This window comes from Nerophis ophidion, linkage group LG02 (genome assembly GCF_033978795.1).
Source record: "Nerophis ophidion isolate RoL-2023_Sa linkage group LG02, RoL_Noph_v1.0, whole genome shotgun sequence".
NCBI classification, from domain to species: Eukaryota; Metazoa; Chordata; class Actinopteri; order Syngnathiformes; family Syngnathidae; genus Nerophis; species Nerophis ophidion.
The window spans coordinates 14,716,505-15,004,862 of NC_084612.1; the positions used below are offsets into that span (position 1 = coordinate 14,716,505).

Here is a 288,358-nt window from a genome sequence, read left to right on the forward strand (position 1 = left end):
CTCCAGAACATAACATTTCAGGAAATGTCCCTTTGTGTCTTTTATTTTGAATTATTATTTTTATTTTATCAATTTGGAACACACCCACCATATTTCTGGAAAAATATATTATATATGTATGTGTATGTATATATATATATATATATATATTTTCCCACACCTACATATTGCGCTCTACCACGGTATCGAGCACTATTCTCTGGATAATCCAATCAAGACATATATATATATATATATATATATATATATATATATATATATATATATATATATATATATATATATATACATATATACATATATATATATATATATATATATATATATATATATATATATATATATATATATATATATATATATATATATATATATATATATATATATATATATATAGGCTTCACGGTGGCAGAGGGGTTAGTGCGTCTGCCTCACAATACGAAGGTCCTGCAGTCCTGGGTTCAAATCCAGGCTCGGGATCTTTCTGTGTGGAGTTTGCATGTTCTCCCCGTGAATGCGTGGGTTCCCTCCGGGTACTCCGGCTTCATCCCACCTCCAAAGACATGCACCTGGGGATAAGTTGATTGGCAACACTAAATTGGCCCTAGTGTGTGAATGTGAGTGTGAATGTTGTCTGTCTATCTGTGTTGGCCCTGCGATGAGGTGGCGACTTGTCCAGGGTGTACCCCGCCTTCCGCCCGACTGTAGCTGAGATAGGCGCCAGCGCCCCCCGCGACCCCAAAAGGGAATAAGCGGTAGAAAATGGATGGATGGATATATATATATATATATATATATATATATATATATATATATATATACATACATACATACATACATACATATATATATATATATATTTTTTTTTTTTTTTTAAATAATGAATAAAAAAATAAATTTAGGAAATATGTATTATTTTTGTATTATATTGTTTCTAAAGCTGACCTTCAGGGTACCAATAATGGCAGAAAAAAAAAATAACAGTAAACTTAGCTTTTTTGACATAAAGTATGCCTATCATAATCCCGCATGTTTTATGCGGCATCAAATTCACGGATATATATTTTTGTTGAATATGAATTGGCCAACTTCTTTTTACATACCAATTAAAAATGTAATTTCAAACATCACCCGCACAATGATGAAGGTGACAGTTTGACAAGTTTGAAAAGTTCCTAAAGCCCGTTTTTTTTTTGTACAGTTTCCCACTAAATGGCAACAGCTGATTACATTGGAGAAGTATTTTAGCGCTTACTCCCAAGGCTACAATATGTGTACTGCCGCACAAAAAGGTCAGCTCCCCAGGTGTCGGCCAGCTTTTCATTCAAACTTGTACTTTTCCAACTCAACGGGAAATGAGTTGTAGCCTGGCGTGATGCCGAAGTAGAAGTGGGCGCACAAAGCCGATCCCCCGGGGTGAATTATTGCAAGAAAACTCCTTTGTGCAAATGTCAGTCCCATAGGGCCACAGTGCTTTCTTTTAGAATAAACAGAAGGGCCCGACTGAGAGTTTTTTGTCCCCGGGTCTCAGGAGATTGGCGTGCATGTGGAGAGCGCTTTGACCGTACCCTCGCTGGAACGTATCGATGAAGAATATCTATTGGCATTAGCCCTCTGAATAAACACTCTTCCAATGACCCACTGGGCCACTCGATGAACAGACAAAAGCCTTAGCAGCAGGTTTTTCTTTTTTTTCCCTTTTTCCCCACTTAAAGACGACACTCTCATGGCACCGCAGAGAAAAGAAATAGGAAATGTCACACGTTAAAGGACTTTTTCTTCTGTACAATTTTTGCTTCAAAAGTCAAACTAATTTAAAGTGTCAGCTCAAAAGGGACGGATACCTTTGAAAACCGACACGGCACTGCTTCTGTACTTTTCTGTGTGTTCTTATGGCGATGATTTTTTCAAGAATGAAATATATTCCCGTTATTTAAAATGTAACACTGTGTGGTCCAGTTGTCACATCTTGCTTTCTTACGTATACCTTCACTTCAGTTTGTCAGGAATGAAACTATTGGTATTCAGTTGAACGTACCAGTTGTCCTTTGCTGAGTCCTACAGAAGTGTTTATACTATAAGTAGCACCACATTCTGGGCTCCTAAAGGGCCAACCCGATCCAACCCTAAACCCAACATCACCGTCCCATACACAAACGCACAGTATGTTTACTCTTTGTGACTTTTTAAATATAGGACTAACTGTCACAGCCCAGTTTTGGGGCATCTGGAATCTGTCCATGGGGAGGGGGTCCTGTCACGGGCCGGGCGCACATCAGTGCGCATTCATGTGTGCACTGCACTGAGCGCACTTCCAGGAGTGTGCCAGCCACGGTGGCAGCAAGCAGCTGCAATCAATCACTCTAGTTTAATAATATTATTATTTGTTATATATATATATATATATATATATATATATATATATATATACAGTGGGGCAAAAAAAGACACGACGAGTTGAGTTTATACCAAAATGGTTACATTGATGATACAGCAGAGGATTGGGAGAATGTCATGTGGTCAGATGAAACCAAAACAGAACTTTTTAGTATAAACTCAACTCGTCGTGTTTGGAGGAAGAAGAATACTGAGTTGCATCCCAAGAACACCATACCTACTGTGAAGTATGGGGTGGAAACATCATGCTTTGGGGCTGTTTTTCTGTTAAGGGGACAGGAAGATTGATCCGTGTTAATGAAAGAATGAATGGGGCCATGTATCGTGAGATTTTGAGCCAAAAGCTCCTTCCATCAGTGAGAGCTTTGAATGGTTGACCAAATACTTATTTTCCAACATAATTTACAAATAAATTCTTTAAAATTCCTACAATGTGAATTCCTGGATTTTTTTTCACATTCTGTCTCTCACAGTTGAAGTGTACCTATGACGAAAATTACAGACCTCTGTCATTATTTTAAGTGGGAGAACTTGCACAATCGGTGTCTGACTAAATACTTTTTTGCCCTATTGTATGTATATATATCTATAAATAAGTGACAAGAAATTCAATATAAAATGGCCGTAATATGAATGAAAATAATCATACAACCGGCCAATATCCAAATAATATGATTATAAATGAGTCAAGTTTACTTTTACGTCAGAGTGTAAAGTAGCTATTTGCTTAAATTATTTGCCTCTTGCCAAGATTTAACATTTTAATGTGAGGAACGTATTTAGTTTTAAGAGTTTTAGGTCTGCGTATCTTCCCTTCATTCTATTTCCAATTCTTAAATGCAAATCAAAGAACACATTTTGAGCCCTTTTGTCTATTTTAATTTCTGACACAAAAGTCGGACAACTATTTAAAGAGACTTTTTTAAAACGACAATAGGACGCCTGCTGAACAAAGATGTTAGCCTTATGCTAAAAACATGCTAAATGCAAAGGAAAAGCTAAAATACTGCTTCCGGTTCAATTTGTCATCACACAGATAAACACGCATTTTTGTATTTTGGATGAACATATATTGGCCCTGCGATGAGGTGGCAACTTGTCCAGGGTGTACCCTGCCTTCTGCCCGATTGTAGCTGAGATAGGCGCCAGCGCCCCCCGCGATCCCGAAAGGGAATAAGCGGTAGAAAATGGATGGATGGATGGATATATTCGACGTTTGGGTTTATCTGGAAAAATAAAAATCCATAAAAGGAAAACAGCACAAAATCCAATTTTATGGCAAGATTTGAATGAAAATTAACCCTTTTTTATTTGTTTTAGTATCTGCCATCTATAAAAAAAAAAAGGAAAAACGGCCCGATTATTTTTTTGGGGGGATTTGCGTTTCAAATAATGGGAAATGGAATGAACGGAAGGAACACTGACCTGTTTTTTTTTTATTTCTCTTTGGTCATTGACTTTGCTAATCTTATTTTGTATGTTCTAGTTTAAAAATGTTAACAATGAGAAAACTATTCAAGTATTATTAATAATTTTCCCCACATTAAAATTACATTAATGAATTAATTAAAGATTCTTCAAAAAAATTGAGAATGTTTTATTTACGAATTGCATGTTCAGTACCTTGTTTTCAGAATACAATGCTAATTTATCGTTTAAAAGTCCTGTTCATTTTCTAGATATCCAAATCTTAATTTAGGATGTCTTATCAAGTAAAAATAATGAGCTGCATGGACAGACTGTCATGCCTGTTAATCTGGGTTTATGTTTGATCATGTTATGTTTTGTTTTTGGACCCTTGTTTCCCGTTTTTGCACTTCCTGTTTTTTTTGGTTTCCATATATTACTCATTAGTTTCCACCTGGCCCCCATGTCACGCCCCTGCCCTCAGCCCCACACCTGTTTCTCATCATCATAGTCACTATTTAAGTCATTTGTTTTCTGTTCCTCGGCCTGGGAACTTTACTTATGTCTTCTTGCCCACCTACCAATGCTGCTCCTACCTTCATGCCATGCTATTCTGTTTTCGATGCTGTCAATGCCACATACATTTTTGTTGTTTATGCCACAGTGCAAGTTTTGTTATTTATGCCACAGTGCAGGGTTTTGTTTCTTGTCTTTAGTCATGCCATTGTGCTAGTTTAGTTTTATAGCCAAGTTTTCCACCCTCGAGCGCGCCATTTGTTAGCCTTTTGTTAGTTATAGTGTTTAAATAAACAATATGTACTCACATTCACGTCTCGCTTGTGCCAAATTCCCTCTGCATCGAAGAAGCAAAACAAATCCAAGTCAAAGTCCTGACACAGATTATTTAATTTGTTTTTAGTGTTTATGTTTTGTCAGCTATTTTTTGCAGAACAAACATATTATCACCAGAGGATACCAATTATACTAACACTAATTATAATAACACATCATTAATACTATAATTATACCATTGCAGCGCATCTACTGGGAGTTAAATGTCCCTGTCTTTAAAAAAATAGTGATGCATCTAGTTCTAACTTTAATTTAAATTCTTTCATTTACATTATTTGAATTAACATGAATGGTGAATGGAAACTTGTACATTACTTTCTCCTATGTTGACACAAAAAGATGTGTTTAATATTTTACCGTTTTTCTATCACCTCTACTTCCAAAATGCTGCTGCTCTGTGTGAACGCTTTCATGTAAGCTTCTACGACATTATGGCGTCTGTGTTGGTTGAAATATTCAAAACTAGCTTGCCTCTATCCAGATGGAACGAACCATTTTGTATTTTTGATGGGTTTTGTAGGTAGTTGTTACGTCTTTGTAACTGTTTTGGTATTGTTTGTTTTTTCTCTGTGTGTGGCGTTTTAGTTCCTGTCCTATGCTCTTATTTTGTAGTGTTCACTTCCTCGTCCTTGCTTCCACACCTGCTGCCTGTTTGGCAAGCGGGACAGACCTGGGCCCGGTTCCCGATCAGTTTTTCCATTTCCAGTTGGATCATTTGTTCGCGTACACGTGTTGTTGCCGGTTCAATATAAGTTCAGTGTCTTGTGCATTTAATTGTGCACTTTTCTCTACTCCTTTTGTGAGTGAGTTCTCTGTTCATTTCTCCACTCCATGTGAGCGCGCCTTTTTGTTTGTTTTGAACATTATTCTTTAATTCACCGCCTGCCTTTCCCCTCCGGATCCTTGGTGCATTCCAGCCGCCTGAAAGTTGTCTTAGACATTCTAATGTGGATTTAATCAAAGTTATTAACTTCATTTTAGATTAACTCCTATGAAGTCTTGTTTCATAACTTGTTTACTTACTGTAAATGGCAGAAAAAACTTTGGTGCTGCTGAGTATTGTACCACACCAACTGTTTAATGGCAACATGTATCTTAGTAGCATTTTGGATGGGTCAAAATCGCCATGTAAAATCACTAATGCTAATCAGTAATATTCAAATGACATTTCCAATGAAAAATTTGCATCGAGTTAGTACATTTTGAAAAGTGGAGCTTTACTTTCGAGTGCTTTCGTTTTAGGCATTCTTGATTGTTTTTTTTACCAAAATAGGTAAAATATGTTTTCGAGCGACAAATTAGGTAACAAAAATCACCTAAAATATATTTAGATTTAAATTACTATAGTTAACACCATCCATCCATTCTATCCATTTACTTAACACTTGAAATTTAATGAAAAGTCCAATTAATATTTTTGACATAAAAGTTTATAGCAAAAAAGTCATTTTACGCACGCACACCCTTCTCCTTGTCCTCCCACTGATCAGTACCTTTTCTCTCTGTATTAATTAATGTGGTTTGATTCTACTTTCTAAACAATGTGAAACAAATTAAACTGTCTGGAGCACTTGCAAGAAAAAAAATGTAAGAAAAGGAGTAAAAACGTGATGCAAAAAGTTAAAATAAAGATGTTAGTTATGAAATAGAGCATCAGCTATTTAGCATAATGTAGGATACCGTAATTAACGGTTTATAATCGGCGACTTTTTCCTATGCTTTGAACCCTGTAATGTATGCAATGCTGTGGCTAATTTATGGATTTCCCCAGGTTCACAAGCTTCACGTGTCATCAATAAATTTGGCCAAATCACATAATACCCATCTTTCCAGCCAGTACCAGTGAGCTCATTTACATTAAATCAAACACACTCAAACAATCATTCAGACAGCCATTTAGCACATTATGGACTCACCCTCACTGCCCCGAGAGAAGAAATGCTGAAATGCACAGGACAAAGCCTGTGTAAATAATTAATGTTTCAACATGGACACCTGTGGCTTATAGACCTGTGCAGCCAATATATGTACAAAACAAGATTAGGTGCAGTTTAGTCCGAAAATTACCACAAAAAGATAGCCAGCTTGCTAATCGGTAATTAATCAGTTTTGTACTATATATACTGTAGGAGTACACACTGGCGAGATCTACACTTTTATTTCTGGAATATTTGTTGTATTTACATCTGGCGAGATAGCTAACATACACATTTTAAGCATACTTCGAAACTGAGCATTCCCGCATGCCACATTAAACTGTGGTTTACTGCTTCTTTGCGTATGCTAACCAATATTTCACTGTAATGACAGTTACAAAAAAATAATGTTTATGGTATTCTGCTATGTTTTGCTGTAATATATTGCAATATATTCTTTGAACTTTGTACTGTTTTGCTTCTTTACATTATTTTTACATTGTATATGAAAATGGTAATTATAACCACGGAACAGGAAATGGAACTTGCGGCTCGAAGGAAATAATCAGACCGAAATACAGGTTATTCTGATATTAAATTAAATACACAAGCTAATTACAATCAATAAACCGCTGTGTATCGTAAGTGCTAATCAATAGAACATTATTAATGGGTGAGTGTTTTGGTTTTATCTCAAAACCAAACATGCTGGAAGATCAACAGTTCCTATTGAACACCACTAGGAGGCAGTGTCACTGCAAACATCGTTTTGTATTATTACAGTAGGTGTCCTCAAAGGGTAAATGTAGTTGTAGTTGTATTTAGTCATTAGATGTAAAACAGCTAAATGTACAAAATTACAGAACATGTTTGACTTTAATGTATATTGGTAAGCATGTTTTTGTAGTTAAGGCAGTTTGATGATAATCATAGATCAGGAAGTTTAACTTTTTATCCGACTGCAAGACATAACGTGGCCGTCGGGGTCCACAAAATACAAATCGCCTTATTCCCGAGATCGCGTTGTATAAAAATCCTGAATTTCTTTTTTGGACTAAAAATATGAAAAAAATCTTTCACCCTGCTGTGCTCTTTCGTCGTCGTCGTCGTCAAAGCTAAGTGATATCTTTCTATTTTGTGTGCTTCTAAATATTTTACAGCCTTCTGCAGCCCTCGTCCAACACAATCCGTAGCCGTAAGTTTAAAGTACACGCTTACTTTGTTTCACCGCTTCACTTTTAGCGAGCTAGTTGCAAACCTAGCGGAGCTAAGCTAGTCTCTGATCCGAAGAAACCCCGCAGAGTAAAATCGTAACTTTAGATGCCGTGGACACGCTTGTTAAGGTTAGCCGTATTGAGCTAATTAGCATATCTAAACGGCCTACAAGTTAAGACGCATAACGGATTTAGCTTGTTGGCTAGTGCTACATCCCAGTCTGCCGCCCACCACACCGCGATGAAAATGGCCGAAAAATTTGGGGTCCATGGCAAAATCGCGTTATATAGAGTACCGCGTTATACTGGGCCATGTTATATCAAACTTTGAATGTAAATCAAATGTAACTGCGAACTAAACTGATGCTAACATAAATAGCTTTTAGCCACCGTATAATAAAAGGGCTAACGACTTGCCTTTATTTGCTGTGTATTTGTGTTTTTGTATTGTGTTCATTCAGCAAAGCTCACAAGGGGAAATTTCACTTAAACGATGACATTGACAAATGGGTTGCTCTTTTGCATCTCAACAGTTGTTGTTTATTTGGAGTATAAACAGTTACGGTTTTGGCACCCAATAAAACATATCAAAAATATTATTTGATGACATTGTGATGAAAACAAATGGGCGTCTGTTGGGGGGCTTTTTAAGGTTGATCTGAATTATGCAAGCGAGTAATAACTTGTGATTAATAATGATTACATCAAATTTAAAAGTGGGATTAACCTGATTAAAAAAATAATAATTTGACTGCACATGGTTAGACTATTTACCCTAATGAATGACCACTCATCAATTCCAGTAGTAGCCGTAACATACCACTCTCGGAGCCGCATGATCATGCCCTGGGATTTTGGAAAGACATTTTTTATTTTTTTTTAACTTTCATTTAAACTAGGGGTGTCAAAATAATTTTAGATCCGGGGCCACATGGAAAAAAATCTACTCCCAAGTTGGCTAAACTGGTAAAATCACAGCACGATAACTTAAAAATAGAGTCAAATTCAGATTGTTTTCTTTGTTTGAAAATAGAACAAGTACATTCTGAAATTGTACAAATCATAATGTTGTTGGGTTTTTTTTTTACACTTACATGTTGCGGTTAATAGTATTCTTTTTTTACTTGTCGTTATTTATATTTTCTGAATAAATTATGTGATAATGTTCATCAGTCAACTCATTGGTGTAAATTTTCAATCCATCCGGATAAAAAATTAATATCAACATCAAATTATAGCATATTATTCATGTAGTTTGATCATTTCCCCCGCCTGATGTACTGACATGTGGTTTATTTTGTACATATGTAGCGTCATCTACAAAGATACAAATAATTGCTATTGTGACATCTAGTGGACACATTTAGAACAGCTGTTTGTTCATTAAAACATTTCAGGTAATTTTTATACTTGGCAAACTCTTCCCGCAGGCCGGATAAAACCTTTTCGCGGGCCCTACGTTTGACACCCTTGCTTTAAACCAGGGGTCGGGAACCTTTTTGGCTGACAGAGCCATGGAAGCCAAATATTTTAAAATGTATTTCCGTGAGAGCCATATAATGTTTTTTAAACATTGAATACGACTAAATGTGTGCATTTTTATGTAAAACCAACATTAGGGTACAACACGTATGTTATTCTTTTTAATAACGTTTTTATTCTGAAGCTAACTAATAATGAACAAAATACTTCTTACCATTCTTGACTTCTTGAACAGGTGCGGTAGAACAGTCTTTTTCAACCACTGTGCCGTGAGATACAGTCTGGTGTGCCGTGGGAGATTATGTAATTTCACCTATATTGGTTAAAAATATTTTTTGCAAACCAGTAATTACAGTTTGAAAATTATGTGGTGTTGTTGAGTGGTCGGTGCTGTCTAGAGCTAATTGCTTTATAGACGTCGGAAACAGCGGGAGGCAGGGTGCAGGTAAAAAAAAAAGGTGTCTAATGCTTAAAACATAAATAAACAAAAGGTGAGTGCCCTTAAGAAAAGGCATTAAAGCTTAGGGAATGCTATGCAGAGCAAAACTAAAAATGAACTGGCTACAAAGTAAACAAAAAAAACAGAATGCTGGACGACAGCAAAGACTTACTGTGGAGCAAAGACAATGTACATCCGAACATGACATGACAATCGACAATGTCCTCACAAAGAAGGATAAAAACGACTGAAATATTCTTGATTGCTAAAACAAAGTAGATGCGGGAAGTAGTGCTCAAAGGAAGACATGAAACTGCTAAAGGGAAATACCAAAAAAAGAGAAAAAGCAACCAAAATAGGAGCACAAGACAAGAACTAAAACACTACACACAAGAAAACCGCAAACAACCCAAAATAAGTCACGGTGTGATGTGACAGGTGGTGATAGTACGTCTACTTTGAGAAAAGAGCTATATTGATGCATGCTTGGTTATGGTTTAAAGTCATATCCAACAGTTGTGACAATAACTTTTTACTGTCAACTGAGTTTTGTTTTTAATACATTTCTGCTGGTGGTGTGTGCCTCCGGATTTTTTAAAGGCAAAAAATGTGCCTTGGCTCAAAAAAGGTTGAAAAACACTGCGGTAGAAAACGGATGGAGGGATACAAATGCATGAGAATGTTTCACATTTTTAACGTTATTTTTAACACTGATTACCAGTGGAATTATTCATTACTTATTGTGTTAAGCAATGTCAGATAAGATTAATCTGCGAGCCAGCTGCAGTCATCAAAAGAGCCACATCTGGCTCTAGAGCCATAGGTTCCCTACCCCTGCTTTAAACCCTTCAGTTACAAAATACGATAACATCACTTTAGCTATAAAAGTTCAATAATAAGCTTGTTTGTATCACAAATACAAATTTGCGTGCGGTTAATTCTTTTAACGTCTTCAAATCTCTTACTTACCACACAACACAAATATTTAGGAACAAAAATCAGGTGATAGAAGAAAAGTGAAAACATAAAACATATTTTTGTCGCAGCATTGGACAAAGTTATGTTTACTGTAAGTTTTGCATCTTTTGGCACATAACTGAGGTGCGTTTAAGGAACCTTTATTAAAGTTCGAAACAGAGGCGACTTGATGCGTATTGAATCATATGTATAATAATGATTTCATAATCTTGCACAAACCTCATTAGCTCTTTTTAACCGAAAGTAAGTCAATGCTTATATATTAGTGCAGAGATTCTCAAACTGTGGTGCGTCTACCTCTAGTGGTACGTGGGCTTCATCTAGTGGTACGCCAAAGAATCCCAAGATTAAAGTATAGTGTTGTATTTTCTTCAAACACACTGTTCAAACTGTGTGAAATGTTACAGTGGCCAAAAATATTAAACATAATTGTTAACAATAAAACTTCTGCTTTATTTTAATGAATACTTAGGCCTGCTATGCTACTGTATTACAATGTCGGTCATTATGGTGATACCTCTGTTTCAGTGCAATTGTTCAGGAGTCTAATGATATCAATGAAGTAATATTACAGAACAAAATGGGATCACGAACAGGATCTTGTTTAGGGCCACACAAAGTTGTAAGGGTGAGCAGCTTAGGTTTATTTTAGTTTATTTTGTTTTATATTAATAGGTAGTCAACTTATAAAAAAAAAAGTAAAGTGTTGCTTAAAACACAGCTTGTTGTCAGACTCCTGTCTTGATGTTGAGAAACTCGAGGTATGGGAGGAAAGAAAGCGCATACAGAAATAATTCAAATGGCCCCATTCCTGGGTGGAAGGGGTAATCATTGTGCAATGCAGTCTGCTGAAAATGATGGAAAGTGCCACTCCACCTAGCAACTGTCGCTGTGGTAAAAGTTGGAATAGCCACAAAACACATTTTATGACACTCAACACTGTCGACTGCCATCTCGCGGCTAAAAGGGACGGCGCAACCCCGATTTGTCACGTTTCGTGTGTCAGGTAAACTGCGACGCATGCGCGACGCATTTTAAAGGCACATTAAGCGCAACACGATCTTGTCCGATCTTTCTCGTGCTGCAAAATGAGGTAAAAGGTAAAACATTTTTTTACAGTGGCCAAAAACATTAAACATAATTGTTAACAATAAAAATTCTGCTTTATTTTAATAAATACTTGGGCCTGCTATGCTACTGTATTATAATGTGTGTCATTTTGGTGATACCTCTGTTTTAGTGCTATTGTTCAGGAGTCTAATGATATCAGTAAACAAGTTATATTAGAGAATAAAATGGGGTCACAAACAGGATCTTGTTTAGGGCCACACAAAGTTGTAAGGGTGACCAGCTTAGGTTCATTTTAGTTTATTTTGTTTTATATTAATACGTAGTCAACTTATAAAAAAAAAAGTAAAGTGTTGCTTAAAACACAGCTTGTTGTCGGACTCTTGTATTGATGTTGAGAGACTCGAAGTATGGGAGGAAAGAAAGCGCATACAGAAAGAATTCAAATGGCCCCATTCCTGGGTGGAACTGGGTGGAAGGGGTAATCCTTTTGCAATGCAGTCTGCTGAAAATGATGGAAAGTGCCACTGTACCTAGCAACTGTCGCGGTGGTAAAAGTTGGAACAGCCACAAAACACATTTTATGACACTCAACACTGTCGACTGCCATCTCGCGGCTAAAAGGGACGGCGCAACCCCGATTTATCACGTTTCGTGTGTCAGGTAAAATTTGACGCATGCATGACTAATTTCAAAGGCACATTAAGCGCAACACGATCTTGTTCGATCTTTCTCGTGCCGCAGAATGAGGTAAACGGTAAAAAAAATAAAACATCCAGATGTTTGCTTCCGACCTCCTCACTTTCATCTCACGGAATGACTAAGAAGGCGCGTGCTTTTTCTTCCCATATATCATTTATTTATTTAGTAATTGATTTATTTGTGTAATAATCTATTAGCTATGTATTTAATATTAAATAATGCACAGTCCTTGGTGGTGAGATGGAGGATAAACTCAGGGCTGGCTCAGTGCTCCTTTGCTTTCTGTTTGTTTGGAACATAGGGCAGTACAGTTTGGGTGCTCTTATCCGACACAGTTTGCGTGCTGCTGTTTCGCAGGAGTTTTTTGCGGCAGCCCGGGTTCAGCAGGCCTTTCCTGGGTAACGTGTGCGCTCCTGTCATGCTTCTCGCCGACGGCGGGACGTAAGAAGGGTCAAGGCAGTTATGGAGGAGCGAGTGCTCGGAGGACGAGCGTTTAGGGCCCACCGGCTCGGCTACCAGGCTCTGCTCGCTGTCGCTGTCGGGCGTGGCGCAGCCGCTCTTGTCGTCTCTGAGGTCCTCTTGCTCCTCTTCGTCGTCGTCGTCGTCGCAGCACAAGGCGTGGTAGAGAATTTTGTCGCTGAAGCGGACCCTCTCCCTGGTTTTGTGGCTGTGCGTGGAGCTGCTGGCCTCCTCGCTGGATGAATCGGGAGTGATGATGCGAGGTCCGTTCGGGATGGGCAGCCCGCCGTTCATCTGGGAGTAGACGGAGGCGGTGGCGATGTGGGGAGGGGTGGGCGTCTGAGTGGGTATGGTCCCGCGACCTGGGTGCGGCCTGGGGTATACCAGGGGCGGCTCGCCGGGCGCGCGGGCGCAAGCACCGGCGGCCTCAAGGTAGCTGCAGAACTCCCAGCTGTCGGACAGCACGTCGGCGTTGAGGAAGTCCAGGCGGAAGGCTTCCCCCAGCCCGCGCTCGCTGCTGGACGTGCTGCTCGCCGTCGCCACCGTCCAGTCATCTTGCTCCAGGTCGAAGTCAAAGTCCGACGTCAGTTTGTCGATCTGACCCACCACCTGAGAGAGAAACAGGATAGGCGTTAAATCAGGGGCGTCAAACGTACGGGATGAGTTTGCTAAGTATTAAAATGAGCCGAAATGTTTGAATGAAAGAAACAGCTGTTCTAAATGTGTCCACTAGATGTCGCAATAGCAATTATTTGTATCTATGTGGATCAGTGGTTCCCAAATGGGGGTACACGTACCCCTGGGGGTACTTGAAGGTATGCATAGGGCAGTGGTTCTTAACCAGGGTTCGATCGAACCCGAGGGGTTCGGTAAGTCGACCTCGGGGGTTCGGCGGAGACTCTTCGTGTAAATACAAACTTCTCCCTGTTGGCGTATTACAGATACGGCAACAGCTGACTGATTTGCAGGTGTGTAATTTGTTGTGAGTTTATGCACTGTCTTAGTTTTGTTGTTTGAACACGGTGATGTTCATACACGGTTGATTTTGTGCACCAGTAAAAAAAACATGGTAACACTTTAGTATGGGGAACATATTCACCATTAATTAGTTGCTTATTAACATGCAAATTAGTAACATATTGCCTCTTAACTAGTCGTTAAGTACTAATTAATCCCTTATTCAGCATGGCTTTATTATAACCCTAATCCTCTAATCCTGACCCTAACCCTAACCAAATAACTCTAAATTAAGTATTTATTACATAGAATATGTTCCCTTGGAGTCCAAATAACAAAAAATTAAGTCTTTTTTCATTAAAATATGTTCCCCTGTACTAAAGTGTTACCAAAAACATACAACTTTGTTTTGAATTTGAAAAAAATAAACATTTTATTTTTGACTAAAGAAGGGTTCGGTGAATGCGCTTATGAAACTGGTGGGGTTCGGTACCTCCGACAAGGTTAAGAACAACTGGCCTAGGGGTACATGAGATTTTTTTTAAATATTCTAAAAAAGGGCAACAATTCAAACATCCTTTATAAATATATTTATTGAATAATACTTCAACAAAATATGAATGTAAGTTCATAAACTGTGAAAAGAAATGCAACAATGCAATATTCAGTGTTGACAGCTTGATTTTTTGTGGACATGTTCCATAAATATTGATGTTAAAGATTTATTTCTTTGTGAAGAAATGTTCAGAATTAAGTTCATGAATCCAGATGGATCTCTATTACAATCCCCAAAGAGGGCACTTTAAGTTGATGATTACTTCTATATGTAGAAATCTTTATTTATAATTGAATCACTTGTTTATGTTTCAACAAGTTTTTAGTTATTTTCATATCTTTTTTTTTCAAATAGTTCAAGAAAGACCACTAGAAATGAGAAATATTTTGCAATATTATAAAATTTGATTAATCAGAAACTGATGACATAGTGCTGTATTTTACTTCTTTATCTCTTTTTTTTCAACCAAAAATGATTTGCTCTGATTAGGGGGTACTTGAATTAAAACATTTTTCACAGGGGGTACATCACTGAAAAAAGGTTGAGAACCACTGATGTAGACGATGCTACATATGTAAAAAAACCTTAAAAAATAAACCATGTCAGTGCACCAGTTGAGGAAAATGAGCAAACTACATAAATATAATATCCTGTAATTTGATTTTGATATATATATTTTTATTGATGTATTGAAAATGAACACCAATGAGTTTACTGATGAACATTATCACATAGTTTATTCAGAAAGTATGAATTTTTTGATTGATTGATTGAAACTTTTATTAGTAGATTGCACAGTACAGTACATATTTCGTACAATTGATCACTAAATGGTAACACCCGAATAAGTTTTTAAACTTTTTTAAGTCGGGGTCCACGTTAATTAATTCATTACGACAAATTAAGATGGAATACGATTAACCGCAACATGTAAGTGTGAAGAAAACAAAAATATATTGTTATGATTTCTACATTTGCAGGATGTGATTGTTCTTTTTTTAAACGAAGAAAACAATCCGGAGTTGTCTTTATTTTTAAGTTATCGTGTCGTGATTTTACCAGTCCGCCCCACTTGGGAGTGGATTTTTTTTGTTTATTTATTTTTTAATTAATATTTTTTTAATCTGTCGTTTTCATCCCATTCATCAATCTATTTTCTACCGCTTGTTACTCTCAGGGTCTCCTAGCCGCTCTGGCAAATCATATTGTCTAAAAATACATTTTCCCATCGATAACGTGAAGTCATCATGCGAGCGCCATCGTGTCAGTCGAGCGTAGGAAAGTGCTCGCTTTTTAAGCTATTTAGTGCACGAGAGAAAAAAAAATGCCGAAATTGTTGGGGAAATGTAAATTACACTCCGAGTGTACAGTATTTAAACATCAGTAGACATATGACTTTTTTTTCCGTGTAAGAAACAGTTTGTCTAATCTTGCAATGAGACACACATATATATATATATATAAAATATATATATATATATATATATATATATATATATATATATATATATATATATATATATATATATATATATATTTATATATATATATATATATATATATATATATAGTCAAGGTTTCTGTGGTTTATCCCTTATACAGTGTATATATATATATATATATATATATATATATATATATATATATATATATATATATATATATATATATATATATATATATATATATATATATATATATATATATATATATATATATATATATATATATACATATACATATATATAGTCAAGGTTTCTGTGGTTTATCCCTTATAAAGTGCTCAATACCGGGGTAGTGTGGAATATACGCTAGGTCAGGAAAAAACACAAAGACTATATTATCCCTACAAGCCTGTTTCGCAGGTTTCCCTGCTTGTCAGGGGATATTCCAAATCTTCTCAAATAGTTATAAAATATTTATAAATATTATTTATATATATCTATCAATATATTTATAAACTGTATTTATACCATTTTTATACATTTTATAAAATCCCCTGACGAGCGGGGAAACCTGCGATACAGGCATGGAGGGATAATATAGTCTTTGTGTTTTTTCCTGACCTAGCGTATATTCCACACTACCCCGGTATTGAGCACTTTATAAGGGATAAACCCTTATATATATATATATATATATATATAAGGGTTATATATATATATATATATATATATATATATATATATATAATATATATATATATATATATATATATATATATATATATATATATTATATATATATCAGGGTTTCCCGCAGTGCTTTGTAGTTACATATAAATATATATATATATATATATATATACACATATACATACATATATACATAAATACATACATACATAAATCTATATATATATATATATATATATATATATATGTATGTATATATATATATATATATATATATATATATATATATATATATAAATATATATATATATACATACATATATATACATGTATATATACATACATACATATATATGTATAAAAATATATATATGTACGAATGTATGTATATATATATATATATATATATATATATATATATATATATATATATATATTTCTATGTAACTACAAAGCACTGCGGGAAACCCTGATATATATATATATATATATATATATATATATATATATATATATATATACATTTATAAACTATATTTATAACATTTTTATACATTTTATAAAATCCCCTGACGAGCATATATATATATATATATATATATATATATGTATATATATATATATATATATATATATATATATATATATATATATATATATATATATATATATATATATATATATATATATATATATATATATATATATATGTATGTATATGTAACTACAAAGCACTGCGGGAAACCCTGATATATATATATATATATATATATATATATATATATATATATATATATATATATACATATATATATGTGTATATAAGGTTAATGATAGGCAAAATCCCCCTAAAAGTGCAGTACCCTTCAAGTAGCCCTCTTCAGTGAATGAACCAGATCTGACTGGTGGAAAACAAAGTGTTTGTGTTGTGTTGATTAGCTGCAGTACGTAACACAACAATCCATATTCACTTGAGCGTTGTACTGTGTGTTGGTTTAACGACAAGAGCACTTCTATGTTCACCTGCTCGCTGATGAAGTAAAAACATTTCATTCATCGCCACCTGCGAGTCAACCTCTGCCTTTGTTGTCGTTGGATGTTTGACGACTTTAGAGCTCTTAAAGCCGGATTCGCACTAGTTCGCCGCACGTACACACGCCCTCTGCGTACTTGACATTTCAGCACCTACAATCAGCGCGTGGCGCTCTTGACAACAATCCATCGCCAAATAAAAACACTTGTGCGTTCATGCTGTTGTAAATCATGCAATCCCTGAACTGTTCACTAATTAAAGCAAGTGTTGTTTTAGTTTTTTTGTCTGCAACAAAGTTTAGTAAAATCTGTTCTTTTTCAGTTTCCGTTTATTTCAAACATGCATACAAGACAATGCAATTCATCACATATTTCCAGTTGTTTCATTACAGCACGTCCGAAAAGGAGTAAGAAGAAGCAGAGGTTGTTTTATCCTACCCCTTTTCACACCATAGCAATTGTATCCTATTTCCTTGTTCTCTGTAACATAACAGTGAACATATAAATAATAAACAAATAGTATACTATAGTAAGCTAACGCATATTAAATACGTAAATTATCTTTGTCTCATGGAAAAAAAATTAAACGAAACAAACGAGAAAAAAAAGGGTTTAAGATATAGCTTGGTTGGTAGAGTGGCCGTGCCAGCAACTTGAGAGTTGCAGGTTCGATTCCCGCTTGTGCCATCCTAGTTACTGCCGTTGTGTCCTTGGGCAAGACACTTTACCCACCTGCTCCCAGTGCCACCCACACTGGTATAAATGTAACTTAGATATTGGGTGTCACTATGTAAAGCGCTTTGAGTCCCTTGAGAAAAGCGCTATATAAATATAATTCACACAATTCACATTCACATAATCATAATTCTAGTTCTGTGTACTTCGTGAACACTTGCAGTTTGAACAGTCTCTTAAACTGAATTATATTGGTGCTTTGTTTGATTTTGTTTGGTTAATCCATTCCATAATCTAATTTCACATACAGATATGCTAAAGGTTTTAAGTGTTGTACGAGAATGTAAAGGTTTTAAATTAGATTTTCCTCTAAGCTTATATTTTTCCTCTTTTGTTGAGAAGAATTGTTGTACATTCTTGAGTGGCAGGTTATAATTTGCATTATACATCATCCTAGCTGTTTGCAGCGCCACCCGCAACCCCAAAAGGGAATAAGCGGTAGAAAATTGATGGATGGATCGAAATGCACCCAATTGTTGAATTTCAATATTTGTGATTAAATAAATAAAGGGTTTGTATGTTTTCTATATCCAACATTTTGTCCATCCATCCATCCATTTTCTACCGCTTATTCCCTTTAGGGTCGCGGGGGGCGCTGGCTCCTATTTCAGCTACAATCGGGCATAAGGCGGCGTACACACTGGACAAGTCGCTACCTCATCGCAGTCCAACATTATGTATTATCGTATTTTTCGGATTATAAGTCGCAGTTTTTTTCATAGGTGCGATTTATACTCCGGAGCGATTTATGTGTGAAATTATTAACACATTACCGTGAAATATTAAATAATATTATTTATCTGATTCGCGGAAGAGACGAAGAAAATGTCAGCAATCGTCACACACGTGTCAACCAATAAGAATTTGGCGGGAGAGAGTCATTGCAGAAGTGCATTGTGGGTCATAGGATGCTAATTGCTATATGCTATATGCCACTTCCATAGCTTTTAAAATGGATCATTTCATCGTTGGCGGTAACTTATAAAAACTGAGAAGGGCTGAACAAAAATGGCACCGAAAAGAAAATCATGTACTGCAGATTACAAGCTGGACGTAGTGAAATATGCAGCAGAAAACGACGAGAGGAAGCGGCGCATACCTTTGGAGTTGGCAGAGTTGTTTAGAAGCGACATCGAGGAAGGAGATTTCATCGGATTTATCGATTAGGAGTGACAGATTGTTTGGTAAACGTATAGCATGTTCTATATGTTATAGTTATTTGAATGATAATATGTTACGTTAACATATGAGGCAGGTTCTCCGTTGGTTATTTATGCGTCATATAACGTAGACTTATTCAGCCTGTTGTTCACTATTCTTTATTTATTTTAGATTGCCTTTCAAATGTCTATTCTTGGTGATGGATTTTATCAAATAAATTTCCCCTAAAAATGCAACTTATACTCCAGTGCGACGTATGTATGTTTTTTCCTTCTTTATTATACATTTTCGGCGGGTGCGACGTATACTCCGAAGCGATTTATAATCCGAAAAATACGGTACTCTAATTGATCTTTTTTTGTAACACAGCTAGTGAATGAAACTGAAGCGAAGTAGAAAATATATGTTCATTTAGGACATGGGTGTCAAACTCTGGCCCGCCGTGTAATTTCATTTGGCCCTTGAGGCAAAATCAAATTAACATTAGAGCTGGCCCGCCCTGAGATCGGTAGGCCGTGAGTTCAAACCCCGGCCGAGTCATACCAAAGACTATAAAAGAAAAAATGGGACCCATTGCCTCCCTGCTTGGCACTCAGCATCAAGGGTTGGAATTGGGGGTTAAATCACCATAAATGATTCCCGGGCGCGGCACCGCTGCTACTCACTGCTCCCCTCACTTCCCAGGGGGTGATCAAAGGTGATGGGTCAAATGCCGAGGACACATTTCACCACACCTAGTGTGTGTGTGACAATCATTGGTACTTTAACTTTAACTTGCCAACCCTCCCGATTTTCCCGGGAGACTCCCGAAGTTCAGTGCCCCTCCAGAAAATCTCCCTGGGCAACTATTCTCCCGATTCCCACCCGGACAACAATATTGGGGGCGTGCCTTAAACGCACTGCCATTAACGTCCTCTACAACAGTGGTTCTCAACCTTTTTTCAGTGATGTCTAAACATTTCTTCACATAAAAAAAATCTTTAACATCAATATTTATGGAACATGTCCACAAAATAATCTAGCTGTCAACACTGAATGTTGGATTGTTGCATTTCGTTTCACAGTTTATGAACTTACATTCATATTTTGTGAAAGTATTATTCAATAAAAACATTTATAAAGCATTTTTGAATTGTTGCTATTTTTAGAATATTTTTTAAAACTCTCACGTACCCCTTGGCATACCTTCAAGTACCCCCAGGGGTACTCATAGCTGTATTTGAGAACCACTGCTCTACAACATGTCGCCACATCCGCTTTTCCGCCATAGAAACAGCCTGCCGGCCCAGTCTCAAAATATCTACAGCTTTTCTCTCACACACACACACGCACGCACACGCACACGCACACGCACACGCACACACACACACACACACACACACACACAAGTGAATGCAAGGCCTACTTGGTCAACAGCCATACAGGTCACACTGAGGGTGGCCGTATAAACAACTTTAACACTGTTACAAATATGCGCCACACTGTGAACCCCCACCAAACAAGAATGAGAAACAAATTCTGGAAGAACATCCGCACCATAACACAATATAAACACAACAGAACAAATACCCAGAACCCTTTGCAGCACTAACTCTTCTGGGACGCTACAATATACACCCCTGCTACCACCAAACCCTGCCCACCTCGTAGTTATTTTGTTTTCCAATTTATCAGCCTCTGGAAAAAATTAATTTTGATATTTACTGCAAATAGAAAACCGGCATTACATTGTTTATTTACATTTTTTTTCTTAATATACCATTGATGTTTTTTTAGTTTGTTTTGTGAAAGTTGATTTTGCACTATTAAGATGTATAAGCGTTGCTTGTTCCATATTCAGTGTTAAAGCAAATCAGTGTCGCAAACTGAGCAATAATTAACGTTTTATTCATGCACTCTCTTGCTACTTCATGGCTTGAATGTTTGATTCATTCATTATTGTTACTTTATTTTCAAATTTATTATTAGCCTGTGGAAAAAGTTGATTTTTACATTTACCTCAGAAGGCTGCAAATAGAAAAAAGGCATTCTATTTTTATTAAATTGTATTTCATATGCCATTGATATTTTTTAATTATTATTATTATTTGAAACTGGATTTTGTATGTTGTATATAAAGTTATATACGCCTTGCTTGTTCAATATTGAATGCAAAACTTGTTTGGGTCCCTATTAAAAGGTTAATTTGTTCAACCTTGGCCCGCGGCTTTGTTCAGTTTTAAATTTTGGCCCACTGTGTATTTGAGTTTGACACCTCTGATTTAGGATATATATTGTTTGAGGCCTCAGTAATTCAGATTACCATTGCTTTTTCTTTTAAAAAGTGTTGATATTTTTTTATTAAATTCCTGTCTGGTCTTACCGCCATAAGGGAGTGTGGTTTTGATGTGACAAAATGGAGACAGAACTTCACGCTGGTGAACAATATCTCCGACCTGATTATTGTGCAACAGTTTTGCCTGAACCTCACAAACTCAAGTTTATATTTTTTTAACAATGCTTAATAAAAAAGGCACATTATACAATTCCCATAGTGATTTTGATGTTGATGTTGCCATAGAAGCAATTTGATAAAAAACTGGACATTATAGTAATTTGACTAAAAGCTTGTAATCAACAAAGGCGCCTTGGTGGCAAAAAAAAAACAAACAAAAAAAAACTACTCTTCAAGGTCCATCGTTTTTATTTACAAGCTTGTCGTTACATTTCGATGTCGTCCAGTCCTAATAAAATATGAGAAAGACATCACAAACTTGCAGCGTTGCTGCAGCACAAGCAGCACTTTTATCAAAACAGCACCAAATCTACTTTATACACTACACTATATACGTTCATTTATATATATATATATATATATATATATATATATATATATACATATATATATATATATATTTGTCCAGGGTGTACCCCCGCCTCCCACCCGATTGTAGCTGAGATAGGCGCCAGCGACCCCAAAAGGGAATAAGCGGTAGAAAATGGATGGATGGATGTGGATATATATATATATGTATATATATATGTATATATATATATATATATATATATATATATTTGTCCAGGGTGTACCCCCGCCTTCCACCCGATTGTAGCTGAGATAGGCGCCAGCGACCCCAAAAGGGAATAAGCGGTAGAAAATGGATGGATGGATGTGGATATATATATATATATATATATATATATATATATATATATATGTACATATATATATATATATATATATATATATATATATATATATATATATATATATATATATATATATATATATATATATATATATATATATATATATATATATATATATATATATATATATATATATATATATATATATATCTATTAGGAATGTCATGTTATGAACATTTCTTATCACGGTTATTGTAAAGAAAATTATCATGGTTATCATTATTATCGCTGTATTTTTAAATGTGCTTATAATGTTCTAAAATTATCTATACTGAAATCTTTTAACCAAGTTTTATCTTTAAAACACATGCAAAATGATTTCCTTTGTAGAATAAACAATATTGTACATAAAAACACTGTTTCATGGATACTTAATGGGTTCTATAAAAGCAAACAAAAGCATTATAAAGAAAGTAATATGGCAGAAAAAAACAAACAAAACTAAAATAAATGTGAAAATCGTGCAAGATAGCACTTTACGGACATAAAAGATTCAAAATAAAAACCAATGTAAGAATTTTGAAAAGATGGCACCTGATGGCCTAAAGACGTAAATTCACTTTTTGTCCATATAGATAAAAATAGTGCTTTTGTATGAGATCTAGGCCTGTCATTTATGGCCAAAGTCATATTTACAATATTTTTTTATTTATACTGATATTATGATTTTTCATGACGTTAGGTAAAACAGTTTTGTGGTGTGAATGGGATGCCATCATATAATTTGTCATGTCTAATAAGAAGGCTATAGATACACGTTATCCATATATTTAAAGATACGTATTTGTTCATTAATCATATCAACGTGTCAGCTTTTTCCCGTTACATGATGTCTTCATCTCTATTTTTACATTTTGATAGAGGGAGGTATTTTTGTTTAAGTTATGTGCATTTACATGTAAATGTAGATGCTGTTTCGGGACAGATCCATTAAGAGTTTGAGCAGAAATATGTTGTATACGAATTAAATATATACAATAAAAAATTAACCAAATGCTACGTCACTTAAATGGTTTTTAAAGTAATACCTTTGTGACATGAAAAAAAAACAAGTAATGTGAAAAAACATGGTGTTTATTTTTTGATATCGGTATAAACTCTCCCGGCTGGCCTGGGAACGCCTCGGGATCCCCCGGGAAGAGCTAGACGAAGTGGCTGGGGAGAGGGAAGTCTGGGTTTCCCTGCTTAGGCTGTTGCCCCCGCGACCCGACCTCGGATAAGCGGAAGATGATGGATGGATGGATGGAAGTTTGGCTCATGACGATGAAGTCTAATAAACACGCTTTGTTCTTCTCTAACAACACCTCCTAGTGGTTCTGTGCAACAGTTTGGCCAACAAAAATAAACAGGAGTGATACCCCTCACATCGAATACACAATCTTCACAGCCTGCGTTCAGTTCGATGAGATGACAAAACATTTTAGCTAGTATTGTGTTATCTGAACAGTAATACATTTTGCAATTAAATAAAGGACATGTGAGCATCCCAATAAACAAACTAAAGACTTTATAAACAGGTTGTGGCAAAGTTTACAACACTTCGCCTGATCCATGTTTCCTCAAGTCATTAACTCTCAGTCACAGCAGCTGATGGACGCTGTATTGAGAAAATGAAAGCAACATCAGATAGTTTTCTCTTTCACTGTGTACTTTTAGTGTGGGGACAAATGAGCCCGTCTTCAATATTGTCCACACCTGTCTCCATCTAAAAACGCTGAGACGTGTAAGAGGGAAGGAATGAAGAGCGAGGGAAAATGAAGTTAAACCAAACGCTTGGCCCTAGCATAAGATGGCTGGTTTGATTGATTGATTGATTGATTGATACTATTATTAGTAGATTGCACAGTTCAGTACATATTCCGTACAATTGACCACTAAATGGTAACACCTGAATAAGTTTTTCAACTTGTTTAAGTCGGGGTCCACGTTAATCAATTCATGGTACAAATATATACTATCAGCATAATGCAGTCATCACACAGGTTAATCATCATAGTATATACATTGAATTATTTACATTATTTACAATCCGGGGGGTGGGATGAGGAGCTTTGGTTGATATCAGTACTTCAGTCATCAACAATTGCATCAACAGAGAAATGGACATTGAAACAGTGTAGGTCTTACTTAGTAGGATATGTACAGTACAGTGAGCAGAGAACATAGTGAGTTCAGATAGCATAAGAAGTACATTTGATTATTTACATTAGGTTATTTATAATCCGGGGAGATGGGATGTGAATGGGGGAGGGTATTATTAAAGGGTTGAAGTTGCCTGGAGGTGTTGTTTTAGAGCGGTTTTGAAGGAATATAGAGATGCATTTACTTTTACACCTGTTGGGAGTGCATTCCACATTGATGTGGCATAGAAAGAGAATGAGTTAAGACCTTTGTTGGATCGGAATCTGGGTTAAACGTGGTTTGTGGAGCTCCCCCTGGTGTTGTGGTTATGGCGGTCATTTACGTGGTGTTGTTCTTGTTATATTTTTTTTTTTGCTTTGAAAAATGTAACAGTGAGGAAGTTGTAAACAGCCCCTTTAAGTGGCGTTCACTTCAAACCGACACTCTTATTTGCGTGCCTGACTTTGGGGCCTAGTTAAATTTATTGTCATGTTACAAACTTTTGTGTGGTGTGTTGAAATTATTCCAAGAGTATTATCTACCCGTTGGTGGTAGTGGCACTTGAACTGTATGTGACAGCTGTCAGATTTATGTTGGATTAAAAAAAAATACCGACAGCAGCATGTATCACAAGTCCAGAATCTTAATGGTCTTCCTGGACCGACCCAATTAGGAACCAGTACTGCAAAACTACCGGTACACCCCTAGATGTGACACAGCTGTCCATTCAGCTCCCATCTGTTTTTTTTTCCTGAAATCCTGAGCAATCTTAATTTATATGTCTACAGCCGTCCATCCCCTGAAGGGCGCCTCACGGTGAAAATGTCCCCTACCGCAGCGTAGACGTCTTTTGTTTTGTTTACTTCCAATGTTAAATCCTGGGTGTGCAGCTGGAGGCTGGAAGAAGGGGTGTCTATTCCCCGTGGACTTTATGAAGCCATCACTCCATAAAGTTTATGAAGCATTGACAGCATTTCCTGGTGACTGAAGACACTTCATTTGCAACACAGTTAAGCAATACAGTAAAAGAATGGTAGTCAATAATCTTTTTATGCTTTTTTTTTTTTTTTTAACTTTAATGACAATTCCCACCATTCTGTAAGCGGGATTTGTCATTAAAATCCAAGCAGTAAACACGCGAGAGTTCACGATATAAAAGTGGGTATGCCTCGGAATGGAGCGCATGTCGGGGTGTGATGGTACCCCGTAATCATGGTTGAGTACCTACCCCGCTTTTAAGGTCATGGTTCATTTTTTGGCACAGTAACTAATATAAACTGGTAGCAGGTAACTCTATTATAAATTAAATTATTTAAGAACTATTTAATTTTCATTAGGGAAGTGCAACAATACAAAAATATTTAGGAATAACAGTTCAAACAGTGTCAATTACTGTACTTTTAAAAATACAATTAAAGTTCCTCATTGTTGCACACTGTTTTTGTCCTACCCACTTAACTTGGCCATTTTACCGGGATATCAACCAATCAATCAATGTTTATCCATGTATTCCTAGAGCACAAGTGTCTCAAAGGGCTGCACAAGCCACAAAGACATTTATTCATTCCCTTTATTTCGAAAATACTCGGGAACATTTTTTTAAATGAACACTTAGTGTCTAAAAATCTCTGTGAACCTTTTCGGTCTGGTTTCAGGGCAACTCACTCTACGGAGACAGCCCTTGCAAAAATGACAAATGACCTATTGCTAACTATGGATGCTGATGCATCATCCATGATGCTTCTTCTTGATTTTAGCGCTGCTTTCGATACCGTCGATCATAACATTTTATTAGAACGTATCAAAACATGTATCGGTATGTGAAACTTATACTTGTGTTGGTTTAACTCTTATCTTACTGACAGGATGCAGTGTGTCTCCCATTACAATGTGATCTCGGATTACGTTAACGTAACGTGCAAAGTTCCAGAGGGTTCAGTTCTTAGCCCTGCACCCTTCAGCATCTACAGGCTGCCGCTAAGTGACATCATACGCAAATACGGTATTAGCTTTCACTGTTATGCTGTTATGTAGTATGCTCTACATGCCCCTAAAGCTGATTGTAGTCAGCAGGAGGTATGTCTTAATAAAAATTAAACATTGGACGTCCACTAACTTTTTGCAACTCAAAGCTAAGAACACAGAAATGTTTTAATAAAACGGCCTTAACATTTGACAACCAAAATTTACACAGAGCAACTCGGTAAAGAATCTGCGTATTATCTTCAACCCAACTCTCTCATTTGAGTTACACAATAAGACTGTTACTAAAACACCCTTCTTTAATTTCTGTAATATCACTGAATTCTGTTCCATTTTGTCCACCACCGACGCTGAGATTGTTATCCATGCGTTTGTTACGTCTTGTCTCAATTACTGTACTGTATTATTTTTGGATCTCCCTATGTCTAGCATTAAAAGACCACAGTTGGTACAAAAATGCGGCGTCTAGACTTTTGACAAGAACAAGAAAGTTTGATCATGTTACGCCTATACTGGCTCACCTGCACTGGCTTCCTGTGCACTTAAGATGTGACTTTAAGGTTTTACTACTTACGTATAAAACATTACAAGGTCTAGCTCCAGCCTATCTTGCTGATTGTATTGAACCATATGTCCTGGTCAGAAATCTGCATTTTAAGAACACTGGTTTATTAGTGATTCCCAGAGCCCCAAACAAGTATGTGGGCTATCGAGCATTTTCTATCCGGGCTCCAGTATAAAGGAATCCTCTACCGGTAACAGTTAGAGCTTCTACCCCAGTAGAAGCATTTAAGCCCCATCTCAAAACCAATTTTTTATAGTCTAGCTATTAAGTAGACCCTCTTTTAGTCCAGTTGATCTGCCATCTCTTTTATTTTATGCTCTGCCCCTCTATCCTTCGTGGAGAGGTTATCAGGTGACCAGAGATAATGTGCTAGCTGTTCAAAGTCGAGACCCAGGGTGGACCACTCATCTGTGCATCAGTTGGGGATGTCTCTGCGCTGATGACTTGTCTCCATTCAAGATGATGCCCTGCTGGCCTCATTATGGACTGGACTCTCACATTATTAACTACATCCACACGACATCCATTGCACCGGTCTCCCGGGGGATAGGGGTTTTTCAATGTGTCCATTGGGTTGAGTTTTTTCTGAGCGGAAGATGATGTTGTGGATTGTGCAAACCATTGAGACACGGATTAAGGGCTGTATAAATAAACTTTAATTGCATGATCAATTGATCAAGCAATTATTATGTGTTGAATAAATAAGAATATTTGTGTTTTCATATCATTTGACAAGGTTACATACAAATATTGAATATGAATAAAAAATTGAGTAAGATGACTAATTTTGTTTTAATATTTGAAGTGAATTATATTTATATAGCGCGTTTCTCTAGTGACTCAAAGCGCTTTACATAGTGAAAACCAATATCTAAGTTACATTTAAACCAGTGTGGGTGGCACTGGGAGCAGGTGGGTAAAGTGTCTTGCCCAAGGACACAACCACAGTGACTAGGATGGCGGAAGCGGGAATCGAACCTGCAACCCTCAAGTTGCTGGCACGGCCACTCTACCAACCGAGCTATACCGCCCCATTTCAGGCTCAGGAAATCCTGTACTGTATGATATTTGCAAATGGGCCTAAAAGTGAAAGAAATTAAGAAATTAAGCAGTTTATCATACCGAGCTCCATTTTAAAGGTTAAATAAAAATTTATATTCTACTATTATACAATACATTTACAGATGTAAACACTTGATTCCCAGGTAGGGTTGTACCAAAACCAATATTTGGGTACTGGTACCGGTACCAACATGTATGTTGATACTTTTCCAAATAAAGGGGATCACAAAAAAGCATTATTAGCTTTGTTTTAGCAAAAAATCTTACGGTCCATTAAAAATATGTACCCTAATGCAGTGGTCCCCAACCTTTTTGTATCCGCGGACCGGTCAACGCTTAATAATTTGTCCCGCGGCCCGGGGGGGATCCTTTTTTTTCTTAGTCATGAAAAAGGGACGTTTTTGTAATGAAAAAGGGAGGTTTTTGTGGTTGGTGCACTAATTGTAAGTGTATATTGTGTTTTTTATGTTGATTTAATAAAAAAAAAAAAAAAAAAATGTTTTCAAATAAAAATGAATAAAACATTTTTCTGCGGCCCGGTACTAATCGGGCCACGGCCCGGTGGTTGGGGACCACTGCCCTAATGCAATTGAAGAAAAAATGTGTCCTTAAATACAATAGTGAACATACTAGACAACTTGTCTTTTAGTAGTAAGAAAAAAAAATGGCTCTTAATTTGCGCTGCTGACGAATGAAATAAGACATTGTGTCATTTCTCATTTATTTATTTTGTCAAAATTATGAAGGAAAAGCGGTAGAAAACGGATTATCAATCTACTTGTTCATTAACTGTTAATGTCGGCTTACTTTCTCTTTTAACATGTTCTATCTACACTTCTTCTAAAATGTAATAGTCACTTATTCTTCTGCTGTTTGATACTTTACATTAGTTTTTGGATGATACCACAAATATGGGTATCGATCCGATAACAAGTAGATACTGGATCATACATTGGTCATATTTAAGGTCCTCGTGTGTCCAGGGACATATTTGCTGAGTTTACAAACATAATAGAAATTAAAAAAAGGAAAAAAGATTTTGTGATGATAGAAAATATCGATGTAATCATTGTAGTATCGACGAGATACACTTTTGTACTTGGTATCATTACAGGGGATGTCAGGTGTAGATCTACCAATAGATGGGTTTACACTGAGGAGCGCTAGCCTGTTAGCAGTGAGCTACTGTATCGTCCTTAGGTGTGGAGTGAAACATGTTCTGATATTCCTCGACCTGTTGATTACTGATTAGTGATTTAGAAGTAGCTAAACCATTTCCAACTATGGATGGATGTTAGATGTTCGCTAGCTAGCCATGTTTAAAGCACCTTCTGTAGAACTGTGTTTCAGTGTTACAGCTTCACCTTTATGGTTAGTTTTTAAGCCAAAATGCATCCATTCTCCCTTTTCTGTCCACACACTGTCTGTTTGTGAGTACTCTGTGATTGAGCGCTGCCGAAAATGCTGTTCTGCTTGTAAAACCTTCAATGCCTGTTGATAATAATTAAGACAAAGGGAAATCAGTCCTTATTAAAGGTGGTATAAAACTGTTTATGATTAACTAGTATTGCGGTACTTTACCAGTACCGATATACCGTGAACCCTATTTTAATTACCAAGATTTCACGGTTCAAATGTGAAAGGTACCCATCTAAATGTACCAAATGTTCTGGACCGAAAATTGGTTTAGAATTACTGTTTGTGTACAGTTAGAACCCTATAGAACCGCATTGTGATTTTGTTTTTCTTTCCCTCTCACCATCGGAAGCCAAGAGTCAACCGTGGTCATAGCACCTGATCAACACAGAGTGGGGTCATTTTGGAGCTCTCTGAGGCGCTTTAATGGAGAGGTGGCCTCGACAGGCATCAGCCAAGGGTTTATTACTGTACCTCGACACCTGTCAGAAATGATTGGGCTGCGTAATTGAGGGTCAGAATGAAAGAGGCCACTCGGAGCCTCGTCTCTGGACACCCCAGAGGCCTCGCAGACGTCGTGCGAGGGTACGCTGAAACGTGGGTAATGTAAAAACTCTCAGAGGAGTGTCTGGAGTGGCGTTGCGGGAAATGGATTCCACACGGTCCATCATTACAAGAGTCCTTCGCTCTAATATTCAGCTCCACCTGGTATCATGACTTATTGATCACAGGTGGGAGCCTGGTCCTGCTCACCCCCAAGCACACCCTCTGTTCGTACCATTTGAAAAGGTGCTGGGGCATTATAGAAGGAATTCCTTATTTTAGCCTCGATTTTTTCAGCTGAGTCCAGATTTGTTGTGGGCTGAGCTGTGCAGTCATGTTGCAAAGCTGTGAAGCCATGCTGGGCAAAACACAGATTGACCACAGTGTGGGCCCTAGCACGGTTACAGCTATGTCAACATTAACAATACCCGCACTCGCCTTCATATTCTACAGGTGGCTTCGATCTGGTTGGATTTAAGGGATGAGATTAAAGAAAACTCTAGTCCAGGGGTCACCAACGCAGTGCCCGCGGGCACCAGGTCGCCCATAAGGACCAGATGAGTCGCCCGCTGGCCTGTTCTAAAAATAGCTCAAATAGCAGCACTTACCAGTGAGCTGCCTCTATTTTTTAAATTGTATTTATTTACTAGCAAGCTGGTCTCGCTTTGCTCGACATTTTTAATTCTAAAAGAGACAAAACTCAAAAGAATTTGAAAATCCAAGAAAATAATTTAAAGACTTAGTCTTCACTTGTTTAAATAAAATCATTAATTGTTTTATTTTGCTTCTCATAACTTTCAGAAAGACAATTTTAGAGAAAAAATACAACCTTAAAAATTATTTTTGGTTTTTTAAACACATATACCTTTTTACCTTTTAAATTCCACCCTCTTCTTTCCTGTCAATTTAAATCAATGTTCAAGTAAATTTATTTTTGTTATTGTAAAGAATGATAAATACATTTTAATTTAATTCTTCATTTTAGCTTCTGTTTTTTCAACAAAGAATATTTGTAAAATATTTCTTCAAACTTTTTATGATTAAAATTCAAAAAAAATATTCTGGCAAATCTAGAAAATCTGTAGAATCAAATTTAAATCTTATTTCAAAGTCTTTTGAATTTCTTTAAAAATGTTTGTTCTGGAAAATCTAGAAGAAATAATGATTTGTCTTTGTTAGAAATATAGCTTGGTCCAATTTGTTATATATTCTGACTAAGTGCAGATTGGATTTTAACCTATTTGAAACATGTAATCAAAATTCTAAAATCAATCTTGATCAGGAAAAATTACTAATGATGTTCCATAAATTATTTTTTAATTTTTTTCAAAAAGATTCGAATTAGCTAGTTTTTCTCTTCTTTTTTTCGGTTGAATTTTGAATTTTAAACAGTTGAAATTGAAGATAAACCATGTTTCAAAATTTATATTTCATTTTATTCGTGTTTTCTCCTCTTTTAAACCAACCAATTAAGTGTTTTTTTCATCACTTATTCTCTACAAAAAAACCTTCTGCAAAAGGAAAGAAAATGTACGACGGAATGACAGACAAAAATACCCATTATATATATATATATATATATATATATACATATATATATATATATATATAATCAATAAGCGGTAGAAAATGGATGGATGGATATATAATCAGTACCCAAGAAATAGCTCTTGGTTTCAAAATGGTTGGTGACCCCTGCTGTAGTCTGTTTAGTTTGCATACAATGTTGTTGTACAAATGTACAATGACAATAAAGATATATTCTATTCTATTCTTTAATGACGGACTTCAAAAAAACAACACTGGCCAAAGATCATTTTTCATTGTTCTGTTACAGGGAACAAGGATATTGGATACAATTGCGATGGTATGAAAATGAGTAGGATTAAATGAGTTCTGCTTCTTCCTACTCCTTTTCGGACGTCCTGTAATGAAACAACTGGAATTGTGCGTTGCATTATATTGGATCGTGTGCATGTTGGAAAAAAACTATAACTGAACTGAACTGAACTGAAGATCCTCCATACGACAGGAGCACCCTGATGTTTTTAAGGACCTTTTGCAAATACGCTTGACAGCCTACTACAAAAACAAAACACAATGGTCAAAGATCCTCTCAATGACAGTGGCACTCTGCTCTTTTTAAGGGCCCACTTCAAGAAAAAAATAAAAATGCCAGTCAAAGAACAGTTTTTATCACAGGAGCGCGCTACTCTTCTTACGGACTTACTGTCAGTCAAATATCCTCTAAATCAGTGTGTGTTTGGACCCTATATCACCTTTTATTGTGGACATTTTTCAACTCAAATATCTTATATTTATTAAAACGACAGCATAGTTTGAATTTGAGGTAGTGCAAAATAACAAAGCTGCCATGGCCCAACATAACAGTTTGAATGTGTTTTACGTTCCCGTGTTTTGTATTGCTTTTATTTACATTTCCACTTCCTGTTTGTCTCTTTTTGCCACCGCTTCTTCAGTCTGTGAGCTGGCTTCCTCGCATCTTCCTGTTTGGCAATCAGGACACGCCTGTGCCTGGTTGCCAATCAAGAGGCTTTATGTGCCACACAGTCCTGCAGAATGGGCTGCAAAATTGTCTTGCTTTGCCGTGTAGCAAAGCTTCCCCTACGCTTATCTCTTATTTAACACCTTCTACTGACACTTCACCTGCCTGCTTTGCACCCTGTGGCCAAGACCGGTGCTATCGTGACACCTTCCAAACTCTGCGACACCGGAATGTAACAAAAGCAATTTTAATGTCTTTTTATTTTAAAAAAAGTATATATATATATATATATATATACATATATTTCATACAAGCTGTGGCATGCCTATGTTTTGCCATGCTCAATTATCATATAACAGCAAACATTGTGGTCAGTAAAGGGGTTTAAAATAGCCTTTTGGTATGAGACCTGCGACCCACCCACCAGTTGAGAGTCACTGTTTTATATAACATAAGTGTTGTTCTTTTTTTAAGGACCTACAGTAGCTCCAGTATGGCAACAAAAATGCCTGTGAAAGATCCTCTCTACACGACAGAGGTGCGCTGCACCTTTTCAGGACCTACTGCACTCAAGCTAGTCAAAGATCTTTTATATGTCAGGAGTCTTCTGCTCTTTTCAAAGACCTACTGCGTTTTTTTCCCCCAAACACTAGTCAAATATCATCTATATAACTGGAGCACTTTACTATATGGTGCACTACTAGATGGAGCTCAAGCATATATATCCATCCATTTTCTACCGCTTATTCCCTTTTGGGGTCGCGGGAGGCGCTGGCGCCTATCTCAGCTACAATCGGGCGGAAGGCGGGGTACACCCTGGACAAGTCGCCACCTCATCGCAGGGGCCAACACAGATAGACGGACAACATTCACACTCACATTCACACACTAGGGCCAATTTAGTGTTGCCAATCAACCTATCCCCAGGTGCATATATATATATATATATATATATATATATATATATATATATATATATATATATATATATATATATACATATATATATATATATATATATATATATATATATATATATATATATATATATATGCCTTCAGTGATCTCCGACTTCAATGATTACCTCTCAAAATACCATCATTGATGTCTCCACATGATCATTGCTGGAGAAATACACATTTACGCACTACTGTGCATTGAATCACATTACGGCAGGGGTCCCCAAACTACAGCCTGTGGGCCAGATCCGGCCCGCCAGCGTTTGAGATCTGGCCCCCTGGAAGTCCCAAGTTAAATGTTTTTTTTTTCTTTTCTTTTTTTAAATCTGTCCCTTCTAATCCACTTTCTACCGCTTGTTACTTGTTACTCTCAGAGTCTCCCAGCCGCTCAGGCAAATCACATTGTCTAAAAATGCATTTTCCAATCGATGAACTGATGTCATAAATATATATATACATATATATATAGTGGAGGTGTGGGAAAAAATCGACTCGAATACAAATAGAATTGAATACGTTGTGCAATTCAGAATCGATTCTCATTTTTAAAAAATCGATTTTTTTTATTTATTAATCCAACAAACCACTACACAGCTATACCATAACAATGCAATCCAATTCCAAAACCAAACCTGACCCAACAACACTCAGAACTGCAATAAACAGAGCAATTGAGAAAACACAAACACGACACAGAACGAACCAAAAGTAGTGAAACAAAAATGTATATTATCAACAACAGTATCAATATTAATGATAATTTCAGCATAGCAGTGATTAAAAATCCCTCATTGACATTATCATTAGACATTTATAAAAATTAAAAAAAAGAACAATAGTGTCACAGTGGCTTACACTTGCATCGCATCTCATAAGCTTGACAACACACTGTGTCCAATGTTTTCACAAAGATAAAATAAGTCATATTTTTGGTTCGTTTAATAGTTAAAACTAATTCACATTATTGCAATCAGTGGATAAAACATTGTCCTTTACAATTATAATAGCTTTTTTTTTTTTTTTTTTTAATCTACTACTCTGCTAGCATGTCAGCAGACTGGGGTAGATCCTGCTGAAATCCTATGTATTGAATGAATACAGAATCGTTTTTGAATCGAATCGGAAAAAATCGATATATTATCGAATCGGAAAAAATCGATATATTATCGAATCGTGACCCCAAGAATCGATATTGAATCGAATCGTCGTATATATATATATATATATATATATATATATATATATATATATATATATATATATATATATATATATATATATATATATATATATTAGGGGTGGGCAAATTAATGCGTTAATTATGAGTTAACTCATCAATCTATTAACGCCGACAATTATTTTATCGCACATTTGCGTATGTTGTTTACATGCTTTTATTTTGTTAACGCCTTTTCTTAACAAGATGGCGTCGCCCGGCGTCGAGGGGCTCTTGGTAAAGATGGAACATTTGGCAAAAATACCGGAAAATTCTGCAAATTTCATGGCTGGCTTACAGCGTGGTCACTCCGGGATCACTTACGACCGCCAGACAATTCTGAATGTGGATAGATCGGGCCGTTTTGGACTGAATGACGCGTGCTTGCTAGACAGGCTAGCTAGCATGGGAATACTTTGCCGGCTACATCCAGCGGCCTGTGAAGCAGCGGACTATATGTGGTGTCCGTCTATTTATGAATAATGCAGACGAGGAGTGTTGGCTGAGTTCTTAACGTTTGCTTTCAGAGCGTGCATATCACAACATACAAGATGCCGTCATGGCGACACAACCTATACCGGGCTACCGCGCATGCTCGTCACTCCTGTTGCATGCTAGGTAGGGTAGTTCTTAATTCCCTGGCTCATAACATCACATGTATATGATGCGTGCAGTTTATCAAAGCACCAAGCAAACAATCGGAAAATTCCCATTATATCAATTCCTAGATCCATCCATCCATCCATCATCTTCCGCTTATCCGAGGTCGGGTCGCGGGGGCAGCAGCCTAAGCAGGGAAGCCCAGACTTCCCTATCTCCAGCCACTTCGTCTAGCTCTTCCCGGGGGATCCCGAGGCGTTCCCAGGCCAGCCGGGAGACATAGTCTTCCCAACGTGTCCTGGGTCTTCCCCGTGGCCTCCTACCAGCTGGACGTGCCCTAAACACATCCCTAGGGAGGCGTTCGGGTGGCATCCTGACCAGATGCCAGAACAACTTCATCTGGTTCCTCTCAATGTGGAGGAGCAGCGGCTTTACTTTGAGTTCCTCCCGGATGGCAGAGCTTCTCACCCTATCTCTAAGGGAGAGCCTCGCCACCCGGCGGAGGAAACTCATTTCGGCCGCTTGTACCCATGATCTTATCCTTTCGGTCATGACCCAAAGCTCATGACCATAGGTGAGGATGGGAACGTAGATCGACCGGTAAATTGAGAGCTTTGCCTTCCGGCTCAGCTCCTTCTTCACCACAACGGATCGATACAAGGTCCGCATTACTGAAGACGCCGCACCGATCCGCCTGTCGATCTCACGATCCACTCTTCCCCCACTCGTGAACAAGACTCCTAGGTACTTGAACTCCTCCACTTGGGGCAGGGTCTCCTCCCCAACCCGGAGATGGCACTCCACCCTTTTCCGGGCGAGAACCATGGACTCGGACTTGGAGGGGCTGATTCTCATTCCGGTCGCTTCACACTCGGCTGCGAACCGATCCAGTGAGAGCTGAAGATCCCGGCCAGATGAAGCCATCAGGACTACATCATCTGCAAAAAGCAGAGACCTAATCCCGTGGCCACCAAACCGGAACCCCTCAACGCCTTGGCTGCGCCTAGAAATTCTGTCCATAAAAGTTATGAACAGAATCGGTGACAAAGGACAGCCTTGGCGGAGTCCAACCCTCACTGGAAACGTGTCCGACTTACTGCCAGCAATGCGGACCAAGCTCTGACACAGATCATACAGGGAGCGGACTGCCACAATAAGACAGTCCGATACCCCATACTCTCTGAGCACTCCCCACAGGACTTCCCGAGGGACACGGTCGAATGCCTTCTCCAAGTCCACAAAGCACATGTAGACTGGTTGGGCAAACTCCCATGCACCCTCAAGAACCCTGCCGCGAGTATAGAGCGGGTCCACAGTTCCACGACCAGGACTAAAACCACACCGTTCCTCCTGAATCCGAGGTTCGACTATCCGACGTAGCCTCCTCTCCAGTACACCTGAATAAACCTTACCGGGAAGGCTGAGGAGTGTGATCCCACGATAGTTGGAACACACCCTCCGGTCCCCCTTCTTAAAGAGAGGGACCACCACCCCGGTCTGCCAATCCAGAGGTACCGCCCCCGATGTCCACGCGATGCTGCAAAGTCTTGTCAACCAAGACAGCCGCACAGCATCCAGAGCCTTAAGGAACTCCGGGCGGATCTCATCCACCCCCGGGGCCTTGCCGCCGAGGAGCTTTTTAACTACTTCAGCGACCTCAGCCCCAGAAATAGGAGAGTCCACTACAGATTCCCCAGGCACCGCTTCCTCAAAGAAAGACGTGTTGGTGGGATTGAGGAGGTCTTCGAAGTATTCCCTCCACCGATCCACAACATCCGCAGTCGAAGTCAGCAGAACACCATCCGCACCATACACGGTGTTGATAGTGCACTGCTTCCCCTTCCTGAGGCGCCGTATGGTGGTCCAGAATCGCTTCGAAGCCGTCCGGAAGTCGTTTTCCATGGCTTCCCCGAACTCTTCCCATGTCCGAGTTTTTGCCTCCGCGATCGCTAAAGCTGCACACCGCTTGGCCCGTCGGTACCCGTCCACTGCCTCCGGAGTCCTATGAGCCAAAAGAACCCGATAGGACTCCTTCTTCAGCTTGACGGCATCCCTCACTGCTGGTGTCCACCAACGGGTTCTGGGATTACCGCCACGACAGGCACCAACAACCTTGCGGCCACAGCTCCAATCAGCCGCCTCGACAATAGAGGTTCGGAACATGGTCCACTCGGACTCAATGTCCCGCACCTCCCTCGTGACATGTTCAAAGTTCTCCCGGAGGTGTGAATTGAAACTCTCTCTGACAGGAGACTCTGCCAGACGTTCCCAGCAGACCCTCACAATGCGTTTGGGCCTGCCAGGTCTGTCCGGCATCCTCCCCCACCATCGCAGCCAACTCACCACCAGGTGGTGATCGGTAGAAAGCTCCGCCCCTCTCTTCACCCGAGTGTCCAAAACATAAGGCCGCAAATCCGATGACACAACTACAAAGTCGATCATGGAACTGCGGCCTAGGGTGTTCTGGTAGAAGAGGGTCCAGTCCCTCTCGAGAGAACTGGTTCCAGAGCCCTTGCTGTGCGTCGAGGTGAGTCCGACTATATCCAGCCGGAACTTCTCTACCTCGCGCACTAGCTCAGGCTCCTTCCCCCCCAGTGAGGTGACGTTCCACGTCCCAAGAGCTAGCTTCTGTAGCCGAGGATCGGACCGCCAAGTGCCCTGCCTTCGGCTGCCGCCCAGCTCACAATGCACCCGACCTCTATGGCCCCTCCTATGAGTGGTGAGCCCATTTGAGGGATGACCCACGTTGCCACTTCGGGCTGTGCCCGGCCGGGCCCCATGGGAACAGGCCCGACCACCAGGCGCTCGCCATCGTGCCCCAACTTCGGGCCTGGCTCCAGAGCGGGGCCCCGGTGACCCACGTCCGGGCGAGGGAAATCTGGGTTCATTTCGTTGTAATTCCATAGAAGTCTTTGAGCTGCTCTTTGTCTGATCACTCACCTAGGACCTGTTTGTCTTGGGAGACCCTACCAGGGGGCATGAAAACCCCCAGACAACATAGCTCCTAGGATCATTGGGACACGCAAACTCCTCTACCACGGTAAGGTAGCAGCTCAGAGAGGAGACCACGCCACGTAAGATCTTGTTTATATTTATGCCTCGTGTTACTAAGAGTCCACATTTTTCTCCCTACATTTAGACTTAGACTTCCTTTATTGTCATTCAAATTTGAATTTTTCAGTAGAGATGAGAACAAAATGTTGTTGCATTAGCTCGTTGTAGTGCAGGATAAAAGAGCAATAAGGTGTAAATATAAATAGATTTACTGTACAGATACATTTATTGCACTTTTGCAAATGCATCCACGTTTACGGATGTATGTTATATTGTCTTTATAGTCCAGCAAGTTAATCCATTTTTGGAGGGAATTGAGGGGATTTTTACGATGCTATCACCTGTTTTCTCCCGGATTTTCCAGGGGACTCCCGAAATTCAGTGCCTCGCCCGAAAACCTCCCAGGACAAATGTTCTCCCGGAAATCTCCCGAAATTCAGATGGAGCTGGAAGCCACGCCCACTCCAGCTCCTTGACAACCTGACTCAATGTTGTGACCCTCCTAAACAGGACAATACTGCCATCCACTGTACATAGAATAGAATATCTGTTCTGAAGCCCACAGTAAAGAGACGTAACTTCATCACGTCGCCTGGTTATTGACTCCAACCCAATATATTACATCGTCGACGAGCAAAATGAAGAAATACGCTTGCAAGTTCCAGAACGATTGGAAACAAGAATTTCATTTTATCGAGGAGAGTTCGAAGGGGAAGGGGTAAATTTTGTAGAACAGACTTCTCCATTAAACACAGTGAACGGATATACTCAGCCATGAACGGTCAGTCAGCAAAGCACAAACCGTCCGCAGCGCAGCGTCGTTCACAACCCAGTATTATGGCCCAGCTCGCAAAATGGAGACCCGATGGTGTATCTTGTGCTGAGACAAAGATGGCTATGCTGATAGCTGGAAGCAACATCCCGTTCTCACTTGCGGATGTCTACAACAAATCCGTGAAGGATGTTCCCGGATTCGGAGATCGCTCGCCGATAAACAAATGGCAGAACAAAAGCTACTCAAATAGTGAAAGGTAAGTGTTTTTTTGTTTTTTTTTAGTAACCAGCAAGCACAGTACAGTTAGTAGAAAAACTGTGTTTTTATTACTGTGTATTTGATAGGTGCCGTCTGAAATTCAACTATTTATTATATATATATATATATATATGTATAATAAAATAAATACATATAGCTAGAATTCACTTATAGTCAAGTATTTCATACATATATATATTTATATATATATATATATATATATATATATATATATATATATATATATATATATATATATATATATATATATATATATATATATATATATCCATCCATCCATTTCCTACCGCTTATTCGCTTTTTGGGGTTGCGGGGGGGCGCTGGCGCCTATCAAAGCTACAAACGGGCGGAAGGCGGGGTACATATATATATATATATATACATATATATATTTACATATATATATATACAGTACATATATATTTATATATTTATATGAAATACTCGAGTTGGTGAATTATACGCCACCCCTCTTAACCACGCCCCCCGCCCCAACCACACCTCCGCCCCACCCCCTACCACATCCTCCACCCCTCACCCCCCACCTCCTGAAATCGGAGGTCTCAAGGTTGGCAAGTATGGTTTAGAGAAGTATTTCATCTTGGATACAGTGTATAATCCTCCATATTGGTAGAAACATTCATTTAATTCAATTTCATTCCAAGAAATTAAACAATATTTTTGCATCTGACAAAAAACACCCACAAACGCTGGCTTACTCTAATAAAAATGGCGTGTTTGTTATAAAAACAGTTAAAAAAATAAAATAAAATAAAAAAATGCTGGCTTCCGCTGGAGAGACCTGTGTCTGCTAGCTTGAGCGCCCCCACTTCTCCCAGTGTGGCGATTCAGAGTATCGCTGAGGCATTGAACTGCAAGTTGACAATATATCGCCCCCTACCTTGAGGCAGATGTACTTGCTGCCTCAAGACCTGCCTTTTCCACGTGGCAACAAGCATGCGCCCCCTCGCACGCGCGCCCAATACACACTGTGTGTAGCCGTGGAGGCACCGCCTGTGTCTGCCTCACTTCTCATCTGCTGCATTGTTTTGATCAGAAAACATTGAATTTCCGCGATTTTGACCATGAAAATGATCAAAATATACAGGAACCACACCAAAATCACATAGAAAGCATAAATCTAAAGACAAATATTAAAACTTGTTTTATTTCATTACTTCGTTTTGGAACATCTAATGGTTAAGCCACCTGACAGCACGTCATTGCATTTTAGTAAGTGATTTTTTTTTACACAAAACCCTTCGGGCGTTGCTTTAAAATGCAATTTCCTTATGCAGGAACAAACACTGAGGACTTTTTGTCATCTCAGCTTGAACGCGTCCCTTTGCAACGAGACGGAGCAGAATGCAATAAGGATCCCAGGACGGGGTCTTATTCCTCGCCGTCGGTCAAAACTCTCCCAAACTGCAGTTGGAAGGAATGGTGCTGAAGAGAGTGGACTATGTTATTGTGGCAACAAATCGGGGATGATAAATGAGCTCGCAGAGGCGTGGGGGTGTTGGTGGGGGGCTGTTGGGGGTACGGGAATAAATCACAACAGCGTGAGTCTCTCTCTCTCTCTCTTTTTACACATATGAGGAGAATCAAAATTGAAACAATGTTGGCAAAGCGAATGATTCAAGTGTACGTGAGGCTGTTTCGACGGTAAGTGCAGGCGCGGGGCTGCACTATGTGACACCGCCAGGAGGAAATAACAACACTTAAAACGTGTTTGACCGGCCCCGGCGAACACACTTCCCGGGAACAAAACAAAAACCGACGCTCGACGCCGGATGCTTTATAATTAACAAGCGGGCGGCTGCAGAGGAATCCTCCCGGCCCGACTCTGTAAATGAGCAGTGGAGGAGGCGAACAGATGGCGCGGGGCCACTAGTAATGAAGCGATCCGCTGGAAGTTCTCTCATATACTGCATTTCACGCCGATCCGCTGAGGCCGTTACGTTTCATTTATTCTGGCAACTCACACCTGATTTATTTACAAATGTACTGCTGGTGGAGTCCGTGTAATTGGGCCGTAAATACTGAAATATTCAAGGCTAAGCTCTAACTTGGGACATATCGAGGCGCATCCAGAAGAAATAGAAAATATATTGGCATAATGGTGCATAACTACAAGAAGCAATCACAAAAAAGACAGTTGGCCTACTGAGCACATACAGTACAATATTCTACATCGGTGCTATATCCAACTGACAGCCTGGGGAACAAATCCATGAACAGCATCACACCAGCCTGCAAATTCACTTCAAAACTTGGGAGTAACTTACATTTTTGTAACAGATTCCTGAAAAACACCACAGTACTGTTATGTAAAGGAGCTTTGATGCGCATCACAACTCAACTGTTTGTCGTTGAATTTATGGCTGGGGTCTCAGACACTCGGCCCGCGAGACGTTAATTTGCGGCCCCCACCTTAGTATGAAAGTTTAATGTTAGTGCGGCCTGCAAGTTTTATATGAATGGCGCTTGACAGCGTTGTGTTATTCAGGTCCAAAATGGTTCATTCAACGTTCTGGGTTGCCTACCCGTGCATTAGTGGAAAAGCGGCAAATGAGTGAAAGCGACAAAGACGTTTCCATGAAGACGAGGGTTTTCTTACATGCCTGACTGCCTTCACACATCAGTAATAACAGTCACCGATAACCTGGACCAATTCAAACCATTATTTGTTTTTTTTATTGTTTAGTTTGCATTGCTTCACACTGTGAACACTACATATATTTCTATATGACGCCGTCACTTTTTTGCACTCGCTATCCCGGTACTTATCCGCCGACCACCGTGTTGCTCTAGGGAGGAAAAGCGGAACGACACACATTGCGGAAATAAAATTATTCTCTGTGTGTCGGCGAAATACAAATATATTCCACAAACCCAAATATGTCTTTTTCAAAGCCTGCAGTGAAGAGAAAGGTTAGTGATGTGCAAAGACAATTCCAGGAAAAGTGGGGGATGTAATTATTCTTTGTTGAGCACAGGGGCACCCCAACGTGTCTTATTTGCACAGAGAAAGTTGCGGTGCACAAGGAATGCAATTTGAAACGTCACTCATTGTACAACTAGACATGCTGAGGAGTACGCAACATTTTTTTAAGAAATCTTCTCTTGCGCCCCAGCCTCACCCAGACTCTGCGTCCAGTGGCCCCTAGGGAAATTTAGTTTGAAACCCCTGATTTATGGTAACACTTTAGTATGGGGAACATCCATCCATCCATTTCCTACCGCTTGTCCCTTTTGGGGTTGCGGGGGGTGCTGGAGCCTATCTCAGCTGCATTGAAAGTAAACAGGTTTTTTAAAAGGAAAGTTATATTTTATCTGAGTTTTTAAATTAGTTTGCTTGTTATTGATTTTGTTTGGTTTTGTATTGTGTAGTTATATTTATATGGTAATAATAGTTCTGTGACTGTAAATTGTTTGCTTGTTTTCTTAGTGATGCTTTTATTTTTTCTGTATTGTGTAGTTATAATTATATGCTTTTACTTGTAATTGTATTGAGTTTGTGGACCCCAGGAAGACTAGTGGGCTGTTGTGGCAACCAGCAAATGGGGAGCCTTAATAAAAATCCAATCAAATCAAATCAAATCAAATCATTCGGGCCAAAGGCGAGGTACCACAGGGCCAACACGGATGAACAGACAACATATTCACCATTAATTAGTTGCTTATTAACATGCAAATGAGTAAAATATTGGCTCTTATTTAGTCATTATTAAGTACTTATGAATGCCTTATTCTAAATGGCCCTAACCTTAACCCTTTAACCCTCTAACCCTAACCCTAACCCTAACCAAATAACTCTAAATTAAGTCTTTGTTACCCACAATATGTTCCTCTAGTGATCAAATAACTCTTAATTAAGTCTGTGATACTTAAAATATGTTCCCCATACTAAAGAATGACCAAATATATAATGTATATTTTCTGATGGATCTACTCTCTACCCTTTTTTTTTTGCTGCAGCTGTTACATATACTGTAGCATTGTACATGGTAATTGGGATTTGTCCTGAAATGAATGCCACAGTACCGTTTTTAACTAATTAGTACCGCAGTACTTTTTTTGTACCGGTATTCCGTACAACCCTACTATTACCTCCCTGCTTGGCACTCAGCATCAAGGGTTGGAATTGGAGGTTAAATCACCAAAAATGACCTCCGAGCGCGGCCGCCGTTGCTGCTCACTGCTCCCCTCACCTCCCAGGGCGTGTAAAAAGGGGACGGGTCAAATGCAGAGATTAATTTCCCCACACCTAGTGTGTGTGTGAGACAATCAGTGGTGCTTTACCTTTTTTAACACACAATTTTTCATCAAAAATAGCATCATTCAAGCAGTACCTATAAAATGCCACAAGGTGTCAGTTATGTTCCTTTTCCCATTACACATATGGCAGGCATTTAAAAAATGGTCTGTAGTTTTACTTTTTACCGTAGTATATATTACAACAGCATTCATATTTCCTGTTTTTTATAATATTGCTTTGAACTGTTTTATATTTAAATTCTTCTATCCTGTAAAGCAGGGGTGCTCACACTTTTTCTGCAGGCGAGCTACTTTTCAATTGACCAAGTCGAGGAGATCTACCTATTTCATATTTTCAATTTATATTTATTTATTCATGAAAAAGACATTTTTGTTAACAAGATAATGGTGTTTAATGATAATACAAGCATGTTTAACACATATAGATTCCTTTCTTTCATGAAGACAATAATATAAGTTGATGTATTACCGGATTCTGATGACTTGCATTGATTGGAATCAGACAGTGGTGCTGATAACGTCCGCATTTTCAAATGGAGGAGAAAAAAAGTCCTTCTTTCTGTCCAATACTACATGAAAGTGGTTGGATTTGACATCTCATTTGTCCAACTTGCATATTCGTTTTTAAACATTTTGTTATGAGAGTAGCATATGTGTGTGTGGCCATTTAAGTGGCAGCACACAAGCAGTGACGTCAGTGAGTGTGTGGGCGAGCGAGGAGAGGGAGCAGTCGCTGAGGGCGGGGAAGAAATACATTGGCATCAAACTCCGTAGCTTGCCAACTTGTGCACGCTACCTTTCTGAGACTCTTATTTTGTTATCACAGGCAGGATAAAGCAGGTCTTTTATGGTGAAGACAGGAACTGTGGAGTCGGTCTTTAGAGTTTTGACAGCAGCTACGGCCCAAGAGTCTGTTGAAATAAAAAGTGTTTCTCTCCATCAGTGTTAATTTTGTTGACGAAACATTTTCGTCATAGTTATCGTCAATGACCTTTTTTTCTGACTAAAACAAGACAATAACTAAATAAAAAATAATTTACGTGGACTAAGATAATGACGAGGGGTATTGACATATTCGTCAACGAATAAAAACGAGACGAAAATGTCTGCCAGAGACGAGATCCAATCGGAACTCGTTTCGTTAGGAAAAAGTGGGAGGAGTTGGGAAGAGAACCAATCAGAGCGACGTGGTAAGGGAGTTACGTAAACGTAGTTTGCGTTTGAGACTGACCCAGGAATGCGCTGCAGAAGACAACATGTCAACGCCGGGGAGGAAGAGGAGAGAGGACATACGGGGAAATTTTATATTTGACGTCAAAGATAATAAGACGCAGAGTAAGAAATGCAGCGCGAGGATTACGGGGAAAAACACAACAAACTTGAAGTCACATTTACAGTCGAATCACCCCGAAATCCTCACACAGGTAAGCATTTTCCACAACACTCACTCGACGTTATCCCGTTTATTTACACGGCTTACTCGTGAAATACTAAATTTGAGACATGATTTTCATCAAAATACGACTTGTATCGGTAATTTTTCCGCTGTTTTGCTTTGACTTTCAGAAATTGAAGGGAAAGTTGACATATTACCCTTTAGTCGACTAAATCTACTGTATTTTTTGTCGACTATTATCTTATGATATTTTGTCAACTAAAACTAAACTAAAACTAAAACAATTTAAATAAATAAACTATGACTAAAACTAAATCAAATTTTGCTGTCAAAATTAACACTGCTCTCCGTCTGTCTGTCAGTGATTTTTCTCTTAATAATGAGCTCGCAGCAGCCAGCGTCATCTCAAAAGATCCTCGGGTGCCGAGAATGTCAAACAACTGACGAAAGTGAAGTCTTGGTGAAGATTGATGATTGCTCATTTTTACAGTATGTCTATTTTTTTAATGCCTGGCTTGTGATCGACTGACACACCCTCCGAGATCGACCGGTAGCTCGCGATCGACGTAATACCCACCCCTGCTGTAAAGCGTCTTTGAGTACCCTGAAAAGCGCTATACCACATAAAATTTATTATTATTATTATTATTGTTATAATTGTTTTAAGCCCAATTGACACACTTATAAGTTCCTTTGAAATGAAAACCACTTGGAAGACAACCAGCGACACGGATTTTCCCCATTTATACATCATAACCTTTAAAAAGAAATAGGTTCTTGTTTCCACTGGGAACAGTAGTCCAGGAAAGTTCGAGGGAGAGCATTTGAAAATGCTCAAGCCCCCAAAATAAACAAGAACAAGGACAACAACACAATGTATTGATTTGACCTTTTATCACAGTTACCTCATCCGACTACCATCCATCCATCCATCATCTTCCGCTTATCAGAGGTCGGGTCGCGGGGGCAGCAGCCTAAGCAGGGAAGCCCAGACTTCCCTCTTCCCAGCCACTTCTTCTAGCTCTTCCCGGGGGATCCCGAGGTGTTCCCAGGCCAGCCGGGAGACATAGTCGTCCCAACGTGTCCTGGGTCTTCCCCGTGGCCTCCTACCGGTTGGACGTGCCCTAAACACCTCCCTAGGGAAGCGTTCGGGTGGCATCCTGACCAGATGGCCGAGCCACCTCATCTGGCTCCTCTCGATGTGGAGGAGCAGCGGCTTTACTTTGAGTTCCTCCCGGACGGCAGAGCTTCTCACCCTATCTCTAAGGGAGAGCCCCGCCACACGGCGGAGGAAACTCATTTCGGCCGCTTGTACCCGTGATATTTTCCTTTCGGTCATGACCCAAAGCTCATGACCATAGGTGAGGATGGGAACGTAGATCGACCGGTAAATTGAGAGCTTTGCCTTCCGGCTCAGCTCCTTCTTCACTACAACGGATCGATACCACGTCCGCATTACTGAAGACGGCGCACCGATCCGCCTGTCGATCTCACGATCCATTCTTCCCCCACTCGTGAACAGGACTCCTAAGTACTTGAACTCCTCCACTTGAGGCAGGGTCTCCTCCCCAACCCGGAGATGTGCACTCCACCCTTTTCCGGGCGAGAACCATGGACTCGGACTTGGAGGTGCTGATTTTCATTCCGGTCGCTTCACACTGTGAACCGATCCAGTAAGAGCTGAAGATCCCGGCCAGATGAAGCCATCAGGACCAGATCATCTGCAAAAAGCAGAGACCTAATCCTGCGGTCACCAAACCAAAACCCCTCAACGCCTTGACTCATCCGACTACAGTTCCAAACAAAAAGAAAGGCACTCGCTGGATATATTTAGCAAAACTTTAGACTAGACACCTGGAGGATTGTTGCTGAAACGGTTTTGGTGACGCTGCCAGACGTCAGCTAATAAGTCTGGGCCCCGATTTAGGTCAGGTCATCTTGATCGGTGCCATGCAGATGAAGGGAGGGATGAGGTGTCCTTTTGAAGTGTTGTCTGCCAGCGTTTGCCGTAATTACCCTGTCATGCCAGGCTTTAGAAGCCCTAAACTTCATTAGGTGCACGTCTATTCAAGTCGGGCCTTCAAGTGTTAAAACAGAGCTGTGATGCCTGTGAGGACGAGTCACTAATCAAAAGCGTCATTAGAAATTTCAACACTTAATGGGCCTCCTTCATCCCTTTGGGGGCTTTAGGAAAAGGTGGGCTTATGGAGTCATTTTGCAAGGTTAATACCGCTTTGCTAATAGGTTAGGTGTTGTACAACCAGGGAAGGGATGGTCATGACTTGTTAAACAAGTTGCACAATTCAACATCCAAAAATAAGTAAGAAGATTCAGAGTTTATTTAATCCCCTTCCGATTCCCCGGGTTTCAGTGATTGCTGACAGTTAATTCCTTCCTGTGTTTTAATGTAGCCATTTTGTAATAGGGAGGAAAAAAATAACGAATGTGAAGTACTGTCAAATTATATATATTTTTTAAAATCATATTGATTATAATTTTTGAATTTGGCTGAGATAGGCTCCAGCGACCCCCATGACCACGAAAGGGACACGCGGTAGGAAATGGATGGATTCATCATGATTAAACAGGGGTTATATCTCCCTTGCATATTTTCATTTCCTTAAAACAGGGGTGTTCAAACTTTATGATGGGTGTGCCGCATTGGACTAAAACAATTTTGCCGGGGGTAGACTGCATACAAAAGAACCAAACATATAGATATACATATATGTATGTATATGTATTTATACAAATATATTTTTTTAGGTATATATATATATATATATATATATGAGATAGGCGCCAGCGCCCCCCGCGACCCCAGAAAGGAATAAGCGGTAGAAAATGGATGGATGGATATATAAATACATGTTTAATATATATTTTTTTGTTGCTATGATTTATACCTCTTCGCCTGCTTGATGCAGCCTGCGGGCTGTATGTTTGAATATATATACAGTATATATATATATATATATATATATATATATATCTTGATTGGATTATCCAGAGAGAATAGTGCTCGATACCGTGGTAGAGCGCAATATGAAATCTCAGAAATCTCCTGATGATTGAGGAAACCCCTCATGAAACAGTTCTGTAGAGATGAAGTAGTCTTGTGATTTTTCCCACACCTACATATATATATATATATAAAAAAAAATAAAAAATAAAAAATTAAAAAAAAAAAAAAAAATATATATATATATATATATATATATATATATATATATATATATATATATATATATATATATATATATTTATTAAAACGTACAGCCTGCACGCCGGATCAAGCCGGCGAAGAGGTGTTAATCATAGCAACAAAAAAATATTTATTAAAAATATATTAAATACATAAAATACAACTGTAAGTAATAGCTTAAAACAGTGATTCTTAAACTGGAGTACTCCAATGGGCTCCACATAGTGGTACACCTAAGGAGTCCGTAAATACGCACTGTATATGTATTATTGTTGATGATATTTATGTATTGTGTGTCCAAAATATTGAATATAATTGTTTAAGAAAACTTCTGTCGTATTTTTAATGAATACTTAGGCCTACTACGCTACTGCATTTTAATGGTGGTCGTTCCGATGGCACTTGGAGAGCCAAGTGTTGTCTGAAGGTAGTATTTGGTGAAAAAGGTTTGGGAAACACTGGCGTAAAGCTAAATGAAAAAATAAATTGAGGGGTACAAACTGAAGTAGGATGCATCCTGCCATTCCATCATTTATTGGAAGGCTCCTTCATTGCATTGAGAGCTAGAGAGCCAGAGAGGTGAGAGTAATGGCCAGGAAATAGAAAAACAATGATAATGTCACGCTGCATGGCCCCTCAGTCAGGCCCAGATAGCCCTGAGATTAGACCAGAGTGTTGTAAGGTCACATGACGGGAGGTGAAAAGGTGCGCTCGCCAGTCCGCGCGCTCTACTTCTTTTACAGGGCGAGCGCAGCCTCCTTTAACAACTGGATGTTTTCCAATAAAGCCGGCAAGGCCTGAAGTGATTGTGGTTTGTCACACCGAAAAAATGTGCGGCTGATTATGTGGGTAAACGTAGCAGACCTGGACTGGGATAATAAAATGAAATTGTCAAATCCAATCTACCATCTTGGTGCTTAACACCGCGAGGGGAAAAAAAAGCTTGACTATTTACAGTGGAACCATCAGCATCCAATACAACACTGGTCAACTTTCATGTTGTTCTCATAGGAAGTATACTATGTGTTATGCAATGTATCAGAGGTCACAATCTTAGTTGATCATTAATTAGTTGGTAAAAGTTGTTGGACTTGATTCTAGATGCTCACTGAGCTGAAGTCTCACCAGATTTGACAACAACCTGTGATTGGAACTGCAATTTTGGTTGACTTTATGATTAAGGAGAAGTTAACCGCTGTGTAATCCAATTAAATACAACTAAAATAAAGATGAACTACCTAGCGCCCGATTTAGACATTCTGAAAGGGGAACAGGAAGGGTTTTGCACAGCAATATATTCACTTAGTGGCCATTTATTTTATTATTTGATGTATATATATATATATATATATATATATATATATATATATATATATATATATATATATATATATATATATATATACTGCGTCCCGCACGTTGTGTAAACATTACACACTGAGGCACAACACACGGCATGCTAGCAGCGACCGGGCTACGATAGACTGACCACACCTCCTCTTTTCACCGGATATGTCCTCTTTTGTGGGGTTGTCCGGGTGGAGTTTCTTAAATGCCTCAAATGTCCGGCATTTTAAATTAGGGTTGCGTGTATTTTCAATGTACGTTCAGGGTTAAGAAGGGGCTAAAAACAAAACAAATTGTGCACGCAGAAACATTTGTGAGGGAGGGGCAGAGACAGAGAGAGCGAGAGAGTTATGATAAATGCACATGCGTCGCCAGGCTCTGCTTTTTATCGATAGATTCATCAGATTTGATTTTTGTCAAAATTGTGCCCCGGAAGCCATTTGCAGCCCGCAGCTAATGTTTTTTAAAGGCCCACGGCACATTCTGAAAACACTGTAAAAATAAACAAAAACATAAACAAAAGTGAAATAAAAAAGCTTAAAGGCTACATGTAATTTGGAAAAAGTTTCAACGTTGACTAATAAAACCAAGCTGTTTTTTTTTCTTTCAAACTGTCATTGCTCAAAACCTAATATTGAATCAAAACCAATGTTATTATGACTTAATTATTGACCTACAGTATCCAAGTGTCCGATTACTTGACATCAAATATTCCACTAAGAAAAATATTTTTGGTGGAATATTTTGCAAATTTGGTCAATAAATAAGCAAAATATTAATATTTTGATGTTTTCTTACTGTACTGAAAATTAACCGTGACCTCTGAACCGAGATACGTACCAAACCGAAATTTTTTTGTACCGTTACACACCTAATATATATATATATATATATATATATATATATATATATATATATATATATCCATCCATCCATCCATCCATTTTCTACCGCTTATTCCCTTTCGGGGTCGCGGGGGGCGCTGGCGCCTATCTCAGCTACAATCGGGCGGAAGGCGGGGTACACCCTGGACAAGTCGCCACCTCATCGCAGGGCCAACACAGATAGACAGACAACATTCACACTCACATTCACACACTAGGGCCAATTTATATATATATATATATATATATATATATATATATATATATACATACACACATTAGACATGTAATGAAACATCAAAACACTGAGAATGAGTGTTATGAGGAACAGAAAACTGCTACTTTTGCTCCTCATAAAGCACAAATTAATGCAGATTTTGAGGACGGGGTAGCGAAAATCAGGCAGATTGAGATTGCGAAGCTTTTTTGTGCGCTTTTTTCAGTCCTGGGACAAGCCCAACAGTATTTGAGACATTAGTGCAGGTTGGTTAGCTGACTCGACACTGACGAGATAACGTCTGTGTTTCCAGGTCGTCACTAAAGGTGGAGTGATTTAGCTGCGTAGTAAAGCTGCTTTCATTACATGGAGGTCTGCTGAGGGTGACTGATTGTTTGCCATGCAGCCAGAGAGACACAGATAACACCGCTTGCATTCATTCTTTCTTTTGTCTATCTACTGTATGTGTGTGTGTATGTGTGTGTATGTGTGTGTGTGTGTGTGTGTGTGTGCGCTGACCCACATGAATTTATTTATTTCATTATTTTTTGGGGCGAGAGAAGTTGGTTAGTGCCGTAAGATCCTGATTTTACACTCAGGGGTGTGCTTTGCTCTCATTAATGTCACTACTGTGATGCATGACTCTTGTGAAAATAAGGAGTTAAGAAGAAAGGACACCCTCGAGTGTAATCTCGCTTAAGGATTTGTAGTACAAACATGCACACAAAAGAATAATTACAAATATTCGTCTTTTGATTATTTCCCCCCCCCCCCCCACCCGCAGAGGGAAGGGATTATCTGCAGATAGCAGGAAGCTCCGGTCCAAGGGCGAGATTGGCGGGAACTTTTTACGAGTGAGGATGAAACCGCAAATGGCCGATTCAGCAAAATATTTCCATCAGCGGCGCCCCACGCCCCTGCTAGGCAAAAGCCAAAAAAGATAGGGCTATTTATAGACATTATCCACGGCTGAGGTTACCATGGAAAAGTCACTAATCCAGATTGAAGCCATGACTTCTATTACTGTTGACATGATACTTCCCCCAAAAATGGGTATTATTTGTGCATGGGGCTCAATATTTATTATATTTGGTAATACTTTAGTATGGGGAACATATTCACCAATAATTAGTTGCTTATTAACATGCAAATTAGTAACATATTGGCTCTAAAATAGTCATTATTAAGTACTTATTAATGCCTTATTCTGCATGGCCATATTATACAACCAGTAAGCCATTAACTAAGTGTCTACCCTCAATAATCTCAGAATTACTGGTAATTAGTAACATTAACCCTAACCCTAACATGTTCCCCGAGTGTCTAAATAACTCAAAATTAAGTCTTTGTTACTAAGAATGTGTTCCCCATACTAAGGTGTTACCTTAATTTTTTATTCTTCTGTGTTTTACAGACATACAGTACAATTGACACAAGTAAACTTCATATACTGTATATATAAACTAGATGAGGCAATTCCTGAAGGAATTGCATGTGAATGCTCCAATGCAGAAGTTAAACTGAAATCCAGGAATTTTGTTTAGAAATGTTGAAGTAGAGCACACATTTCCCAAACAGGCTGATATGCTTTGAAGTTGGAACAGTTTGAATCGGATGAAAGATGTTGGAATTGTGGAACTTTGAAGAGTGTCCCGTTTATATCAGCGGGAATTTCCCCAAAATTTGGGAATTTCTGGAATTTTTTTGAAAATGGCAAAATACTTGAATGGGTTGAAATGGATGGTGTTGAAATTGGAATTTTTCAAATTGGGCGAGAAATGTTTAAGTAACAATTTGAATTGAGAAAATGGTATTACGGAATTCCTGGAATTTCAGGAAAACCCGGAATTGTTCCGGTTAAAAAAACAACTCTATTTTTTGTCCTGATTGAGAGAAATGGTTTGACGGCAGAACAGTTGAAATGCGTTGAAAAATGTGGAAGGAGTAGTCGACAGGAAAAAAGGTTGGAAATAGGGCTTTGGAAAAGCAGGAATTCTGGAAAATCTTAAAAAATATGTAAACTTCCGAAAAGAATACTTTGAATTTCCAGAATGGTGGAATGTGTTGAAGGTGGAATGCTTTGAATCGGTGGAAAAATGTGGAAATGCTGGAAGTGTGAAAAATGGCGGATTCATTTTAAATGGGAAAAATGTCCCGGAAAAAAATGGAATTCTGGGAAATCTGTGAATTTTTTGGAATTTTTCAAGGGAAAGCCAACAATTCCTGAACAGGCTGAACAGGTTGAAGTTGGAAAAGTTTGAATTGGGTGAAAATTGTGGAAGGTAGAGCGCGCCAAAATCTGGAGAAGAAGAATAAAAACAAATAGATGAATTTGGGTGTAGAAAATGCTTTAGAGCATTTACACAATTATGCATATTTATATATATTGATGCTAAAAAAGAGGGAGACATTTTTTTTAATAACATCAATAATCAATGAAGAAAAAAAAAAGAACCAGAGACAAATGTCAACATAAAACGACAAACAGTTGCATTCCTGAATGGCTTTAGAGAGATACAACAAGCAACAAGCACACAAAAGGCTCAACAGCCACCAACATCCCAGCTGTGTTTCAATCAGGATTAATTTGGAGATCAGTTTCTCAAACATATCTCTGAAAGGCACCCCACAGTTCTTGAAACTTTGCAGAACCACCTTTCAAAGTCAGTCTAATCTTTGCCAGTTTGAAAAAACACAGAACATCTTTAATCCAGCGGGTGTGGCAAATTGTCTTCCTATTTGATGCAATGAGTCTTCTCTCCAACAAAGTAATGAAGGCGACAAGATTCTTTTTGGATTTGCTCAGGGTAGATGACTGAGGTGTTACACCAAATAGTCCGCTCGAAGGGATTGGGTTAAATCCTTTCGCCAGTGACCACAGAAAAAGTGTTCAAACTGACCGTAGGGCTCAAGAATTCTAAAGGCTGTGGTTATAAAATCCGCAGCAAAGTCAGAGATCAGACATTGTTAAGAACAAAGGAGGTAAAAATAAAAATCGACCAAAGTATAAGACAACACTGAATACAAGATAACCCCTCTGATTTGAAAACTGACAAAAAAGCAAACAAAATAAAATTATGTTTTGAATATCAGTGAAAACACAATTGTTAGATTGCAATATATATATATATATATATAAATATACAAATATAAATATAAAACATGAGTTTCCTCCGCCGGGTCACGGGGCTCTCCCTTAGAGATAAGGTGAGAAGTTCTGCCATCCGGGAGGAAGTCAAAGTAAATCCGCTGCTCCTCCACATCGAGAGGAGCCAGATTAGGTAATTCGGGCATCTGGTCAGGATGCCACCCGAACATCTCAATAGGGAGATGTTTTGGACACGTCCGACCGATAGGAGGCCACGGGGAAGACCCAGGACACGTTGGGAAAACTATGTCTCCCGGCTGGCCTGGAAACGCCTCGGGATCCCCTGGGAAGAGCTAGACAAAGTGGTTGGGGAGAGGAAAGTCGGGGCTGCCCTGCTTAGGCTGCTGCCCCCACGACCCGACCTCGGATAGGCGGAAGAAGATGGATGGATGGATGGATGGACAATATATATATATATATATATATATATATATATATATATATATATATATATATATATATATATATATATATATATATGTATATACTCCTCTCTGAGCTGCCACCTTATCGTGGTAGAGGAGTTTGCGTGTCCCAATGATCCTAGGAGCTATGTTGTCCGGGGGCTTTATGCAAATAGGTTCTAGGTGAGGGATCAGACAAAGAGCAGCTCGAAGACCTCTTTGAAGAAGAAAAACATGGACCCAGATTTCCCTCGCCCGGACGCAGGTCACCGGGGCCTCCCTCTGGAGCCAGGCCCAGAGATGGTGCACGATGGCGAGCGCCTGGTGACCTGTTCCCATGGGGCCCGGTCGGGCACAGCCCGAAGAGGCAACGTGGGTCACCCCTCCAATGGGCTCACCACCCATAGCAGGGGCCATAGAGGTCGGGTGTGATGTTCCACGTCTTGGGACGTGGAACATCACCTCACTGGGGGGGAAAGAGTGCGCGAAGTCGAGAAGTTCCGGCTGGATATAGTCGGACTCACTTCAACGCACAGCAAGGGCTCTGGAACCACTTCTCTCGAGAGGGACTGGACCCTCTCCCACTCTGGCGTTGCCGGCAGTGAGAGGCGACGGGCTGGGGTGGCAATTGTTGTTGCCCCCCAGCTAAAAGCCTGCACGTTGGAGTTTAACCCGGTGGACGAGAGGGTAGCTTCCCTTCGCCTTCGGGTGGGGGGACGGGTCCTGACTGTTGTTTGTGCTTACGCACCAATCAGCAGTTCAGAGTACCCACCCTTTTTGGGTACACTCGAGGGAGTACTGGAAAGTGCTCCCCCGGGTGATTCCCTTGTCCTACTGGGGGACTTCAACGCTCACATTGGCAACGACAATGAAACCTGGAGAGGCGTGATTGGGAAGAATGGCCGCCCCGATCTGAACCCGAGTGGTGTTTTGTTATTGGACTTTTGTGCTCGTCACGGATTGTCCATAACAAACACCATGTTCAAATATAAGGGTGTCCATATGTGCACTTGGCACCAGGACACCCTAGGCCGCAGTTCCATGATCGACTTTGTAGTTGTGTCATCGGATTTGCGGCCTTATGTTTTTAACACTCGGGTGAAGAGAGGGGCGGAGCTTTCTACCGATCACCACCTGGTGGTGAGTTGGCTGCGATGGTGGGGGAGGATGCCGGACAGACCTGGGAGGCCCAAACGCATTGTGAGGGTCTGCTGGGAACGTCTGGCAGAGTCTCCTGTCAGACAAAGTTTCAATTCCCACCTCCGGAAGAACTTTGAACATGTCACGAGGGAGGTGCTGGACATTGAGTCCGAGTGGAGCCTGTTCCGCACCTCTATTGTCGAGGCGGGTGATCGGAGCTGTGGCCGCAAGGTAGTTTGTGCTTGTCGGGGCGGCAATCCTAAAACCCCTTGGTGGACACCAGCGGTGAGGGATGCCGTCAAGCTGAAAAAGGAGTCCTATCGGGTCCTTTTGGCTCATAGGACTCCGGAGGCAGTGGACAGGTACCGACAGGCCAAGCGGTGTGCAGCTTCAGCGGTTGCGGAGGCAAAAACTCGGACATGGGAGGAGTTCGGGGAAGCCATGGAAAACGACTTCCGAACGGCTTCGAAGCGATTCTGGACCACCGTCCGCCGCCTCAGGAAGGGGAAGCAGTGCACTATCAACACCGTGTATGGTGCGGATGGTGTTCTGCTGACCTCAACTGTGGATGTTGTGGATAGGTGGAGAGAATACTTCGAAGACCTCCTCAATCCCACCAACACGTCTTCCTATGAGGAAGCAGTGCCTGAGGAATTCCGTGGTGGACTCTCCTATTTCTGGGGCTGAGGTCGCTGAGGTAGTTAAAAAGCTCCTAGGTGGCAAGGCCCCAGGGGTGGATGAGGTCCGCCCGGAGTTCCTTGAGGCTCTGGATGCTGTGGGGCTGTCTTGGTTTACAATACTCTGCAGCATCGCGTGGACATCGGGGGCGGTACCTCTGGATTGGCAGACCGGGGTGGTGGTCCCTCTTTTTAAGAAGGGGGACCGGAGGGTGTGTTCCAACTATCGTGGGATCTCACTCCTCAGCCTTCCCGGTAAGATTTATTCATGTGTACTGGAGAGGAGGCTACGCCGAATAGGAGCCAGATGAGGTGGTTCGGGCATCTGGTCAGGATGCCACCCGAACGCCTCCCTAGGGAGGTGTTTAGAGCACGTCCAACCGGTAGGAGGCCACGGGGAAGACCCAGGACACGTTGGGAAGACTATGTCTCCCGGCTGGCCTGGGAACGCCTCGGGATCCCCTGGGAAGAGCTAGACGAAGTGGCTGGGGAGAGGGAAGTCTAGGTTTCCCTGCTTAGGCTGTTTCCCCCGCGACCCGACCTCGGATAAGCGGCAGAAGATGAATGGATGGATGGATATATATATATATCTACGTATATATACATAGATATTTTATATTTATTTATTGCAATACATGTATGTATATATATATATATATATATATATATATATATATATATATATATATTTTTTTTTTTTTTTACACACTTACAAAGTAGGGAGGGATTTATTGTCAGATGATTTATTTGACAAATGGCATCATAACTCCTCCTTGCTAACTTGCAAATCCTGGTGCGTGTGAGTGACAGGAAAAAAAGTAGTTTGTTGCTACCCGTTGTTTTGAATGTATAAATCCTGACTGTAAGAATATAAGATAAGTCAGGTGTGTGTGAGTGGCAGAAAGAAAATATCGCTTGGGAAAAGTTGTTTTGTACTGTCTGTTGTTATGCATGTAAAAATCTACTGAGTCTATGAATATAAAACGCCAAGTCACTGATGTGTGTGTGAGTGACATGAAGACAAGCTGTTTTTGGGGAGATGGTGATTAGTGCCACCTGTTTAGCATGCATACATCTCTTGACTGTTAGACAAAACGTCACTAGTGTGGGTGACAGGAAGAAAAGCTTGTTTAGGAGAAGTTGTTTTGTACCCACAGTTGTTTATTTGAGTCAATAAAAATATTATTGTATATGACTTGCAGCTGACTCAAAACTATGGAAATCAGCCACAATGTAAAATGCAAAAACAGGTTACTGTTTTTCATACTCACTGTTGTTTTCTGTTTGAGTAATTTCACTTGAGTATTTTAGAACAGTAGTGCCCAACCACCGATTGGTACTGGGCCGCACAAGAAATAAAAATTGTTGTTATTTATTTTTTTATTATTAATTTTTATTATTAAATCCACATAAAAACCCTATATATACATTATATATCAATATAGATCAATACAGTCTACAGGGATACAGTCCGTAAGCACACATGACTGTATTTCTTTATGAAAAAAAACAAACAGACCTACATTCACCCTAGAAAATTTGAAAAAAAGTCTGTATGATTGGTGCTAATATTGTAACGGATCATGATTGGTATCAGTATTAAACTTTTTTAAAACATTTTTTTATCCGGAACAAAACTTTTGATACTGGTAAGTGAAATATCAGGCTTACACATCATCCAGCTGCTAATATGTCAGACTTACAAAATAAAAGCAAACCAGTAAAAATATGATGAGTAGCACGACAGCGATGCGGGGGCGGGGCTTGTGACAGGCAGCCTGGCAAGTCACACGTCATGTGACTCAATCAAATTGACAGTGCTTGAAAGATGCATGGACATAATTCGACGCAGAAGACATCACTGACAAAATAAACTAAAACATGTTAAAATATGTTGTGGCATAAATATTAATCACAGTAAATATTTAAAATTTGGATTTCTGTGAAATTTCTAGGGAATTAAATATCCCCCGGGAGGGGCTGGAAAAAGTGGCTGGGGAGATGTAAGTCTGGGCTTCTCTGCTTAGGCTGCCGGCCCCGCGACCTGACCAAGGATAAGCAGAAGAAGATGGATGAATGGTTGGGTGAATATTACGACAACTCACGATCCGAATATGGTTTTTGTGTTGAAAATACAATTCAGAATTGAATATCCATCCATCCATCCATCCATCATCTTCCGCTTATCCGAGGTCGGGTCGCGGGCGCAGCAGCCTAAGCAGGGAAGCCCAGACTTCCCTTTCCCCAGCCACTTCGTCTAGCTCTTCCCGGGGGATCCCGAGGCGTTCCCAGGCCAGCCGGGAGATATAGTCATCCCAACGTGTCCTGGGTCTTCCCCGTGGCCTCCTACCGGTTGGACATGCCCTAAACGCCTCCCTAGGGAGGCGTTCGAGTGACATCCTGACCAGATGTCCAAACCACCTCATCTGGCTCCTCTCAATGTGGAGGAGCAGCGGCTTTACTTTGAGTTCCTCCCGGATGGCAGAGCTTCTCACCCTATCTCTAAGGGAGAGCCCCGCCACATGGCGGAGGAAACTCATTACGGCCGCTTGTACCCGTGACCTTATCCTTTCGGTCATGACCCAAAGCACATGACCATAGGTGAGGATGGGAACGTAGATCGACCAGTAAATTGAGAGCTTTGCCTTCCGGCTCAGCTCCTTCTTCACCACAACGGATCGGTACAACGTCCGCATTACTGAAGACGCCGCACCGATCCGCCTGTCGATCTCATGATCCACTCTTCCCTCACTCGTGAACAAGACTTCTAGGTACTTGAACTCCTCCACTTTGGGCAGGGTCTCCTCCCCAACCCGGAGATGGCATTCCACTCTTTTCCGGGCGAGAACCATGGACTCGGACTTGGAGGTGCTGATTCTCATTCCGGTCGCTTCACACTCGGCTGCAAACCGATCCAGTGAGAGCTGAAGATCCCGGTCGGATGGAGCCATCAGGACCACATCATCTGCAAAAAGCAGAGACCTAATCCTGCGGTCACCAAACCGGAACCCCTCAACGCCTTGACTGCGCCTAGAAATTATGTCCATAAAAGTTATGAACAGAATCGGTGACAAAGGACAGCCTTGGCGGAGTCCAACCCTCACTGGAAATGTGTTCGACTTACTGCCGGCAATGCGGACCAAGCTCTGGCACTGATCGTACAGGGAGCGGACCGCCACAATAAGACAGTCCGATACCCCATACTCTCTGAGCACTCCCCACAGGACTTCCCGAGGGACACGGTCGAATGCCTTCTCCAAGTCCACAACGCACATGTAGACTGGTTGGGCAAACTCCCACGCACCCTCAAGAACCCTGCCGAGAGTATAGAGCTGGTCCACAGTTCCACGACCAGGACGAAAACCATACTGTTCCTCCTGAATCCGAGGTTCGACTATGCGGCGTAGTCTCCTCTCCAGTACACCTGAATAAACCTTACCGGGAAGGCTGAGGAGTGTGATCCCACGATAGTTGGAACACACCCTCCGGTCCCCCTTCTTAAAGAGAGGAAACACCACCCCGGTCTGCCAATCCAGAGGTACCGCCCCCGATATCCACGCGATGCTGCAGAGTCTTGTCAACCAAGACAGCCCCACAGCATCCAGAGCCTTAAGGAACTCCGGGCGGATCTCGTCCACCCCCGGAGCCTTGCCACCGAGGAGCTTTTTAACTACCTCAGCGACCTCAGCCCCAGAAATAGGAGAGTCGACCACAGATTCTCCAGGCACTGCTTCCTCATAGGAAGACGTGTTGGTGGGATTGAGGAGGTCTTCGAAGTATTCCTTCCACCTATCCACAACATCCGCAGTTGAGGTCAGCAGAACACCATCCGCACCATACACGGTGTTGATAGTGCACTGCTTCCCCTTCCTGAGGCGGCGGATGGTGGTCCAGAATCGCTTCGAAGCCGTCCAAAAGTCTTTTTCCATTGCTTCCCCGAACTCCTCCCATGTCCGAGTTTTTGCCTCAGCGACCGCTGAAGCCGCACACCGCTTGGCCTGTCAGTACCTGTCCACTGCTTCCGGAGTCCTATGAGCCAAAAGGACCCGATAGGACTCCTTCTTCAGCTTGACGGCATCCCTCACCGCTGGTGTCCACCAAGGGGTTTTAGGATTGCACCCCCGACAGGCAACCAACTACCTTGCGGCCACAGCTCCGATCAGCCGCCTCGACAATAGAGGTGCGGAACATGGTCCACTCGGACTCAATGTCCAGCACCTCCCTCGGGACATGTTCGAAGTTCTTCCGGAGGTGTGAATTGAAACTTTCTCTGACAGGAGACTCTGCCTGACGTTCCCAGCAGACCCTCACAATGCGTTTGGGCCTGCCAGGTCTGTCCGGCATCCTCCCCCACCATCGCAGCCAACTCACCACCAGGTGGTGATCGGTAGAAAGCTCTGCCCCTCTCTTCACCCGAGTGTCCAAAACATGAGGCCGCAAATCCGATGACACAACACAAAGTCGATCATGGAACTGCGGCCTAGGGTGTCCTGGTGCCAAGTACACATATGGACACCCTTATGTTTGAACATGGTGTTTGTAATGGACAAATTGTGACGAGCACAAAAGTCCAATAACAAAACACCACTCGGGTTCAGATCGGGGCGGCCATTCTTCCCAATCACGCCTCTCCAGGTTTCACTGTCGTTGCCAACGTGAGCGTTGAAGTCCCCCAGTAGGACAAGGGAAACACCCGGGGGAGGACTTTCCAGTACTCCCTCGAGTGTACCCAAAAAGGGTGGGTACTCTGAACTGCTGTTTGGTGCAGAAGCACAAACAACAGTCAGGACCCGTCCCCCCACCCGAAGGCGGAGGGAGGCTACCCTTTCGTCCACTGGGTTGAACTCCAACGTGCAGGCTTTAAGCCGGGGGGGAAACCAGAATTGCCACCCCAGCCCGTCGCCTCTCACTGTCGGCAACGCCAGAGTGGAAGAGGGTCCAATCCCTCTCGAGAGAAGTCGTTCCAGAGCCCTTGCTGTGCGTCGATGTGAGTCCGACTACATTCAGCCGGAACTTCTCCACTTTGTGCACTAGCTCAGGCTCTTTCTCCCCCAGTGAGGTGACGTTCCACGTCCCATGGGAACTGGCCCGGCCACCAGGCGCTCGCCATCGTGCCCCACCTCCGGGCCTGGCTCCAGAGGGGGGCCCCGGTGACCCGCGTCCGGGCGAGGGAAATCTGGGTCCATGTTTTGTCTTCTTCATAGAGGTCTTCGAGCTGCTCTTTGTCTGATACCTCACCTAGAACCTGTTTGCCTTGGGAGACCCTACCAGGGGGGCATAAAGCCCCCGGACAACATAGCTCCTAGGGTCATTGGAGAATTGAATGTATTCTTTTTTTTTTTTTTTTTTATATCAAAGAATTGAATATATTCTTTGATATAAAAAATATCCTAAAACCTTTTCAAACCAGTTTACAGGCTCCTCGTGGCTGCTGCAAGATGGGCAAAATTATGTATTTCCAAAAATAGAAATGTAAAATAAATAAAATAAAAATGAGCTATCAAAAATATTAAATTCATATATGTTTTATTTTTTTTATCGTGGCGAAATTTGGAACAGACACAAATTATGATTTCATTGTGAATCTATTTTTGAGCAGCCCTAGAAAATGTTCCATATTTTCAAATGTTGACGGATAGGATATATCCTTTAAAAATGTTTTATAACTTCAAACAGTACCGTATTTTCCGGACCAAAGGGTGCATGGGATTTTAAGGCGCACTGCTGACAAATGGTTTATTTCCAATCTTTTTTCATATACAAGCCACACCAGATTATAGGGCGAATTAAAGGAGACATATTATTTAACGACATTCAGACTTTACTTAAATCAATAACGGAGCAGCATCTCCGCATCCGCCAGAAATGTGCCCTGTGAAAAACTGTCCAACCGGAATTTTCTTATACCTAAAGTTCCTTGGGTGAAAAATGTAAACTCACTACACCGGTACGTTTTAGCGCTCTCATGGCTAATATAAGTAACGACTTTACACTACTTTACGTTATAAATGGCAACAGCGGAAGATGATGATAGAGAAAAAGAAGAAGCTTATCGACTACAGTGACTACAAAGGTGTAAGCGCGCACTTTTTCAGGACTTATGCAGATCCCAAATACAGATCAGCAGGAACCAGAAGGTAAAAAAAGTTACCTAATATGTCTTACCTTATACACACACCGTAATTATACTCGTGTGTTGAAGCACTGTACACTCCATCAAGCGGTGCAGCTTCATAGCTTACCAAAGTCGTACTGAAACATTTTGAAAGATTTTTGAGTGTGTAATGTTCTATATTTTCAATGGAACATCTGAAATGTTGGTGTGGTATACTTCAGTCATATTGCAGTCTACACGTATCTCTTGTGTATGACTGCCATTATATTGCAGTCTACACGTATTTACCATGAATTGATTAACGTGGACCCTGACTAAACAAGTTCAGAAACGTATTCGGGTGTTGCCATTAAGTGGTCAATTGTACAGAATGTGTACTTTACTGTGCAACCGTGAACGTTTCAATCAATCAATCAATCAATCAATCAATCAATCAATCAATCAATCAATCAATCAATCATTCAATCAATCACTTATGTTTGACTGCCATCTGTTGGTCACACTTGTCATTCCACCATATACCAAATAAAATAGCTTTGAGGTCGGTAAGCAAAACCAGAATTATTCCTTACATTAAGCGCACTGTTGAGTTTTGAGAAAATAAATAAATAAATAATGCGCCTTATAGTCCGTAAAATGCTGTACTATGACAACAAACCAACCATTAAGATATAATAGCAGCACATACATCTTGAATTTATAAAACAAAGCAAATGTTCAGTTAAAGTACCAATGATTGTCACACACACATTAGGTGTGGCGAAAATATTATCTGCATTTGACCCATCATCCTTGATCACCCCCTGGGGGGTGAGGGGAGCAGTGAGCAGCAGTGGTGGCTGCGCCCCGGGAATCTTTTTTGGTGATTTAACCCCCAATTCCAACCCTTGATGCTGAGTGCCAAGCAGGAAGGTAATGGGTCCCTTTTTTTTTTTAGTCTTTGGTAGGAAATGGGGATTAATCATTCCAGTCCATCATGATCGAGTCTTAAAACCACAACAGCAGCAGTTTTACGGTAACCAGCTACATCTGCTCTAGTAAATCAGAGTGTTTATAATTCCGCTTCCTTCAATACATTATCAGACGGAATCTATTCTAATCACATTCAAAAGTTTTCCGGGAGGAAAGTTTTTCACCCTTTTCCCCAAGTATTGGCTCCCCCCCAGACAAATTTGCAGCGCAAACATCTGTCGCGTCAGCTTGGATCGAAAGCAGCAAAGTGTAAAAGCGTTTTAAAATTCCAGGAGGCTGATGAAAACAAGTTTAGCAAAGTAGTTTGTGCCGCAGACCCGCCGCCGTTATTGCTCCCTCTCTCGTGGTAACTCATACTTAATGACGCTAATTAGCCAATATCGATGGGCTACACGTGATGACCGAACGGTAGTTAAAGTTAATAAATAATCATCACACCTGCTCCAATTAAATTAAGTTGTTTTTTTTTTGTTTTTTTTTGTGTGTGTGTGTGTGTGTCTTACTTGGGCAGCATTCAGCTACAATTTTACACCAATCTAGCCCAAAATGGACTTTCCTTTAATTGTTTTTTTTTGCTTTGGGGCTCGTTTTCATTAGGATCGGTGCTGGGCCGTGACTTTAGGATAAGAAGTCCGGGCTGAGAGAGCAGCGACTGGCCCTTCTAATAATACAGGCCAAGCAATCAATATGCCACTGGCATTTCTAGGTTTCCTCCAGGCTGGAGTGCTTATCTTAATAGGAGTGTGCTCCAATTTTCTTTTCTTGTGTGGAGCCATATATCATTGCTTACAAAAAAATAAATAAAATGATATCACCTGATTTTAAATGAATTGGAGATATTGCGAGTGAGAAAGAAGATAAACACCGGGGTAGCGGTGGTAGTAGACCGCGAGTATCGCCGCCTTATATCACCTGGCTTTGTGAGCCGCCCTCAGTCCTATGATGTTTTCACCAGTGCTATTCCTCACGAACCACAGCGTCGGAAGGGATGACGGGCCGCATTTTAAAGGAGGGCGATTCGGGCCGAGACGCAGATTCATGTAGACAGGTTTCTTGAAAGGATACACACGGCACATCAACGGGCCCACAAGACACAAAGGCAATGATGCGTACGCTGAGCTACGATGAGTCCAGCATTCACTTTTTCGTACAAATGTCTCCGAGGGAGGTTTTCCATTGAAAAAAAAAAAAAATGGTAAAAAAAATGGTGATGGTAGGTTAATCGGAGAGTCTAAATTGGTATGAACTAGAGTTGTATAGTACCGCATTACTAATGAATCATATTCGGTACTATAACCCCTCTAAAAAGTACTGGTCCCGTCCCTGTCGTCGTCACGTCGTGTCATTGCTGGTTTACAAGCGGACGAGCGTGTTCGGCGGTGCACGCTCACTGAGTACTTGCAAAAACAGACAGTGTGTAGACAGAAAAGGGAGAACAGTGTCATGACGTGGACTTGGGTGTGGATTGTTTTCCCGAGGTGCAAAGCGATTGGATCGGACACGACGTGAAGGTAATGACATATTTTTATTATACTATAAAAAAAAAAGGAACAAACAAAAAGCGCTCCCAGAGGAGGTATAAAAACTTGACTATGAAAACAAAAAACTAGCATTATGGCATGAATAACAAAAAACGTACCTTGAAGGAGATATAGAATTGGATCATCGGCATAGAGCAGTGGTTCTTAACCTTGTTGAAGTTACCGAACCCCACCAGTTCCATAAGCGCCTTCACCGAACCCTTCTTTAGTGAAAAATAAAGTGTGTCTTTTTTTTCAAATTCAAGACAAAGTTGTATGTTTTTGGTAACACTTTGGTATGGGGAACATATTCTAAGTAACAAAGACTTAATTTAGAGTTATTTGGACACTAGGGGAACATATTCTAAGTATTAAAGACTTAATTTAGAGTTATTTGGACACTAGGGAAACATATTCTAAGTACTAAAAATACTTAATTTAGAGTTATTTGGACACTAGGGGGAACATATTCTAAGTAATAAAGACTTAACTTAGAGTTATTTGGACACTAGGGGGAAGATATTCTAAGTAACAAAGACTTAACTTAGAGTTATTTGGACACTAGGGGAACATATTCTAAGTATTAAATACTTAAGTTAGAGTTATTCGGACACTAGGGGAACATATTCTAAGTAACAAATACTTAATTTAGAGTTATTTGGACACTAGGGGAACATATTCTAAGTATTAAAGACTTAATTTAGAGTTATTTGGATACTACGGGAACATATTCAAAGTAATTAGGACTTAATTTCGAGTTATTTGGACACAAGGGGGAACATATTCTAAGTAATAAAGACTTAATTTAGAGTTATTTGGACACTAGGGGAACATATTCTAAATATTAAAGACTTAATTTAGAGTTATTTGGACACTAGGGGAACATATTCTAAGTATTAAAGACTTAATTTAGAGTTATTTCGACACTAGGGGGAAAATATTCTAAGTATTAAAGACTTAATTTAGAGTTATTTGGACACCAGGGGGAACATATTCCAAGTAATAAAGACTTAATTTAGAGTTATTTGGACACTAGGGGAACATATTCTAAGTAACAAAGACTTAATTTAGAGTTATTTGGACAATAGGGGAACATATTCTAAGTAACAAAGACTTAATTTAGAGTTATTTGGACACTAGGGGAACATATTCTAAGTAATAACGACTTAATTTAGAGTTATTTGGACACTAGGGGGAACATATTCTAAATGTTAAAGACTTAATTTAGAGTTATTTGGATACTACGGGAACATATTCAAAGTAATTAGGACTTAATTTCGAGTTATTTGGACACAAGGGGGAACATATTCTAAGTAATAAAGACTTAATTTAGAGTTATTTGGACACTAAGGGAACATATTCTAAGTAACAAAGACTTAATTTAGAGTTATTTGGACACTAGGGGGAATATATTCTAAGTAATAAAAACTTAATTTAGAGTTATTTGGACACTAGGAGGAACATATTCTAAGTAATAAATACTTAATTTAGAGTTATTTGGACACTAGGGGGAACATATTCTAAGTGACAAAGACTTAATTAAGAGTTATTTGGACACTAGGGGAACATATTCTATGTAACAAAGACTTAATTTAGAGTTATTTGGACACTAGAGGAACATATTCTAAGTATTAAAGACTTAATTTAGAGTTATTTGGACACTAGGAGAACATATTCGAAGTAATAAAGACTTAATTTAGAGTTATTTGGACACTAGGGGGAACATATTCTAAATATTAAAGACTTAATTTAGAGTTATTTGGACACTAGGGGAACATATTCTAAGTAATAAATACTTAATATAGAGTCATTTGGACAGTAGGGGAACATATTCTAAGAAATAAAGACTTAATTTAGAGTTATTTGGACACTAGGGGAACATATTCCAAGTATTAAAGACTTAATTTAGAGTTATTTGGACACTAGGGGGAACATATTCTAAATGTTAAAGACTTAATTTAGAGTTATTTGGACACTAGGAGGAACATATTCTAAGTAATAAATACTTAATTTAGAGTTATTTGGACACTAGGGGGAACATATTCTAAGTGACAAAGACTTAATTAAGAGTTATTTGGACACTAGGGGAACATATTCTATGTAACAAAGACTTAATTTAGAGTTATTTGGACACTAGAGGAACATATTCTAAGTATTAAAGACTTAATTTAGAGTTATTTGGACACTAGGGGAACATATTCGAAGTAATAAAGACTTAATTTAGAGTTATTTGGACACTAGGGGGAACATATTCTAAATATTAAAGACTTAATTTAGAGTTATTTGGACACTAGGGGAACATATTCTAAGTAATAAAGACTTAATTTAGAGTTATTTGGACACCAGGGGAACATATTTTAAGTAATAAAGACTTAATTTAGAGTTATTTGGACACTAGGAGAACATATTCTAAGTATTAAAGACTTAATTTAGAGTTATTTGGACACTAGGGGAACATATTCTAATTAACAAAGACTTAATTTAGAGTTATTTGGACACTAGGGGGAACATATTCTAAGTAATAAAGACTTAATTTTTGAGTTATTTGGTTAGGATTAGGGTCATGGTTAGAGGGTTAGGGTAATAACAAGGCCATGCCGAATAAGGCATTAATTAGTACTCAATGACTAGTTAAGAGCCAATATGTTACTAATTTGCATGTTAATAAGCAACTAATTAATGGTGAATATGTTTCCTATACTAAAGTGTTACCATGTATTTTTTACTGGTGCACAAAATCAACCGTGCATGAACATCACCGTGTTCAAACAACAAAACTAAGACAGTGCATAAACTCACAACAAATTACACACCTGCAAATCCGTCAGCTGTTGACGTATCCGTAAAATGCCAACAGGGAGAAATTTGTATTTACACGAAGAGTCGGGTGTGTTTAGATCTCCGCCGAACCCCTGAGGTCGACTCACTGAACCCCTAGGGGTTCGATCGAACCCTGGTTAAGAACCACTGGCATAGAGCAATGGTGTGTAAAGGGTAAGAGAGGGTAATAGAGGGTGATCGAGAGTGATCGAGGGTGAACAAGGGTGGTCGAGGGTGGTCGAGGGTGATCGAGGGTGATCGAGGGTGGTCGAGGGTGATGTTGCCAGGCTGACAACCTGGCAACTGTGGCTTAAATAATACTGTGGTGATTGAACAGGTGCGTGAGTCAAAACAAATCAGGGTCGTGACATGACAGGTGAAACCAATGGGTAACCATGGAAACAAGACCAGGGAGTGAAAAAGCAGGAACTAAAAAGTGTCCAAAAACCAAACAGGACATTACTTAAACAAAACATGATCCCATACATGACAAACAGACACATAAAAGATAAAAGTGAAGTTATAACACTGAAACGCCCTCAGGAAGAGATGCTTTAAGACATGGCTATCTAGCTAGCGGCTAAAGTCTAGCCCCAGTCGGCAATGTTGTAGCGACTTCTAAATCACTAATCCTCACCTCCATGGCGACAAATAAACTATGTTTTTTACAAGTATCATCCCTGCAGCACGAAGAAATAGCTGAACATGCTTCACTACACACCGTAGCTCACTGGCCGGATATGTGTCCCGCGAAAAACCGTCCAACCGTAACTTTCTAATAACTAAAGTTCCTCTGATGAATAAGTAAACTCACTACACCGCTATGTTTTAGGGCTTTCATGGCGAGTTTACTGACAGATATATAAGTAAGAATTTTACACTACTTGATATTAGAAATGGCAACAGCGGAGAATGAATGTCCCATAACAAAAAGATAGAGAAATAAAAGAAGGTTATCGATTACGGTGTTCCACGGACTACAAAGGCAGATGCGGACCAATTTTCAGGACTCATGCAGATCTTAAATACAGATCAGCAGGTACCAGAAGGTAAGAAAAGTGCTTTTCCATAATATTGCCAAACAAAACGCCAGATAATTTGAACCCCGTTTCCATATGAGTTGGGAAATTGTGTTAGATGTAAATGTAAACAGAATACAATGATTTGCAAATCATTTTCAACCCATATTCAGTTGAATGCACTACAAAGACAAGATATTTGATGTTCAAACTCATAAATGTTAATTTATTTTTTTTGCAAATAATTATTAACTTGGAATTTTATGGCTGCAACACGTGCCTAAGTAGTTGGGAAAGGGCATGTTCACCACTGTGTTACATCACCTTTTCTATTAACAACACTCAATAAATGTTTGGGAACTGAGGAAACCAATTGTTTAAGCTTTGAGAGTGGAATTCTTTCCCATTCTTGTTTTATGTAGAGCTTCAGTTGTTCAACAGTCCGGGGTCTCCGCTGTCGTATTTTACGCTTCAGCGCCACACATATTTGATGGGAAACAGTTCTGGGCTGCAGGCGGGCCAGGAAAGTACCCACACTCTTTTTTTACAAAGCCACACTGTTGTAACACATGCTGAATGTGGCTTGGCATTGTCTTGCTGAAATAAGCAGGGGAGTCCATGAAAAAGACGGCACTTAGATGGCAGCATATGTTGTTCCAAAACCTGTATGTACCTTTCAGCATTAATGGTGCCTTCACAGATGTGTAAGTTACTCATGCCTTGGGCACTAATGCACCCCCGTACCATCACAGATGCTGGCTTTTCAACTTTGCATCGATAACAGTCTGGATGGTTCGCTTCCCCTTTGATCCGGATGATGTTGAATATTTCCCCCGAAAATTTGAAATGTGGACTCGTCAGACCACAGAACACTTTTCCACTTTGCATCAGTCTATCTTAGATGATCTCGGGCCCAGAGAAGCTGGCGGAGTTTCTGGATGTTGTTGATAAATGGCTTTTGCTTTGTATAGTAGAGTTTTAACTTGCACTTACAGATGTAGCGACAAACTGTATTTAGTGACAGTGGTTTTATTTATTGTTCCTGAGCCCATGTGGTGATATTCTTCAGAGATTGATGTCGGTTTTTGATACAGTGCCGAGGGATCGAAGGTCACGGTCATTTAATGTTGGTTTCTGGCCATGCCACTTACGTGGAGTTATTTCTCCAGATTCTCTGAACCTTTTGATGATATCATGGACCGTAGATGTTGAAATCCCTAAATTTCTTGCAATTGCACTTTGAGAAACGTTGTTCCTAAACTGTTTGACTATTTGCTCACGCAGTTGTGGACAAAGGGGTGTACCTCGCCCCATCCTTTCTTGTGAAAGACTGAGCATTTTTTGGGAAGCTGTTTTTATACTCAATCATGGCACCCACCTGTTCTCAATTAGCTTGCACACATGTGGGATGCTCCAAATAAGTGTTTGATGAGCATTCCTCAACTATATCAGTATTTATTGCTACCTTTCCCAACTTGTTTGGCACGTGTTGCTGGCATCAAATTCTAAAGTTAATGATTATTTACAAAAAAAAAAGATTATCAGTTTGAACATCAAATATGTTGTCTTTGTTGCATATTCAACTGAATATGGGTTGAAAATGATCTGCAAAACATTGTATTCCGTTTATATTTACATTTTACACAATTTCCCAACTCATATGGAAACCGGGTTTGTATGTTTTACCTTTTACACATATCATAATAATACTCGTATGTTGAAGCACATTACAATCCATCAAGCGGTACGGCTTCATAGCTTACCAAAGTGGTATTAAAACATTTTGATTGATTTTAGAGCGCCATGTGTAATGTTCTATATTTTCAATGAACGTATAACATTTTGGTATTGTTTACTTGAGTTATATTGCAGTATCCACATATCTGTAATGATTGACTGCCATCTACTGGTCACACTCATTATTTCACAATGTACCAAATAAAATAGCTTCAAAGTCGGTAAGCCCAACCAAAATTACTCCTGACATTAGGCGCAATGTCGAGTCTTGAGGAAATGAAACGTTTTTAAGTGCGCTGTATAGTCCGAAAATTACGGCAATTTAATTGGGTTTATTCGATAGAGACCAGTATGTTTCATGAGCGCGTTACATACGACAACATTTTTAGCCAGGGCTAATTCTCAATGTCCGTCCCTAATTGGCAGGGGTGTAACAATTAATCGGTACATACTGATAACCTTTTTTTTTTCTAGATATAAATTGATAGTTTGGCGAGCCTTTGCATCATCGATCTAAATATAGTATGGATTGGTGGATGTCCGGTTGGAAAGTCATGAATCGGTTGCCCGTAGATCGTTTACCAAATACGGATGCTCTAATGTTGCGATATGTCTATGATGACGTAATACGGGAGTACCATATTACGAGCAACCGGAAGAGTTTACAAACAATGCACCCCCGAATATTAATTCTAAAGTGTGGTTAATGTTTGGAATTCTTGTTTTTCAAAGAATGGTCAATTGGATAAAAAGTATGTCCATTCGTAACGATTGGAAAGCAGCAATAAAGTAGCAAAAGTACGACTAATCTGAGCACCCACCTGTTGTGATGACATGAAGGCACTCAAGCTGGCGATGCGGGAGCTAAGGATGCTAATGCTACCAGCGCTAATAACTGGCAAGACAAAGACACTGATTTGAAATACTTCCAGACCCAATTTAGCCACAGATGGCTACTTCCTGTCGAAAGCACTCACCTGCAGTGAGTGACCTCATCCAAAAGTATTGGCTCGTTATAGCCACAATTTTCAAATTGTTGGAAAAAAGTAGCAGATTATAGTCTGTCATTTATGATAAATACAGCATTAGTGCCAACACTTTGGTCGAGAGAACTGCCTGGATTAAACCTTAAAAATATTTCTGGCATTGTAGCATCAAAAGACCTTTTTCAGGAACTGACCAGACGTGGAAACTAAAACTTTTTTTTTTCAGGTCTTAGGTAGATGAGGAATTTGTGAAACTAAAACAAAACAAAAAGAATGCTGTTTTAAGTTAATAATGATAACACAGACACTCATAAAACATGTTATCATATTAGCCAATGCTAACAACGCCAGCGCCATTAAATTACAATAGCATGTACACATATGCATGAAAACACTCCTACAGACACCACATATGGGACAGTTTAGTAAGTATGACAGTTTTAGTTATATTGTAAAACTCACACACGTTGCTTGGAGTTTTGAATGAAAAATCCCTAGGAGTATGTGGAGGGGGCGGAGCATGTGTGGAAGCCGGCTACAAAGCAGCTGCAGGTGAGTGGATAACCCAGCTGGAACAGGTTGTCTAATCAGCTGTCTCTTTATTTAAAGCAGCGTGAGGAGCCCGGAAAGAGGAGGGAGCCCAGAGAGACTGAGGGGGACGGAGAGTGAAGTAGAGACTCAACGGACCAAAAAGAAAAAGGAAAAATAAAAGAAAAAGTCTGTAAAAGTCTGCTAACCCAGCCTGATTATTCCCTCTCACAGAGATCCCGCAACCAGAAAGTGGTACAGAGTAGTTTCGCTATGGACGGCAACAGCTACTTCCTGTCGAAAGCACTCACCTGCAGTGAGTGACCTCATCCAAAAGTTTTAGGGACAAATTTCAAAGTCTAGGAAAAAAGTACCGGCTTAAAGTCCATAATTTATGATAAATACAGCATTAGTGCCAACACTTTGGTCGAGAGAACTGCCTGGATTAAACCTTAAACATATTTCTGGCATTGCAGCATCAAAACACCTTTTTCAGGAACCGACCAGAGACGTGGAAACTACTTTTTTTTTACGTAGAGGAGTCATTGACAAGACACTTTTTCCCGCTTGTCGCTTTTTCCCCAAAACAATTTGTCATCGCGTTCTGCTGTTTCTGCATGTGACACCCTGCAGGGCGGTCGCCTCAATGAGTGACACAACCTATCACCGGGCGTCGTTTTCGCTCTCTTGGTGTGGACATCCTCGCGTCCGCGGCGCCTTCATCATGTATGGCAGCTCCTTATAGGCTGGCCTCGAACAGCAGGCGAGTGGGATTGAGAGACTTTTTTTTTTTATAACGGAGACCTATTTGCAAACAAAATCACCGGGAGACATACCCCCACAAGGCACCATCTGGCTGTGCCGCACGTACCTGCCTCCATCATGCCACTCTCGCCATCGCCATCTCGGCTATTTTTAGACGCTCCACCGTCCGCCACCCCCACGCCGCATCTTGTAAAACAGCTACCACAAAAATCTACCTGAAGAATCTGCCTGGGGCAATCCATCATCAGGGTGACAGACGTCAACGCATCTTGCCAACGTTGTTTGGGTTGCAACTTCCAACAGTTCTCCTTTGCCAGACATAAGCGAGAACACCGAAGACGTTCGTCATCACGTGAAGTCCTATTAAGGCTATTTTTGGCTGTTAGCATAAGATGAGCAGCGAAACACAAAACGACTTGTGTCGGCTGATTAGGGGCGATAACCTCGCTAATTTCACACCCGCAGAATGTGAGGTGACGGGGGATATCAGCCGTGAAACGCTGTGGGCTATCAGGGTTATCAATAAAGTGATTAGAGTCTCATCTCGGCGAGGTGCCGGCTGAATTCTCATCATCTGTATTATGCCATCGAACAAGCGTTCCCCCAGCCGGCGGGGGAATGATATCGAGGGGCCTAATAGAGACATGCACTTGCAAGCTTGTTAGGCATTTGCTGCATTTTGATAAGGTCCGGAGCGACTACGCTCCCACTGCCCCAGGAGCTGTCGAAATTGAACGCAAGTGTTAAATTATAGCGTCTGTTTTGTCTCGCTTAAATGACTGTGGTTGGCAGTTTCTTAACAAGCATGTTAGCACCAATCTCTTTCAGTTGACGCTCATAGAAATGTCTGCGATTGTCAATGGTTTTAACGCTGCACTTACTGACTTTTCAACCTTCATAAAAAAATACAACAACTTTTGGGATGATACGAAGCCATGCTATTGTAACACGTGCTGAATGGGGCTGGGTATTGTCTTGCGTAAGTTACCCATGCTTTGAGCACTAATGCACCCCCCGTACCATCACAGATGGTGGCTTTTGAACTTTGCGTCGATAACAGTCTGGATGGTTCGCTTCCCCTTTGGTCCCGATGACACGATGTCGAATATTTCCAAAGACAATTTAAATTGTGGACTCGTCAGACCACAGAACACTTTTCCACTTTTCATCAGTCCATCTAGGATGATCTCGAGCCCAGAGAAGCCGGCGGCGTTTCTGGATGTTGTTGATAAATAGCTTTCGCTTTGCATAGTAGAGCTTTAACTTGCGCTTACAGATGTAGCGACAAACTGAATTCAGTGACAGCGGTTTTCTGAAGTGTTCCTGAGCCCATGTGGTGATATCCGTTAGAGATTGATGTTGATTTTTGATACAGTGCCGTCTGAGGGATCGGAGGTCATTCAATATTTGTTTCCGGCCATGCCGCTTACGTGGAGGGATTTCTCCAGATTCTCTGAACCTTTTGATGATATTATAGACCGTAAAAGTTGAGATCCCTAAATTTTTGCAATTGCACTTTGAGAAACGTTGTTCTTAAACTGTTTGACTATTTGCTCACGCAGTTGTGGACAAAGGGGTGTACCTCGCCCCATCCTTTCTTGTGAAAGACTGAGCATTTTTTGGGAAGCTGTTTTTATACTCAATTATGGCACCCACCTGTTCCCAATTAGCCTGCACACCTGTGGGATGTTCCAAATAAGTGTTTGATGAGCATTCCTAAACTTTATCAGTATGTATTTCCACCTTTCCCAATTTCTTTGTCACGTGTTGCTGGCATCAAATTCTAAAGTTAATGATTATTTGCAAAAAAAAAAAATGTTTATCAGTTTGAACATCAAATATGTTGTCTTTGTAGCATATTCAACTGAATATGGGTTTAAAATGATTTGCAAATCATTGTATTCCATCTATATTTACATCTAACACAATTTCCCAACTCATATGGAAACGTGGTTTGTACATGGACGTACAACTAGTGGAATGACACCTCTGCCAGGGCCTGAGGGGGTTTGTATCGCTTTCACTGGCACGAGGAAATTTTGAGGAGGGTGGCATAAACCTTGCTACACCAAAACTACAAATGTGCTGACTTGCTTTATGGCATACGTTATTACTTTGTGGCTCAGTGGCCTTGTGGTTAGAGTGTCCGCAATGAGATCGGTAGGTCGTTAGTTCAAGCCCCGGCCGAGTCATACCAAAACTATACAACTGTGAACCAATACCCCTGCTTGGCACTTATCATCAAGAGTTGGAATTGGGGGTTAAATCACTGAAATTATTCCTGAGCGCGGCCACCGCTGATGCTCACTGCTCCCCTCACCTCCCAGAGAGTGGAACAAGGGAATGGGTCAAATGCAGAGGGTAATTTCACCACTTGACCCCTTCTACCATTCTTTACTGAAGTGGTTTAAAAACCTCATATTATGTTCTACATATGGTGAATGTTCATATTCATCTTGGAGAAAGCAATCCTTCAAGTTTAACCAAATAGTGCTATTTCAGTTTGAGCACATAAGGTAAGGCCCCTTAGTTTCATATTCACAGGCGGATTAGATAACTTCTCATAGGAAAGAGGCCCTAATGGGGATTTCGGAATGTAAAAGTGATAACCATATCCTTGAAAGGAGACTACCTGTCTAGCTCAACGCCAACATTTAAGTTATGACTTGAAGTAGTTGTTTTCTAGACACTTACACACGAACTTCTCCTTTTATGGTCAGGATGTGCTCGCCTAACCGAGCACACACACACACACACACACACACACACACACACACACATACATGAGTTAGGACTATAAGACTGGTGGTTTGGCTTCTCCAGTTTAGCAGTCCCCTATATTTAACCTGACCTCCTCCAAGAAACTGCAGTCCTGTGTAATGACGCTCGCTTTTAGTAAAGCAACTTTTGGTTCAGTAAAGCGTCTCTCTTTTGATCGAATCACTGTGCCGGGACGTCCTTTGGTACGGACGAGGATGACAAGACCAGAAATACACTTCAGTTACAAAGACGAAAGTCGATGACCTACGTGCAATTTCTGCTATCATGGCAGAAGCTGCAAAACAACAAAAAAACAAGGCTTTGTCTGAGGAGACAAACAAATGAAAAAGGGAGGCAAGTCGGATAAAAGGACAGTCAAGGCTCAACATTGACCCAGAGTTTAAAGACCAGGTGGGATTTTCGACCGATGCTACATTGACTCTGTTCCTGCTGGACTAGTGAGTACCTTTCGATGTTGGAATCAAAAGAATAACACTAATGTTAGTAATCAGAAATGTGCGTGGTATCAATGTTACGATGTTTTTCTTTCAACCCCTCCTGATATTTCTGTGAGATCTTTGTGAAGAAGAGCACGCAAAACTGTGCTCCAAAATCAAAAAGTTTTATGCCACATGAGGAACATTTTTCCTCGAAATTCGGGGAAAATTTAGATTTTAAGGTTAAACTCTGGTTCATGCATGTTACAGTATGGCTGGTTTCCCAGCAGACATAAGACATTAAAACAACGTTGAGAACGTGTTGCGTTAGGTCCTGACAATGAGCAACTCAAACATAACATTAAAACAACATGTTTTCTGACGACGTTTAATCAATGTTAGATTCTGACGTTGATTTGACCATTGAAATTTGGTCATTTCCCAACCAATATTCTACAACACAAATACGACATTGAAACGACATCCTTTTCGACAACTGAATTTAATGCCAGGTTGTGATGTTGATCTGAGCTTTGAAATGCGGTCATTTCCCAACCAACAACGTGGATCCGTTGGACATCTCCATTTACAAAAACAACTGTTTTGCAACGTTGTTTAGAAGTCAGTTTTAAAAGGACATAAATGTATGATCAACATTACATTGTATAAGCAACACTACATTGCGCAATCATCTGTGCGCTGCGCGCGCCACTCCGACTGCGGTGGGCGGCTGCATTCAATCACCAATCAGTCAGCACTTAACACACCTGCCGCTGATGAGCTCCTTTGGCTTATCAAGCAAGTTCCAACCTGCGTTCTGAGCCAGAACGTAGCGACCTGTTCCAGTACAGTAAGCCAAATATATTTTGCTTTATGCACACTCTCGCTCTCTGTGTTTCTCCCCCCTCAATGTTCATTTGTCTTGTGTCCCTTGTCGTCTTCCAGCAGAATTGCTCCATTCCCGCATCACGAGAGGTGTGTCTCGTCTCCCCGTATTCCCTCTGGTTCCCTGGCTGCCTCTTTGATCTCAACCTCTCGCCTGGACACGGACTCTGACGACTCGCCCCTGCCTTTGACCTTATGCCTGCCCACGGACCTCTGAGCTTGCCTTGCCCCCTTGGACTTCTGCACCTGGCTCAACACTTCCGGGAACACTCAACATTTAATTCCTACACATAGTCGCACGCATATACATTTTGGATTAGTTTTTACACTCCATACTATTATATGTACATAGAGCTTACTACACCGTCTTCTTCTCCCTGTACCTTTGAGACACTAGTGATTTAGGGCTATATAAGTAAACATTGATTGATTGATTGATACCGTAACAGTTGTATCAAAATCTCTTAACTGCTGGGTGATTTGTTGAAGCACAAACAACCACATTAACCCGAAGGCAACAATTTTTTCCTTTTTTTTTTTACCCCAGTCCGAAAAACATGTATCGTCTTATATTCGCAGTCTAAAGATTTTGAAAAGTTTGCTGTTACTCACGCACACCAGTGACTTGAAGTGGTTTACAACACGGATGTACAGAATATGATGGAGTCGTAAAAACACTTTTTCAGAATTGGGTCTTGCAAAAGAAAGGTTGTTTTATATTTGGGGTTCAATGTGGTTAATTGATAGCCTTTTACGTGTCTGGCGTCTTATCGCAACACCGCAGTATTCTTAGGTCCCGAGTTGACCATAAAGATTGTGTCAAAAAGCTGGTACACCAACCGCCTGATGAATGGTTATGGTACCCGCTCAAAAATGTGTGTTCTGCCCCTTTCATTTTTATTCCAAGGTTTTATTCTGGGTAAAAAATACAGCCTTTGAATGAAATGAAATCATCAGAACCCAGATGTGCTGGCACAGTTCTTCATTGAATGGCTATAAAAGCCCCCTCGCTCTCTTTTAGGATGGATTTCACCAGTCATCCTCTCGTGGCAACAATTAGGCAATGTGCATGCATCAGCATCTAAATAATTACATATTGAGTTATTCCTCAAAAGCTCATAAAGATAATGACTGCTTGCATATTTCGGGAAATGTGCAGAAAATGCATGTCCCCCTTTAGATCACTGGCGCAGAACATGTCACTTAATTTGTGTGCTTTTCTCGTGATTACAGGCTGCAGCGTTGGCAGGGAAACACGCTGGTGTGTGGCGAGGTGCTACCTCGCTCCGAAAAAAGACAAGAACAAGCAACCTCGGAGAGGTGGAAAATACTTTCCACTTAAGCGGGTAATCAACAATTTATTGTGGAGCGAGTCTGACAAATTGAACGCCACGATAAGAGTGCCTAAAACCAAAGACATTATTAACATGCCAAAGTAGTGGGCAGGTGTGTTATTATCATTGCAGCCTTTCCTGTCTTTGCCCAGCTATTGGGCATTTTATGGACCTACATGTAAATACACCACCCACTGCTACCAAATTATAAGCAATGTTTAGTTTGACGGTAGTCTAAAATGGAAAAACAAAAATACTTTATTTTACGGGCGGCTCTCATTGGACTGTTTTAAAAACCAATGTAAATCTTCAATGTAAAACACAATAGACAAAAGGCTTCATTATTTCACTTTATGCCTTGACAATTGGGGATGGGTACCGAATGCCAAAGTCGTTTGCTGCTACCGAGTACTGATCAAACAGTGCCATATTTCAATACCTTTGCTGCAGGTGACGTCCGTCCGGTTGCAGACTCGCAACGGCTTAAGCACTTGGCCAGCATACAAGCAGTCAGAGCAGACTCAGCAGGACTTTTTCGAAGTAATATTACATTTTTTCAGACCACCGGAGCAAAAGGAAGGTGCTCTAAAGTACAGTAAAGCTCTAAATTTCAAAATGTGCTAGCTTGATGCTAATTTACATTGGATTAGCCATAGATATGCTACTGATTAGCAATGTTACATGGTGATTTCAACACCTCTAAGTTTGCAAATTAAAACAAGTGAGAGGCAAGTCACAATAAAAAAGTTGATGTATAGTAAACACAATAATTACAGTACAAACACTTCATAGGGCTTAACCAAAGAAAATACTTGTACATTAAACATAATAGCAAAGACTTCTAAAAACCCTCCACAATGTTTTATATTATTATATCATCTTGTATCATATATATACATATATATATATACATACAAACATATATATATGTGTATATGTGTGTATCTATATATGTACATATATATGTGTGTGTGTATATATATATATATATATATATATATATATAATGTAGTAACATAAATGTTCATAACAATATGTAATATGTTCAATATTTACCGTATTTTGGTCATTTCAATAATTGCTGAAACAAATATTTTGGTGCATTTATTTCATAGCAGCGCACGTATGGCTTCTGACAACAACTACTTCCTGATACACATTGGATTAGCCATAGATATGCTACTGATTAGCATTAGCAATTTTGCATGGCAATTTCAACACCTCTACTTTTGGAAATTAATATAACTGAGAGGCATGTCACAATAAAACAGCTGGTGTATAGTAAATACAGTACTTACAGTACAAACACTTTATAGGACTTATATATATACTACTGCCTTCTAACAACTTAATTCTTCTGTATTTTACAGTACAGTACAGTCATTGCAAATGAAACAGAGAAGTGTAAGAAAACAAGATAACTGGACAACACAGCTAAGTTACATGTTGTATAAAAAGTGAGCTTTTTAGAAATATAATTAAAATGTATTAACACATTTGAATACACACAAAAGTAACAATAAATGATACTCTTGAATACAGGTATTGTTCCCAGGTACTGAAATTCCGTACCGTGTCAGTTCATTTATTTCCCTTTCCTTTTTGGACAAATGAGGATTGAGAACCTTATCCTTTGTTATCTGAATTCATGGAGGATGAACTGCTGCTTCGAGAAGCCAGCAATAAGGAAGAGTGCGCCGTTGGAGCAGACGGAAGCCAACAGAGTGGAGTGAAAGTAAATCGAAGCTGCAAAATGTGGAACTTGAAGCCAAGCTATTTTGACACAAATGAACTGCTTACCCATAATTAACCGGAAAAAAAACTTCCCCGGCCAGCTGGACCAAACAGACAACTGTCCATCGAGTGAGTCACACTTTATATTGATAATGATACACACAGCACATCATGCTTGTTTATACAACTACACTGCATATATATATATATATATACACCATTAATATACAACATATATTATATATATATATATATATATATATATATATATATATATATATATATATATTTTACACCCCCTGCTGTTCTAAATGTGTCCACTGGATGTCACAATAGCAATTCTGTTAGGACAAGCAAGTGCTACAAAGTAAAGCGTGGCTACGGCTCCTCTCACTCGACCCAAATGAAACTTAAAACCTACCGTTTTATGCCTTCTGCTTCGAACACATCGTTATTTGGCACCCTTACTCCCCCATAATGTCTCCGTCAAAAACGAGGCAACGTAACCCTTTTGAATAGTTTTTACCTCTGTTTCTTACGGTTTTGTTGAGTTAGCACTGGATTGATACGTGGACATGGCAAAAGAGGTATGTGATACTTGGAAGACTTTACAATTTCTGTTTTTTTGTTCAATCCCAGAAAGACTGTGACTTAAACTTTAATCCTGGCTTTGTAGATACACTGAGACAAAGTCTAAGCACATTTTGTTTTTGAAGCTGCACCAATTTCCTCAGAATTTTTAAACAAACATTGAAGTGTTTTGTCCAGAGGAATATTTGTGATTTGAACGGTTTCATAAAGAGCTTGTTGTTGCGATCTGCTGCTCAGATCTACACTATTTATTTTTCCATTTTGTATATTTCTCCGACTCCTTATTTCCTGTTTGCTTTGTCACCATGGTCACTCATCAGTCCACCTGCTAGTCTCGCCCCGCACACCTGCCACTAATTATCACCCTTCTATTTAAGCCAGTCTTCTCTGTTCATTCGGTCTGGGTTCATGATTTGCTTTTCACGCAACAAGTTACGCCTGCACTCTATATCGTATGTATATTCTCGCTAAGCTTTTCACGCTAGCCATTCATTGTTCATTCCAATTCTCATGCTGAAGTTTTTGTTTTACTGTTTTATGTGCCTACGTGCTAGTTTATTTCTCATTGTTGTATATCCTAGCTTTTATGCTAGCGTCCTTTGTTTCTTTCATTCTACTAGCTCTAGCATTTTTGTTAGATAGCTATTTTTGTTATTTAAATAAATTGTGTATATCTTACCTTTGCTGTGTTCACTTGACGCATCCTCGAGGGAATCGAACCCGGCATCACAATGCCGAACCGGCATAACACTTGTTCTGTTTTTGGCCAAAGTAAAACAAAGAAAACTACCAGGAGTTGTCTTTATTTTTAAGTTATCGTGCCATGATTTTTTAAACACTACGGCCCACTTGGGAATAGATATTGCTCCATGCGGCCACTGAGCTAAAATGAGTTCGACACCCTGGCATATTACTAGTAGAGCAAATATAACAGTCACCTAGGGCGACCATTGAATGACTGGGCTTGGCCCCTGTGTGAGCTCAGGGCTCCTAACAACGGGAATGTAAACAAAGGAGGGAGGAAGAGCTAGCAACATAAATACTTATTAAATAACCAAAAGAAAATTAGACATGACCTGAAATGACAGGTCATGACACTTTTGGTATATCTGTAATACATGTATGCAAGTATTTTAATTTTTTATTTTTTGTGAAGCATTCTAAATACAACCCATAGGGGGCGCCACAAATGTCAGTTAAGGCAGGCGTCCCCAAACTTTTTTGCACCAGGGACCGGTTTAATGTAGGCATTATTTTCACGGAGCGCTCTTCCACGTGAGGCAGATAAATTTAGCAAATCAGTGCAAAACTCACCATGACATTGAATTACTGGGAACGCCTGTCCTTTCTTTGCAAAATACCTCTCCACAGACTTTAGTTTTTTACAAATTTTTGCTAGTAGTAGGAGTTTTTTTTTGGCTTTAGTACCTACTGGGTTATAGGCGATGCATCACATTCAAGGACGAGAGCATGGATATATAACAAAGCTAGAAATACTTGCAATTAGTTCCAATAGATTTCTGTGGATTTCTATTTCCATTCTAAAAGTGATGTTGTGGAGGGTGGTGTGGCCTGCGGACCTGCCACAGAACGGGGCATGCCAGGACCAGCCTGGAAGATAGCGAGAGGTGCGTAGATGGCCCAGGTGGGCCTTGTTACCTAATCACCTGTCGCTGTCTTCAAGGCCGGTCCGGGCACACCCCGTTCGGCGGCAGGCCCACAGGCCACGCCCCCCTCCACAGATGTGTTCATATTTTGTGCAATATTTCATACGTAGCTTTTTTGGTTCAATATTCCAGGCGTAAACACGTGTTATTGCTAACTACTTGTGTGATAGGACTATGTGCAATAACAGCAGCACTTTAACTAACTAGGCCCAAGGAGATGTGTATTTTTTTCCTTCAATACAATTATTTTATCCAACAATTTAACCCTTCTCCAACTTTCTATGCACTTTAACTACTATGGTCCCTTTGTTCCTGATCTGCCCTGATCTTAGGTCATCCATCCGCCGCGGACTGTGGATGGAACCTAGCTTTTGGCTACGATTTGGCACCATTACATTTTATGTGTTTATTAATGTGCATTGTCCCATGTAACAAAGATGTATTACTTGTTGCTAATAGTGACTTCCTATCAGGAGTTTTATAAGACACCTATGAACAAGCTTATTGGTGTGTCTGGTAGGACTGGCGAAAGTTAAGTAACAGAAAATGCGGATGTATAACAAAGCTAGAAATACTTGCCATTAGTTCCAATAGATTTCTGTGGATTTCTATTTCCATTCTAAAAGTGATTTTATGGAGGAGGGCGTGGCCCGCGGGCCTGCCACAAAGTGGGGTGTGCCAAGACCAGCCTGTAAGACAGCGAGAGGTGCGTGGATGGCCCTGCTGGGCCTTATTATTTAATCACCTGTCGCTGTCTTCACCCCGTTCGGCGGCAGGCCCACAGCCCACGCCCCCTTCCACAGATGTGTTCATATTTTGTGCAATATTTCATACGTAGAAACACTAATGTTAGCTTTTTTGGTTCAATATTCCACGTGTAAACACGTGTTATTGCTAACTACTTGTGTGATAGGACTATGTGCAATAATAGCAGCACTTTAACTTACTAGGCCCGAGGAGATGTGTATTTTTTTCCTTCAGTACAATTATTATATACAACAATTTAACCCTTCTCCATCTTTCTATGCACTTTAACTACTATGGTCTCTTTGTTCCTGATCTGCCCTGATCTTAGGTCATCCACCTGCTGTGGACTGCGGATGGAACCTAGCTTTTGGCTACGATTTGGCACCTTTACATTTTATGGGTTTATTAATGTGCATTGTCCCATGTAACAAAGATGTATTACTTGTTGCTAATGGTGACTTCCTATCAGGAGTTTTATAAGACATCTATGAACAAGCTTATTGGTGTGTCTGGTAGGACTGGCAAAAGTTAAGTAACAGAAAATGCGGTCGGTTAGAAATTAATGTCCCAATGCTTTGGGGACGGCACGGCACAGTTGGGAGAGTGCCGGCGCCAGCTACCTGAGGGTTCCTGGTTTGATCCCCAGCTTCTACCAACCTAGTCACGTCCGTTGTGTCCTTGAGCGAGACACTTCACCCTTGCTCCTGATGGATCGTGGTTAGGGCTTTGCATGGAAGTTCCTGCCATCAGTGTGTGAATGTGTGTGTGAATGGGTGAATGTGAATGAAAGCGCTTTGAGTACCTTGAAGGTTGAAAAGCGCTACACAAGTATAACCCATTTACCAAAGTATTACCAAAAATGCGTCACAGACCAGTGCCGGTCCCCGGACCGGTAGTTGTGGACCACTGAATTAAGGTCAAGTGAAAAAAAAAAAGATACAAAGATGTAACATAGAAGTTGCATAAAAACCTACCTAGTAACAATTATGAAAGGAAAACAAATGTTTACAGGAAGTTGGACTACTTGGTAAAAATTTGCATTTTATATGTTCAGCCAGCCAACAAATCATCTCTTTGGTCTACGTGATGCAACAAGCAATGTTTACAGCAGCTGATGAAAGCTCCCTGCGCAAATTCTGCACTTTTCGAGGAAACATTTGAAATGCGGAGCCCTGGCCTCGTCCGTATAAGTGCAAGTCCTCAGTTGGCCACTGAGTGTTTTTTTTTTTTTTTGTCTTTCTTTGAGACCTTTCATGGGAGCTAAGCTGTGATTGATGACAGAAGGGCTGGATGAGGAGATAACAGTCCTGCTGCAGCCCGGAGGAAGAGAGCCTGATAGAAGCTCAAGAGCCGGCGAGAACGAGGACTAGGGTGGGTAATAGAACAGTCAGTATATTTTTATGGTGTGAGACAAAATTTAGAGGGGTAGCAAAGTAAGTCGGTAAACGAGGAGGAACATGCAGGATCTTGTCTTTCTACAAAGCAGATAATTGAATTTGTAACAGAAGCAACGGCACTTATGAAATGTGAAAAGCTGTGATATTGTTGGCTGTGGTTTGCAGGTAAATTATTTACTAATGTTTGCTGAAGTGTGAGCTATAACAGGTTAAAAACATATAAACCCTGTTTCCATATGAGTTGGGAAACTGTGTTAGGTGTGAATATAAACGGAATACAATGATTTGCAAATCATTTTCAACCCATATTCAATTGAATTCACCACAAAGACAAGATATTTGATGTTCAAACTCATAAACTTTATTGCGTTTTGCAAATAATAACAACTTAGAATTTCATGGCTGCAACACGTGCCGAAGTAGTTGGGAAACGGCATGTTCACCACTGTGTTACATCACCTTTTCTTTTAACAACACTCAATAAACGTTTGGGAACTGAGGAAACTAATTGTTGAAGCTTTGAAAGTGGAATTCTTTCCCATTCTTGTTTTATGTAGATCTTCAGTCGTTCAACAGTCCGGGGTCTCCGCTTCATAATGCGCCACACATTTTCGATGGTAGACAGGTCTGGACTGCAGGCGGGCCCGGAAAGTACCCACACTCTTTTTTTACGAAGCCACGCTGTTGTAACACATGCTGAATGTGGCTTGGTATTGTCTTGCTGAAATAAGCAGGGGCACGGCCGCTCTACCATGAAAAAGACGGCGCTTGGATGACGGCATATGTTGTTCCAAGACCTGTATGTACCTTTCAGCATTAATGGTGCCTTCACAGATGTGTAAGTTACCCATGCCTTGAGCGCTAATGCACCCCCATACCATCACAGATGGTGGCTTTTGAACTGTGCGTCGATAACAGTCTGGATGGTTCGCTTCCCCTTTAGTCCGGATGACACGATGTCGAATATTTCCCCAAAAAATTTGAAATGTGGACTCGTCATACCACAGAACACTTTTCCACTTTGCATCAGTCCATCTTAGATGATCTCGGGTCAGGGAAGCCGGCGGCGTTTCTGGATGTTGTTGATAAATGGCTTTCGCTTTGCATAGTACAGCTTTAACTTGCACTTACAGATGTAGCGACCAACTGTATTTAGTGACAGTGGTTTTCTGAAGTGTTCCTGTGCCCATGTGGTGATATCCTGTAGAAATTGATGTCGGTTTTTAATACAGTGGGATCGATGGTCACAGTCATTCAATGTTGGTTTCCAGCCATGCCGCTTACGTGGAGTGATTTCTCCAGATTCTCTGAACCTTTTGATTATGTTATGTACCGTAGATTTTGAAATCCCTAAGTTTCTTGCAATTGCACTTTGAGAAACGTTGTTCTTAAACTGTTTGACTATTTTTTCACGCAGTTGTGGACAAAGGGGTGTACCTCGCCCCATCCTTTCTTGTGAAAGATTGAGCATTTTTTGGGAAGCTGTTTTTATACCCAATCATGGCACCGACCTGTTCCCAATTAGCCTGCACACCTGGGGGATGTTCCAAATAAGTGTTTGATGAGCATTCCTCAACTTTATCAGTATTTATTGCCACCTATCCAAACTTCTTTGTCATGTGTTGCTGGCATCACATTCTCAAGTTAATAATTATTTGCAAACAAAAAAAATGTTAATCAGTTTGAACATCAAATATGTTGTCTTTGTAGCATATTCAACTGAATATGGGTTGAAAATTGTTTTCAAATCATTGTTTTCCGTTTATCTTTACATCCAACACAATTTCCCAACTCATATGGAAACAGGGTTTGTAAAATAACCCACCCCGATACTAAAGATGCTTGGATGGTTGCACAAACCACACACATGTCGGTAAGAGACGCTAACACAACTACAATGACTAAAAGGAAAATGCATATATTTTGTACTTGCTTCTCCAAGGAGGCGTTTAAGCCAATAAGTAGTATCAGAGCTGAAGGTTGTCTCTAGGGATGGGTACCCTTCACATTTGAATCATTTACCGAATTTTCCGGACTATAAGGCGCACTTAAAATCCTTTTGTGTTCTCAAAAATCGACAGTGCACCTTATAACCCGGTGCGCCTAATTTACTGAGTAATTCTGGTTGTGCTTACCAACCTCGAAGCTATTTCATTTGGTATATGGTGTAATGATAAGTGTGACCAGTAGATGGTAGTCACACCTAAGAGATACATGTAGACTGCAAGATGGCGCCAGTAAACAACACCAAAACGTTATACGTTCCATTGAGAATATACTGTAGGACATTACACACAGTACTCAAAAATCCGTCAAAATGTTTTAGTACGACTTTCAAACCACACTGCTTGATGGATTGTAATTGGATTACGGCTCCCGTAGTCGGACATACGAGTATTATTATGGTGTGTGTATAAGGACCGCAAAATGGCACCTATTAATAGATATACGGTATTATTTGGCGTTTTTGTTTTGCAATATTAGTACTTGGAATCTGCATTAGTTTGGAAAATTTGCTTGCGTCCGCTGAGATTCTTCTTTTTTCCTATCTTCTTGTTATGGGGCATTCACCCTCTACTGTTGCCATTTATAATATAAAATAGAGTAAAGTTCTTACTTATATCCATCAGTAAACTCGTCATGAAAGCGCTGAAACATACCGGTGTAGTGGGCTTACTTAATTCACCCAAGGAACTTTAGTTATTAGAGAGTTCTGGTCAGGTGTTTTTTCATGGGACACATTTCCGGCGTTGTTGCACTAGTGAGCCACGGATGAGAAGATGCTGCTCTGTTGTTGTTTTAAGTAAAGTCTGAATGTTATTAAAACAGTTAGCTCCATCTCTTGACACTTTTTCCACTCCCGTCCTTGCACGCTACAGCAAAGATGACGGGGAGAAGACACTGTCGAAGGTGAGCCACACAAATAAGACCGCCCTCAAAATGGAGCATCCTTAAGCGATTGTCAGAAAGCGGCTTGAAGATGATCCGTAAAACATAATCCATGCAACATTTCGACCAAAGAACCACCATTACATGTTATGTAGAACATAGGGAAATATTTTCAATTGAGAAAAAAAATATATAACATGACTCTTTTAATGCGCCTTATAATCCTGCGCTTTTTGTATGAAAATAAACATGACTAAACGTGTTCATCGGCAGTGCGCCTTATATTCCGGTGCGCCCTATGGTCCGTAAAATATGGTACATAAACATTTCCGATACCGGTACTCAACACCGGTGTTCAAATAGGTCTACAAAGATTTTTTGGATTTTTTTTTTCGTTAAAAACAACTATGTTTTTAAAATTGAACACTTAACACCAAGTTGCATTGTGGAGTCGTCATCTTGTATTAGTACACGTCTGTGTCTCATTTGCAGGTACTGTACTGTACTATATGGTATTAGTAGACTATGCATGCCGTTGCAATTCCAAGACGTTAGATGGCAGTAGTGTAAGGCAAAGCCAGAGCAGGCAAGTTTATTTGTAGAGCACAAAAAAATTCTTATAAAACAATTATAATTTAAATCAACATCAATCAAATAGTGGAGATATAATAGTTTAAGTTTTCATATGCACAAAGGAGATTTTAGTCATCTCAGTATATTACTCGTGACTGACTTAATTATCTGTTACTAATAATTCACTCATGTAAATTGTGTTACAAAAAGAACACAGTAAGTGAACATATACATTAGTAAGTGCTCTGAAGTTGGAAAGGGGTAGGATTAAATCATATTTGCTGTTTCTTTCTCCATTTTGGACACTTTGTAAAGAGAAATATGAATTATATTGTATCATATTACAGTGTATCATATCGTAAGTGTCTTCATGTTTAAAATAAAGTAAACCCAACTCAACACAGTTAAGTAAAAGTGTTTTCAGTCTGTATTTAAAAATTGCTAATGTTGAGGCCGATCTCACATCTTCTGGAAGACTGTTCCATATTTTGGGAGCATAAAACTCAAAACGCAGTTTCATCATGTTTGGTCCTGACACCAGGCAACCGACAGGAGACCACTCCCTGAGGGTCTCGGAGCTCGAGATGGTCCATATGGCTCCAACATGTTAAAGATGTACTTTGGCACAAGACCATGAAAAGACTTGTACACAAGGAGTGTCTAGACTATGCCATGTTGCTATAGCCGGTATGTAGTCCGGGCCATTAGTTCCGGGGTCAGCAACCCAAAATGTTGAAACAGCCATATTGGACCAAAAATAATAATCTTGTCAGGACTGGGACGATGACTTGGATTGTTTTTCCAAAGGAAAGGAAAATCGGCACGAGCCAGATGTTAATGTAAGTACATGTTTGTTTTTTAAACACTATAACTAACAAAAAGGCAAACAAATGGCGCGCACAATGGTGGAGAACAAACTTGACTACTGACAACAAAAACTACAACCAAGGCAGAAAACACAAAACTCAATAACTGTGACCTAAAAAACCAAAAACTTATGCGGCATGGAAAGAATGATAATACAGCAATGGCATGGCATGAAGGCAGTTGAGGAATATGAAAAGTCGCCAGGCTGACTTCCTGGCAACTTCCGGTTTAAATAATAGACATGATAATTACAAACAGATGTGAGACATGAGGACAGGGGCGTGACATGAGGGCAAGGTGAAAACTAATGAGTTGCTTGGGAAATAAGAAAAACGTCAGTACTCATGTTTCCCATAAATCGTGTTACTTTGGGAATGCATATGTGAACAAATACTCATTGCACATTTATTCTTCAGATTCCAGCAGCGAAGTATCCTTCCAGCGACGGGCAGTCAAAGCCGAAGTGTGACGTAAAAGGAATCATGTGTGACGTAAGAGGAAACATAACCCCGGAAGTAAATGGGGGTTGAGGTTTTTGTAAGGGGGAAGAAATTTGGCGTGACAGAGCCAGTGGGGCGTCCCTAAAGAGCCACGGGTTGCTGCCCTCTGAATTGTAGAGTCTCTCTACAATCCATCAAATATCTCTGGAATCTGAGACAAATATCTTGAAATGCTCCATTGCTGATGGTGAAGGAATACTTTACTTCACTGCTTTGTGGATATTGCAACAACATTGGACTCTGAAAAAGGTATTTTAAGAGTATCAAATCAAGGCCCAAACAGGCCTTCTGAAAACTTCAGTGCAGCTCATCAAGTTACCTAAATAACTGTGTAAAATTACTTGAAAAGATGACAATAACAATTAAAAAGTTATCAGAGGAACTTGAAGAAATAAAGAAATATCTGAACTTCATGGGTGAAGAGATTGCCAAGGTTCTAAAGCAACAAGGAAATATCATGGGCCTCATGGAGGAAGTGAAGGAGCTGAAGGAGAAAGTGATCCAGAGAGACAAAAGGATTGAACTTTTGGAGCAGAGATGTGAGGATTTGGAGCAACAATCACTTGTCAATGACATTGTGGTCACAGGACTAGAGCTGAAACACCGCAGTTATGCTCGAGTTACAGCTGGGCTGAACCAAGGTGAAGATGCTCCTACGGAGGAACTTGAAACTCTTGAGCAAAAACTCCTGGACTTTTTCAGAGGTAAAAACATCATCGTTGAGAAACAAAACATATCAACATGCTATTCATTTCCAAACAAGAATGTTAAAGCAAGACCAATAATAGTGATGAAGATGGTTAACCAGAAACACAAAATGGAGCTGCTGAGACAGTCCAAAAAGCTAAAGGGCACTGGAATTTATCTGGATGAGCACCTGACAAAGAAAAATTGTGAAATTGCAAGAAGTGGCCGCATTCTCAGGAAAGAAAATACAATTCAATCTACATAGACGAGACATGGCAAAGTCTACATAAAACCAAATGGATCGGATCAAATGAAGCCAATATGGATTAAAAACGTGAAATACTTGGAACAATTTAAATAACTTGCTGAATCAGGACAACAAATGGTATGTGGACAATGAAAATGTATGGTACACATGGTATATGGACATTAGGATTATGGATAATGTGTGGTTTTTTTTAAGTTATATTGTACATTTTAGTTCATTATTGATATTTTGGTTAAACTTCTTTGGAGGATGGACTATTAATGAGTTTGACTTTTATATTTCTGACGAGGAAGAAAGCAGTATAGCTGGGCAAGAAGATATTCAAGACAGGATAAGCTGTAAGGAACCAAATTTAAGTTATTTAGAAATGAATGATGACAAAGTAGGATAATTTTGTAATGACATTGATCCAGAAATTAATTTAAGTGAATTACATAACATAAATGTTTCATATTACTCAGAGGATAGATTTAAAAATTTGGATTTAAAGTGTTTTTCACTTATTCATTTTAATAGTAGACGTCTCAGGGCTAATTTTGAGAAGATACAAGAGTGCTTGGAATCTTTAAAATCAACATTCCAAGCAATTGCTATCTCAGAGACATGGTTGACAGATGAAATTAATGATATGTTTATATTAGAAGGTTATGATTTTTATAATATAAATAGAAAAAATAAAAAAAGGAGGTGGTGTTGTGTTCTATGTACAAAAAAAATATTACTGTGAAATTATCGACAGTCTAGTTATAGATGATGTTATGGAGAGTATGACTACAAAAATACAAATACACAACGAACGTAGCGCATATTTGAGTTGTATTTATAGGACACCTGGGTCACATGTAGAGCTTTTCCATGACAGCCTACTAAAAGTACTTGGAAAACTAGCTAACAAGAAATATGTTTTTGTGTGTGGAGATTTCAATTTTGATTTATTAAAATGGAAAACCCATAAACCAACTAATGACTTTATGAATGAAATGTTTACTTATGGTTTGCAACCAATAATTGATAAACCAAGCAGAATAACGCGAGAATGTGCTACCCTCATTGACAATATTTTTACAAATATCCATGACATAACTACAGGTGGAATACTCCTTAGTGACATCACAGATCATTTTCCAGTGTTTGTGAATATTCAAAGTATGATTGTAAATAATATCACACAAACACCATTGTTCAAATTAACAAGATTAAGGACACCTGAAAGAATACAAGCATTTAAGAATGAGCTTTCAAAATGTTTCTGGGAAGGGGTGTATGTTGAAAATTGTAATGATTCATACAGGGCATTTCTGTTTAAATGGTTAGAACTTTATAATTCCTGCTGTCCAGTCGTGAAGTCCACACCAAAGAAAGTGAGTAAAAATAAGCCTTGGATGACGAAGGGTCTAGTAATGGCATCCAATAGAAAAAATGCTCTGTATGATAGTTACTTAAAAAATAAAACTGAACAAAATGAAAGGGAGTATAAAATTTATAAAAATAAGTTGACTTCTATTCTACGAAATCAAAAGAAAAGTTATTATAACGAGAAAATTGAAGATAGCAAAAATAATATTAAACAAACATGGAACACAATCAACCAGGTTTTAGGTAATAGATGTAAAAATCATGAGACTCCGAGCTACTTTATAAATGATAATAATATAAAACTAAACAAAAAAGAAATAATAGTGGAAGAATTTAATGACTATTTTGTTAATATGGGCCCTGCACTTGCAGAAAAAATACCCGTTTATGAGGACACAGGCTTGACTAAAAACACAATAAACCCTAATTTAAAATCAATGTTTTTGAGTGGAGTAACAGAAGTGGATGTAATTCAAACAGTAAGAGCCTTTAAAAGTAAAACATCTACAGACATACATCACATAAATATGGTAATTATTAAAGAATGTATTCATTTAATTGCTAAGCCATTGGCTCACATATGTAATCAATCATTCCAGTGTGGATACTTCTCAGATGATATGAAGATAGCAAAGGTTATTCCTGTTTTTAAAAACGGAAATAAGCATCTTATAGAAAATTATAGACCGATCTCAATACTCACTCAATATTCAAAAATTTTAGAAAAGCTTTTTACAAAACAGTTAAATAATTTTCTGGAAAAAAAACACCTTGCTTAAGCAGCAGCAGTATGGTTTTAGGGAAAATCGAACAACTACGTATGCAGTAATGCTTATGCTAGAGGAGGTTCGTACTGCTATGGATAATGATGAATTTACAATAGCCATCTATATTGATTTAATAAAGGCCTTCGATACCATTGACCACAGACAGTTAATAAATAAGTTGGATAAGTACGGCATCCGAGGGCCAGCTCTGTCCTGGATCAAGAGCTATCTAGAAAATAGAAAACAATGTGTTCAGGTGGATAATACAATATCTGGATTTAAAAATATAGTTTGTGGAATTCCTCAGGGTTCTATAATTGGTTCTAAGTTATTTACAATTTTCATTAATGAGTTTTGTGATGCATCAAGTTTCTTAACATTTTTTATGTTTGCTGATGATACAACCATCCTTTGTTCTGGAAAAATTTTTAATGAACTTTTGGTAAAAATAAAACAAGAAATGACAGTGCTTAAAAACTGGTTTGATATGAATAAATTATCACTTAATATTGCTAAAACTAAATTTATGTTATTTGGTACCAAAACTGAGGTATCTAATGAAGTAAATATTAAAATAAATGGAGATACAATTGAGCGTGTCTTTGATACTAAGTTTTGGGGAGTTATAATTGACTATAAATTATCATAGAGACAACATGTAAATTATATAAAAAGAAAAATATCAAAAACACTTGATGTTTTGTATAAAACTAAAGAATTACTTAATTATAATTCTTTGTTAACAATTTATTATACTTTGATACTTCCATACATGACATACTGTGTAGAACTCTGGGGAACCACTTTTAAAACCATAATTAATGATATTGTTTTGCTGCAAAAAAAAGCTGTATGGCTAATAAACAAAGCAGGATATTATGACCATACCTATCCATTTTTTGTTAAATCAAAACTTGTGAAATTTCAAGATATTGTTTATTATAAAATAACACAGATAATGTTTAAAGCAAAAATAAATTTTCTTCCAGAAGGAATTCAAAAATACTTCTCTCTACAGACCAGCAAGTACAATCTAAGAGAGGAATCTAAGTTTATTTTACCAAAAGCAAGATTAGTTGTTAAACGTAGATGTTTATCTGTTCTCGGTGTTAATTTGTGGAATTCTGTTGGTAAAGAAATACAAATGAGTGACTCAGTATTTAAATTCAAAAAGAATATGTCACAATGTATTTTAAAAAGTTATGTGAACTAGAAATGTATGTTTGTTTGGTTAAATGTTGTATTTAGAAGGTATGTATGTTTATCTATTTACAAAAAAGTGCATGTGTGTAAGTACATATTTTTGTATTATTTGTTAAAGGGCAACTTAAATATAATTGCTGAATGACTATATTCCTTTTTGTATAACAAAATTATTAGAAAAGGTAACTTAATTGAATGTAAAAAAATTTTATGTTGGGCATATAAGCTTTTTTGCTTCTGCCTGTTTCAGTCATGTTATTCATTTTTGAATCGTGATCCATGTTTGAATATGTTTTTGTTAGATTGAAAATAAACTGAACTGAACTGAATGTGCCAATATGTTGTTGTTGCACCCTACAAAGTATTTATACTGCAAGTATTGTATTTATTACCAGCTGTTTAATTGTAGAGTGTATCTTAGCTGTAAGTTTTGGGGGTGTATAAATCGTCATGTATAATAACTAATGCTAATCTCTAGCATGTCTTTGGCAAATCCAATGTGAATTATCGTCGAGCTAAAGCGCATTTTGAAAAGCGGGGCCTTATTGAGCGACTTAGGTATTAAGAGATGGCACATTAATTGGTACCCACTTGTACTATTGTACAAGAGTATACCTGTAAATGTTTTAAAATTGGTCACTCAGATCTCCAGAGCAAAGCGCCAATGGCTGACTGGGAGATGTTGTCTTTCTAAGCCTGGTGTGTTGAATACAACTGTTGTTCATCAAACAATCTGGCTGGAGGTCCATCCATCCATCCATTTTCTACCGCTTGTCCCTTTCGGGATCGCGGGGGGTGCTGGAGCCTATCTCAGCTGCATTTGGGCGGAAGGCGGCGTACACCCTGGACAAGTCGCCACCTCATCACAGAGCCAACACAGATAGACAGAAAACATTCACACTCACATTCACACACTAGGGCCAATTTAGTGTTGCCAATCAACCTATCCCCAGGTGCATGTCTTTGGAGGTGGGAAGAAGCCGGAGTACCCAGAGGGGAACCCACGCAGAAAGATCCCAAGACCGGGATTGAACTCAGGACTACTCAGGACCTTCGTATTGTGAGGCACATGCACTAACCCCTCCCCACCGTGCTGCCCCTGGCTGGAGGTGACAGTGTGAATGGTAGCGGTTTAGTTGCAAACAAACCTAAAGGAGTTCCATTGAAATCTATTGCATGTTTACATCCAATATATCTGAAAAGGAGTAGGAAGGGCAAAGCTCTGTTTTTTGCAGGACCTCCACATGAAATAGGCTATAAAGTGTGCATGTGTTGCCTGGTGGGTGGTGTGTGTGTGTGTAATATAAATATAACAGTGTAAAGAACGTAGCACAACTTCATAATTTCAGACCAATGTTTTTCATTTTTTTTCGGCGGCAAACATGACTGGGCTAATATTGCTTTATTTGAGCAGCAGCTGCAATGCCGACAGTCAGGAGTGATGTGAGCAGAAAAACCCGGAAAGCGGGGCCTGGCCGGCAGCGTTTGGTATCTAATCAATCGGCCGTGGGAGGACAGCAACACAACAACATGCGCTCAGACGAGAACACACACCCACTGTAATCACCCACGGACGCACTCCCTCCCGCACCATCTCATATCATCTGGCAGATACTCACAAAGCCCACGCCTGCATCAATCACTTGTGCCTTTTTCCCGCTTGTCGCACTCAAATATAAACAAAGTGTCTCACACACGCACACACACACAGTCCTGTACACACCACATTCAGCCTATTCCGATTCTACTACATGTGCCTCTGAGTTGTGGTCGTTTTTTTTTTTGTTTTTTTTTTACCTCAAATTACTACGGCGGAAAACAAAACGCAGCTAAATTGAAGGCATCAGTCGGCTTGACAACACAACAACATCGAGGAGAACAAAGTCTTGTATTGACCTTTCAAAGGAGACACAATTTATCCAAGCAGAGACTGAGGGGTAGGCCACGAAAGCTTATGTTTAGGGCTGCAGCTACCGACTATTCTAGTAATGGAGTATTTTGTTGGATTAATCCATTAATAATAATACCGTATTTTCCGGACCATAGGGTGCATCAGATTATTTTTGATATGTTTTCATATATTCGGCGCATCAAATTATAGGGCGCATTAAAGGAGTCATATTTTTTTTTTCTAAATGGAAAACACTTCCTTGTGGTCTACATAACATGGAATGGTGGCTCTTTGGTTAAAATGCTGCATAGATTTTGTTTTACAGATCATCTTCAAGTCGCTTTCTGTAACGACTTCATGGCATCGTGATGGGTTGTGCTCCTCCAATAAGCAGATCAGGCTCGGACACAGCGTACGGGTAAGAAATAAGTGTTTATCTAAAACTAAAAACAGGCTAGGAACAGAAACAATGGTGCTAGGCAGAAAAGGCAAACCAAAAGCTACTAGCATGTGAGCTAGAGAAACAAACCGAAACACTTGCACACGGCACAACAGGCAAAACAAAGAGCTACTAGCATGTGAGCTAGAGAAACAACAAGCTTATCAAGAAAACTAGAAAGTCCAAAACAGTATTTTACCATAGAAGGGAGTACACAAAGTCATCGTTTGCGTGTAGCAAAACTTGACGAGACGAGGACGAGTAAATGAAACAGGCAGGCTTAAATACTGAAGAAAACAATTACCAACAGGTGCAGGTCTAGAACAAGGGACAAGGCAACTATGGTGACAGAACAAACAAGGAAGTGCACAAACTAAGAATCGGAAGAGTCCAAGAACAACCAAGATACACAAAATGACTCAAAAACCCAAAACCATATATGATCCGGCCGGCGGATAATCACAGCTTTCGGTCTTATTTACGTGGCTCACCTTCGGCAGCGTCTTCTCCCCCGTCATTTTTGTGGTAGCGGTGTAGCGTGCAAGGACGGAAGTGGAAGAAGTGTCAAAAGCTGTAGCTAACTGTTTTAATGACCTTCAGACTTTACTTAAATCAGTATCGGAGCATTTATTTACTTAAAACAATAATCTCCTCATCCGGAAACAACCACACAGGAAACGTGTCCCGTGAAAAACCGTCCAACCGGAACTCTAATAAATAAAGTTCCTTTGATGAATAATGTAAACTCACTACACCTGTATGTTTTAGTGCTTTCATGGCGAGTTTACTGACAGATATATGGAAGAATTACAACAGCGTGGGATGAATGTCCCATAACAAGAAGATAGAGGTAAAAGAAGAAACTTATCAACTCGAGGACACGTGCATTTTTTTCTGGACTTCTACAGATCCCAAATACAGTTCAGCAGGTACCAGAAGGTAAGATAAGTTGCTTTTGCTTAATATTGCGAAACAAAACGCCAGATAATGTTTTACCTTATACACACTATAATAATAATCGTATGTACAAACCCCGTTTCCATATGAGTTGGGAAATTGTGTTAGATGTAAATATAAACGGAATACAATGATTTGCAAATCATTTTCAAACCATATTCAGTTGAATATGCTACATAGACAACATATTTGATGTTCAAACTGATAAACATTTTTTTTTTTTGCAAATAATCATTAAGTTTAGAATTTGATGCCTGCAACACGTGACAAAGAAGTAGGTAAAGGTGGCAATAAATACTGATAATTGCTCATCAAATACTTATATGGAACATCCCACAGGTGTGCAGGCTAATTGAGAACAGGTGGGTGCCATGATTGGGTATAAAAGCAGATTCCATGAAATGCTAAGAAATTCACAAACAATGATGGGGTGAGGGTCGCCGATTTGTAAGCAAATTGTCGAACAGTTTTACAAACCTTCGTAGTATCGTGGTACTAATGAATCAAAAGAGGTACTATACCCTGTTTGAAAAGTACCGGTTCCGTCGTCACGTCATGACTTTGCTGGTTTGGCCAACAGAGGAGCATTTTCGGCAGCGCACAATCACGGAGTACTTACAAGCAGACAGTGTGTAGACAGAAAAGGGAGAGTTTTTTTATTACTAAAAACTAAAGATAAAGGTTAAGTTCTAACACTGAAACGCCCTCAGGAAGAGGTGCTTTAAGACATGACTAACTAGCTAGCGGCGAACGTTCATTTGCAGTCAGCAGTGTTTTAGCTACTTCTAAATCACTAATCTTCGCTGCCATGGCAACAAATAAAGTAAGTTTCTTATGAGTATCATCCCTGCAGGACGAGGAATAGCTAAACATGTTTCACTACACACTGTAGGAGAATACGATGGATAACCCCTAACAGCAAGCTAGCACCCTGAATGTAAACAACACTTAACATCCACTGTAATGATACCAAGTACAAGAGCGTATCTAGTCGATACTCTTATGATTACATCCATATTTTTTATCATTTTATAATCTTTTTTCCTTTTTTTAAAATTCATATTATGTTTATAAAGTCAGGTAATATGTCCATGGACACATGAGGACTTTGAATATGACCAATATATGATCCTGTAACTGCTTGGTGTCGGATCAATACCTACACTTGTAGTATCATCCAAACCTAATTTAAAGTATCCGAACAATAGAACAATAAGTGATTATTACATTTTAACAGAAGTGTAGATAGAACATGTTAAAAGAGAAACTAACCAGATATTAACAGTACATGAACAACCGGATTAATAATACATTTTTACAGCTTGTCCCTCAAAATTTGGACAAAATAGAATGATAAATGACACAAAATGTTACTGCATATGTCAGCAGACAAATTAGGAGTCTTTGTTTGTTTACTTACTACTAAAAGACAAGTTGTCTTGTATGCTCACTGTTTTATTTAAGGACAAACTTGCAATGAAAACATATGTTTGATGTACCCTAATATTTGTTATTTATTTATTTTTTGTCCTGTCTAGTTTTTCAGGCAAATCTTACAGTTGATGCAGATGCCCATATCAGCTGTTCAGATTTACTTTACAAAAGAGAAGTGTAAGATACTTCTCTTGTTGCCTTATTTGAATTTGATTTTATTAAATGTATTTATATTATCATTTGGTGCAGCCGGGCCGGAGCAGGAGGGGATAGAAAGACAAAAAAAGGAAGATAGAGGGGGAAATTGTGGGGATAAGAGGGGGATTAGACAGAGAGACAAAAACAACAACAGCAAACACAACAAAAACAACAACAACAATAGAACAACACCAGCACATACGATATGTACACATATGATGGTAAAAGTGATAGCAACGAAGCAGTTAGTGAAATAAATAATGATATAGAAATGACAATGAGCATTTTTACATTACAACTGGAGCAATACAAATACCAATAGAAAAAGTGCTATTAATCATGAACAATACCAATAGTTTACCTCTATTATCAACAATACAGTTGTTCAAATGCACCAATACATATAAACATAATGACAACTAGAAAGATTAAAAAAAAAGGAATACCGAATGATGGAGGGGAAGAGAGATAGGCAATCTATATTAATCTTGTAGATTGTTATAGTAACAATGGGTTAAGCTATGTCAGTATGCCATGTGTTACCCAGTTTAAGATTTGTTATAATAAAGCCAATAATGTTTTTTTTATTTTTGGTCCCCCTTATTTAGAAAAGTACCAAAAAGTATGGAAAAACATTTTGGTACCGGTACCGGTACTAAAATATTGGAATTGGGACAACACTACTGCAGGGTAAACAAAGGTAAGCCTTTATTCTTCTCAATTGTACACATGCAGGAAACTGTTGTTTATTTCACTTATCAGGTACTACTGCTCGTGCCTGATCCAGCCGCTGATAAGTAGTGTTGTGTCGTTCGCAAACGATTCGTTCGAACGAACAAATCTTTTGAGTGAACGTACTGAACCGAATCACATCATGAACTGATTCGTTCTTTTCTCAGTTCAGTTGAGCTCCGCCGCGACCATGCGCGAATCACGTGAATCACGTTCGCGAACGAATTGACGCAGAGAACTGATTGTGTCGCGACGTGAATCCCGTGAATAACGTGAATCACGTTCGGGAACATACTGACACAGAGAAGTGACTGTGTCGTGGAGGATGACGTCACATTGAGGATCTCGTTCAGTCACTGTGCGTCGTTCATTGGGTGCTGAGGGATTGTGTCGTTCGCCAACTGACAGACAGCGAGATCTGCCGCTGGGGAAGCTGTTACTGACTGACTCGTGATTCGCCGACCTGCACACATTTTTTATTTTATTTTTCATAACGTGTTTGGGGATAGGTTGATTGGCAACACTAAATTGGCCCTAGTGTGTGAATGTGAGTGTGAATGTTGTCTGTCTATCTGTGTTGGCCCTGCGATGAGGTGGCGACTTGTCCAGGGTGTACCCCGCCTTCCGCCCGATTGTAGCTGAGATAGGCGCCAGCGCCCCCCGCGGCCCCGAAAGGGAATAAGCGGTAGAAAATGGATGGATGGATGGTATTTATTATATACCGCTTTTAGAGTGATCATAGTTGCTTAAAAAAAAAAAAAAAACCCACATTGGATGTGATATAAAAGGAAGAGTGATTTTTATTACTTTTTTAATACATGCATGTTTTGTTAGAAACATTAGATGTTAAAATAATCAAATATAATGTGAAAAAAGAAAACTTTTAACACATTTTAGAATCGTTTTTTCTATCTTGTCAAACCCACTATGAATTGTTAAAATAAATATAATGTAATAATGTAGAAAATAATTGCATTTCAAACAAATTTAAGAATATATTTCCATTTTGTTGTCGAGTCAAATGTTAAAATGTAAAAATTATAATACCATTTGTAAATGTGTATGTAATTTTTACCACTTTAAAAATTTTTTTTTTTTTTATTTTGTTTTCAGATCCATTTTAAAATGTCATGGACACCTCATGGAGAGGACACCAAAAAAAAAAGAAAAAGAAAAAAAAGAAAATAATGTCTGTAGCAAATTGTTATTATCTTGTCAGATTCACACACAGCGACATCTGCCGCTGGGGAAGCTGTTACTGACTGACTCGTGATTCGCCAACCTGCACACATTTTTTATTCTATTTTTCATATCGTGTTTATTATATACCGCTTTTAGAGTGATCATAATTGTTTAAAAAAAAAAAAACCCACATCGGATGTGATATAAAAGGAAAAGTGATTTTTATTACATTTTTAATACATGTATGTTTTGTTAGAAACGTTAAATGTTAAAATAGTAAAATGTAATGTGAAAAAAGAAAACTTGTAACACCTTTTAGAATCGTTGTCAGATTCACACACACCGAGATCTGCCGCTGGGGAAGCTGTTACTGACTGACTCAATTCGCCGACCTGCACACAGAACTGCTGCTGCAGAAAAGATTTGGTGAACGAATCTTTTGAACGAATCAATTTAAGGAACTGATTCTAGTGATTCAGTACAGTCAAAAGAACTGCCGATCCCATCACTAATGATAAGTAATGCCAATGAAAAAGCATGAAAAGTGAGTAGACACGGGAAAAAATATGTGCACATGCAGTATTTAACGGTAATAGTTTGGGTTATATTGAACATAACATTTCATATTTGCACAATTCAACATCAATTGGAAAAAGAAAAGTAGCTGGCTACTTGGGTGCAGAGGGCATTGTGGTGCATCGACAGCAACCTTGGCCAGTTGTATTTATAGGCTGACAATAAGCCCTGTGTGATATGGATGTTGCTGCATCTTCCCGTGACCTTGACTTGGAATGGGATTGTGCTGTTTGCATTGGTGATTGCCATTAATGACGGAGGAGCCTCAGCGGGGGGACACCAGGGTTGGAAGGATGGGATGCCCCGCTCTCTAAATCTAATTCTGACGGATCCAACCTGGCTCACTCCTTGCAACCAGGTGACACCTTATATTTATTTCTCCTGACCTCTCGCTTTGCTATTTACTTCATATATAGCGCCCAGGACCCTCCGGCCATTGTCAGTTAGTGTTCACCTCCCATGTCTGGATAAAAGAAAGGATTTAAACCAGGTTTACTGTCAACCCCTCCTCGTTTTTCATTTTTATGGTGACCTGGTCACTCTTCACAGATGGCTTCCTCCGTTGCAGCGAGTCCTTCACAGTCGATGCTGTACTGTAGCTCATTTTGACCTATGGAAACTCTAAAATCAAACACCCTTGAAGTTGTGAAATCCTGAAATCAACCAAAGCCTCACGATTTACACGAAACCTTTAGATGTTTACATGGAGCAATAATGTCAAAAAGAGCAGGTGTGATGACAATCTTTGAACTGCAAATTTACGTGCCTGGCTGCAGTCACACCGCGACACCTGTCCGTCAGTAATAACAGTCCCCGATAACCTGGAACAATTCAAACCGTTATTTATTTATTGATTTATTTTTATTGTTTAATTTGCATTGCCTCACATTACTTGATTCTCGTTTTGTTTCATTTATATTTTGATTTTATTTTGTGTTTGAAATAAAAATAAAAACATTTTCTTGCGGCCCAGCCTCACCCAAACTCTGCATCCAGTGGCCCCCACATAAATTGAGTTTGAGACCCCTGCAGTAGAGTGTTGAATAGCTGTCTATCTAAAATATGTTTTGTGGCAATTCCACATTTGTCTACAGTTTTTTTTTTTGACAAGACATAATATAACTACAAAACAATTCAAATCCAATGTTTTTTCCAAATAAAAAAAATGTCCCTGGGCTCAGAATCAGGTCCACTACTAACCACATTGTGAAGTATGCGGACGACACGACAGTGGTGGGCCTCATCCGTGACAGTAACTACATGGACTACAGGGAGGAGGTGAAACATCTCTTTGACTGGTGCAGAACCAACAACCTGGTCCTGAACCTCGACAAGACCAAGGAAATCATTGTTGACTTCAGGAAACACCAGTCCAGCCACGCTCTACTCTACATCAACGGCACAGCGGTGGAGATGGTAAGCAGCACCAAGTTCCTGTGGGTGCAGATCACTGACAATACAACCTGGTCCCTACACACCGGACAAGAGCTCAGCAGCGCATGCACTTTTTGCGTCAGATGAAAAGAGCACAGCTCCCTCCCCCCATTCTCAGCACATTCTACAGAGGCACTATGGAGAGCCTGCTGACCAACAGCATCTCTGTCTGGACTGGAGCCTGCAATGCCTCAGACTGGAAGTCTCTCCAGAGAGTGGTGAGGACGGCGGAAAATATTATCAGGACTCCTCTTCCTCCTATCCAGGAAATTGCAAAAAGCCGCTGCCCGACCAGGGCTCAGAAAATCTGCAATGACTCCTCCCACCCCCACCAAGGACTGTTTTCACTGCTGGACTCTAGGAAGGTGTTCTGCAGCCTCCATAGCTGAACCTCCAGTTTCTGTAACAGCTTCTTCCCTCAGGCCGTAAGACTCTTGAATGCATCATAATTAAATTATCCCAAGGGCGTAGAATTGGGTAGGGACGCTAGGGACACGTCCCTACCAATATCCAGCCACTACTGTGTAGTCACTATCAAAACAAGCGCTTCCCGTAAGGTTTAGTCAATGATTATGGCACAGAAAGGGTTAAATGCCGGTCTCTGCTAGAAGTCCCGCCTCTAACCTAAATATCGCTCCCTGATTGGTTGCCGCATTCATGCTAACTTACGTGTGATTGGCTGTACCCGCTGTCACTCCTCACTGTGGAAAAAACAGTCCCACCTATCCAGACGTTAGCTCCAAATTAGCACTGCATCTCGTCTTTTCCTCCGCTTTTTTTTCAGGTGAAAGTCAATGCTCAGTCCCCTCTACCATTGTTAACCCTCCCCGTAGGTGAAAGTTAACCTTAAACATGTGAATTAAACTACGTTAGTCCGTTTTTTAACATCGTAAAAACATCAGCTGTCTTTTTCTACGGACTGCAACAGTCCGTTGTCATGGATACATGACAACAACTTCCATTCATAGCAGTCATACGTGCCTGAGGCGGAGTGATAGCCTACGCTGTGATCAGGCTTTAGAATAGTAGCCGTGCTCAATACAGTATTTAAACCACGGTTAACAGCCAATCAGATCGCCGGATTTCACCTTTCCGTTTTATTTTTTGATTTTTTTTTTGTTTCATGTAACATATTTATAGTACATAAGCAGCAATAGAAAGAATTAGATGAAGGGAAAAATTGTGAGTGATTTAAACACAAGTTGGGGAAAAGATTATTACAGTTCATTTATGTTTATTTACAATGTTGTATTGCATGAATGTATTTCTGATGTTGTTGATGGACAGTAGGCTATGTTAATTGACAGTATGATGCACAGTTGCACTACAGCCCTACACTAATGAGTAAAGATGAGAACTCTTCCAAGTTGTCTCCTTTGTTTTCATTTTAGTTACTTTACCCTATAACATCTGCATGACGTGAAATTATGATTGCTAATGTAAAAAAAAAAAAAAGGAAACTTTCAGAGTGCTGCCTTGGAGCACTTTTGTGTCCCCACCAATCTCAAAATCAAACCTACTCCCTTGAATTATCCCCTCAACTCCCCCAAAATTGATTAACTCGCTGGAATAAAAAAGGCAATATAACATACATCCATAAACATGGACACATGTGAAAAAGTCCAATGTATTTAACTGTACAGTAATCTATTAATTTATATCTGCACCTTATTGCTTTTTTTTTTATCCTGCACTACCAAGAGCTAATGCAACGAAATTGTGTTCTTATTTGTACTGTAAAGTTCAAATTTGAATGACAATAAAAAGGAAGTCTAAGTGTAAGTCTAGTCTAAGAAAAGGTTGAAAAACACTGCTCTAAAATATACCCAAGCATGTGGTCCTATGAGAAACGGGGTATTCACAGTCAGTAGTGATCATACTAAGCGCCCGTCCCCAATTTAAACGCACTAATTGCACGCATCTTCACACTGGCGACATCAACAGGAAAGCTCTAAGCAACCAAAAGGTAAGGCAGCAGTCCCACGTGACAAACATGTAAATGCGGCATGTGAGGCTCTTTGACAAGCTTGGAAATGAGCGACTGTGTAACGCCGCTCCGCATCTGCGCCCTCTAGTCTGATTTCCGAGCCCAGATGCGTGGAGGTTGCGCAACCGCGACACGACGGCATCCATGTCGATGAGATATCCTCTCACTCCATGCACAATTAATTTGATACAACCTACCCCCCCAACCCCCACCCACCCACACGCACACAACATAAATCCTGGATGATTATGCCGTGCTCAGGACAAAAGGCTGTGTGACTATTTTCTATCTTCTCAGGAAATTAGTTTTGTTGTATTCTGTCACGTAGACATGTCGGAATGGGACGGCGTTATTATTAAAGGGAGAATATATACATTACAATGTGCTCTTTGTTGCAATTTTAATGACGGCAAGTCGCCATCCAGGGAAATGGGCATAGTTTACTACTTTAAACATGAATAAACAAGAGGCACATGTTTCTTCTTTGTGTTTAAGGAATAGTGCATATTCTACTTCCATGGTCATTAAAAAAAGATTGGATAAGTGTAATAATTAGTGTTGTCAAATGATAATGTTTTTATATCCGATTAATCACACATTCAATTTGGATTAATCGTGATTAATCACAGGTTATTACTCGCCTCAAATTACATTGAAAAGAGCCCAATATATCTACACAAATGCAATTTATTTGTATGAATGTCATATAGAAAAACATTTTTATATGTTTTTCTTAAAAAAAAAACATTTCCATATGAGTTGGGAAACTGTTAGATGTAAATATAAATGGAAAACAATGATTTGCAAATCCTTTTTAACCCATATTCAATTGAATGCACTACAAAGACAAGATATTTGATGTTCAAACTCATAAACTTTATTTTTTTTCTGCAAATAATAATTAACTTCGAATTTCATGGCTGCAACACGTGCCAAAGTAGTTGGGAAAGGGCATGTTCACCACTGTGTTACATCACCTTTTCTTTTAACAACACTCAATACACGTTTGGTAACTGAAGAAACTAACTGTTGAAGCTTTGAAAGTAGAATTCTTTCCCACTCTTGTTTTATGTAGAGCTACAGTCGTTCAACAGTCCGGGGTCTCCGCTGTCGTATTTTACGCTTCATAATGCGACACACATTTTCGATGGGAGACAGGTCTGGACTGCATGCCAGGAAAGTACCCACACTATTTTTTTATGAAGCCACGCTGTTGTAACATGTGCTGAATATGGCTAGGCATTGTTTTGCTGAAATAAACAGGTGCGTCCATGAAAAAGACGGCACTTAGATGGCAGCATATGTTGTTCCAAAACCTGTATGTACCTTTCAGCATTAATGGTGCCTTCACAGATGTGTAAGTTACCCATGCCTTGGACACTAATGCACCCACATATCATTACAGATGCTGGCTTTTGAACTTTGCGTTAATAACACTCTGGATGGTTCTTTTCCCTTTTGGTCCTGATGACATGATGTTGAATATTTCCAAAAACAATTTGAAATGTGGACTCGTCAGACCACAGAACACTATTACACATTGCATCAGTCCATCTTAGATGATCTCGGGCCCAAAAAAGCCGGTGGCGTTTCTGGATGTTGTTGATAAATGGCTTTGGCTTTGCATAGTACAGCTTTAACTTGCCCTTACAGATGTAGCGACGAACTGTATTTAGTGACAGTGGTTTTCTGAAGGGTTCCTGAGCCCATGTGGTGATATCCTTCAGAGATCAATCAAAATCAATCAAAAAAGATTGATTTCGGTTTTAGATACAGTGCCGTTGAGGGATCGATGGTCACGGTTGGTTTCTGGCCATGCCGCTTACGTGGAGTGATTTCTTCAGATTCTCTGAACCTTTTGATAATATTATCGACCGTAGATGTTGAAATCCCTAAATTTCTTGCAATTGTACTTTAAGAAACATTGTTCTTAAACTGTTTGACTATTTGCTAATGTAGTTGTGGACAAAGTGGTGTACCTCGCCCCATCCTTTCTTGTGAAAGACTGAGTATTTTTTGGGAAGCTGTTTTTATACCCAATCATGGCACCCACCTGTTCCCAATTAGCCTGCACACCTGTGGGGTGTTCCAAGTAAGTGTTTGATGAGCATTCTTCAACTTTATCAGTATGTATTGCCACTTTTCCCAACTTCTTTGTCACCTGTTGCTGCCATCAAATTCTAAAGTTAATGATTATTTGCCCCCCCACAATTTTTTTTATCTGTTTGAACATCAAATATGTTGTCTTTGTAGCATATTCAACTGAATATGGGTTGAAAATGATTTGCAAATCATTGTATTCTGTTTATTTTACTTCTAACACAATTCCCCAACTCATATGGAAACGGGGTTTGTAAATGCAGTACATTTATTTGCTCAAAACCTGGTAAAACTTTTAGCCAACTTTTAATTTTTTTTTTTTTTTTAAGTGAAACTTTAAAGACAAAATATGATCTAAAAGAGCAAAGGCCACAACTTCAGGGCGGCATTTTCACATACAGCAACAAAAGTAAAAAACAATGAAATATATACTATATCTATCTATATATATATATATATATCTATATATATATATATATATATATATATATATATATAAATATTATGTCCTGGGTCTTCCCCGTGGCCTCCTATAGGTCAGACGTGTCCAAAACATCTCCCTATTGAGATGTTCGGGTGGCATCCTGACCAGATGCCCGAATTACCTAATCTGGCTCCTCTCGATGTGGAGGAGCAGCGGATTTACTTTGACTTCCTCCCGGATGGCAGAGCTTCTCACCCTATCTCTAAGGGAGAGCCCCGTGACCCGGCGGAGGAAACTCATGTTTTATATTTATATTTTTATATATATATATATATATATATATATATATATATATATATATATATAATATATATATATATATATATATATATATACAAGTTAGGTCAGGACAACAACACGGAGGCTATTTCATCCCTACAAGCTTGTTTTGCAGGTTTCTCTGCTTTTCAGGGGATTTTAAGAGCAGTAAAATCTGTGAAACAGGCTTGTAGGGATGAAAAAGCCTCTGTGTTTTTTCCTAATCTATGCATATTCCGCTCTACCCCTGTATTGAGCACTATATAACGGATAAACCACATTTGGATTCTGGTACTTTCTGATACATAAAGTAGTTCTAAAGCACCCAGGATAGCACAATTTATATTCACATTTTTATTATGTGTTGATTGTATTTATTTTTTTATCTTATTCATACCTCCTATTTTGGTATTGTTTCTGTATTGTTAATGCTCTTCTGCTACAAAGTTTTTAGGCAAGTGGAAATTCAAAAGCGTGATGTCACTATCAAAGTCTGGGTACACAATTGCCACCTTAAGGAATGTGTACAATGAAAACAAAACAAAAAATACGCGTAGAGGCAATGTTTCAGAATAATTCCCAACAGTAAAATAATATTTGTGTTAATGTCAATATTTTTGATCAACTTTGTATCTTATAAAAACCTGCTCAGTGGACTTGTGGTTAGAGTGTCCGCTATGAGATCGGTAGGTTGTGAGTTCAAACCCTAACTGAGTTATACCAAAGACTATAAAAATGGGCTCCATTACCTCCCTGCTTGGCACTCAGGATCAAGGGTTGGAATTGGGGGTTACTTCACTTAAATGGTTTCCGAGCACGGCTACCGCTGCTGCTCACTGCTCCCCTTTCCTCCCAGGAGGTGGAAGAAGGGGATGGGTCAAACGCAGAGAGTAATTTCTTAGGTGTGTGATTATCAGTGATATTTTAACTTTTAACTGCGACCAGTGACTGATTCCCTGTCAAAAAAATCCGTAAAAATAAAAAAAATGCTACAGTAGGGAAAAGATTCATATCCCCCATTAAGTGGATGTCGCGTAAAAAGGAAGAGGGGGGGCATAATCAATTTGCAATGTGATCTGCTGAAAATGATGAAAAGTGCCACTCTTGTCAAGCTCTGACATGGATTGGGGTTGTTTCTTCGATGCAGAGAATGATTTGCACGAGCAAGACGTGACTGTGAGTACATGTTTATTTATTTAACACTATAACTAATAAGACAAACAAACGGCACGCACGAGGGCGGAAGTACAAAACTAGGCTTTGAAACAAAAGACTAGCATAAATGCTGCTAACTACAAACATAAAACAAAAACACTTGCTTGATGGCATGAATAATAATGAACTATAAACAAAACTAGCACATGAAATGGGTTGTACTTGTATAGCGCTTTTCTACCTTCAAGGAACTCAAAGCACTTTGACACTACTTCTACATTTACCCATTCACACACACATTCACACACACATTCACACACACATTCGCACACTGATGGAGGGAGCTGCCATGCAAGGCGCTAACCAGCACCCATCAGGAGGAAGGGTGAAGTGTCTTGCTCAGGACACAACGGACGTGATGAGGTTAGTACTAGGTGGGGATTGAACCAGGGACCCTCGGGTTGCGCACGGCCACTCTCCCACTGCGCCACGTCGTCCGCTACAATGGCATTAATATAAAAACTTACACAACATGGAACTGTGGACAAGGGCATGAAGGTAGGAACAGCATGGGTAGGGTGTGTGAAGATCCCAGGACAAAGACAGAAAAAGAATGACTTAAATAGTAGCTGTGATGATTAGTGAAAACAGGTGTGAGGCTGAGGACAGGGATGTGACATGACAGGTGAAAACTAATGGGTTGGCATGGAGATGAAAACAAACCAGGAAGTGCCAAGACCGAATTTAATGTCCAAAAACTAAACATAACATGACCAAACATGGCAAAAATCCCAAACATAATCGTACAGGCGTGACAACTCTACATAGCGACTGAAGCTAAAAGAAAAGAAAATATTTTTCAAGATATTCAACACTCTACTGCCATCTGACTGCTAAGGTGTATAGTGCACCCCCTCACTTTGTCACGTTTAATGTGTCAGGTATGGGGCCACATGAATCCCGTTTCTTCTGTATAATAACGAGCCAGTCTTTTGAATGACTTTTTGAAAGTAATGGCTCCTCAAAATCTGTCTCCCTTCAAAGCCATAAATCCAATCTCTAGTCGGAATGACAAAATAAATATATTTGTTACGGCCCTCAGTAGGAATAATCCTGTGGGGTAATAATCAAAATGTAAATGTAATTGTACAGCAAATTCCCCTCCGCATGTCTCTTCCCGAGGAACGCAATTAAAAGCCCAGTCGATGGCACTGGAAAGTTGCCAGCTGCTGCGGGTTAATAGATGGACTTGGCCAGACGTCTGTGAGGTGACCGCTGGGCTGGCAGCCGGCTGGGATAAGGTTGCACATTGTAAGTGGACATGCACTCCGCTTCCCCGGCTGTGTAGTTGTCACGGGAGATGATAAAGCACCTTGACTCCCTCTACCCTGTCCTCGCATCTCGCCTATTTATCCTAACCTTCCTCGCCCTCTCCTCGCTGTCCACCAAGGCCAGAACTAGTACGGCGCTGACATGTGGGGACGACTTGGCAGACTTTCGACCCCGGAGTGAAACGTCTCTATTGACTCCAACAACCGCAGATAAAATAACGCACAAAGGGCCAGACATGATCCACTTTGACCTGGAATGACCCGGCATGCTAAATACACACGCGTCACATTGTCCCACATATCCACTGGCTATGTCCTGGTTGCAACACTTTCTTAATTTAGCGTCCTTTCATTTGGCATCTGTCCTCGTTTTTTTTTTTTTTTTTTCTCAGAAAAAGGGATGATTCATTGTCATTGTACCGACAAACATGCTAAAAAAATAATTATTATTTTCATTTAAAGGCACTTCACATGATCAAAAGAAAACATGATCATAATCATTAAAACACAGTATAATGATAAAAAGTAATTTCCGGGCTACAGAGCGCACTTGTATATACCGTATTTTTCGGACTATAAGTCGCAGTTTTTTTCATAGTGTGGCCGGGGGTGCGACATATACTCCGGAGCGATTTATGTGTGAAATTATTAACACATTACCGTAAAATATCAAATAAAATCATTCATCTCTGTGGAGAGACGGAGCCGACGAGCCGACAGCAGGCTCGGACAAATGGTGGTTTTGATTGATTGATTGATTGATGCTTTTATTAGTAGATTGCACAGTTCAGTACATATTCCGTACAATTGACCACTAAATGGTAACACCCGAATAAGTTTTTCAACTTGTTTAAGTCGGGGTCCACGTTAATCAATTCATGGCCAAGATGGCGGTGAGCAGGCGGAGCATGCCGGGTAAACTACACACCTGCTCTCAATCGCATCATCTTCTGCTGCAGCATAAAAGGGGTGAAGGAGGAACACTCGAGGCAGAAGTAGGCGAGAAGACCACAGCGAACGACGACCACGAGCACGACGAGGTAGACCCCGCAGCAGACGCAGCCACCGAAAGGTGCGCCCCGATGAGCAGGAAGAGCCAGCGAGCCAGAAATTGGCGCGACCCACTGGCCAGACAAAGTATTTATTGAAAGAATAAATCAGAGTCAAACCTGCTATGATGCGTCCTGTATCGATCGGCACTGCACCCCACACAAGGACGGCTGGAAACTCGTCATAATCTCATTCGCGTGTGCTCAATCGTCACACACACACGTCAGCAATCATCACACACACGTCAACCAATAAGAATTCGGTGGGGGAGAGTCATGGCAGAAGTGCATTGTGGGTCATGGAAAGCTAACTGCTATATGCTGTATGCTACTGCCGTAGCTATTAAAATGGATAATTTCATCGTTGGCGGTAACTTATAAAAACTGAGAAGGGCTAAACAAAAATTGGACCGAAAAGGAAATCATGTACTGCAGATTACAAGATGGACGTAGTGAAATATGCTGCAGAAAATGACTAGAGGAAGCGGCGCATATCTTTGGAGTTGGCAGAGTTGTTTAAAAGCCACATCGAGGAAGAAGATTTCATGGGATTTATTTGTTTGGTAAACGTATAGCATGTTCTATATGTTATAGTTTTTTGAATGACTCTTACCATAATATTGTCAGGCTTGCCTCTGACAGTTTGTCTATGTTTTGAATTTTTCCTCTGCATTTGTCTGTTTCCTGTGTTTAGTATTTCCTGTCTTTTAGTTCCTGGTTAGTGCTCTTAATTTGTCAGCTTCCTGTCTTGTTCCCTGAGTGCTGTGTTCCTCCTCAGTGTGTTTAGTATTTCCTGTCTAGTGCTCTTATTTTGTCAGCTTCCTGTCTTGTTCCCAGAGTGCTGTGTTCCCCCTTAGCTGCGGCTGTTGGCATCTGGCCACACCTGTTGCCAATCAGCCAACTCCTATTTGTACCTCCTTTGTCTTGTGTCAGTTGCTGGATCATTGTATTGTCATTTGTATTGTCTTGTCGATGTCACGTCTAGTCGCTCTTGTGATGTGTTATCGCTCCTGTCGTGTCGTACCTTGTCTTTGCAGCGCAGCGGTAAGCTATATTCAGTTGATGTTTGTAGCTTACTGTTTTTTGTTCCCTGCTTCCGTTTTATTTTTCATTATACAAGTACGACTTCTGTTTGCCTGTTCGCTACCCGCTAGCTTCCACGCTAAGCTTCTTTACGTTATTTTCTAGCTCCCAGGCTAGCTCCTTTTGTTTGATTATCTGCCTCGTGCTCGCTTTGTGTTTGTACCCTTTTGGTTTTGTCTCAGTATTTAATTAAATCATGTTTTCTCATTCCATGCCTGCCTCCATCTCTGCATCTTGGGGTTCGTCATCAAATAACTCTGACAAATATGTTACGTTAACATACCAGGTACCTTCTCAGTTGGTTATTTATGCGTCATATAACTTGCACTTATTCAGCCTGTTGTTCACTATTCCTTTTTTTTTAAATTGCCTTTCAAATGTATATTCTTGGTTTTGGATTTTATCAAATAAATTATCCCCAAAAATGTGACTGATACTCCAGTGCGACGTATATATGTTTCTTTCCTTCTTTATTATGCATTTTCGGCCGGTGCGATTTATAATCCAAAAAATACGGTAAGCAACATTGTAGAAGAAGAAAATATATTTTTGAATTTATAAGCTGCAGATATATACCTTGTGAAATGTGTCATTTACACAGAAAGATTTTGTAAAATCCCTCCATCCATTTTCTACCGCTTGTCCCTTTTCGGGATCGTGGTGTGGCGCTGGACCCTATGTCAGCTGGAATCTATGTCAGCTGGATCCGGGCGGTAGGACGAGTCGCCACTTGATCGCAAAACCCACACAAATAGACAGAATCGGTACTTTTCAAACATAGTGTAGTACCGTTTTTGATTCATTAGTACGGCGATACTATACTTGTACCGGTATACCGTACAACCCTGGTTAGAACTATACCCTACTTTGTATTAGAAATGGCAACAGTGGATGATGCATGTGCATGTACGAGTCAGTCTGCCCCGCAACAAGGGGATATAGAAAAATAATGAGCTTTTTGGCCACAGTGGCAGACTCGCACAAAGCACTTGGGGTAAATTTATACTATATATGGATAATACTGCTGATGTCATCAGAGTGAAAAACATCACAGGACAGAGCAAATTCCTTGCCCGCCTGAATCATTAAGGGGGTTGTTTGAGAAAATGGCTTATGATTCCAAGGAATCCATACACTGGGAAAAAGTTCTGAACAAAAACCGGTTTTCCATTCCCATTATTATGTGTAATAGAGATGAAAATGCTTTAATGCTATTAAAACATTGTTTGTTCAGGGAGTACAACATTAATGATACAGACAATTATTAATGATTAACATTTTATCAATTGTATTATTTTTTAGGGGAATTGTATTCATCAGAAAATATAATATTTTGTTTCTTTTGAATATTCAATACACAAACAGTGTACTAAAATACAAAAGCCAAACTGGACAATCATGCTTATATGCTGCACATTACATTTTGCATTATATTAATTTATATTATTATTAGAGATGTCCGATAATGGCTTTTTTGCCGATATCCGATATTCCGATATTTTCCAACTCTTAATTACCGATACAGATGTCAACCGTTACCGATATATACAGTCGTGGAATTAACACATTTTTATGCCTAATTTTGTTGTGATGCCCCGCTGGATGCATTAAACAATGTAACAAGGTTTTCCTAAATAAATCAACTCAAGTTATGGAAATAAATTCCAACATGGCACTGCCATATTTATTATTTAAGTCACAAAGTGCATGATTTTTTTTGACATGCCTCAAAACAGCAGCTTGGAATTTGGGACATGCATGAGGAGGATGAGGTGGGTGGGGTTGGGGGGGATTTGGGGGTTTTAAGGTGGGGGCCTAAGGGGTAGCTGAGGTGTATAATGTAGCGTCCTGGAAGAGTTAGTGCTGCAAGGGGTTCTGGGTATTGCTTCTGTTGTGTTTATGTTGTGTTACGGTGCGGATGTTCTCCCGAAATGTGTTTATCATTCTTGTTTGGTGTGGGTTCACAGTGTGGTGCATATTTGTAACAGTGTTATAGTTGTTTATACGGCCACCCTCAGTGTGACCTGTATGGCTGTTGACCAAGTATGTTTGCATTCACTTATGTGTGTGAAAAGCCGTAGATATTATGTGACTGGGACAGCACGCAAAGGCAGTGCCTTTAAGATTTATTGGCGCTCTGGTCTTCTTCCTATGTCCGTGTACACAGCGGCGTTATGAATTTATTTTGAAAAACCGATACCGATAATTTCCGATATTACATTGTAAAGCATTTATCGGCCGATAATATCAGCAGGCCAATAATATCGGACATCTATAATTATTATGTATTCTCTACCTTCCATCCATCCATTTTCTACCGCTTATTCCCTTTGGAGTCAAGGGGGGCGCTGTTGCCTATCTCAGCTACAATCAGGCGGAAGGCGGAGTACACCCTGGACAAGTCGCCACTTCATCGCAGGGCCAACACAGATAGACAGACAACATTCACACTCACATAGGGATAAGTATTCTCTACCTTGTACTTAAAAAAATAAAAATAAAATAATTTCATTGCCTGAAATAAATGAACAAATGAAAAGAATGAAAATGAATATATATGTTAACATTATTGCATCATGTCTTGAACTCAACAGTGACAACTTTTGCATGCAAGGCTGCACTTAACAGTGCAAAACATGTTTTTAATCATGTTAGAAATGTGCATCCACGAGTAATATTTTCACACAATAGCAAAATATGAACTGAAAACTGAAATATTTACCAACACTGTTTACTCATTCAGTAGCCTTCGTCTACATGAGCAATCGTTAAAAATATAACGCCTTTAAAAATGTTCCGCAATGTGATTGATTGAGAGGCACAAAATGCAGATTTTCCATCTAAAAGGCACCCATCTTTAATTATGTATGTGAACACTGCCTCCACTCAATAATTTACTGTATAAAGCCAAACAAATGATGGATTGGGGCCTCAAATGTGTTCACTCTCCAGACTTAGAATGGAGGGGAAATCCAACGTAGGTAAGCAGGGCAATGAATTCTAAGTAATGCTTGCACAGAGCCTAAAGTTAAAAGGCATGCATGCTTGTATTAATTTACCGGTCACGCTTGGTGGAAACCTGCATTGCATTAACGGACTTCAATCTGTCACAAAATGCCTTGGGTATGTCAAATGCAGCTTTAGAATGGTGGGAGAAGTTCTTGAACGCGGTAATGCGGCAGGAAAGAGGAGGTCTCTTGCTTGCTCTGACTGACTTTGCACTGGCCTGATTAGTATTCTATTTACAGCACAGAGGACTTTGGTTTAAATGTATCCAGCAGGAGAGAAGAAATAAAAGGAAAAGGGCTCCCCCTTTCCAACTTGGGAACAGCGCTGACCGGACCCAAATGGCTCTTTTCTTGCAGGGGGATGGAGATTTGTGGGGTTTTATTCTGCCTTGAGGCCATGATTCTGGCACTTGAGTAAAAAAGTCCTGTGTGTCCGCTTGATGTGTGCGTCTCATGACGTGCCACAGTGCTGCTGGCAAGAGAATTTAGGCCCACATTTAAAACCGACACGGCATCCGAAATGTATCGCCGGGATCCACCTCCAGGACGCAAACATTGGTGATACGTTTCAACTTGTGCGGTGTTTGCAGAGGCGCTTTAATTAGAGACAAGAATAAACATACCGACGAGATTTGACCAAACTCAATAGATGGGCAATTAATTACCACTCATGTCGGATTGAACAGTAGTAGCACCGTTTTATTTCATTTGAATTGTATACAGCTGTTAGGTGTTTTTGGCACTTAAAGAATAAGAATATCAAAAGGCATGTTGGATACATTCCATTAAAAAAAAAAAATATATATATATATATATATGCATATATATATATATATATATATATGTATATATATATATATATATATATTTATATAGTAAGTTATAACTGACTTATATAGTAAGAATTATATCGGGGAACCTGGGTTTTTATATATATATATATATATATATATATATATATATATATATATATATATATATATATATATATATATTTAAACAATAGAGCAGTGGTTCTCAAATGGGGGTACACATACCCTTGGGGGTACTTGAAGGTATGCCAAGGGGTACATGAGATTTTTTTAAAAATATTCTAAAAATAGTAACAATTCAAAAATCCATTATAAATATATTTATTCAATAATGCTTCAACAAAATATGAGTGTAAGTTCATGAACTGTGAAAATAAATGCAACAATGCAATATTCAGTGTTGACAGCTAGATTTTTTTGTGCACACGTTCCATAAATATTGATGTTAAAGATTTATTTTTTTGTGAAGAAATGTTTAGAATTTATTTCATGAATCCAGATAGATCTCTATTAAAATCCCCAAAGTGGGCACTTTAAGTTGATGATTACTTCTATGTGTAGAAATCTTTATTTAGAATAGAATCACTTGTTTATTTTTCAACAAGTTTTTAGTTGTTTTTATATCTTTTTTTCCAAAATAGTTCAAAAAGATCACTAGAAATGAGCAATATTTTGCACTGTTATACAATTTAATAAATCAGAAACTGATGACATAGCTGTATTTTACTTATTTATCTCTTTTTTTTCCAACCAAAAATGCTTTGCTCTGATTCGGGGGTACTTGATTTAAAAAAATGTTCACAGGGGATACATCACTGAAAAAAGGTAGAGAACCACTGAAATAGCGAGTATTGTATTTTTTATAATTTTAGTTTGATTTAGCAGTACAGCTTTCCCTTCTTTTGACACTTTTATGACAGCTTTGACTATTAAAACACCTCATGCATACAACCCTTAAATGCTACCTGTCTGACAAACGTCAACAAACAGTATTTTATTTTATTTATTTTTGTTTTATTTGGGTTTATTTTGCAAGTCTGTTTCCTTCGTTTGACACCTGTATGACAGCCATAAAAACATACAAAAAACAATATATAAATAAGTACCGGCTTACCCCCACCTCCAAAGACATGCACCTGGGGATAGGTTGATAGGCAACAATAAATTGGCCCTAATGTGTGAATGTGAGTGTGAATGTTTTCTGTCTGTCTGTGTTGGCCCGGTGATGTGGGGTAGCGACTTGTCCATAATGTACACTGCCTTCCGCCCGAATGCAGCTGAGATAGGCACCAGCCAACACCCCCCCAAAAAACCCTCAAAAGGGACAAGGTGCAAAATGGATGGATGTTACATGTTTGAAACATGTCATCAAAGGATGAGTATTTTTATTTTATTTTACTTTCTTTTTTACATTAGTTAGACGACTTTGGCAGACAACTGCAGCAGTGATCACTCAACAGTAGGGAGAAAAACAAGATACCTCACCGACTAAGAACATTTAAAGATTGGTCAAAACAACACAACCCCTGACATGACCATTGAACCACTCTTGTGTGGTATATCCTGTGAAATGATCCTTTGGTATATATAGCGAGAGAATAATAATCCCTGAAAGTGTGAAGGAACATGATCCTGTGCCTTGTGACTTTTGACCTGAGCTAACTTAGCCATCTGGGACCAAGATAAAACATTAATCCGTGGGAATTCTGAGGAAGATTGGTTGAAAATTGGAACTGGGGAGAAGTGCTAAAAAAAGATGATAAAACGATTTGGCCCCTTGATCTTAGCTAGCTCCATGTCAGATGTGTTTAAAAATGAATAGCTGTCTCTACAACCCCTGGTTCCACCACAGAGCACAGTCCAGTTTTCTTCCAATTCTTCCTCAATTAAACGTTGCAAAAATATCGTTTGAGGTACTGCGGTAAATTGGAACGAGATACACTGAACTTCTGCGAAACCAAAAACAGGGATTCAATTTAAAAACTACTAATGGATGAACAACTCTAAGTAACTTGTGTTGCTTGGAGGGGAATGTTAGACAACACTTCTAAACTGCACAGTTCTCTACATCCTGACTACAAATACAGGAGTGGAAATACAAACAAAATTAGGGTTTTGTTCCAACACAAATCATTGCAAACTGAACTGTGCGACACATTTTGATAGCCTTCCAATCCTATCATACAAACGTAATACTTTCGAAATTGCGCCGTGTAATTCTTCCCCGGAAAAAGTAGGGCGATTATTTCCACAGAGTCAACTCGGTGAGCAACCATCACCAGGACCACCGCATCAAATTATGGGCCCCCATTCACAAGACTACTGGGGGTTAAGCATCCCCCTGTCTTTAAAAAAAACTAGTGACAATTAGGCTTCATCAGTTCATACTCAGAGACTTAAATATTAGTCTTAGACTTGCATTAGTCAGATCTAGTCTGACTAGATCTCCTCTCTGAGCTGCCACCTTAACATGGTAGAGGAGTTTGCTTATCCCAATGATCCTAGGAGCTATGTTGTCTGGGGGCTTCTATGCCCCCTGGTAGGGTCTCCCAAGGCAAACTGGTCCTAGATGAGGGATCAGACAAAGAGCAGCTCGAAGACCTCTATGAATAACACAAGAAAAGGATTCAGATTTCTCTCGCCCGGACGCGGGTCACCGGTGCCCCCCTCCGGAGGTGGGGCAGAATGGCAAGCGCCTGGTGGCCGGCCCTCTCCCAATGGGGCCCGGCCGGGCTCAGCCCGAAGAGGCAACATGGGTCCCCCCTCCAATGGGCTCACTACCCATAAAAGGGGCCATAGAGGTCGGGTGCAGTGTGAGCTGGGCGGAAGCTGAGGGCAGGGCACTTGGCGGTCCAATCCTCAGCTACATAAGCTAGCTTTTAGTAGGTGGAACACCACCTCACTGGGGGGGGAGGAGCCTGAGCTAGTGCGCGAGGTAGAGAAGTTCCGGCTGGATATAGTCGGACTCACCTTGACACACAGCAAGGGCTCTGGAACCACTTCTCTTGAGAGGGACTGGACTCTCTTTCACTCTGGCGTTGCTAGCAGTGAGATGCGACGAGCTGGGGTAGCAATACTTGTTGCCCCCCGGCTCAAAGTCTGTACGTTTGAGTTCAACCCGTTGGACGAGAAGGTATCCTCCCTCCACCTTCGGGTGGGGGGACGGGTCCTGACGGTTGTTTTTGCTTCCGCACCAAACAGCAGTTCAAAGTACCCAACCTTTTTGGATACACTCGAGGGAGTACTGGAAAGTTCTCCCCCGGGGTAATTCCCTTGTTCTACTGGGGGACTTCAATGCTCATGCTGGAGAGATGTGATTAGGAAGAATGGTGTTTTGTTATTGGACTTTTGTGCTCTTCACAGACTGTCCATAACAAACACCATGTTCAAACATAAGAGTGTCCATATGTGCACTTGGCACCAGGACGCCCTAGGCCGCAGTTCCATGATCGACTTTGTAGTTGTGTCATCGGATTTGCGGCCTCATTGTTTTGGACACTCGGGTGAGCGTTCAACCGATCACCACCTGGTGGTGAGTTGGCTGCGATGGTGAGGGAGGATGCCGGACAGACCTGGCAGGCCCAAACGCATTGTAAGGGTTTGCTGGGAACGTCTGGCAGAGTCTCCTGTCAGAGAGTTTCAAATCCCACATCCAGAAAAACTTCGAACATGTCACGAGGGAGGTGCTGGACATTGAGTCCGAGTGGACCACGTTCCGCACCTCTTTTGTCGAGCCGGCTGACTGGAGCTGTGCCCGCAAGGTAGTTGGTGCCTGTCGTGGCGGTAATCCTCAAACCAGTTGGTGGACACAGGGGGTGAGGGATGCCGTCAAGCTGAAAAAAGAGTCCTATTGGGTTCTTTTGGGTCATAGGACTCCGGAGTTAGTGGACAGGTACCGACAGGCCAAGCGGCGTGCAGTTTCAGCGGTCGCTGAGGCAAAAACTCGGACATGGGAGGAGTTCGGAGAAGCCATGGACAACAACTTCCGGACGGCTTCGAAGTGGTTCTGGACCACCATCCGCCACCTCAGGAAGGGGAAGGAGTGCACTGTCAACACCGTGTATGGTGCGGATGGTGTTCTACTGACCTCGACTGCGGATGTTGTGGATCGGTGGAAGGAATACTTCGAAGACCTCCTCAATCCCACTAACACGTCGTCCTATGAGGAAGCAGTGCCTGGGGAATCCGTGGTGGACTCTCCTATTTCTGGGGCTAAGGTTGCTGAGGAAGTTAAAAAGTGCCTCAGTGGCAAGGCCCCGGGGTGGATGAGACCCGCCCGGAGTTCTTTAAGGCTCTGGATGCTGTGGGGCTGTCTTGGTTGACAAGACTCTGCAGCATCGCGTTGACATCGGGAGCGGTACCTCTGGATTGCCACACTGGGGTGGTGGTCCCTCTCTTTAAGAAGGGGGACCTGAGGGTGCGTTCCAACTATCATGGGATCACACTCCTCAGCTTTCCTGGTAAGGTCTATTCAGCTGTACTGGAGAGGAGGCTACGCCGGGGAGTCGAACCTCGGATTCAGGAGGAACAGCGTGGTTTTCGTCCTGGTCGTGGAACTGTGGACCAGCTCTCTACTCTCGGCAGGGTGCTTGAGGGTGCATGGGAGTTTACCCAACCAGTCTACATGTGTTTTGTGGACTTGGAGAAGGCATTCGACCGTGTCCCTCGGGAAGTCCTGTGGGGAGTGCTCAGAGAGTATGGGGTATCGGACTTTTATAACCAGTGGAACGGATAAATTTGGTGTCAGTGTTCTGCTGCTTTGCAGAACACTAAAGCAGATTGAGCCTAATGCCAGCCAAGAATGTTAAAACATTATCTAAACGGCGGACATTTATCCATGAAAGTATGGAAAAGCTGCTGGTAATGTTTTGTAGTACATTTTATTCTATATTCTATACCAGTGGTTCTCAAATGGGTGTACGTGTACCCCTGGGGGTACTTGAAGGTATGCCAAGGGGTACGTGAAATTTTTTAAAAATATTCTGAAAACAGCAACAATTCAGAAATCCGTTATAAATATATTTATTGAATAAAACTTCAACAAAATATGAATGTAAGTTCATAAACTGTGAAAATAAATGCAACAATGCAATATTCAGTGTTGACAGCCACATTTTTTGTGGACATGTTCCATAAATATTGATGTTAAAGATTTCTTTTTTTGTGAGGAAATGTTTAGAATGAAGTTCATTAATTCAAATTGATCTCTATTATAATCCCCAATGATTACTTCTATGTGTAGAAATCTTTATTTATAATTGAATCACTTGTTTATTTTTCAACAAGTTTTTTGTTATTTTTATATGTTTTTCCAAATAGTTCAAGAAAGACCACTACAAATGCGCAATTAATAAATCACAAAACTGATGACATAGTGCTGTATTTTACTTCTTATCTCTTTTTTTCAACCAAAAATGCTTTGCTCTGATTAGGTGGTACTTGAATTAAAAAATGTTCACAGGGGGTACATCACTGAAAAAAGTTTGAGAACCACTGTTCTATACAATGTTTCTTGTCTAAAAAGTATGTTTTTTTCTTTTTAACCTGGTGTGTTATTTGTTAAATTGTGCTGTTTTTAAAATTATATTGATTTCAATTCATTTGAATGGAAGGTTTTGTTTTGCAGTACAAGTGTTTTGCATCAAGCGCTCCGTCACAGAACTAATTAAGTTGAGGTATGACTGCAGTACCTGCTTCTGCAAGTGGGAAATTATAATTACCTTCCAAGTACCGTAATGTAATCGCAAACCCATAATAACAGTGTGTCATTTTAGACATAATAAAAAAACAGTAGCTTTCTGTCAAATCACGTCACAAACAAAAATTAATCCGGGAGTGTCCAAAACCTTGTTGTGATCTGGTAAGTCCGCCAACCTTCACATCAATAATTTCGTGTGCGGCGAATTGCTGCACATCATCACCACTAAATACAGCAATAGTAGATGAAGGAGGGAAATCCAATAAAGTATAAAATGAATGGAAAATACAGCCAGTGGCTGTCACAAAAGTTCACAGCGAGTTTATCATCAGGACGTCTCGCACACCGCTCCAAAATGGAGTCTCGCTATCAAGAGCTGTTTAGACCTGCTGTGGCGCGGTCTGCAGCGGCGGCTCGCTGGAGTGCTTTTCCGTCAAGTAAATGAGATTTCCAAATTAAACTGTTACGCTAAATTGTTTCTTTCCGTAGTTCCCCGCTAATACTGTGAGCACACGCCACCTTCCCCAAAAAGTCAGACAATTATTCCGGCAGTTTCAAAGCCACGGAAGCACCGCCACACTTATTTTGACGACGCGGCTTGAAAGGGAGTCGAAAAAGGCGGGTTTGGATGAGCGGAGCAATAAATGTTGTTACCTCAGTTTCCCTTCCTGCCTCAGAGCCAAGTTCTTGCTTTTAATTGTCAATCCGAGATCAAGGACGTGCAGACTGAAATACCTACTTTGAATAAAAAACTAATGAATAAATCTTCATGTATCAAAAGGATCCAGAATAATTTAAAAATAAATGGCACTGAGATTTGATTTCTTGTTGACATGAGTCCGCGGGAGTGAACCCAGCTCTCAGATTGATACCGAGCAAAAATTAGGCACTGTCTTCAAAAATGAAGGTTTCCTAGTATTCTTGTGCCACATACACATATAAAAAATATTGAATATTCAATTAACTCTTGTGCACCCCGGAGAGCCCCAAACGGCCATAACATGTATTCCTGTGTGATATGATTGCTCAGTTTGAAGGTAAGCGGTCTGAAATTTCGCCAAGGTTTTTTTTTGTGGGGGGGATTGCATTGAACTTTTGGATCTGCCTCCCGGGAGTCTTTTGGCCATGGAGACCAGCTGCAGGGTCTCTGCCGCACCAGAGTGTGTGTGGAGAGACTGGAGGAGATGCGGATGTAGAGACAGGGCTGCGGAGCTGGCGCTGAGCGCCGGGTAGGACGAGCTTCACAATGTCTTGGCTGAATGAGCAGGTATCGGACACCTCGGTCTCCTTGGAGGTATGCTCGCTCGTTTATGCGGACTGGACAATGTCCGAGAGTTGGTGGGCGGCCGAGGGTGGAGTCTCTTGGTTGCTTTGTTGGGTCTTCTCCTGTCTCTGATCATGCTCTCTCCACCCCAGCAGACGATGGCGTGGAACACCGTTAAGGCCACCAAAGTGTATATGTTTATTTTTGGTTTTTTTGTTTTACTTATGTGGCTGTGTGTAGAAGTGGCTGGTTGCATCAGCTCTGCTCTGTTAATGTCTTTAATGTCCTTTGTGTTCTTTGATGTTTACCTCTTTATGTGTGCTATGGCTATGGCTATGAGGTTCTTTTCCCTTGGCCTTGGTCGGACTCCCCGTCCCTAGCGTTTACCTGTTCCTCACCTTTTTTGTAAATTGGCAGACCAGTCAGCGATCTTGTTCTGTCTCCCTGTAATGTTTGTTGGCTCTTCAGTATCAGAATCAGACATACTTTATTAATCCCAGAGGAAAAATTATAATTTTCAGCACAATCCCATTCAAGGTCAGACAAACATTACAGGGAGACAGAACAGGATTGCTGACCGGCCCGCTAACTTGCAGCGCCCCTCACAAAAAAGGTGAGATACATACAGGTAAACAAGTGCGGGAAATGTGAGAAAAAAACTAAATAAAAAAAAATGGGTCCAAGCCAGGGCCCCTGGAGAGGGGGTCCAGACTGAGGACAAGGGAAAAATAAACTCATATCAATTGCACACATCCCTCTTACTTGTGTGTAAGACGGAAACATCAAAGAAGACAAAGGACATTAAAGACATTAAAGTAGCAGACCTGATACAACCAGCCACTTCTACTTACAGCTATGAATAAAAACTAAACGAATCATTTACACTGTGGTGGCTTCTGCGGTGTTCTACGCAATCGTCTGCTGGGGTGGAGGGAGCATGGCCAGAGACGGGAGCAGACCCAACAAAGCAACCAAAAGAGCCGACTCCACTCTAGGCCGCCAGCCAAGTCTCGGCCACTGTCCATTCTGCTTGGATGAGCGAGGTTACATCCAAGGAGACTGAGGTGTCCGATACCTGCTCATTCAGCCAAGACACTGTGAAGCTTGTCCGTCCCGGCGCTCAGTGCTATCTCCGCAGCCCTGTCTCTTTATTTGCATCTTCTCCAGGCTCTCCAAATGGACTCTGGTGTGGCAGAGACCCAGTAGCTGGTCTCCATGGCCAAAAGGCTTTCTTGAATGGGATTGTGCTAAAAATCTTAATTTCCCCTCTGAGATTATTAAAGTATTTCTGATTCTGATGTGATAAATGTCTCTGTAATGCATCCACTGTTTGATTTCGCATTTTCAGAACCTATGAGGCTCCCAAATACACAAAAGCCTGTAACATCAGTCGAGAAAATGTGTTTTTTTTTCCCTTAAACGTTGCACAAGAGTTAAGGAACTGAGTAACCTGTAATCCTGCTGGAGCTTGCATGAACATACCCCCAGATGGCAATGGATCCTGTAACTAAGCCTATAAAGTTGAGAACTAATGAGGGCAATTAATACACCGTCTCACATGTGAGTTTCAGGGCGCATTAGAAGGGGAATGATGAACAACAGTCGTATATTGGAACTCTTTACAACCCCCCAAAAATAGCGCTGGCTTCTGTGTCGGCTTAAAGCTTAAGCAACGCTGAGAGCCGCGCTCAGCTTGATGCAGTGTTTGTACTGCACATAGGGCCTGGCCACCAGCAGCTGGTGCCTCATTGAACTCCTGCCTAAAACCCAAAGTCAACCCACTGCGGAGTTAAACGGAGGTGCATCAAGCAGCTCACCTACCTGTGACGAAGGGAGGCAAGCGAGGGACTGTCAACATGAATATCTGAGCTGCAAGCGCTTTCAAGATTGCAATACTTTAATCTTCCAAGTGCAAATATTAAGTTGGGTTTGAAGAAACTAAAACACTTTTGAGTTGTTAGGGTGAACTCAAATCAACCCTGATTCTAAACATGACGCAACGCTTGACTCCTCACCTAACTTCGCTTTACCATGCATGTACAGTCGTGGTCAAAAGTTTACATACAGTTGTAAAGAACATGATGTCATGGCTGTCTTGAGTTTCCAATAGTTTCTACAACTCTTATATATTTGTGATACCAGATTGGAGCACATACTTGTTGGTCACAAAAAACACAAAGTTTGGTTCTTTTATGAATTTATCATCACATGGACAAAGATAAGACCTTCTGGAGGAAAGTTCTGTGGTCAGATGAAACAAAAATTGAGCTGTTTGGCCATCACACCCAGGAAGGGAGAAGAGTTTAATTGATTGATTGATTGATTGATTAATTGGAGTGATTGATTGATACTTTTATTAGTAGATTGCACAGTTCAGTACATATTCAGTACAATTGACCACTAAATGGTAACACCCGAATAATTTTTTTCAACTTGTTTAAGTCGGGATCCACGTTAATCAATTTATGGTAAAAGGTGAGGCCTTTGATCCTAGGAACACCCAATCTACCGTCAAGGATGGTGGTGGTAGAATTATGCTCTGGGCCTGTTTTGCTGCCAACGGAACTGGTGCTTTAAATGGGACAATGAAAAAGGAGGTTTACTTCCAAATTCTTCAGGACAACCTAAAATCATCAGCCCGGAGGTTGGGTCTTGGGCAGAGTTTGGTGTTCCAACAGGACAATGACCCCAAAAACATGTCAAAAGTGTTAAAGAAATGGCTAAACCAGGCTATAATTAAGGTTTTACAACGGCCTTCCCAAAGTGAAGTTAAAGTGAATTATATTTATATAGCGCTTTTTCCTCAAGTGACTCAAAGCGCTTCACATAGTGAAACCCAATATCCAAGTTACAATTAAACCAGTGTGGGTTGCACTGGGAGCAGGTGGGTAAAGTGTCTTGCCCAAGGACACAACGGCATTGACTAGGATGGTGGAAGCGGGGATCGAACATGCAACCCTCAAGTTGTTGGCACGGCCGCTCTACCAAACGAGCTATACTGACTTAAATGTGTGGGCAATGCTGAAGAAACAAGTCAAAATCAACAAATTTAGCTGAAATGCACCAATTTTGTCAAGAGGAGTGGTCAAAAATTCAAGCAGAAGCTTGCCAGAAGCTTGTGCCTGGCTTCCAAAAGTGCCTTATTGCAGTGAAACTTGCCAAAGGACATGTAACCAAATATTAACATATGTACACTTTTGACCCAGCAGATTTGGTCACATTTTCAGGACACCCATAATAAATTCATAAAAGAACCAAACTTAATGAATGTTTTTTGTGACCAACAAGTATGTGGTCCAATCACTATCCAAAAAAAAAAGCGTTGTAGAAATGTTTGGAAACTTGAGACAGCCATGACATTATGTTCATTACAAGTGTATGTGAACTTTGACCATGACTGTACCTTTTTTTCTTATAAACATCAAAGGATTGTCTTCAGGATAAGAGAAAAAGGTTGCCCTCAGTTTACGCCATGGCAGAGAGCGAGGATTCCCTTGAACCGCTCGATTGGGAGTCACAAGAGTTAGCCAAGGAGCTAAGAGCCCAAGCTGTTAGCTCTTAGTCCAGCGAGACTCTTACGTCGTCAGGGAGGGAGGTCTACCAGCGCTCTATCGCACAGCTGCATCCGCTGGTATCCGTTATAATACAGTACGTTCTCCATACTAATTAATTAGTACTCCCAATGCATGAGATTCTTTGTTATGTCACTAGATTCTGGGGGATGACACACAGGCGAAACGGTATTCCGCAAAATTGTTGGTTGTATGATGCCCTTATTGGCATACAAAAACAAAGGCACATTTTTGGCAAAAATGGCAAATGAGATCTAAGACGATTAATCGATTAGAAAAAAGCCTACATTTACATTTGATTTTACTCTGAGTCATTGTTTGATGAGTGTAGCTAATAATAATAATAATAATTAATTAGATTTATATAGCCTGCGATGAGGTGGCGACTTGTCCAGGGTGTACACCGCATTCCGCCCGAATGCAGCTGAGATAGGCTGCAGCACCCCCCGTGACCCCAAAAGGGACAAGCGGATGGATGGATGGATTTATATAGCACTTTTCGAGACACTCAAAGCGCTTCACAGAGAAGTGAGAACCCATCATTCATTCACACCTGGTGGTGGTAATCTACTTTCGTAGCCACAGCTGCCCTGGGAATGACTGACGGAAGCGTGGCTGCCAATTTGCACCTACAGACCCTACGACCACCACCTATCATTGATCATTCATTCACCGGTGTGAACGGTATTGGGGGGCATGGGTGAAGTGTCCTGCCCAAGGACACAACAGCAGCGATTTTGGGTGGTAAGAGGCGGGGCGCGAACCTGCAGCCCTCAGGTTTCTGGCACGGTTGTTCTACTCACTACGCCATGCGTTAAATAAAGTAAAATAAAGTAAAGTACCAATGATTGTCACACACATACTAGATGTGGCGAAATGATTCTCCCGCATTTGACCCATCACCCTTGATCACCCCCTAGGAGGTGAGGGGAGCAGTGGGCATCAGCGGTGCCGCGCCCAAGAATCATTTATGGTGATTTAACCCCCAATTTCAACCCTTAATGCATCAATGAAAATTGATCCAATATGGACCACATACCCGGGTGGTTTAGCTCGGTTGGTAGAGTGGCCGTGCCAGCAACTTGAGGGTTGCAGGTTCGATTCCAGCTTCTGCCAACCTAGTCACTGCCGTTGTGTCCTTGGGCAAGACACTTTACCCACCTGCTCTCAGAGCCACCCACACTGGTTTGAATGTAACTTAGATATTGGGTTTCACTATGTAAAGCGCTTTGAGTCACTCGAGAAAAAAGCGCTATATAAATATATTTCACTTCACTTCACATGGAGTGCGGACAAAGTTTCCAACACATTAAAGTGATAGAACCAGCTCCGTGGGCTTGTGGTTAGGATGTCCACCCTGAAACTGTGAGGTCGTGAGTTCAAACCCCGACCGAGTCATACCAAAGACTACAAAATATGGGACACATTGCCTCCCTGCTTGGCACTCTGCAGCAAGGGTTAGAATTGGGGGTTAAATCACCCAAAAAGTGATTCCCGGGCGTGGCCACCACTGCTGCTCACTGCTCCCCTCACCTCCCAGGGGGTGAACATGGGGATGGGTCGAATGCAGAGGACAAATTTCACCACAACCAGTGTTTGTGTGATGATGGTTGGGACTTTGACTTTGATAGTGTGTGCAATCTGGGTTTTTTATTTATTGTTACATTTTTATTAATGCACACATGTTAAAAGTGCAATTTATGTCGATGATGTGCATTTATTAGAAATAAAAAAATGGAGAAGATGGCTAGGAGAAAACTCTGTTTATTTATACTATTTTCTCCAAAATACACATTGAGGCTAAAAAGTGTGTTTTGTCCGATAATTTGATCCATCAAACAAACTATTTGATGGATTACTCAATTACTAAAATAATTGTTAGCTACAGCCCTATATAATAGTATGAGCTATTTAGTGTTATACTTGACGAGTTTTGAGTATTTCAGGAAATTTCCGTTACAATTGCTCCTCCTCGGTTGACTGTCATGACAGGTTTGCAATTTTGTTTTCTCGTGTTGCTGTATTCTGTTTTATGTACTGCCCTGGGCTCTTATTTGGTTTGCATTTCCTGTTTGCGTTCTTTTGCCACTATTTCTCCTGTCTTGGCGCTGGCTTCCTTATCCGACCCTAATTGGCAATCAGAACACATCTTCCCGGTTGCCAATCAGGATGCCATATATGTTGGCTGGATCTTTCTGTATTTCTGTTAGGTTCTGTCGGGCTGGAACCGCACGATAATACTTATAATTAATGTCAAAACCACAAAGGAATAGTTCAGCAGGGAAGTGCACAGGAAGCATAAGCACAAGCCAACAAAGAAAAATGATATAGCTGGCATAATAGGAATAATAGGGAAGCCACTGCCCAGACAGGAGCCATAGTGGCAAATGGAGGCAAACAGGATATGCAAACCAAAATAAGAGCGCTGATTACAGGAACATAGGTAAGAAAGTCTCAACCTGTCATGACAGTTATTTCACTTCAATTTAGTACCATCGCAACTTGAAATGCCAACACACAACTTCAAAGGAGTTCCTGTGATTATTTCTCGAAGGATACAAACATCTCAGTGACTGAGGGCAGCCAGAAAAAGTGACTCCTGCAGCAAAGTGGAGACTGTGGCGTAGAATACTGATGGTTTTGAAAGGATAAGGTCATTGAAATTGTCTAGGCCAGTGGTTCTCAAATGGGGGTATGTGTACCCCTGGGAGTACTTGAAGGTATGCCAAGGGGTACATGACATTTTTAAAAAAATATTCCAAAAATAGCAACAATTCAAAAATCATTTATAAATATATTTATTGAATAATACTTCAACAAAATATAAATGTAAGTTCATAAACTGTGAAAAGAAATGCAACAATGCAATATTCAGTGTTGACAGCTAGATTTTTTGTGGTCATGTTCCATATTTATTGATGTTAAAGATTTCTTTTTTTTGTGAAGAAATGTTTAGAATTAAGTTAATGAATCCAGATGGATCTCTATTACAAACCCCAAAGAGGGCACTTTAAGTTGATGATTACTTCTATGTGTAGAAATCTTTATTTATAATTGAATCACTTGTTTATTTTTCAACATGTTTTTAGTTTTTTTATATCGTTTTTTCCAAATAGTTCAAGAAAGACCACTAAAAAGGAGTAATATTTTGCACTGTTATACAATTTAATACATCAGAAACTTATGACATAGTGCTGTATTTTACTTCTTTATCTCTTTTTTTCAACCAAAAATGTTTTGCCTCTAATTAGGGGGTACTTGAAATTAAAAAAATATTCACAGGGGGTACATCACTGAAAAAAGGTTGAGAACCACTGGTCTAGGCCATGGATGTCAAACTCATTTTAGCCCAGGGGCCCCATGGAAGAAGATCTATTTGTGTGCTAGACTGGTAGAATCATGGCATGATAACTTATAAATATAGACAACTTCAGATGTTTTTTTTGTCTTTGTTTCAAAATAGACCAGGCTTTCTGAAAATATACAAAAAATGTTTTTTTTTACACTTACATGTTGCGGTTAATAGTATTCTTGTGACGTCTCGGTGGCATTGTGGTGAAAAGTTGTTCTCTCGTGGGTGCAGCAAAGATGGAACACAGCGTGAGGGTAAGGATAATGATTTATTTACACGCTAAAGAACACTATAAAACAGACTGAGAAACAAAACACTTTGCACGAAGGCACTAACAAACAAAACAACAGAACTAGCATGGAAGCTAGAAAGAACAGAAAGCACTAGCGTGAGAACTAGGGAAAAGAACAAACAAAATAGCGTGGAAGCTAATCGAGCACTTATAGTTACCACAATGCTGGAATGCGACGTCATCTGTTGTGTGGGAGCAAACAAGAGTCCAAGACTGAATGTCAAACAAAGGCGGGCATATATAGGGAGATAAATCAGGAGGCAGGTGTGCGTGATCACACAGAAGGCAGGTGACACAAGTGCGTTGCTAGGACAACAGAAATAAACCAGGAAGTGCCACAAAGAACTGAGGAAGACAAATACTAGACAGAATGTGAACCAAAACCAAGAATGCCATGATCCAACACGTGAATCATGAAAATTCTATCTGTATGCGTCGTTGTTTATACTCTGTAAATAAATGATGGGATAATGTTCATCAGTCAAAGAGGTGGAATAGAGTATATCAGAGTTTTAAAATGCTCAGAATCAGAAAATGAGATTAATAATATTATTAAAATCAAATTACAGAATGTTATTACTCAGTGGCCCAGTGGTTAGAGTGTCCGCCCTGAGATCGGGAGGTTGTGAATTCAAACCCCAGCCGAGTCATACCAAAGACTATAACAATGAGACCCATTACCTCCGTGCTTGGCACTCAGCATCAAGGGTTGGAATTGGGGGTTAAATCACCAAAAATTATTCCCGGGCGCAGCCACCACTGCTGCTCACTGCTCCCCTCACCACCCAGGGGATGATTAAGCTAAACACTCTAGTGAGACAGCCCTCGCAAAAATGACTAATGATCTATTGCTAACGCTGGATTCTGATGCGTCATCTATGTTGCTGCTCCTCGATCTTAGCGCTGCTTTCGATACCGTCGATCATAATATTTTATTAGAGCGTATCAAAACACGAATTGGTATGTCAGACTTAGCCCTGTCTTGGTTTAACTCTTATCTTACTGACAGGGTGCAGTGCGTCTCCCATAGCAGTATGACCTCGGACTAAGTTAAGGTAACGTGTGGAGTTCCCCAGGGTTCGGTCCTTGGCCCTGTACTCTTCAGCATCTACATGCTGCCACTGGGTGACGTCATACGCAAATACGGTATTAGCTTTCACTGTTATGCTGATGACACCCAACTCTGCATGCCCCTAAAGCTGACCAACACGCCGGACTGTTGTCAGTTGGAAGTGTGTCTTAATGAAATTGAACAATGGATGTCCGCTAATTTTTTGCAACTTAACGCCAAAAAAAACGGAAATGCTGATTATCGGTCCTGCTAGACACCGAACTCTATTTAATAATACAACTTTAACATTTGACAACCAAATAATAAAACAAGGCGACACGGTAAAGAATCTGGGTATTATCTTCGACCCAACTCTCTCCTTTGAGTCACACATTAAAAACGTTACTAAAACGGCCTTCTTTCATCTCTGTAATATCGCTAAAATTCGCTCCATTTTGTCTACTAAATACGCCGAGATCATTATCCATGCGTTTGTTACGTCTCGTCTCGATTACTGTAACATATTATTTTCGGGTCTCCCCATGTCTAGCATTAAAAGATTACAGTTGGTACAAAATGCGGCTGCTAGACTTTTGACAAGAAAGTTTGATCACATTACGCCTGTACTGGCTCACCTGCACTGGCTTCCTGTGCACTTAAGATGTGACTTTAAGGTTTTACTACTTACGTATAAAATACTACACGGTCTAGCTCAATCCTATCTTGCCGATTGTATTGTACCATATGTCCCGGCAAGAAATCTGCGTTCAAAAGACTCCGGCTTATTAGTGATTCCTAAAGCCCAAAAAAAGTCTGCGGGCTATAGAGCGTTTTCCGTTCGGGCTCCAGTAATCTGGAATGCCCTCCCGGTAACAGTTCGAGATGCTACCTCAGTAGAAGCATTTAAGTCTCACCTTAAAACTCATCTGTATACTCTAGCCTTTAAATAGACCTCCTTTTTAGACCAGTTGATCTGCCGCTCCTTTTCTTTTTCTCCTATGTTCCCCCCTCCCTTGTGGAGGGGGTCCGGTCCGATGACCATGGATGAAGTACTGGCTGTCCAGAGTCGAGACCCAGGATGGACCGCTCGCCTGTATCGGTTGGGGACATCTCTACGCTGCTGATCCGCCTCCGCTGCTGTCTTGGATCCGCTTTGAACTGAACTCTCGCGGCTGTGTTGGAGCCACTATGGATTGAACTTTCACAGTATCATGTTAGACCCGCTCGACATCCATTGCTTTCGGTCCCCTAGGGGGGGGGTTGCCCACTTCTGAGGTCCTCTCCAAGGTTTCTCATAGTCAGCATTGTCACTGGCGTCCCACTGGATGTGAATTCTCCCTGCCCACTGGGTGTGAGTTTTCCTTGCCCTTTGGTGGGTTCTTCCGAGGATGTCATAGTCGTAATGATTTGTACAGTCCTTTGAGACATTTGTGATTTAGGGCTATATAAATAAATATTGATTGATTGATTGATTGATAAGCTTGATGGGTCAAATACAGAGAACAATTTCGCCACACCTAGTGTGTGTGTGACAATCATTGGTACTTTAACTTTAACTTAATGTAATTTACTCATTTTCCTCAACTGATGCACTAACATCATGTGTTTTATTTTTTAAACAGGTAGCATCATTTACATCAAAACTTGTGAATTTGGACTCATTTTATTGTAAATAATGTAATGATTAACTTGTGTGATGACTGTATTACGCTGATGGTATATATTTGTAACATAAATTGGTTAACGTGGACCCTGACTCTTTGGACCCGAGTTGAAAAACCTATTCGGAATATGTACTGTACGTGTGCAATTTACCAATAAACGTCCCAATCAATCAATTTCATTAATTCCAGATGAAGTTAGAGGGGGATGCATAGTATTTTAGCCCTGCCATGAAGTGGCGACTTGTCCAGGGTGTACCCCGCCTTCCGCCCGATTGTAGCTGAGATAGGCGCCAGCGCCCCCCGCGACCCCAAAAGGGAATAAGCGGTAGAAAATGGATGGATGGATGGATGGCATAGTATTTCAGCATATTTATGTGTGCCAAGAAAATCTGTCCCCAGTCAGAAGTGCACGGAATGTACAGATGATCAAAAAGAGTTATTTGGTTAGAAATGTCACAGGTTACTTTACCAACAACATATTTGACAATCAAGGCATGAACGTAGCAATCCGCATTTTTTATAATTATTATCGCTAGTAAGCAGCGTAAGGACCTGTTGCCTCTATCTTAACACGGCGCACAGCTCTGCCCCCACTCAAGTCATGTGGGCTCTCCCTGCAGGGGATACAAACAATTGCTATTGTGACATCCAGTGGACACATGTAGAACTGCAGTATCTTTCATTCAAAAATTTGAGCTAATTGTTATACATAGCAAACTTACTTTTGTGATTGGTGATGAGTGCATATGGGGCAAGGGTTGTGTTGCTGAAATTGGTGTTGGACCTGAGCACTGCCATTGGCGTGTACAATATCACCTTCAAGCTCTTGTTGCATTCTTTCAGCAGGCCTAGCCACTACGGTTTATGACACAGGTGCCATGATGATACCACGTTTCAGTATGCGTGCCGATAGTTTATCACCGCATTGTCCAGAATGGGGACGTCAAACTCATTTTCGTTGGGGGCCAAATGGAGAAAAACCTAATCCCAAGTGGGCCAAACCGGCAAAATCATAGCATGATAACCTAAAAATAAAGACAATTTCGGATTGTTTCCTTTGTTTAAAAATAAAACAAGCACGTACAAATCAAAATGTTGTTTATGTCACACTTACACGTTGCGGTTAATAGTATTCTATCTTCATTTGTCGTTACTTACGACATGATCACATTAAAATGTGATCATGTTCATCAGTCAAACAGGTGGAATTGAGTCTGGCAGAGTTTTGAAATTCTGTAATTGGTGTTATCTTTAATCTATCAAGTGTCATGTGTTGTGGTCACGTACTGTTTGGTTATGGACTCATTGGGCACTCTTGTTTGTTTTGTCACCATGACTACCAATTAGTTTTCCCCTGTCATGTCACGCACCTGGTTTATTTGAACTCACGCACCTGTTTTCAAGCACCACAGACCTATTTAAGCCTGTAGTTGCCAGGCAGTCAGCGACATCACCTTCTACTCACCCTCGAAACACCCTTGTTATCCATGCCGATGATCCATGTTTCTTTCTCGTTCCAAGTAAGTTTTTCGTTATTCATGCCATAGTGCGAGGTTTTTATTTTTTATGTACATAGTTTTGCCTCAGTGCAAGTTTTTGTTTTCATAGCCAAGTTTTGAACCCTCGCTGTGAGCGCCTTTTGTTTGTTCCTGTTTATAGTAAAATTAAGATATGTCATTACCTTCACGTCGTGTCCATTCCAATCGCTATGCACCATGGGAAAACAAACCACTCTATAATCGACGTCATAACATCAAGATAAAATATTCATATCTAAATTCGATTACAGGATGTTATTTATGTAGTTTACTCATTTTCCTCAACTGTTGAACTAACGTGGTTTATTCTGTACACATCATCTACAAAGATACAAATAATTGCTATAGCGACATCCAGTGGACACATTTATAACAGCAGTTTCTTTCATTTAAGGATTTCAGCTCATTTTTATGCTTAGCAAACTCATCCCGCGGACCTGGTCCTACATTCGACACCCCTGGTTTTTGATTGATTGATTGATACTTTTATTAGTAGATTGCACAGTTCAGTACATATTCCGTACAATTGACCACTAAATGGTAACACCCGAATAAGTTTTTCAACTTGTTTAAGTCGGGGTCCACGTTAATCAATTCATGGTACAAATATATACTATCAGCATAATACAGTCACAATACAAATTAATCATCATAGTATATACATTGAATTATTTACATTATTTACAGTCCGGGGAGTGGGATGAGGAGATTTGGTTGATATCAGTACTTCAGTCATCAACAATTGCATCAACAGAGGAATGGACATTGAAACAGTGAAGGTCTTACTTGGTAGGATATGACATCTCTGCCTAACCAATGAGCAAAAGCATCATCTGCAAATAGAGCCATGGTAACTAAGCCAAGTTGGGTAGCGGGCATTAGGAAGAAAAACTTCAAACTAACTGCTTCAAGTGTCAAAGTCGGGTACGGAACAAAAAGAAAGAGTTGAGAAGTCCAGTAATGATATGTCTCTCACTGAGTTGATTCATCCCAATCCTCTGATGAACACACCAATTCTGGAAAGGGTGAATCCATACAAAGAGTTTATCAATGCTATTAAAAATGTATTCAACATTTTGTGTCAGTTCTAAACAGAACTGACTAAGAACTGGAGCTCAGTGAGGATGAGATCCTCTTTTTTTGGGAGAGGAAGGAATCAGAGTAGGCCAATATAATGGAAACGTAGCTGTGCATACAAATCCGGCAAAGAGAGAGACAGAGAAAGTGAGAGTGTCCTATTTCGAGAAGTTGTTTTCGCAAGAAGGGAAAGTTACGTTGTTATTTATGTAACACATGTCCAGGAAATATATCTAAGTTAAAAGTTAAAGTTAAAGTACCAATGATTGTCACACACACACACACACACACACTCCGTGTGGTTAAATTATTCTCTGCATTTGACCCATCATCCTTGATCACCCCTTGGGAAGTGAGGGAAGCAGTGAGCAGCAGCGGTGGCCACGCCCGGAAATAATTTTTGGTGATTCAAACCCCAATTCCAACCCTTGATGCTGAGTGCCAAGCAGGGATGTAATGGGTCCCATTTTTATAGTCTTTGCTATGAATCGGCCGGGGTTTGAACTCACGCCTATGGGGATGTTTGTGTCTAAAACAACATTTTAACGATGTGCACAAGCAGTATGTATACATGCCTCCCTTATACATGTCACAGTAAAAATATAAGTATATATTTTTTACATGGTTTTGTTTTTAATCAGGCATTTAGGGGTATTTTTATCCTTTTTTTTTAACTTTTAAACAAATTAGACTCAGTTACTATTATACTACGATGACATTACATGAGACCGTTTCGTATAAAATGCATTATCATTATTACAGCAATCAGAGTAAATGACTGACTTGACAAAAGTTTGTTTAATTTGTGTTCCAACTTTATATATATATATAAATATACATACTGTATATATATATATATATATATATATATATATATATATACAGTATATATATATATATATACTGTGTATATATATATATATATATATATATATAAAGCACACACACATGAGTAAATATATATATACGTTTATGTATACTGTGACGAATCATATTTGCTTTTTTGTTTTGTTTATTTTATTAATGTCCATAAGATGCTGTCAGTTTAAACAAAAAATCCAATTTATATATTTTAAAATGATAAAAATTATTTGATAAAATATTGGAAAACAAACAATTTAAATGTCTTTTATTTTAATAGTTTTTTTTTTCTTACAACAAATGAATAGGTAAAATGTGTGTCATAGTTCTTGGGTTTATTTTTTTATGTTCTTTTTCCTGAGTAATAGTTAACTTACTTATTGTACACTCACGGAATATACATCCACACATACAATCACAGTACAAACATAATTACACACATACTATACATATACAAGCACATATGCATACATACACTCATGCATATAATCCTGTTTCATCAAATATATACAAACCCCGTTTCCATATGAGTTGGGAAATTGTGTTAGATGTAAATATAAACGGAATACAATGATTTGCAAATCCTTTTCAACCCATATTCAATTGAATGCACTACAAAGACAAGATATTTGATGTTCAAACTCATAAACTTGTTTTTTTTTTGCAAATAATAATTAACTTAGAATTTCATGGCTGCAACACGTGCCGAAGTAGTTGGGAAAGGGCATGTTTACCACTGTAATACACCACGTTTTCTTTTAACAACACTCAATAAACGTTTGGGAACTGAGGAAACTAATTGTTGAAGCTTTGAAAGTGGAATTTTTTTCCCATTCTTGTTTTATGTGGAGTTTCAGTCGTTCAACAGTCCGGGGTCTCCGCTGTCTTATTTTACGCTTCATAATGCACCACACATTTTTGATGGGAGACAGGTATGGACTGTAGGCGGGCCAAGAAAGTACCCGCACTTTTTTTTATGAAGCCACGCTGTTGTAACACTTGTCTTGCTGAAATAAGCAGGGGCGTTCATGATAACGTTGCTTGGATGACAACATATGTTGCTCCAAAACCTGTATGGACCATTCAGCATTAATGGTGCCTTCACAGATGTGTAAGTTACCCATACCTTGGGCACTAATACACCCCCATACCATCACAGATGCTGGCTTTTGAACTTTGCGCCTATAACAATCTGAATGGTTATTTTCCCTTTTTGTTCTGGAGGACACCACGTCTTCTGTTTCCAAATATAATTTGAAATGTGGACTCGTCAGACCACCAAACACCTTTCCACTTTGCATCAGTCCATCTTACATGAGCTCGGGCCCAGCCAAGCTGGCAGCGTTTCAGGATATCATTGATAAACGGGTTTGGCTTTGCATAGCAGAGTTTTAACTTACACTTACAAATGTAGCAACCAACTGTAGTTACTGACAGTGGTTTTATGAAGTGTTCCTGAGCCCATGTGGTGACATCCTTTACACACTGATGTTGGTTTTTGATGCAGTACTGCCAGAGGGGTCAAAAGTCCGTAATATCATCGCTTATGTACAGTAATTTCTCCAGATTCTATGAAATTTTTGATGATTTTCTTTGCAAAAAAAGAAAAAGTTTACGAGTTTGAACATCAAATATGTTGTCTTTGTAGTGCATTCAACTGAGTATGGGTTGAAAATGATTTGTAAATCATTGTACTCCGTTTATATTTACATCTAACACAATTTCCCAACTCATATGGAAACGGGGTTTGTATTATTGTTGTTCCCCTCGGGGAACAACAATAACATGGCACTTTGACATATATTAACCTAATGTTATTATAACAATCTTAAAGGTGAATACAGTTTGCTCCTCTTTCTTCCCCTCCACGTACATGCTTTCTTTTGTATTTCAAGTTATCATTACATATATGTATTATTGCATTTGAAACAATTGTATTCATGATAGTAGAGGCAATAGTGGACTTCAGAAACATGCTTGTTGTGAATAAGTGCGCGCAGATGGATGAGGGCAACGCTGCGCTCAGATGTGAACCCCTCGCATACACGGTCTAGCAAGCAGGCTGGGCTCTTGTCAGCTTCAAACACAGATGCCGAAGTGACAGGTGGTAAATAGCTCGACCCAGTTGTGGAATGTCGTGCATCTGCGTCCGACTCGCAGCTATAGAATTATGGCGTGAACCGCTGGACCTGTGGCTCAGTCACCCCGAGGAGAAGTGCACCTCCCTCCGGCGCTCTGCACTCAGAAGAACCCAGCCCTAAAAAAAAAAAACAACGCTTGTCTGCGGGCTGAGAGATAACTCTTCTCCTTTTTTTTTTAAATTCAATTTTCTCCCCGGGTCTCCCGGTGGAGGAGCACGTTTTTCAGGCCAAATGACCGTAAAAGTCGCCCTATGATACGATGAATAACCGGTACGGTGGATATTTAGCGCACACCATCACGAATCAGTGTTGCAAAATAATGCGATTATCCGCATTGGCAACTGTGAGGTTAAGGGAGGGTTTAGTTTGGGCACAAAAACATAGTAAAAAAATCATTCGATTTTACCTCGTTCGGATTCTTTTCACCGGTGTTACGAAGAAATCTGCTGACTTTGCACAATATGTATGAAAGAAGTCTTAAATGCGCCCCAAAAAACACAAAGCCGTCATTTTCACATTCACTCATTAACTCGGTATGCATATTTTGTGTTGCGATCCGCTGCACGGATCTTCACAGATTGTTGTTTTGTTTCCATTTTTGTATCACTCTTCGTCGTTTGACCCCTTAGTTTCTCTTTAGTCTGTCACCATGGTTACATATTATTTTCACCTTCCCATTGCTTTCGACGCAAACCTATTTCTATTTGAATTACCACATTATATAAGCCTGCCCCTTTTTGTTGTTCTATCTTAGATCCTAATTTGCCTTGGTGCAACAGTGACGACTGCTTTATATGTACATTCCCGCTAGCTTACACGCTACGCCTTTGTTTATTCCTAGCTCTCATGCTAAATGTTTTGTTTTCCCTTTTTGTGCCTTCGTGCCTTGTGTTTGTGTTTCCATTTGTTTTCCTAGCATCCATGCTAGCGCTTTGTGTTTGACTTTTCTGCTTAGCTCCAGTATTATTGTTCCTTAGCCTTTTATGCGTTGAATAAATTCTTTATATCTTACCTCACGCTGTGTTCGTGCTCGACGCACCCCTGGAGGAACAAATCCGGCATCACTATCCCACACAGTCTTCACATTTTGTCTATGGTATTCTGGAGGCATTTCAAAAAGTCATGATTCATGCATTACACTAAGGCAATAGTTCTCAAATGGGGGTACACGTACCCCTGGGGGTACTTGAAGGTATGCCAAGGGGTACGTGAGATTTTTTTGGAATGTTCTAAAAATATCGACAATTCAAAAATCATTTTTAAATATATTTATTGAATAATACTTCAACAAAATATGAATGTAAGTTCATAAACTGTGAAAAGAAATGCAACAATGCAATATACACTGTTGACAGCTAGATTTTTTTGTGGACATGTTCCATAAATATTGATGTTAAAGATTTCTTTTTTTGTGAAGAAATTATTAGAATTAAGTTGATAAATCCAGATGGATCTCTATTACAATCCCCAAAGAGGGCACTTTAAGTTGATGATTACTTCTATGTGTAGAAATCTTTATTTAAAATCGAATCAATTGTTCATTGTAACGTATTATTTTCGGGTCTCCCCATGTCTAGCATTAAAAGATTACAGTTGGTACAAAATGCGGCTGCTAGACTTTTGACAAGAACAAGAAAGTTTGATCACATTACGCCTGTACTGGCTCACCTGCACTGGCTTCCTGTGCACTTAAGATGTGACTTTAAGGTTTTACTACTTACGTATAAAATACTACACGGTCTAGCTCCATCCTATCTTGCCGATTGTATTGTACCATATGTCCCGGCAAGAAATCTGCGTTCAAAGGACTCCGGCTTATTAGTGATCCCCAAAGCCCAAAAAAAGTCTGCGGGCTGTAGAGCTTTTTCATTTCGGGCTCCAGTACTCTGGAACGCCCTCCCGGTAACAGTTCGAGATGCCACCTCAGTAGAAGCATTTAAGTCTCACCTTAAAACTCATTTGTATACTCTAGCCTTTAAATAGACTCCCTTTTTAGACCAGTTGATCTGCCGTTTCTTTTCTTTTTCTTCTATGTCCCACTCTCCTTTGTGGAGGGAGTCCGGTCCGATCCGGTGGCCATGCTCGCCTGTGTATCGGCTGGGGACATCTCTGCGCTGCTGATCAGCCTCCGCTTGGGATGGTTTCCTGCTGGCTCCGCTGTGAACGGGACTCTCGCTGCTGTGTTGGATCCGCTTTGGACTGGACTCTCGCGACTGTGTTGGATCCATTATGGATTGATCTTTCACAGTATCATGTTCTCATAGTCATCATTGTCACCGACGTCCCACTGGGTGTGAGTTTTCCTTGCCCTTATGTGGGCCTACCGAGGATGTCGTAGTGGTTTGTGCAGCCCTTTGAGACACTAGTGATTTAGGGCTAAATAAGTAAACATTGATTGATGATTGATTGTTCAACAAGTTTTTAGTTATTTTTATATCTTTTTTTCCAAATAGTTAAAGAAAGACCACAACGAATTAGCAATATTTTGCACTGTTATACTATTTAATACATCAGAAACTGAAGACATAGTGCTGTATTTTACTTCTTTATCTCTTTTTTTTAACCAAAAATGCTTAGCTCAAATTAGAGGGTACTCGAATGTTCACAGGGGATACAACACGGAAAAAAGTTTGAGAACCACTGCATCAATTTTCCCTCCAATTTTTCATATGTGTGAGCAAACGCCAAAACTTCTTAAGCATTCAGTGGTGCACATGTGAGCGACGGCAGACGTGCACACTGTTATGCGCTTATCTTTTTATTTGATTTTGTGCGAGGCTTAGATTTGCCGTGCGCAGAGGACGCGTGAGCAGTGTGCAATTGCACAGGAGCGTACCTAAGAGGGAACGTTCCACTGCACGAAGGGCTTGAGCTGCTGCATATACTAAAACACATGCACACTTAATAGTACACGCCAAGCAAATATACTAAGCTTCCACGCAATGAGCAAATTAGAGGTCTCTGTCCATTTAGCGTGTCTTTCTTCTTGTAAATGCAGACTATATTAATTACTACAGTAGAACTGTTACGGCCGAGACTCCTGCCGTCGCCGCTCATCCATCTGTGCACTCCAGTGAGAGCACCGCGGGCCACGCCCACGGGCGTTCCCTCTCCATTGCGGGCGCGCCTCCTCATGGCTGTAGGAGATCTGCAATCTGCGCACTTTATTGTAATGAGCGAGCTGCCTTCTTAAGCCTGCACAACCTGCCATCTCTTGCCGGAATATAATCTGCTGTTATCTTTCACTTCCCGTGTTCTCCTGTGATCCCCTGTTGCCCTTTTGGATTTTCAACCTCCCGCTTAGACACGGACTTCTCGACGCCCCTCTCTGGCCCTGGATCATCTGCCTGCCCAACGGACTATCTTCCTGCCTTGTCTCTCCTTTTGCCCCAACACACACTACAGAGCTAATCACCTACATAGCCATACACCAAAATGCACTTTTGGATTTTGTCACACTCCATTTATATACATTTTGTTTGATTATATATATATATATATATATATATATATATATATATATATATATATATATATATATATATATATATATATATATATATATATATATATATATATATATATATATATATATACTGTATATATATATATATATATATATATATATCAATCAATCAATGTTTATTTATATAGCCCCAAATCACAAATGTCTCAAGGGACTGCACAAATCATTACGACTACAACATCCTTGGAAGAACCCACAAAAGGATATATATATATATATATATATATATATATATATATATATATATATATATATATATATATATATATATATATGTATATATATATGTGCATTTATATTTATATATATATACATATATATCTATTTATATATATATATATATATATATATATATATATATATATATATATATATATATATATATATATATATATATATATATATATATATATATTAACTAAATCCTAGAGCTACATCGGTGCCCTGGTGTCTGTGTCGTCATCTCCCTCTGCACCCATAACAAGAACACCCACAATACCAGGCGAAGGATATACAAATATAATTATTTAGCACTTGCAATGTGTTTTATCAAGATTGAAACTGTTCAGCAGAAACTGTTTTGCATCTATATTTAGCACATCTTGAAAATATGTGCAAAACGGCACAAAATGAGATTAAGAAAGGAGACAAACGCGCTGCAAACCTGTTCAGTGGCCTAGTAGTTAGAGTGTCCGCCCTGAAATCGGTAGGTTGTGAGTTCAAAGTCATACCAAAGACTATAAAAATGGGACCCGTTACCTCCCTGCTTGGCATTCAGCATCAAGGGTTGGAATTGGGGGTTAAATCACCAAAAATGATTCCCGGGCGTGGCCACCACTGCTGCTCACTGCTCCCCTCACCTACCAGGGGGTGAACAAGGGGATTGGCCAAATGCAAAGGACAACTTCACCACACCTAGTGTGTATATGACAATCATTAGTACTTTAACTTTAAGTTTAAATGACCAAAAATGATACCCGGGCGCGGCCACTGCTGCTGCTCACTGCTCCCGAAACATATGTTTAATGTAACCTATGCTTTTTTTTTTTGTTAAAATAAAGCCAGTCATGCATTTTTTTGTGGTTCCCTTTATTTAGAAAATTACAGAAAAGTATCAAAATAATTTTTGTACCGGTACCGGTACCAACATATTGGAATCAGGACAACACTAGAACACACATAAATATGATTTAAATAGTGCGGTCTCCACCACTTTTGCACTTATCAATTGTGCACAGTCGAGTGGATCACCTTTCACCCGCCCACTGATAGAACAATCATTTTGTACTGATGTTCTTAAAGATCGTTGTTCCCACTCAGAAGTCTGTTCAGCCATGACACAAAGAACGCTTGTTAACGCAGAAGCGCTGAACAAATGAACTGATTCAACACCAATTTTTGCTGGCATAATGTTTGAAGTCAAATATTTGCATCCGATATTTTATTGATGGCGACCATGTTTCTCAACCAACCTCGATGAAATTTGTGATGTCAGACGCCTGAAAGTGTGCACCAGATTTGTGTCACAAAGTTTATAGCGCAGGCAACACAGTAGGCCAGGTTTCTGATATGAGCGAGGTGGGCATTTGCCCACGGCAGCATTGTTGGGGGAGAGGGGGCCGCCATGGGCACACACCCCACCTCCCGATGGCCCCCATAAGCTGAGCAATAAAATAACATGGTTGCACTACGATTACATGTGTAAAAATACCAGCAGATGGAACATATATAGGACACCAGATGTGAGGCTGGTAGACCGATTACATGTGAGCCTGTGAAGGACACAGAAAAGATAAGGCAGGTACAATTTTCTTCTCTCCCAGACTACTGGCTCACTACGACCTGAACGCCCCCCTACTATTAAAAAGCAGCCACAGCTCCAACATAAATGTTAATTAAATCAAATAAAAAGGCTCTAAGAATACTGTAATGACTCAATGTATGGGCGGCATAGCACGGTTGGTAGAGTGGCCGTGCCAGCAACTTGAGGGTTCCAGGTTCGATCCCCGCTTTTCGCCATCCTAGTCACTGTTGTTGCGTCCTTGGGCAAGACATTTTACCCACCTGCTCCCAGTGTCGCCTACACTGGTTTAAATGTAACTTAGATATTGGGTTCCACTATGTAAAGCACTTTGAGTCACTAGAGAAAAGAGCTATATAAATATAATTCACTTCACGTCAATGTAGCCACACATTGCAATGTGTCACGGTTGCAAATACTAATGGGTTCCAGGTATCGATCGAAGTCCATCGGTGCTACGGAGTACCGATTCACATAAAATCCAAAGATGCCAGATTCCGATACCCTTTGTTGTAAATGACATCACGTCCCGTTGGCCGGGAAACAAGCAGTCAAGAGCACAGTGATGTTACAATTTTCCACGCCAACAAAGGAAGAAGAAGGCGTGTACAACAGTACAGTTATGCTCCAAATGCAAAATGTGCTACTTGATGCTAACTTACATTGGATTTGTCATAATCATGATAAAAATCAGCATTAGTGATTTTATATGGCTCCAAATTTGTTAAACAAAACTCCTGTATTTTCCGGACTATAATAATAATAATGATAATAATAATGGATTAGATATATATATATATAGCGCTGTTCTAGACACTCAAAGCACTTCACAGAGAAGTGTGAACCCATCATTCATTTACTCCACATTCACACCTGGTATTGGAAAGCTACATTTGTAGCCACAGCTGCCCTGGGGTAGACTGATGGAAGCGTGGCTGCCAATTTGCGCCTACGGCCCCTCTGACCACCACCCATCATTCATTCGCCAGTGTGAGCGGCACTGGGGGCAAGGGTGAAGTGTCCCGCCCAAGGACACAACGGCAGCGATTTGTATGGCAAGAGGTGAGGAGCGAACCTGCAACCCTCAAGTTTCTCAAACTCCGGCCGAGTCATCCATCCATCCGTCCATCCATTTTCTACCGCTTATTCCCTTTCGGGGTAGCGGGGGGCGCTGGCGCCTATCTCAGCTACAATCGGGCGGAAGGCAGGGTCATACCAAACACTATAAAATTGGGACCCATTACCGGCCTGCTTGGCACTCAGCATCAAGGGTTGGAATTGGGGGTTAAATCACTAAAAATGATTCCCGGGCGCGGCCACCGCTGCTGCCCACTGCTCCCCTCACCTCCCAGAGGATAAACAAGGGGAATGGGTCGAATGCAGAGGACAAATTTCACCACACCCCGTGATTGTGTGACAATCATTAGTACTTTAACTTTTTTACTTTAACTTAATTAACCACAACTAATCAGGAGTAAGGGTGAAGTGTCTTGCTCAAGGTCACAACAGATTAGGATCGAACCAGGAATCCCCAGGTTGCTGGCAGGGTCGCTCTACCGACCAAGCTACAAGCTGACAACCTGGTTAAATTTTACTAAATAAAAAAGCCTCAAACCGCTGCAAATTTTGTGGAACTCTTTAAAAAAGCTGCTGCAAAAATCTGGTGACCAGGGAAGGTTGTTTGGGTCGGGTCCGATAAGTGAATGCTGTGCTTTGTTGGCTCGAGAGTACTACTAATGGCATAGCTCGGTTGGGGCGGCATAGCTCGGTTGGTAGAGTGGCTGTGCCAGCAACTTGAGGGTTCCAGGTTCGATTCCCGCTTTCGCTATCCTCGTCCTTGGGCAAGACACTTTACCCACCTGCTCTCAGTGCCACCCACACTGGTTTAAATGTAACTTGGATATTGGGTTTCACTATGTAAAGTGATTTGAGTCACTAGAGAAAAGTGCTATATAAATATAATTCACAATAATTCCCAATTTTCTTTGGCCACCAGACGGTGGCAAAATACCAGCATTCGGACTGACGGTTCCGTCACCCCTGGTCAAATTGAACTTGTGCTATGTTTATATATATATATATATATATATATATATATATATATATATATATATATATATATATATATCGTTGTGTGGTTCTAAATAATTTGCACAGTTAAATATTTGAATATTTAAGTGAATTGCTCACCTAACAGACGAGTCCAGGTGAGTTATGGTCCACAAACAAACACGTAAAAACCACCACATCCCTGTTTTTTTTTCTTCATCAAATTCAAACCAGAATGCATTCAGTTCCTTCCAAAAGCTATTTTGAACGGTGTTGCATTGATTGAAACCAGCCTTATTCCTATTTGTTTTTATGCTGACAAAAGCACAAAGGCCGGCACGAGCCCAACAGGGGATGACCGGCGCAGCCTCGCCCTGGCCTGCCTCTCAAAGTCATGACGGCGTTCAGGCCATTCCATCAATGTTGCCTTCTTTTTGCACCGAGAAGAAGAGCTGATTCAAGGAGTTGTGATGGCCGTAACGGTGATAAGATCTCCGGAGGGTCAACATCGCAGCGGAAACAAAACCAAAACAACGGCTCCGTTTCTTTCCTTCCCTCCTGGTCCATGTCGAACAAGGACACGGTGTAAACAGCAGATAAATTGCCACATAGTGGAGTTTAGCCTTTTGGGCAAGGCACAGATGTACAGAGTTGGTAATAAAGTCCAAACTGCATCCTGACCACTATGATTCATGTTTTTGGGCTATAATACAGAAAATAGGCTTGTGTAGACTTCTTATCGTTGCACCGCCCTTTTTTTTTAATTATTTATTATTGATCGCCGTGTTATTCACTGACCTCGGCAACTGAGAATTTACTTCATCCATTCTGTGGTTTGGTTGGATCAGATTATACTGTAATGTTTTCAACCAAAACTGCACATTCCAAATAAATTGCATCCGCCACAGACAGAGCCGCTCGTCGATGACCACAACGTATTCCTACCGGGTATCCTGCAAGTGTATATGCACTAGAGATGCGCGGATAGGCGATTATATCATCCGTAACCGCATCACTAAAGTCGTCATCCACCCGCCACCCACCCGACCCGAACCAACATTTCATCAAACCCACACCTGCCCGTTGTTATATATCTAATATAGATGATGCAAGACATTAGTGAGGTTAGAAAGTGTAACTCCCTCCAAATAGCACAGACACAATGGCTTTCTTGAACTGATTTATTTGAAGGCTTACTTTCCCTTCAAATTCACTGTGAAAACTGTAATAAATAAAGCAGGTTACAAACATAAAAATAATAACATGCACAGCATGTGGATCAAACATTTTACCAAGTAAAATACCAACAAATGACAAATACCTCGTTGGCCACACCCGGAAGTAGCTTCCTTACATCCGTCGACAGACCAAACGAGACACTTCAAAATAAAAGTATGCCCATATACGGTTTCAAAGAGTGCTGCTCGTTTTTCGTATGTGGGTAACAACATTTAACTATTTATAAATGGTTGATTTCTATAGGCTAGTAAGGTAAAGTGTTGTACCTGACAAGTTTGGGCTACCTTGATTCTGCAGCTTTCATCAGAGGTGTCACGTGATGTTAGCGTGACGTTGTCTGTGACGTGATATATGGATTGTACCATCAAGAGTTGTCAGGTAAAACACTTCACCTATTAGCCTGTATAAATCAACCATTTATAAATACACGTCAGTAGGCTAAATGAACCTCTTCAACATAACATTTATGTATAATGTAGCGGCTGGCTATGTGGTGTTAGCCAATGACTTTGGCTGGGGGGCGGGACTTCCGGGAGAGATAGGGAAGTGACGTTATCGACAGGAAGTGAGAGTTCGAGTTGTCCCGGGGAAAGCGTTAGAGACATGAGAGCTGTTGTGTGGTTGTATTACATCTTGTGCAATGAAGACAAGACAAACAAAGAAGTTTTATCAGCCTACATTCCTGGGATTATTACAATATATATTTCCGAATTGGTTCAACCGCCACCCGCCCGAATCTATTTAAAATAAATGTTTTCGTCATGTCACCCGCCCGACCCGCGGTTTATCCGCGGACTCCGCGGTTGTGACAGCAAACCGCGCATCTCTAATATGCACCATGAACCACGAAAAGGATCAAAGCTTGAATGTATAATTGAAATGTCATGACATAAGGTCGACAAAATTAAAGAAATAGCTACCATATTTGAAACCGTGGTACTTCTGAATAAAAAACGGCAATACTAATGAATCTTATTCAGTACTATACCGCCTCTAAAAAGTATCGGTCCTCCATTTGAATATGACCAATGTACGATCCTGTAACGACTTGGTATCGAAATGATACCTAAATTTGTGGTGTCATCCAAAACAAATGTAAAGCATCCAAACAACGTAAGAATAAATGATTATTACTTTTTGACAGAAGTGTAGATAGAACATGTTAAAAGACAAAATAGTGGTGATTTTTTTGCGCTAAAGAAACATCTCTACTCTGTAACTTTCGCCCCAGACTTCTTCTGTTTGTTTGAGATTATCGTTACTGCCACAAGTGGTGGAAAAGTGTATTACAACGTAGTACCGCCGCGGCCCATATGAAGCAGAACTGAAAATCAAATATTTTTTGGCGGCCGTCTAGGGGCCGATGTAGAGGGCTCAAAAATGTATGTGTCACTTACGGTACTGTTGGCATTATAATCAAAGATCCATCCATCTATCCATTTTCTACCGCTTATTCCCTTTCGGGGTCGCGGGGGGCGCTGGCGCCTATCTCAGCTACAATCGGGCGGAAGGCAGGGTGCACCCTGGACAAGTCGCCACCTCATCGCAGGGCCAACACAGATAGACAGACAACATTCACACTCACATTCACACACTAGGGCCAATTTAGTGTCGCCAATCAACCTATCCCCAGGTGCATGTCTTTGGAGGTGGGAGGGGCCTATCCCCAGGTGCATGTCTTTGGAGGTGGGAGGGGCCTATCCCCAGGTGCATGTCTTTGGAAGTGGGAGGAAGCCAGGGTACGCGGAGGGAACCCAATCCAAATGATCCAGGATGTCTAGCCAATATCATCCAGTATTAGTTACTTGCTGATTGACACACCACAATTACCTGTGATTATAAATGTTTAATTTTGGATTGGGACACCTCTTTATTTTACTGGAAAATATGTTGCAAGAGTTTTTGAATTATGGGAAATGCTTGATTATTTCGGTAGGGAGGAGTTAACTGTCCACCCATCCACCCATTTTCTACCGGGGCAAGAAGGCAGTGTACACCCCGGACAAGTTGACATATTCAATTATTATTACCAACTAAGAGTTTAACAGGATAAACCTTGTCAAATAATACAAAAGCATGTGTTAATCACAAATAATATAATTTATTTAACATTGTTAATTATCTGCGGGCTATACAGCGTTTTCCGTTGGGGCTCCAGTACTCTGGAATGCCCTCCCGGTAACAGTTCGATATGCTACCTCAGTAGAAGCATTTAAGTCTCACCTTAAAACTCATTTGTATACTCTAGCCTTTAAATAGACCTCCTTTTTAGACCAGTTGATCTGCCGCTTCTTTTCTTTTTCTCTTCTGTCCCCACCTTCCTTGTGGAGGGGGTCCGGTCCGATGACCATGGATGAAGTACTGGCTGTCCAGAGGATGGACTGCTCGTCGGGACCCAGGATGGACCGCTCGCCTGTGTATCGGTTGGGGACATCTCCACGATGCTGATCCGACTCCGCTTGGGATGGTTTCCTGTGGACGGACGGGACTCTCGCTGCTGTCTTGGATCCGCTTGAACTGAACTCTCGCGGCTGTGTTGGAGCCACTATGAATTGAACTTTCACAGTAACATGCTAGACCCGCTCGACATCCATTGCTTTCGGTCCCCTAGAGGGGGGGGTTGCCCACATTTGAGGTCCTCTCCAAGGTTCTCATAGTCATCATTGTCACTGGCGTCCCACTGGGTGTGAATTCTCCCTGCCCACTGGGTGTGAGTTTTCCTTGCCCTTCTGTGGGTTCTTCCGAGGATGTCGTAGTCGTAGTGGTTTGTACAGTCCTTTGAGACATTTGTGATTTAGGGCTATATAAATAAACATTGATTGATTGATTTTTTTAAACCTTAGACTTAGGTTAGACCAGTGATTCTTAACCTTTGTTGGAGGTACCGAACCCCACCAGTTTCATATGCGCATTCACCGAACCGTTCTTTAGTGAATAACAAAATGTAGTTTCTTAAACTAATCTCAATTTGTAAATATTAATCATGAAATGATGTTATTATGTTAAAGAAATACTAGCCCTGCGATGAGGTGGCGACTTGTCCAGGGTGTACCCCGCCTTCCGCCCGATTGTAGCTGAGATAGGCGCCAGCGCCCCCCGCGACCCCAAAAGGGAATAAGCGGTAGAAAATGGATGGATGGATGGAAATACTAACAAAGATATATTTTATGAACAGAAAGTTACAGGAATGTACACATGATCCCATGTTTACATCTCATTGTTCAACATGTGAATGTTTTAGTGCATGGGTCACCAAACTTTTTCTGCAGGCGAGCTACTTTTCACTTGACCAAGTCGAGGGGATCTACCTCATTTTTATATAGACGTTTTTGTTAACAAGGGAAAGGTGTTTAATAATAATACAAGCATATTTAACAAATATAGATTCCTTTCTGTCATGAAGACAAGAATATAAGTTGGAGTATTACCTGATTCTGATGACTTGCATGGATTGGAATCAGACAGTAGTGCTAATAACATCCACATTTTCAAATGAATGAGAAAAAAAGTGTTCCTTTCTGTCCGATACCACATGAGAGCGATTGGTTTTTGGCATCTTATTTGTCTAGCTTCCATACTCGTTTTTATAAACCTTACAATAAATATAATGGCGGAAAACTCCGTGCACGGCAGTTTCTTTGAGACTCCTTTTCTGTTAGCGCAAGCAGGATGAAGCAGCGCTTTTATTGTGAAAACAGGAAATGTGCAGTCGGTCTTTAGCGTTGTGACGGCAGGTACAATGCGAAAGTCTGTTGAAATAAAAAGTGTTTCTCGCCTTCCCCTCGATCAACCGGTGTTATCGCAGAAGATCTTTGGGTGCCGTGAAGGTCAATCAAATGACGAAAGTGACAATTGATGATCACTAATTTTTAGGTCTAATTTTTTAATGCCTGGCTGGCGATCGACTGACACACCCTCTATAATCGACTGGTAGCTCGCGATCGACGTAATGGGCACCCCTGTTTTAGTGGGACCTAAATACAATAGCTGAAAGGGGTACACATTATTTCCAAAGCAGGACCCCCCACCACCAAGTACACAGCTCATGAAAAACAATATTTTTTATTGTTGTCATTGTCAGTGGGCCAAAACACTTATATTATAAAATAATGACATGGAAATGACTGCTGTCATTTGATTATAATAATAAAACATTTAACTTGTTATTTTGTCAGGTTTGGGACTGGTGTGCTGCTGGTGCGGCCACAGTTGATGTGCACGTCTGACGTCGCTCACATGTGCTCCACTGAACGTTCAAGGGGTTTTTGAAAATTAGAAAATTAGAGGGAACATTGTTTGGGGGTATCCATTATACGCCGATAGAGAGAAGTTTTTTTTACACGATGAGTCGGGTGTATCTTGACCTCCGCGGCGGAGGCTCTGTCGAACCCCTGAGGCCGACTCACCGAACCCCTGGGGTTCGATCGAACCCAAGTTAAGAACCAGTGGGTTAAATTGATTAGGAAAATAATTACTGGCTAAATGAAAAGCATCTCAGAAATAAATGATGAAAAAGTGATTTGCATACAATTATTTACCGTTAAACTTAATTAATAATAAATATGTTTCTTTACTATACTGTCAGTAAAATAAAAATACAGGTTCAGCCCTTTAGTCGTATTTTTTTGTGCTAAACAAACATCTCTACACGATAACTTTAGGTCCAGACTTCTTCTGTTTGATTATCGTTACTGCCACAAGTGGTGGAAAAGTGTATTACAACAGAGTACCGCTACGGCCCATACGGGGAAAATCTGAAAATCAAAATATTTGTTAGCGGCCCTCTAGGGTCCGATGTTGAGGGTTCAAAACTGTATGCATCACTTAAGATAAATTTAGCATTATAATCAAAAATGTCGAGCCAATATCATCCAATATTTGTTTTTATGCTAATTGGCTCACGGCAATTACCTGTGGTTAATCATGTTTAATATCGGATTGGGACACCCCTTTTATTTTACTGGAAAATATGTCGCAGGGGTTTTTGAATTATGGAAAATGCTGGATTATTTCGGTAGGCAGGAGTTATCTGTCCACCCATCCACCCATTTTCTATCAGGGCAAGGACTGGACTTTTGCACAATAAAACCCCAAAAAATGGAGAGCAGCCACAACAGTGCTGAATCCAGCCAAGTGAACCACTACGCTGTCCAAATACAATATTATGTTCTATTAACAGAAAAACAAACAAACATGCAGAGATAGATCTGGGGAGTCGCCAGTTGGTTGCTTGGGATTCCTTCGGCTTTAATAAAGCACAAGTTAACGTTGTACACACGGTGCTGAAATAGTGGCACATAAAAACGAGCTAAGCGGTCAGCGGTTATTCCTCAGCTGCGAGCAATTTGAGGCTCTCAATCAAATCCATGTTTTAATAGTCATACAGGCGTCTGACAAGAGGAACAACTCGGCACAGCACTCCCACGTGCATTCGCTAAAGATTGGAGGCTCAATGCTCAGCAAGTGGCCATTAATCAGCGGACAGGTTTCGCCCAGAAATAAATTGGACTCGTGACGGATGCAACAACAATATTTTGCAAAAAGCAAAAGAGAGCAAAAGATCAATCAAGGTCAGACTGATTGGCACAACGATGGCCAAGATGAAGGGTTATTACCTGCTAATGCATGCTCATAAGTAAATAATTTTTTTTCCATCTGCTGTTTGCATAATTATTGCCGGGATTTTTTTTCCCGGCACTAATCAGAACCTGCAGCACAGAGAGGAGATTGCTGCAAGCCACATCAACCTTGAGTCCCATCCCCAGTTAATATCCTTGAGAAGACCACACACACACACACACACACACACACACACACACACACACACACACACACACAAAAAGTGTAATTACATTTTTCACCCATGTAGACCTCGCCGTATAATCTATTTTGCATAAACGACTCGAGTCTCATCTTTCTGCCCGTAAAGTGACATCTGCACAGGTGATGGAGAAAAAAAAAAAATATTAATCACTAAAACATTTTGTTGACACCGACTGTTCTCATTTGCTTTTAGCTGCGAGTCTTAATAATCATGATCCTGTCTTTGCTTCTTTATGGCCTCTCATCCTCCCTCAGCTCCCCATTAATTGGAGTACTTTCCACTGACTGCAGCTATGTGCACAGTACAACTAATAATAACAATAATAAATAGAGATAATTGCGTGCAATGGACACACATTAACTGTAAAAGACAGTAGATCATTTTCCACTACTGAGACTTTGGATGTAGCGGTTACCATTTCAATCCATGAATTGATTTACGTGGACCCCGACTTAAACAAGTTGAAAAACTTATTCGGGTGGTAAATTGTACGTAATATGTACTGTACTGTGTAATCTACTAATAAAAGTTTCCATCAATATATCAATCAAATTTAATTATCGTAAAACTGTGATTGATAACCACGTTTCTGTTAAAGGGGAGCTTTATCACAATTTCGGAGGGGTTAAAACCGATAAAAATCAGTTCCCAGTGGCTTATTTGATTTTTCGAAGTTTTTTTCTAAATTTTACCCATCGTGGAATATCCCGAAAAAAGGCTTTAAAGTGCCTGATTTTCGCTATCTGTGAAGCCACCGTCCATTTTCCTGTGATGTCATCCAGTGATATACATGCTATCCAGGCGAATAGCACAGCAAGATATAGCGACGTTAGCTCGGATTCAGATTCGGATCTCTTAAGCAATTCCACGGATTACGCATGTATTGAAACGGATGGTTGGAGTATGGAGGCAGATAGCGAAAACGAAATTGAAGAAGAAACTGAAGCTATTGAGCGAATAGCTATTGACGCTATTCGGCCACGTCTGCCTTAGCATCGCCGGTAAAATGTGCTGACCAAACGATCGGGACTTTCGCATCTTGTGACACTGGAGCAACTTAAATACGTCGAGTGGTAAGTGTTTGTTTGGCATTAAATTTGGGTGGAGGGAAACGCTGGATGCAAATGTAGCTACAAATGTAAATACAGCTAGCCTAAATAGCATGTTAGCATCGATTAGCTGGCAGTCATGCCGCGACCAAATATGTCTGATTAGCACATAAGTCAATAACATCAAAAAAACGTACCTTTGTGATTTCGTTGACTTTATCATTTGAAATGCATCTGCAGGATATCCATACATCTTCGTGCCATGTCTGCCTTAGCATCGGCGGTAAAATGTGCAGACCAAACGATCGGGACTTTCGCAACTTGTGACACTGCAGCAACTTCAATCCGTCGATTGGTAAGTGTTTGTTTGGCATTAAATGTGGGTGGATGCAAATATAGCTACAAATGTACATACATCCAGCCTAAATAGCATGTTAGCATCGTTGTGACGTCATCGCTCCGAGAGGAAATAATAGAAAGGCGTTTAATTCGCCAAAATTCACCCATTTAGGGTTCAGAAATCGGTTAAAAAAATATATGGTCTTTTTTCTGCAACATCAAAGTATATATTGACGCTTACATAGGTTTGGTGATAATGTTCCACTTTAACTATTGGACTGGTGAAACCGCTCTTTTTTTAGGAGACAAACGCTAGCACCACTGGTTGTTGCCTAGCAGCTACCACCACTGATTGTTAGCTAGCCGCTACTGTAGCATCGCTGACTGCATGCTAGTTTGAGTGCTAACATTGAAAGTAGGGCTGCAACGTTTAGTCAACATAATCGACAATGTCAGTAACAATGTTTCAGATTCAGAATCAGAAGTACTTTATTAATCCCCAGGGGGAAAAATACGATTTTCAGCAAAATCCCATTCAAGATCAGACAAAAATTACAGGGAGACAGAACAGGATCGTTGACAAGCCTGCCAATTTAGACTTCCTTTTATTGTTATTCAAATTTTTTACTTTACAGTACAGATAAGAACAACATTTTGTTGCATTAGCTCGTTGTAGTGCTGGATAAAAAAGAAATTCGATGCAGATATAAATAAATAGATTACTGTACGAATAAATATATTGCACTTGTTATATTGTCTTTATATTCCAGCGAGTTAATCCATCTTTTGGGGCAGGGGATTCTTATGATCCGTTCAAGAGTCTGCTGGTCTAAGGGAAGAAGCTGTTATAGAACCTCGAGGTTCTGCTACGGAGGCTGTGGAACCTCTTTCTAGAGTCCAGCAGTGAAAACAGTCTTGGTAAGGGGTGGGAGCAGACCCAACAAAGCAACCAAGAGAGCCAACTCCACCTTCGGCCGCCCACTTACTTTCTTATGTATTAAGATTTTAATTGATATACCACCAAGTTTATGTTTACATTTGTATTCCTTTAGGTCAGTGGTTCTTTATTATTTTCTGTAAAGCACCTTGGAGAGGACAAAAAAAGTTCACACACGCTCTGAATTGAAATCCTGATAAGGAACCTGACAATATGTGTTTATATCCTCATTACCTGTAAACTGAAGGGTACACATTATATTCCCTGGTTGAGCCTGTTAATCAATTCCAGCAGTGCTGCCACCAAGCTGGAGCCTTGTGTATTGTTCAAGAATGAACAAAAGATGCTCATACTGGAGGTCCTCACTGTCGCAGGGGGGCCTGCCCAACTATTTGAGATGCACTGCTTTAGGAAAATAATTGCAGCTAAATAACACAAACAGAAGTGGATAAAAATAAGTTTTTCACTGACTGTCATGTTTACAGGAAATATTGCACTTTAAGTCCATTGATTTATTTGTAATTAATATTATACACTTTGCCTGTATATTTAAAATCATTATGTTCTTGGTAATTTATGTTTGTTTTGTTACAAATAAATTTACTATATTAGGTTTTAAAAATAAGTTTAAATCAAGTCCCAGACTCAACGGCAAACTTAAACGTGTACAGCAGATCATATGCAATAATCGTTTAACTAGTCGCCTAATCAAAAAAAAAAAAAAATTGCTGACCAGTCAACTATCAAAACAAATAAATAAGTGCAGCTCTAATGAATACAGTAATTATTAACGTAATAGCCAAATCTAAATTTCCATTAAGCAACTAAGTTACTCAATTGTATACAAATTGCATTTAATGACAAAACAAAAATAATGCAGCAAGGGAGTGCACAAGAAGCATAGGGAAATCTGTTCAGCATGGAGGTTGAAAACACAAAGCAAAACATAATAATGCACAGCAGAGTTGATAAGTCAGGACAGAGGACAGGTCTGGCGTGTGAAGCATCCTGTTTGGCAACAGGAACGGGTGTGTCCCATAATTGCCAATCAGAGACAGGTGAGGAAGCAAGGAAAAACAGTGGTAAAGGAGACAAAAAATAAATGTAAACAACAATAAGAGTGCTGGATAGGAAATAAAACAAAACACCAGAGACTAACAATTGTCAAGAGAGACCATGACAGCTCTAGGATGCTGTGGTTATTTTGGGGTTGTTTGTGCTTTGTTTTTAAATTTCGTATTCACACAATTATTTTTTTCTACATAAATATATTGTTTACATAGCCATCCAAAAATATTTATTTTTAAAAATATGATAAAAAAGTGGATATAGACACAGTTTATATAATAGTACATATATTACAGCTGGGGCTTCACGGTGGAAGAGGGGTTAGTGCGTCTGCCTGACAATACTAAGGTCCTGAGTAGTAAGGGTTCAATCCCGGGCTCGTGAATTCCATGATTGGAGTTTGCATGTCCTCCCCGTGACTGCGTGGGTTCCCTCCGGGTACTCCGGCTTCCTCCCACTTCCAAAGACATGCACCTGGGGATAGGTTGATTGGCAACACTAAATTGGCCCTAGTGTGTGAATGTGAGTCTGAATGTTGTCTGTCTGTGTTGGCCCTGCGATGAGTTGGCGACTTGTCCAGGGTGTACTACGCCTCCCACCCGATTGTAGCTGGGATAGGCACCAGCGCCCCCCGCGACCCCAAAAGTAATAAGCGGTAGTAAATGGATGGATATTACAACTGTACCACATATATTACCTTTATTATTTAATCTAATCAATATTTATCTGTGGAATCTGGTTGAAAATATCCCCCATTACCATTCAATATTTATTAATGCCATCCCATCCATCCATTTTCTACCTCTTGTCCGGTTTGCATCCGGGGGGAAGGCGGCGTACACCCCGGACAAGTCGCCACCTCATCGCAGGGCCTATTTATTAATACTATACTTTAAATTGCTTGGGTGGATAAATGTCTCCTTAAATAAACCTTTTCCTCCAAGTTCCTGCACTAGACTAAAAAAAAAAAAAGCCAGCGGTATTTACTTCCAATGTAAACACACTTGTTTTTGAATGCATAGACATGAGGATGAAGGTAAGCTGCAGTGATTACAGCTGCACTGTACAGAAACCAAAGTGATGTTGCTATAGCAACAGTTTCATTGCGCAGCATTGCGTTAACATTTTTTTATTTTTTTCATTAGAATTAAGAGTAAAGAAGGACGTCTGGATATTTGCACTAAGACAGTGGACGCCCGCCAAGGATTCGGCGCCGTGAAGTTTTACTCCACACTCTGTCGGTGCATCTGATTGGCTCCTCATGAATGAAACATCTAATCACCGAGTGGCCTGCTTGGAAGGTTTTGATTGGCTCTTTCCCATGATGACCAGAATCAGTTGATTGCAAGAGATATTAAGAAAATTCAAGGTTCTAAATCAATCTGTCCATCCATTTTCTACCGCTTGTCCCTCTCAGTTTTGATCAAATCAATGCTATTAATGACAGCAATAATGAATGTAAGTTTTGTACTGGGTTTTGTTGCTTACTGTACACAATCCCCTCATGGCTACAGCTCCTGTGGAGGTGACGCTCCTCTCTCGAAACACTCTGTGAATTCATTTGCAGGAGTAAAGAGCGTAAATTGCCACGCTGTGAGAACGCCGTCTTGAGCCACGTGCGGTCTAGCTGCAACTGCAAACGGTATGTACATTGTGACGGCGGCTTAGTCACCGCTGGTGCCGTTGAGTGTTGACGAGGAAGCGATTAGGAAGACGCCGCAGTTCAATTAACCGGCTAAGTATCCCGGAGTCGCCGTGTGTGTCGTAGACGAAAGCAAACAACCGAGAGCTAACAGCTGTGGCTGTGGGCAACCTGTCGTGTGTTTTTTTTCTTCTATGAACTCAACAGCGACTTTTGAAGTAGTTTTGAGTGGTCAACACCCAGCAGCTTTGACATCCTTTAATATGTCGATTACGCACCTAAAATATCACTTGTAGTACCGTTGTTCACAATGACCTCATCAACACTATTTTTGCTGACTGGGTAGTTTTCTCCCTAACTCTAATACAACATAGGTTCAATCATTCAATCCATATTTATCTATATAGCCCTAAATCACAAGTGTCTCAAAGGGCTGCACAAGCCACAACGACATCCTCGGTTCAGAGCCCACATAAGGGCAAGGAAAAACTCACAACTCAGTGGGATGTCACTGTGAATGACTATGAGAAACCTTGGAGAGGACCGCAGATGTGGGTGACCGGATGCAATGGACATCAAGTGGGGAAAAAGTGACACGTATTGCCCAAATTGTGCAGGGAAGTTGCGGGCTTTCGATAAAGTTTGGAGTGACGGACTACATATGTCTCTTAAGAAATTTAAATTAATTGTCATTCCTTTGGGAATACTAAAATATGTTGTCTTAACAAATAAACACAAGAATACTGATATAGTTGTTGTAACAATAATGAGAACGTATGACAACTTTTACATTTGACACCTGAATGACTGTCCTCTGATATTTAGGGCAAATGAGGACAAATAAATGAGTCTTGCGGTATTTTTAAGATTTTTTTTTCTTAAGGCTTAAAAGCCTCAAGAATCAGTTCGCAGGTTTTATTTGTCTTCCAAAAGTTATCAATCAATCAATCAATGTTTATCTATATAGCCCTAAATAACAAGTGTCTCAAAGGGCTGCACAAGCCACAACGACATCCTCGGTTCAGAGCCCACATAAGGGCAAGGAAAAACTCACAACTCAGTGGGATGTCAATGTGAATGACTATGAGAGTCCTTGGAGAGGACCGCAGATGTGGGTGACCGGATGCAAAAGTGACACTTATTGCCCAAATTGTGCAGGGAAGTTGCGGGCTTTCGATAAAGTTTTGAGTGACGGATTACATAAGTCTCTTAAGAATTTAAATTAATTGCCATTCCTTTGTAAATACTAAAATGTGTTGTCTTAACAAATAAACACAAATATTATTAATATAACAATAATACTCATATAGTTGTTGTAACAATAATGAGAGAGTATGACAACTTTTACATTTGACACCTGAATGACTGTCCTCTGATATTTAGGGCAAATGAGGACGAATAAATGATGAGTCTTGCGGTATTTTTTAAGAATTTTTTTTTTCTTAAGGCTTAAATGCCTCAAGAATCTGTTCGCAGGTTTTATCTGTCTTTCAAAAGTTATCAATCAATCAATCAATGTTTATCTGTATAGCCCTAAATAATAAGTGTCTCAAAGGGCTGCACAAGCCACAACGACATCCTCGGTTCAGATCCCACATAAGGGGAAGGAAAAACTCACAACTCAGTGGGATGTCAATGTGAATGACTATGAGAGTCCTTGGAGAGGACCGCAGATGTGGGTTTTGATGTAAAAAAAAATATCTGCAAATCCAAAGCACCATCAAAACAGCTAAATTATGGATAAAGCAAACTATTACCTGTTACCCAAGAATGTACAACAATTATTCTCAACAAAAGAGGAGAAATATAACCTTAGAGGAAAATCTAATTTAACTTAGACAAGAACAAGGAGATGATTATTGACCCACAGAGAAGGAGTGCACAGTACGCACCTCTGGCAGAGGTGGACACGGTGAAAACCTTTAAATTTCTTGGGATCTACATCCGCCAGGACCTCACCTGGGCTCACAACACCCAACAAACAATAAAGAAAGCCCAGCAGCGACTGTACTTCCTAAGAAGGTTGAGAACATTTGGCATGCCACTCAAAATTATCAGCAACTTCTATAGAAGTAGGTTTGAGAGTGTCCTTACCAGCTCAATCACGGTCTGGTATGGAAACTGTCCTGCTAAGGTCAGGAAGGCACTACAGCGAGTGATCAAAACTGCTCAGTACAAATCAGGAGCAGCCTTCCCCTCACTACAGGACAAGTACTCTACCAGGGCCACCAGGAGAGCACACATCATAAAGGACAGTACACACCCACAGAAAATTCTCTTACCCTCCTACCATCAGGCAGACGATACAGGAGCCTGAAATCCAGGACTACGAGACTGACAAACAGTTTCTACCCTCAGGCCATCAGGCTTGTGGAGGCTAACGTGTGAATGCTAGCTAATCCTCGCCCCCTTTTTTACTTTTATCTTTTGAACCAAAGACAGCTACCATGACCACCCCTGACCCGTGAACAATCTCTGTAGACACTTTTCACCTTTGATCACTAAGGACAACTTTTAGCTGCTGCTGTAACCCAATGTCACCTCCATATTTATACTGTCGACTGTGAATCAGAATGTGCAATAATGTTGTGTTACTCACTGTGCCTTGGATGTAACATATTTTTATTTTTATTTTAGCTAAGTACCGAATTACTTTTTGAAGGGTGGACGAGCAAAGTAAGATTTTCATTGTATGGCAAACTGTCTGTTTAACTGTGCATATGACAATAAATAATCTTGAATCTTCCTAAAACCTTTAGCATATCTGTATGTGGAATTAAATTATGGAATGGATTAACCAAATACATCAAACAAAGCACCAATATGATTTAGTTTAAGAGACTATTCAAACTACACGTGTTCACAAAGTACACAGAACAAGAGTTATGGTGAACATCTTGAATCCTTTTTTTTCCTTTTTTTTATTGAGACAAAGATTATTTACGTATCTAATGTTTTTTTGCTTACTATGGTATACTATTTATTTATTATTTATTTTTTCACTGTTCTGTTACAGAGAACAAAGATATTGGATACCATTGCTATGGTTAGAAAAGGGGTAGGATTAAATAAGCCCTGCTTCTTCCTACTCCTTTTTGGACGTTCTGTCAGGAAACAACTGGAAATGTTTGATGTATTACATTGTATCGTATGTTTGTTCGAAATAAACTGAACTGAACTGAACTGGTAACCTGCGGCAAAACAAAAACGAAAAAAGATCAGACCTGCCGCTCAATAATGGTAGAAAAATAAGGTAAGCTGCAGGTGTTTTATTTTGCATCCTCTTCTACTGATGTTTTCCTGCTTGAGGAAATGCTGAAAGCGCAGGACGAAACACATGTTACGGTGTATACGGAAGAAGAGATGGAAAAGCAATGATGTCAGCAAACGGCGATTTTTCATTATTACTTTTTTGATGATAATGTTAACAACGTCAGTTTTAAAGTAATTATGCACCAGGACCACAAACACGTGCAATTAAGTAATTAAAAAAAAAACGGTTTTACAGGGGCGGTATAGCTCGGTTGGTAGGGTGGCCATGCCAGCAACTTGAGGGTTGCAGCTTCGATCCCCGCTTCCGCCATCCTAGTTACTGCCGTTGGGCAAGACACTGTACCCACCTGCTCCCAGTGCCACCCACACTGGTATAAATGTAACTTAGATATTGGGGTTCACTATGTAAAGCGCTTTGAGTCACTAGAGAAAAAGCGCTATATAAATAAAATTCACTTCACTTCACTTCACTTCACATGCCTTTATACACACTGTTTTTTCATTTTCAGGAGCAAAAATACCTAAGGAGAGCTTGTTATTAAAAATCCTGTCATCTGGATGCTTTGGGTCCTTTAGGTCAAACAACAAGTTATATAAACAACACACTAATCATATTGTTTGTTTAAGCAATACAATACATTTTGTGTTCCTTCCACCATTATTGTTGTTGGTTTTGATGTCGGATGTACCTAAACAGAACAACAGAGCGTGCACACATACTTCCAGACGTTGTAAGGGTAAATATAATTTCCATCGGGTAATAAATGACTATGATGATTAGCCTCAGACTAACGCAGACTAACACCCTGCTCAGATATTCAGCCTTAAAGGCTCCTGGTGGAGGGAGGTAATGAATGACATTTAAATGTGAAATAAATCTCTGTCTTATTTGTATTAATTAGGTGGATTAGTACCAAATATCAGGAGGAGAATCCAACGTTTTGGCATTTCTTGAGGTCTTGCAAATCATAACAAGGGGCATTAGTCCTGCGTTAGCCCATTACTCCTGACACACAAGCGTAACCGTTCCCACTCACAATAATGGGATGATTGCAAATTTGACACCCGAGTGACTGTCCTCCGATGTTTGCCAGGGCATATAAATGCTGCGGGTGGCAGTATATTGATGCATTTTGCAGGATTAAATGCCCTAAAAACAGTTTGCAGTATGCTTGTCAGTTTTATTTTGCCCTCCAAAAGCCCTAAACATTCAATTATGGATGAAAACCAGTATTTTGTTTTTTGTTAACAAGAGAGGCTATCTCAAGACACTTTCGCATACCTTGAACTAATCCCCACATTGGAAAGCAGTTTAATGACAGCGGCAAGGATAACCTCCCTCTAAAGAAGCCTACAATACCATATTTTCCGGGCTATAAGACACTTTTTTCCAACGCTTTGAATTGTGTGGTTTACAAAACGGTGCGGCTAATTAGTGAATTTTTCATTGCTAATAGCCATACTACTATTAGCCATCCACCATTTATTTTCTACAGCTTGTCCCTTTCAGGGTCACGGGGGTGCTGGAGCCTATCTCAGCTGCAATCGGGGGGAAGGCACAGTACACCCTTGACAAGTCCCCACCTCATCACAGGGCCAACACAGATAGACAGACAACATTCACATTCACATCCACACACTAGGGCCAATTTAGTGTTGCCAATCAACCTATCCCCAGGTGCATGTCTTTGGAGGTGGTAAGAAGCCGGAGTACTCAAATGGAACCCGTGCAGTCACGGGGAGAACATGCAAACTCCACACAGAAAGATCCACATGCCGTAACCCCTGTTCCACCGTGCTGCCCTAATAATATAAACAAATCATGCCATCATCATCATAATAATAATGATAATAAAAATAATAATAATAATAATAGGGACGGCGTGACGCATTGGGAGAGTGACCGTGCACAACCCGAGGGTCCCTGGTTCAATCCCCACTTAGTACCAACCTCGTCACGTCCGTTATATCTTGAGCAAGAAACTTCACCCTTGCTCCTGATGGGTGCTGGTTAGCGCCTTGCATGGCAGCTCCCTCCATCAGTGTGTGAATGTGTGTGTGAATGGGTAAATGTGGAAGTAGTGTCAAAGCGCTTTGAGTACTTGAAGGTAGAAAAGCGCTATACAAGTACAACCCATTTATCATTTATCATTTATTTATTTATTTATAATTTGTATTCAACAAATTGTTTTCATATTACACCGACAAAGACACTGAAAATGTGATATTGCTGGGTCTATGGCGCCATCTGTTGGACGGGTTGAAAATATACTTCTTGTTTTGTGCCTTGAACCGGAGATATAACCCTCCAAATCGTTTATGCTCGAACTAATTCTCCATTCATCGCTCTAAGCAACCTTTGTAAGTTTTATAATATTCTACAACAATTCCAACTTACTAAACTGTCCTATGTGTAATGACTGTAGGAGTGTTTTCATGCATATTTGTACGAGCTACTGTAATGTAATCAAGTTAGCCATCCATCCATCCGTCCATTTTCTACCGCTAATCCCTTTCGGGGTTGCGGGCGGTGCTAGAGCTTATCTCAGCTACAATTGCATAGAAGACACAAACACCGCGGACAAGTCGCCACCTGATCACAGGGCCAACACAGAAAGACAGACAACATTCACAATCACATTCACACACTAGGGACCATTTAGTGTTGCCAATCAACCTATCCCCAGGTGCATGTCTTTGGAAGTGGGAGGAAGCCGGAGTACTCAAATGGAACCCGTGCAGTCACGGGGAGAACATGCAAACTCCACACAGAAAGATCCACATGCCCTAACCCCTGTTCCACCTGTTCCACCGTGCTGCCCTAATAATATGAAAAAATAATGCCATCATAATTTGTATTCAACAAATTGTTTTCATATTACACCGAAAGAGACACTGAAAATGTGATATTGCTGGGTCTGTTGGACGGGTTGAAAATGTATTTCTTGTTTTGTGCCTTGAACCGGTAGTATAACAGTCCATAGTGTTTATGCTCGAACTTATTCTTCATTCATCGCTCTAAGGAACCTTTGTAAGTTTTACAATATTCTAAAACAATTCCAACTTACTAAACTGTCCAATGTGTTAAGACTGTAGGAGTGTTTTCATGCATATTTGTACGAGCTACTGTAATGTAATCAAATTAGCCATCCATCCATCCATCCATTTTCTACCGCTAATCCCTTTCGGGGTTGCGGGCGGTGCTAGAGCTTATCTCAGCTACAATCGGGCGGAAGGCAGTGTACACCCTGGACAAGTCGCCACCTCATCGCAGGGCCAACACAGATAGACAGACAACATTCACACTCACATTCACACACTAGGGACCATTTAGTGTTGCCAATCAACATATCCCCAGGTGCATGTCTTTGGAAGTGGGAGGAAGCCGGAGTACTCAAATGGAACCCGTGCAGTCACAGGGAGAACATGCAAACTCCACACAGAAAGATCCACATGCCCTAACCCCTGTTCCACCTGTTCCACCATGCTGCCCTAATAATATAAAAAAATAATGCCATCATAATTTGTATTCAACAAATTGTTTTCATATTACACTGAAAGAGACACTGAAAATGTGATATTGCTGGGTCTGTTGGACGGGTTGAAAATGTTTTTCTTGTTGTGTGCCTTGAACCGGTAGTATAACAGTCCATAGTGTTTATGCTCGAACTTATTCTTCATTCATCGCTCTAAGGAACCTTTGTAAGTTTTACAATATTCTAAAACAATTCGAACTTACTAAACTGTCTTATGTGTTAAGACTGCAGGAGTGTCTTCATGCATATTTGTACGAGCTACTGTAATGTAATCAAATTAACCATCCATCCATCCATCCATTTCCTACCGCTAATCCCTTTCGGGGTTGCGGGCGGTGCTAGAGCTTATCTCAGCTACAATCGGGCGGAAGGCAGTGTACACCCTGGACAAGTCGTCAACTCATCGCAGGGCCAACACAGATAGACAGACAACATTCACACTCACATTCACACACTAGGGCCAATTTACTTTGCAGTACATTGTTGGGGGAGGGGCACCAGCAAAAGGGACTTAAACCGGTTTGACAAACTGATCCGAAAACCCGGCCAAACTATTAGCACGCAGTTGGAGGCGTTTGTGTAAGTGAGGGACGGGAGGACACTGGACAAACTGCTGGGGATCATGGACAATCCTGCCCACTCACTCCACCAGACAGTTGAGAGCTTGCGGAGTTCATACTCCAACAGGCTCCTTCAGCACTCCCTCCAGCTGCATAATCACTCACCATACAGCAATAGATGATATCTGTCAATCACCTGACACCTTCTATGTTAGCTACCTCTGTTTGTTAATAATGTATATTTTCTGCTAGATCTACTGCAACTGTTACATATACTGTAATATTGGACAAGGTCATTGTTATATGTTGTATATATGATGTAAACATATAATATAATATATCAGTATGTATATATATATATATATATATATATATATATATATATATATATATATATATATATATATATATATATATATATGTATATATATATATATATATATATATATATGTATATATATATATATATATATATATATATATATATATATATATATATATATATATATATACTGTACATATGTTATGTAAATATTACATATATGTTATATTTCATATTGCTACGACGGTACATTGTTTTTTCTATTTTATACCTCATTGTCCTTTCCATCCTTACACTTGACATCCTTTGTAACTGAGCTACTGTGTGGAACAATTTCCCTTGTGGATCATTAAAGTTTGTCCAAGTCTTAGTCTAACACGTCCACACGCACATTCACGGTACAAACATACATAAACACATACTGTACATATACATTCACTGTACAAACATACATATACACATTTTGAACATATAAAAGTTCGTATACATACATACACTCATACACATAATCACGTTTCATCAAACATATATTTACATTGTTGCCTTAAGGGAAACTGGGTAACACATGGCACACTGACAAAGCTTAACCTACTGTTACTATAACAATCTACAAGGTAATATAGGTTGCTTCTCTTTCTTCCCTTCCATTTTTCGGTATTCATTTTTTATCTCCAGTTATCATTGCATATATGTATTGTTGCATTTGAACAACTGTTTTGTTGATAATAGAGGTCAATTATTGGTATTGTTCATTATCAACAGTGCGATCTCTATTGGTATTTGTAATGCTCTGTCATGATCCGTGGTCTGGATCATGTTTAGTTTAGTTATTTTCTGTTAGTTTGGACTCCCTTTGTTTTTTGTGCACCTTGTGAGTTAGTTTGGTCACCATGGTAACGTATTAATTTCACCTGCTGCAGGTTCCAGATGCACACCTGTTTTTGTTAATTAATTTCTTATTTAAGCCTGCCTTGTCCCTTCAGTCGGTCTTGGTCCCTTGTTTGCGGTAAGCAACTGTTACGTTGGTGTGTTTTAGATTTCTTGTTCCCTGATCCTGTGCTAACATTAGCATTAGCTTCTGTGCGTTTCGGCACGCATTTCTTTTGTTCTTTTCGTCTGTTTTTTTCACCAGTGTTTTTGTTATTAAATCACCTTACCTTTACGTTGTTGTCTGGAGTGTCTATGTTTGCACTGGAGGAACGATGCCGCATTAAAATGCGACCCTCATGTGACATGCTCGATTTGTAGTGTAAATATGCTCATTGTCATTTCTGTATTATTATTTATTTCGCTAACTGCTTCTTTGCTATCACTTTTACCATCCTATTTGTACATATCATATGTGCTGATGTTGCTCTTTTGTTGTTGTTATTGTTGTGTTTGCTGTTGTTGTTTTTGTCTCTCTGTCTAATCCTCATCTAGTCCCCACAATTTCCCCCTCTGTATTCCTTTTCTTCACCTTTCTATCCCCTCCTGTTCCGGCCCGGCTGCACCAAATGATAATATAAATACGTTCAATAAAGTCAAATACAAATAAGGCAACAAGAGAAGTGTCCTACATTTCTCTTTTGTAAAATATCTGAACAGCTGATATGGGCATCTGCATCAACTATATGATTGGCCTGAGAAGCTGGACAGGACAAACCAAAAAAATTATAAAAAACTAAAATAAGTCTTAGTCTAAGTCTTCAGAAATGCAATCTTTTACTAACGCTGAACGCTTGCATGCAAAGGGGGTCGCGCTTATTCCGACAGCTGAATGTGTGGATGTTGAGCACAAGTGCGATTGATGAGCCGATTCAATTTTGTTGTTTGAATTAAAAACTGAATTCTTCTCCCGAGCATCTGTTGCAAATTGAAACTGTATGGCGGCCTTAAATAACACTGCAGCTGCTCTGATATTTCCCTCGCAAAATACATAATTTAGTTGTACTCAACCATTTAATTTGCCTTATTTGAGCATTATGCAACATTTTCACTCCTCATTGCCTTATGTTGCTTTCAAACCTCGTTGGCCTTAGTGGCTGCTTTCGTCTATACAGCCTTTTTGCAAACCTATTATTGTTCAAAATAAGCCAAGTCTTGATTATGACTTTATTCATACAGCAGCCATACATCACTTCAATGATGCTGGCATTTAACTGCCACTTCTCCTGCCTGATCTCCCAAACAATCAATACACTGAGACTTAATGGAGACGGCCCAACCTGCACAGATGTGCCAGAATTGATTGTTCCTTAAAAAATGAGTTTTCCATAGCAATCTGTCTTTTTTTTTGTGTGTCCTCAGTGTTGTTTTGCAACAAAACTGTACTTGCAGTGGGTGGGAGGGTTTATTAACCGCAGGGAACACTAATCTATACTGCTGACAACTTCTTTAGGAAGTCACCGCATATTCAGGTTTGGTGTAATAATATGTGCTCCGATCATCAAAACACCTTTATTCCTGCAAAAGTTCACCGAGTTGAAAAAGAGGGTACCGCCATGTTTCTGTCTTTTAAGTATTTGTATACAATCTAACCTTTGTTCCAATCAGGATTTTAGGTTAACCATTCCGATACCAGTAATCCATAAGTGAGAGCAACTGATACCAATATCGATCACAGTCCAAAGGTTTACTATTGACAGTTTAACCATATTATTACTCTCTTTTATTACAGATAGGCAAGGCAATGCCTTTTTATTTATAAAAAATCGCACACAAGGCATTTGAAAAGGGCTTTACATAAAATAAAATAAAAAACAATTAAAATTAAAATCAGAACCTACGATCATGAAAAACAATCATCCATCCATTGTTATGGCCGAACGTTCAGCTGTGCGTTTCTCTACTGCTGCGGCCGCGCCTCCGCCTCCTGCACTCAATCTGGAATCAACACACCTGACGCTGATGAGTACTCCACTCCCTTCTTAAGGCAGCGTGTCTTGCGTTCCAGTGCCAGAACATAGCTACCTGTACCTATACAGTAAGCCTTACACGTCTCCAGCTTTCCTTGCCATTTGTGTTTCCCCTCCTTTGTGCTCATCGTGTCTTGTCCCATGCTTTTCTGTCTTGCCTCTGGTGGGGGCGGTAACATTTTTTTCTCCTCCCGTCTTCTCCTTTATTTGTAGCCTTTTTCTTTGCGCTGTCTTCCAAATCTAAATATCAGACATGAAATTGATTTACTGGACTCTTGACTCAATTGGCCAAATCTTTTGGATGAGGAAAAGAGTTTTGGGGCAGCCAGGCTGCCCTGATGGAACCATTGCTGCAGGGTACGCGAGAGATTCTTGGGGAAAATGGAGAATCATGTGCCTCTCAGTCCTTTCCATCGAGGATGTACAAGACATCTACCTATTTGGAACCATGATCGCGGGGCACCTGCTGATCGGGCTGGGCATTGCTCTGGTGTATCGTCAAATTCGTAAGACGATGACAGCCACTCAAGGAGCCCAAAGGCTGTTCGTCACAATGGATGGATTGGGTCGGGCTGTGGGAACAGAGTCTGGGGCAATTTCTGAACTGAATCGCAAGATGGATCGCATCATGGAGAAGCTTATTGAAAGGGAAAAGCTGGATATGAGAGCCAACATGGACGAATAGAACAGACAAGCCATTGTAACGTCTGCTCACGGAAAAAAATCCTAATCTATGATATGACTCCCTCGAATGGCCTTGACGCTGCAACAACAGGAGCAGGATGGTCACTCGTCCTGGCTTCTTTGTTTGCTTCAAGCCACTGTTACGTAAGTTGCTTGCTTCCTAACTCATGCTAAGCTAGCATCCAGTGGCATCGGCACTATTTCCTTAGACTTTTTTTTCTGTTTTTGGTGCTTCATTGATTTTCCAAGATTAAAACATGTTCATACCTGTGAGTCCTGTCCGGAGTGATCCGTTTGCATCCCGGGGAAATAAACCTTTTAGGAAGTTGCAACCCCGCCGTAACAAGAAGACATAAAACGGCAGGTTTAAAGTTTCATTTGGGTCGAAGAGGAGGATCCACAGTCACCCATCACTGTGTACAGTTTCCTTGCCTAACATAATTGCTAGTGTGACATCCAGTGGACACATTTAGAACAGCAGTTTATTTCACTGAAAAAAAATAAAAGCAGCTCATTTTCTACTCATCACGTGGACCAGAAAAAACCTGTTCGCGGGCCGTACGTTTGACATCCCTGGCATTAGCCGCAACGTTTTATAAGCCATAGGACTCAAAGCATAGGAGAACATTATCAGTTTATAGTCTGGAAATGACAGTGTTTCATAGTGAAATAGTGTATTTATGATTTAAAGTTGAAAAGTTAAAGTACCAATGATTGTCACACACACTAGGTGTGGCGAACTTATTCTCTGCATTTGACCCATCACCCTTGATCACCCCCTCGGTGGTGAGGGGAGCAGTGAGCAGCAGAGGGGGCCATGCCCTGGAATAATTTTTGGTGATTTAACCGCCAATTCCAGCCATTGATGTTGAGTGCCAAGCAGGGAGGTAATGGGTCCCATTTTTATTTTTATTTTTATTTTTGGCGCAGTTGGGAGAGTGGCTTTGCCAGCAACCTGAGGGTTCCTGGTTCAATCCCCACCTTCTACCGTCCGTTGTGTCCTTGAGCAAGACATTTCACCCTAGCTCCTAATGGGTCCTGGATAGCGCCTTGCATGGCAGCTCCCGCCATCAGTGTTTGAATAGGTGAATGTGGAAATAGTGTCAAAGCTCTTTGAGTTCATTAAAAAATAAATGGTAAAAAAGCGCTTTACAAGTATAAATCATTTACCATTTATAGTCTTTGGTTTTAAGAAGAAATTACCGTGAATTCTAATTAATTTGTCTCTTAAGGGGTTCCGTGAACTGTGTTGCATCTTCTTGTACAGTAAGTGGGAATATACTGTTAAACTGAGGAGCTATTGAACTCTAAAATTACAACTGTGAAGTTACAGCATTTAAGTTCTAACTTATTTGTACTTAACCGCCAAATCGAAACTCCAAGCCAAGTCGTGGAATAATGGTTCTAAGACTGCATGGGCACAGCTGTATTATATGCATGCTAGCATGTTAAATGTCATTTATGTCCATTTTTTTAACAACTGTATGCTTGATAAGAAATGCACACGATATTGAAATCACAGGTAAACATCTTCTTAATACCATGGGAGCCATAATTTCCGTGCATTCCTTACTCCTGCGGGTTACCCTAAATCAGTGGTTCCCAAATGGGGGTACAAGTACCCCTGGGGGTACTTGGAGGTATGCCAAGGGGTACGTGAGATTTTGTTTTAAATATTTTAAAAATAGCAACAATTCAAAAATCCTTTATAAATATATTTTTGGGATAATACTTCAACAAAATATGAATGTAAATTCATAAACTGTGAAAAAAAATACAACAATGCAATATTCAGTGTTGACAGCTAGATTTTTTTGTGGACATGTTTCATAAATATTGATGTTAAAAATAAATGTTTTTGTGAAGAAATGTTTAGAATTAAGTTCATGAATCCAGATGGATCTCTATTACAATCCTCAAAGAGGGCACTTTAAGTTTATGATTACTTCTATGTGTAGAAATCTTTATTCATAACTGAATCACTTGTTTATTTTTCAACACGTTTTCAGTTATTTTGATATCTTTTTTTCCAAATAGTTCAAGAAAGACCACTACAAATGAGCAATGTTTTGCGCTGTTATACAATTTAATACATCAGAAAGTGACGACATTGTGCTGTATTTTGCTCTGATTAGGGGGTAGTTGAATAAAACAATGTTCACAGGTGGTACATCACTGAAAAAAGGTTGAGAACCACTGCCCTAAATGTGTTTTTTTTTTTCTATAACTGGGTTGATTTATGATGCATCGCACACTACAGCTAAAAATAAAAGAAAGGTGGAAAAAAAAACAAAAAAAAAAACAATCCCACCCCAGATGATCCCTCAGTATGAGACACTTCCAAAGATTGTAACGGGATTAAGCGGGCCCCGCTGCAGAGTCGGTGGTGACCCGGAGCGCTGCGGCACGAATCAGATCACATTTGTATTGGTAATTGTGCAAGTATCCACACCTGCTTTACAGCGTCTGACAACCTAATGGAAAACGGGCTGTCCCTACGCATACAGTATGCTTTGACACAAAAAAAAATGATGTAACTATTCTCGGAGCGCTCCTTGTGCACGTCGACGGGTGCCATTTTTCACACCATTAACTACTGCCTACTGGTTTTATTCACGGCGCACATACAGGCCAAAAACAATCCCCGAACACGCCCACGAACAATTGATCGTGAGCTGTTCCAGCAGGTCCGTCGCGTTTACTTTTTTTTTTTTTGCCTTCACATCCTCCTCAGGTCCGGTCATTGGCGGCCCGGTAGGAAAATATGCAGGCAATCATGTTGAAATTCCTATCTATAACCCTCCCCAGAGTGTTTACCTCAGCAGAGGTCGAAACAAGAAGCCTCATTACAGTCTGTGCTGAGTGCACGGTTCCTAGAGGGAGGCCCGGTGGGTCTTACGAGCATGATGGGCAGGTCAATTTGTACTGAGCTGCACTCATTCAGGCTCTGCACATTTGCATGACTTCATAATGAAACACTGTGAAGCCTTCCTGTGGATTATTTTCAGTGTTTGTTTGCAGTGACCAGGGCTGTCCTCAAAAAGCTACAGATTTGACGATTCGATTCCGAGGAGTCGGATTCGACTGTCAACCTCGCGGTCGAATAATCTGATATTAAACCCCCGCGCTCCCTCCGTGGGGTACATGCCGAACATCCGTGTACAGGTGTGTGCTGGTAGGATACGTTGATTGCGTTCATTGTGCGTTCTTTAAAGGCCTACTGAAATTATATTTTCTTATTTAAACGGGGATAGCAGTTCCATTCTATGTGTCATACTTGATCATTTCGCGATATTGCCATATTTTTGCTGAAAGGATTTAGTAGAGAACATCCACAATAAAGTTTGCAACTTTTAGTCGCTAACAGAAAAGCCCTGGCTTTTTCGGAAGTCACAGACGATGACGTCACATGTTGAGGGCTCCTCACATATTCACATTGTTTTTAATGGGAGCCTCCAACAAAAAGAGCTATTCGGACCGAGAAAACGACAATTTCCCCATTAATTTGAGCGAGGATGATAGATTTGTGTTTGAGGATATTGATAGCGACGCACTAGAAAAAAAAAAAAAGGCGATTGCATTGGGACGGATTCAGATGTTTTTAGACACATTTACTAGGATAATTCTGGGAAATCCCTTATATTTCTATTGTGTTGCTAGTGTTTTAGTGAGTTTAATTGTACCTGATAGTCGGACGTTTGTGTCCACGGGTGTGTTGACGCCAGTGTCTCAGGGAAGTCGACGGCAGCTTTATGGACGGGGCAAGCTCAGCTGATGTCCGGTAAGAAGCGACTTTTTACCACAATTTTCTCACTGAAACCTGCTGGTTGACATTCAGTCGGGATCCATGTTCGCTTGACCGCTGTGATTCATAGTAAAGTTTCACCTCCGGGAATTTTAAACAAAGAATCACAGTGTGTTTGTGTGGCTAAAGGCTAAAGCTTCCCAACTCCATCTTTCTACTTTGACTTCTCCAATATTAATTGAACAAATTGCAAAAGATTCAGCAACACAGATCTCCAAAATACTGTGTAATTATGCCGTTAAAGCAGACGACTTTTAGCTGTGTGTGTGTGCAGCGCTCATATTTCCAAACAACCTGTGATGTCACGCGTACACGTCATCATTACGCGACATTTTCAAGAAGAAACTCCCGGGAAATTTAAAATTTCAATTTAGTAAACTAAAAAGGCCGTATTGGCATGTGTTGCAATGTTAATATTTCATCATTGATATATAAACTATCAGACTGCGTGGCTGGTAGTAGTGGGTTTCAGTGGGCCTTTAAAGTACCAGTAGAGTGGAAAAAACAAGTTAAAGTTAAAGTACCACTGATAGTCACATCCACACTAGGTGTGGTAAAATTACCCTCTGTATTTGACCCATTCCCTTGTTCCACCGCATGGGAGGTGAGGGGAGCAGTGAGCAGCAGTGCCGGCCGTGCTCAAAGATTCATTTTGGTGATATAACCCTCAATTCCAACTCTCAATGCTGACTGCCAATCAAGGAGGTAATGGGTCACATTTTTATAGTCTTTGGTATGACTCGGCCGGGGTTTGAACTCACGACCTACCTCAGGGCGGACACTCTGACCACAAGGCCACTGAGCAGAAAGCGGAGAACATGCGGAGGGAGAGATGGGGCTGCGGAGCTAGCGTTGAGCTTCAAGATGTATGGGCTTCACATTGTCCACATTGAAAATAACATTTTGTTCTCCTTGGATGAAATCTCGCTCTTTTGCTTGGACCGGACTTTGACAAGGAGCTAGTGGGCAGCCTATGACAGAGTCAGTTCTCTTCGTTGCTATGTTAGGTCTGTTCCGAACGAAATATGTAATGTTTGTTGCTCAATTTTGAGGTTTTTGTTATGCTTTGCTTTTGTAGCTGTATATTGAAATAGAGCCGCTGAACAGCAGCAAGTTGCATCAGCCTAGTGCTATTTTTAATGTATTTTATGTTCTTCGTGTTCTTTGTAATTTCCCTCTTTGTTTTCATGGGTATTTATCTTATTTTGTGGACTTTTTTTTTAATCACATAATTGTTCCTCATTGTGGGATTAATAAAATATATTCTACTCTAGAATGAAATGAAAAAGTACATTTGCAACAACTGATCTCCGCTCAAGCAAATGGAGTTCCAACTGCAAAACATGCAAGGCATCACGTTGAAATCCTTATCCAAAATTCACTCAAAAAGGTAAGACCAGCTCAATTTTTTTGGAGTGTTTACCTCAGCAGAAGCCAAAAGCAGAGGCCTCATTATAGTCCATGCTGAGTGCACGGTTTCTAGTGGGAGGCCCAGTGGGTCTTACAAGCATGATGGGCCGGTCAATATGTCGGGGCTGCATCCAAACAAAAAGTAGCTCCACAAGCCCATCCCCAGAATGGGCTCAAGGGAATGCATCACAGTTATGCTTTACCAACAACTCTCAAGGTTAGCTACAGTATCCTCAAAGCCTTCTGTTTATCACCCTCACCCTCCTGTCAAGAGTGATTATCAAGGTCAAAAAACAAGGTAAGCCCCGAATAAACATCTTAAAGACACAATAGATTGAAAGAGAAGATATATATAGATTCTGTAAATTCATACCGTTTGTACTCCAGCAGTAGTGAGTTATATTTGTATCAGCTTATCTGTGTGTCGATCAGGTCGCCATGATGGATTCACACTGGAAAAAAAATTGCTGTTTCCAAGGCGGCATCAATTTTAGATGCACATAGATGCTGACTAAGGCTAATGGGATTTAAAAATAATAATAATAATAATAAAAAATAAAAACATGTAGGGGAAAACTGATCTGCTGGCAAATTATTGTAAGCTTTTTATCACGTGCAAATAAATCATACAGAACAGTCTGTTAGAGCATGAAAAAAGAGGAAAATCAAAGGAATGAAGGTGAAACTGCCTCAGTCATAATTATTCCATGCTCATTTATTTATTTAGAATTTTTTTAGAGCAGTTTTTCAAACAAACATTAATAGATAAATGGGTTGTACTTGTATAGCGCTTTTCTACCTTCAAGGAACTCAAAGCACTTTGACACTACTTCCACATTCACCCATTCACACACACATTCACACACTGATGGAGGGAGCTGCCATGCAAGGCGCTAACCAGAACCCATCTGGAGCAAGGGTGAAGTGTCTTGCTCAGGACACTACGGACGTGACGAGGTTGGTACTAGGTGGGGATTGAACCAGGGACCCCCTGGTTGCACACGGCCAATCTCCCACTGTGCCACGCCGTCCCTACATGAAATGCAAATTATTTTACAATACATACATTACATTTCACTTAAATTGTTTAGATTAATTCCTAATGCCCAAAGCAAGAACACACACACATAATGCAGCTCATCAGCTCATTAGGTTTAATAGAGGTCATAGACGTTTTAGCAAGCCGCTCTTTGGATTTTATTTCGTCGGACATCTTTACGTTGATTATTATCGCACGCCAAATCTCGACGAGAAAGCGCCGAAGAAGAACACAAAAAATGAGCCACTGTTTACCATGGTTTTACTTATTTGTGGAAGCATGTCACAAACACCGATTAGGCGCCCTCGCTCCTGAATGATAAAGGAAGTGTGGCAGGTTGGCATAACTGTAGGTGTGGCGTAACTACACAACACACCTCATATGCGCTCTGCCATGAAAGAGGTAAAACATATCGGTCTTGTGAGTGTATGTTATACACCAAAGGAACTTTAGCTATTAGAGAGTTCCGGTCGGATGGTTTTTCACGTGACACATTTCCGGCGGATGAGAAGATGCTGCTCCGTTATTGATTGAAGTAAAGTCTGAATGTCATTAAAACAGTGAGCTCCATCTTTTGACACTTGTTCAACTCCCGTCCTTCCACGCTACACCGCTACAACAAAGATGACAGGGAGAACACGCCGTCGCAGGTGAGCAACGTAAATAAGACCGCCCACAAAACGCAGAATCCGGAAGAGACTGTCATAAAACGGCTTGAAGATGATCTGTAAAACATCATCTATGCAACATTTTGACCAAAGAACCACCATTACATGTTATGTAGACCACAAGGAAGTGTTTTCAATTTAGAAAATAATAATTATAATATGACTCCTTTAATGCGTGCCTTATATATGTAAGGGATCGAAAATAGACCATTCATCGGCAGTGCTCCTTATAATCCAGTGCGCCCTATGGTCCAAAATAATATGGTACATATTTAAAGTGAAAGAGAGGTTTATCTTGCGGCATGCATTTACTCAGTAATCAAATACAAGCAGTTGCAAAAGTATTCAATGTGCAAGTGAGAGGGGAGGCTGTGCAGTACCACAGCGTGTAAAAAAAAAAAAAAACTCCCGAAGCGTGCATCCAACCCTTATCACTTTTATACGTGCAAAGAAAACAGAGACACTCTTCCTTCATTTAGCAACACTGTGAACATCACTGGTTTACTTATTTCACCAGGAAGTGTGACCCTGGGGTTATTTACTGAATGCAGCTCTTTATTATGGGTCTGTGGCAAATTGTAGAAATCAAATGAACACACAAAAAAAAAACGGAAACATAAAAAAACAAGGCAAAAAAGCACAGAGTAATGACAAAAGGCCAACAAGTTGACGCTAATAATGGATAAAAACAGAAATAGTTGTTTTTAAGTGTAGGTTTCAGTCTATTTCATTACAAATTAGATTATAAAATCATACTTGTCACATTTGGAACGCATATTGGATGCGCGAGTTGTCACCCCATGATGCAGCGGACCAGTACAAGGCAGGATTGCAGGGAGGAGCTTGTTTAATACAAAAAGGTAAAATAACACTGGTGCAAAAAGGAAAAGAAACGGCGTGCCTATGCACGGGAAGCTAATGCTAAACTTAGCATGTAGTTGCAAGAGTCCAAGAAATGCGTGCCGAATGCACGGAAGCTAAGGCGAAACTTAGCACGTAATTAAAGAGTTCAAAATAGCGTGCCGAACGCACGAAAGCTAAGGCAAAACTTAGCACGGAGTGATAAAACCAAATGTGACTGTTGCTGGGAGCAAACAAACCATACAGACAGAACTAAGGTAGCAGGCAGGTTTAAATACTCAAGCAAACAATGAGAAAAAGGTGTGCGTAAAAAGCACAGCAGGTGGAACAAATCAAGTAACCATGGTGACAAAAGGAAACAGGAAGTGCTCAAGCTAAGGGATCGGAAGAGTCCAAAAATAATCAAAACACACAAAAGGGCTCAAAAACAAAAACTATGTCTTATCCGGGAGGCGGATCGTGATAATACTACCACAATATTGAGAGAATATAAAGAATTATATTTGTTTTTTATATACTAGAAGGTGGCGCCATTGCTGTTCTTTTTCAAATGTAAAATTGTTGAATATTGGTGTTATTTATAAGCCTATTTATTATTTGTTTTGATATATTGGGAGGTTGTAGGAACACTGCTGTTCTGTTTTGAATGTACAAAAATCTTGGCCGCTGCTATTGCAATTTGAATTGTGTGCATGATGACGTTTAAGCACCGTGATTTTAAATACTTGACCGTTTGAAACACGTTTTCACAAAGTAGTGAACCTAAAATATGTGGGTTATCTTGGAATAGAATAAGCATTGAGAATGGTTGAAAGTCATTGGTAATGCTGTCGACTACTGATTTTCTGGCATTGTGACAACCTAATCAACACACAATTACTATACACTAAATGTTATGTATATCAATTAACCCCTTAACAAAAGCCCCAAAATATGCCGAGATCTAATTGTCACCGTGTCAAAAAAACAATGGTGGCAACATCTGTGGCTATGGGCATCCTCCCGATTATTATTTTTAAAATAAATGCTACATGATGAAGTATCTTAACTGCTCAGCATTCAGCATCATTATTTACCTTTGAATGCACTTTCAAATGTTGCTACTCAGCTATTGGTGTGAAGCTTGTGTGTGTTACACTTCTGTTGTTTACAATATCAACAATATTATTGCTCACTAATTTTTTCTCTCCTTACCCGTAATACGACATGGGTTGTGTTGCTGCAGTGTTGTGTAATATACTTGTGTGTTAGGAAAAACGGCGTTCCATAATTATAGTAACGAGTCATCTAATTCATGACTTTTACGTACGTTACAACTCCATTAACGATACTTTTGATGTGGTTGTATGTCGACAGGACATCATCAGAAGCACAGCAAGTTTAATGAAGGAAGTAACTTTTTGCTAATGAAAGCACCACTAAAATTAGCTTGATATCAAATAAGAAGAGGCGACATCACACAACAAACAACATGTTAGAATACTACTACTACTACTACTATGAGGGACTAATGAACAACAAATCAATGATTACAGAGATGATTGAAATCCTACAATAACCTTTTTATGGACACAGCAACTATAGCCCTCAAACTTTATTAATGAGAACTCACAAAATCCAGTGAGAAGATTCAACCGAGTTCCCGGCACTGTCGGCAAACTGCAGTGGCTACACTGACAGCCGAGCTAAAATGCTGCTCGCCGACATCATACATCACTTCACAACAGGCACCACCTTTAAAATGCACACGCTCCGCTCTCATGAAACATCTCTGAACTGTTAATGGCAGATATTTGAAGTTTTTTCTTTTTTAGTTAACTCATTAATAACTTTCCCTAGTAATTCGTTACATTTATTAAAGAGTAGTTTTGTTAGTAATTCATTTACTTTATTGGGAAAGTATAAAATAACTTTGATTACTTTACCAAAGTAATTAGGGAACACTGGTAATAAATGACAACCTGGTCAAACAGAGCAACATTTTCCTATACTACTAAATCGTGCCTCTCTAATTATCGCCGGCTTCTAATTAACGCCCTGTCGTCTCTGCAGTGTAGAAAAATACGTGCCTTAGCTCTAATCAGAGTATTTACCGTGTGATACATTATATAATAGCTTGTTCAGAGTAAAATATTGTCCTTGTTCATTGGTTAAAAAACGTGAATTCTTCCCCTGACTTTGTTTTTCTACTTTCTGATTCACTAACGCCTTTAGTAATTTTTTCCCATGCCGTTTTTTTTTTTTTTTTTTTGCACATGCAGCTGAGCGTCCAAGGCCGCCTGTGCTCAGTGGGAATAGCCGCTTAACGTCGACGCTTAACACAAGCACACGCAGATGAATGGTACTCTTCAGCCACAGCACAAAACTGGGCCAAAGGGTTTGCTTCTCATTAAAAGTCATTTGGAAGAAATGACAAGTACCTGCCTGCTGTGTCTTGTCAATTTGTTCCTTCTCGCCTGACCCCATTTGTGTGCGGGAAATTAAATTCCTAAATTAAAGTTGGTGTCGCGCCTCCAGCAGAGTTCCCTTTTTTCTTCCTCGGAACAAAAACAAAAAAAAAAAAACAAGAACAAGGCACCTTAAGCCTCTCAATGTTCCCCCCCGCTGAATACAAAACAACCCTGCCATCTCTGCACCTGTATTGCAGCCCAGAATCACACGTTCTGTTTGGCATTTAATTAGAATTATTTCTCCTCTTTCTCTACCAAACAGTTATTTTCACTGCCTTGTTATTGTCAACAGAACAACACAAAAAACACCATTAAAGAGGAACACACAGTTGCATGAAAATGATTCAAAAGTGACACGACACATAGCATATACCGTATTTTACGGACCATAGGGCACACCGGATTATAAGGCGCACTGCCGATGAATGGTCTATTTTCCATCTTTTTTCATATGTAAGGCGCACCAGATTATATGGCGCATTACAGAAGTCATATCATTATTTTTTTCTAAATGGAAAACACCTCATTGTGGTCTACATAACACGTAATGGTGTTTTTTTTGGTCAAAATGTTGCATAGATGATGTTTTACGGAGCATCTTCAAGCCGCTTTCTGACTGTCGCTTCCGGATGCGCCATTTTGTGGGCGGTCTTAATTACGTGGCTCACCCTCGACAGCGTCTTCTCCACGTCATCTTTGTTGTAGCGGAGTAGCGTGCAAGGACGGGAGTGGAAGAAGTGTCAAAAGATGGAGCTAACTGTTTTGAAGGGGAACATTATCACCAGACCTATGTAAGCGTCAATATATACCTTGATGTTGCAGAAAAAAGACCATATGTTTTTTTTAACCGATTTCCAAACTCTTAAAGGGTGAATTTGGCGATTGAAGCGCCTTTCAATTGTTCGCTGTCGGAGCAATGACCTTTCACCCATGACGTCACAACAGGAAACAATCCGCCATTTTCTCAAAGACATTACACACACCAAGTCAAATCAGCTCTGTTATTTTCCGTTCTTTCGACTGTTTTCGGTACCTTGGAGACATCATGCCTCGTCGGTGTGTTGTCGGAGGGTGTAACAACACGGACAGGGACAGATTGAAGTTGACTTACGTGGAGTGTGCTAATCAGACATATCAATGGTCACGGCATGCTAATCGATGCTAACATGCTATTTAGGCTAGCTGTATGTACATATTGCATCATTATGCCTCATTTGTAGCTATATTTGCATCCAGCCTTTCCCTCCACCCACATTTAATGCCAAAAAAACATACCAATCGACGGATTCAAGTTGTACCAGTGGTCAAAAGATACGAAAGTCCTTCGATTGATCTGCGCACTTTACCGACGATAGCGATGCTACGACAGAGATGGCACAGAGATGTGTGGATATCCTGCGACACTCAAAGCAGATGCATTTCCAACGATAAAGTCAACAAAATCACAAAGATGAGTTTTGTTGATGTTATTGATGTTGAGTGTGCTAATCAGACATATTTGGTCACGGCATGACTGCAAGCTAATCAATGCTAACATGCTATTTAGGCTATCTGTATGTACATATTGCATCATTAAGCCTCATTTGTAGCTATATTTGCATCCACCCTTTCCCTCCACCCACACTTAATGCCAAACAAACACATACCAATCGGCGGATTCAAGTTGCACCAGTGGTCGAAAGATGCAATCGTTGGTTAGAAGGCGATCGCCAAATTCGTCCTCGTTGCCGCTGTCTGTCGTGATATGGTTCAATAGCTTCAGTTTCTTCTTCAATTTTGTTTTCGCTATCTGCCTCCACACTCCAACCATCCGTTTCAATACATGCGTAATCTGTTGAATCACTTAAGCCACCGAAATCCGAGTCTGAATCCGAGCTAATGTCGCTATATCCTTCTGTTCTATCCGCCATGTTTGTTTGTATTGGCATCACGCAGTGACGTCACAGGAAAATGGACGGGTGGATATAACGACGGTTAAAATCAGGCACTTTGAAGCAGTTTTTCGGGATATTGCGTGATGGGTAAAATTTTGAAAAAAACTTTGAAAAATAAAATAAGTCACTAGGAACTGATTTTTATCAGTTTTAACCCTTCTGAAATTGTGATAATGTTCCCCTTTAACGACATTTAGACTTTACTTAAATCAATAACGGAGCAGCATCTCCTCATCCGCCGGAAATGTGTCCCATGAAAAACCATCTTACCAGAACTCTAATAACTAAAGTTCCTGGGGTGAATAAAGTAAACTCACTACACCGGTATGTTTTTAGCACTTTTAATGCCATATAGAAGTACGAACTTTACATTATTCTATTTTAGAAATGGCAACAGCGTAGGATGAATGTCACTTAACAAGAAGATAGAGAAAAAGTAGAAGCTTACCGACTACGGTGTCGATATGGACTACAAAGGCAGATGTGCACAATTTTTCCAAATACAGATTAGCAGGTACCAGAAGGTAAGAAACGTGCTTTTGCATAATATGGCAAAACAAAACACCAGATCATATTTCTTACCTTATACACACACCATAAAAATACTCAAATGTTGAAGCACAGTACAATCCATCAAGCGGTGCGGCTTCATAGCTTACCAAAGTGGTACTAAATGTTCAATGGAAAATACAAAGTGTTGTTTACTTGAGTCATATTGCAGTCTACTTTTATCTCCTATGTCTGACTGCCGTCCACTGGTCACACATTATTACACCATGTACCAAATAAAATAGCTTCGAAGTTGGTAAGCCAAACCAGAAATATTCCTTATATTAGGCACACCGGGTTATAGGGTTTATAAGTGTGCCTTACAGTCCTGAAAATATGGTACCTTATATCCTTTTATGGTCTTAGTAACATCACAACAAAAAAGTAATGGCAAGTGTGATGATAACCATACAGTACAGTCCGGCTTGGGTGTTTTTGCTCTGAAACAAGATGCAAAGAAGGCAGGTATAGGAAAGGTAAAGTTGTACTTAATAACAAAAATAAATAAATAGTGCAGCAGGGAAGTGCACATGAACTATAAGGAAAGCTATGCAGGTTTTAGTTACAAAACAAAACATGTTAAGAATTGAAAATCAACCATTTGACAGTAGGACTAGGCTGGTATCCTTATTGGCAACCAGGGATAGGTGTGTCCTGATTGCCAATCATTGACAGGTGAGGAAATCAGTGCCCAGATAGGAGAAACAGTGCAAAGAGAATGGAAACAAGAAAATAGTGTTGAATAGGAAATATAACAAAACGCCAGACACAAGTGTTGTCCCGATACCAATATTTTGGTACCGGTACCAAAATCTGCAATAAGGTGGCGACTTGTCCAGGGTGTAATCTGCCTTCTGCCCGATAGTAGCTGAGATAGGCACCAGCGCCCCCCGCGACCCCAAAGCGAATAAGCGGTAGGAAATGGATGGATGGATGGATGGTACCAAAAAGATTTTGATACTTTACCGTACTTTTAGCTTCTTTTCTAAAAAAAGGGCACCACAAAAAATGTAATTATTTGCTTTATTTTAACAAAAAATCTTACGGTACATTAAACATATGTTTTTTATTGCAAGTTTTTTCTTAAATAATGAACTTACAAGTGAACATACAAGTTAATTTGTCTTTTATTAGTAAGTAAGCAAACAAAGGCTCCTCATTTAGCCTGCTGACATATGCAGTAAAAATTGTTGTCATTTTCCGGTACTTTTTAGAGGCGGTATAGTACTGAATGTAATTAATTAATATTGCGGGACTATACTAAAACATGTATACTGTACAAGTGGTAGAAAATGGATGGATGGATGTATGGATGGATGTACAACCCTACTAGATGCTTATAATGATTAAAATAAATGACTTGTACAAATTAAGTTTTATTATAGCAACAACCAATGAATTCCCTCTTTCACAGGATTTTCTACAGGATGTTAAATAGGAATGTTGGAAGTCAAACAGCATCAACGTATCAACTTAGGAGGTTCCACTGTCTTAATGACGCCAGACTACGATCAGACGCACTTAAAATTATTTTTCCCCCTCAAAATTCGACAGTGCGCCTAATGTACGGAATCATTTTGTTTTTCCTCACCGACCTCGAAGCAATTTTATTTATTATAGTGTAATGCTAAGTGTGACCAATAGATGGCAGTCAAACATAAGAGATCAGGGATGTTATTTTTTTTACACTGAAGTCTTCAAATTAACTCATTACCTCCCTGCTTGGCACTCAGCATCAAGGGTTGGAATTGGGGGTTAAATCACCAAAATGATTCCCGAGCGCAGCCACCGCTGCTGCTCACTGCTCCCCTCACCTCCCACGGCCTGAGGGTGATGGGTCAAAAGCAGAGGATAATCTCACCACACCTAGTGTGTGTGTGTGTGACAATCATTGGTACTTTAAAGGCCTACTGAAACCCACTACTACCGAGCACGCAGTCTGATAGTTTATATATCAATGATGAAATATTAACATTGTAACACATGCCAATACGGCCGGTTTAGTTTACTAAATTGCAATTTAAAATTTTCCGCGAGGTATCCTGTTGAAAACGTCGCGGAATGATGACACTTATGTTGACGCGTCCTTCTGACGTTATTGGTTGGAGCGGACGTTTTATCCCAGCCCCACTCATGGCTAAAAGTCGTCTGCTTTAATCGCATAATTACACAGTTTTTGGACATCTGTGTTGCTGAATCTTTTGCAATTTGTTCAATTAATAATGGAGACTATAAAGAAGAATGCTGTTGGTGGAAAGCGGTGGATTGCAGCTGCCTTTAGCAACCAAAACACAGCCGGTGTTTATTTGTTTGTTGTGAAGCTTTAATATGGAACAGAGAGGTCAAGCAAACATGTTTCCCTACCCCATGTCAACCAGCAGGTTTCGGTGAGAAAATTGTGATATTAAGTCAGCTCTTACCGGAGACATGAGCGGAGCTTGCGTCCTCCTGCAGCAGCTCTCAAAGAGGCAGCTGCGACTTTCTTGGCTCCTCCATGGCTTCCATCAGAGACACTTGCGGTCACCGCACCCTTCCGACTTTCAGGTATGACTTTATAATCTCACTAAAACACTAGTAACACAATAAGCAGATAAGGGACTTTCCAGAATTATCCTAGTAAATGTGTCGAATAACATCTGAATCGCTCCCAATGCCGTCGCCTTTTTTTCTTTCTTTCTAGTGCTTCACTCTAACTTTCCTCATCCACGAATCTTTTATCCTCGCTCAAATTAATGGGGAAATCATCGCTTTCTCGGTCCGAATCGCTCTTGCTGCTGGTGGCTTTGATTATAAACAATGTGAGGATGTGAGGAGCCCTACAACCCATGACGTCACACGCACATCGTCTGCTACTTCCGGTTCAGATAAGGCTTTTTTATTAGCGACCAAAAGTTGCGAACTTTAATCGTCGATGTTCTCTACTAAATCCTTTCAGCAAAAATATAGCAATATCGCGAAATGATCAAGTATGACACATAGAATGGACCTGCTATCCCCGTTTGAATAAGAAAATCTAATTTCAGTAGGCCTTTAACTTTAAAAAGTAGCCCACGTGTGCACACCTATTTCAAGAATAATGGCAACAATAACTCTGCTAGCATGAACTGAAGGGTAAACTCCAATCAATTTGCAGTCGTTTTAAACATTGCAGCGCTCACATACGCTGAATAGAATTGAGTTAAGGAAAGAATGAGATTGCTGCAGCTGAAATGGTTTTCTCCTTGCAGCACCGAGCTTTATTCCCTAGTGATACTCGGTGAGTATATGGAACATACTGTGACTTGTGTACTGTGCCATTGTTTTCCCTGCGCCAAACTAGAGAGAATATAGGTCGGAGATCATTAACTGTGTGCATATTAATACTTAGATGCCGTATGCATTCAGTGTCAAACAATGGGCCGGTTCAGGGCAGCCATATTGAATCATAATCTGGCGTCATTAAAACAGTGGAACCTTCTAAGTTGATACGTTGATGCTGTTTGACATCCAACATTCCTATTAAACATCCTGTAGAAACATAAAAGATACGTGGTAAGAGGTATGATGGCAATATCACTCAAGTAAACAACACCAACATTTCATACGTTCCACGGAAAATATAGAACATTACACACAGCGCTCAAAAATCTATCAAAATATTTGAGTACGGCTTTTGTACGCTATGAAGCCACACCGCTTGATGGATTGTCGGCGCATTAAACACACGAGTATTATTATGGTGTGTGTTTAAGGTAAGACATATTATCCGGCGTTTTGTTTTGCAATATTATGCAAAAGAAAATGTTCTTACCTTCTGATACCTGCTGATCTGTATTTAGGATCTGCATAAGTCCTGAAAAATTGTGCGTGTCCACCTTTGTATTCCGTACCGACGACGTAGTCGATAAGCTTCTTCTTTTTCCCTATATTCTTGTTATGTGACATTCATCCTCCACTGTTGCCATTTGCAATATGAAGTAGTGTAAAGTTCTTACTTATATCTGTCAGTAAACTCACCATGAAAGCGCTAAAACATACCGGTATAGTGAGTTTACATTATTCCCCCAAAGAACTTTAGTTATTAGAGTTCCGGTCGGACGGTTTTTCACGGGACACATTTTCGGCCTCGTTGTTGTTTACGGATGGGGAGATGCTGCTTCATTATTCATTTAAGTAAAGTCTGAATGTCATTAAAACAGTTAGCTCCATCTTTTGACACTTCTTCCACTCCCGCCCTTGCACGCTACACCGCTACAACAAAGATGAACCACGTAAATAAGAAGCGACTGTCAGAAAGTGACTTGAAGATGATCTGTAAAACATAATCTATGCAACATTTTGAACAAAGAACCACCATTACCTGTTTTGTAGACCACAAGGAAGTGTTTTCCATTTAGAAAAAAAAGATACAAATATGACTCCTTTAATGTGCCCTATAATCCGGTGCGGCTTTTATATGAACAAAAATCGAAAATAGACCATTCATCGGCAGTGCGCCTTATTATCCGGTGTGCCTTATGGTCTGGAAAATATGTATGTGTTAATCTTAAAAAATCTTGTCAAGTTGATTCCGAAAAATAAATAATAATCAATTATTAGTTGATCAATAACTCAATCGGTTTCAATCCCGGGCTAACTATCTTTCTGTGTGGAGTTTGCATGTTCTCCCCATGACCGCGTGGGTTCCCTCCGGGTACTTTGGCTTCCTCTGACCTCCAAAGACATGCACCTGGGGATAGGTTGATTGGCAACACTAAATTGACCCTAGTGTAAGAATGGGAGTGTGAATATTGTCTATCTGTGTTGGCCCTGCGATGAGGTGGCGAGTTGTCCAGGGTGTACACCGCCTTCAGCCCTAATACAGCTGAAGTAGGCGCCAGCGACCCTACGTGACCCCAAAAGGGACGAGCGGTAGAAAATGGATGGATGGAAATTATATGAAAGCATGTGTTAATCCCCAAAAAATATTGTCAAGATTTGGGTCAGGTTGATTCCAAAAAATAAAAAATAATCAATTAAAAATGTATGAAAAATAAATGTACATACATTTGCGCTATGCAAAAAGAAATACATTCTAACTAAATGAATAATAATAATATGTATGTTTCACAGATAAACTGTCGATAAAATGAAATGTCAAATGAAAATACAGCTTCACCACCCTAGTCATAATTTTTGCGCTTAAGAAACTTCTCTATAACTTTGGCTCCAGACTTCTTCTGTTTATCAATAAATCAATGTTTATTTATGTAGCCCTAAATCACAAGTGTCTCAAAAGGGCTGCACAAACCACAACGACATCCTCGGCTCGGATCCCACATCACATTTTAATTAGTGAATTATATTTATATAGCACTTTTCTCTAGTGACTCAAAGCGCTTTACATAGTGAAACCCAGTATCTAAGTTACATTTAAACCAGTGTGGGTGGCACTGGTGGCAGGTGGGTAAAGTGTCTTGCCCAAGGACACAATGGCAGTGACTAAGATGGCGGAAGCGGGGATCGAACCTGGGACCCTCAAGTTACTGGCACGGCCACTCTACCAACCGAGCTAAACTGCCGCTATTTAAGATTTTAAAATCCGCCACAAGTGGTGGAAAAGTGTATTACAACTGAGTACCGCTGAAAAACACATTTTTTGGCAGCCCTATAGTGTCCAACAGTGGTTTAAAAACACTGATTTAGTTTAAAAGTAAGAAAGTCAGCTTTTCATATTTGATCACATGTTTACTGGATTGAAAAAAATCATCACATTTCCAAGTAGGGTCTACGTTTGCAAAGTTAAATAAACATCTTCCTGAGATGACCTTCTACATGACGGGGCATTTTTGCTACTGTCCTTATTAATAATGTTGACTATAGCCACAAGAAAGCCCCTCATGGTGAGTCACTTCTGCTCTCTGCCCTGCTCAGCAGCCACATCAGCAGGGTTAGGGAGAAGAAGAGTCCCCCTAAGGAAAAAAAAAAAAAAAAAAAGTGGCTCTTTGATATTGGTCTTCCCGGGGCCATTTCTGGGTCTCGGAACAAATTTGGTAGAGCGCCCGGCGTGTGAGCTTCAGCGGGGAGCACCTAAACGTGTCGTAACTGGTGTCAGTCTCAAGCAGGAGGTGCGAGCTGGCTGGCTGGTTAAGAAGACGACTGATCCTAGGCCAGCTGTTTGGATGGCGTCAGCAATGGGCTTCAAAACAATGCAGGCGTTTAGAATACCCTGTGCAACATGAAAGCCCACCATCAGTGCGCGGCAGTTCCTTTGATGCAGTTTTTTTTTCCCCCCCATTTAATCCTCCTATTAACGTTAACACGTGCCAAGTGGTTTGTGTTCTATTAAATTGACATTAACATAAAAATAATTGTAAAGTGTGCAGGTTGGATGTGGGGTGTCATTTCCACAATGTCACCTAAAACAAACAAACGCAGTAATGGGGTTTAATCCATTATCATTATTAATCTGTTCAATACATTTTAATGTAATTACATCATCCGCAGCGCGGAATGATTCAAAAGTATCTGGCAATGCATTATGGGTAGTTTGTCAAAGAAGTGGTACCACGACAGTTGAGGCTCTAGACAGCAACTCAAACATAACGTTTGAACAAAAATAATTTTGACGACATTTAATTAATGTTGGGTTCTGACTAGAGATGCACGGTTTGCGGTCTCATCCGCGTAGTCCGTGGGTCGGGCGGTTGACATGACGAAAAAATAGATTTTAATTAGATTCGGGCGGGTGGCGGTTGAACCATCCGGAAATATTTGATATGCATGGTTCTGTGATCAGTATCCTTTGCCATTCAAAGTGCCATTTAAGACCCGTGTCATAAAGCGAAGAAGACAATAAGAGACGCTATTATTTTCCTGAATGACTATCGGTAGTCACCCAGATAATAAGTATTTGGGCGTGCTAAGAATCCATTGGCTTTGTCGCATACTACAACATGTACGATTTGCTTGTCAGTCCAGCAACATGTTGTGTGTGGCTTCCGCGGCAACACGCACACGACTGCAAGGCATACTGGGTGACACAGAGTACACTAATGGTTGTGATATAAACAATTTTAACACTCTTAGTAATATGCGCCACGCTGTGAAGCCACACCAATTAAGAACGACAAACACATTTCGGGAGAACATCCTCACAGTAACACAACGCAAACGCAACATAACAAATACCCATAATCCTTTGTATTCATGACAGTTCCTGACTATTTTATACACCCCGCTAGCAGCAAACTCCCCCCGTGAGTCGGTAAGGTGGGCGGGATTGGGGGTGCGGGGGTGTAAAATATATTCAGGATGTGTCACGGATACAAAGGATTATGGGTATTTGTTGTGTTGCGTTTATGTTGTGTTACTGTAAGGATGTTCTCCCGAAATGTGTTTGTCAATCTTGTTGGGAATGGCTTCACAGCGTGGCGCATATTAGTAAGTGTTAACGTTGTTTATATCACAACCATCAGTGTCCTCTGTATCACCCAGTATGCCTTTCAATTTTGAACGTGTAATTGTGGAAGCTGCACACAACATGTTGCCGGACAAACAATCGGTTTGTACATGTTGTTGAAGGTGTCTAAGGCAATGGCTTCACAGCACGCCCATATTATTGTCATCAGGATGAACGCTTTTGGACAGTCGCGGGCAAGTTACTGTGAAACAGGATTATATAGCTCTGTGAGTGGTAAAGGCGGACAACCTCTGATGTATTTCAGCGGGCGGTTGGCGAGCGGGTACAGTCCTGATAAAATGTTGGTTCGGGTGGACGGCGGGTGGATGGCGACTATGATGATGCAGATGCGGATGATATAATTGCGTATCCGCGCATCTCTAGTTCTGACCTTTGAAGTTTGGTCATTTCACAATCAATATTCTTGTCATGTCTGTGATCATGTTTTGGTTCAAGTCATTTTTGTTTGGTTTTTGGACACTCAGTTCCTGCTGTTTCACTCTCTTGTTTTGTCACTATAGCACCATTAGTTTCACATTTTGAGTCACGCACCTGTTTTCACTAATCATTTCACTATTATTTAAAGGGAAACATTATCACCAGACCTATGTAAGCGTCAATATATACCTTGATGTTGCAGAAAAAAGACCATATGTTTTTTTCACTGATTTCCGAACTGTAGAAGGGTGAATTTGGCGATTTAAACGCCTTTCAATTGATAGCCTGTCGAGCGATGACCTTTCACCCGTGACGTCACACATGAAGCAATCCGCCATTTTCCATCCATCCATTTTCTACCGCTTATTCCCTTTTGGGGTCGCGGGGGGCGCTGGCGCCTATCTCAGCTACAATCGGGCGGAAGGCGGGGTACACCCTGGACAAGTCGCCACCTCATCACAGGGCCAACACAGATAGACAGACAACATCCACACTCAAGCCATTTTCTCATTCTTATTACACGCACCAAGTCAAATCAGCTCTGTTATTTTCCGTTTTTTTTTTACTGTTTTCCTGTACCTTGGAGACATCATGCCTCGTCGGTGTGTTGTCGGAGGGTTTAACAACACGAACAGAGACGGATTCAAGTTGCACCAGTGGCCAAAAGATGCGAAAGTCCCTCGTTTGTTCTGCACACTTTACCGACGACAGCTATGCTACGACAGAGATGGCAAGAATGTGTGGATATCCTGCGACACACTCAAAGCAGATGCATTTCCAACGATAAAGTCAAGGAAATCACAAAGGTGAGTTTTGTTGATGTTATTGACTTATGTGGAGTGTGCTAATCAGACATATTTGGTCACAGTATGACTGCAAGCTAATCGATGCTAACATGCTATTTAGGCTAGCTGTATGTACATATTGCATCATTATGCCTCATTTGTAGCTATATTTGCATCCAGCCTTTCCCTCCACCCACATTTAATGGCAAACAAACACATACCAATCGTTGGTTAGAAGGCGATCGCTGAATTCGTCCGCGCTTCCTCCCGTGCCGCTATCTGTCGTCATATGGCTCAATAGCTTCAGTTTCTTCTTCAATTTCGTTTTCGCTATCTGCCTCCACACTCCAACCATCCGTTTCAATACATGCGTAATCTGTTGAATCGCTTGCGCCACTGAAATCCGAGTCTGAGTCCGAGCTACTATGCTATAACTTTCTGTGCTATCCGCCATGTTTGTTTCTGGTGGCTTCACGCAGTGACGTCACAGGATAATGGACGGGTGGATATAACGACGATTAAAATCAGGCACTTTGAAGCCGTTTTTCGGGATATTGCGTGATGGGTAAAATTTTGCGAAAAACTTCGAAAAATAAAATAAGCCACTGGGAACTGATTTTTATTGGTTTTAACCCTTCAGAAATGGTGATAATGTTCCCCTTTAAACCGAAAGTTGGCGACTTTACCTCTGCTCACTTCATGCCATGCTACCTTTGATACTCATGCCTGTTCATAGTTATCCTTCTTGCCATACCACGTAAGTTTTGTTTTTACATGTCACAGTTATCGAGTTTTGCTTTATGTTCATAGTTTCTGCCTTTGTGCAAGTTTTTGCTTCATTAGCCAAGTTTTTGTACTTCCGCCTTGTGTGCGCCTTTTGTTCCTTTTTTTTGTAGTAATTAATAAATATGTCCATACCTTCACGCCTTGCCCGCTCCAACTTTCTTTTGCATTCCGGGAAAATAAACCCCAAAGTCAACGTTTTGACAATTATACAACATCCACCAATACAACGTTGAAACAACATGCTTTTTGACAACGTTTATTCAACGTCAGGTTGTGGCGTTGATTTGGCCTTTGAAATTTGGTCATTTCCCAACCAACAACGTGGATCCAACGTTAGACACCAACGTTGTCTCAATTAACGATCGTGAATATTCTGCAAAGTTGTTGCAAAGTCAGTTTTAGAGGACATATACAGTACAGGCCACAAGTTTGGACACACCTTCTCTTCATTCAATGTATTTATTTTCATGACTATTTTAGATTGTCACTGAAGGCATCAAAACTATGAATGAACACATCTGGAGTTATGTACTAAACAAAAAAATGGTGGAATAACTGAAATTGGACAAGCGAACTGAAACATTCAAAACATGTTCACAGGGGGTACATCACTGAAAAAAGGTTGAGAACCACTGGTTTAATGCATCGAGCGGGGCATCACAACAAAATTAGGCATAATAATGTGTTAATTCCACGACTGTATATATCGGTATCGGTTGATATCGGAATCGGCAATTAGGAGTTGGACAATATCGGAACGTCGGATATCGGCAAAAAAGGCATTATTGGACATTTCTAAAAAAATCATATATTATTGCTTCAAAAAACTTTTATGTGTGTTACCATTTTTCGGCATTAGCGGTTCAGTGTGATTAATAAACAAATTGTAACATATTGTATCGTGCCAGAAGAGTTATCGCTGCAAGAGGCTCTGGGTATTTGTTCTGTTGTGTTTATGTTGTGGTACAGTGCAGATGTTTTCCCGAAATGTGTTCGTCATTCTTGTTTGGTGTGGGTTCACAGTGTGGCGCATATTTGTAACAGTGTTAAAGTTGTTTATACAGCCACACTCAGTGTGACCTGTATGGCTGTTGACCAAGTATGCCTTGCATTCACTTGTGTGTGTGAATAATCATAGATATTATGTGACTGGGCCGGCACGCAAAGGTAGTGCCTTTCAAGGTTTATTTGGTGCTCTGTACCTCTCCCTACGTTCCTGTACACTGCAGCATTTAAAAAAGTCATACATTTTACTTTTTAAAACCGATACCGATAATTTCCAATATTACATTTTAAAGCATTTATCGGCCGATAATATCGGCAGTCCGATATTATCAGACATCTCTAATATTTTTTTAACTTCCAATACTTCAAATCTATCAACAGCTTCAAACCTATCCACAGATATATACGATTTTTAAATAATTGTTGTATTTTTTAAATGTTTTGCTCTTTTTGTTAATAAACATGTTCAACGCATCTACTTGTCATGCCTGTTAATCTGGGTTTATATTTAATCATCTTATGTTTTGTTTTTGGACTCTTGTTTCCAGTTTTTTGCACTTCCTGGTTTTGTTGGTTCTCATAGTTACCCATTAGTTTCTACCTGGTCTCCATGTCACGCCACTGTCCTCAGCCTCACACCTGTTAGTAATCATCATCACAGTCATTATTTATACCATTCTGTTTCTGTCCTCGTCTTGGGAACTTTGCTAGCTTACTTACTATGACCACGCACCTATGTAGCTTGCCTTGCCACGCTGAATATTGATTTGACCACGCCACGTAAGATCGTGTTTATATTTATGCCTCTGTGCAAGTTTTGGGATTTTTTTTTACCATTGATTGTATCTTTTGTTTTATTTGTATATAGTCATGCCATTGTGCTGTTTTGTTTGGAGTTTAGTATAGATTATACCGCCACTGAGCGCGCCCTTTGTTTTGCCTTTTTGTATTTGGTTTGTAAATAAATTAATCATGTACTCACATTCACGCCTGGCTCGTTCCAAATTCTCTCTGCATCGAAGAAGCAAAACTAATCCAAGTCAAAGTCCTGACAGTACTGTATGTGCTCTTGTTTCTTGAATGCCTTAGTAATGACTGATATTCAATTCTGGTAACTAAAAGTTAATCAACTGCAATCACGTGACTAATCTGATTTAAAAAAGATTAATACTTCAACATATTAAAAAAATCAAAAAAACAACTGGTGTTTCAAATGTCATTATCTTAAAGGGAAAAATCTTTTGAAAACCGGAACAAGGGAGTCGTATTTGACGATGTAAGTCCCACCGTACTTTAATACGAGGAGTGGGTGTTAAAGCCTGGCTGTCCGCAGATGAAAAATGTTGTTTGGTTCATGACACAATTTCAAAGATTAATGAAATAATCCTAAAGCTGCACGGCGCCCATTCTCATTAATAAAGCAGCAGGGTCTCGGGTAATGACGACTATTCAGAAAACTACCCACCCATCTATCCCGAGGCCACTGTCAAGAGGGTAATGTCTTCAAATGTGCCGCACTCTGCCATTGATAATTGCTCTTTCCTTTATCGTCATTTGACCTGTCTCATTCTGGAGCTTTATTGTATTTGAGGAGTTCTGATTGCCTTTCCTGTGTTCATTTGTCTTGCACTGAACACAGATGTGCTTCATCGCCTGCTCCTAGTATGCGTCTCCATAATGGCCATAATAACAGTTCATCATCCCGCTTTTCCTTCCCAGGATTTGTATTTTTTTTTTTACAGCGCTTCATCTTGCATATCTTGACTTTTCCCTCTGAGCTTTATTACATTCTTTCAATTTGCCAGCCTGCTTGTGTCTGATAAAAGAGTATTGTCTTCCCTTTAGACGCCATCTATTTTGTGAAAGTTAGTTTTAGCAACGTTGGAAATGTCAGAGGGTGCTTAACGTTCAATGTTTCTTGTTTATCATCTGTCCAAGGTTGATGCGGCAACTAAATGAACGATTTCCTCCGGAGTCGCCTCCCCTGCCACCGTGATTATTACAAATGGAGCGGTTTATTGGGGTATTACCATCCAACGTCCTTCCTTTATGTCCTTCTAATTGTACTTGTCACCAGGACTGTCATGCGATTCACAAGTATGACCGGGCTGTATGTCACCTTGATAGACTTTTAATGACAACCTTGCCGGGAAACTTTCACACTGTGTTTCATATTTTCAGGATGTGAGATTTACTCGCGGTGTAGCACAGCCCGACAGCGCAATAACAAAACATCTGAGTAAGTAATAATGCGCTATACATCAGTGGTTCACCACTGGTTGACAAACCTTAAAGAGGACCTATGGTGCTTTTGGTCTTTCCTGAATAATACGTGTAATAATATTGAACAATCAGTACGTGTCCGTGCACTAAATCAGCGCGACTTCTCAAATAGTTCGGCTCTGAGTAAGCCTCATACAGCATGGAGACACCTTAGTCAGATCTACATTATATATACACTATATTGCCTAAAGTATTTGGCCAGCCGCCTTGACTCATATAAACTTGAAATGCCATCCCATTCCTAACCCACAGGGTTCACTATGATGTTGGTCCACCTTTTGCAGCTATTACAGCTTCAAGTCTTCTGGGAAGGCTGTCTAAAAGTCCATTGGTGAGGTCACACACTGATGTTTGTCGTGAAGGCCTGGCTCTCAGTCTCTATTGTAATTCATCCCAAAGGTATTCTATTGGGTTTAGGTCAGGACTCTGTGCAAGCCAGTCAAGTTCATCCACACCAGACTAGTGATGGGATCAGCAGTTCTTTTAACTGTACTGAATCACTAGGATCAGTTCCTTAAATTGATTTGTTCAAAAAATGTGTTCACCGAATCACTTCTGCAGAAGCAGTTCTGTGTGCAGGTCGGCGAATCAGGAGTCAGTCAGTAGCAGCTTCGACGACGCGCACAGTGACTGAACGAGATCCTCAATGTGACGTTTTTCTCCGCGACACAGTCAGTTTTCTGTGTCAGTAGGTTCGTGAATCGCAAGTCCTGATTCTGAATGAGTGAGTGAGTGCAGCGCGAACCTGATTCACGTGAGTCACGTCATCAGCGAAAACCATTCAGTTCTTGTAGGTTTGTGAAGCGAGTCTGAATCACTCAGCTACAGTTCTGTGGGCCAGAGGGCGACAGACGTGAATCGCTCTCTGCAAAAAAAAATGTTGAATTAGGAAACCCTTAACAAATGCCAACATAAAAACTAAACGTTCTGTAGCAAAGAAAATGTAAATTTAAATATGCAAACAAAAATTAAATAAATACCTTCAAAATAAAACAAATAAATTAAGAGCCCGAAATGCCAACATAAAAACTAAATGTTCTGTAGCTTACTTTTAAAAATATCAACTTAAATGTGCAAACAAAAAGAAAATAAAAAGGCTACCTTAAATAAAACAAAACAAATATCAAACCAAGTGCCAGAAATGCCAAAAGTAAAACTAAAATTTCTGTAGCTTACATTTAAAAATATAAAAATGCAAATATCAACTTAAATATGCAATAAAAATGTTATGTGTTGAGATAATGGGGACAGGGCGCGTGTGTGTGTTTGTTTTCATGTGGCTTGAGTCAACATTAGCCGTTAGCTTGGAGATTGAATGGAGAATGGATGCCAGTGGCATGAAACATATATATATATATATATATATATATATATATATATATATATATATATATATATATATATATATATATATATATATATATATATATATATATATATATATATATATATATATATATATATACATATATATCCCCGCGACGGGATAAACAAAAGTGGGAAATAAAAAAAATAGTAATAGCCAACTAAAATGCTTGCAATGAACAGTTAAATAAATAGGCCTCGTTTGTTTAGTGCAAAAACAAATATTAAATTAAGAAACCCTTAAAAAATGCCAACATAAAAACTAAATGTTCTGTAGCAAAGAAAATGTAAACTTGAAATAAATACCTTCAAAATAAAACAAATAAATTAAGAGCCAGAAATGCCAACATAAAACTAAATGTTCTGTAGCCTACGTTTAAAAATATAACAAAGAAAATATCAAAATATCACGAGAGCGTTGTCGTTCACTGAGTGATTCATGTCGTTAATCTGCGGTGAACGAATCGTTTGCTCAATCCCTCCCCCCGCCCCCATGATGACGCCGACGTCGAGGGTACAGTGAGTCACAGAATGCGCCAGTTCCACTCATACCGGCATGGTCGCGGCGGAGCTCAACTGAACTGAGAAAGAAACAAATCAGTTCATGAAGTGATTCGGTTCAGTACGTTCACCCAAAAGATTTGTTTGTTCGAACGAATCGTTCACGAACAAATCGTTCGCAAACGACACAACACTACACCAGACTCTGTCATCAATGTCTTTATGGACCTTGCTTTGTGCACTGGTGCACAGTCATGTTGGAAGAGGAAGAGGCCCGCTCCAAACTGTTGCCACAAGGTTTGGAGCATGGAATTGTCCAAAATGTTCTGGTATCCTGGAGCATTCAAAGTTAATTTCAGTGCAACTAAGAGGCCAAGCCCAAATTCTGAAAAACAACCCCACACCATAATTCCTCCTCCACCAAATTTCAGACTTGGTACAATGCAGTACCGTTCTCCTGGCAACCTCCAAATCCAGAATATTTAGGAGGGAGGGAATTCCAAGACAGGATTCTTTGCACAAGAGGCATCCTATGACAGTTCCACGCTGGAAGTCACTGGGCTCCTGAGAGCAGCCCATTCTTTCACACGGTTGTAGAAACAGTCTCCATGCCTAAGTGCTTGATTGTGTACACCTCTGGCCGGGCCAGGTGATTAGGACACCTGATTGTAATCATTTGGATGGGTGGCCAAATACTTTTGGCAATATAGTCCATATATATATATTTTTTTTCAGTTTTGCCTCTGAAAGGTAATCACATGAGATGTGGTGGGTATTCTAAACCTGTTGGTAAAATGTCATGCAGCACATGAAGAACTGTGGACATTTGTGTGATTTTGAATCACATCGGACTGTCTGCCTCACAGGTTTGAGGATAATTTAGAGTGAAAAGCAAATTTTATTTTCACTTGTATAAAAACATTCTAACTTAGATTGTTTCCCTCGATTTGAGACTCTCCTGAAGGACAGTGCAGCGAAGACACAACAAATTCCCTTCTTGTCGCTCATGGACACACCAGTTGTTGACTTTGAACTAGCGAGGCCGCGGAACAGAGACACACTGCAGGCTTATACACAAACATGCATCCACAAAAATATACGCCACACACATACATACCCCCCCATCCTCCAACGTCCTAGACGCAAATCCAAAAGAGGTGATGAAAGAATGGTCAGCGCCTGAGAGCTGCGGCCTACCACCATGACCCCGCACTCCCCTCCCTCCGCTGCTAGATATCTTGACATGTACGTTGTAATATGTACATGTGCTTAGCTATGGAGGTTTTTTTTTCCACACTCCAGCCTGGGCCCCCTTATGAGCCTAGTCTAGATTGTATGTTTTTACTCATCCTTCCCCAGCATTGTACCTTTTTTCCCCATCTTTTAGGGGTGCCTTGTGGCAACCCATCAGTGTTCCTGTTCTGTAACCCTGTACACTGTTTGTCTAATCTTCAACGGGTTTGTGCTGAAAACAAAGTTTATTTGTACTTGTGCATGACAATAAAGACCTATCCTATCCTATCCTATCCAATCTTATCCTATCCTATCCTATCCTATCCTATCCTATCCTATCCTATCCACATGAATGAGGCATCTTCACCGTTTGCCACATCCAATGTGGCGTCAATGTATATCTCAACGCTCAATGCGGGGTGCGTATAAATGCTTATGAGGTCATGTAGTTCTGCAGACAGCAAACCCGTTCAGGCTGAATCAACAGAACCTCAGGTGGTTGCAGCCAGGTAATGCACTCCAATTTTTTTCAAAAATTCCCATTTATCCACTATCATGCTCATCCCGAGGTACTACAAGGTGTTAACATTTTGAAAAGGCTTATTTTTACTTCATTTACTTGTGAATCTATAGCAATGTAAGTTGACACAAGTCTTGTAACATCAAAAGATGTATTGCAGTTTTCAACAGCTATCTAATTCAATCCAACAAAATAGATTATATCTATATAGTTGATATTGTCCTGCAAGTCACTCAGGGATTTTTTTTTTTGGTCTTTGTGCCAGAAAAGGATTTATTCAGTTCAAGAAGCTATTGTGTTATTGGCTTGGATGCTACTGTGGCTTTATGAAAGCATTCAGCACTCTATCGACAATCATAATGCACTGATGTAGCAGAATTTTAGGAACAAGGTTCGCTTTGCATTATACAAAACGAATAAAAACAATTCTTGCAATAGAGGAGCCAAGAATGTTTTCAATATGGGGAACACTTTCCATCACCGGGCTACTGGAGCAGAGCAATGATAAATGTTTCACAGCAGATATTTCCGGTAGGTTCACTGCGGAGAGCCGCTTTCCGAGTATTAAACTCGGCGGTTGAACTTTGGCAGAAATTAGGGCCGTGTGTTTGGCACAGGTTGTATTAATGAGGAAGAATGAATTCTGGCAAAAGCAAGAAAACAAGACCCCTCTCGCTGACCTCCTTTCAGATGTTCCTTGCAGTTACGAGGAAATCAAACCCCCCCAGGGTTGAAAAATGGGGTGAGGTCAAGGTCTGGCTAAAAGGCAAAATGATGAAATTCAAAGTGCTTCTTCTTTTCCTCACTTGGACTATGGCCCACCGCAAGTTCTAATCTATTGAGCATAACTACATTGCAAAAAGTCAGTGTTCAAAAACAAGAAAAAAAAATACAAAAATGAGGGATATTTTATTTGAACTAAGCAAAATTATCTGCCAATAGAACAAGAACATTTGGCTTGTCAAGACTTTCCAAAACAAGTAAATTTAGCTAACCTCAATGGACCCAAAAATGCCTTAAAATAAGTATATTCTCACTAATAACAAGTGCACTTTTCTTGGTAGAAAAAAAATAGAGACCTTTGTTGAAAAATATTGTTAAACAAATAAAAATATTCTTAAACAAATAAATGCTAGTGCCATTATCTTGACATAATGATAAGCGCTCGGCATCATGATTTTTTTTTTTCATGCTTGAAGTAAGAAATTATTACTTTAAAACAGTAGTTTTATACTTTTGAGTGTTGATGAAACAGCTTTGCAACGGTTGATATTTTATTTCCAAGCATGTTTTACTTAATATAGGTCATAACATCTCAGCAACAAGCTGTAATTTCTTACTGAGATCATTTAGGACCAAAACCCTTAAAAGAAGTAAAACACTAACACACAATCTGCTTGGTGAGAAGAATTATCTTATCCATCCATCCATCCATTTTCTACCGCTTATTCCCTTTCGGGGTCGCGGGGGGCGCTGGCGCCTATCTCAGCTACAATCGGGCGGAAGGCGGGGTACACCCTGGACAAGTCGCCACCTCATCGCAGGGCCAACACCGATAGACAGACAACATTCACACTCACATTCATACACTAGGGCCAATTTAGTGTTGCCAATCAACCTATCCCCAGGTGCATGTCTTTGGAGGTGGGCTTATTAGACAGAAAATAAGCAAATATCACCCTTATTTGAGATATTTAATCTTACTTAGATTTCAGTTTTTGCAGTGCGATTCTTTGCTACTTTCCTTCGATCCTTTGCGTTGGGATATTGATGATTGTCATTTTAACCATTAACTCACTTCCTTGACATTTTTTTTTTACAGTAATAGTCTGTCTAATAGTTAGCTGCATTTTCACAAAAACTAAACCACTGGTGTTAAAGGCCTACTGAAATGAGATTTTCTTATTTAAATGGGGATAGAAGGTCCATTCTATGTGTCATACTTGATAATTTCGCGATATTGCCATATTTTTGCTGAAAGGATTTAGTAGAGAACATCCACAATAAAGTTCCCAACTGGAGAAAAGCCCTGCCTCTACTGGAAGTCGCAGACGATGACGTCACATGTTGATGGCTCATCATATAATCACATTGATTTTAATGGGAGCCTCCAACAAAAACAGCTATTCAGACCGAGAAAACGACAATTTCCCCATTAATTTGAGCGAGGATAAAAGATTTGTGTTTGAGGATATTGATAGCGACGGACTAGAAATTAAAAAAAACAAAAAACACTGGATGGACCATAAGGCAGACCGGTTTATAACGCGTACTGCACTACAGCGGGTCTATATTCATACAAAAAGCCCACCGAATCATAAGCTACAATAAAGGGCTCGTATTATGTTTTTTATAAATCTGTTGATCATGAAATGGTGGTTCTTTGGTCAAAATACTGCATAGATTATGTTTTACAGACCATCTTCAGGTCGTTTTCTGACCATCTCTTCAGGATGCGCCATTTTGTAGGCGGGTTTTATTTACATGGCTCCACTTAGACAGCGTCTCCTCACCCTCACCTTTGTTGTAGCGGTGTAGCGTCTTAAGACGGGATTCGACGGACGAGTGTCAGAAAATGGAACTGTTATGACATTCAGACTTTGCTTAAATCAAAAACAAAGCAGCATCTCCTCATTTGTGTGGCTCACTAGTGCAACAACAACTCCGAAAATCTGTCCCGTGAAAAACTGCCCTTCCGGAACTCTCTGAAAATAACAAAAGTTCCGTGAGGGAATTATATAAACCCGAGACGCTGCTGGTTTTTAGGCGCTTCCATGGCGAACTACTGACAGAAATAAGCAGATATAAGATACTACGCTACTTTGTATTGGAAATGGCAACAGCAGACGGTAGGGAAAAAGAAGGAGCTTATGAACAATGGCGTCGGTGCGGACAACGATGTCGCGAAAATTACTCCCTTATGTGTGACTGCCATCTACCAATCATACATATCTTGACATCATTACACCATGTACCAAATAAAAATGCTCCGAGGTCGGAATTATTACATACATTAGGAGCACCAGGATATAAGGCGCTTTGTCAATTTTTGTGAAAATGAAATAATTGTAAGATATGTTTATGTACATACGCTGCTAATCTTTGAAAGTATAACACATTTGAAATCGCTTCTTTACATTTTGAAAACTTGAGGACTTAGGCAGCTCTGACGAAATGTTCTAATACAGGGATGTCAAATTAATTTTAGATCGGGCGCCAAACCTGCTCTCAAGTGGGCCGGACTAGTAAAATCATGGCACAATGATTTAAAAATAAAGACAACTTCGGATTATTTTCTTTGTTTAAAAATATAACAAACACATTCTGTAATTGTACAAATCATAATTTTGGTGTTTTTTTTACACTTACATGATTTAGTATTCTATCGTTATTTGTTGTTATTTATATTTTTCAAATAAATTATGTGATAATGTTCATCAGTCAACTCATTGGTGTTACTTTTCAATCTATCCATCCATCCATTTTCTACCGCTTATTCCCTTTGGGGTCACGGGGGGCGTTGGTGCATATCTCAGCTACAATCGGGCAGAAGGCGTTGTACACCCTGGACAAGTCACCACCTTATCGCAGGGCTACTTTTCGATCTATCAAGACAAAAAAATATATATATCAAAATCAATTTACAGTATATTATTATTATTTTTAATTTTTTTTATTTATGTAGTTTGATCATTTTCCTCGACTAATGTACTAACATCATGTGGTTTATTTTGTCCATATATAGCATCATGTACAAAGATACAAATAATTGCTTTTGTGACATCCAGTGAACAAATTTTAAAAAAGCAGTTTCTTTCATTCAGAAATTCCAGGTTGATTTTATATTTATCAAACTCATCCCGCGGGCCGGATAAAACCTGTTCGCGAGCCTGATTCAGCCCTTGGGCTGTAGGATTGACACCCCTGAACTAATAATTAAAGGTTGAAAAAAATAAGAAATTTATGCAGGCAAATTGCTCTGTTCTAAGAATATCACAAGGTTGTGTTTTTTTTCTGCATTTGTCCAAGCTTTTGTTAAATACACAATATGAACACTCACAAGCCTCCTAGATTTAAACAAGGGGCTTCATTGAACAATCTTCCCACACTGTTTGATGTAACGAATTGTGCACACGCAAACCTGTAATGTACTTTATTGTAATTCTGGCAAGCATGTTGGGAACTATCCATCCATCCGTTTTCTACCGCATGTCCCTTTTGGGATTGCAGGGGGTGCTGGGGCCTATCTCAGCTGCATTCGAGCGAAAGGCGGCGTACACCCTGGACAAGTCATTATCTCAACGCAGGGCCAATACAGATAGATAGACAACATTCACACACTTGGGCCAATTTAGCGTTGCCAATCAATCGATCCCCAGGTGCATGTTTTTGGCGGTGAGAGGAAGCCGGAGTACCCGGAGGGAACCCAAGCAGTCACGGGGAGAACATGCAAACTTCACACAGAAAGATCCCAAGCCCAGGATTAAACTCAGGACCTTGGTATTGTGAGGCACATGCACCAACCCCTATCCATCGTGCTGATGTTGGGAACTAAACAAAATTAAATACAATATGAGACTGAAAAATGCCTTTTCAGAGCGGCCATGAAGTCAAATCTTTTGAGTTGCGCCAAAGTTTCTTTCAGCACCCAGAAGACCTTGTGGTTGATAACCAGTTATTTATTGCACCGCATTCACTTGGTAATTCATCATTTATTTACGTGACAGTTGTTATCTATTATGTTGTTCCTTTTCACTTGGGCCTAGAATGGCAGATTTTCTGCAACATTAAACATCCTGGCATCCGACCGTGGCTCTGTGTTTCCTCTCGCTCCAGCTAATAATCGCACAGTCAGTTAATTGCGAGATATCGATACCGGCATCACGAGAACTAATATGACACCCACTCCACCATCCCACCTATCTTGAGTTTGGGATATTTTTGCAAAGTTTGTTCCGTCGGAACGCGGAGCTCCCTTAATGGGTCCTGGGACCAGAATGGTAATAGGCGTCGGCACTGGCAGTGGCACAAGACGCGTGTTTGTTCATAAATATCTCCGGTCGGCATTACTCCACTTGCTGTAGTCCCATAATCGTCAATCACGGGGCGCGCCGTCCCACTTTTAAAGGAGGCTCGCCGTGTGTGCTCTTGCAAAGTACGCAAGTGCGGACGGCCGCAAGGAGGGAGTCAGAAAGGGGCACGATGTAAAACCTCATGTTAACGTCCGACATGAACCAGGGTCGACCTTTAGAATAGAATGAAATAGAATACAATAGAAAGTACTTTATTGATCCCTGGGGGAAATTCATCACCACAGTTTGCTCACAATAGACGATAATAATAATAAATAATATATAACATATATTATATATATGATATATGAATAATATAAATATATTCTACATGTATTCTACATTTAAGTACAGTCAAGAAGGACATATGCATTATACAGTCTGATGGCTGTCGGTATGAAGGACCTCCTGTGTCGTTCCGTGTTGCATTTTTGGAGTCCAAGCCCTCCACTGAACGTGCTCAGTGTTGTCCATAATGGCTAGGAGTTTTGCTAGACATCTCCTCTCTGACACCACCGCCAGAGAGTCCAGCTCCACTCCCACCACGTTACTGGCCTTCTCTACCAGCTTGTCCAGTCTGTTTGCGTCCCTCGCTCTCAGACCGCTGCCCCGGCAGGCCACGGAGTACAAGAAGGCGCCCGCCACCACCGACTCGTAGAACATCTTCAACATCTTTGTACAGACGTTGAAGGATCTTAGCCTCCTGAGGAAGTAAAGGCAGCTCTGTCCCTTTTTGTAGAGTGCTTTTGACCCATTCAGCTTGTTGTCCATGTGTATTTATAATCGTCTACCATGTCCACATCAACCCCCCTGATGGAAACAGGGGTCGCCAAAGTACTCCTCCTCCTTCCCAGGTCCACAACCAGCTCCTTGGTCTTTGTCACTTTGAGCTGGAGGTGGTTCTTTCCACACCATGTGACAAAGTCCTCCACCAGTGCCCTGTATTCCTCATCATCACCATCCTCAATACACCCCACTATCGCAGAGTCATCAGAAAACTTCTGAAGGTGGAAGGACTCTGACTGATAGTGGAAATCACTGGTGTAGATGGTTAAGAGGAAGGGGGAGCGGATTGTGCCCTGCAGGGCCCCGGTGTTGCTGACCAGCCTGTCAGACACACAGTCCTGCAGTCCAACCCAGGACACCAAGGGGGCCTCCACCTGCATCGTCTCCAACTTCACACCCAGTAGCCCCGGCCGTATGGAATCGAAAGCACTGGAGAAGTCAAAAAACATGACCCTCACACTGATCGCAGGCTTGTCTAGGTGGGTGGTAAGCTACATATGTAGCTACAGCTGCCCTGGGGTAGACTGACGGAAGCGTGGCAGCCAGTTTGCGCCTACGGCCTCTCCGACCACCACCTATCACTCATTCATCATTCATTCACCAGTGTGAGCGGCACCTGGGGCAAGGGTGAAGTGTCCTGCCCAAGGACACAACGGCCGCGGTTTGGATGTCAATAGGCGGGGAGCGAACCTGCAACCCTCAGGTTTCTGGCACGGCCGCTCTACCCACTACCCCATGGGTGTCAAACTCTGGCCCGCGGGTCAATTTTGGCCCGCCGTGTAATTTAATTTGGCCCTTGAGGCAATATCAAATTAACATTACAGCTGGCCCGCCGTTATTACACAGCAACGGTGCTGCTGTAACACCACAATTTCTCACACTTCCCAATCCTCCCGAAGTTCAGTGCCCCTCCCGAAAATCTCCCGGGGCAAGCATTCTCCCGATTTCCACCCGGACAAAAATATTGAGGGCGTGCCTTAAAGGCACTGCCTTTAGCATTCTCTACAACCTGTCGTCACGTCCGCATTTCCTCCATACAAACAGCGTGCAGGCCCAGTCGCATAATATATGCGGCTATTACACACACATAAGTGAATGCAAGGCATTCTTGGTCAACAGCCATACAGGTCTCACTGAGGGTGGCCGTATAAACAACTTTAACACTGTTACAAATATGCGCCACACTCTGAACTCACACCAAACAAGAATGACAAACACATTTCGGGAGAACATCTGCACTGTAACATAACATAAACACAACAGAACAAATACCCAGAATCCCTTGCAGCACTAACTCTTTCGGGACGCTACAATATATTTTGATATTTACCTCAGAAGGCTGCAAATAGAAAAAAAAACATTACATTTGTATTTAAATTTTATTTGATATGCCATTGATATTTTTTAATTATTACTATTATTATGAGGGTTGGGAAACGAAGGTGTCTGGCGAGGGAAGTGTCCATGGATTCAGGCCGGGTGGCCTATTTCAAGTCCCAGGTAACCCTACATTATTAAATTTTATAGATAGTAAACCAAGTTGTGGTAGTATTTTAGTCAGTAGTTTAGTCGTGGATCTACACTGTATAGTGATGAATCCAATAAACATTTGATTTGATTTGATATTACATTTTTAAAATGTGGTTGCGCATTTTGCAGATTGCAGCCATTGGTATTGTGCTTACAACATTAACACTGAATATTGCATTGTTGCATTTCTTTTCAAAGTTTATGAATTTACATTCATATTTTGTTAAAGTATTATTTAGTAAACATGTTCATGAAGTATTTTTGAATTGTTGCTATTTTTAGAATATTTAAAAAAAAATCTTACGTACCCCTTGGCATACCTTCAAGTACCACCAGGACTTCAGACAAAACTGTCCTACAAAGTGACTCTCTTTTCATATTATGCAATTCCTTTGAAATTTGTGTCTACGTTAAAATGTGTAACTGAAAGGCTGCAAAAAATTGAGGACAACGCAGCATATTAAGAAAACATTGGAACAATAAGCAGTTATTTTCATAACGTTGGTTTTAATTAAAAACGGTTCATAAAAACACAAAGACCTGAATCCATGGACACTTCCCTCGCCAGACACCTTCGTTTCCCAACCCTCACGCTTGGATAAATAGGCCTTGATGCCATCTACGCAGTGTTGGGAGAATGTTTTGCTGTTAGATCGCGTCCAAATTTGCAAAGTGCACGAGATTGGTGAAATGCTTACAACATTGACAGCTAGAATTTTTTGTGGACATGTTCCATAAATATTGATGTTAAATATTATTTTTTTTGTGGAGAAACGTTTAGAATTAGGTTCGTGAATCCAGATGGATCTCTATTATCATGGGTCATCATTGTCACCGACGTCCCACTGGGTGTGAGTTTTCCTTGTCCTTTTGTGGGCCTACCAAGGATGTCGTAGTGGTTAGTGTTGTGGTTTGTGCAGCCCTTTGACACACTAGTGATTTAGGGCTATATAAATGAACATTGATTGATTGATTGATTGATTGATTGATTTGAAACTCGATTTTGCATGTCACTATAAAGTTACTGTATATAAGCCTTGCTTGTTGAATGTCCAATGCAGAACTTGTTTGGGTCCCTATTAAAAGGTTAATTTGTTCAACCTTGGCCCGCAGCTTTGTTCAGTTTTAAATTTTGGCCCACTCTGTATTTGAGTTTGACACACCTGCACTACCCAATGCTGTCCCCCGTGTTGATTCAAATTAACCCACAGGCTCCACTCCTGGTGGTGCCCTTCCGTCATTTCCTTTGTTTCAGCTTTGCAACCATGCTACCCCCAGAACCTAAAGACTTTGGTTTCCCGACATGCACATAGGCAAATATCCCATTGCACAACAATGTAATAAGTTTACAAAACTATTCATCTCCATGCTGCTACTTTGCACCTTTGCCATATTGCACGTAATATTGCACTGCAGTAAATACCTCATCCTGACTATATTCTTGAACAGTATGATAAATTGGTAGATGTAAGCTGACTGTCTGTCATTTGTTTATCTGTTAAATATATGTCCTGTGTTTAGTCAAAAATTTTGTCTAATGTTTATTCTATGCTTAATGTGTGTCAAATCGTGTTTTAATCTTGTTTCAATATCGCACTTTGGCGTATGAGAGAAATGCAATTTCCAGTCTGCTGTATAATGTACTGTCGCATGGTCTGAGTGACAATAAAGTTGACTTGACTTGACATAATGTGACATCACAACACAGAGGTCTTTTCTTAACACTTGCCTGTAAAGCGTGAGTCACACAATGCATACGGTGATGCTTTGTATCAGGGTTGTCTCGATACTAATATTTTGGCATCAGTACCATAATGTATTTTGATACTTTTCTAAATAAAAGGGACCACAAAAAAAAAAACATTATTAGCTTTATTTCAACAGAAAATCGTATGATACATTAAAATCTGCTGCAATAAAATTTGTTATAAAATAGTGAACATATAAGACAACTTCTCTTTTAGTAGTAAGTAGGTAAACAAAGGCTACTATTCAGTCTGCTGATGTATGCAGTAACATATTGTGCCTTTTCCCATTGTGTTATTTTGTCAAAATTATGATGGACAAACAGCATAAAATGGGATTATTAATCAACTTGTTCATTTATTATCAATATCTGCTTACTTTCTGTTTTAATAATTTATATCAACACTTATGTTAAAATTTAATAAGCACTTACTATTCTGTTTTTTGGATACTTTACATAAGTTCTAAGTGATACTATACATTTTGGTTTTAAGCCATTACCAAGTAGTTACTGTCATGCCTGTAATTCATTTTTAAGTTTGATCATGTTTGTTTTGTTTTTGGACTCTTGTTTCCCGTTTTACACTTCCTGGTTTTGTTTGTTTCCATAGTAACCCATTAGTTTTCACCTGGTCTCCAAGTCACGCCCAGCCCTCAGTCCCACACCTGTTTCTAATCATTATAGCTGCTATTTATACAATTTTGTTTCTGTCCTCGTCCTGGGAACTTTGCTATTTGCTTTCTGCCTTCATGCCTGCTATTGCATTGCCTACATATGCTACTCATTCTCTATGCCCACAATCATCTGCCACGCACCTTGCTATTCTTGCCTCCTGTTTTTTTGTCACAGTAAGTGTTTTGTTTTAGTTGTTTATAGTCATGCCATCTCGCTGTTTATGTTCATAGTTCATTCATGCCATCGTGCAAGTGTTTTTGTTTCCTGTTTGTATTTTGTAGTCTAGTGATATACCTCCTTGTGAGCGCCCTTTGTTTTGATTATTTTTGTATTTAGTGTATTAATAAATTATCATCATGCACCTGAATTCACGCCTGGCTTGTCCTGTAATCCCTCTGCGTCGAAGGAGCAAAACCAATCCATGTCATAGTCCTGACAGTTACAGGGTTATGCATTAGTAACAAAGTTACCCTGTGTCCAGGGACGTATTTTATGGTTTCAAAAAATTTTTAAAACAATTCAAAGGATTTTGTGATTATAAAAAATATCAATATAATCATTGTAGTGTCGACTACATACGGCACTTGTACTTTGTATCGTTACAGTCGATGTCTGTGTAGATCCAACGGTGTGTATTGAAGCATGTTTAGTCCTGCAGAGATGATACTTGTAAGAGACTTACTTTGTTGCCATGGCGGCGAGTTGTTTTTTAAAGCACGTCTTGCAGGGCGACGAGGATGTTTTAAAGCATGTCTTGCCGTGCGGCGCTTCAGTGTTTAAAGTTTCAACTTTATTGTTAGTTTTAAGCCAAAATGCATCCATTGTCTTTTTGTGTCCCCATTCTGTTTCTGCTTGTAAGAACACGTGTGTTGCCCAATATGTGCATGTGCTCGTTTTACCAGCAATGTCATAACGTGACAAAGGCGTGCGGTGTTGTCTGTAAAAAAAAAAAAAAAATTGTACTGGTATTTTTCAGAAGCAGTATAGAACCGTTTTTAATTCATTAGTACCTTTGTACTTTAATACAAGCGGTATACCTTACAACCCTAGTCCACCTGTAAATATAAGGTCAAAACCTTATATTTACAGATGTTAAGAAGTTAAAATAATGAGAAAAAAAACAGAGATGAAAATATTTTGCCCTCGTTTGGCAACGGTAGATGAGGATCACTGCATTATCGTTTCCAGTCGTTAAAATGGTTTTCCTTGTACTTCTGAATATCATTTGCGATATGCAAGCAGTTGATTTTTTCCCTAGGGTGTTGCCGTAGTCAGAGGTAATATATAGAGACCTGCAAAGTGTCTGTAAGTGTTGTACTCATTACACATTACCTGTTTGATTGTAATACACTGCAAAAAGTCAGTGTTAAAAAACAAGAATAAGAATACAAAAATGAGGGGTATTTTATTTGAACTAAGCAAAATTATCTGCCAATTGAACAAGAAAATTTGGCTTGTCAAGACTTTCCAAAACAAGTAAAATTAGCTAACCTTGACGAACCCCAAAATACCTTAAAATAAGTATATTTTCACTAATAACAAGTGCACTTTTCTTGGTAAAAAAAAAACAAGACATTTTTGCTCAATATGCTATTGCCATTATCTTGACATAATGATATGCGCTCGGCATCGTGATTTTTTTTTTTTTCATGCTTCAAATAAGAAATTATTACTTTAAAAAAGTAGTTTTAGACTTGTGAGTGTTAAAGGCCTACTAAAACCCACTACTACCGACCACGCAGTCTGATAGTTTATATATCAATGATGAAATATTAACATTGCAACACATGCCAATACAGCCTTTTTATTTTACTAAATTGCAATTTGAAATTTCCCGTGAAGTTTCCTGTTGAAAACGTCGCAAAATGACGTCGCGGAATGATTTATGTTGACGTGTGCTTGTGACGTTATTGGTTGGAGTGGACATTTTATCCCAGCACCACTCACGGCTAAAGTCGTCCGATTTAATCGCATAATTACACAGTATTTTGGACAAACTGTGTTGCTGAACCTTTTGCAATTTTTTCAATTAATAATGGAGATTGCAGCTGCCTTTAGCAACCAAAACACAGCCGATGTTTCTTTATTTGTTGTGAAGCTTTAATATGGAACAAAGCCATCAAGCGAACATGTTTCCCGACCACATGTCAACCGGCAGGTTTCGGTGAGAAAATTATGGTATTAAGTCGGCTCTTACCGGAGACATCAGCGGAGCTTGCGTCCTCCTGCTCAGCTGTCAAAATCACATAAGGGATTTTCCAGAATTATCCTAGTAAATGTTTCTAATAACATCTGAATCGCTCTCGCTGCCCTCGCCTTTTTTTTTTCTTCCAGTGCTTCACTCTAACTTTCCTCATCCACAAATCTTTCATCCTCTCAAATTAATGGGGAAAATGTCGCTTTCTCTGTCCGAATTGCTCTTGCTGCTGGTGGCTATGATTATAAACAATGTGAGGAGCTCGACAAACCGTGACGTCACGCGCACATCGTCTGCTACTTCCGGTACAGGCAAGGCTTTTTTATTAGCGACCAAAAGTTGCTAACTTTATCGTCGATGTTCTCTACTAAATCCTTTCAGTAAAAATATGGCAATATCGGGAAATGATAAAGTATGACACATAGAATAGACCTGCTATCCCCGTTTAAATAAGAAAATCTCATTTCAGTAGGCCTTTAATGACACAGCTTGGCATCAGTTGACATTCTAGTTTCAAGCATGTTTTACTCCATATAGGTAATAAAATCTCAGCAACAAGCTGGTAATATCTTACTGAGATAATTAAGGACCAACACCCCTAAAACAAGTAAAACACTAACATAAAATCTGTTTAGTGAGAAGAAATATCTTATCAGGCAGAAAATAAGCAAATATCACCCTTATTTCAGTTATTTAATCCTATTCAGATTTCAGTTTTTGCAGTGTATACATCTTAGTTGTGTATTTGATTTTGAGGTGTTGATATCGCCCTATAAAATCGCTAATGCTAACAAGAAGCATTTTATGGCAAATCGACTGTAAGTTAGCATTGAGCTAGCACATTTGTTTAATGCTTTTCATTTGAATGTTGGAATGTCAAAGACGAATTACTTTTATCTCATATATTGACATACTTTATTTCTTTACACACCTCCACTGGTTTCTTTTTTTACAAACTTTTCTCTGTCTACAAAGCTAGCAAGAAGTGGCGTTAGCAGGGGCAGAACAATAGCAGTAACTCTTAATAGCGCTATTGATAACTATACAAACTGAACGCTACTCACCATGACTTGCCGTCTTGGAAACATTGTTGGATATTAGGCTGGGAGGTTTAACGGATGAGGACGTAGTGTTCACATCAGACATGCTACGGTCCTTTCGCTTTATTCCGTGAGTGAGTTGCATGTGTTCCAGTTATCGTTGTTTTCTCCCCAAAAATCATTTGGGACAAATACTGCGGAGTTCTCGTTCTTTTTGGCAGTGGTGTGCCGTCAGGGCCAGCAAAGCCTTCTCTATTGGCCTAACATAACCAGAAATCATGATCATAATTAAATATTTTATTTTTATTTACCTTCCCCAAATGTCTAAAAGTATCCATATTCTCTTCATGTCAGATTATGCTCCTTCCAGAGCTGTTGTTTTTAGATTAGAGTCTGTATCCAATCAGAATTCAGCTAGCTTTTGTTGCCATGCTGTACCAAATCTGCCAAGAGCCTTCAGAATAAAAAATGCTGACGTCGATGACGTCGAAAGATATAATTGACAGACAGGTGCATTAGCCAATCAGATCACAAGTTGTTGTCAGTAACGCCTTCTCGCTGGCCTAAGGCATATATATATATATTATTATTATGTTTTGAGCTAGGTAACGTCATTACCCAGCACACCACAGTAGTAAAGAGCATGCGCAGCGGCCCCGTTTGGATTGTTGAATGTACACATGCTGACAGCGGGATGTTTTTGATAAGTGCGCTGTGGAGTAAACTTTAAAAGCCTACTGAAATGAGATTTTCTTATTCAAACAGGAATAGCAGGTCCATTCTATGTGTCATACTTGATCATTTCGCGATATTGCCATATTTTGGCTGAAAAGATTTAGTAGAGAACATCAACGATAAAGTTTGCAACTTTTGGTCGCTAATAGAAAAGCCCTGCCTTTACCGGAAGTATGTGCGCGTGACGTCACGAGTTGGAGGGCTCCACACATATTCACATTGTTTATAATGGGAGCCACCAGCAGTAAGAGTAATTCGGACCGAGAAAGCGACAATTTCCCCATTAATTTGAGCGAGGATGAAAGATTTGTGAAAAACTACAAAAAAAAAAATAAGTGACGGCTCCGGGCGGCGGCAGTGTGAGCGTTTCAGATGTATTTAGACATGTTTACTAGGATAATTCTGCTTATTGTTTTAATGGTGTTTTAGTGAGATTTTAAAGATTGTAAAGTCATACCTCGAGGTCGGATGGCTGCGGTGAACACGCAGTGTCTCAGAGAGAAGCCGAGGAGCCAAGCTCACAGCTGCCTTTTTTGACATGACAGCTGCTGCAGGACGACGAATAATCCAATGATGTCTCCGGTAAGATATACTGTATATCACAATTTCCCCATCCAAAAATATGCTGGTTGACGTAGAGAAAACATGTTCGCTTGAACGCTCTGCCTCACAACAAACAAAGAAACCCCGGCTGTGTCTCGGTGCTAAAGACAGCTGCAATCCACCGCTTTCCACCAACAGCATTGTTCTTTATAGTCTCCATTATTAAATGAACAAATTGCAAAAGATTCAGCAACACAGATGTCCAAAATACTGTGTAATTATGCAGTTAAAGCAGACGACTTTTAGCTGTGTGTGGTGCAGCGCTAATATTTCCTTACAGTCCGTGACGTCACACGTACGCGTCATCATTCCGCGACGTTTTCAACAAGAAACTCGCAGGAAATTTAAAATTGCAATTCAGTAAACTAAAAAGGCCGTATTGGCATGTGTTGCAATGTTAATATTTCATCATTGATATATAAACTATCAGACTGCGTGGTCGGTAGTAGTGGGTTTCAGTAGGCCTTTAAGAACTCAGCCAACGAGCCTCGTCTGCATCTTATATTAGACAAGACAACACATATATTTGCAAGGCCATTTTTAAGAAGGATATTTAAAGAGAAACTACATCTTGTGAGACCATGTCGGCCAACCTCGGAAGCTAGGTCAGCTGATGAAATGTGAGTTCAGATATTTTATTTCTGAATTTTTTCACGTTTAATGTGTTTTTTTTGCGATTTTATTTTTGCCATTACCACATAAGATATGCTTTAATTGCTGATGCGAGTTTATTGATTTTTAAGTGCGGCAGGAAATAACCCATTTTGTACAATGCCCGGTAGTGCGTAAATGTGTTCCTGTATAGTAATTCTCCAGCATTGGTCATGTGGTGACATCAATTATGATATTTTGAGAGGTAATCATTGAAGCCGGAGATCACTGAAGGCCTAGGTGGGAAACGCACGGCCCGCCACTGCTTTTTGGCATGCGGGCCTAAATTTTTACACATTTAGCACTCAACTAAAGGCACGCAGGCGATACAGCTTAACCTGTTCTATCATAACTACGCCGGTTAGCTGGATAGAACGTAAGACTAGCAATGTCGTTCGTCCACAATCTACCGGTCTTCCTCAATAAAAAAAACGGTCTGCGATATACAACCCTACTCTGCTTAAGTCTCTCCCTCGTTGTTTGTGACAAGGGCACTCTTTAAATGTGAATTTATTTAATATTTATTTATTATTTGGAATCTGAACCAAGGATGTCTTTGTGGCTTGTGCAGCCCTTTGAGACACTTGTGATTTAGGGCTATATAAATAAACATTGATTGATTGATATTTCGAAAGGGTTTTTTTTTACTTCCAATTTTGAGCCTTTGGTCCCTTGACAAAAATACCAGCGTGAATGCAAAGCAAACCCATCCGCACAAAGTATCTTTGTGTTCTTATCAGTCCAGATTACAGTATGGTACGGAGAAGTGAGAATGCGGCCTAAAAGACTCTCCCCTTCCCTTCGGGAACAGGTGGAAGGCTAATAATTGGAAGGACATGGGATGGGTGTACAGAGCTTCCATTAGTCTCTGTCTCCCCGCCTGCTGTTATCTCTTTCTTTAATGGGAGCTGTGCAAAGACAAGCTCAGAGCTTCGGGAAAAGATCCCAAAGACAGCACGAGGGCCATTGTCCGCTCTCTCGGACCTACGTGCTCCCGATTATCAGTCCGAGACACTTTTTTTTTTCTCCTTTGCACCTGCCGCCCTTTAGTTTGAGTCACATTCTTATCGGGGCATAACAGCGATAACGCATCATCTTTTTTTTACCGAGTCTCTTTCAAACATCCTTGACATTGAAACACACACACAAATCTCCACAAAACTGGAGGAATCTCGTTGATCCTGAACAAAACGCTTACATAACTGTTGCGGTGTTGCTAAAGTGTTGGATCTTATCTCAGTCTCTTTTTTTTTTTTTTTTTACCTAGAATTCACCACCCTCGAGCCCTGCACAGAACACATGAGGAGTATTGGTAATTGCCTCTTGTTTGATGGGAAGGGAAGACAACCCCCCTTACTGCAGTACTAATCAACAATATCCTCCCGCTGCACAACGAGAAGGGGGAAAAAGTCAGCTCCCGCATTCAAATCTTAATCAGAATCTCCACACTGTGAGGAGAACGTTACGCTTAATTAAATGAACTCTTCCTTGGTAGCACACCCACTCGGAACCGCCGAGCTCGGTGCGTGTGTGTGGATGATTCTCTTTCTTACTTCTGTTTGATTAATTCTACTTTCATTAATCTTTTATCACTGCATACTTTTTCACATTCCTAATTCTATTTGCCTATTGTAATATTTAAACACAGGAAGTAAACAGAGATGGGAGTAGGATTAAAATGCACTCTGCTTTTTCCTTCGGCGAATTGAACCTGTGATTGTTTTTTCCAAAAACTTACCTCCCGGAGTTCCTTGGCCACATCCTTGAGCTCTCTGAGGATTCCTTCCAGCTGGTCAATCACCATCTTCATGTGGCTGCGGATGCGTTCTCTCGGGCTGGGGGTCTCAGAGGTGTCCCGGGCCGGAGCTCTGCTGAGGGACATCCTTCACAGGGGGACGTGGGGCCAGTGGCCAACGGGCTGAGGGCGTGGGGGAGCCGAGTCGGGGTCCATGTCTTTGGCTACGAGGAGCCTCAGTGCTACTGATCCGAACAGGGGCCCCGGCCACGCAGGGAGACCTCAACATCTTAAAAGCACCCGGACGACCAAAACGCCTTTCCTCGCCACAGGGCCACTGGCTGACATCCACGACATTCGTCCGGAAACGGGAAGAAAGCGAGCGTGGGCGAAATCAAACGCGGTAAATCCATGGGGAAAAAAAAAAGAAAGAGGCACCAACAAAAAAAAAACATGTGCCGAGGCCGGAATGAAAATCTTACATAATCGCTCTGAGCCAACTCATCTCATGTGTCAGAGTGTACAACTCAACTGTTTTAGAGGAGAGGCTATTTAGAACATATTTCTATACTTAGGCTTCAGCTGGAGCCCCTCATGCTACCTTCAAAAAGTGCGAAACAGCACCCCCGATTATTGTCTTCTAAATAGTTTTCTTGGAAAAAAAATAAAACAGGTATTCCAAAAGGACGTCCAAAATCAGAGATCCGAAACAACTTAATGATGATGTCCATCTAGTCCATAGGCAGACAGGTGGTGGAGGGGTTTTTCCTAAAGAATCCTGGCCCACCTTGAGAACGGATTTATTCCAGGTGGCATGGGATCGGGAGGAATTGGATTTCTTAGCTTAAAACGTGACTCGTGGTAGAAATCATGGCGCAGATCAGACACAGTTACAGTTGAGGAGCAGAAACTCTTCCTGGGATCGGAGGTCGGCGCGAGTCACACCGATCTTGACCCATATGGGTGTGCCCCCACCTCCCCCCAAAAAAACACAAACACAAAAAAAGCAAGCAAAAAGAGAAAACGACTTCTCCTTCAGTTGTTGCTAAGGGAACCCGGTCTGCCTCCCTGTGCCGTGATTGGATAATTATTTTACTTCTTATCCGTGGCTTTTTCTCTGCGGACTCTTCTCTCAGAGAAGCAGAGAGCTCCCCGCCGCCATCCAGCGAGATGAGATAAATCCCGTAAAAGATTCCCGATGGAGCGCAGGAAGCACTTCTCCACGAATCCGGGGCGATGACGCTGCCACGGGGCGTGCTGGCCGATCGCACATGGCACCTGGACAGAAAGCAACCACTTATTCTCTTATAGTTCCTACCCTCCCTCTGCTGGGGGACTGGAAGTCACAAAAACACTCGCACATGGACTCACCTTTTTTGAGCTCAACGCACCGTGTACAGCACTGCCACGCACGCTTCCAACATCCTCTCGCCGCCCTCTGACTCAAAACACTTTCTCTCGCTCTTCCTGATGCACACACACACTCAAGAGTTCTCTCCCTCCCCTACTTACCGCCTTGACAGAGAGAAGCCTCTATCAGCGGGGGTCTTTCAGCTCTCCGACTCGTCAGACGGGAGGGGGGGGGACAGCCGAGGAGGCTGAGGCTGCTCCGCTGAGGAAAGTGGCCGAAGATGCCGCCCCTGATTCTGTCAATGCCGTCGCCAGCCTCGTTCAGATAACCGCGCCGCCAGAAAACGAGCCACCCGTCATCCCCGCCAAGCAGTTGACAGACGGGGGGGCTGAGCTCCGGGGTAAAAAAGAAAGCGGTGTGCAGATGACAGCTTCTCCTCTCTTTTGCTTGCTCGTCTATCCGCCTCATCAACCCCCCCAACGACCCCTTCCTCTCTCTCTCTCTCTCTCACCACCTTCTCTCGTGCTTGCTCTTTTCTACTGTCTCTCTGATCCCCCCCCCCTTGCACCCTCGCCGTGTCCTCCCTGACTGCCGGATGAAGGCGAGCTGATGCCAGAGTTTATCATGTGGCTCCGACTTCTGCCAGCACCACTCGCCGCTTCTGCTCCACTCGGCGGAGGAGGAGCCTGCCGCTTTAAAGGCACAGCCGTCCCTCCTCCAACTCTGTCTTTTCCTCCGCCGGCGTCCCTCACTCGCTAGCTGATGCCAGAGTTTATCATGTGGCTCCGACTTCTGCCAGCACCACTCGCCGCTTCTGCTCCACTCGGCGGAGGAGGAGCCTGCCGCTTTAAAGGCACAGCCGTCCCTCCTCCAACTCTGTCTTTTCCTCCGCCGGCGTCCCTCACTCGCTAGCTGTCGTCAAAGTTTTATCGAGTGTGTTATCTCTCGGTTAAAACGGGATGAAGTCTTCATACACCGCCGGGTGCGGCGTCTCAAATGGGGCGGCGTTGCCCCCACTACACCTGCACGGTATGGCGTTAATATGGAAGGCGAGGTTGCTGTTTCATTACCTCCATTGGGAGACTTTTTTTTTTCTTTCTTTTTGGCTTACGGATTAGGAAGTTTTCATTCTGCGTGGCTTTTAAAAGTCAAACACGATCAGTTGGGTGACGAAGTTTGACTTCAAAGTGGCTCCGAGGAGCTGATATAAAGTTAATCAACATTAATGAACCGTTCCAAAGTCACCTTGTTAAAGTTGTGAATCCAGGTAGAAAATTCTTGATTATTACAAAAGCTCTAAAGAGAAGTTATCTACAGTAATACCTCGACTTATGAGCTTAATTCTTTCTGAGCTCCCAACTCTAAACACTCTCAAAACAACGTCTCCCGTTGAAATGAATTGAAACCAATTCAATTGGGGCTTGCCCGCTCGAAACAAAAATTTTGTGAATTTTAAAAAGAAAAACAAGCTCTTATATCTAGTTATGAATTACAATGTAATAAAATGTACAGTACTACCAACAACTACCATATTTTTCTGAACTAATTTGCTAATATTTGACAGTATTTACTCAGGAGCTGCTTCTCCGTCAAACACACCATCAGCCGCTTTGCCATATATTTGATGGATACATTTTAGCTGGCTCATTACTTTTTTAATTTTTATTTTTTTGTCCTGTCCAGCTAAACAGGCTAATGTAGATACAAAAGTAAAGTAAAAAGTACCAATGATTGTCACACACACACTAGCTGTGGTGTGTCCTCTGCATTTGACCCATCCTCTTGATCACCCCCTGGGAGGTGAGGAGAGCAGTGGGCATCAGCGGCGCCGCGCCCGGGAATCATTTATGGTGTTTTAACCCCCAATTCCAACCCTTAATGCTGAGTGCCAAGCAGGGTCCTATTTTATAGTCTTTGATATGACTCGGCCGGGATTTGAACTCACAACCTACAGATCACAGGGCGGACACTCTAAACACTAGGCCACTGAGTAGGTGCACATATCGGCTGTACAAATTTACTTTACAAAAGAGAAGTGTACATATAAATATATATTAATAGATACAAACCCCGTTTCCATATGAGTTGGGAAATTGTGTTAGATGTAAATATAAACAGAATACAATAATTTGCAAATCCTTTTCAACCCATATTCAATTAAATGCACCACAAAGACAACATATTTGATGTTCAAACACATAAACTTAAATTTTTTTGCAAATAATAATTAACTTAGAATTTCATGGCTGCAACACGTGCCAAAGTAGTTGGGAAAGGGCATGTTCACCACTGTGTTAGATCACCTTTTCTTTTGACAACACTCAATAAACTTTTGGGAACTGAGGAAATTAATTGATGAAGCTTTAAAAGTGGAATTATTTCCCATTCTTGTTTTATGTAGAGCTTCAGTAATTCAACAGTCTGGGGTCTCAGCTGTCGTATTTTACGCTTCACAATGTGCCACACATTTTTGATGGGGGACAGGTATTGACTGCAGGCGGGCCAGGAAAGTACCCGTACTCTTTTTTTACAAAGCCACGCTGTTGTGACATTTGCTGAATGTAGCTTGGCATTGTCTTGCTAAAATAAGCAGGGGCTTCCATGAAAAAGACGCCGCTTAGATGGCAGCATATGTTGTTCCAAAACCTGTATGTACCTTTCAGCATTAATGGTGCCTTCACAAATATGTAAGTTACCCATGCCTTGGGCACTAATGCACCCCCATACCATCACAGATGGTGGCTTTTGAACTTTGCGTCGGTAACACTCTGGATGGTTCGCTTCCCCTTTGGTCCGGATGACACGATGTCGAATATTTCCAAAAACATTTTGAAATGTGGACTCGTCAGACCAAAGAACACTTTTCCACTTTGTATCAGTCCATCTTAGATAATCCCAGAGAAACCAACAGCGTTTCTGGATATTGTTGATACAGTAAATGGCTTTCGCGTTGCATAGTAAAGCTTTCACTTACCCTTACAGATGTAGCGACCAACTGTATTTAGTGACAGTGGTTTCCGGCCATGCCGCTTACGTGGAGTGATTTCTCCAGATTCTCTGAACCTTTTGATGATATTATGGACCGTAGATGTTGAAATCCCTAAATTTCTTGCAATTACACTTTGAGAAACGTTGTTCTTAAACTGTTTGACTATTTGCTCACGCAGTTGTGGACAAAGGGGTGCACCTCGCCCCATCCTTTCTTGTGAAAGACTGAGCATTTTTTGGGAAGCTGTTTTTATACCCAATCATGGCACCCAGCTGTTCCCAATTAGCCTGCACACCTGTGGGATGTTCCAAATAAGTGTTTGATAAACTTTATCAGAATTTATTGTCACCTTTTCCAGCTTCCTTGTCATGTGTTGCTGGCATCATATTCTAAAGTTAATAATTATTTGCAAAAAAAATAAATAAATGTTTGTCAGTTTGAACATTACATATGTTGTCTTTGTAGCATATTCAACTGAATATGGGTTAAAATTATTTGCAAATCATTGCATTCCGTTCATATATATATATATATATATATATATATATGGACGGATGGATGGATAGTACTTTATTGATTCCTACAAGAGAGTTCCTTCAGGAACATTTAAATTCCAGCAGCAGTGTACAGAGTTGAGATCAATTTAAAAAGTAAATAATGGGGTATAAATGGAAACAAAAAAGAAAAATATTAAAATAAGAATAGAAATAAAAAGCAACAATGGGAATCAAAATATAACAGTAAAATAAGAATATAACAAGAGAAACTTGGCAGTAGTGACCATGTTATGAAAAAAAAAGAATGAATATGAATATATAACAAAACAATTATAAATAATGTAATAAATAAAATATTATATATATATATATATATATATATATATATATATATATATATATATATATATATATATATACATATATATATATATATATATATATATATATATATAAATACATTTAAAGAAGATTACAGACACGCTGACACACAAGGTCACTACCCCTGCAGGTTGCCCACATGCAGAAACATGGAATACCTTGCAGTGCACCAAGCTACCACAATAGACACGGGGACTAGAACCAGCTGGTCCCAGCTGAGATTGGTACTCGGAAGGGCTTGACGGTGGGACCCAGGAGCTCCAGACACACAGCCCGGATGGCTGGCTCATTCTGATTCAATATGGTGCAGAACACCCGTATTACCCTTCTGTTGTGACGTAACAAACAAAAACAACTGTCCCAAACTGTGTGTGCTTGATGGTTTGAACTCAAAAGTTATCCCTATTTCATGACTAAATATGTGTCCCTTTCGGGGATTTTGCTGTGTTACAATTGTACATCATCACAATAATAACTTACTTCGAGTAATACGCCTCAGTTTTTTTTTTTTTATGGGGGAAGGGTTTCTTAGATATCATAGCTGTACAGCCAGGGGCTTGGTAATAGTAAAGCGAGATTCAAGTTATGTAGATTTTCCATGCAGATTAGTTTGGTCTGCTGTGCTAGAATTGCAGATGTTATGCTGATGCTGTAAGGCTAATTCAGTATAATATCTTTCCAGTAAATCAAATGTTATTTGATTAATAAATAATTAAGCTATGCCTACAGAAAAAACAATCACAATCTATTTTGCTTTACATATTTTTGACCTGTAACTATTGTTACAATATTGGATATTCATGTTACATAATGCCAAAGTGTCAAAAAACAAGATTCATGCCATGTTTTAAAAGTTGTTACCAACTTACAAAACCCAAAACCAGTGAAGTTGGCACTTTGTGTAATTTGTAAATAAAAACAGAATACAAATCATTGTCAACTTATATTTAATTGAATAGATTGCAGAGACAAGATATTTAATGTGCAAACTGAGAGACTTTTTTTTTTTGTGCAAATAATCATTACCTTAGAATTTAATGGCAGCAACACATTGCAAAAAAGTGGGTGCAGGGACATTTTCACCACTGTCTTGGATGGTATTTCCTTTAAACAACACTCAGTAAACGTTTGGGAACTGACGAGACCAATTTTTGAAGCTTTTCAGTTGGAATTATTTCCCATTCTCACTTGATGTACAGCTTAAGTGGTTTAACAGTCCGGGGTCTCCAATGTCATATTTTACGCTTCATATTGCGCACACATTGTGCCATTAATGGCATGATAACGTTGCTTGGATGGCAACATATGTTGCTCCAAAACCTGTATGTACCTTTCAGCATTAATGGCGCCTTCACAGATGTGTAAGTTACCCATGCTTTGGGCACTAATACACCCCCATACCATCACAGACGCTGGCTTTGAACGTTGCGCCTGTAACAATGCGGATGGTTATTTTCCTCTTTGTTCCGGAAGACACAACGTCCACAGTTTCCAAAAAACTATTTGAAATGTGGACTTTTCAGACCATATAACACTTTTACGATTTGCATCAGTCCATCTTGGAGGAGCTCGGGTTTAGCAAAGCCGGCTGCGTTTTGGGGTTTTGTTGATAAATGGCTTTTGCTATACATAGTAGAGTTTCAACTTGCACTTACAGATGTAGCGACAAACTATAGTTACTGACAGTGGTTTTCTGAAAAGTTTCTGAGCCCATGTGGTGATATCCTTTACACACTTATGTTGGTTTTTGATGCAGTACCGCCTGATGGTTCCAAAGTCATGGGCATTTAATCTAAATTTAAACGTACAGTAGATGTCAGTATTGTCCTGTTTAAGAGTGTCACACCATTGCTGTTTACGGCAGACGAACTGCTTTACGGTAGTTAAAAACGTGACTGCTGTTGTTGTGTGTTGTTACCGTGCTAGGAGGACATTAATGAAACTGCCGAACAATAAACCCACATAAGAAACCAAGAACTCGCCCTCGATTATTCTACAGTTATAATGTCATTGGGCAGGCACGCAGTTAATGTTGTGGGAAACACAATATTGTGGGACGTGAAAACAAGGCTGTCGACACGTCACTCACGTCCGCATGGAGCTGGAGGGGGCGTGGCCACCAGCTCGGCCTGAATTTCGGGAGATTTTCGGGAGAAAATTTGTCCCGGGAGGTTTTCGGGGAGGCGCTGAATTTCGGGAGTCTCCCGGAAAATCCCGGAGGGTTGGCAAGAATGAGCTGAAGTTTAAGTTTCTAGAATGTCAACAGGCTCATAGTGATGCTACTAGTAGTTGGGAGGTGTTTATTATCATTTGGGGGAGAGTGCTCTGCCTTATGCTCCCCTGTTAAAGACCTATCTGCTCGACGCTGAAGCATTGACTCCGTTCGCTCTGAATACGCACTGCTGATTGGCTGTTATCGCTTTGTATGTAAACTGATCGGATGGTTGTGTGGGTTGAACAATGCTGGGTGCTGAGAGAGGCAGAAGAAGCATAGCAGCTTGTTAAGACTTTAAATGGTTCGGTACACCCCCGTACCGAAACAGTTCAATACAAATACACGTACCGTTACACTCCTAGTTGCGGTTGATAGTATTTTATCTTTATTTGTCGTTTTGGAGGGAGATGTGGCCAGCGCTGCCTACAGGAGCAAAGGTCACCGCCTCTGTCCATGGTGCTGAGGACAGAGCACCATCTGACGGGGGTGTGGCATATCTGACGGAGAGACACAGATGGCAAGTGATTAGATTTCACAGGTGGTACGTGTTGATCTAATCATCTGTTGTCTTTAACAGTAAGCGGTCGGGAGCAGGAGAGGAGAAAGGATACCGACTTGACTGAAAAGGCATGTTCTGGGCAAGAAAGACTTTGGATAAAATCTATGTACATTAAAACCTTTGTTAAAAACTGAACGCTTGGCTCTTGTGCCGTGTCTACAGTGGAACTGCTAGGGAGCAACTTCCACAGTCGTTATTTATACTTTCTGAATAAATTCTGTGATAATGTTCATCGGTGACCTCATTTGTGTTCATGTTCAAGCCATCAAGATAATACAAATGATTTCAAATTAAAAATACAGGATGTTATTTATGTAGTTTGATAACTTTCCTCGACTGGTGCACTGACATCATGTGGTTTATTTTTTGTTACATATGTAGCATCATCTACAAAGATACAAATAATTGCTATTGCGACATCTAGCGGACACATTTAGAACAACGGTTTCTTTAATTCAAAAATATCGGCTCATTTTTATACTTAGCAAACTCATCGGCCAGCCAGATAAAACCTGTTCCGGCCCACGGGCCGTACGTTTGTCACATCTGGCATAGCGCTAACAAACTCCCAACTGTTGCCAACGGCAGACAAAGGAAAAGCTAAATTAGCAAGAAAGCGACTGTAACTGGAGCATAGAGCGCACAATGATCCAGCAACCAGAAAGAGAGTGACACCAGTATATGAGGGGAAGCGATTAAAGGTGAACGCAGGTGCAAACACTAATCACTGAACAGAAACTGGTGTGTTAGAAAGTCAGCATTTTTTTTATTTATTTTTTTTTTAATTTAAATTCATATGTGCAGCTCTAGTCTTGTTTATTTAGGTTGCACATTAGAGTTACAGGAAAAAAGGGAGTTATTCTCTTTCATAAAAACGTTATTATAATGATGTTATGGGTCAAAAAACAATTTGATAAAGTTGTTATTAAATACTTTTTCGTCCCATTTTCTTTTAGCAAAATAAATCAAGTATTGTGAGTGTATATTACCTTTCTGTATTTGTATCTGAAGCAGCAGTAGCTTTCCTCCATGAAAACGTATTTTGTCTTAAAGTCCAGTTTAGAGAAGTATTTAATCTAGGATACAGTGTATAATCCTCCATATTGGCAGAAACATTCATTTAATTAAATTTCATTCCAAGAAATTAAACAATATTTTTGCATCTGACAAAAAACACTCGCAAACGCTGGCTTACTCTAATAAAAATGTCATGTTTGTTATATATACAGTTAAAAAAAAAGACAATAAAAAAATGCTGGCTTCCGCTGGAGAGACCTGTATCTGCTAGCTTGAGCGCCCCCACTTCTACCAGTGTGGCGAGTCAGAGTACTGTTGAGGCATTGAACTGCAAGTGGACAGTATATCGCCCCCTACCTTGAGGCAGAGGTACTTGCTGCCTCAAGACCTGCCTTTTCCACGTGGCAACAAGCATGCGCCCCCTCGCACGCACACGCCCAATACTGTGTGTAGCCGTGGAGCAGGGGTGTCAAACTCAAATACAGAGTGGGCCAAAATTTTAAGTGGAACAAAGCCGCGGGCCAAGGTTGAACAAATTAACCTTTTAATAGGGACCCAAACAAGTTAAGCATTAGATATCGAACAAGCAAGGCTTATATAACTTTAGTGACATGCAAAATCCAGTTGCAAATATTTATAATAATAATTAAAAAAATATCAATGGCATATCAAATAAAATTTAAATGAAAATATAATGCCTTTTTTTCAATTTGCAATCTTCTGAGGTAAATATATATTTTTTCCACAGGCTAATAATACATTTGAAAATAAAATAACAATAATGAATGAACCAAACATTCAAGCCTTGAAGTAGCAAGAGAAAATGCATGAATAAAACGTTAATTATTGGTCAGTTTGCTGGAAGTTTCCCGGAAGAGTTAGTGCTGCAAGGGGTTCTTGGTATTTGTTCTGTTGTGTTACGGTGCGGATGTTCACCTGAAATGTGTTTGTCATTCTTGTTTGGTGTGGGTTCACAGTGTAGCGCATATTTGTAACAGTGCTAAAGTTGTTTATACGGCCACCCTCAGTGTGACCTGTATGGCTGTTGACCAAGTATGCATTGCATTCAATTGTGTGCGTGTGTGTGTGTGTGTGTGCGTGTGTGTAAAAGCCACAAATATGTGACACACTGTTAGTATGGAGGAAAAGCGGACGTGACGACAGGTTGCAGAGAACGCTAAAGGCAGTGCCTTAAATGCACGCCCCCAATATAGTTGTCCAGGTGGAAATCGGTAGAAATTCGGGAGAATGGTTGCCCCAGGAGATTTTCGGGAGGGGCACAGAACTTCCGTAGTCTACTGGTAAAATTAGGAGGGTTGGCAAGTATGAGTAATAGCGGTGAATGCGGTGTTACAGCGGCACCGACGCTGTATAACACCGCCGGGCCAGCTCTAATGCTAAATTGATATTGCCTCAAGAGCCAAATTAAATTACACGGCGGGCCGGATTTGGCCCGTGTGCCAGAGGTTGACACCCATGCCGTGGAGGTACCACCTGTGTCTGCCTCACTTCTCATCTGCTGCATTGTTTTGATCAGGAAACATGGAATTTCTGCGATTTTGACCATGAAAATGATCAACATATACAGGAGCCATACCAAAATCACATAGAAAGCATAAACCAAAAGAGAAATATTAAAACTTATTTTATTTTATCACTTTGTTTTGGAACATCTCATGGTTTGGCCACCTTGTGGCAGGTGAGGCACTTCCTCACTTGCCTCCCCTGACACCACGTCACTGCTGGCAACCAAAAGTCAACAATAGAAGAGCGCTGAGAACAGAAACATTGGAAAACCACAACAAACAAAAGAAAACACGACACAATGACAGAGCTCTCCCTAACAGAGGGCGTTCACCACAAAACGACCTCCCTGTGGAAAGACCCAGGTGCACAGCGCAGATAGCTCCGTGTCTGTGACGCCCCTCACGGAGAACAGAAATTGATTATTTCACCCCTTAAAATATATTTTTTATATTAAGGTCATACTGACGGGGGTGGGTTTTGTTTTTTGTTTTTTTTTCCCCAAGGAATCTGGAGTGGCTCCAAAATAATATTGCTTGCACTTAATATTCCCCACCTGTGTCATACTGTTTATGGAGCCTTTTTATGGTATGATTTTTTTTTTTTTTTTGTCTGGGCTTTCAAACAAACTGCCTAAAAAAACTGAGTGGGAATAGCATGCGAAATGCACATCTAAAACAACAAGATTGGGGGAGCATATTGATATAACGCTAAAAATCAAGAGGCGTTATTCGGCTTGGGGAGTGTACGAACAAACGAGCCACTCCACATTTAATAAAGAATGGATCAGGGGTCTTTTTTTAATGAATTATCTTTTATACTGCCGTCACTAAAATCACTGGGTTGGCAGCCACTGTTACAGAATGTCCAGAGGATTTATTTTTGTATTGTAATGGAGACAGAGAGAGAGTGAGGGGGAGAGACTGCCAGCAATCAATACAGATGTTATTCTTCTTCTTCCCACATGCAGCATTTGATTACACAGGGAGGGAGAGAATGAAGCCATGATCTCTGTCAACATTGTCAAATAATACGTGTGAGTGGGCAATTGCTTTTGTTCTTTGTTTTGTTGAAGCGTTTCTAAGGGCTTCTTGTACAGTCAGTTAGACCTCAGGTCAACCATAATCTGCTTGAAAATGGTGGTCGATCTCTTTTGTGTTAAAATCAGAATGTTGTTAGTCGTGATTGAAATGGACAAAATGTCCTTGAGTGAAAATATGGAATGTGAACATGATTAAAGATATTTTTTATTAGATTTACCGTATTTTCCGGACCATAGGGCGCATCGGATTATAGGTTGTATTATTTATTTATTTTTTCTAAATGGAAAACACTTCCTTGTGGTCTACATCAGTGGTTCACAAATGGGGGTACGTGTACCCCTGGGGGTACTTGAAGGTATGCCAATGGGTACGTGAGATTTTTTTGAAATATTCTAAAAATAGCAACAACTCAAAAATTCTTTATAAATATATTTATTGAATAATACTTCAACAAAATATGAATGTAAGTTCATAAACTGTGAAAAAAAAATAGAACAATGCAATATTCAGTGTTGACAGCTAGATTTTTTGTGGACATGTTCCATAAATATTGATGTTAAAGATTTCTTTTTTTGTGAAGAGATGTTTAGAAATAAGTTCATGAATCCAAATGGATCTCTATTACAATCCCCAAACGGGGCACTTTAAGTTGATGATTACTTCTATGTGTAGAAATCTTTATTTATAAAATAATCACTTGTTTATTTTTCAACAAGTTTTTAGTTATTTTTATATCTTTCTTTGCAAATAGTTCAAGAAAGACCACTACTGATGAGCAATATTTTGCACTGTTATACAATTTAATAAATAAGAAACTGATGACACGGTGCCGTATTTTATTAATTATCTCTTTTTTTCAACCAAAAATGCTTTGCTCTGATTAGGGGGTACTTGAATTAAAAATATGTTCACGTGGGGGACATCACTGAAAAAAGGTTGAGAACCACTGGCATAGATTATGTTTTACAGATCATCTTCAAGCCGCTTTCTGACAGTCGCTTTAAGATGCACCGTGTTGTGGGCGGTCTTATTTACGTGGCTCACCTTCGACAGCCTCTTCTCCCTGTCATCTTTGTTGTAGCGGTGTAGCGTGCAAGGACGGGAGTGGAAGAAGTGTTAAAAGATGGAGCTAACTGTTTTAATGACATTCAGACTTTACTTAAATCAATAACGGAGCAGCATCTTCTCATCCGGAAACAACATCGGAAACAAATGTGGCCCGTGAAAAACTATCCGACTGGAATTCTCTAATAACTAAAGTTCCTTGGGTGAATAATGTAAACTCACTACATCGGTATGTTTAAGTTAAAGTAAAGCAAAGTTAAAGTACCTATGATTGTCACACACATACTAGATGTGGCAAAATTATTCCCTGCATTTGACCCATCACCCTTGATCACCCCCTGGGAGGTGAGGGGAGCAGTGGGTAGCAGCGGTGCCGCGCCCGGGAATCATTTTTGGTGATTTAACCCCCAATTACAACCTTTAATGCTGAGTACCAAGCAGGGAGGTAAGGGGTCCCATTTTTATAGTCTTTGGTATGACTCAGCCGAGATTTTAACTCACGACCTACCGATCTCAGGGCGGACACTCTAACCACTAGGCCACTGAGTAGGTACTAGGCCACTGAGTAGGTAGTTTTAGCGCTTTCATGGCAAGTTTACTGACAGATATAAGTACGAACTCTAAACTACTTTATATTACAAATGGTAACAGCGGAAGATGAATGTCCCATAACAAGAAAATAGAGAAAAAGAAGAAGCCTATCGACTACTGCATTTTCAAGGACTACAAAGGCGGTCACACGCAAATTTTCTGGATTTTTGCAGATCCCAAATACAGATCAGCAGGTAACAGAACATAAGAAATGTTTATTTTGCATATTATTGCGAAACAAAACAACATATAATTTGTTTTACCTTATACACACACCAAAATAATAGTCGTATGTAGAAGCACATCAAGCAGTGCGGCTTCGTACCTTGCCAAAGTCGTACTAAAAAATTGTGATAGATTTTTGAGCGCCGTGTATATTGGTCAATATTTTAAATGCACCATATAAAATGTTTGTGTTGTTTACTTGGGTCATATTGCCATCATAGTGCAGCCTACACTTATCTCTTATGTTTGACTGCTTCAAGGTGGGTAAGCTTAACCAAACTTATTATTTACATTAGGCGCACTGTCGAGTTTTGAGAAAACAAAAATATATATATTTTTTTTATCGTGCGCCTTATATTCCGGAAAATACAGTATTTATAATTTATATCTAACTGTTCTAAACAAGGGAAGAGTGGATCGTGAGATCGACAGGCGGATCGGTGCGGCGTCTTCAGTAATGCGGACGTTGTACCGATCCATTGTGGTGAAGAAGGAGCTGAGCTGGAAGGCAAAGCTCTCAATTTACCGGTCGATCTACGTTCCCATCCTCACCTATGGTCATGAGCTTTGGGTCATGACTGAAAGGATAAGATCACGGGTACAAGCGACCGAAATGAGTTTCCTCCGCCGGGTGGCGGGGCTCTCCCTTAGAGATAGGGTGAGAACCTCTGCCATCCGGGAGAAACTCAAATCAAAGCCGCTGCTCCTCCACATCGAGAGGAGCCAGATGAGGTGGTTCAGGCATCTGGTCAGGATGCCACCCGAACGCCTCCCTAGGGAGGTGTTTAGGGCACGTCCAACCGGTAGGAGGCCTAGGGGAAGACCCAGGACACGTTGGGAAGACTATGTGTCCGGGATCCCCCGGGAAGAGTTAGACAAAGTGGCTAGGGAGAGGGAAGTCTGGGCTTCCCTCTTTAGGCTGCTACCCCCGCGACCCGAACTCGGATAAGCGGAAGATGATTGATGGATGGATGTTCTAAACAACTGTTTCCATGCCATGTTCATACTGAGAACAAAGCTCATCTTTCCATGGCTAATAGTCATGAAATACCTTATTTAGAAAGAAAACTAAAAACATGCATCTGCATAGTGCACTCATTTTGGCCTCATTTGTGTAATCAACAATCCTTTTTGCCACATTCAATCAATTGATTCATCAATATCTTGATTTAGAAAGGAGGCGAAATAATGATCAATTTGAGAGCCATAATGGACAATTAGAACTGACCAACCATTGGAATGTGTTTGCTCGGCGAACCAAACACAGCCCTTATCGACATTTCGTCTCCCTCTGCAAACGCAAACAGCAAGACCGCGGCAGATAAAGACCCTTGAAAAATCCCTGCCCCCTTCTTCAGAGACACCTGGGATGTTGACTCTGTTTCCGGGACCTTGTTCTCCAGGCTTACTGACAAAACACGCACCCACACCAATGGACTACAATACACATACGGCTTATCGAGCAGCGCCCTGATGGCTGCAGCTTTGGACCAGGTAACCCCCCCTGTGTATGTGGCATATGGTATCTAGAACAATTTTGACAAGTGTAGTTAGTGTACTGTATGTTGTATGTAAAGTACACACTGACAATGACAAGTAGACACGTGCTCATTAGCATTAAAGGCCTACTGAAACCCACTACTACCGACCACGCAGTCTGATAGTTTTATATATCAATGATGAAATATTAACATTGTAACACAGGCCAATACGGCCGGTTTAGTTCACTAAATTACAATTTTAAATTTCCCGCGGAGTTTCTTGTTGAAACGTCGCAGAATGATGCAAGTATGATGACGCGTGCGCGTGACGTCTCGAGTTGGAAGAGACATATTAGCGCAGCACCACTTACAGCTAAAAGTCGTCTATTTTCATCGCGCAATTAAACAGTATTCTGGACATCTGTGTTGCTGAATCTTTTGCAATTTGTTCAATTAATATTGGAGAAGTCAAAGTAGAAAGATGGAGGTGGGAAGCTTTAGCCTTTAGCCACACAAACACACGGTGATTCCTTGTTTAAAATTCCCGTAGGTGAAGCTTTACTATGGATCAGAGCGGTCAAGCGAACATGGATCCCGACCACTTGTCAACTGGCAGGTTTCGGTGAGAAAATTGTGGTAAAAAATCGCCTCTTACCGGAGATCAGCGGAACTTCTGTCGTGCTGCTGCTGCCGTAACTAATTCCCTCAGAGACTGGCGTCAAGACACCCGTGGACACACACCTCCAACTATCAGATACTATATAATCTCACTAAAACACTAACAACACAATAGAAGGATAAGGGATTTCCCAGAATTATCCTAGTAAATATGTCTAAAAACATCTGAATTGCACACAATGCAATCGCCTTTTTTTTTTTTTTTACTTTATTTATTTATTTTATTTTTTTCTAGTCCTTCGCTATCAATATCCTCAGCCACAAATCTTTTATCCTCGCTCAAATTAATGGGGAAATTGTCGTTTTCTCGTTCCGAATAGCTCTTTTTGTTGGAGGTTCCCATTATAAACAATGTGAGGATGTAAGGAGCCCTCAGACGGGTGACGTCATCGTCTGCGACTTCCGGTAAAGGCAAGGCTTTTTTATTAGCAACCAAAAGTTGCGAACTTTATCGTGGATGTTCTCTACTAAATCCTTTCAGCAAAAATATGGTAATACCGCGAAAGGATCAAGTATGACACATAAAATGGACCTGCTATCCCCGTTTGAATAAGAAAATCTCATTTCAGTAGGCCTTTAAAGCTACTTATAGTACACACAACACTGGATTTTTCCAGTTTGGCCTACTGAAAGCAGTTTTAAAGTGTCTAAGTTCCAGCATCAAGGTTACATTTTAAACAACAAACTTCCCATATATTGTCAGTGTGTCAGGTTCAAACACCAAACTATCTATGAAACGAGACAAGAAGAAGTAATCAGCCAGAGACATAGTTCAATTTTGCTCATGAGGAGAGACGTATTGGGCTGTACACTCAGTTACAGTTTCACCCTACGCTCTAAGGTAAAGTCTCACGTGCTCCTCTATTTATTCGGGAGGTCCCTAGTTAATGTCACTGAGGCTGCTTCTGAAGGGAGGGGTAATGCAAGCAGCCCCAGTAGACACAATACATGATTAGTCATAATGGAAATGTGCTGAGACTCAGGATTTTGCCTTGTCTTAACTGGGTTGAAGTTCTCGATGTCCGTCCTTGGCCGTCAGCAGGCAGGGTCTGGAAACAAACTGCTGATACGAGACAACTCGCAATAGAAGATTACAAATGGGGCCTTTGCACGGATAGAGAAGTACAACTTCAGCACAATTGATAATAACTACAGCTGTGGCCTTTAAGCATAAGAGTTGTGTGATAACATGCATACAATAATTCTAACACTGTAACTTGTTCTTTCAAATTTTGAACATGTATCAATTTTAAAAGTTAAAGTTAAAGTACAAACCCTGTTTCCATATGAGTTGGGAAATTGTGTTAGATGTAAATATAAACGGAATACATCCATCCATCCATCCATTTTCTACCGCTTGTCCCGTTCAGGGTCGCGGGGTGTCCTGGAGCCTATCTCAGCAGCATTCGGGCGGGAGGCGGTGTACACCCTGGACAAGTCGCCACCTCATCACAGGGCAAACGGAATACAATGATATGCAAATCCTTTCAACCCATATTCAATTGAATGCACTACAAAGACAAGATATTTGATGTTCAAACTCATAAACTTTTTTTTTTTTTTGCAAATAATAATGAACTTGGAATTTCCTGGCTGCAACACGTGCCAAAGTAGTTGGGAAAGGGCATGTTCACCACTGTGTTACATCACCTTTTCTTTTAACAACACTCAATACACACTTGGGAACTCCATCCATCCATCCATTTTCTACCGCTTATTCCCTTTCGGGGTCGCGGGGGGCGCTGGCGCCTATCTCAGCTACAATCGGGCGGAAGGCGGGGTACACCCTGGACAAGTCGCCAACTCATCGCAGGGCCAACACAGATAGACAGACAACATTCACACTCACATTCACACACTAGGGCCAATTTAGTGTTGCCAATCAACCTATCCCCAGGTGCATTTCTTTGGAAGTGGGAGGAAGCCGGAGTACCCGGAGGGAACCCACGCATTCACGGGGAGAACATGCAAACTCCACACAGAAAGATCCCGAGCCTGGATTTGAACCCAGGACTGCAGGAACTAACTGAGGAAACTAATTGTTGAAGCTTTGAAAGTGGAATTATTTCCCTTTCTTGTTTTATGTCGAGCTTCAGTCGTTCAACAGTCCGGGGTCTCCGCTGTCGTATTTTACGCTTCATAATGCGCCACACATTTTCAATGGGAGACAGGTCTGGACTGCAGGCGGGCCAGGAAAGTACCCGCATTCATTTTTTACGAAGCTACGCTTTTATAACATGTGCTGAATGTGGCTTAGCATTGTCTTGCTGAAATAAGCAGGGGCATCCATGACAAAAACGGTGCTTGGATGGCAGCATATGTTGTTTCAAAACCTGTTCATACCTTTCAGCATTAATGGTGCCTTCACAGATGTGTGAGTTACCCATGCCTTGGGCACTAATGCACCCCCATACCATCACACATGCTGCCTTTTGAAATTTGCGTCGATAACAGTCTTGGTGGTTCGGATGACAGGATGTCCAATATTTCCCAAAAATATTTGAAATGTCAGACCACAGAACACTTTTCCACTTTGCATCAGTCCATCTTAGATGATCTCGAGCCCAGAGAAGCCTGCGGCGTTTCTGGATGTTGTTGCTAAATGGTTTTCGCTTTACATAGTAGAGCTTTAATTTGCACTTACAGATGTTGCGACAAACTGTATTTAGTGACAGTGGTTTTCTGAAGTGTTCCTGAGCCCATGTGGTGATATCCTTTAGAGATTGATGTTGGGTTTTGATACAGTGCCGTCGGAGGGATCGAAGGTCACAGTCATTCAATGTTGGTTTCCGGTCATGCCGCTTACGTGGAGTGATTTCTCCAGATTCTCTGAACCTTTTGATGATATTATGGACCGTAGATGTTGAAATCCCTAAATTTCTTTCATCTGCACTTTGAGAAACATTGTTCTTAAACTGTTTGAAAATTTGCTCACGCAGTTGTGGACAAAGGGGTGTACCACGCCTCATCCTTTCTTGTGAAAGACTGAGTATTTTTTGGGAAGCTGTTTTTATAACCAATCATGGCACCCACCTGTTCCCAATTAGCCTGCACACCTGTGGGATGTTCCAAATAATTGTTTGATTAGCATTCCTCAACATTATAAGTGTTTATTGCCACTTTTCCCAACTTCTTTGTCACGTGTTGCTGTCATCAAATTCTAAAGTTAATGATTATTGGCAAAAAATATATATATAAATATATATCAGTTTGAACATCAAATATGTTGTCTTTGTAGCATATTCAATTGAATATGGGTTGAAAATGATTTGCATATCATTGTATTCCGTTTATATTTACATCTAACACAATTTCCCAAATCACATGGAAACAGGGTTTGTACCAATGATTTTCACAAATACATTAGGTGTGGCAAAATTATTCTCTGCTTTTGACCCATCATCCGTGATCACCCCCTGGGAAGTGAGGGGAGCAGTGAGCAGCAGCGGTGGCCGCGCCCGGTAATCATTTTTGTTTATTTAACCCCCAATTCCAACCCTTGATGCTGACTTCAAAGCAGGGAGGTGATGGGTCGCATTTTTATAGTCTTTGGTATGACTCGGCCAGTGTTTGAACTCACGACCTACCGATCTCAGGGCAGACACTCTAACCACAGGGCCACTGAGCAGGTAAAAGGTTAAAAAAAAATGTAGAAATAGTTGTTGAGGATTCCAATGTTGATCGGGTGACTCACTCTCTGGCTGACATTGGTGAATCAGCAGAAGAACACACACTTTTTTTGCCTTTTGAGCAATGAAGGTAATCAAGAACATTGAGCACTAAAGGCAGTGAGGAAAGAGTGATGAATTGCTGGAGGAAATGTTTTTGGTGTTCACCAAAAAAAAAAAAAAAGTCTATTTTTACCCTTTTTTTCGTTTCCTTGCTACACCTGCACCATGCGTTTTTTTGCCTCTTGTAGTTAGGAATATTTAGTCGAGGGATATATAACGATATGAAAATGTCATATCACGGTATGGTTAAATGTGCTCAAATACTACTTACACAAGCTAAAATGTTTTACCAAGTTTTATTAGTAATTAAATGAAATAATTAAACACACAATATACTTTCTTGGCAGAAGAAACGTTAAATGTTGTGTTCTGTTTCATATTTTGCCAAGTATAGATCAATTACTCTGTTCTAAGAGAGCACAGCCTGTAGGTTCAATATGTGCACAATTGAATAGCCTCTGTTTACCGTATTTTACGGACTATAGAGCACACCGGTATATAACCCACACCCACGAAATATTAGAAGAAAAACATATTTTTCAAGGAATTAGCCACACCGGCGTATAGGCGGCAGACATATACGTTGTGTAATTAGATATTTACACGAAAATATTTTGTAAATGTTTATTTACATACCCTAATTGTTTCCAAACGGTGTCTGTAATACAGCAGTAAAACGGCTGATCAAACAAAACAGAAGTCATAATCATGAACCCACTGGCTGCGGAGGCTAACTCTCCAGTCGGCTAAACAGACTCAAAAACTACGCGTTGACGTTTTAGTGAGTTTACGAAACTAAAACAATACAAATAGAATGCCATTGTGAGTTAATAAACGTGTTAGCATATGAAATAATGCTACTGACATTAGCTCCACTACAAAATGATAGCACATACAAATATGCATGAAAACAGTCCCACATCACACATGGGACGGTTTAGTAAGTAAGAATTGTTTTAGTTGTACTGTAAGATTTGGAGTGCTGCTTGGAATGATAAAGAAACCATACGCTTTTGACGGGAAGAAGACCGAACAGCATTTGTACTTCCGGTTGAAAGCTGTAGTCTAGACAGAAGGTCAATGCTGAATACAGTACCTACAGTGAGCAAACTCGTCCAAAAGATGACGCCATAGCACAAACAATAATACACTTATTTAGTGCAGGTGCTGTTAATTTTGTAACTTTTTGCATCATGGCTGTTAGCAAAAAAAAAAAAAAATCCATAGATTAACCGAACAGTTTTATAAGCCACAGGGTTTACAACCAGTGGATCCTCATGCCCTTTCAGCATTTTCCTCAGTAGAAAAGGACACAAAAGAATACTAGCGGTTTAATTTCTGTTTCTTTCGTTTTCAATGTCATGACCTGTCCTTGGTTTGCCTTTATTGGGATTTTTTTGTGTTTTGAGTTTTTTTTTTTCCCGTTTCACCGCTCCCTTACTTTGTTACTTCTAGATGCTAGGGGCGCTGATTCATCACACCTGCTTCTGATTAGTGATCATGAGACTCGCCTGCTTCTGATTGCTAATCAGAGAGCTTTATGTTTGAGTGTAACCCTTCCCTGCTTGAAGGTAAATTTGTTCGCCACGGGTAAAAGTTACTTTGGTTCTCTTTTTGCTACTTTCAAGTTGTTGTGCCATGTCAAACAGTTTCTAGTCACCACCTTATGCTTCTCTCTTGGGCTGGGAATCTTTGGACACCACAGGATTATATTTGATTCTTAGGGGTAACGATTCAGTTCGGAAACGATTCTCTATTCAAAATCAATATTTTTTTAATAACAATTGGTGCCAGTTCTATGATTAACTAAATTCCTCCATAAAATACATAAACGGCTCTAATACATTTCTATATTACTTAAATGAAAACTCATTCCGATCAATCAATCAATGTTTATTTATATAGCCCTAAATCACAAGTGTCTCAAAGGGCTGCACAAGCCACAACGACATCCGCGGTACAGAGCCCACATAAGGGCAAGGAAAAACTCACCCCAGTGGGGACGTCGGTGACAATGACTATGAGAAACCTTGGAGAGGACCGCATATGTGGGCAACCCCCCTCCCTCTAGAGGAGACCGAAAGCAATGGATGTCGAGCGGGTCTAACATGGTATTGTGAAAGTCCAATCCATAGTGGATCCAACATAACAGTGAGAGTCCAGTACATGGTGGATCCAATATAGTAGTGAGAGTCCCGTCCATAGTGGAGCCAGCAGGAGACCATGCCAAGCGGAGACGGATCAGCAGCGCAGAGATGTCCCCAACCGAAGCACAGGCGAGCGTTCCATCCCGGGTCCTGACTCTGGACAGCCAGCACTTCATGCATGGCCACCGAAACTGCGTCCCCCCCAACCTCCCTCCACAAGAGAGAGGGGGGCGGAGGAGAAAAAGAAAAGCAACGGCAGATCAACTGGTCTAAAAAAGGGTTTTATTTAAAGGCTAGAGTATACAAATGAGTTTTAAGATGGGACTTAAATGCTTCTACTGAGATAGCATCTCAACATGTTACCGAGAGGGCATTCCTGAGTACTGGTATTGTTTAAAAATATATATTCCTAAACATTTAATAAAGTCAAATACAGATAAGAAGATTGTCAACAGATTGTCTTTTCAAAAGTAAATCTGTCCAGCAGATACCGGTATCTACATCAGCAATATGATTTGCATGAGTGGCTGGACAGGATGGATTACATTTTATTTAATTTTATTAAATTGATTTTTTTTTTTGTTTAATCGATTGTGAAACATTAAAAAAAAGAGTCGCAATTTTTTTGAAACTCCTACCGCTCATGCACTCCTCAGTGCCAAATTTTGTTTTATATATTTTGAGTTGAGTTGAGTTTAAGTTTATTTGGAACATGCAATCATACAACATGATACATCACAATTTCAACATGTTCGAAAAGGAGTAGGAAGAAGCAGAGCTTATTTAATCCTACCCCTTTTCTTTTACATAACAGTTGCTAAAACTTTCGTTCACTTCCTGTTCTCAATGTAATCACAATATACTCTATAAGAAATCACAAAAAAAAACTAAATAAATAATTTGTGAAGTAAATTGTATTCCATACGATGAGATTAGTAAGATTATTTTGAGAATGAAAGAATGAATAGGTGAATAAATTCAGAATGTTTATCTTGGTTCTTCTTTTTTGTACTTTGTAAACACTTCCAGTTTGAAAAGTTTCTTGAAGTGGATCATATTAGTACATTGATTGATTGCTTTGCTTAATCCATTCCATAATTTAATTCCACATACTGATATACTGAAGGTCTTAAATGTTGTACGTGCGTGCAAATGTTTTAAATTACATTTTTCTCTAAGATTACATTTCTCCTCTTTTGTTGAGAAGAATTGGATGTATATTCTTGGGAAGCAGGTAATAGTTTGCTTTGTGTATAATTTTAGCTGTTTGCAAGTTCACTATGTCGTGGAATTTCAGTATCTTTGATTCAATAAATAAAGGGTTTGTATGTTCTCTATATCCAACATTATGTATTATTCTAACTGATGTTTTTTGTAACACTGTTAGTGAATGAAGTGTACTTTTGTAATTATTTCCCCATATTTCTACACAGTAACTCAGATATGGTAACACTAGGGAGCAGTAGAGAATATGAAGTGATTTTTGGTTTAGAACATGTTTGGCTTTATTCATTATTGACTTGTTTCTTGCAACTTTATGTTGTATATTTTTTACATGAGATTTCCAGTTCAATTTATCATCAATCATTATACCTAGAAATTTGGTTTCATTTACTCTTTCAATTTCTATTCCGTCAATTTGTATTTGTGTTTGACTTTCTATTCTACTGTTACCAAATAGCATTATTTTAGTTTTACTGAGATTCAATGACAGTCTGTTTTTGTCAAACCATTTTTTTTCAATTTGTTAATTTCTTCTGTGTGTTCTCTCCTGAACAAAACACTGTTGTATCATCCGCAAATAATACTAACTTGAAATCTCTTGTAACTTTACAAATGTCATTTATATATATATATAATTTAGGTCCTAGTATTGATCCCTGAGGTACACCACAGGTTATATTTAGCGTTGTAGAAGTGTGTTCGCTTAGCTTCAGGTTTTGTTTCCTGTTCGTTAGATAACTTCTTATCCAGTTTAAAACTAACCCTCTGATGCCATATCGTTTTGATTAAAACATTGTGATTAATTGTGTCAAATGCTTTAGTTTGATCCATAAACACTGCTGCCGCACATTTTTTACTTTCTATTGCATTGGTAATTTCTTCTGTGATTTCAATTAAAGCCATTGAAGTTGAAACATTAGCTCTGTATCCATATCGTATTCTATATTTATTTATGAGACTCTCTAATCTGTTATTGAACAGTTTTTCAATGATTTTAGAAAATTGTGGAAGTAAAGAAACAGGTCTATAATTTGTAAATAGATGTTTGTCTCCAGTCTTAAAAATTGGTGCAACTTTAGCTATTTTCATTTTGTTCGGAAATGCACCTGTTTGAAATGATAGGTTACTAATATACATGAATGGTCCTGAGATCTCTTCAATAACCTTTTTTGTCGTTTCCATATCAATTCCGTTACAATCAGTTCAAGTCTTAGATTAAAATGTTTTCACGATTGTAACTATTTCCTCCTGTGTCAAATTACTGAGGAACATGGAATTGGGATTTGGCTCTATGGTATCATTATAGTCCTCAATTGAAACTGGATCTAAAATACTTTCTTCCAATTTTGGTCCAATATTTATCAAGTAATTATTAAAGCTTACAGCTACTTCCTTTATGTTTTCGTTATGTTTATTTCCATCTAATAAGTATCGGGGGTAATCCCTCTTAGTGTCATTTTTAATAATGCTATTGAGAATGCCCCATGTTGCTCTCATATTATTTTTGTTCCTGTCCAATAACTCACTGTAATATTATTTCCTACATGATCGTAGTATGTTTGTTAACTTGTTTTTATACTTTTTGTACTTAATTTCTGCCTCTGTAGTTATTTGTGCTATACATTTTCTATATAGTGTATTCTTTTTACAAGCATTTTTTAATCCTTTTGTCATCCATGGTTGATTATTCTTTCTCTGCTTACTGCTGAGTGGTTTCCATGGACAATGTGTGTCATAAAGTATTATGAATTTGTTTAAGAAATGTTCATATGCTTGATCAACCTCTTCTTCATTATACACATTGTCCCAATCTTGCTTTTGTAGCTCCATTTTCTCTGTGCACAGTCTTTGAAATGTCCTTTTGTCTTCCATGTTCTTTTTGCAGTTTCCATCATACATTGTAAAAACTGGCAGATGATCACTAACGTCGGTTATAAGTAGACAACTTGTAGTGTTATTATCAGAATCTGTTGTGATCCGATGGTCGGATCATCACCATATTGTTATTTTTGTTCCATTTTTATGCGGTTTGACATGCTTAGTTCCTGTTTTGTTCGTTTCCATGGTCACTCATTAGTTTCAGCTGCTACTCTCATTTCCAGCACACCTGTCTTTTCTAATCACCACCCTTTTTAAGCCAGCCTTTTCTGTTCACTCATTGTCGGATCTTAGTTTGTTTTCATACAACTGCTTATGACTTGTCTCTCACTCTCACTCTCTATCTCGCTAGCTCACAGGCTAAGCTCTATTTTTATTCCTAGCTTTCATGCTAGTTGTTTTATTTTTTTCTCTTTGTGTCAAGGGTTTGTGTTTCGGTTAGTTTGACCTAGCTTTCCATGCTAGCGCTTTTATTTGCCTTTTCTATTTGTACCAGTATTTTTGTTCATAGCTCCTTTTGTTTAATAAATCCATTAGTTCTTACCTTTTTGCTGTGTTCTTGCTAATGCATCCACGGAGGACCGAATCCGGCAACAATATGCCACAGAAGTCTAACAAAATCATTGGTAAAAATATTATCAATAAGCGTGGCACAGTGTCCTGTGATTTTGCTTGGCTTTGTGATTTTAGGATATAAACTGATGCTGTACATTGTATCAATGCATCAATAGACTTTTGCTTGTTAGGGTTCAATAAGTCGATATTAAAGTCACTGCATAAGAAAATGATTTGTTTTACCATTGTCCATGTAAATTGCCTTAATCCCTTATTCAAATGTTTCTATACTTGACGTTAGTGATCTGTATATACAACTGTTGAATATGTTTTTGCCTTTTTCCCGACATATTTCAATGGTAATACGTTCTAAGATATTATCTAAAGCAAATTACATTTTTTTTACCACTTTGTAGTTCAGGTTCTTCATCACATACACAGCCATTCCTCCTCCATTTTTGTTGGTTCTGTTGATATAGTTTAGTTCATATCCTTCCATATCAAAATCCAACCATCCATCCATCCATCTTCTTCCGCTTATCCAAGGTCGGGTCGCGGGGGTAGCAGCCTAAGAAGGGAAGCCCAGACTTCCCTCTTCCCAGCCACTTCGTCTAGCTCTTCCCGAGGGATCCCGAGGCGTTCCCAGGCCAGCCGGGAGACATAGTCTTCCCAACGTGTCCTGGGTCTTCCCCTTGACCTCTTACCGGTTGGACGTGCCCTAAACACCTCCCTCGGGAGGCGTTCGGGTGGCATCCTGAACAGATGCCCGAACCACCTCATCTGGCTCCTCTCGATGTGGAGGAGCAGCAACTTTACTTTGAGTTCCTCCCGGATGACAGAACTTCTCACCCTATCTCTGAAGGAGAGCCACGCCACACGGCGGAGGAAACTAATTTCGTCCGCTTGTACCTGTGATCTTATCCTTTCGGTCATGACCCAAAGCTCATGACCATAGGTGAGGATGGGAACGTAGATCGACCGGTAAATTGAGAGCTTTGCCTTCCAGCTCAGCTCCTTCTTCACCACAACGGATCGGTACAACGTCCGCATTACTGAAGACGCCGCACCGATCCGCCTGTCGATCTCACGATCCACTCTTCCCCCACTCGTGAACAAGACTCCTAGGTACATGAACTCCTCCACTTGGGGCAGGGTCTCCTCCCTAACCCGGGAGAGAACCATGGACTCGGATTTGGAGGTGCTGATTCTCATTCCGGCCGCTTCACACTCAGCTGCGAACCGATCCAGTGAGAGCTGAAGATCCCGGCCAGATGAAGCCATCAGGACCACATCATCTGCAAAAAGCAGAGACCTAATCCCACGTCCACCAAACCGGAATCCCTCAACACCTTGACTGCGCCTAGAAATTCTGTCCATAAAAGTTATGAACAGAATCGGTGACAAAGGGCAGCCTTGGCGGAGTCCAACCCTCACTGGAAACGTGTCCGACTTACTGCGAAGCTCTGACACTGATCGTACAGAGAGCGGACCGCCACAATAAGACATATCAAAATCTATTCCTTTTTTATCATCAATACATTTTTCTGTGACAGCGATCACTTTGAAGGGATTATTGATGTCTTCCAAAAAGTTCTTTATGTTGTTATAGTTTGCATACAAGCGTCTGCTATTAAAATGAATAATTGACAATTTTGTTATCACATTTAATGTTGCTAATGTATTATTGCTCATCTGTATAATAAAAACAATTATTACTGATGTGGGAGAAATAATGTATATCTAGATCTATATTATTTTCAAAATCTTGTTTTTTGTGATCTTTGTTGCAGAAGTTATTTAGTTCCATATTTTCTTGTTCAACAATCTTTGATGTTGTTTCAGTAATCTCTATAAGTGTAGGTGGATGCAATCCTGAATCTAGGTGTTTTTTAGTCGTCCCTTGGATCATAGTAGTGTTGATGTTGAGTTTAGGTGCTTGTTTTCTGTCACAGTCCATTATCATCGTTGTTGTGGAATCTGTGTAAACTTTAAAATTTGTCCAGGTCCTTGATGTCATTGACAACAAGTACTCTTGCTTCCGAACCTCCATGCAGTTTGATGTAGATTTTACAGTTGGCGCACCAAGTTCCCTGGATGTTTCCCTGCTTTCTCAAGTCGCGTGCTTTCTTGGCGATTCCAGCATTACTTTTTGTGGGATTCTCATTCATGTACACATTTGCTCGCTTGAGCTTATTTCCCTGTCTTAGCAATTCCATTTTATATTTTCTGTTTACGAGTTTCACGAGCACGACTGGAGTGGCGTTGTTGTTTCTTCTGTTCAGTGGGATGCATGTTTCGATGGTTTTAATGTCGATTTCAATTTCCTTTGATTGCAAAAAGTTGACCACTCGCTGTTCTGCTGAGACAAGATCCATTTCTTCTGGTTCACCTTCATTATTCAAAGCTTTCGCATCGGATCTTGGTTTAATTCGGTGCCCTGTCACGATGATAACATTCATTCGTTTATCCTGCTCCATTTCATCTATGATATTCCACAGCATGTAGTTGTCTTCTTGAAAGGTCTTTTTTTTTTTGTTGGAACATCTCAGCGGCTTAATTTTTCCTGGTGTTGTTCCGAGTTTGTAGACTTTCTATATATTGCTGCAGACTTTTCACGTCTTGTTTGTGTCCTGTTGTTGCTTTTCTCAGATCTTTTTTCATTTCTTTGACTTCTTCTTTCATTTCTTTCATATCTTTTTTCCATCCACCCATCATTTCCTTAATTTATTCTTTCAATTATTCTTTCATTTCTTTTTGAATTCATGGAGTATTTTTTGTACTACCTCTTCTTGATTCCCAACGTGTCCTGTGTCCAGTCCCAAATCTTGTTCCCAGTTGTGTCCTGTGTCAGCTGACACCGAGCCTTTCGGGATTTCAGTCTTTCCTTTAACTTTTGGCGCCGCGGCACGTCGATGACGTCAGTGCCTCTTGTGTCTTAACGGCAGTTGCTTTAGCGACTTGCGGCACTTATAACTTGTTTGTTTTAACAAATGTGTACCTTGCGCCGTTCAGAGATCAATTTGAGGTATCAGCCAGTCAATTTGTATCACTCTGCGACGTTGGAAGCACTTTAAAACAGCTGTAAACTCGCCGTAGCTTTTGGTTGCTAGGCAACCGCTTTGAATTGTGGTAAGACGCTGATGGCTTGCATCTAACGGCTCTTCCAACTTGTCTTATTTCAGCGCATCAGTGCCTCTCAACTGACCAAAATCAGGTCGAAGATGCCAGGTGACTGTCCTGTGGCTGTGATCACAAATCAGTGGTCAAAATCTTCAGAACTCGGCCTGCTTTGAACATTTAGATTTTTTCAAAGTAAACGCTTCGGGCCTTGTTATTGGATTAACAGAAATGTACCTGCTTGCTGCTTCCTGTCCTTCCGCATCTTGGGAAAAATGGTAAATGGGTTAAACTTGTATAGCGCTTTTATACTTTCAAGGCACTCAAAGCGCTTTGACACTATTTCCACATTAACCCATTCACACACATTCACACACTGATGACGGGAGCTACCAAGCAAGGCCCTAACCATGATCCATTACGAGCAAGGCTGAAGGGTCTTGCTCAAGGACACCACGGATGTGAATAGGGTATTAGAAGCCAGGAACCTTCAGGTTGCTGGCACCCTCCCAACGGCGCCACGCAGTCCCCAACACGACCACCGCTAAAAGGTGACCCAAACGCGACACCGGGTCTACACTTCTTCCTCCGTCTTCTCATTCCTGATTTTCAGAGTCACATTTGGCTCGAGTTTTTTAACTTCCCATCCAAACTCTGACAAAAATCCTTCCTCTTTGAAGTCAGAAACATTAGAATTATCACCGCAAATTACACTACTCTGGCTTGGTTCGTCCCATTTTGAATCAGTTTGCCTTGAGAAGTCCATACATTCCTCATATTCCAATCATTTGGATGCCTTCTTTACTTGTAAAACTACAACCCGCAACAATGCATTTGCCAGCCATATTGGATAAATCACTCAAATTCTGCAAATATGCTACCAAAACAAAGACTATACAATATGCAATTGCCTCCAGTCTTCTGTATTTTATTTTTTATTAGTTTTGTCCTGTCCAGCCACTCAGGCAAATCATATTGTTGATGTAGATGCCCATATCTGCTGTACAGATTAACTTCACAAAAGAGAAATGTGGAATACTTCTCTTGTTGCCTTATTTTTATTAAACTTTATTAAATGGATTTATATTAATGTTTGGCGCGGACGGACCGGTGCAGAGGGAGATAGAAAGAAGAAGAAAAAACAAAGACAGAATGGGAAATTGTGGGGACAAGAGGCGGATAAGACAGCACCAAAAAAAACAGAACAACATCAGCAAATTGGATATGTACAAATATGATACGGAAAAGTATCGTAAAGAAGCAGTTAGTAAAGGTAATGTTAATAACATAAAAATGACAATGAACATTATTACACATTTTAACAAAGGGTGCAAATTAAAATAAACAATACTAATAGAAATAGCACTATTAATAATGAATAATAATGATAATTACTAGGGCTGCGAATCTTTGGGTGTCCCACGATTCGATTCAATATCGATTCTTGGGGTCACGATATGATTCAAAATCAATTTTTTTTTCAATTCAACATGATTCTCAATTCAAAAACGATTTTTTCCTGATTCATTCAATACATAGGATTTCAGCGGGATCTACCCCAGTCTGCTGACATGCAAGCAGAATAGTAGATTTTTGTAAAAAGCTTTTATAATTGTAAAGGACAATGTTTTATCACCTGATTGCAATAATGTAAATTTGTTTTAACAATTGAACGAACCAAAAATAGGACTTATTTTATCTTTGTGAAAACATTGGACACCGTGTGTTGTCAAGCTTATGAGATGCGATGCAAGTGTAAGCCACTATGACACTATTGTTCTTTATTTTTTATTTTTATAAATGTCTAATGATAATGTCAATGAGGGACTTTTAATCACTGCTATTCTGAAATTATATTTAATATTGATACTGTTGTTAATAATATTTATTTTTGTTTCACTACTTTTGGTTTGTTCTGTGTCGAGTTTGTGTCTTCTCTCAATTGCTCTGTTTATTGCAGTTCTGAGTGTTGGTGGGTCAGGTTTGGTTTTGGAATTGGATTGCATTATTATGGTATTGCTGTGTATTGTTTTGTTGGATTGATAAAAATAAAATAAAAAATTGATTTTTTATAAATGACAATCGATTCTGAACCGTACAATGTGAGAATAATGGTTCAAAGTCGAATTGATTTTTTACCACACCCCTAATAATTACCTCTATAATCAACAATACAATCGTTTCAAATGCAACAATACTTGTATGTAATACAAAAGTTGAATTGCAAAAGAAAGCAGATAAATGCAGGGAAAGAAAGAGAAGCCAAATCTATTAACCTTGTAGATTGTTATAGTGTGCATAGGTTAAGCTTTATCAGTGTGCCGGGTTTTACCCTGTGGGAACAACATTGATATATATGTTTGATGAAACATGATTATATTCTGAAAGCCGTCATAAAACAAGCCCACATTCACCACAGTGTGTATGTTGGGAGGACTTTTACATGTAGACATACTGTTTGGGTCCAGAACTATGAAGAGAGAGTCAAAGTTGTCATCATTAGAGGGGGCATTTAAGTAAAACACATTGGAATTCATTGGCAGTCTTTAAAAAATAAATAACCAAATATAATTTTAAGAGAAAAAAAAATACAAGGTTCTATTGTTTCTATGAATTATGCATTGATTATGATTAATACTTGGGTTCTAACACACTACCATAATGTTATGCATTGTAATGTGGCCTACAATAGGGAGTTGATTCAATGGCCCCATACCTCGTTGAATCTCATGTGAGAAGAAGAGGTGGGGGGGTTTAACCATCTTGCAATGCAGTCTGTTGAAAATTATGGAAAGCGCCACTCTACAAAAACAACTGACTCTGTGGTCAAAGTTGGAATTGCCACAAAACACATTTTAAGATATTTCACACTCCACTGCCATCTGGCGGCTAAAGTGGATAATGCACACCTCCGACTCATCACGTTTCATGTGTCAGAAATATCTGAGGTCCATAAAGATGATAAGATTAAAAAAAATACGTCCATGCTTTCCTCCTTCCAGGTCATCATGTTGCACTGTAGTTAGAGACATCTTTTTTCCTGCGGGTGTGTGCACCAAAATTGCAGAAAAAGTACTGCAATGTTTATTGTTACACGCTCAGTCTTTGACGAAATCTAAAGATAACAATATCAAAGGATTCATTGCAATCCAGAACGCTTATGCAGCTTGTGACATGAATGACAATGGAAAAAAACAAAAAGAAAAACATATATATATATATATATATATATATATATATATATATATACATATATATATATATATATATAATTTCAACTGATAGCGCACTCATTTAATATTTGCCATGGTAATCCATACTTTTACCGGTGTTGGCTGGACTGATGCGAGTGATTTATGAGACCAAAGCACAGCTGCCTTGTGCATATTGCATGGCCAGACATAGACACTGTTGTTTCACATGGACAAACAGGAAGGGACAGACGGCTCACAGGTCCGACGTGTCAAGGCACCCGTCTTTCAATGTGCCTCTTGACTGACCTTTTAATATTTCAGTCCACATCCCACTTGTTTGCTTCTTTTTTTTTTTTTTTTTCTTTTAAGCATGCACTCGATTGGAGGCCACCTCGGAGCGTAACACCACGTGATGGATCAGCGCTCTTACACAATGAAATGAGGCTTAAGTGTTTGATTGATTTCTCATTTACTTTCCTTTCCAGCCCTGGAATTATGGTCAGTCCAGCTGCATGTTTTGCGGCACGTGAGGTTTTGTCGTCTCATCATGAAAAGTGGACCTCTTGTCATTTTTATTTATTTTTTTGTACAGCTGAAATCATTCAATGGTCTGGCTGTCTGATTTCGGATCAATGTGGGGCCTTGTAATTTACTATCACATTTCTAGAACCGAGTATGTGCATGTAAAGCTTCAGTAATAATGATTGCTTGAAATCGTTGCATTTAAATGGTGTGTCTTAATCAGAAATAACTGCAAAGTACAGTATTGACCCAAAAAAGACGAATGGGTCATCTGATAGTTGAAGTCCAGTTCCGTGATTCCCCAATTTTTTTTTACCAAGTACCACCTCAGAAAAAGTACCACCATAATGACCAAAATAATGTCACAGCTAGGGCGCATTCCAATGTGCCCTCATCTTTGCGTCCTTATCGGCAACGAGGGCCACGCCCACCAGCGCTCTCTCTCTGCTGCGGGCGGGCCTCCTCGCGCCTCCTCGCGTCTGCAGACAATATGCAATCAGTGCACAACTGTATTGATTGAGAACAACCTGCCATGCCACGCCGGAATAAAGTCTTCTGTTTGCATACAGTAAGGAATTTTTCGATTGTTATGCCCGCTCTCTCTCTCTCTCCGTGTTCCATTGTTCTTCCTTGTCATTCCAGCGTCTGCCCTTGTTCTTTTTTGATGAGCTGTGTGTCTCGTCACCTTTTTGTTCCCTTGCTCCCCGGACTGCCCTTTTGGATTCTCTAACTCCCGCTTGGAAACACACCTTGTCTCTTCGCTCCTGCCCTGGGTCATCTGCCTGCCCCATGGACTTCTGTGTTCCTTCACTCTCGACAAGATTTGGTAAAACACACCTCAGCTAACTGCACACATAGTCTTACACCACAGGCTCTTGTATTTTGGTCACACACTCATTGTATAGTTCTATAGTATTGTTTATTATATATATATATATATATATATATATATATATATATATATATATATATATATATATATATATATATATATATGTCATTGTACCTAACCTCCTGGTGTCTGTTGCCGTCATCTCCCTCTGCAAACCATGACACATAAAAATACAGTAATGTAGTAGGTTTTAATCGACAAGTATATTCAGGTTTTTTGGGCCACATTACACCCAGTTTGAACAATAACACTGTGTTGTAATATAGGAAAATAAATGCAGCTGAGATAGGCTCCAGCACCCCCAGCTACCCCAGCAGGGACAAACCGTAGAAAATGGATGGATGGAAACACTGCATTTTATTAAGTGATTCTTTAACACAGTTTGATCATTACTGGTCTAGAGTACTCAGCAAGTAGGTACTTGTTCTTGCTTTCAGTGACGTGTGTTGCGATCGGGTCGCATGATTGTTTCCCCACAATGCAAACGGACCTCCGGCAGCAGCGTCCAGGTGAGAAATATGCTTTATTTTCATCAATCCGGAAAAAACACAGGAAAGGTGTACCGATAGTCCGGCAAGCTAAAGCAAAACTTGGCAGATGAAAAAGAAGCACAGGAATAACCAACGTAACTTGTTGCATGTAGCAAACAAAACAAAGGCAGGACTAAATAGCTCACTGATTAGTGACCGGGAGCAGGTCAACGTCCCGATCACTAACCAGAGGCGGGTGAACATAATCAGCAACCATGGCAACCAGGAACACAAACACAGGGGCGCTGAAACAAACCTAAGGAAATCTGGCCCGGGATAGCAGGTTGTGCAGGCTTAGGAAGGCAGGCCCTCTGATCAGTGACAGGTGCGCTGATTGCTGGCGATTGAGTGCAGCTGCTTGCTGCAGCCGGACTGACACCCGCTCCCGGAGGTGCGCTCAGTGAAGCACACACAAGAATGCGCACTGAGGATAATAATGCTGATAAAAACATAAGTACCGCTGTTTTATTCTACTACAATGGCCACCAAGGTCAAGCCAAAACATAATAAAAGGTCATACAGGCAATGACGAAACTCATGTTTCCCATTTTAAGTTTTTTGAAAGGTGAACTAACTTAAGGGGAAAAAGTCTGAGGTTGAGGCCCTCCAAAATTGTCTTACAAATGACGGTATCTCCGCCGGGAGACTGTCATTGCATATCAGAAAAGGGCACTAATGAGGGCTTCCCAAATTTTAATTGCAGCGAGAGGTCTTTGATAGTCTTCTTCAGGGCATCTTCTTATTGACCCGTTGGAGATAACTTTGAAGCATGGACAACACAATGTATTTTTGATGAGGTGAGCGTAAAGCCCTGTCGTTACGCAGAGCAATCGCTCATTGGCAGTGAGAGAAAGTAATGATTACGGCGACCTTTAACCCAGTGCTACCCGAGGCTTCTTAGCTGAGGTGTCCTTTTTAACACAGTAAAGGTCTGAAGAGTTGTGGCTGGTGGTGCAAGCTTTGATTTGATCTGTGATACTTGCTACTTGTGTTGGATATTTGAAATCCATAGCTTTGAGATCACTAATAAATTAGTAATTTGTGGCAGGTATTAAAAATCAAGATGCTTATATTGAAAAATAATCTAGTTCATGATTACATCATTATTGTAGACTTGTGTTGAGCTTTGTAACTTCTACAGATTCAATTGCAAAAATGTTGAAATTGTTTTTCCTTAACGTTTCTAAATATTATTTTCAATGGGAGAATCTCTATGAATGTTCTGAACTCCTGTTTCAATGCCAGTGTTGAGTTGTGCAACTGCTGTAACACAGCTTCCCATATCTAACAGCACGTTGTCCTTCTTTAGACAGTTGAGGCTGAATCGACGTTGCAGCCAATTAGCGCACACCATCTTGGCCCAAATGCTTCAAGGCGTGATTAATTAACTATTTATCTTCCACAATATAATTCTATCTGAACATGTCTGGTGCAAAATTGACCCAGACGTTTTTGTTTGTTTGACTTTAGAGGTTGACTAGTGACTTGCCTCGAAACTTGCATGGAAACCAAATTAAGTGAAACAGAACCGAGAATACATGCTACAACCTTTGTGTCATCTCTCGCCTTCAAACAGGGTGCAAGAGGGTTCACCCTGTGCATAGCTCTCAGCAATGCACAGGACAAAATTAAATTGACCCAGTGAACCCTCTTGTCAGTCATCCGCAATCCTTATCTCTGTGGGCGGAGGCGGGGTTGATGGTTTACACACACAGGATGCATGGTCAGAGCCCTGCGAGGCACGACTCGCTCGTGAGAAGCACCACGAGGTAACAAACATTTGGAGGAAGAAAAAAAAAAAAGCTTGCAAAGCCAAACGTCCGGTGGGAATATTTTGGCTTCAAGCGAGTGAGCAACATGAGCCTCATCAACACGGATGAACGAGCAAGTATGCCCAACTTGTCGGAAAGTGAGGGCGATAAAAACAAGGGAGGAAAAAAGCTGCGTTTCAAGATGTTCGATATTTATTGAAGTGCAATTATTGCTAAAAGAAATTGAGAGATATTTTTATTTTATTATTTACTGATTCAAAATAAGAATCAGCTTTATTGGCCAAGTATGTTAAATCCACACATAATTTGACTCGGTGGACTGTTCACTCCTCTTCAATAAAACGAATAAATGTAAACCATTAATTATAAGTATAAAACCGGTAACTAGATAACTAATATGTACAGGACTAACAAATAAGAGTGCAGTGGTGAATACATACTTGCCAACAATGAGACCTCCAAATTCAGATGGAAGCATGTACATAGTTGCATTGACTCTGGACTTGGTGAAACACAGTGGACCAAAACCAGCAGCATACATGGCTCCCCGAACCATTGCTGACTGAGGGAACTTCCGTTGTCTAGAGTTCAGGAGTGGCTTGACCATGGGAATACGGCTATTGAAGCTGTATCTGTTGAAAAGCTCTATGGAGATGATGATTTCATATTCCAGCATGATCTGGCACCTGTCCACAGCGCCAAAACCACCAGTAACTGGTGTACTGACCATGGCATTACTGTCCTCCATTGGCCTGCCAAATCCCCTGACCTGAACTTCGTAGAGAATTTGTGGGTTATTATGAAGAAGCTGAAAGACACCAGGCCCAATAATGCAAATGAGCTAAAGGCCGCTATTGAAGAATCCTGGGCATCCATAAAACCTCGGCAATGCCACAGGCCGATTGCCTCTATGCCACGCTGCATTGATGCAGTAATCCGTGCAAAAGGATTCCCAACCAAGTACTGAGTGCATTAATTGACATTTTCAAATGTTGTTTTGCTGTTATAAATCTTTTATTTTTACTTGGTCTGAAGAAATATTCTAATTTTTTGAGATAGGATTTTTGAGTTTTCTTAAACTGTATGCCATAATCAGCAATATTAAAATAATAAAAGGCTTGCAATATTTCAGTTAATGTGTAATGAATCCAGAATGTATGACATTTTCATGTTTTTAGTTGCATTACAGAAAATAAAGGACTTTATCACAATATTCAAATTTTCTGAGACAGTCCTGTATATATATATATATATATATATATATTTATATATGTATATATATATATATATATATATATATATATATATATATATATAACGAATACGTTCATCAATGAGTATTTCCGTTCATCCACCATGTTCAAGAAGAAGTCTGATCTACAAAATTTGCAGGCAGCATACCCCTTCCCCTTCGAGCTGTCCTGGATGAACTGACATTATTTTTTCCAATCATTTTGGATCTTGCAAGCATACTTCTTCTTCTCACTCGTCATCGCTATGTCTCTTCTTCGTTCTTCTGCTTCGTCTCTGATATGTTTTTGGACATTACTACTTGCCGTAGTTTTGAAGCAATGTATGATGGGAACCCGGATGTTGTGTGTCAGTGTATTAACGTGCCGGCTGGAGTAAACACACGCTGAGAAATAGCCTCGTGCCTGCCTACTTTATGGGTTATAGATAAACCTATGGACAACAAATACATATATAATAGTCTCCTTTTAAGGTGAGAGAGGACGCTAAGGGTAGTGCCTTTAAGGTACGCCCCCAATATTGGTGTCAGGGTGGAAATCGGGAGAAATTCAGTTGCCCCGGGAGATTTTTGGGAGGAACACTGAAATTCGGGAGTCTCACAGGAAAATCGGGAGGGTTGGCAAGTATGGGTGAATAGAGCCAAGCAAAAAGATGATGAGGTGTTGGCACATTCAGTGAAAGATTAGTCCCAGAGTCCTTTCATCAGATTGATAGCCTGAGGCAGGGGTGCCCATTACGTCGATCGCCAGCTACCGGTCGATCGCGGAGGGTGTGTAATTCGATCGTCAGCCAGGCATTAAAAAAAAAGATCTACAAATTAGCAATCATCAATCTTCACCAAGACGTCACTTTCGTCACTTGATTGTACACCTGGACAAGTCATCACCTCATCACCAACACATGAGGACGTTATCAGCACTATTGTCTGATTCCAATCAATGCAAGTCATCAAAATCAGGTAATACACCAGTTTCTCCGGAAGTCCACTGTCGTCTTCACAGTCTTGAGCTGCTTCACCTCCAGATGGTTCTATCTGCATTTAAGCCGTTATTTAGGATAATCAACAGTTCTTGACCTTCCATGTATAATGGTAAACAAAAAATGATTACACATCAAAGATGACTCTGTTTAAAAGGAATACTTGCATTACTAACATTGTGAATTATGATCATTTGGTCTTAAAAATAATGCTGACAACAATCTCTTCTATCGGCAATGATTTGTGGGACAATATAGCGTCCAGCAAAATGTATTATCGGCCAAGGCCTTACCTAGACTAAGCATCCTCACGAGAAAAACCCCAAAAAACCAACAGAGGTGACCTCCACATATCTAATCATCAACATCGGCATAAGTTCAGCGTCAGCAACCTTCGTCAGCCGATGATATCAAAATGCAATCACATTCTTTATCATTTTATGGTAAGCAGTCCTATGTGTTGGAAAAAGTATGTATTCTTCTGAGAATACATCAGTAGACTGTACAACATTTCATTTGTTGTACTTGATCAACAAATGAGGTGTGTTGACAGGAGTGTCAGTCCTGTCACCACACTTCTATAACACAGGAAACAGTCTTATATGCTGGCAAAACTGTGTATTCTGATAAGAATACTTCAGTAGATAGTACATTGTATATTTTGTAAAGACGAAAACTGTCATGTTTGGGATCATATTTTGTTTAAGTTATGTTCTGTTTGGTTTTTGGACTCTTTTTAATTACTGCTTTTTCACACCCTTGTCTTATTTCCATGGTTAGCCATTTGTTTCACCTGTTCCGCGTTTGAACTCACGCACCTGTTTTCAATCACCACAGTATTATTTAAGCCACAGTTGCCAGGTAGTCAGCCTGGCGACATCACCTTCTATCCCCCTCTACCACCCTCGTAATCTATGCCGATGATCCATATTTCGTTCAAAGTAAGTTAGTTTTTTTTGTTATTCATGCCATAGTGCAAGATTTTGTTTTATGTTGATAGTTTTGCTTTAGTACAAGTTTTTGTTTTTAGAGCCACGTTTTTGTACCTCGCCTGTGAGTGCTTTCCGTTTGTTCCTTTTTATGAGTAATAAAAAATATGTCATTACCTTCATGTCGTGTCCAGTCCGATCACTTTGCACCTCGGGAAAACAATCCACACCATAGTCCTTGCCTTGACAAAAACAGTAGACCGTAAAAACTTTCTTTGTTGTACTTGATCAACAAATTATGAAGTGTGTTGACAGGAGTGCAGGTCCTGTCAACAAACTTCTATTACATGGCCAGCACACCTATTTGGTGGTAAGACGATATATCCTGGTAAGAATATATCAGTACACCGTACAAACTATCTTTGTAGTACTTGATCAACAAATTATGAGGCGTGTTGACAGGAGTGTTATTCCTGTCACCACACTTCTATACCACAGAAAAAGAGTCCCCTTATGCTGGCAAGACTATGTATTCTGCTAAGAATACTTCAGTATACAGCACAAAACTACCTTCCTTGTACTTGATAAACAATTGATGAGGTGTGTTGACAGGATTGTCATTCTTGTCAACACACTTCCATTACATGCCAAGCAGTCTTATGTGCTGACAAGAACATGTATTCCGATTAGAATACATCAGTAGATAGCGCAAAAAATGTCTTTGTTGTACTTGATCAACAAATGATTAAGTGTGTTGACAGGAATGTCATTCCTGTCACCATACTTATGTAACAAGGCAAACAGTCTAATATGCTGGTGAGACTACGTATTCGGATAAAAATACATCAGTAGATAGCATAAATTTACCTTTCATGTGCTTCAGGGGTTGGCAACGTTTACCACTCATAGAGCCATTTCGACCCGTTTCAAAAAGTAAAGAAAACAATGGGAGCCACATAACTCTTTTGAAATTAATATGAAATAATACTGCATTCAGAGTTTTTTTTTGCTTTCTGCTATGTATAAACCCGGGGTCTCAGACACTGGGCCCGCACCTTAATATGAACATTTAATGTTATATGAATGCCGCTTGACAGCGTCACACCTGCCAACCCTCCCAATTTTCCCGGGAGACTCCCGAATTTCAGAGTAATTATTCTCTCGAATGTACGCTGGTGTTCACCCAATGAAAAATAATAAGGGCGTACAATGATGTCACTACCGCTAGCACCCTCTACAGCTTGTACAAATAGCTTTCCAGCCCAAATAATTGTTTGACGAGGCTAATGCAGACACACGTAACAGACTGCAAGGCATTCTTATTCAACAGCAATACAGGTCACACTGAGGGTGGCCGTTTAAACAACTTTACCACTCTTACTAATATGCGCCACACTGTGAACCCACACCAAACAAGAAGGACAAACACATTTCGGGAGAACATCCTCACTATAACACAACATAAACACGACAGAAAAAATACCCAGAATCCCATGTATCTTTGACTCTTCCGGGCTACATTATACTACACCTAGCTACCACCATTTGACCCATTCCCTTGATCACCCCCTAGGAAGTGAGGGGAGCAGTGGGGAGCAGTGGGCAGCAGCGGTGCCGCGCCTGGTATTCATTTATGGTGATTTAACCTACAATTCCATCCCTTGATGCTGAGTGCCAAGCAGGGAGGCAACGTGTCCCATTTTTTTATAGTCTTTGGTATGACTCGGCCGGGGTTTGAACTCCCAACCTACCGATCTCAGGTGCGGACACTCTAATCACTACTTGGTAAAGAAATAAAACAGTAGACCGTACAAAACAACCTTTGTTGTACTTGATCAACAAATTATGAGGCGTGTTGACAGGAGTGTTATTCCTGTCACCACACTTCTATAGCAAGGCAATAGAAGCACGGCAGGAGTCTGACTCCTGTCAACAATTACTAAGAAAAAAATATATACACATACATATGTTAAATAAAAAGCCCGACACAAATGTTGTATAATATATATATATATATATATATATATATATATATATATATATATATATATATATATATATATATATATATATTACTCCTCTATATATATATATATATATATATATATATATATATATATATATATTACTCCATTACTCCTCTCTGAGCTGCAACCTTATCGTGGTAGAGGAGTTTGCGTGTCCCAATGATCCTAGGAGCTATGTTGTCCGGGGGCATAAAGCCCCCTGGTAGGGTCTACCAAGGCAAACAGGTTCTAGGTGAGGGATCAGACAGCAGCTCAAAGACCTTTTATGAAGATGAAAAATCATGGACCCAGATTTCCCTCGCCCGGACGCGGGTCACCGGGGCCCCCCTCTGGAGCCAGGCCCGGAGGTGGGGCACGATGGCGAGCGCCTGGTGGCCGGGCCTGTTCCCATGGGGCCCGGCCGGGCACAGCCCGAAGAGGCAACGTGGGTCACCCCTCCAATGGGCTCACCACACATAGCGGGGGCCATAGAGGTCGGGTGCATTGTGAGCTGGGCGACAGCCGAAGGCAGGGCACTTGGCGGTCCGATCCTCGGCTACAGAAGCTAGCTCTTGGGACGTGGAACGTCACGTCACTGGGGGGGAAAGAGCCTGAGCTAGTGCGCGAAGTCGAGAAATTCCGGCTGGATATAGTCTGACTCACTTCGACGCACAGCAAGGGCTCTGGAACCACTTCTCTCGAGAGGGATTGGACCCTCTTCCACTCTGGCGTTGCCGGCAGTGAGAAGCGACGGGCTGGGGTGGCAATTCTTGTTTCCCCCCGGCTCAAAGCCTGTACGTTGGAGTTCAACCCGGTGGACGAAAGGGTAGCCTCCCTCCGCTTTCGGGTGGGGGGACGGGTCCTGACTGTTGTTTGTGCTTATGCACCAAACAGCAGTTCAGAGTACCCACCCTTTTTGGGAACACTCGAGGGAGTACTGGAAAGTGCTCCCCCGGGTGACTCCCTTGTCCTACTGGGAGACTTCAACGCTCACGTTGGCAACGACAGTGAAACCTGGAGAGGCGTGATTGGGAAGAATGGCCGCCCGGATCTGAACCCGAGTGGTGTTTTGTTATTGGACTTTTGTGCTCGTCACAGTTTGTCCATAACAAACACCATGTTCAAACATAAGGGTGTCCATATGTGCACTTGGCACCAGGACACCCTAGGCCGCAGTTCCATGATCGACTTTGTAGTTGTGTCATCGGATTTGCGGCCTCATGTTTTGGACACTCGGGTGAAGAGAGGGGCGGAGCTTTCTACCGATCACCACCTGGTGGTGAGTTGGCTGCGATGGTGGGGGAGGATGCCGGACAGACCTGGGAGGCCCAAACGCATTGTGAGGGTCTGCTGGGAACGTCTGGCAGAGTCTCCTGTCAGACAAAGTTTCAATTCCCACCTCCGGAAGAACTTTGAACATGTCACGAGGGAGGTGCTGGACATTGAGTCCGAGTGGACCATGTTCCGCACCTCTATTGTCGAGGCGGCAGATCGGAGCTGTGGCCGCAAGGTAGTCGGTGCCTGTCGGGGCGGAAATCCTAAAACCCCTTGGTGGACACCAGCGGTGAGTTATGCTGTCAAACTGAAGAAGGAGTCCTATCGGGTCCTTTTGGCTCATAGGACTCCGGAGGCAGTGGACGGGTACCGACAGGCCAAGCAGTGTGCAGCTTCAGCGGTCGCGGAGGCAAAAACTCGGATATGGGAAGAGTTCGGGGAAGCCATGGAAAACGACTTCCGGACGGCTTCGAAGCGATTCTGGACCACCGTCCGACGCCTCAGGAAGGGGAAGCAGTACACTATCAACACCATGTATGGTGCGGATGGTGTTCTGCTGACCTCGACTGCGGATGTTGTGGATAGGTGGAAGGAATACTTCGAAGACCTCCTCAATCCCACCAACACGTCTTCCTATGAGGAAGCAGTGCCTGGGGGATCTGTGGTGGACTCTCCTATTTCTGGGGCTGAGGTCGCTGAGGTAGTTAAAAAGCTCCTCGGTGGCAAGGCCCCAGGGGTGGACGAGATCCGCCCGGAGTTCCTTAAGGCTCTGGATGCTGTGGGGCTGTCTTGGTTGACAAGACTTTGCAGCATCGCGTGGACATCGGGGGCGGTACATCTGGATTGGCAGACCGGGGTGGTGGTTCCTCTCTTTAAGAAGGGGGACCGGAGGGTGTGTTCAAACTATCGTGGGATCACACTCCTCAGCCTTCCCGGTAAGGTTTATTCAGGTGTACTGGAGAGGAGGCTACGTCAGATAGTCGAACCTCGGATTCAGGAGGAACAGTGTGGTTTTTGTCCTGGTCGTGGAACTGTGGACCAGCTCTATACTCTCGGCAGGGTTCTTGAGGGTGCATGGGAGTTTGCCCAACCAGTGTACATGTGCTTTGTGGACTTGGAGAAGGCATTCGACCGTGTCCCTCGGGAAGTCCTGTGGGGAGTGCTCAGAGAGTATGGGGTATCGGACTGTCTTATTGTGGCGGTCCGTTCCCTGTACGATCAGTGCCAGAGCTTGGTCCGCATTGCCGGCAGTAAGTCGAACACATTTCCAGTGAGGGTTGGACTCCGCCAAGGCTGTCCTTTGTCACCGATTCTGTTCATAACTTTTATGGACAGAATTTCTAGGCGCAGTCAAGGCGTTGAGGGATTCCGGTTTGGTAACCGCAGGATTAGGTCTCTGCTTTTTGCAGATGATGTGGTCCTGATGGCTTCATCTGACCGGGATCTTCAGCTCTCGCTGGATCGGTTCGCAGCCGAGTGTGAAGCGACCGGAATGAGAATCAGCACCTCCAAGTCCGAGTCCATGGTTCTCGCCCGGAAAAGGGTGGAGTGCCATCTCCGGGTTGGGGAGGAGACCCTGCCCCAAGTGGAGGAGTTCAAGTACCTAGGAGTCTTGTTCACGAGTGAGGGAAGAGTGGATCGTGAGATCGACAGGCGGATCGGTGCGGCGTCTTCAGTAATGCGGACGTTGTACCGATCCGTTGTGGTGAAGAAGGAGCTGAGCCGGAAGGCAAAGCTCTCAATTTACCGGTCGATCTACGTTCCCATCCTCACCTATGGTCATGAGCTTTGGGTCATGACCGAAAAGATAAGATCACGGGTACAAGCGGCCGAAATGAGTTTCCTCCGCCGTGTGGCGGGGCTCTCCCTTAGAGATAGGGTGAGAAGCTCTGCCATCCGGGAGGGACTCAAAGTAAAGCCGCTGCTCCTTCACATCGAGAGGAGCCAGATGAGGTGGTTCGGGCATCTTGTCAGGATGCCACCCGAACGCCTCCCTAGGGAGGTGTTTAGGGCACGTCCAACCGGTAGGAGGCCACGGGGAAGACCCAGGACACGTTGGGAAGACTATGTCTCCCGGCTGGCCTGGGAACGCCTCGGGATCCCCGGGAAGAACTAGACGAAGTGGCTGGGGAGAGGGAAGTCTGGGTTTCCCTGCTTAGGCTGTTGCCCCCGCGACCCGACCTCGGATAAGCGGAAGAAGATGGATGGATGGATGGAAATAATCATTAACTTTAGAATTTGTTGCCAGCAACACGTGAACAAGAAGTTGGGAAAGGTAGCAATAAATACTGATATATTTGAGAAATGCTCATCAAACACTTATTTGGAACATCCCACAGGTGTGCAGCCTAATTGGGAACAGGTGGGTGCCATGACTGGGTATAAAAACAGCTTCCATGAAATGCTAAGTAATTCACAAACAAGGATGGGGCGAGGGTCACCAATTTGTAAGCAAATTGTTGAACAGTTTTATAACATTATTTCTTAACAAGCTATTGCAAGGAATTTAGGGATTTGTGATGGTATGGGGCTGCATTAGTGCCCAAGGCATGGGTAACTTACACATTTGTGAAGGCACCATTAATGCTGAATGGTCCATACTGGTTTTGAAGCAACATATGTTGTCATCCAAGCAACGTTATCATGGACACCCCTGCTTATTTCAGCAAAACAATGCCAAGCCACGCGTTATCACAGCGTGGCTTCGTAGTAAAAGAGTGTGGGTACTTTCCTGGCCCGCGTGCAGTCCAGACATGTCTCCCATCGAAAATGTGTGGCGCATTATGAAGCATAAAATACGACAACAAGACCCCGGACTGTTTAACAACTTAAGCTGTACATCAAGCAAGAATGGTAAATAATTCCACTTTCAAAGCTTAAACAATTAGTTTCCTCAGTTCCCAAACGTTTAATGAGTGTTGTTAAAAGAAAAGGTGATGTAACACAGTGGTGAACATGCCCTTTCCCAACTACTTTGGCACGTGTTGCAGCCATGAAATTCTAAGTTAATTATTATTTGCAAAAACAAAAAAAAAAAAAGTTTATGAGTTTGAACATCAAATATCTTATCTTTGTATTGCATTCAATTGAATATAGGTTGAAAAGGATTTGCAAATCATTGTATTCATTTTATATTTACATACAACACAAGTTCCTGACTCATATGGAAACGGGATAGTGCAGCACGATGGTACAGGGGTTAGTGGGTGTGCCTCACAATAAAAAGGTCCTGGGTTCAAGCCAGTCAACACACCTCTGACTAGTTAGCAGATGGGAATAAAGCTACAAGAGCATAATATATTTACAGCGTTGGAAATGCATGGTGAAGAAATGGCCAAGATTCTAAATGACTAACATCTTCTCACATTGAGGGCTTCAGTCTCCCTGCCTCATACTCTTGCGGGATGTAATGCCAAGCCCCGATTCCCTTAGTGAATTGTTCCATCTGTACTTGTTCATACATGGGGAGTCGTGGTGGCTCATTAAAAGTGTGTCATGTCAAATTTGGGAAACACAAACTGCACACTTTGGCACACTAGACGGGTAGTTACTACTCCCACATGCCCATCACAGTGTATAAGCGTCAATGATGTTGCGTCTGTTTTGTGTTTTGTTTTTTTCAACACGGCTACGTTTTACTATGATGTCATCATAAAGTCACACTTGACTGCAGCATCTCCATCTGTAAGGATGCAGATTAGAAAATAATGAACATAATTTGAAATGTGAATGCATCAATATTTTTCCATTAATCCACTGGCTGCTGTTGATAATTTGTTTTTTTGAAGGACTGAAAATCCATGTTTTATTCCAAATCTTGTTGGCAGATTTACTTTGCTGAATTTATTGACTCATTAGCCTTAATTATACGTCTGCAATGAGCCGCAGAGAAATGGGAGCGCTGACGATGGCGTCATGTTGAAATATAGACCGTAGTAATGTACTCTATGTACATTATGTTGAAGATCTTGATCGGGTCGAAAGGGGATAACAGAGAAATTAAACGGCGTACAGGATATGAAATGTAATCAATAAAAGGGAATATGTATGTATAGAGAATTTTTTTTTTTTTTCATTTAGTATGTTTTAGTAGCAATTTCTCTAATATAATTTATCCTGAGTTTTATGTAGGCTATGACTGTCCTGCATTTATTTACCATATTTTACGGACCATAAGGCGCACCAGATTATAAGGCGCAATGCCGATGAATGGTCTTTTTTCTTCCTTTTTTCATATATAAATCGCACCGGATTACAGGGCGCATTAAAGGAGTCATATTATTATTTTTTTTTTCAAAATCGAAAACATAATTTTGTTGTTTTTTTTCTAGATGGAAAACACTTGTGTTCTGCATAACATGTAATGGTGATTCTTTGGTCAAAATGTTGCATGGATTATGTTTTACAGATCATCTTCATGCCACTTTCTGACACTCACTTCAGGATGCAACGTTTTTTTTTTTTACGTCCTATTTACGTGGCTCACCTTTGGCAGCGTCTTCTCCCCGTCATTTTTGTTGAAGCGGTGTAGCGTGCAAGGACGGGAGTGGAAGAAGTGTCAAAAGATGGAGCTAACTGTTTTAATGACATTCAGACTTTACTCAAATCAATAACGAGCAGCATCTCCTCATCAGGAAAAAACCACACCGTAAATGTGTCACGTCAAAAACCGTCCGACTAGAACTCCAATAACTAAGGTTCCTTGGGTGAATAATGTAAACTCACTACACCGGTATGTTTTAGGGCTTTCATGGCGAGTTTACTGACGGATACAAGTAAGAAATTTACACTACTAGAAATAGCAACAGCTAATGAAGAATGTCCCATAACAAGAAAATAGAGAAAAAGAAGAAACTTATCAACTACGGTGTCTTCACTGACTACAAAGGCAGAAGGCAGACATGCACAATTTTTTAGAACTTATGCAGATCTGTGTGATCACGCTGTGACGTCACAGGATAATGGACGTTTTTCGGGATTTTGCGTGATGGGTAAAATTTTGGGAAAAACTTCGAAAAATAAAATAGGCCACTAGGAACTGATTTTTTCATTGGTTTTAACCCTTCAGAAATTGTGATAATGTTCCGCTTTAAACACAAGAAGGGGACAAACTATCAGTAATTCTTAAGACATGGAGAAGGCGTAGGATTAAATTAATTATATGTGAGCAAGATTGTAAACATGTTTCTTCGTGAAATTTGTGAAGCATGTAAAATACAACAAAAAAAACATGACCATTACATTACCTTCATCGTAATTAAGATTAAATTGTTATTCAGAATCAAAATCACTTGACACCATTGGTGCATTACGCACTCGAAAAGGACACTGTCATTTGAAAACATCCAAAGCGATTACATTTTAACGTAACGTGCAGGCTCACACCCGCACGCAGTTGTAATTTACAGGTGCATCCATCATCCCCACTCGGCTGAACAAAAAGCATAGCCAGGACTAACCAGCCTGGGATTTACATTAACAGCGACACTTTGTATCTCTTAAACTGGGGAAAGCTTCTGAGACACTGTCGGATATATTGAGTTTTGTTTCGCAAAGTCTCTCGAATTTATGTGAGGGTTTGCATTCATCAAAAGATGATAAAACATAATCCACGTATCATTTAATCCCATAGCGTTTACGAACCATTGCAATGCGTGCACTCGTAGTTTGACAGTCATCCCAGTCTAATCTGCAACCTCCAATCTCATCACTTTGCTCAGGATGTCCTCTCTGTGCTCCCCCCTTCAACCCTCTCTTAAAAAAAGCCTAGAGTACCTCTAAGTGTGCCGTTTGCCAAGCGCTATAAACAAGCGTAATAGAATTGCAGAGGGCCTTAGCCGCGACAGATAACTGCATCTCCCAACGCCACCCAGCCGTGCACTAACAAGCGCAGCAGCCTCTTTGTGAATCCATAACGAGTCGCACCAATATGGGTCATCTCTTCTGTGGTCTTTCAATGTCCTTGTTTTCCTTCAACATATCTGCATATATTGGACCATACTTGGAGAAGTGCACAGGGATATTTGCTGGTGTAACGTAGCCCACAAGACTGTCCGGTTGCATAGATCAGTGGTTCTCTAATGGGGGCACGCGTACCCCTGGGGGTACTTGAAGGTATGCCAAGGTGAACATGAGATTTTTTTTAAATAGTCTAAAAATAGCAACAACATCCTTTATAAATATATTTGTTGAATAACACTTCAACAAAATATGAATGTAAGTTCATAAACTGTAAAAAGAAATGTAACAATGCAATATTCAGTGTTGACAGCTCAATTTTTTGTGGACATGTTGCATAAATATTGTTTATGTTTGAAATATTATTTTTTTGTGAAGAAATGTTTAGAATTAAGTTCATGAATCCAGATGGATCTCTATTACAATCCCCAAAGAGGGCACTTTTGTTGAGATACGCTTTTTGGATCCTCCACATATTATTGTTTATTGTTCCATTTTTATTTTCACTCTCCGTCTGATCCTATTATTTCCTGTTTAGTCGGTCACCATGGTAGCTTATCAGTTTCACCTGCAACTCACGACCCTGCACACCTGTCCTCACTAATCACCTGCCTTTTATAAGCCTGCATCATTTGTTGTTAAGTCTGGAATCCAAAATTGTTCATACACAACGGTACGTCTGCTTTGCACTTTTGCTTACATGCAATTCCTGTAATATTCTCGCGAGCTCTCATGCTGCGCAATTTTATTCATTCTTAGCTCTCATGCTAAATGTTCTGTTTTCCCCTTTGTGTGCCTATGTGCCCGTTTAGTTTACTATTTGTTTATCCTAGCTTTCATGCTAGCGTATTTTGTTTGAATTTTCTTAGCTCCAGTATTTTTGTTCTCTAGCACCTTTTGTTATTCAAATAAATAGTTAAACCTTACCTTTGCTGTGTTCAATTTCAACGTGTCCTCGAGGGAATCGAACCTGGCACCACGATGCCGAACAGGAGTAACAACTTTAAGTTGATGATTACTTCTATGTGTGAAAATCTTTATTTATAATTGAATCACTTGTTAATTTTTCAACAAGTTTTTAGTTGTTTTTATATCCTTTTTTTCCAAATAGTTCAAGAAAGACCACTACAAATGAGCAATATTTTGCACTGTTATACAATTTAATAAATCAGAAACTGATGACATAGTGCTGTATTTTACTTCTTTATATCTTTTTTCTACCAAAAATGCTTTATTCTGATTAGGGGGTACTTAAATAAAAAAAATGTTCGCAGGGGTTACATCAGTGAAACAAGTTTGAGAACCACTGGCATAGATAGCATAGCTACGTTTTTTCACTCACTTGTCCATACGCCACAACTTGTTTGTTTACAGAAGGGGTGTCACACTCATTTTAGATAGGGGGTGGGCAACATGGAGAAAAAATCTACTCCCAAATAGGCCGTACTAATAAAATCACGACACGATAACTTAAAAATAAAGCCAACTTCAGATTGTTTTTTTTGTTTTAAAATAGAACTGGCACAAATTTGCTAATCATAATGTTGTTTTTTTACACTAACATGTTGCAGTTATTAATTTATGTGTCGTTATTTACATTTTCTGAATACATTATGTGATAATATTCACCAGTCAACTCATTGGTGTTAATTTGCAATCTATCAAGATAAAAAAAATGGTATCAAAATCTAATTACAGGAATGTTAATTATGTAGTTTGATCATGTTCCTCGACTGATGTACTGACATCATGTGGTTTATTTTGTACATATGTAGCATCATCTACAAAGATACAAATAATTGTTATTGCGACATCCAGTGGCCACATTTAGAACAGAAGTTAATTTCATCAAAAGATTTCAGGTACATTTTTATACTTAGCAAACTCATCCCGCGGGCCGCATAAAACTTGTTCGCGTGCCTGAACCCACCCTTTGGTCGTACGTTTGACACCCCTGCACTGTAAAAAGTGTTGACTAGATCTAACTCAATAAAAATAAGGCAACATTTTCCAAGCAAGTTTTGTTAGTTTAGTCAACTAATTGGTATTTTGAGTAAGTAGAACTTAATAATATGCATTTCGATTTATGTAAAAAGATTAAGTTGTGTTTACAGAAAAAGCCAAGAAATTGAGTAAAATCAATGTAAAAAACATCAGCATATTAGACACACAAGACTTAATAAAATAAGTAACATTTGAATGAAAAAAATAATGCTTGTACTCAATTTTATTAATTTTGACCAACTTACCCTTTCTTTGTTTTAAAAATTTAAAAATTATTTAGAATAATAATAAAAAAATCAAAACATATCAAATTCCAACCTTTATTAAATCATTACCATATAAAAACAGTGTCAATGAGCTGGACAGTATGAACAGCCAACATCCATATTTAGTGCATAGAATACATGACCTCAACTTTTTAAAGTGATCTATAGAGCACCTTCACAGTAGTTTTCTTTTTTTAACCGTATACATATTAATAAAACATTTTCACAAGCCATATCCAAACCGTGTCAATAAGCTGGATAGTATTAATAGTCAAGGACATCATTATTTAGTGCATAAAAGAATGCATGACCTAAGCATCTCAAGTTTTACTTAGAACATTCACAGTACAGTTTCTTGCTAAAACAATTTAACATTAAGATTATCTGTACTTCTGTAACAATTCACATGCAGAACAACTTCACAGTAGTGTCTTTCAGTGTGTATATTTTGAAACATCTTAACTTAAACAATTCACAGATCCCTCCTTCTGACCAGCTGGAGCTTCACAGTGGGGCAATTTAGTGTGTATAAAACGTAAAAAAACCTAATTTACACACCAGAAACGATGACCTAGAGCTTTGTATAAAATCTAAACAGGACAAACCGTTACAACATTCTGAAGAATTCCACTCAATGTACAATGTATAAAGATTTTGAACAGACACAAGAAAATAGCTGTTGAAAAGTGCAATCTGACAGTCATGTCACACTGCCTAAGCTAGAAGCTTGTTTTTGAGAGTCATGAATTTGGGGGTTGGTTTTGGACGCAGTGTGTCGAGTCCCACAAAAAGTCTTTGAAATACCTCAAATGTTTTGGAAAGTTTGGATGGATACTCCAGATGAAGTGCATACATCAACCCCGGAAGTAGGCAGAATGCTTTGGCCAGGTTTCAAAGATGAATAAGGACTGGTACTCCCTCAATGATGATTCCTACTGCATTTGGCTCACGACAGATGTAGATGCTTATATTCTTCATTTTCAGGTCCTCATGAACAGTGGTCTCTGCAGTTCCCTTTGAGATACAAAAACAGTCATTAAAAAACAAACATCTAATTTTATATTTGATATAAGTTGTGTGATTTTTAATTCAGATTATGATTATTTTTATGAAGACAATTTTGAAAACAATTGAATTCTAATTTGAGATCTTGTACATTAAACTTGGTACAATTGATGCATTTCCAGCCACATGCTTTTTATTGGCATTTTTAATTTGCATATAAAAAACCTGAATAGAACCACCATAAACTAAAACAAATAAACAAACAGTGATATGTTATGTTTATATATAGCAAATGTTTTAATGATTGTTTAGGGGGAGTAGTTTTTGTTTGCATTGTTTTTTTAGGGCAAACAGAAACACAAGACAGAAAGGCATCACTCTGTGGTGCTGTGCTAATCGGCTATCCTGGGGCTCCTGCCAACGAGCTGCATGCTCCACCTCCACCTGACAACTGCTGGTTCACTCACTTCACATAAAAGTAAACCCAATTGAAGCTTGTACATCAGAATGATCCAAACCTGCTTTTAAACAATACTTACACAGTAGTCAGAGATGAGCTCCTGTCCACTCTCTCCCATGTACTCTATGAGGCATCTCAGAGTCACATCTCTCTTCATCACTGCAGAGGCACTTGGGTCCTAGACTTAAAAGAATAATAAATCAATTAATTTTGTTGGCACTTTTACTCCAAATCTGTGATACTGTTATTAGAGCATAATTACAGATTCAGTTTTAAACTTTTAAACCACTTTTTACCCACCTATATCAGTTCCATCAACAAGTTTTTTTCCCCTTGCACTGAAGAGCTCCAAGAGTTTTGGAGTGTACTTGTCCTGCTGGGACATAAATGTTGATTCCAGTGGAACAGCAGTGCACCTTCGGAACTCTTCATTCATCTGTGAGACAGCAAATGTTGACCGTTACTGATATTAAGGGTTTTAGTATACATTTTCAGGCAAAAAGTGAGACTAGTATGTCATGTCCAAGTCACAATGGAAACTTGGTCAGGAAAAATAGAATAATTAATCATTTACCTGGAATGGTCCGAAGAGTGCAGGCCATCTTTCCTTAAATTCTGCCACCCCAGGAGACTTGGCAACCACTTCCTGTCTTCTCCAAATGTATGTTGTGGCCATCATATCATTGATGCTCCTTGCAGTCCTTTCTCTGATAGGCTGCACATCAGTCAGAGCAGGAATCAGGATCTGCAAATGTATTCCCTATGAGGGACAGTCAGTAAACAGGCTGTCAGACGCGCTCAGTCTCCTGCAGCAGGTCGTTAAATATGCAAATGAGGGCAAAATCGCCGTCAAATTTACCAAAATAAACAGCAGTTTTCACCAAACAAAACAAACGTAAATATTCAGCAGTGTTAGCAACAATATTGTTTGGTTTATATACAGTTTAAGACAAAATAACTAATACTAACTTAACCAACAGACAGAGAGTATCACAACACAGCACATAACAGCTTCCCAAGTTTTGCTGGGAAAGTGAATAAGCTACATGACTACAGCGTCTTGTCTACAAGCAAAGAAAACTCTAATTATAAACTGCACATGTATAAACATTGTTCGGTTGAAGTTATGAGCTGTTGGCGGTAAGAGCACATTCGAAATGGCAGTTGGCGGGAAAAGTAGCAAACAAAATATAACCTTGAACCATGCTTTTGAAAATGTATACATTTCAATCCTGGCAAATACTGACTTTTAACAATATAAATGGTTACTTACATGAGTTGGGTAAAGTGTTTTCCTTCGTCTCCATGAAACAACGTGTCTGGGCTTGTTCTTCCACAGCTGCAGGTGGGCGGGTCCTGACGTTTTAGGTCTGATATAAACATTGGAACTGAGTTTTGCTAAATCAATTTATGTTGGAAGTCCAATAAAATTAATTTTATCACATAAAAAAGTAAGTTACGAAAATATTCACACTTTTCACTTATAGGTAACTCAAAAACTATAAAAATAAAAATAAATTGATTTATTGGAATAAATATACTTTTAAAAATAAGGTAAAATGGACAATACCACTGAAATAGTTTTTACAGTGTGGTTTACAGTGTACACCTCAAACCGGTAAGCAGATGGCAGTATCGCTGCCTTTTTTAGACCTTTTCAATAGATGGAGAATGATAGGAGTGTCACTCCAGTCAACACACCTCTCAGTACAAACCCCAAAACCAGTGAGGTTGGCACGTTGTGAAAATCATAAATAAAAACAGAATACAATGATTTGCAAATCCTTTTTTTTAACTTATATTCAATCGAATAGACTGCAAAGATAAGATATTTAACGTTCAAACTAGAAAACTTTATTTTTTGCAAATATTAGCTCCTTTGGAATTTGATGCCTGCAACATATTCCAAAAAAGCTGCCACAATTGGCAAAAGGAATGCTCATCAAACACTTATGTGGAACATCCCACAGTTGAACAGGCTAATTAGGAACAAGTGGGTGCCATGAATGGGTATAAAAGCAGCTTCCATGAAATGCTCAGTCATTCACAAACAAGGATGAGGCTGGGGTCACCACTTTGTGAACAAATGCGTGAGCAAATTGTCCAACAGTTTAAGAACAACATTTCTCAACCAGCTATTGCTAGGAATTTAGGGGTTTCACTATCTACGGTCCCTAATATCATCAAAAGGTTCAGAGAATCTGGAGAAATCACTGTACCTAACACTGAAAGCCTGTGACCATGGAGCCCTCAGGCAGTACTGCATTAAAAACCGACATCAGTGGGTAAAGAATATCAACACATGGGCTCAGAAATACGTCAGAAAACCGCTGTCAGTAAATACAGTTGGTCACTACATCTGTAAGAGCGAAGTTAAAACTCTACCATGCAAAGTCAAAGCCAGTTATCAAAAACACCAAGAAACGCTGTTGGCTTCTGCCCGAGGTCATATAAGATAAGTGTTCTATGGTCTGACGAGACCACATTTCAAAAGGTTTTTGGAAGCTGTTGACGTTGGGTCCTCCGAGACAAAGAGGAAAATAACCATCCGGATTGTTCTAAGTGCTGTACATCAAGCAAGAATTGGAAATAATTTCCCCTGAAAAGCTTCAAAAATTTGTCTCCTCAGGTCCCAAAAGTTTACTGAGTGTTGTTAAAAGGAAAGACCATGTAACATAGTGGTAAATATGCCCCTCTGCCAACTTTTTTGCAATGTGTCGCTGCCATCAAATTCTAAGTTAATGATTATTTGCAAAAAAAAAAAAAAAAAGTTTCTCAGTTCGAACAATAAACATCTTGTTTTTGAAGTCTATTCAATTGAATATAAGTTGAAAAAGGATTTGCAACTTATTGTATTCTGTTTTTTATTTACGTGCCAACTTCACTGGTTTTGGGTTTTGTAGTTTGCAGCTGGCTGTATAGTTATTGTTATTTCATTGACAACAAATAATTGACAGGAGTCTCCCCTAAACAACACAATTCTAATCAAGTATCAAATGGCAGTATAACCACGTTTGTTATAACAGATGATATGTGACGTGAATGTCACTCCAGTGAACGCATCTCTAAGTAGTTTGCAGCTCGCTGTATAGCTATTGTTATTTCACTGACAGCAAATAAATGTCTCCCCTAAGCAACACACTTGGGGGTCGGGAGGGTAGGCAGCATACCCCTTCCCCTTCGAGCTATCCTGGAGAAACTGAAATCATTTTTTCCAATCATTTTGGAACTTGCAAGCGTACGTTTGCTTCTTACTCATCGTCACCATGTCTCTTCTTCATTCTTCTGCTTCGTCTCTGTTATGTTTTTGGACATTACTACTTGCCTTAGTTTTGAAGCAATGAATGATGGGAATCCGGATGTTGTGTGTCAGTGTATTAACTCGCCGGCTGGAATAAACACACGCTGAGAAATAGCTCCATGCTTGCATACTTTATGGGTTATAGATAAACCTATGGATAACGGAGACATATACAATATGATATATTATAAAATATACAATATCTCCTTTTCAGGTGAGAGAGGACTCTAAAGGCGGTGCCTTTAAGGCATGCCCCAATATTGTTGTCCGGGTGGAAATCGTGAGGAATTCAGGAGCATGGTTGCCCCGCGAGATTTTTTCGGGAGGGGCACGGAAATTCAGGAGTCTCCTGGGAAAATCATGAGGGTTGGCAAGTATGTATGGCAGTATAACCATATATGTTGTATTAGTTGATTTGTGACAGGAATGTCACTCCAATCAACATATGTTTTTAACTTGTCGTATTTCACTGACAATAACTGACAGGAGTTTCACGCCAGTCAACACACCTCTAAGTACACATCTTGTTTCCATATGAGTTGGGAAATTGTGTTAGATGTAAATATAAACGGAATACAATGATTTGCAAATCATTTTCAACCCATATTCAATTGAATGCACTACAAAGACAAGATGTTTGATGTTTAAACTCTTAAACTTTATTTTGTTTTGCAAATAATAATTAACTTAAAATTTCATGGCTGCAACACGTGCCAAAGTAGTTGGGAAAGGACATGTTCACCACTGTGTTACATCACCTTTTCTTTTAACAACACTCAATAAACGTTTGGGAACTGAGGAAACTAATTGTTGAAGTTTTGAAAGTAGAATTTTTTCCCATTCTTGTTTTATGTAGAGCTTCAGTCCGGGGGTCTACACTGTCGTATTTTACGCTTCATAATGAGCCACACATTTTCGATGGGGGACAGGCCTGGACTTCAGATGGGCCAGGAAAGTACCCGCACTCTTTTTTACAAAGTCACGCTGAAATAAGCAGGGGCGTCCATGATAACGTTGCCTTGATGGCAACATATGTTGCTCCAAAACCTGTATGGACCATTCAGCATTAATGGCGCCTTCACAGATGTGTAAGTTACCCATGCCTTTGGCACTAAAACACCCCCATACCATTACAGATGCTGGCTTTTGAACTTTGCACCTATAACAATCCTCTTTGCTCTGGAGGACACCACGTCCTCTGTTTCCAAATATAATTTGAAATGTGGACTCGTCAGACCACAGAATACCTTTCCACTTTGCATCAGTCCATCTTAGGTGAGCTCGGGCCCAGCCAAGCCGGCGGCGTTTCAGGATATTGTTGATAAATAGGTTTGGCTTTGCATAGTAGAGTTTTAACTTGCACTTAAAGATGCAGCGACCAACTGTAGTTACTGACAGAGGTTTTATGAAGTGGTCCTGAGCCCATGTGATGATATCCTTTACACACTGATATCGGTTTCTGATGCAGTACCGCCTGAGGGCTCAAAAGTCCGTAATATCATCGCTTACGTGCGGTGATTTCTCCAGATTCTCTGATCTTTTTGATGATTTTACGGACCGTAGATGGTAAAATCCCTAAATTCCTTGCAATAGCTCGTTGAGAAATGTTGTTCTAAAACTGTTCGACAATTTGCTTACAAAGTGGTGACCCTCACCTCATCCTTGTTTGTGAATTACTTAGCATTTCATGGAAGCTGCTTTTATACCCAATCATGGCACCCACCTGTTCCCGATTACCCTGCACACCTGTGGGATGTTCCAAATAAGTGTTTGATGGGAATTCCTCAACTTTATCAGTATCTTTTTGGCAACTTTACCAACTTCTTTGTCACGTGTTGCTGGCATCAAATTCTAAAGTTAATGATCATTTACACAAAAAAAAAGTTTATCAGTTTGAACATCAAATATGTTGTCTTTGTAACATATTCAACTGAATATGGGATGAAAATTATTTGCAAATCATTGTATTCCATTTATATTTACATCTAACACAATTTCCCAAATCATATGGAAACAGGGTTTGACTTTTTACTAAAAACAAATAGATGACAGGTGTGTCCCACCCATCAATACGCCGGTAAGTATCAGCTGGCAGTATAACCACATTTGTTATAACAGATGTGTGACAGGAGTGTCACTCCAGTCAACACGCCTCTGACGACTTAGCAGTTTTGAGTATAAAGACCTTTGTTAAAGTCTTTCAACGGATGACAAATATCAGGACTTTATTTCCTCTCAACACACACACCTAACAAGTTAGTAGACGAGAGTATACAGCGACTCTATCCACAGATCTCTACCGGTAAAAGCATGAGTGTTGATCCAGTCAAAATACCCCTAACTAGTTTTCAGATGGTAAGAAATTACTCAAAAACGAGCAGAGGAGCAGCATTCCTCAGACACAACCTGTGGAAACACATTAAACGCTAAATGCAAATGCACTGAAAGCCATTGCTGTCTACTTCTGGTCATATATTTAATTAAGTAGCCTCATAGACTATTTGCATAATGGCCATTAAGATACTGCCTGTCATACAGTCTTTAATGCAAATATCAGTCCCCAGTTGCCGGATGGAAATCTTCTCTAAAAGCCACAGTAAAAGCTGTCACACTAAGAAAATGAAATACATTTTGAATAATTTATCGTGGTAATGACATTGTGGATTTTTGAGTAGTCATAAGAACACAAGTTTTACAAATACGCTAAGGATTTCAAGGTGTGGTACAGGGAAATCCTATAGTACCACGTTTTCCGGACCATAGGGCACACCGGATCAAAAGGCGCATTGGCGCCGAGCGGGCCTGGTCAGGTCTATTTTTATGCAAAAGGCACACCAGATTATAGGACGCATTAAAGGGGACACATTGTTTATTTTTTTTTATAAATTTAAAACAATTCCTTGTGGTATACATAATATGGTTCTTTAGTCAAAATGTTGCATGGATGATATTTTACAAATCATCTTCAAGCCGCTTTCTGACAATCGCTTCAGGATGCTCTGTTTTGTGGGTGGTCTTATTTACGTGGCTCACTTTCGGTAGCATCTTTTCTCCGTCATCTTTGTTTTAGCGGTGTAGCGTGCAAGGACAGGAGTGGAGAAAGGGTCAAAAGATTTATCTAACTATTTTAATGACATTCAGAGTTTACTTAAATCAATAACGGAGCAGCATCTCCTCATCCGTGGCTTTAATAGTGCAATAACAACGTCGACAATGTGTCCAGGGAAAAAACGTCCAACCGGAACCGGAACTCTCTAATGATTAAAGTTCCTTAGGTGAATAATGTAAACTCAGTACACCGTTTTTTTTATAGCGCTTTCATGCTGAGTTCACTTACAGATAAAAGTACAAACTTTACACTACATTAGAAATGGCAACAGCGGAAGATGAATGTCATATTACAAGAAAATAAAGAAAAAGAAGAAGCTTATCAACTACAGTGTTACCAAGGACTACAATGGCGGATCCACACAAATTTTCAGGACTTATGCAGATTCCAAATACAAATCAACAGAAGGTAAGAAAAGTTGCTTTTGCATAATATTGCAAAACAAAACGCCAGGTAAAAGTTTTACCTCATACACACACAATAATAATATACGTATGTTGAAGCACAGTACAATCCATCAAGCGGTGCAGCCGGATAGCTTACCAAAGCCGCACTAAAACATTTTTGATAGATTTTGGTTTACTTGAGTCATATTGCAGTCCACACATATCTCTTGTGTGTGACTGCCATTTACTAGTCAAACTTTTAATTTCACCATGTACCAAAAAAATTGCTTAGAGGGCGGCAAGCACAACCAAAATTATTCCTTATATTAAGTTCACCGGGTTATAAGGCGCACTGTCGATTTTTGAGAAAAGTAACTGACTTTAAGTGCGCTTTATAGTCCCAAAAATATGGTACAAGACAGGGGAGTGCAAACATGCATCAATTGTACCGGAAGTCATTTTGTTATGTGCAACTTTTAAGGTTTTGTTCACAAAGAAGTTCGAGAAGTTACAAGCAGAGTCAATGGTTGGAAGGAAGTCATGTCAAGTCAAGTCCATTTTATTTATATAGCATGTTCACAACAACTTTCAAATTGAACCAACGTGCTTTACAGGTTAAAAAAAAAAGCATAGAGCAACAGAAACAGAAAACAAACAAAGAACATAAACAATGAATTAGCAGAACAAAATAGTGCAAAAAGCAATACGGTAAAAGGGGTGGAATAAAAAGTAAAACATTTGCTAAATAAAAATCATAATGATGAAAGTGCGAAAAATATAAAAAAATAAACTAAAGCGAAGGGGTGGGGGCGTAGGACTAAAAAAAGGTGGCCTAATGCGCAGACTCAGCTCAGGTCAAAGACCAGTGAGAAGAGGTAGGTCTTAAGAAGGGTTTTGAAAATCCCCAGGCTCTGGACTGAACTAATGTGGAAGGGAAGGCTGTTCCAGAGTTTAGGGGCAACAACGGAAAAGGCTCTGTCCCCTTTGGTCTTTAGCCTGGATCTAGGGACCGCCAACAGCAGTTGGTCAGCTGACCTTAGTAGCCATGTGTTAAGGTGCCTTCACTGGGAAGTAAAGTCAGCTTTAAATTTGAAAACCAAATAACTCTAAATTAAGTCTGTGTTACTTTAATAAGACCCTTGTACTAAAGCATTGTAAAATTCCCCAAACTGACCAATTTTAGCTTTTCGTCCCATGTTCCTCAAGATAAGTCATTATTGGATTCTGATATTTATGGGGGGTTTAAGGAGAAAGTTGCATTTGGGGGGCAACAGGAGGATATGGGAAGATTGCTCTGATAAATGAGCCAGTGGAAGTATGAAAATGTCCTCTGATCCAGGGCTAAATTATTCAGCTCGACCCCAATGCCTACTTGGCACTCATTGCTTTGGGCGATAGAAAGTCCTTGCAATATGCCATGTCTTCGACTGGTTGGTTGAATTTCTTCAACGGTTTCCAGGTTTTGCGCTGTCACTTCCTCAGGCCAAGGTTAGGGTTTTGCAAAACAGGGCAAATAAATACCAAAAACAAAAGCTCAATGCAGTGGCTTCTGAGGAGGGTACGGACACCCGTGGCAAGTCCTACCCAAGCCACGTTTCAATTTACTACTATACTACGCCACCTTCTAATTCCACCATGCTCTCATCAACACGTGGAAACAGCGCTCTGGGCCTTCATTCCACCCACGTCTTGTCACTGACTCATCACAGTCTTTAAAACATGTGTCAGGCTAGCCAGCAGTCGCCATCTGTCTCGCCCCCGGGAGGCAGTCAGCCGTGTACGTCCCTCAGAACCACACATGGAGACAAAGTCCGTTATGCCATGTGGCCATTGCATCTGAAAATGGGGACATCTTAGAATAGAATTGAATAGAATAGACTTTATTGTCATTATATTTGCCTAAACAAGATTAAAGACTCCAATTTAAGGTGTGGTTGTGGGAACAAATATGGGGTAAAATAAATAAAACAAGAGGTAATAAAGGAAAAACTAACAATTGAAATAAACAGACTACTATCCAATAAAAATAACAAGTAATCGTGCACAATATACAAAACACTGTAGAAATACAAAATACTGTACAATATACAGAACAAGACAAGAGTACTGAAGTAATAAATAACAATCAGTGTCGGACGTATTGCACTCGAAGGGTAGTATTGCACAGTAGGGTACTAGAGCAGGATATTGTACAGGGGTGAATTATTATTATTATAAGTTGGAGTTCAACATGGTGACAGCTCTGGGAAAAAAGCTGCCTCCGAGTCTGTTTGTTCTGGCTCTGATGCACCTGTAGCGCCTGCCTTATTGTAGCAGGTGGAACAGGTCTATAATGATGGTTTTTGTTTTCTTAAGGCAACGGGAGTTATGTAAATCCTTCAGGGAGGGCAGGGGGCAGCCGATGATTTTTTGTGCAGACTTTATGACCCTCTGAATCGCCTGTTTGTCTGCGTCAGTGCAGCTGGCGTACCACACTGTTATGCAGTATGTCAGCAGGCTCTCGACAGCCGAGCGTTAGAAGGTCACCATCAGCTGTCTCTCCAGTATGTTCTTTCTCAACACCCTCAGGAAGTGGAGTCTCCGCTGGGCCTTCCGGATGACCACATTAGTATTTTGGGTCCAGGACAGGTTAGCAGATATGAGGGTGCTGAGGAACTTGAAGGAGCTGACTCTCTCCACCTCCTCGCCGTTGATCTAGAGGGGGGCAGGGTCTGCAGTGTTTTTTTCCTGAAGTCAAAGATGAGGTCCTTGGTTTTTGTGCTGTTCAGTGCCAGATTATTCACTGAACACCACGCTAATAGTTTCAGGACCTCATCTCTGTATGCATCTTAGTGGCCCATGTCTGAGAAAACTGCCCGACTGACGTTTTTAATCGCCCGCTCAGCTCTAATCATGTAAAACCAACACGTACCAATTCCAAAAAACACACAAGCACACACACCTGTAATGTATTTATACATGCCTCATGTGCGTATAAATATCACATAGGTACTGCAGGCGCAATACCATCCCCAACACATTCATAAATTATTTTTCCCACATATGATAGCGTAGCATGAATCTTGCATTTAAATGTGCTTCGGGATAACACTTACAAGTGTTTACCGCCTGAAAGATGGTGGCCCATAAAACGGGGCTGATTGTCTCATAAATAGGCAAAGAAAGTAGAACCTCCAGAGTCACATGCCTCTGAAGTGGTACACTTCGGCAACAGAAATGGCTTCATGTTGCACACAAAAAAAAGATTTGAGGGATGACATGTCAAGATAGATAATTAAAATTTGTCAACAGATTATGACTGACAGAAATCGGCACTTTAACAAGATGGTAGATATTATGAATAGTGACAGGAGTAGCACTTCAGTCAACAATGTAAGTACAACACCCAAAACCAGTGAAGTTGGCACCTTGTGTAATTCTTAAAGATTTCCAAGATGGCGGCGCCCGGACGGGCTGCGCTCTCGAGGAGCTCTTGCTAAAGATGGAACATTTGGCAGAAATACCGGACAATTCCACAAACTTTATGGCTGGCTCACATCGTGGTCACTCCGTGATCACGTACGACCGCCAGACACTTCTGGATGTGGACGAATCGGGCCGTTTTGGACTGATAGACGCGGGCGTGCTAGACTTGCTAACTAGCATGGGAATACATCGGCGGCTACATCCAGCGGCCTGTGAAGCAGGGGAGTCTAGTAGCAGCGGGGGCCGTCTACGGAGCAGACGCCAGCGGTGTGTTCGGAAACGCGGATGCCGAGCGGGGCTAAAAACAGAGCAGAAGGCTAATCCCCACAGAACACCACTTCCCTCCATCCCGAAGACGGATTTAGATGGAAAATGCGAGACTACTGGTCTGGGTAAGGAGTCAGTTAAATTAGAACAAGTTTTTTCTGCTTTGAGTGTTTCAGAGTTGGACATGTGTTTTACTGAGGTGGCTAACTATGATGCGTGCAGTTTATCAAAGCAACAAACAAACAATCGGAAAATCCCCGCTACTGAGATGGCTAACCATGATGCGTGCAGTTTATCAAAGCAACAATCAAACAATCGGAAAATTCCTGTCGTATCAATTCCTAGATATGGTCGTAACTATACTAAATGCACTGGGCATAATAAACACAACATTATTAATATTGCTACTACGGATAATTTGATCAAAAATTCCCTAAAACAGCCCACTACCTATAATATAGGTTTTTTAAACATAAGATCATTGTCTCCTAAAACGTTGTTAGTTAATGATATTATCAGAGACAACAATCTTAACGTCATCGGTCTCAGCGAAACCTGGCTTAAACCAAACGACTTTTTTGCGCTAAATGAGGCATGTCCTCCTAACTTTACACATGCGCATATTGCCCGTCCGCTCAAAAGGGGTGGGGGGGTCGCACTAATATACAACGAAAACTTTAACCTTAGTCCTAACATAAATAATAAATATAAATCGTTTGAGGTGCTTACTATGAGGTCTGTCACACCGCTGCCTCTACACCTGGCTGTTATCTACCGCCCCCCAGGGCCCTATTCGGACTTTATTAATGAATTCACAGAGTTCGTTGCTGATCTAGTGACACACGCCGATAATATAATCATAATGGGGGACTTTAATATCCATATGAATACCCCATCGGACCCACCGTGCGTAGCGCTCCAGACTGTAATTGATAGCTGTGGTCTCACACAAATAATAAATGAACCCACGCATCGCAACGGTAATACGATAGACCTAGTGCTTGTCAGGGGCATCACCGTTTCCAAAGTTACGATACTCCCGTATACTAAAGTATTGTCCGATCATTACCTTATAAAATTCGAGGTTCAGACGCATGTTCGTCAAACTAATAATAATAATACCTGCTATAGCAGCCGCAACATTAATACAGCCACAACGACAACTCTTGCTGACCTACTGCCCTCGGTAATGGCACCATTCCCAAAGTATGTGGGCTCTATTGATAACCTCACTAACAACTTTAACGACACCCTGCGCGAAACCATTGATAACATAGCACCGCTAAAGTTAAAAAAGGCTACAAAAAAGCGCACCCCGTGGTTTACAGAAGAAACTAGAGCTCAGAAATTATTATGTAGAAAGCTGGAACGCAAATGGCGCACGACTAAACTTGAGGTGCACCATCAAGCATGGAGTGATGGTTTAATAACTTATAAACGCATGCTTACCTTAGCTAAAGCTAAATATTACTCAAATCTCATCCACCGTAATAAAAACGATCCTAAATTTTTGTTTAGTACGGTAGCATCGCTAACCCAACAAGGGACTCCTTCCAGTAGCTCCACCCACTCAGCTGATGACTTTATGCAATTCTTTAGTAAGAAAATTGAAGTCATTAGAAAGGAGATTAAAGACAATGCGTCCCAGCTACAACGGGGTTCTATTAACACTGACACGATTGTATATACGGCGGATACTGCCCTCCAAAATAGTTTCTCTCGTTTTGAGGAAATAACATTAGAGGAATTGTTACAACGTGTAAATGGAATAAAACAGACGACATGTTTACTTGACTCTCTTCCTGGGAAACTGATCAAGGAGCTCTTTGAATTATTAGGTCCATCAGTGCTAAATATTATAAACTTATCACTCTCCTCGGGCAGTGTTCCCCTAGCATTCAAAAAAGCGGTTATTCATCCTCTTCTTAAAAGACCTAACCTCGATCCTGACCTCATGGTAAATTACCGACCGGTGTCTCACCTTCCCTTTATTTCAAAAATCCTTGAAAAAATTGTTGCGGAGCAGTTAAATGAACACTTAGCGTCTAACAATCTATGTGAAACCTTTCAATCCGGTTTCAGGGCAAATCACTCCACGGAGACAGCCCTCGCAAAAATGACTAATGATCTATTGCTAACGATGGATTCTGATGCGTCATCTATGTTGCTGCTCCTCGATCTTAGCGCTGCTTTCGATACCGTCGATCATAATATTTTATTAGAACGTATCAAAACACGAATTGGTATGTCAGACTTAGCCCTGTCTTGGTTTAACTCTTATCTTACTGATAGGATGCAGTGTGTCTCCCATAACAATGTGACCTCGGACTACGTTAAGGTAACGTGTGGAGTTCCCCAGGGTTCGGTCCTTGGCCCTGCACTCTTCAGCATCTACATGCTGCCGCTAGGTGACATCATACGCAAATACGGTATCAGCTTTCACTGTTATGCTGATGACACCCAACTCTACATGCCCCTAAAGCTGACCAACACGCCGGATTGTAGTCAGCTGGAGGCGTGTCTTAATGAAATTAAACAATGGATGTCCGCTAACTTTTTGCAACTCAACGCCAAAAAAACGGAAATGCTGATTATCGGTCCTGCTATACACCGAACTCTATTTAATAATACAACTCTAACATTTGACAACCAAACAATTAAACAAGGCGACACGGTAAAGAATCTGGGTATTATCTTCGACCCAACTCTCTCCTTTGAGGCACACATTAAAAGCGTTACTAAAACGGCCTTCTTTCATCTCCGTAACATCGCTAAAATTCGCTCCATTCTGTCCACTAAAGACGCTGAGATCATTATCCATGCGTTTGTTACGTCTCGCCTCGACTACTGTAACGTATTATTTTCGGGTCTCCCCATGTCTAGCATTAAAAGATTACAGTTGGTACAAAATGCGGCTGCTAGACTTTTGACAAGAACAAGAAAGTTTGATCACATTACACCTGTACTGGCTCACCTGCACTGGCTTCCTGTGCACTTAAGATGTGACTTTAAGGTTTTACTACTTACGTATAAAATACTACACGGTCTAGCTCCATCTTATCTTGCCGATTGTATTGTACCGTATGTCCCGGCAAGAAATCTGCGTTCAAAGGACTCCGGCTTATTAGTGATTCCCAAAGCCCAAAAAAAGTCTGCGGGCTATAGAGCGTTTTCCGTTCCGGCTCCAGTACTCTGGAATGCCCTCCCGGTAACAGTTCGCGATGCCACCTCAGTAGAAGCATTTAAGTCTCACCTTAAAACTCATTTGTATACTCTAGCCTTTAAATAGACTCCCTTTTTAGACCAGTTGATCTGCCGTTTCTTTTCTTTTTCTTCTATGTCCCACTCTCCCGTGTGGAGGGGGTCCGGTCCGATCCGGTGGCCATGTACTGCTCGCCTGTGTATCGGCTGGGGACATCTCTGCGCTGCTGGTCCGCCTACGCTTGGGATGGTTTCCTGCTGGCTCCGCTGTGAACGGGACTCTCGCTGCTGTGTCTTGGATCCTCTTTAGACTGGACTCTCGCGACTGTGTTGTATCCATTGTGGATTGAACTTTCACAGTATCATGTTAGACCCGCTCGACATCCATTGCTTTCCTCCTCTCCAAGGTTCTCATAGTCATCATTGTCACCGACGTCCCACTGGGTCATCATTGTCACCGATGTCCCACTGGGTGTGAGTTTTCCTTGCCCTTAGGTGGGCCTACCGAGGATGTCGTGGTGGTTTGTGCAGCCCTTTGAGACACTAGTGATTTAGGGCTATATAAGTAAACATTGATTGATTAAATAAAAAGAGAATACAATAATTTGCAAATCCTTTTCAACTTATATTCAATGGAATAAACTGCCAAGACAAGATATTTTAATGTTCGAACTGAGAAACGTTTTTTTTTTTTTTTTCAAATAATCATTATCTTAGAATTTAATGGCAGCAACACATTGCAAAAAAGTTGCCACAGGGGCATTTTTACCACTGTGTTGCATGGCCTTTCCTTTTAACAACACTCAGTAAACTTTTGATAATTGCGGAGACCAATTTTTGAAGCTTTTTAGGTAGAATTTTTCCGGGTCTTCGTTGTGGTATTTTACGCTTCATATTGCGCCACACATTTTCAACGGGAGACATGTCTGGACTACAGAGAGGCCAGTCAAGTACCCACACTATTTAACTATGAAACCACACTGTTGAAACACGTGGCTTGGCATCGTTTTGCTAAAATAAGCAAGGGCGTCCATGATAACATTGCTTGGATGGCAACATATGTTGCTCCAAAACCTATACGTGCCTTCACAGATGTGTAAGCTACCCATGCCTTGGGCACTAATACACTCTCATACCATCACAGATGCTGGCTTTTGTACTTTGCGCCTATAACAATCCGGATGATTTTTTTCCTCTTCGTTCCGTAGGAGACGACGTCCACAGTTTCCGAAAAAAATTTGAAATGTGGACTCGTCAGACCACAGAACACTTTTCCACTTTGCATCAGTCCATCTACAATGAGCTCGGATCCAGTGAAGCCGGCGGCATTTCTGGGTGTTGTTGATAATAGCAGTCGCTTTGCATAGTATAGTTTTAACTATGTAGCGGCGAACTGTAGTTACTGACAGTGGTTTTCTGAAATGTACATGAGCCAATGTGGTAGTATCTTTTGCACAGCAATGTTGCTTTTTTATGCAGTACCCCCTGAGGGCGCGAAGGACACAGGCATTCAATGTTGGTTGTCAGCCTTGCTGCTTACGTGTAGTGATTTCTCCAGATTCTCTGAACCTTTTGATGGTATCACGGACCGTACATGGCAAAATCCCTGATTTCCTTGCAATAGCTGATTGAGAAATGCTGTTCTTAAACAATTTGTCTTGTTAACCAAGTGGTGACCCTCGCCCCATCCTTGTTTGTAAATTACTGAGCATTCCATAGAAGGTGCTTTTATTACCAATCATGGCACCCACCTGTTCCCAATTAGCCCGTTCACCTGTGGGATGTTCCAAATAAGTCTCTGATGAGCATTCCTCAACTTCCTCAGTCTTTTTTGCCACTTGTGCCAGCTTTTTTAAAAACATGTTCCGGGTATCAAATTCCAAATGAGCTAATATTTGCACAGTAAAAACAACAACGTTTTCCAGTTCGAACTTGAAGTATCTTGTCTTTGCAGTCCATTCAATTAAATATAGGTTAAAAAGGGTTCGCAAATCATTGCATTCTGTTTTCATATACGTGCAAACGTAACTGATTTTGGGGTTTTGTAGTTAGAACGTGACAGTAAAGCTTTATTTTTCTTAATCTCTATTAACAGATTGGAAATGACAGAAGTGTCACTCCAGTCTGCCGACCTAAGCCTTAGAGCAGGGGTAGGGAACCTATGGCTCTCGAGCCAGATGTGGCTCCTTTAATGACTGCATCTGGCTCTCGGATCTGACATTGCTTAACACGATAAGAAATTAACAATTTCGCTGGTAATCACAGTGTTAAAAAAAAAAACTCATATCAACCAGACTTCAAAGCCATCAGCAAAACCATGCAGCACCAGCAGTCGCGTTAATGGTAAGAAGTAATGTATTTATTATTGGTTACCTTCAGACTAACAATGTTATTAAAAAGAATAAGAGACTTACTATACTCTAAAAATGTTGGTCCTACTTAAAAATGCACGCATTTTATTGAAAAAATATTAAGTGGCTCTCACGGAAATAAATTTTTAAAATATTTGGCTTTCATGGCTCTCTCAGCCAAAAAGGTTCCCGACCCCTGCCTTAGGGTGTGTTATAATTCTGAAATCATTTTTAAGAACTATGTTAAAATGTTACTAAAACATTACTTATACAGTTAATAAAGATTTAATAATGATTTCCATTACGGAAAAGGCAATCCTAAATATGAACACATTAAAATTGACTATTTTCGTCCGTTCTACTATATGTGATGTCGGTGAAAATATGATGGACGCATTTCAGTTTTACGCTGAAATGTCTGTTTTGCACGGCTGTCTGTGGTGACAGCCTGGCTTGATGCGGGTGTCCACCGTGGCAGGCATATGAAAACAAAACACACATTTGCAGTCTGTCGTTCAAACAACAACGGAAGAGATGCGGAAAAAGTCAGCAGGGAATTGCGAGGGGGGGGGCTGCACACAACATGAGGGGAAGTCAAACATTGACAATTTACATACTCTCAAAGTTATACAAAGGTTGTCGAAGATCCCTTTTTACACGCTTTGAAGAAACGCAACGCCAGCGGTTTTTGAATGAAAGGAAGGGAGGGATGCTTTCATGCCATTCTTTTATAGGCGGCGTGGCATCTGCTATATCTTGCTCTGTCTTCGTCACACGTCTGCTCGGCTAACAAGCTCCAGTAAGGAGTAAGGAAAAAGACGCTCCCGGTGTGTTGTCTTTCTGAGTTGGCCGTGTAAACTACTTACATGCATTGAGCAGACACAAGTGTCTCCATGCATGGCGCTAATGAGGCCGTAAATAATGCACGGGACGATAAGGAGAAGAGGAGCGCACCAGAAAACTTGCTGAATAGGACTATTTGTGCAAATAAACACAAAACACAAATAAATAATAAGCTGGATGACGAAACTTAGAAAAGTAAAAGGAGTTAATTATAAATCTACAAACGGTGCATTGAAGGTACCACACATGGGGCGGCACAGGTTCGGTTCCCGCTTTCACCAACCTGGTCGCTGCTGTTGTGTCCTTGGGCATGACACTTTACCCACATGCTCCCAGTGCAGACTGGTTTCAATGTAACTTAGATATTGGTTTTCACTATGTAAAGTTCTTTGAGTCACTAGAGAAGAGCACTATATAAATATAATTCACTGCACTTCATATTTAAGTTAATGTTCGAACTGGTAAACTTTGTTATTTTCTGCAAATATTAGCTCATTTGGAACTTAATTCCTGCAACATGTTTCAAAAAAGCTGGCACAAGTGGCGAAAAAGACTGAGAAAGTTGAGGAATGCTCATTAATTGGGAAAATTCTACAGCTGAACAGGCCAATTGGGAACAGGTGGGTGCCATGATTGGGTATAAAAGCAGCTTCCATTAAATGCTCAGTCATTCACAAACAAGGATGGGGCGAGGGTCACCGCTTTGTGAACAAATGTGTGAGCAATTGGTCGAACAGTTTAGGAACAACATTTCTCAATGAACTATTTGCAAGGAATATAGGGATTTCTCCATTTCAGGTCTGGAGATATCACTGCACTTAACATTGAATGCCCTTGACCTTGGACCTGTCAGGCACTACTTCATCAAAAGCCGGCATCAGTGTGTAAAGGATATCACCACATGGGCTCAGGAACAGTTCAGAAAACCAATGTCAGTACTACAGTTGGTCGCTACATCTGTAAGTGCAACTTAAAGGCCTACTGAAATAAGATTTTCTTATTTAAACAGGGATAGCAGGTCCATTCTATGTGTCATACTTGATCATTTTGTGATATTCTCATATTTTTGCTAAAAGGATTTAATAGAGAACATCGACGATAAAGTTCACAACTTTTGTTCACTATTAAAGCCTTGCCTTTACCGGAAGTAGCAGATTATGTGCGCGTGACGTCACGGGTTGTAGGGTTCCTCACAACTTCACATTGTTTACAATTATAGCCACCAGCAGCTACAGCAATTTGGACAGAGAAAGCGACAATTTCCCTAATAATTTGAGGGAGGATGAAAGATTCATAGATGAGGAAATTTAGAGTGAAGGACTAGAAGAAGAAAAAAAAAAAGGCGATTGCAGTGGGAGCGATTCAGATGTTTTTAGACAAATTTAGAGCAGACTTATTACCACAGTTTTCTCACCGAAAACTGCTGGTTGACTTGTAGTCGGGATCTATGTTCGCTTGACTGCTCTGATCCATAGTAAAGGTTCACCTCCGGGAGTTTTAAACAAGGAAACACTGTGTGTTTGTGTGGCTAAAGGCTAAAGCTTCCCACCTCAAGCTTTCTACTTTGACTTCTCCATTATAAATTGAACAAATTGCAAAATATTCAGCAATATAGATGTCCAGACTACTAATAATAAAGTATTTGGACATATTCATTAAATCAATGTATTCTTGGATGCCAAAAAGTGATGCAAAGTGATATTTTGACACTGACACATCTCATCTATGCATAAACTACTAGAATAACCTTAGGAGATGTGCAGATGACATGTGTCAATATTAAATTATCATTTTGAATCAGGGGGTTATTTTAGCTTTTTAAAGGGTACTTCAACACGTAAACAGTACAGTACTTCATTATCATATATGTAACTCTCTTGAATGAATACATCCAAACACTTGATTAGTATGTATTATGTGCAGGAACAAAGATCAGTTATTGTTTTATGTAGCTTCTAAACAAGAAATAGGTTTTAGCACATTAACATCACATCAATAGCAGTCCTTTAGAATCTCATTATCACCATATAATTGACCAACTATGTCATTTTTAGGTCATGATAAAGGTTTAAATAATTTCAAACCCGCATCTTTACGATAACCACAACTATAAGTGTTCGTCCTACACGTAGTAAGTAATCAGTTGTGGACAAAAGAAGCTCCCGCAGTGGAGGAGATACATTTTGCCTTAAAATCAGTTTTTGATAGCAAATAATAGATAGATAGATAGATAGATAGATAGATAGATAGATAGATAGATAGATAGATAGATAGATAGATAGATAGATAGATAGATAGATAGACAGACAGATAGATAGATAGATAGATATATAGATAGATAGATAGATAGATAGATAGATAGATAGATAGATAGATAGATAGATGGATAGATGGATAGTACTTTATTGATTCCTTCAGGAGAGTTCCCTCAGGAAAATTAAAATTCCAGCAGCAGTGTACAGAATTGAGATCAAATTTAAAAAGTAAATAATGGGGCTATAAATGGAAACAAAATAAAAAATACTACAATAAGAATAAAAAAAGCAACAATGAGAATAAAAATATAACAGTAAAATAAGAATATAAAGACAATTTGACTTACAGTTGTGTCAATGTCAGAGTGGGTGACTTGCCTGCTGATGGCATCATAGCATCGAAAATGAAATGTTACCTGTTGCATATCACCCAGGTGTGCAAATATTACATGTTAAAGACACATATTGATTTTGGCTGCCTTGGCTTTTGTGTGCATTATAAATGTATGTTTGTTGTTCAATAAAAACAAAAAAAAACAAACAAACATAACATTGGTTTTGGCGGGGAAATCCTTATCCCGCAAGGTAAAACATCTGATTGGCTCTTTCTCATACCTAACCCCCACCCCTCTTTCATTGTACACCCTTTAATAGCTGTAATTGGAAGTATTCCGAATTTGTCCCACCCATCGACGGGACGAAATTAAATACAAACCACGTTTTCATATGAGTTGGGAAATTGTGTTGGAAGTAAACATAAATGGAATACAATGATTTCCAAATCATTTTCAACCCATATTCAATTGAATGCACTACAAAGACAAGATACTTGATGTTCAAACTCATTAACTTTATTTATTTTTTTGCAAATAATAATTAACTTTTAATTTCATTGCTGCAACACGTGCCAAAGTAATTGGGAAAGGGCATGTTCACCACGGTGTTACATCACCTTTTCTTTTAGCAACACTCAATAAACGTTTGGGAACTGAGGAAACTAACTGTTGAAGCTTTGAAAGTGGAATTCTTTCCCATTCTTTATGTAGAGCTTCAGTCGTTCAACAGTCCCCTGTCGTATTTTACGCTTCATAATGCGCCGCACATTTTCAATCAGAGACAGGTCTGGACTGCAGGCAGGCCAGGAAAGTGACGCACTCTTTAACTACGAAACCACGCTGTTGTAACACGTGGCTTGGCATTGTCTTGCTGAAATAAGCAGGAGCGTTCATGATAACGTTGCTTGGATGACAACATATGTTGCTCCAAAACCTGTATGGACCATTCAGCATTAATGGTGCCTTCACAGATGTGTAAGTTACCCATGCCTTGGGCACTAATGTACCCCCAAACCATCACAGATGCTGGCTTTTTAACTTTGCGTCGATAACAATCCGGATGGTTATTTTCATCTTTGTTCCGGAGGACACCACGTCCTCTCTTTCCAAATATAATTTGAAATGTGGACTTGTCAGACCACAGAACACTTTTCCACTTTGCATCGGTCCATCTTAGATGAGCTCAGGCTCAGCGAAGCCAGCGGCGTTCCTTAGTGTTGTTGATAAATGGGTTTTGCTTTGCATAGCAAAGTTTTAACTTGCACTTACAGATGTAGCGACCAACTGTAGTTACTGACAGTGGTTTTATGAAGTGTTCCTGAGCCCATGTGGTGATATCCTTTACACACTGATGTCGGTTTTTGATGCTGTACCGCCTGAGGGATCAAAGGTCCGTAATATCATCGCTTACGTGCAGTGATTTCTCCAGATTCTCTGAACTTTTTGATGATTTCACAGACCGTAGATGGTAAAATCCCTAAAATCCTAGCAATAGCTCGTTGAGAAATGTTCTAAAACTGGTCGACAATTTGCTTACAAATTGGTGACCCCCGCCCCATCTTTGTTTGTGAATTACTTAGCATTTCATGGAAGCTTCTTTTATACTCAATCCTGGCACCCACCTGTTCCCAATTAGCCTGCAACACCTGTGGGATGTTCCAAACAAGTGTTTGATGAGCATTTCTCTACTTTATCAGGATTTATGGCCACTTTTCCCAACATTTTTGTCGCGTGTTGCTGGCATCAAATTCCAAAGTTAATGATTATTTGCCAAAAAAAAAAAATGTTTACCAGTTTGAACATCAAATATCTTGTATTTGTAGCATATTCAATTGAATATGGGTCGAAAATGATTTGCAAATCATTGTATTCCATTTATATTTACATCTAACACAATTTCCCAACTCATATGGAAACGGGGTTTGTATAATTGAATTTTGTCTTTCTGACAACTTTGTCTCGTATTTATACTTTTATTTTTAGTCAATGTGCCTTTGTTTAGATTACCGCTCATCCTATATTTACCTGCTCCGATTTAAAACATTAATAAATAAAATAAAATAAACAGCATCCAGTCCTGGGTAGACACGGCTTACTCTGTGGGCGGGCCTATCGAGTCTGGCGTTGCAAAGGGGGCGTGCCTAGTCCCCTCCAAGGTTTCTCATTGTCATCCCATTGGGTTGAGTTTTTTCTTGTCCTGATGTGCACTGCAAAAAGTCAGTGTTCAAAAACAAGAAAAAAAAAAATGCAAAAAAGAGGGGTATTTTATTTGAACTAAACAAATTATCTGCCAATAGAACAAGAAAATTTGGCTTGTCAAGACTTTCCAAAACAAGTAAAATCAGCTAACTTCAATGAACCCAAAAACACCTTAATATAAGTATTGTGTCACTAATAAGAAGTGCACTTTTCTTGGTACAGGAAAAAAAGAGACCTTTTGGCTCAATATGTTGAAAGATATTCTTAAATTAAGTAAATTCTAGTGCCATTATCTTGACATAATTTTATGCGCTCGGCATAATGATTATTTTTTCATGCTTGAAGGAACAAATTATTACTTTAAAAAGTAGTTTTATACTTGTGAATGTTGATGACACAGCTTTGCAACAGTTGATATTCTAGTTTCAAGCATGTTTTACTCAATATAGGTCATAACATCTCAGCAACAAGCTGCAATACCTTACTGAGATCATTTAGGACCAAAACCCTTAAAACAAGAAAAACACTTCAACATAAAATCTGCTTAGTGAGAAGAATTATCTTAT

At 40.2% G+C, this 288,358-nt stretch overlaps 1 protein-coding gene across 3 annotated transcripts; it reads right to left on the bottom strand.

Moving 5' to 3' along the window:
* Window positions 1-12,119: 12,119 nt before the first annotated feature.
* insyn1 (inhibitory synaptic factor 1) lies at window positions 12,120-216,875 on the bottom strand. 3 transcript variants are annotated; one of them, XM_061877986.1, is made up of 3 exons: window positions 214,774-214,906; window positions 195,126-195,245; window positions 12,120-13,523 (listed from the first exon to the last, which is right to left on the bottom strand). In XM_061877986.1, the coding sequence occupies exons 2-3, from the start codon at window positions 195,159-195,161 to the stop codon at window positions 12,720-12,722; spliced, it is 840 nt and encodes a 279-aa protein (XP_061733970.1). In that variant the 5' UTR covers window positions 195,162-195,245; window positions 214,774-214,906; the 3' UTR covers window positions 12,120-12,719. The 3 variants fall into 3 exon arrangements, with proteins under 3 accessions (XP_061733970.1, XP_061733963.1, XP_061733957.1); XM_061877979.1 differs by lacking the exon at window positions 195,126-195,245 and adding an exon at window positions 216,283-216,875 and having other exon boundaries at window positions 12,126-13,523; window positions 214,774-216,048; XM_061877973.1 differs by lacking the exon at window positions 195,126-195,245 and adding an exon at window positions 216,142-216,875 and having other exon boundaries at window positions 12,126-13,523; window positions 214,774-216,048.
* Window positions 216,876-288,358: the final 71,483 nt, after the last annotated feature.

Coding starts and splice junctions, on each gene's coding strand:
- insyn1 (XM_061877979.1), bottom strand. CDS start 214,917: ATGTCCCTCAGCAGAGCTCCGGCCCGGGACACCTCTGAGACCCCCAGC. Junction 13,524..214,773: donor TGGCCAAGGAACTCCGGGAG/GTAAGTTTTTGG, acceptor TTTCTCTCTCAG/GTGGTGGGTCAGATCGACAA.